General features: G+C 41.6%; 2 protein-coding genes and 1 long non-coding RNA gene across 4 annotated transcripts; 2 read left to right on the top strand and 1 right to left on the bottom strand.

Moving 5' to 3' along the window:
* The first annotated feature begins 48,207 nt into the window (after positions 1-48,207).
* Positions 48,208-48,893, top strand: LOC136362803 (uncharacterized). The gene is made up of 2 exons (XR_010743845.1): positions 48,208-48,461; positions 48,726-48,893. It is a non-coding gene; the product is annotated as an uncharacterized lncRNA (long non-coding RNA).
* A 2,346-nt stretch (positions 48,894-51,239) lies between these two features.
* Positions 51,240-82,891, top strand: ESR2 (estrogen receptor 2). Its single transcript, XM_066321633.1, has 9 exons — positions 51,240-51,354; positions 51,765-52,237; positions 56,360-56,535; positions 59,318-59,434; positions 68,451-68,750; positions 73,206-73,344; positions 75,952-76,085; positions 78,293-78,467; positions 80,478-82,891. The coding sequence occupies exons 1-9, from the start codon at positions 51,352-51,354 to the stop codon at positions 80,665-80,667; spliced, it is 1,707 nt and encodes a 568-aa protein (XP_066177730.1). The 5' UTR covers positions 51,240-51,351; the 3' UTR covers positions 80,668-82,891.
* A 4,326-nt stretch (positions 82,892-87,217) lies between these two features.
* Positions 87,218-254,002, bottom strand: SYNE2 (spectrin repeat containing nuclear envelope protein 2). 2 transcript variants are annotated; one of them, XM_066321631.1, is made up of 118 exons: positions 253,912-254,002; positions 241,934-242,049; positions 232,450-232,511; positions 231,411-231,506; positions 231,027-231,104; positions 230,842-230,934; positions 229,487-229,668; positions 227,659-227,855; positions 227,115-227,215; positions 226,306-226,407; positions 225,439-225,576; positions 224,448-224,612; positions 222,478-222,590; positions 221,668-221,824; positions 220,027-220,117; positions 219,680-219,867; positions 219,353-219,517; positions 217,935-218,108; positions 215,608-215,751; positions 215,178-215,351; positions 214,158-214,283; positions 213,841-213,996; positions 213,021-213,232; positions 212,642-212,717; positions 211,916-212,034; positions 211,200-211,323; positions 210,181-210,341; positions 209,595-209,745; positions 207,849-208,438; positions 207,049-207,228; positions 205,924-206,074; positions 204,010-204,168; positions 203,176-203,337; positions 200,704-200,805; positions 199,239-199,439; positions 198,135-198,300; positions 197,266-197,378; positions 196,303-196,505; positions 195,765-195,884; positions 195,379-195,667; positions 194,852-195,018; positions 193,194-193,503; positions 192,416-192,580; positions 191,199-191,555; positions 190,593-190,727; positions 189,397-189,558; positions 188,239-188,385; positions 185,325-185,480; positions 184,696-184,961; positions 181,522-183,631; positions 180,516-180,838; positions 179,685-179,829; positions 179,087-179,302; positions 178,453-178,718; positions 177,485-177,641; positions 175,996-176,151; positions 173,204-173,344; positions 172,687-172,869; positions 172,038-172,175; positions 171,382-171,567; positions 170,253-170,375; positions 168,627-168,809; positions 164,862-164,987; positions 162,337-162,531; positions 161,709-161,783; positions 160,905-161,024; positions 160,015-160,122; positions 158,236-158,430; positions 156,340-156,507; positions 155,255-155,374; positions 154,284-154,396; positions 153,481-153,622; positions 152,447-152,578; positions 151,731-151,883; positions 151,269-151,478; positions 149,996-150,097; positions 148,819-148,938; positions 148,467-148,667; positions 147,940-148,113; positions 147,220-147,351; positions 145,305-145,501; positions 144,948-145,080; positions 144,113-144,295; positions 143,532-143,678; positions 141,728-141,904; positions 140,371-140,526; positions 138,861-139,010; positions 136,388-136,564; positions 135,126-135,259; positions 134,462-134,666; positions 132,314-132,493; positions 130,750-130,875; positions 130,087-130,241; positions 129,607-129,754; positions 128,826-128,920; positions 127,332-127,566; positions 125,747-125,941; positions 124,894-125,019; positions 122,847-123,002; positions 119,186-119,344; positions 118,092-118,258; positions 105,717-105,879; positions 102,072-102,259; positions 101,770-101,920; positions 101,145-101,327; positions 99,737-99,874; positions 98,650-98,844; positions 97,548-97,830; positions 97,124-97,192; positions 96,169-96,305; positions 95,231-95,357; positions 93,431-93,642; positions 91,045-91,245; positions 90,588-90,716; positions 89,917-90,105; positions 89,189-89,278; positions 88,927-88,973; positions 87,218-88,339 (listed from the first exon to the last, which is right to left on the bottom strand). In XM_066321631.1, the coding sequence occupies exons 2-118, from the start codon at positions 242,010-242,012 to the stop codon at positions 88,114-88,116; spliced, it is 20,967 nt and encodes a 6,988-aa protein (XP_066177728.1). In that variant the 5' UTR covers positions 242,013-242,049; positions 253,912-254,002; the 3' UTR covers positions 87,218-88,113. The 2 variants fall into 2 exon arrangements, with proteins under 2 accessions (XP_066177728.1, XP_066177727.1); XM_066321630.1 differs by lacking the exons at positions 97,124-97,192; positions 211,200-211,323; positions 211,916-212,034; ... (22 more) ...; positions 241,934-242,049; positions 253,912-254,002 and having other exon boundaries at positions 210,181-210,350.
* Positions 254,003-268,502: the final 14,500 nt, after the last annotated feature.

Raw genomic sequence — 268,502 nt, 5'->3', positions numbered from 1 at the left:
CCGCCGAGGCCGCCGGCGAAAGGCCGGCAGACAGCGCTCCAGGGCGTGCCCCGCCTCTGCTCCGCCGGGAGCGGGGCCGGCGGGAGAGGGAGGGCGGCCCCGCAGGGAGCTGAGGGGAAGGGCTGCGATGCTGGGCTGTGCGCAGCCAATGCGTAGGAAAATCCCTCGTCGGTGTAAGAATAAGATGTGTTTCTTGTCCTGTGGTTCTCGTAACAGGTTGTGCCAAGAGTAGAAGTTAAGAGTATAATCATAGAGTCACAGAATGGTTTGGGGTTGGAAGGGGCTTAAAAGATCGTCTAGTTTCACCTCCCAGCCATGGGCAGGGGCACCTTCCACCAGACCAGGCCCGTGTCTACCCCTGGTCTTGGACACTCCCAGGGATGGGGCACCCACAGCTGCTATGGACAACCTTTGCCGTGGCCTCACCACCCTCACAGTAAAGAATTTCCTTCCAATATCTAAATCTACCTGCTTTTCGGTTTGAAGCCGTTCCCTCGTGTCCTATTGTTACATGCCCTTGTAAAGCCTCCGTCATTCTTATTTGCATAAAAATAAGTAATTTTATTTTTCAGGATTTCAACACATTTGTCTAACATAAAGTGGCCAAAGCAGTGGCTGACCAGAAAGAGGGCAATGAAAAAGAGGGTGGGCCTAAATTCATAGGAGTTCTCAAGAGTGAGAACCAGGTTCCCAACAGTGGCCTCCAAGGGATGTATTTGCACGAAGTAATCCCATTAGAACTGGTGAAGGTGGTAGTTTCCCATCAGATCCATGCAGTTGTCCACATGTACTGTTATTTGCATAACCAATGCACTTCCTTACTCTGCAGACCAGTGCACATGTTTTAGGACCTTTCTTAGGGTGTTGGTTGTCAGTGGTTTTCTCACACATATGGCAAATGAGTGATTAGCATCCAGCCAGAGGTGGGGACGGAAAAAGCAGTTAAATATCACTGAGACAGACTTGCCCAGGCAAGATAATGCTGTGACCCAGAGAACTGTTAAGGAACTCATCAGTGTCCCCTGCTAATGTCTAGCACACAGTTAGAGAACAGGTCCATGACTCAAGAAACTGGGGATAAAGAGTTCTGGGGCAGAAAACTGTCAGATGGAAATTGATGCTGGGCTGACCCCACAGTGTTAGATTGCTGTTGGGGAATGGTAGCACTTTCTTGTACCCCAAATCAATCAGTGCTCTTACAATTTTGAGACTTAGCAACATCTGCCACATGTTAGCAGTACAGCAAAGAAATGGGTTAATCTCACTGCAAATCATCAAGCTGTGGAGAATCAGGAAAGAATGCTATAACAGCAGTCTTCCTGCTGAGAATTTGAGGCTTAAAAGGTTCCTGTGAAGTTGCTTGCACATTGATTTTTGCTTTACATAGAAAGCATAGGTTTGGAAAAATAAAGTGTCTGTTCCAAAGAGTTTAATGAGAAAGCTTTCAATCCTGCTACTCCATGATGTAATCAGCTCACAAAAGGATTTGAGGAGCTCTCAGATTTTGAGAAGAGAGAAATGCAGGCCTTGCAGCTTCCACCTAGGGCATAGAACTGTGAGGATAGAAATATATAGGCCCTTCTTTTTCAGAAGGTCAGAGGCTTTAAGGTTGCTTCTTTGGCATTCTAGGAGGGGAATATAAGCCATGCATCATTCAAAACTCATCTGAGGATAAGTTACCTTTGTGTTTCCTTTCATACACTAAAAAGTGACATATTTTCCTGCTTTTTTCTGCCTTTTTTTTTTTTTCTCTTGAGGGTAGAGATCAGCTTTAATCACCTTGAACGGGTAAAGTACCTTAAGTTAAAGTACCTTAACAACGTGTTGTAATTGTAGGATAAAAGGTCAGAAATTTCTCTTTAGGAGTGGCTTGGAAAAGAGAGGAAACATTGTAGTTTAAGGCTTTTATAGATTAAACAAGAATAAATACAAAAAGCTAGAAGAAACTTCTTTTTCCCCTTCATTATGTATGTCCTGTATTTCCTGGAATGCAGCTACAGGCACTTGCAGTATTATACAGTCAAAACTAAGATTACACAATTGGTCAAGAAGACGGATTTTTCTAGGCTGCTTAAAATTCTGGGCCTTAGCTGTTTCTTCTGTTGCCTTTATCTGAAGCCTGAATGAACTCTTGGACAGGGAAATGACCCAATGTTAAGAAAAAAAAAAAAACCACAGAAGATGAACTCCTTCAGCTAAGGACTGCATAAGCTCATGAAAACAACTTTTGCCAAAAATAGACCTAAGACTCAGGATTGCAGTGTAAAAATATCAGGCATGTAAAGAAAAAAAAAAAAAAAAAAAAGCCCTTTTGTTTAAAATATTCAGGTGACCTTACTTGCAGAGTGAGCAGAAGACACTGTTTCTGGAGCTGGAGATTCCTACCCAGAGCTGCTAGCTTGCATTATTTACTTGTGTGTGTGAGCAATAAACCTCCCTTCTTGCTTTTATTAATGCCCCAGCTTTTGAATAATACATATGTCATGATGACAGATAACACTTTGAATATTACCCAGATTTATTGCTGGAAAGGAACTAAGAGTACTTCCAAACAACTTCTTCTATTACTTCTTTAGTTTTGATCCAGATTCTAATTTTTGGGAAGGAACAGACTCATGTATTTTAAATATGCCAGAAAATCAGGCTAACCTTCTTCTGTCAGAGCAGGAAGTCCTTTTGTGTTTCTAAATTGTCTGATGTGGCAGTCAAGCTGGGGATTTTTCCTCAGAAGTTGTGCACATCATGTCTCTAAGTAAGAACATGTTCTTTAACATTTATTCTTAATTTTCATCCTGAGATCAAAATGCTGGAAATGGAGAGGGAAAGGAACAGAAAAGGGATTATGTGATGAGAAATGGCTGAACAGATCTTTCTGCCCAGCTCAGAGCCATATCCAGCCCTGAAAGGCAGTAAAAAAGTTAAAGTTCCTCATATATAGAAACTCTCAGAGAAACACAGTGCAAAGGAGACAAGCATTGTGAAAATGTTTACAAAGCTGATAGCAGAAATCAATGTTTTATGCATTCAGTATCGAAGCAGGCTTACTTCTTAATGGTTGTTAGGATAAAGAGAGATAAAAACAATTACTTTGAGATAGGCTCTGTGTAAGAGAGTTCTCTGCTCTGAGTGTTGCTCCAGCATCGTTGTTCTCCCTGCCAGAATCCCTGGGTTTGATTTGGCAACTCCCACAGTGTGACTGTTTACCTTTGCATCCACCCCCTCTTACCCAACATGTCAAAAGTTATGAAGCTTGCTCTTTAAAAAACCCCTGCAGGCTGCAAAATGCATGCCAGAAAGATTTTCCCTGTTACTGATGAGCTAACAGCTGTGCCTCTGGTGACACAGGGCCCCAGAACCTGTGATTTGTCATAGGAAACTGATCCCAAACCATCAGAGTGAGGAAGAACTTAAAGCTTTGCTTTACCCATTAGATGGGATGGCTAGGGTAGGACATTTTCTCTAGTAAAGGGGAGGAACAGCCAAGTTAGATTAGGTTTATAAACCTTGGTCAGAAAAGGGATTTTGAGAAAACTTGTTTTCAGGAGCACACCAGAAAGCTAGTGTTAGACTTTGATACTTCAAATGCTTATGGGGATTTTTTTGTGTTTAAAGATGCCCCACTGAACAATGAATGACATTACCCAAGAAGGTACCTTTATCTGCCATGAGGAGGGACACAGCTTTGTCACCAGGTAACAGTGACACATTTAAACACATGTTATTGGTCCGCTTTCCCTTTGATCACAGGATGACTGAACTTTGACGTAAGGCTTGAAATTGATCTCGGTGTTCACTCTTTGCAACAGCCCTTTTAGCTAAGCTATGTTAATGAACTTGTAGATGGCTCGAGCTATGTTTTTTTTCATCATAAAGTGTTTCCCAAGTGTAGTTGTGTCCTAATCTGTTTAACCATATCGTGTGTTCCATCACTGAAATAAGAAGGTGGTGGCACAGCCAGCTCTTGGACAGTCACTACAGAAGTTGCTCTCCTAGGTTAGGATGGTGCTTCCTCTCTGGCTTCCTCACGGTTCCTGGTCTGATGGCTGAATCAGCAGAACAGATACTTGGAGTGCTCTTTGTCCATTTCAGTGCAAAGGCAGACAAATTAACCAAAACACTTCCAAGCACAGATTTAATTCCAACAAACTGGGTTTTTTCTAAAACCTGTGAAAGTTACTTTCATCATAGGTATTTCTGGCAAGGGTGTAAAGCTGGTTGTACCTCACAAAGTTGCAGTAGCAAACACACCTCTCAAATGCTTTCCTGACCCCTGTCTCCAGCTTGCTGATCACTTGCCTGCCATGCAGGGATTTCGTATTGACCATTGTTTATCTGTCACTCTAAAGACAGCAATAACAATTCAGATTATCTCTGAATTTCCACTTGTGTTACTATGCCAGTGACACAGATTTCTATGTAGTTGAGTGAATTTTCCATTGGCTGTTTTTCTTCTTCTTCCAGCTAGCTTCCTTTAGCTATGTCATCTTCCTTTCACTCAGAAATCCAGCAGTTCCCATTGACCTCGTAGGGATCCTGTGTAAGGTCTTGGTAACAGTTTGAAGAATTTTGTGTCACACTTGATTCCACTGAGAACAGTGCCAGAGTGCTTGATAAATGTGGGCCCTAGGTTGTCCCAACTCTTTGATGTTAAGAGAGAATTCAGATCAAAGAGACTAGTTTCTAAGTAGTTCCCTCTCTCATACAGTAACCATTCCTAATACTTCTATAGCATGTTGGGGCACTCTGTGCAGTAAACAAAAGCCTAATTCGCTTTTCCAACCTGCCTGTGAGTTGTGTATTACCACATTTTTCAGATAAGGTAGCTGAGAAAGAAGGGAATATTGATTGCCTAAAGCAGCATACAAACAGAAGCAATGGAGCTGTGATTAACCTTGACATTTCCACCTCCTCTTAATTCTCTTTGGCTAAAAATTTTTAGTTAACAGTGTATGGCTACAGACACTGCTATATATCTCCCTTCTTTTGCCTAAGAGCTGAGTGATTTGTCTGGTAGTTACACCAAGAGCTGCTCCATTAATAAATGTGGCAGAACTTGGTGAGGCACATTGTTCAGAGAGGCATTGCTAATGTTTGCCCTGAAGCTATGGAGTGTCCCTTCCCTCAGCTGCATCAGGGAAGAAAAGCAGTGATTCCAGTGATTTAATTGCACAAGTCTGGAGAGCTCTAGTGCCTATCCTGTACATCTCTGGGAAAAAGGTTTCTCAAAAGAACAGTGAGACTTGCTCACTGAGCTCTCTCTGAGCTTCCTGATTCATAAACCAGCTGGAGATCCCGTTAAAAAATCTGCCATGAAATGGTCCATCCTTCGCTCTTGTCTCCACGCCCTTTAAATAATCCAGTGAGGCAGTGGCCATGTTTTGTTCTGTGTCAGCCATAGCTGGCAAGAGGCACAATAAGGACCTTCCTGGTCCTGTCTGTTGCTTTGAAGCTTTGGATTTTGACATCTGTAGCCTGAGCTGGTGCAGATTCTTGTATATGTTATACAATAATTCTGTTCTGGAGCCCCAGTGTTTTGCAGATAAAAATGTGATGAGCCTGTCCTCCAAACTCTTCCTGAGACAGAGACAGTGGCTGGTGCTGCCTGGGCCACAGGAAGATTCAGAGCCTGTAGACTTGCAGTGGAACAGAAATATGGTGAGCTCAGCAGGGAGGAGTCTGCTTGGCCTCTCTATGGCCTAGAAGCCAGGAGAAGAAAATGAATAATCCTTCCAAGAGGAGCTGTGCCAAGCTGGGATATTGCTGGTGTCCCTTGTGCCTGCCAGAGCTGTGTAGGACTGGCAAGCAGATTCTGGAGGAGTCCCCATACAAATCATACAAGATCAGCAAAGACAATATTGTAGCAATGAGTCAACAACACAAACAGATTATGCCCTGGGACCTCTCCTGCAGTTTAACATCGACAGTGGTGCAGATACCCTGTGGGCATTCTTGGTGGGATGTCAGAATAGGAATAGACAAGCTCTATAGTCTGAGTTGCTGCCACAGTTTAGAGCAGTTTAATTTGAAATGTGCTTACTAGCTGGTGTTTCTGGATGGCAGGGGGCAAAGCATGCTGAGACTTAGCACTGTGGAGAAAATGTCTTATTTCTTTTCCTCAGCCTTGGAAAAAAAAATAAGCCAAGAGCTGCCCACAGCCTGCATCCACAGTGATGATAAGTGCCCCAAAATGGCTTTGAGTTCAAAAGATCAGAGTGGAAGGAAGATGCCTTTACTTCTACAGCCGTCTGTTACCCATGGCCCTCTGTGGGGTGGTTTGTGCCCCCATGTCACCTTCCCAGGTGTGGCTGCAATACTGTTCCATCTCCTGCTTTCCATTGAGAACCATAGCTCTGTGAGAAGAAGGGGAGCATCCCAGAATGTGTTGGATGGAACATGGGTCGTTCTGGTTTTGGTTTTTGTGCAGGAGTACTTTTCTGGTTTGGGAAAGAACTTTGTAGTGTGTTTTTGTCCTCTCAATCTGGCTTAGCTGGATTCAAGTGCTGTTGAAATCAGTGAAGGTAATTCTGTGTTGGTTCAGCAAATCTGTGTGTCATCACGTCCGCACCCCCTTACCATTGGATTTCTCTTGAAGTGTGATGTTATTGTTTATCATCATTGATGTTAAAAACATTAATGGCATTTTAAGATTGAAAAGTACAAAAAATAATAATTGGTTATCCTATAAAGAGAAACAACTATCCTCATCCTGGCCAAGGCCTTAGATTTTGTTGAAAAGGAGTCTATCAGTGGCATTATTAAGACAAACATTTTAATTGATTTTATATAGATAATGCTTTATTTGCACCACCAACAGAATTAATCCCATTTAAACTCAGCATATTCAGCCATGCTACTTTCTACTCCTGTGGCATTGACATTTCTCACAGCTGCAGCTGAAGAACCATAAATTCAAGCTAAAAGTGACTCTATGCTGGAATTGAATTGATCAATCTGTCAGTAACCTAAAGTGCTTATCACCACAGGAAAGGATTTGGGGTGCTTTCTCTTGCTGCATATGGGGAAGCTTTAGGGTGGAGTAGGGGTGTGTATCCTGAGAGGTCAGGGGTTTGTGTGATTGCAGGCAAGAGTCCGAGCATGAGGAGCTGTGTGTGCATCTTCACTGCTCTCAGCTTGTGTCTCGCAGCTACTTCCCCACCTCACTGCACGCAGTGTGAAGCATTCCACAATTACCTTTTAAATGTAAGAACTGATGCTGGTAGCTCTCAGTGTGAGGTTTATTATCTCTTATTTAAGTATGATTATTACGAGAGAAAGAACATCCCCATTAGAGCTAAAATTGCTTACAAACACCAGCTCACACTTTCTTTTAGGCTCTGTGATTTACCATTTTCACTTGCCCCAGTGCTACTCAATGAGCTGGAAAAACAGTTGGGACATGGTGCTTGGCTTTTATCCTGGCTGTTTCCCACCAGTACCTTCTTACAGATGATGCAGGCTTAGACTTGGAAGATTTATATCATGTTGTAACAGAGGGCTTCTGTGAAGGAGAACTGGCCAATTTGTCTGCTTGCCATTGACCAAATGACATCTCTTGAAAGTCCTGGGAGGTAGGGAATGGAAGAGTCTGGTGGGCTGCTGGTGTCCTGCCACTGCAGGGTACATGTGGCAGAGGCTTGGTGAGCATCTGGCTGAGCTCAGGCTTTCATTTTAACTGTCCCAAAGATCACCATGACATAAACATGTGTTTCTGAGCTTGGACTGGAAACCAGGCAGCTTCACTGCAAAATTAATTTGGACTTAAAGCTGAACAGACTGGTTTAGAGTGAGTGAACAGCATTACACAGGCATGGTGGGTGGCCCTATCTGGGCATCAGACACCCAGCAAATCCTCTCTCACTCCCCTCTGCACCTGGACAGGAGAGAGAAAATATAGTAATGAAGGTTCATGAGTTGAGATAAGGACAGAGAGAGATCACTCACCAAATACCATCTCAGGCAAACTGGACTCCAGTTAGAGGTATCAATTGAATTTATTACTGGCAAAATCAGAGTAGGATAATGAGATGTACTATAAGACCTTAAAGACACCTTCGCTCCACCATTTTTTCCCTTCCCAGCTCTAACTCATCCCCACCAGTGATGCAGACAGATGGGAATGGGGGTTTTGATCAGTTCATCACGTGTTTCTGCCACTGCTCGGGGGGGGAGTCCTTCCCCTGCTCCAGCACGGGAGACAGTTCATGGAGAACTTCTCCGATGCGAAGTCATCCCATGGGCAGCACTTCTCTCCAGAGTGGGTCACTCTTCTATGTGATCAGTCCTTCAAGGATGGGCTGCTCCAGCATGGGTACCCCACAGAGTCACAAGTCCTAGCAGGACCCCTGCTCCACTTGGGCTCCTCTCTACACAGGTCTGCAGGATCCTGCCAGGACCATGCTCCAGCACAGGCCTCCCATGGGGTCACAGCCTCCTCTCAGACATCCCCTTGCTTTGGTTTGGGTCTTTTCCAGGGGCTGCAGATCGATCTCTGCATCCCTGTGCTCTTCCATGGGCTGCAGGAGCACAGCTACCTCACCATGGTCTGCACCAGGGGCTGCAGGGGAATCCCAGCTCTGGTGCCTGGAGCAGCTCCTGCCCCTCCTTCTTCACTGACCTTGGTGTCTGCAGAGCTGTTCCCATCACATATTCTCATGCTGCTCTTCTCTGGCTGCAGTTTCATCTACACAATAATTTATTTCTTCCTCTTAAATATGTTATCACAGAGGTGTTATCACCATTTCTAATTGGCCCAGACTTGGCCAGCAGCATGACCAGCTTGGAGCTGACAGGGATTTCTGGACAGTCACCCCTGTAGCACCCCTGCTACCAAAACCAGGCCATTCAAACCTAATACAGATCCATACCAAACTTCCAGCCCATGGTCTCTTGTGCTGATCACTGCAGTCCTCTGGGTTAATGGAAGACGTGAGGACAATTTGCTCTAATAACAAAGAATTGTGCTTTGTTTAATCTAAAATTTGAAGTGTTTGAAGCCTTGTTAGCAGGAGTACTTTCCAGGTTTTTATGGGAACACTTCTCTCAGGTGCCTACTGCATGTTCTTAATCACTCAGAATACTCTGGGCTGGAAGGGCAAATATAGGGACATGACCCAGTGTCCTGTTTCTACAGTGCTCCCTGTAGCTATACAATTGGAAAAGTCTGATGGGGAGTGTCCTCATGTGTGAAGAAATTAGAAAATATGGGTGTAATTCAAATGTCCATGGCTGCCTGTTACTTTCTAAGGAAGACAGGATGAATTCTGGAGCTTTTAGCACTTCTTATGTGGAGTTGATTGCTACACATTAGGAATTTGATTGGATGAGTGGTCCCTTCGGAAATTATCTATTCACCATTTAGGAACATATGAGATGTTCATGTCATAATATCTTTGTAAAAATGGTTCCTGGCCTTGTTTCAGCAAGCTTTGGCAATGTCTTTCTTCTTTTCAGTCCTGACCTCTGGATCCAGCTGATCTCACTGCTGTTGTGCCAGCTGAGGATGGAAGGGACCTCTTGAGAACCGCTGGTCAAACTTGCTGTACTCAGGCAGGGTCAGAAAGATCAATCTGTCCAGAACTTTGAAGATGGCCAAGGGTGTAGAGCCCGTAACTTCTGTGAGCAACCTATTCCAGTGTCCAGCCACCCTCACATCTCCTTTATTGTTGTTGTTTTTCCACTTTTGTCTCAGCTATTGCCTCCTTGAACTACTTATGCTGGACTATACTCTCTGCTCTAGCCATCTCTAGCACTTGCACATCTCCCTCCTCAAGCCCACCTCATGCTAGGAAGCTCTGAGCCAAACCAGACTGAGGGGTAATCCCACCACAGGACAATATTCCTAGGTAGCTTTTCCTCTTGGTACAACTTGAATGTATACTTTGACTGGTCAGGAAACAGAATTTATTTTATAAACCCAGAGCACTGCCTATCAATAAAGCCTTTCTGAGTCGGCTTTACAGAGAGAATGAGCAGGTAATTAGTACATGACAAGGGCAACATAACCTCCTGTCAGTTGCTCCTTGTAAAACTTCAAACTGTTTTCAACACTGTATTTTAAGAAGCACAGAATGTGGGATTTTTTACAGCAAGGTTGCTATCATGAAGGAAAGAAGCTAAAATTCAAGTCAGCCTGATTACTTTTAATCTAGAGTTTACTGAAGACTTTGTACACCCACGTTAAGTGCCCAGTGAGAGCGAATGTTTCTGATGGGGGGAAGAGGGATTTTCCTGAAGATACATGCAGCAAACACTGCTCATGACAGTGCTGAAGTAAAAAAAAAAAATGTCCCATGCCCCAGAACTGAGCAGATCTCAAGTACTTCCTCGTGGCAGGTTAAGAAATGAACAAATAAAGAGTTGAGTGATGCAAAGAGTTTGGTGACCCGCACCAAACCCCATCCTTGGGCCAACCATTCAAGCTTTGACTAAGATAACTGGCTAAAAAGTCCTAAAAAGTCTTGCTTGGTTTTGGGTTTCACTGCTATGGCAGGATCCTAGGATAGTGCTGTTCCTGCTGTGACATCCCAGCCCACTGGAGTGGGTGGGAATCTTGCCATTTGTTCTGTGACTGTCAGTGATTTCTGTTATCACAGATGATGCAACATCTGTGGTACAATGATACAAACGTCACCATGTAGGTGCTTGACCCAGTGGGGAGAAAAAGCAAACAGGAACAGTAGCTTCCAGCCAAGGCAAATAAAACTTGGAGGAAGTTAAATTGCTCAGCATTTTTTAAACTTTTACCAAGTGTTCTGCATGCACACAGAATTTCTATTCTTGTTAAATAGCTCTGAAGAAGAATTAGTCATCTTTTCTTAAACAGTGAGAAACATTTTGGTTATACCACAAGTTTGAAGTAAATACTCCTCACACAGCAAGAGCAGGAATGTGTGCTTCTTTTCTGGAGAAATATGAATTTCACAAAGAACTTCTTTAATTTTACTCTGTGAGGTCTAGATGGGATAACCTGTCAACTATGTCCATAGGCTATTCCCTGTGGGCTGACCCCTCTGAAAGTCGAGAGGCCAGCTGAAAGCATTCACTTCCAGTGTGGTTTTAGACTTTCTGAATATGTCCCTGACTGCACAGGTAGGGCAGAAACTGCATTTGGTAATGGTGGAGGTCAGCACAAGCCGAAAATCTGCACAGAGCAGAAAGGACATTTTAAGCTGTATAACAAATGTCACAAGCTCACTCTCTCTGCTTTTACCCAAAACACCAACAGCTGTGTTTAAGCAATCCTTTCTTGGTGAAAGGCAGTGCTGTCACTTCCAGTTCTGAGGGAGTGATGGACATAAACTGAACCTTTCCCCACCCTCTCATGACAAGTGGCAGTGACAGCACATGCTGAACACATTCAGAAGTGGTAGTATTCCCAGCGAAGCACATGCTTTCCTGAGCTTCAGGAGCAGAACTGGCTGGGCCAGACAGCATTTTGCCCCAGGCGTTTCTGTGCTCCCAATTCTACTTGGAGGCAGCCAGTTATTTATAGAAAACTATGTGAGTTCTCCTGTATTGGTCTCTTCCTTGCAAACCATTGCTCTTCAAGAAATATTTTGTCAGTGCCATGTCTTGCAAGTGGTAATATTGTCAGGAATCTCTCTTGGAAGAGTCCACATATCCTACAGCTTATTTGAAGAGCCATTAAAAAAAAAAAAAAAAAAAAAAAAAGGGGGAACTTGTTAGACTGAATTCAACAGGCTGTGAATTAAGCACAACCTGCCACTCAGGCCTACATCATGAATATTTATAGTTTCCATTAACTTGAACAAGAACTTATAGATCTAACTGTTTATTCTGCCATTTGCCCTAGTACCAAAACCATTTGTGGAATTAATCTGGTAAAATTGAAAATGTTGAAAGGTAAAGCAATTTCCTGATGCCTGGTGTGAGATCTTTAGACTGAGAATGGACAATAGAGTGTTTTTTCTTGCCAGGTGACCTGCCTTTGGTTTTCTCCTCAGAACCCTCCTATTGCTATAAGAATAAAATAGGTTACACTCTTTTCTATCAGTATTTCAGTACTGCATTTACACTCGAACAAGTAATAAATATGTTTCACTGTACATTGAGTTTAATGATCACGTGGTCCTTGCATGTCAGAACCTGAGAGACTGGACCCGAGGTAGATGCTCAGTAAATTGTGCAGCTAAAGCTGTTATTCAGATGTTCGACACAAAGGGGAGCTCTGGTAACAGAGAAGATAAACTTGCTCTGCATCATCTGCAGACGCCGAACGGGGAAGGATGGTGTAAGGCTGCTCCCAGCATTAGTCTGGTCCTACGGCTTTATTTGCAAAACTTAAGTGTATTTATCTCATTTGCTAATAAAGAGGTCTTTTTGTGCAGGCAGCTAAAGCCTCTACAGCTGGTGGGATAATCGCCTGTGTCTGCGTGCTACGCCTGTGTGTCTTGTCTGGCTGAAGACAAAAGATTTCTTTTTGTCTTTCTCATCTTTTAGGTTTCAGCCCCAGTTCTACTGACTACAAATTACTTCGGTCCCTATGACCCCTTAGTTTGGGCTAAGTCTGAAAAACTGGGTATATAGTTTATCGAAGTCCTCTTATAAAATGATCTCATATGTATTGCCCCATTGTTCTTTACAAGGGAAACAAAGTAGTATTATTGAATTAATTCTTTTCTGTTTCCCTATGAGCAGAATAAAGGCAGAAGGAAAATAAAAACTGCATAATTTTTTGGGCACTGAAAAATAATTATCAGGGAGCAGCAAGGGCTGGCTACTCCATAAGGGAAGGTGAGCCAGGAGCAGAGGGTGATTCCAGCCTGGTCAGTGTCCTCACTGATGGCTGAATTTGGAATCACAGAATGGTTTGGGCAGGAAGAGACTTGAAACATAATCTTGTTCCAAAGACCCTGCCATGGGCAGGGATACTGTTCTCTAGACCAGGTTGCTCAAAGCCTCATCCAACATTTGAATCCAGGGACAGATCATCCACAGCTTCTCTGGGTTACCTGTTCCAGTGCTTCACCACCTTCTGAGTAAACAATTCCTTCCTAACATCTAATCTGAATCTCTTCTCTTTTAGTTTAAAACCATTGCCCCTTATCCTATCTGCCTGTGTAAAAGGTCACTCTTCCTTATTTTTATTATCCCTTTAGGTACTGGAATGTACTCTAAGTTCCCTCTGGAGCCTTCTCTTCTCCGGGCTTCTCTTCTCAGCCTGTCTTCATAAGAAGATTGTCTTCCTGTCGTGTCTGAATGTGGTGGACGGAGATAGGTGATGATAACAGAGTTCATCAACAGTCCCAAACCAGGCAAGTAATGAACCAAATCCAGGGTCCAAATTCAGATCTAGAGCTGACAAATTCAGATCTAAATGGAGACAAGATTATAGACAGGGCTAGTACATGGGTCCAAAGTCCATCCAGGAGACAGGGACAAAGACAGGCTGGGGACAAGGTAAACTGTGCATTTTAGGGTCCATATGGTACAACTCCATGGCCTGTCCAGGACACCAGGGCTGAGACTGGCCTGGGGACATGTTTGAGTGTAACTCAGCTTTGGCAGGGGCTGCAGCCTCTGATGGTCCTGGTCAGGACTGTTCAGGTGTGGTGCAGGGCTACCAGCCTCCTCTTCCCACAGAGCTGCCATGGGGACTCTGCATTCCCTGTGGGACAGCTGGACAGCCAGCACAGCCTGTAATGAATAGCCTGTCTGGAAAATGAAAGCACTGCTTTCAGAGGGAGATCTATAGAATAAATATTGATATGCTGCATTGTGGATTACAGATTCTTCAGAGACTTGGTGAAGTGGTGGAAAAAAATAATCATTAGGCCTTCTGTAAGATTAGTTTTAGTCATGATAGTGAAAAATCATTATTAATCATGGCTCTTCTGGATTTTTGCCATTGGGCTTCTAAAGCACTGCAATCTGCATGGCAGGCTTTCCCTAGCAGCAGCCTGAATGCCACAAATTGTTTCCTCATTTACACCCAAATGATAACTTGCTTAATACTTCTCATTTGCTTTTCACCCAAAGAGCACAGTTCATGAGAAATAAACTCTATGCTTTCTGAAGGAGTAGGACTTGGTTCATTTACAGAAGACAGTTTATTGTAACTGCATACTTCCTGCAGCATCTGGAGAGGTTTAAGCAGGATATTAAGCAGTTCCCCTCTTGGTATGGCAGATCATTTGTTGTGAACTTACACAGTTCCTGTTATCTTTTATGTTACTGTACCTCAGCCCAGTAGCACTTCTCTCCTCTTACTATCCGGGTGGTTTAAAGAAGATACTGTTCAGTGTATGTGTCTCACCAAAAGGTTTGTCTTTGGAAGACATTTCTAGAGCCTGTAATCAACAAGATGTGATGGTTTTTTGTTTAGCTAGTACTAAATGGGTCTTCATCACATCTAGGAGGTCTCTGACATTTTCCTATGCGTCCCACAATCTTCACATTTTTTCAGGTAGAACTGTGTGATTGGGTAGGTAGCAGGTAGGGAGATAATAGTGTCTGCATTAAAACCTGGTTACTTCTTCGTACAAACAAGAATTTTACCCATGAATTAGGTTGCTTGTGTCCTCCCTATTTTAGAAATCTTGTATTTCCACTGACACACCTCTTATACTAAGCCATGATTACTTGCTCCTGTTATATGGATTGCACCTGCCCACTTAGTAATTCAGATGCTTCATTTCACCTTATGATTTTGCATTTTCTGCAATCTAATCATGCTCTTCACATTAGATGGACAATTTCACACCCACAGTCTCCCAGATTAAACTTCTATATCATCACAGAAGTCAGAATTTCACTGTTTTTCCTCTGGATAGCTGGTTGTCTCCTCTACTAGATCAGCTTACTGAAAAAGATCCCACAGAGAAGCACATTTGTTTTCGAAACCAGGACCAGTATTGTGGTTTTGACCCAAAAAATCGTGGATCATCTGCAGCTGCTCTTCTTTCCATTGGCCAGTGGATATTACCAGACTGGCCAAGGCTGGTGGGACCCAGCCACACCTGATCCAAATAGAAGTGACTTTTGGATGCTCAGCAAATGAGGAAAGCCAGTCTATTATGGTAGGACCATTATGGTCATGCTTAATCAAAAAAGCAGCCAGGAAATAACTAGGAGTGACTGACTGGATTTTGGGTTCAGTAATGGGCTAAAATAGGTTAGAATTTCAAAACAATTTCAATGGCTCTAGCAGATTCATACTACAATCAATTATACAAATATATGATAAGGACTGGTAATTTGTTACCTGGAGACTGTACCAAGCACCTCACCCATGCATGGATTGGAACTCATTAGCTCTCACTCCAATGATTGCACCAAAAGTACAGCAAATAATCAGTGGAGGGAAAATATCTATCAGAGATTGTATTAAAAAAAAACAAAACAACAACAACAACAAAACCAGAAGAGAGGGGACACTCATACACAATCACAGTTTCTCTCATCTTTTTTTACATGAAACTGTGATTAGTTTCAAAGTACCTACTTCTGACACCTGTTTCCATGACAACAGGAGCAGCAGCTAGAAATGGCATCCTTGGAGTTCTTGTTGGTTTCACTGGTACAGGAAACTGGAGATACCATGTACAGGCTTTGGGACCATTCAGCAGTGTTGTCAGGAGAAGAGGAAGGTTTCGTGGTGTGTTAAAATCCCTTAACACACTTACAGGAACTCCCTACAGCTATTATTATTGTTATCCTTTAAAAAAATTAAAGCTAATTTTCAATTTATAGCTAAAATCATCAGTGAGAAGTACATTTTGCCTGGAAAAATTGCACCTCTCAAGCAGCTAATAACATGAGGCTTGGAAAAGAAACACTTAATGTAACAAGATTATTGTATTGTTCTGTGCCTCTAAAACTGCCTGATAGACACTTACTTGCCTTTTATCTTATCCTCTCCTTAATGGTATTGCATTGCATCTAATTTCAATATGTGCTGGCAAAACATCTTTTTTATGTGTTGCTGAATCACATATTTACTTAGAGTTTTTTACAATGAACAGTCTTATTTTTCTGTGTGATTTGCCTAAATATTTTCTTGGACCAGAAGTGTTTTGCAATGGAAAACTTGGGCATGAATCCTACTTATCTGGGCAATACTGTAAAATCTGGAAAGGATCACCACCAGTATGATGGTGTGTTCTACTTCTGTGGAAGTTGTAGTTCAGATGTCTTCCATGTAAAATGGACCTGTGGGCCATTTGTGCAAAATTTCTGAATGTTTGCAAAGTATCATATCTGAGCAGTCTGCATGACAGTCTAAGAATGACAGCTTCCTGCTTCTTTCACAAATTCTCTCTCTCTCTCCTAAGAAATTTAAACCATTCCTTCATCCAGAAAGTGTATCAAAAAACATAATTTATGAGTCACAACACCTATGACTTAATACAAAGTTTAGAATTAATTTCTACTTAGAAAAATATCTTGTTTTTAATGTTGACCAATAATTGAAGTCCAAGAAAAAGTGTGAGGAAGGGTTCCTGTATGGAGTGATCCTTCCTTGCTATGACTACTTCTGGGAATCAGTAATCTAAGTTTAGTTTTTGTGTGAAAGTATAAACCCCTTTTTTCCTCTATCTGGTTACAGGTACTTAATTGTGCAATCTTTTTTCCTAAGCTCATTCTTCAATAAGTTGCTGCATGTCACATTTAACAGGATTGAGTTAATTTGCAATTTTTTTTCCCCAAAGGGAAAAACCCTCAAGAAAAAAGGAACAAAGCCTTGAGGTTGCAAGTTACTCATGTGCATACTGCTTTTGTAGGGAGAGATTTGACAACTTGTAATTGATGCAATTCCTTGCAGTAACAAAATATTCCTGACCTTTTAATGATCACTTTTATTGCTATTACAGTTATTAACAATTTGGTTGTGGTCACATGTAGTACTCCAAATGAAGGGGAACCATCAGAATCCGTCTGGATCCAGCCTACCCATGATGTGTCTCTACCATGGGATAGGACAGAGCTCAGGACTCACTCAGCCCCAGTGCAGATGTTATGGGACTCTAGGGAGTGGCTGAGACGTGCACAGTGATGGGATGTGGAGTATGTGGTTACCCCTGGAGTGACAAGATATGGATCATCCAAGCTTTTCCTGTGATTAGTATCATAAATGCCATGAGGAATATTAATATTTATCAGTGATATTTTTATTCTTTCAGACAGTGTCACAGTGCCACTAGGCAGGTTTCAGTGGTGTTTCAGAGCAGATGATGGTGGAGTAGAGACTCTGTTTCAGTAGAAGTCTGGGACTTTTCCTGGGGACTTTGTGATACATTGGAAGCTGCACCATGAGATTGGACTGGAGGCACTGGAACCCTGCCCTTCTTCTTGACTGTTACCTGATCACAGTCTCTTTTGCCCCCTTCCCTACCCTGGAGTGGTACATTCACAATAATAATAATAATAATACTGGCAGCCTCTAAGAGCAGGACATATGAAGAGACAATATGAGAGGATGGTACTGGTTAGATCCAGGCTACACCACGGAAAGCAGCACAGGAGGTATACAAGAATACTCTTTCAAATATCTTCAGAGTATGGATAATTTGACGTTGAGTGGTATGATGTGCATTTAAGAACAGTTACGCTACCAAAATATCAAGGGATTGCCTCTGACTGATAGAAGTGACTGTGAGAACAGTATGTAAATAATTTAATTTACTGTTTCCTCTAAGGAGATGAAATTTAAACTCTCAACACTAATCAAAGCTGTATCTTAACATGCATTTTCAAATATTTTAATTAAAAAGTAACTATTATGTACTGTCATATATAGTCTTTTGTCCAATATATAAGAGTATTTGTTATCTTTAGGAAGATCTAGGCTGCGAAGGTATTCTAGCTCTCACACACAGGCTATGCTGCAGCTCATTATAAACAAAAGTAATTATTCCTTGAAACATTTTCCCAACTTAAATCAGCTTTCTTAACCCTGAGAAGCTAATAAATATCCAAGAGATGTGCAATTTTTTCTTTCTTTATATTTGCTTATCCCTAGATACCATTTTCAGCCAATTTTGTTCTGAAGAGTGTTCGTTCATATTTTATTCTTGATATCCCTGTAGTGGGAGGAAAAGAAGAGGAGCAACAGCCTAAGAAGAATCTGAGAAGCCAGAGGCAGGTTATCCTCTTACATGACGTTAATGACAAGAGGATCTGCTGGGATTTCTGCTAATAAAGGTGAGGGTATTCAAGTCCCTCTTTATTTGCAGAGATTAGGAGGGGAAGCATTGCAGTGAGTTGCTAGGATAGTTTTCATGGCTGTGCTCCTCCATACTGCCAAAGGAAATAAACTTTTGTCCATTAAACAACTCAGTCCAGAGGGGACATGCTTTTGTTGTTGTCTCTGGTCAGATCCACCATTCATTTAATAGATAATGAGGGAACTTTTGTGGCCAGCTCAGAAACTCCAGCAGATGTGGAATTTTTTTCTGTCACTGGATGCAGTTGATTTTCTGCTGAAATATTCATCCTTCAGGGTGACAAGGACTGAGCACATGCTCCCTGCTGTGGGGTTTTGAAGTTTGGAGACTTGGCTATTGAGGACGTGAGTTGTGATATCCAGCTGTGAGTGATATTTGGGTAAAGTCACAGGTGAATTGAAAGCCTCATGCTCCAACTTTGTAGTGACACTCAGTAAACACACCCGTAGGCAGTAACAGCTGAATGGAAATGTGAAAACATGCTCCTCATCATCTCTCAGCAATTAGTGCCAGCTCTCACCTGAGACCAGTGCTTCCTAAGGTTGCACAAGTGGATTTAGTTGTGGGTTAGCATTCCAAGACTTCCTGTACATGCAGTGCATCTACACTCATGTGGTGTCTGGGACCAAGACCTCAGTAGGTGTGATGAGAGTCAATGGCTCCTCCAAGAAACCAGTAGTATCTCCTCTCTAAATTGGAAGCAGTATGTCTCAGTTCACCTCAGCAGTTCCTGCCTGAGGTGAACTCTAGCTGAAAAAATGACAATGCTGGTAGGGCATCCATGATACACGTTTTTTTGTGCTGAAATAAAAGATTCCTGGAAAGCCTTTTGAAACGTTATGTGCATGGATTCCTCACTGCAGCTGACATGTTCCTCCTGTACAGTAATTTCTAGCTGGTGAAATGTTCCTAGAAAATACATTCTCACCAGCTGCTCCAGGTCAGAGTAATCAATGGCATCTCACAGGTACAAAATAACTCCTTTGTTGGCTTGCCACTCACTTTTTATATCCACAAGTACATTAAAGCTTTTTGTAAATAATGAAAGGAGTTTGCTGTTGAGTGACAATGGTGTTCCCATATTGCATTATATTCTGTTCGTTACTTTTATTCCCTGACTTGAGCCATAAGTAGGACAGCAAAATGTGTCACTTTCCCTGCACATCTGCCTTTTCTAGCTCTGTGATTCACAATACCTTGAAAGAACATTGGCTGGGGAAGACCAGCACTACACTCTTTAAAAGGCATTGACTATTCAGGAAATTAAATTTAAAGTTAGTAGAGAAGCTAAAGTGACTGTATCTTGAGAAATAGAGTAAAGTGAACAAGCAGCAGCAGCTGGCTTCATTGAACAAGTGATACAATGAAAAGGTAGCAAATTCTTCTTTTTTCTCTCTCCTGATTGCTATCAGTTGGCTACTTCATTGTGAAGAACTATGTTATTTAGCAATAAAAGGAAAGCATGATGCCCTTTTTTCCTTGTAAGAAAAATAGCATTAATTTATGATATCTTGGACTCCTACCAGTTGATGTTCAAGGAAACACTTATCAAAGGCAAAGTACTTGCTGTTCTCAAGTTTAAGAGTAGGTCACTTTCCACTGTTGTTGGGTTTTAGTGCCCAAATACTTCCTGGTTAAGAAGTTATGAGGGTACTGGATGATGCAGGCCCTGAAAACAATCCTTTTTGAGCACAAAAACAGATACCAGCCTTGCCACAGACATGAGCAAACTATTCTGGTTTTCTCAAATCAAACAAATCAAAAATAAACAAACAAAAAAACCCAACCAAAATATTGTGAAATATAAAAGGATTTTTATCCTCTTTGGAGATGTAAAAATTGCAAGAAAATGGAGTACCTGTATGAAAACTGCATTGCAGGAATACTGGTGTATTTAGGAGTCACAAAATGATTTAGCAAAAATGCACAACATCACAATCTTTCTTTCAGAAAACACAAGTAACGTAGTATTTAATAGGCAGGGAAAATAATTGCTGTTTTTCTGAGTGAAGCTGGTAGTTGGTGTTGGTTGATCACAACCACCTTCACATCCTGAGAAACAATGGCTTGATGTAGTTTGGTCCTATTGACAAACATGAGGCTGTACTGACCATGCAAAATACTGAATGGAACAGTAATATTATTACAGAGACAGGTAAAATATTTCCCAAGGTCTAATTCCACAAAATTCTGCATAAAAAGGAAAACAAAAAAACCCCTAAGTTAAAACTCTGTTCTTACCTTGGCTGGCGACATTCGTGAGCAACAAATCTGTCCAATTTAAATTGGAATTTCCCATGGGATTCATGGTAAGTCCTCAAACAAAGACTTTTAATATTCCATGTGAACTTTGGGTACATAACTTTTCTGCAATTTTACAGTGTAAATTATTTCCAATAGGATTTGAAGTTCTGCAGTTACATGAATTTAAAAAATAGAGCATACAGAACTGTATACCTTTTTCTAAAAAATCAGATTTTCTTCATCATTCTTTATCATAGTTTTGGGGAAAGCTGGCAATTCCCAGAGCCTGTCCCCAGGAAGGACTTCTGGGGAGCAGGAGTAGCTAGTCATGCAGTGAAGGCATGGCCAAAAGATCTTCAGAGGCAAACAAGCCAGGACATGGCCAGATGAGCTGTCAACTAATGTAAGCTCAAGCTAGTCACAAAATCATAGAATCCTTAAGGTTGGAAAAGACCTCCAAGATCATCAAGGCCAGCCTTAAGCCAAATACTATTATGCCCATTAAACATTTTATGTAGTGCCATGTCTACTCATTCTTTGAATACTTCCAAGGATAGTGACTCAGCCATTTCCCTGAAAAGATTGTTTTAGTGCTTAACTACTCTTTCAAGAGAAGAAATTTTTCGTTGTATTCCACTCCGCTGGAGCAGTTTTTACAGTACTCAAAATACTCTAAAATGCAATATTTTTAAAAAACAAAACCAAAGAAAAAAACACCAAAACCCCACATAAACAAGCAAACAAACATCTCAACAAAGCATGACAGTCTTGACTATGTATCACTGAATATCAGCAGCACTGAATATCCAGCATAAGAAAGGAGCAGACACTTTGCTGTCTCATGACACACAGGCTGGCTTGCCCTGTTTATAGCACGAAAGCTGGTGTTTGCTGTGAGCAGAATGCTGTGGCCTCCCCTTACCAGCACAATCTTTCTGCCTCTTTTTAGTTAAGCTTGAAAAGCTAAGGAGTATATGTGAGGAATGAGAAAATGAACTAATCAGGTTTGAATTAATATTTTTTCCTCTTCTAAATTTGCATCTGACAGCGAAGCTGAAAGCCCTGGCATGGGCAGTGGCCTTTGGAGGGCTTAGAGGTTCTCCTATCTTTGTTCTGTCCACACAAGGCATCACAGTGGCTCCCAGGGCAGGCTGTAAACTGGCAGGCCTGCCAGAGTTCATCTTTTTCCTTTTTCCCCCCAAAGCACCTCACCTTGTAGCCATGGCAACTTGCTACCAGGAACAGACAGCATCCCTTCATGAGCCGCAGCATCCCTCTCTGGTCCACAGCATTCCTTTATGGTCTGCAGTATCTCCTCCTGGGTCACAGCACCCCTTCGTGGGTTGCAGTATCCCTTCATGGGTTGTTTCCACATCTGCACCAGGGTATGGAGCTGGAGACACTGGACAAGACTCCACATTAAGTCTGAGCAGATGAATGGATCTGTTCTCTTTTGAAAGGTCATTACCAGTATTTGAGTTTGCTGCTGTCACAAATAGCCCTGTACCCACAGTACACATTCTGTCTCAAAACCAAAAAAAATCTCAACTGAGATGTGTATTCTGGGGAGAAAAAAGAATCTGATCCTTTTCCAGCAGCAAGGTTAAAGGTGTTAAAGTGATGTGAGTAACACAGCCTTGGATGTTTTCTTGTTGTTTGGTATTGCAGACATTTGTTATACCCTGCACTAGTTGGATTGTCCTTTAAGATACTTTCCCACTCTCCCTTAGTGAAAATTTCTTAATGAAGATTTCTTCATGAAGATTTCTTAATGAAAACCCTTACTTCAGGTTCCCAGTAAGTTACTCTTTATTTACACAGCAGTCCAAACCCTTTCCTTTCATTGTCTTGAAGCGTCATCCTGCTTCTCCTTAGGGCCTGAGAAAAAAGAGGAGATAAGAGAAGAGCAAACCCCCACACTCTTGATTCGGACAGCACCTTCTTAGGGCTGCAAGAGGAGCTGGGGACAGTTCATTCGAGGCACCATCCTGAGGTGATGAGTGGAAACCTCACTGGGTGCATTCTCACCTGAGCCAGCATGAGAGTGGCCTGATGTGCGGCATGGCTCCGTCCTTGTTACCACCTCCTGCAGTTCTTCTCCTGCTGCCCAAAAGCATCGCTGTCAGCAGGAGCTGCAGCTCCATAGGTCTCCACAATGATCCCTGTGAAATCATTCTGGCTTTGCTGGAAGTGGCAATGCTGTGCCTGCAGAGCAATGTGTTCCAAAAGCCAGAAAAAAGGCTACCCTGGAGTCCCAGATCTGCACTGATCATAGACTGCAGTGCTGACACTTCTGTGTGCCCAAGTACCCACCCCTGGGTTTCACCACAATTGTTTCTCATATAATGATATCCCTGGAAAAGTGCAAATCTTCAGATTCACACATGCATTTATGACAGCAGAGATGGGGAGACTGGACTGGCTGAGAAGAGATAACACTGTGATGACACTTATAAAACAAGAGGAATCCATAGGGTTGTATTATTCCAAAGAGAAGAGTTTGTTGGCAGATTACCACTGCCACCATATAGAAACTTGTGCCTTCTGGCTCTTCACAAATCTAACCTTGTGAAGGTGCACAAGTGATTCAAAGAATCATAGACTAGAGGCTTTTGATGACACTTTCTTGCTTCCAGCTCCTGGAAGCATTTTGCTCACCAAGTATCAGCCTGATTTCGAACTCAGAGACATCTTGTGGGAGACCAGAACAGCGGGCTGTGAATAATTGAGGAGGCTCATAAAGCATCCCTGGCCTGGCTGGCCAGAGGATCACAGTGACCAGGACCAGGGCTGCTAGAGCTGTCCAAAACAGACACTGCCAGTGCAGTGTGGAAAGGAGCGTGTCTTCCTCTGTGCTCTCCTCAATCTCCTGGAGCAGGCGAATCATCTCCTCACGCAGATACACCTCACGCTCCAGCATCCTTCTGGCTGTGGCCATGTCTTTTGGGTTATCCTCCTTCAGGACAGGCTGAACAGCTAGCAGAAGCAGAAACAATGTAGTTGCCAAGGACATGGCCTGAAGGAGGTGAGAGGAAAGGGGGCTTAGCAGGGTGGGAGGGAGTAGGGAGCTGAGGGCACCCAGCAGATCCTCAAAGTCTCTCTGGGCACTCAGATCTCCCTCTGGGTTAGAAACACCCCTGGGCATCACTCTGGTCCCCCATCCAACCCAGCCTTTCCCCTTCATGACAACTTGCCAGTTGCCCAAGTCCAGCTGCAGTGGGGCCAAGGCTGCCTGTGGATACCCCTGAAGACAGGTCCCATTGTGCCCTGTCCTGAATGATGTCACAACCACAAAAGCCTCATTTCCTGACTGACAAGACTATGATGGCCCTGGTGACAGCTCCCATTGTGAGCTGTCCCCAGTGATGACATAGCCATCAGAGTGACATCACCCAGCTGGAACCCCCAGCCTTTGTCCCACCCTGTTCAGCAGGTCCAGGGCATCATCAAACCAAGTATAAACCCTCCTGAGAGGAATGAGGTCCCAGGGGCTCTCTCCACAAAGTGGGCAGATCCCTCAAAGCTGTAAATGAAACAAAATGCCAGTTGTCCCTCTGGTGCAAGTGTAAAAGAACCACCACTATACCATGTCCCCAAGTGGCACATGTCTTTTAAATTCCTCTTGGGATGGTGATTTTATCACTTCCCCGGACAGCCTGTTCTTCAGTGCTTGATAACCCTTCTGGGGAAGAAATTTTTCTTTGTATCCTTAAACCTTAGCTTAAACCTCTCCTGGTGCAACTTGAGGCTGTTTCCTTGTCCTATCACTTGTTACCTAGGAGAAGACACCAACCCCCACCTGGCTACAGCTTTCTGGCTGGACTTAGAAGCAGACCTTTAAATTAGATTTGGTAGGGAAATGGGATGTACTCTTTCATGGAGTCAGAGAGGAGCCAGGAAACACCAGCATTTTAGGAAGCAACAGGGAAATACCTGTAAATAGGTGTATTTACAGAGCTAGGCTGGGCAGGAGGGGTGTGTGTATCGTGCTCTGTGTTAAGGAATTTGTTGAGTGTGGCGAGCTGTGTCTGAGGAACAGCCAGGAACAGGCTGAGAGCTTGTGGGCACAAATCAAAGACCAGACCAACAGAGGGCATCTTATGCTCAGTCTGCTCCAGAGGTCTGACCTGCTGGCCCTATTGGTTCTTACTTCAGCTGCAGCAGCATCTTGCTCCCAAGCTCTCATCCTGGTGGGGGTTTCAATCCTCTGGGTTGTCTGCTGGGAGGGCAGCACAGCTGGCTCTGTGCAGTCCATGAGAGTACTGGAGAGTGTTGAAGAGAAGTTGTTGGTCCAGGTGCTGTCAGAGAAGTGTTACTGAACCTGGTGCTCATACACAAATAAGCTCATCAGAAGTGAAGAGTAGAACCACCTGGGCTGTAGTGACTGTGCCCTGAGGGTGTTTGTGATCCTGACGAGAATGAGCCTGGTGAGGAGTAGAGTCAAGACCCTGAACTTTGGAAGAACAAACTTCCAGCTGTTTAAAGGATTCACATATGAGCAGTGGGCAGAGTTAATCTGTTTCATAGCCCTGTGCTTTTGAGAAAAATTAAAGGCAGGATTTGAGTAGAATATGAGACGTTTACTTCAGTGAAGCTTTCTTGCTTTTCGGGGTTCCTTGATATCTGCTACAGTGGCTCTGTTATTTCCTTTTTCTGCATATACATGATTCAGATTGAATGTAATGACTTTACACAGATGTGGCAGACATCCATGCTGCTCTTCAGCCTTTCTGATAAATCTGAAAGCAATATATCCTGCAAGATACATGATTCTGTTGAAAAATGCTTAGTCTCCAAATGTCTGCCCCACTAGTTTTTGGAATTACCCTGAACAACATCTGGCTCAATTCATCTATAGTGAAATTTCAGATTATGAAGAAAGGGTATGATAGATTAATTTTTCCTGAAAACCCTTGATAAAAATATTACAATAAATTAGTTCCTTTCATAGAAAACCATTCAGTCTTCTTGTTTTCTCCTAGAAGTCACGAAATTTCCTTTCTTTCCCTTCCCACCATGGGTTTTTACCTCATTCTCTTGCTTTCCTATAGTGTCCTTAAAAACAATACTTTGTTTTCTTTTCTTGTAGTTTTTGGATTAAAAACATATTATAGAATACAATTATTAGGTCAGTTCAGATACTGTTTGCTCTCAAATTACATTCCTTACATTAGGGAAGGGATAGACAGAAGCATGTAATGGAATCACTTTGCCTTAACTTAAGAATGTCTCTTTAAAAATATTTTATGAGTCTAGAATAATAATGTTCACAGTTGGTGAAATGTCACTGATTTTATTTTAGTTCTATCAGAGTGTGGAAAGATCCCTTAATTAATTATATTTTTCTTGAAAATACTTAAATAACATTTTTCTCAATGATTTTTTGGAGTCCTTTGTCTCCTCTTCCACATTGTATTATAAAACAAACAGATGAGTAATTGTGTAATATAATTTTGATGAAATTATGCGAGAGATAAAATATTTAAAATATTTTTGCCTTTTAATCTATTGCATTTGCTTTTGTTCTCAAATGTTTCATATTAAAAACAACTCAGCCGCTTTTCTGTGAAATTTCTGAATAAAATGCACTCCTACACAAATTAACGTGATGTCTGCTATCCCTTAATGAAAAATAATTATCTTCAGAATGAGTGTAAGTTGCTGGTAACCAGGAAGATACTGCCTATAGTGTTAAATATTGGACAGGCAGTCTGAAATATTGTGAATGGTTTTATTTTCCTCAGAGTTTGTCATGACAGGTTCATACGGAGCTACTGGAAACCAACTGGCCATGGCATTGGAGATGCTGGAGCTTCTTGGTGGTAAGGGCTGTGTGAAGTTCCAGGTTGTCACAGTTGCATGCCCCTGGAATTTACACTAACTAAAGCTATTTTGGATATATAGTATTTTGGATATATAGGGAAACAACTCGATAAAGTGATGACTGTTTTGAGGCAGAATAAATGAAATAATGGGTATTTGATTTTCCTCGCTACAAGCAGTCTCCTATTCCTGAACTCCTTGACTTGTGGAGCAATAAAATAGTACATTGGATATTCTCTAGCCCATCTTGTAAATGCAGATTAATAAAGGCAGAGCACAGCTCTTTTATCCAGTGTTTTTGCAGGGCTGCATTCTCACTTTGCTGCTAATGAGCATCAGGAAGTAAATGGCTACCAAAGTGCCTCATGAAATATAGTCTCAGGTGAGGAATTATTAGTTAGCTGGCAAGGTTATCCCTCAGTCACTGAGCTGCCCAATTTTGTGAGCAAAAGCTGGATGCAGGCACATGTGGACTGACCCTTCTACGCACCATCCTCTGCATTACCCTATGGAAATATTATCAGCGGTGGCAAAAAGCTTCTATGATAGCATTTCCTGCATGGATTTGTTTACAAGGAATGTGGTCTGTAAATGCTCTTAGAGGTGCACAGCCTGAAAGAGGGAAAACATGAAAGGAACCAGTGTCCAGTACCAAAGAGAACTGAAGAATTGCTGCAGCCCTGTAGTCACCCTACAACTGAGCCCAGCAAATGGTCACCAAGATGATTAAAAGGATGGAGAAAATGACCACAGAATCCTTGAATGAGTTGGGTTGGAATGGACCTTAAAGATCATCTAATTCCAATGATGGGTGGGGACACCTTCCACTAGACCAGAGCCCCATCCAACCTGTTCTTGGTGCATGAGGAAAAGCCAACTGGGCAGGAATTTGTTCAGCCTGGAGAAAGGAATGATCTTTTCAATTCAAATGCATTTATGAACACCCACTAGAAAACACGCCAGACTCTCCATTCATGTGAACATGGAAAGGATAAGAAGCAACAGAAAAAAAATGCAGCAAAACAAACTCAGATATAAAGAAAAATTAATCATAAGACCCAACCAGGACTGTTACAAGTCTCTCAGAGGGGTTCTGGAGCCTCTTTGGGGATACTCAGAATTTGACTGTGCAGAGCAACCTAATGTAACTGCTTTCAGTAGTGGAGCTGGACCAGACGACCTACATTATTAAGTTTTTCTAAAACAAAATCTATCACTAACCTGACACCTATGATAGCAGTTACATCCCTTCCACAGGGCTCTGAGAACTACTTGTAAAGCCACAGATGTATTTCAAAAATTTGAAACGCTGGGAGACAGAAGCTTGAAGAAGAAGATTTGCATACAAGAACAAGACTAAAATGAGAGAACAAGATTGAAAAGAAAGAATAGTGGGCCATGTAAAAGGCATTGTCTAATTCTGGCAATAGCAGCCCTGACACCCTGCTGACTAATTTAAACTTTATTTAGCCTTGATGAGGCAGTGACACTGGGGATAAAGCAGGACGGGGCCAGCTCTTAAGGCTCTGACAACTCTCAGATTTCCTAGGGGTTTAAAACCACTCAACACTTCCAGGGAGAGGTGGCAGATTTTAACAAGGTAGAAGAAGAGCCCAGTGAGCAAATAACTTGGGAAGTTACTCTTTCCTTTCATTATGTTCTTTCCCTTAGTGCTTCTTTTACTTATTATTCATGACTCTTCTAATTTCTCTTGCCTATTAATTTTTCCAATGCTTCCTCCAATCACATACATCTATTTCTTCTAGGATGATACACTTGGTCTGTGAGAAGACAAGAATTAAATACATGTGGTAGTTATGTTGATTTCAGGATTCTTCTGGCAGTATCCATCTTCTCTGTTTGCTTTGCTGCTGTACATAGTATAAAGAAACATCTGATTATATTCTTTATGCCTGGGTACTGCTCTTAATTTAACTGAATAATCAAATAAAATTGGGGTGTTTCTGTTTCTTGTGTGATGCTTTAGGATTAGAGCTGTGATGACATTTCTTATAGATACAGAACACACCATCTGTGTCTTTGTACATGGAATATGAGATAATGTGCCTTAAAGGCAAGGGGATTCTAAACAGATTTCTAAAAGATAGATTCTAAAAAAAAAAAAAAAAGGTAGATTCTAAGCAGATTTCAAAAAACAGCTGATTTCTTAGGAACTTGGCTACAACAATGGAAAAATTATGCTGTTTACTGTTATGATTTCTGCACAACACAAAGTAGAAGAAACATGGTGGGTTCTAAAGATAAGGAAGTTGAGTTTATCAATGCTCTGGGTTCTTCTGGTGTTCTTGGAAAAAGTGGAACATCTTAATGAACAAGACCAGACTGTGCCTGTCACTACTAATTGGACATCTAACCTACAGGGAAAGTCAGTGTAAATTTTCAACTTCACGTGAAAAGTTCAGTGTGATTGATTCCTCCTATCTGAGACTGATGAATTACTGTTTTCAGGAGGTTGCAGTCTTGTGTCAGTTGCTGTGGTTCCATGAGATGCTGTGCAATAACTGAATGAGCAGAAACACAGTCTACTGAGATGAATACTCATTAATTAACATTAAAAAAAGAAATATATATTCCCCTTTCCACTACAAACTCTTCCTAAAGGGCACAGAAATCTGTAAGTTTAATCTGCAAGTACTTCAGATACAATATTGGGCCACAAAGTATTAGTAAAGGCAATGATATGTTCCATATATTAATGCAAGCTTTTTTGAAGCAAACTTCAGATGAAAAATCTGGTGACTAGAGTTGGAAAAAAACACTCATCCAAAGATGTCTCATCTGAGAGTACACATGAATCTCACTGTCCTGGTGAGCCTCACCATGGGGGACTTGGGACTTCCTGCTGTTTTACAAGAGCAACAGGCTGCTTTTCTCACCCAGAGATTGATGCAGCACTAGGACTAGCACTACTTCTGAGTACTCAGAAACAATTCTACTGATGTTTACTTCCCAAACATCACATAAGTCATTAACTGTTACTGAAACAGTCAATTCAGACATTCAGGAAAGCACTTTGGAATAATAATATACGTGTGTTGAGAAGTAACTGTGCCATCCTTCCCTTGCATTCAAATCTGCTCATCAGTCTTTGTTTTAGGGAATGAAAACAGGAGGAATTCAAGCTTCAGGGGACATGCTCTGTAAAATTAATTCTTGTAATATGGATAAGGTTTCCTTTTGGGGAAAGGAAATCAGTGTGCAGAATAGCATATAAACAAATACCAGAGGAAATTTAATCAGCCTGAGAGAGGCAAAGGGAAACAAGTTTGTTTCAATGCCGAAAGTTTCTCAGAACTTCAAAACTCTCCATGGTGCTGAGAAACTTCAGAAACAGCTCAGTGAAAGGCTGGTGTCAAATCCACAGCTTATAGCCTCAATTTGCAATCTGAACATTAAGTGTAGCAGTCCTGTTTTACTGACCAGGTAGAGGATATTGCTGCAGATTGCTAGCACAGTGGCATCAAGGCAATTTTTTACAGTTCTTTTCAAGTCAGATGACTGAGCACAATATTACCCAAGTTAAAGCAGTGCACAAAAATTAGCAGCTGATGCAGTTTTAACATTTAAACCCAAATCTGTATTAGCTGGAAAAAGATGTTTCCATTTGACCACAGGTGCTTCAAGCAAATCACTAGGTACAGCTGTTTTTTCCAGCACCTACATATTTCCCCAGATTTAGATAATCATTTGCAGATTTGCCCCATCCTGTTCTTTCCACAATAAACAGCTTGTTGAATTAATTACACCCCAGATCTGTCTGACAAAACCACTAGCTTGGGGAACTTAGCTCCTTGTTCACAATTTGAATGTTTGAATGCAATTTCTGATTTATTTGCTTTATTTAGTAAATGTGTTTTGCAGAAAAAGAATCAAGGGAGAGCCCTAAGTGTTTTGGAAGGATTTTAGAAGGCTGGAGAAAAAGAAGTATCTGGAAAGGTGGTCAGTTTGAAAACAGATCAAGGCTCCACAGGCTATGAAATAGAAAAAGATGAAGACAGCATATGTTGGAAGCAGTGATGAGCTGCACTTGGCCAAAAGAGCACTTGAAGAAATAGCAAGATGAGGGAAAAAAAGAGCCAGGTACTATTTTTCCTCTGTATTGCTATTACAGTGAATCATTAAGGTCTCTTAAGACACTCTTTAAAACCTTATTAAACAGGTTTTGGGTGCTCTAGATAATGCAACTTGGCTCTCTGTTCAAATGATGGTAGCTTGAGGAGTTTTTAAGAGACTTCTTTCAGCAACCTGAAAGAATGAGTTTTTTGTCACAAAAAGAGATGGAATACATCGCAGAAACTGAACAAAAGGACTGTTTGTAAGAGAGGAGTCACAAGAACTGTATTGTTCCTTTAAAAAGCAATCAGGAGTTGGTTTACCTAGAGTTAAAAAAAAAAGAACAAAGAACAATTTTAGAGGTTTAATTAAAAACAACTTTGATCTTTTATTGAAAATTATTTTAGTAGCAGTCTCACTGCTTTCAGACCACTGCTATTATTATTGCTGGGAAAGTAATCATTTTCAGTGGTTCACTACAGCACGCTGGCCTCACAGAATATGTTCTGAAGAAAACGTGCTTTAATAGGAATGCATTGCTGGTATCAGATGCAAACATTAGATGCATAGAGTAATATAGAGTTGCTTTAAGTTACTTTAAGAACTAATTACAACTTGTACCTGTTGGGTTCTTTAGCATCAGAGCAACTAGGAAATACATTTGGTAAAATCAGAGGTGTGATGATATGGGCACTACCTTCAAGAGATCAAAATAGGAGACCATATTCTATGTATGGCTCTGCTCTTATTTGCAATACACAGAGTATCTCTCATGTGAAAGCTCCCAGATGGATTTCTTTTGTTTTGTCCTGCAGAACTATATGTTTAAATATATCTAGAAGTAAGTAAAAAATACATAGAGATGTGTGTGAACATGTGTATGTTTAATTTTATGTTTCAAGCAGCTTTTTGTTAAGATGGTGGCATCTTCAGGTTTAGGTGGATAATGATGACTGTAAGAGATGCAAAGTTGCTTCCCAAGAGAGAAACCTGAGGATTACAAACTATGTGGAATATTTTAGGATCACCTATAAAGCAGCAAGGAAAGGCTCAAAATTTAGAAAGTCACCTAAAGAAACTTGTACATAGATTAACATCTCATTTCCTTTACATGGAAAATATTTACAGTGTACTTTTCCCATTAATGTTTGTATAAATGGTCTAATCTACTTTTCATAGTATGGGAAATCAGAAGGAACTAAAATGAAATAAAAATCAAAATGAGTGCAAGGTGCAAGTCAGGAAATAATGAGGTCTATTACATCTAGGTCTAACATATGTATTTTTTCTTCCCAAAAATGTAACTGAAGAAGTGGTAGGCAAGTCCAGCCCTACTGCATGCTACATCATGGTAAAACAGCCTATTTCCACAGAGCCATGTATTGTGACATGAAGGGAAAATTACTTTTGCTACCTTTGGACCACCTTTAAGTTGAGATACTTCATGTTATATATGTTAGTAGTGCATCCCAGTTCTGGAAAATGTGTTTAAGCAAGGCTGTTCCACTACTGAGAGTGGAGCTTGGCATCAGAGGGCTCTGGAGGTCCTCACCCTGTGATACCAAGTGGATCTTGGCAAGTGGGTGCAGTCAAGGGAAAAGATGGTTGGTACTGCTGGAGCTGCTCTTGGCAGCCCTCTGGCACCCCTGGGGTGGGTTTAGTTTCCCTGAAGCACAGAATCTGTCTAGAAGGAGCCTTCAAATCAAAACCTCAGGTTTTTCTGTGAGTTCAAATAACTGGCTTCGTGACGTTTAGATTCTGGGGACCTGAGAACACTGTTAGTCTTTGCTCTTCTTTGGTGAATTTTGGCACAGAATGCAAGAAAAGCTTAGTCAATGGAGTCTTGGGATGATTCTGGATTTTGAATGCTGGTTTTCCTTCATTTGAATACCATATGGAAGTAGCGATCCTGGCCCTGGTGAATTTAATGGCAAGAATTCCATTAAAGACTTCAGCAAGGACATGACTTCTCAGAGAGACTGTGCCCTTCCACCAATAACAGCTTCATGCAGCTAAGAATTTAGAGGCAGATCATAAAAATATATAGAAAGGAGGTTACATTCCCAGAAAAGAATCACTGAAATAGTTTTGAAAATGATTTTTCCAACACTAATAAAGAAAATGTAATAGACCATTTTATGCTCCTGTCCTTAGGCTATGCCTTATACCATGATCAATATAAAAGAAAATTATATTTCCTTGATTACTCATTCAAGCAGAAAATGAGTTCCGTTACCTGAAAATTTAGAAGTTTCCCAAGTAATTGGATAGCCTTTGTACATCTTCAATTTTTGATGTCATTGGCTAGTTCATGTTATTTACTAAGATGTTTTAGTCTAATCATTTTTTGACAGGTTAAAATATCACTATTACAGTGGGAACATTCTCCTGACAGTGGAAACCATTTAACAAATTAGATGCTGAATGCAATTTGCTGGTCAGCGACGCAGAATATACAATGCATGTGCAATAATAAATAGTTTAAATATCAACTAGAAACTAACTATGTAAATTACACAAAAGGATCCTGCATTGTGCTGGCACTTTCTCCTTCTTCCCAGAGTGCAGAAGACACTGGCAGGAATAATTTGAGCAAATAAATTGTATAGAAATCTGTCTGGTCCAGAATTACAGGCTCTTCTTTCAGTGCTGAGCACACTTAAAAGATAGTTTAGGATTTGAAGGAGAGTGGATTAACCAGGAGTATTCATCAGTTCTCTCTGGTACTCATACAAGAGTCATCAGTTTGAGGGGTGTCTGCCAAAGACATGCTGGTACCTTTCAAAGTGTTTGTAGGGAAGATCTGCCACCTTAGCTTGCAAGGTGTCCCTGAGGCACCTTAGCCCTGGTGTGGGTCCTGTTTGGGTTTGTGACCAGTGCACAGCAACAACAGCAAATCAAGTGTGACAAAGAGAGATCTCCCAGTTCCTGCACCTGCTGAAGTTTCAGCAGAACTGAGGTTTAACTTCAGCCAGCACATCCTCACTCACTCACTCACTCACTCACTCACTCACTCACTCACTCACTCACTCACTTTCTTCCCCCTGGTGGGATGGGGAGAGAATCAGAAAAGTAATAGTGAGAAAACCCATGTGTGGATTCAGATAAAGACAGGTTGACAGGGAAAGGAAGAGACACCCACACAAGCAAAGCAAAACAAGGAATTAGTATACTGCTTCCCATAATCTGGCAGGTGTTCAGCCATCCCGAGGAGAGCAGGGCCCCATCACATGTAACAGTGAGTTGGGAAAACAGAGAGTTTTGTTTTTCAGTTCATGCACAGAATCACCAAAAAGAAAATCTGTGCCTTTCATCCTCATATTTATCCCCTAATCCATTTCTGATTTATTGAGGCATCAGGCTCTAGTGTTGTCTTCTTGGCAATTTCCCCATTAGCCCTAGACTGCATGTATTTTATCTTGTTTCTTGTGACCTTGTCTTTGAACATGCACACTTCTGGGGTTTTTGCCCCTCTAAATCTCTCAAAAGAGGTATATTAGCCAGATGGTTTTAGTTTGCATGTTACAAAGATTTCATCTGTATAGAATAATTGAATAGAGTCATTATTTTATGTGTAAAATTTGTTCAGGCATGGGCATCTCTTAAGAGGTTTATTGTATTCCTTCCTAATTCCTACCATCACTATTACTATGTCTCTTCACAATGCTGCCCAGGCAGAGATTGACAAAATAAGAAATTAATTAGTGAGATGTCTCTAATGTTGATTATTTTTTTGGCTAGTCAAGATAATATAGCTTTGAGAGATAAATAGGAATGCTGTTTGCATTCAACTGCACCCACCATTTCTAGGTTTTGACACCTTTTTTATTACATTTGTGACTGATGCAGCAGAAGTAAGTGACTGCAGCTTCTGCTGTGTTCAGTATTCACAATCCTGTGGATTCTGTGAATATCCTTTCTCGACTTTCCTCCTGCCTCCTTGTTTCATGTGAGGATCCCTCAGAGCTTTGCTCTTCATCTTGTACATGAGAAGAGTGTCAGAAAGAGATTAAGGTTAAAATGTCAGGTTTCTCTCATTTTTAGGTGTTGATTTTATGTGTCCAGGCCCTGATCCTTTCAAGTGCACTCTGCATTATTGGACTCTCTGATGGAAGCTGGCCTTTGAAAACTAGCCATTGTTGCTTCTTGCTTTCTACATTCTTGTCAAAAATCTCTTTAAGATGATGGGTGTGCTAGTTGCTTTCCATTCTAGCAGAAAGTGGGAACAATGTTGAGCCCCTTTGTTTAAAAATAATTGGAACATGGGAAGCTACTTCAGAGACCACTCTGAATGCCAGTAAAACCTGAAACTGTTGGTCTCCTTGTTGGTGGGTGTGTGATGAAAATAAGCAAGGAAAGAGTCAACTAAAAAGAGAAGTGCTTCTAGTATGAACTTGAGAGAAGAACAAAAATTGCTTGGAGCTTTTTGTAAAAAATATTTCTGGAAGAATAAAATGAACTTCCAAATGATTATTTCCCTGATCAGAGAACAAGTGGTTTACATGCATTCTGCAAATAAACAGCCAGAGAGAGACAACTGCAGACCCCTTCACACAGAAGCATGGGCTTAGAACAGAGCTAGACCACAAACACTCACCAAAAAATGGTTTAATGAGCACTTAGATTAAAACAGTGGTAGATTGGAACAAAACTCATCCAGGACAGTCTTCATTCATGTTCTATGTATTTTCTGCTTCCTTTAGCAAAGTAATAGGTGACCTGTTCTCTACTAATACATTAGCAGCATATTTCTCTAATGTTCTACTACATTTAAAACCTATTTGCATTGAAGACTTTGCCTAAATTCCTAGCGATTCTGGAGAAAATCCACCTTTCTCCCTCCCTCTCCTTTTGCTGGGATCACTTCCTGTGAAGTTCCAAGCTGTAATGGCTTCACCTGGATCAGGGGAGTTCCAGAGCCAGCATGAGGGACAGGGAAGGACCATGTGGTCCTGAGAAGGCAAGAGAGAGACACTGCTGCTGGTGATGGCAGCGAAATGTCAGACTGGAGGAGGTGTCTAAGCCTACCTCTGCCAGTAGTTGCTGCCACTGAGAACATTGATTTTGAGGGAAAATTGAACTAAACTTGTTGCAAAATGAGATCTGATTTAGAAAACTGCACATTAAAAAGATGTGTGGTTAGAGCTACCAAGTTCTTTATCTGCCTCTTTGTAGTGACACTGAAAAGAGAAACAGCAGTTTCACCACTGCGGTTTTTGAGATGGCAAGCTGCTCTTAAGTACCTGCAAAGATCAAAAAATGAAGTTCAGCTGCTTCAATTGCTGTAAAAACTTTGGGAACCTCTCAGCCACTTCAGATGCCTTTGTAACTCTCTTTTTTTGTTCTGCTGCCATCATCTTCGGTGTTTGAACTTTGCTTTGCTAGTTAGATTTGGGTTATCTGCTATGGACAGAAAATGTATTTCAGCTAACTTGAGTGTAATTGTTGTTTTGTAAGAGAGACTGAATTCAGAACAGCTGTTCTGGATGTCTCTTAAAGAACTATTGAAGAGCAGTGGGTGTGACCAATTACATTTCACCCCCACACCAAATCCACTTAATTAGTGATTGCTTTGAGCCTGCAGGCCTTATCTGTCTTGCCCAACTATTCTCTCCTCTCCCATTGCCTACTTTCTGATCAACTCATTGCAGACAGAGGAGGCAACAATCATTTGCAAGTTTAGGTGGAGCAGCTCTCATAAACAGGTGTATGACATTACTTGTTATCCTCTGGAATTGCATGGTGCACATTTTGTATTATCACCTGTCAACTGTCTGTAAGGTTGTTAATTCCCTCTGCTGATTTTTTGTGCCTTTATGGAAAGAGCAGCCTTTTCCAAGGACTCCTACATTATAACGTATGTTTTTGGTGTTTGTTTCCTAAACTTGTCTAGTAGACTAAATGTAACTGGGTTAAATCAAGAGGAATGACTAAAAGCCTCCTCAAAAAATACTTTTGACTAATGTAACTGTAGGGTAGATGGGGAATGAATCCATTGTTGTTTGTCCTGCAGTGTATGGGGAGGAATTCCTTTAGGGATAAAATAGCAGGTTGGGGCCCTGGAGGGTACATGAGGTAGGTGAAAAGGAGGAGAAGGAAATTATTGTTAATTTCCAAGACAGAAAAAACAAAATAATGTTCCTTCTCCATGACATGACCATGGTTGTGTATTGGTAATAAACAACTTATGTTTTAAATGTTTGTATAAAAGGGCATAGTTTCTGTCATCTCTATGCCCCAATTTCTCTGGAAGCAGAAAGGCTGTAGAAATAAGGTTTGCTTTTGATTTTCGGGAGGCAGAGTTGCCTCTTTCATAACATCTGCCAGTAAGCTAAGATCTCAGAAGAAAAGTAATGTTTGTTTATAATAGTTTATTATAATGTATTCATTTAATTGCTACTTCAGGACTCATGTGTGTACATACAGATTCTGGTCCAGCAGGATATTAAAGGCCAGGGAGACCAAGGGAAAATAGAGGCACTTGCTGTAAAGCCATGAGCCATGACTGGGAGCTGTATCTGGAAAGACTTAAAATAGGGCAGAAGGGAGTTTGAGCTGTGGCAGGAGGGGGAAATCCTTTGGACCTGAAAGACCAATCCTCCTATTTAGTAATATCCTATACTGTATGTGTGATATGGAGACTGCTGGGTTTTTCATGTACGGATTATATAGATGTTTTAAATTCATGTTGAGTCTCTGGAAACCCAGCTTTTCTACATTTAAAAACCAACTTGAATTCAAAATTACCTATGTTGAATGTATTTGATGATGTAAATTGGAGGAAGAGAAAGTTGCACAGAATCAAGAAACACAAGTTCCACATTCTCAGCCAGTGACTTTCAGCACTTGAGTTTTATTGTCTCTTGGCATGACTGCAACTAATTGAGAAGAGAATAAAATGCTGCAGCAATCTTCAATCCTAATGAATGTTGCAATCATTTGTTTTTATAGAATTTAAAACTTTAGTTGTTCTCTTCTGTGTGCTACTGGGGTAGAAGCTGTGGTAGCAAAGCAAGGTGCTCACCCACTAGGTACTCAGAGGGAATGAGGAAAATATGCCTTTGCAGAAACAACACAGGGATGGGTGGTTTCCTCCAAATTCTTTTAGGTGTAATTGTGTTATTTATTTCTGCAAGTGTAATAATGCATCCTTCTTTTCCTTATAATCTACATCATTTTATGGATATGTGAGAAAATGTGGAGCCATTTTACAGCAATCAGCAAGTGTCCTTAAGGAGAATGCCATAGGAATTTAATGAGTTACATAAAAACCTGTAACCACTGATGAACAGTGTCTAGGAAAATTCTTTCTGCTGTTCTGCTCTGGCCCTGCTTCTTCACTCCTCCTTCAGAGTGATCCTTTTACTATAACACCTCTAAGACTTGTGAGAGGTGGTAAAAATGTTCTTTGTTAAGTGACTCCACAAGTTAAGCCACTATTCAAATTGCTTATATAGCGTGAATTTGCTGGACAGCCAAGTCGTGATTGTGAGACCTGGCGCTAAATATAGTGAGAGTGCTGAGGAGAAAACTTGGTGCTTTTCTGGGGATTACATGAACAGTACACACCATGGAATGGGCACAGTGTGTCCTGTGGTCCCAGGAGCTGCTCAGCCTTTAGTAATTTCAGGTGATATTGATGTAAGTAAATTTTTCTGTCTGGCACAAGACAGTCATCGGGGATGGGCCTGCATTGTCAAGTGGATAAATTGACCCATTTTATTCTCTACACCACCTTTGTCTAAAGGAGGTGCTTTTCGAATCTATTGGCACTAATGAATTTTCCTTCATGTACTTGGACACACGGGAGTGTAATATCCTGAACTACATCTGATTTGGATTATTTTTTTCTTGTGTATTGCCTCAAGGCTCCTTGAGGCTGCTCCCCATGTCTGCTAGGCAGGTGCTGCTTCACTTACAAACTGGTGCAGCTTGGAGTCTAATCATCCCTTTCTATGTGTGGAAACTCCTATTTTGACACTCCAATCTTTACAAGTCCCCCCAAAAATCCTAGCAAATACATTAATTAAAAATCTTTATTCTATATTATATTAGGAAATATTAATTTACATTATATATATGAAAGAGAGAGAAGGTGACTTATTTTTCTTTGTCTGCTGCCAACCTGTTCCTGATCATTTACCTAGATACTCTTCATTCCATTTTGTTATCTAACATGTAAAATCTTTAAAACAATCTAAATTTTCCTTGATTGAAGGGTTTTGTTTATATTACTCAAAATAGCTGTGGCTCCTAATTGAGTGGAGAGGAAAGATACAACCCACAGGTAACCCCGTCATGCTGCCCCCAATGCTTATTTGGTTCCCAGGTATTTCAAGTAAATTACTTATAGGACTGGGGTCTGGTACAGATTGCTGAGGGGCTACATCAGGATGTGAGGGGAATGCAGCCCTTTTATGTGCAAAAAACTAAGGTGCACTTCTATAGCGTTTAGCAGAAAACCTTTACTATCTGTCCCATTAGCCTTGAGGGTGGCAGGGAGCATGACCTTGTCCTTAAACAGACATAAGTAGGATTACATAGACATGGGTCACACTCCATATAAGAACTAATCAAAAAGCACTGGCATTTAAATCCCCTCTAGCTTGCAAAAGGCTTTATCTGTTAAAACAAAAAGAAATTCAAATTAAAAGCAGCAGTGTTTGGACCTGCAAAATAGTAATGTGAGAAGAAAAGGAGGCTCAAGGAAAGCACAGAGAAACAAGGTAGAGACAAATTTGATACTGAGAAAAATTGCATTAGCAAAAAGTAATTATGAGAAGGGCTGACTGAGTGACAATGATATTACTTTGGTCTGGTTCTCTGCAAGAGAAGATGTTTATAGCAAAGAGGGCAGGGCTGTTTGATCCTCTAATTCTGACAAGTAGTTTTGGAAAGTTGTGAAGACTTGAATGTGTTTTGTCATCCAAAATGCAAGGATGAATAACATGAGGGTTTATCTGAGCAAATTTATAAGCATATTAATTTCTCTTGAGTAAATGAAATTAATGCTTAGCAACTAATGAAAGATTTTGAAAGACATTGCAATGTATAACTGAGGAATGGATCTTGCTGACTGTGTTCAAATTTTGTGAGTTTTTCTGTTGCTTTGGTTTTATGTTTGCTTGGTTTAGTTTTGTGTGATTTTTTTGATAAATACTAACTCAGTTTTGGCTAGGGTAGAGCTATTTTTCTTCATAGTGGCTAGCATGGGCTATGCTTTGAATTTGTGCTGGAGAAGGTTTGTCTTGAAGCATCAGTGGCTGTTCATGAGGCTGTGCTGGAGAACTTCCACTTGGAGCAGGTCCAACCCTGAGGGATTGCAGCTTGTGGATAAGTGCAAACTGAGCAGGAATGAAGGGAGGACTCCATTGCAATGTTAAACCATAAAAACTCACTCAAAGGGGTCAGGAGTGGAGATGGTAGTGGAAATTGTTTAAATTGTTGTGATCCATGACTTGAGCTGTGTGTTACAGGAGTACAGCAGGAGCCACCAGAAGCGGTGGAGGACAATCCTTAGAACTGCAGCAGACACCCGACCTGAGCTGCCTTTGGTGTCTGACGACACCCCACAACACAGCACCTCTCGTGTCCTGGGTGAGCAGCATACCAGATGGAGCACAAAATCATGGGCTAATGAACATATTGGGCATTTTGTGGATGCTTGTGGTCTTTTATGGACATTTTACAGACCTTTCACAGGGGTGGTCCGTAGACTAAGGGAACATTATCTATTAAATATATCAAACAGTGCAAATGAGGATGGTGGGTAATGATGATGTGTAGGACCTGAGCATGATATAAATGGTATGGAATAAGAAGTAGAGATTGTGCTGGTTTGGGCTGGGGTGGAGTTAATTTTTTTCATAGTAGCTAGCATGGAGCTGTGTTCTGCATTTGCACTGGAAACAGTGTTGATAACATTGGGATGATTTTATTATCACTGGGCAGTGCTCACACTGAGTCCAAACTTCTCAGCACCCCACCAGTGAGGAAAATGGGGCTGCACAGGAAGCTAGGAAGGGCCAGCCAGGACAGCTGACCTCAGCTGACCAAAGGTATATTCCAGACCACAGGGTGTCATGCTCAGCATATAAAACTGGGGAAGAAGAAGGAAGTGGGAGGTCATTTGGAATGATGATGTTTGCCTTCTCCAGTCACTGTTAGATGTGATGTAGCCCTCCTTTCCTGCCTGCCCATGGGAAGTGATGAATGAATTCCTTGTTTTGCTTTGCTTGTGTGGGAGACTTTTGCCTTACCTATTCAACTGTTTTTATTTCTACCCACAAGTTTTCTCACTTTACTCTTCCAATTCCCTCCCCCATCTCACTGAGGGGAAGTGTGTGAGTGGCTGTGTGGTGCTTAGTTGGAGGCTGGGGTTAAACCATAACATGCAGTGAAACAAAGATATTATCCCAAATGGGTTCTGGTTAATTTGCTTTTCTTGAAAATTAAAATAGTTGCATTAAAGAAAAATAATCCTCCCTTGTCTGTGTTTGTGCATCTGGTATTTAAAAAACAATGCCAAAGGAGCTTATTTATTGTGCTACCCAAAATGTCTAAGATGAGTACATTTCTGTTTCAGAGCAAATGTTAATTATATTCCAGGTTTTCCTGTGACAAAGATATAAAAACTTTGATTTAGCCTTTTAAAAACCTGAAATGTGGTGCCAGAAATTGCTGGTTAATTAACCTTCAGATTTCTGTGCTACATATGAGAATGCTTGGCTTATAAAATGATTCCATCATGTAAGAGCCTTAACTGCAGTGAACGACAAATTCAGAGGCTTGTTATGTCAGAAAGGAGGAGGAGGAACTTCTGTTTAGGACTTGCCTTCAGAGGGAAAGGAAACACTGATAGTATCCCTGTAACCTTGCACTGATGAGCAGGCACCACATTGCTTTGGAAAGATTCATATTTGAGATCTGATGACTAAGTGGTGGTGGGCACAGCTGCTTTAGAATCAGAGATAAAGGAAAGAAGGAAAACAAATCCAGAACTGCTATGAGAAAATCTTGCTGACATGTAATGCTGTCAGAGCATTTATAAAGAGCAGAAATCCTACTCAGTGTCAATCAGGTACGTGCTCTATTGAATGAAATATTTATTATTGTTAATGTTGCCAAAGGTCTGCAATTGATAGTCTCTGGATTTATGAACAATAGCCTCTGTGAGAGAAATTAGGTAGTTAAATTATCTAGAGTGTTAATTTTATTTCCAGTGTAAATTTGTTCTTAAAGTCTATCAGTTTATGCAGATTAAGTGATCTTCCAATAGGTTTGGGGTTTTAAAATATTTATGGATACCGAGAAAATTATGGAAGTCTGCTATATTTTAGGTCTTTGGCTTAAGAATCTTATTAGAATAGGTGGCTGCACTGAGAGCAGGACTATTTTGGAACATATATTAGGAAATTTGTGTTTTAAGGTTTTTGGGAAATTCCACAGATAAAAATACTAATAAAAGGTAAATGCTTCTTCCAAGCATCACAGCAATTGGTATCCTGATCTAAACCAAATTGGGGTTACTGGAGGTCTCTTTGCTTGACTTTTGAAATTCCAAATCTCTCACTGATAAATGTTTCAAGTTTTGTTTTTACAGTTCTGAAGTAGTTTTCCCATTGAAGTTGGTGATATAAATTTACACTCTTTTAATATGATCTTCAGCTTTAAGAAGGATCTTCCTAATTAGACTATGAGATCCAAGCCTGTTTTTTAAGTTTGCTTTTGGCACTGCTAAAAGGTTTACTTTACAATAACTAAAGATTGGACAGCACACATGTAAATCTTCATCAAATCCATCAGAACCTTTGCCTGAATGCTCATAAAAGACTTTTGGCTAGCAATGGCAAGAATGATCTGGTCTTTAATCTTGGATGCTTTATAACCAAGGTTTTATTAGAGAAAATAAATTTCAGCCTGGAGAGAGGATGGGATAAACAACAAATTGTTCAGTTTATACCTTGGAATGGTTGGTAAATGTGCTGATTTTTTCTGGGAAAGAGTTCAGCCTTGTCGTGGAGAGAATGATGCACAATTACTATTTGTGTGTAGAGAAAGTTTTGATATGATTATGGGTGGCATGAGAAACTGCTTTTGAACATAAAGTCATTTACAATTTGCTTCTGATGTGCTCGGTGTTACCAGCAATGTGTTTCCTCATCCATATCCTTGAAATTCCTTGCTCATCTGTTGTCCCCACAAGAGGGGGAGAATTCTAAGACTGGTGCTTTTACTGAAGCAACAGATACATGTTGTATTTCTGCTTTAGAGCTTTAGAACTTCTATTTTATATTTGAGAACTTTTTTAAAATTCTTCTTTCTGTTTGTGAACAAAGTTCAAGCACTCCTTTGTGGTTGTCCTCCTTTTTGCTTTTCTTTCTGAACTTTCCTGTACCTTTTAAAATAAGCTGTAACTTGCATTTTGCAGACACAGTGACTGTAACACAGCGTTAGTGGAAGTTAGCTGTAGTGTCTTCCTTGCCAGGCTGGGAACTCTGTGTGTAAGTGAACAGCTCAGCTTCCTCAGGCTTTCAAAGGAGAAATAATAAAAATTTTGGACCTGAAGGGATCAAGCAAATCTGATGCTTCCTTGCAATTTACTTCTTCAGTGCTGTAAATAGGAACCAGTAAATGGAGCTTCAAGTGTTTCTGGAGAAAGTGAAAACACACAAACTATTTTACATTCTTGAGAATTTTTTGGCTGATAACCTGAAAAACTTTTAATATCAGAGGAAGAAAATGCTCGTAGTCTTAGAGGTGTTTGTGAAATGTTGCGAGTGCAGAATTGTCAGCCAGTGTGAATATCTATAAGGATGTTCTGATCAAGAATGGATTAAAATGTATTCATTAAAACAACTATAAATCCAGTTAGCACATGATCTCTTTAAATGCTCTTGGTTTTATGCTCCTGGTTCTTGAATAATAGCTTAAAGGTAAAAGTAGCAGAGAGCTTACTGTGACAAGGGATGGTGATCCAGTTGACTGACCAGATTTTATATTCATTATTTTACGGTGCTCTTCTCCAGCTATTTGCAGCATGCTTTTGCAAGCAGCAAGAAATGTTCACATAAAAGTTTGCTGGTCCATTCCTTGAGTGACAGGACATAGGAAGCTCAGCAAGCAGAAATCCCAGAATAATTTCTCAGATTTCATTTTAATAAGACCAGGAGCCATTACAATTTTGTCTTAATTAGTATGTCAGATAAATATCCATTTGTGAGAATCCTCAATAAAGTTCTGACTCAGCTGAGACAGGATTTTACTCACAATAAAAGGCAGGTTTTCATGTCTAGGTTAATGATGAGACAAATCTATAACAGCTTTATTTGTTTAAGGAACTAAAACATACACACAAACTTTTGCTACGTGTGGATGGTGTTAAATGTATCAGACCTGGGATTTCATGCAGCATTATAAGAATGTTTCACAGCTTGAAAGGCAGGAATAAGCAATGTCTTGGTTTCTGTGCTCTTTCAGGGAATTAGTGATGGTGGAGAGAAAGTAAAGGCATAATGATTCGTTTATTAGGTGTTTGTAAGTCTTTTAAGTAATCAAAAATCAAGTATGAAAAAACTGAATTGAAAAAACTTCTTTTTAAAGAAGTTAGAATTAAATTGCAGAGATGAAGATATTCAGTCTTGAATTTGCTGTTAATATGAAGATGCACAACAAAATTAATGCAATCTGAATAGTCTTTTACAGTAATTCCAGTAAGAAAATTAATTTACTATAGCTAAAACCAGATAAGAGCCAAAGGAGTTCTGCATTTCGTGCCTATTCATACATAGATATCATTTCTATATCATTGTAGAAAAGATTGCTTATTCAAGTTTTATGACTAAAAAGACAAAAAGTTTTACACTTTTTATTTACTCTTTGGCTACCTAAATTAATCCTAAGTCATGAATCATTTGCATAGTAAAAGAGGCTGTCTGGGAAAAAAGACACTGTAAATAACACCATTTCATTTGGGGGGAGTGTGGTGGGGGGAGAAAGTAGAATAAGACATATTGCAAATTAGTCTGACAGGAAAAAAATCCACTGCTTTTTCTTTGCTCTTTATGCCACTGAGATCTGAAAAAATTATTCCCTGACAACACTTCTGCAAGGAAGGTTTTCTTTTGCCAAAGACAGCTCTGCTTATCACCACTGTTTCTCAGCCTGGAAAAATAAGAGGTTATTTGAGGAGCCTGAGGCATGGCATGCTCAAGCGAAAGCCAATGTCTGCTTAGCCAGGAGCAATGAATCCTGCATTTCCTGACACTGCCAAACCGAAACTCCCACCCTATCTTTTGGAGCTATGGCAAGTCAGACCTGCCAGGGTGGTAGAGCATGAACTGCAGAACTAAATGAATTCACATCATTTGGGGATGTGCCCCACTTGTCTACCCAACATCAGACTTGTTGCCTATAGATTGCCAGGGGGCAGGTTTTAAGGGGCAGTGATGACTTTTCTCCTTTATTCATTGGCAAAAAGACTATATCTTATGATAGGTCTTTATGCCTAATGAAGGACAGCTGCTACCAGAGAAAGTCTCATCTTTGCTTTCATCAGAAAACAAGATAATATCTCCCCTAAAAGTGTAGGGATTTTCAAATCCTACAGTCCCTATTGCCTGATTTACTTGGTTTTCTTCCAGTATTGACTTTTTTGGCCACCATCTCTTTCCTCTCAAATTTCTGCCTGACATGAAGTGCATTGCTGCAGGCTCTGCCCTCTCTATGCTGCTGTATATCCTCACAGACTTGAGTGGGGAAACTGCTGTGGGAAAAGGGAAGAAATGAGGTTCCCAATTTATTTATAATACAAGAGCTGTTGATTTGCTCTAAGAGGAAAGAGATGGAACTTGACTTGAGTCAAAAAATCTCAGCCCCTATGCCACCTCATGTCTATACCCTGTCAATAACAGAGACAATTATTCAGAAACCCTCCAAACTGTGTAAAAGTTCTACTGGGCAAAATGAGGTATTTTATCCATATGTTTTTTCCCTCGTTGAAGACAGAGGTTTGAGCATGGGACTCTGCTTCTCAGCTGACTAGAATTATATAACATCTTTGATGGCAACATGGGCAGTGGGATCTAGGGCCTCCTCAGCAAGTTTGCTGATGGCACCAAGCTCTGTGGTGCAGTCTTTGCTTTGTTCTTGTGAAAGCCCCCCTGGAGTGCTGCATCCATCTCTGGGACCCTCAGCATCAGAAGGATGAAGAACATAAGGTTCAGTGAGTCCAGAGGAGGCCATGAAATTCATCAGAAGGCTGGAGCACATCTCCTATAAGGAGCGCAGTCTGAGAGCGCTGGGATTGTTCAGCCTGGAGAAGAGAAAGCTCAGGTGGTACTTCCAGGGCCTAAAGGGGTTCCAGGCGAGCTGGAGATGGGCTTTTTACCAGGATGTGTAGTGATAGAACAAGGCAGAATGGCTTCAAACTGAAAGAGAGTAGGTTTGGACTGGATATTAGGAAGAAATTCTCTACTGTGAGGGTGGTGAGCAACTGGCACAGGGTGTCCGGTGAAGTCATGGATGTCCCATCCCTGGGAGCGTTCAAAGCCATGCTGGATTGAGCTCTGAGCAGCCTAATCTCATGGAATGTGTCCCTTCCTGTGGCTTGGGAAGGTTGGAACTAAGTGATCTTTAAGGTCCTTTCCAACCCAAACCATTCACAGATTCAATTATAATTCTATGAATACGCATTTTGCAAATGACTAGAAAGGAATGGAGTGAAGGAAGGCACGTGTAGGTTTGTTCTAGGACACTCTCATTAAGAGAGAAGAGTTGATTGAAGGAGTTAATTCCTCCTGGATCCAAGGTACTGGTGTATTCCATGCTGTTGGGACAGAGGTATGGTGTGGCAATCAAAACAAGAATGATTTTTTTAGAATTAGCTTCATTAATTGGTGTGTGCTGAGAGTGTGCTTCAGAGATGCTGGATACAGATGCATATCCCAGCTCTGTGAAAATCTAAATCCCTCTGCTGCTCTTCCCTGCCTTTTCTTGCATCAGAGGGAATGCCTTTTTTGATAATGAAGTTCTTACTGGACAAAGATGCTATTCATTGTAATGGCTTTTGCCATGATACTGCTGCAGATTGGAACATGATTACAAAACCCTCACATAGATCCTTGTAATTATAACTTGTGTAATAGTTTTCATAGATGTTCCTTTCTAATGGAACACACTAAAACTTTCATGCTGAATTGCAAATATTCTTTTTGATCAAGAAGTCCACACTGTACTTTGAAATAATTACATGGGGAGTAAAGGAGCTGAAGTGTCTCAGTTTGCATTTGTGTTCTTGAGCAGGATGGTCGCTTTTCATTTCTGGTGTCTGAAACCCTAAGTCTATGAAACATACTTAAGAAATGCAAATCATAGAAAGCTTAAATCCACTCTCAGATCTGGTGGCATTTTAATGGTCCACAAATTTAAAGGCTAAAAACTAGTAAAGTCAACCTTAACTCTAATTTGAACTAAGATCTGAAAATATTTTCCAGTAATGGGAAGGTGGGAAGGGAGATCTAGAGAGCAACTAATCCAGCATCCTGCTCAAATGAGTATTTTTTAAATCTCTCCAAAGATAGGGTTTTGACAGCCTTTCTGGGTAACCTGTTCTTGCACTTAATTCTCGCTGTGGAGATTTTTTCACCATGTTCTACTGGAACATTTCCTTGCACTGGCATGTGATTGTGATCTCCTGACTTGTGCACTCTCTGTAAAAAGAATCTGGATTTCTTGTCCTTGTAACTCCACTTCAGGGGTTAGAAGACTGAAGTTGTGTATTCAAATCCAGTTCCTTTGGTACCTCCATGTCATATCCATTGAGCTCTGAAATGTATTTATGGATGTTTAGAATAATCTAGGAGTTGTCAATGTCTTGAGTAACTGAAAGGCTAACTTCAGCTAAAGAGTACTCATTTACTTGTTTCAAAGTATTCTTTCCTCTGTGATTTTGAGCTGCTGTATTTTATTTAGAGTAGGTCTTGATGTCATTGAGGACAGGTTATTAATTTTGGAGGAATGGGTACCATATCTGAAGTTTGGACAGATAGCTGTGTTTGCATTTTGCTTCCCTATCTCTCCCCTACTTGTTGCATCCAGTCCTTCTCAGGTAATAATAAACTTGTTTACTTGCCTGCCTTCTGTTGGCAATATCTGGCACTGCTGTGTTTAATGAGTAATAAATTTGTCACAAAACCCGAAGCACAAGTATCATCATCAGGAATGACTTTCCTTTAATAATCACTTTTCCAGAAGATGATTCAGTTTATTGTTGCAGTGAGTTGTATAAAATGTAACTTAAGAGAATATTAATAGAATGCCCTGCAAGATGACTGAGGATCTTTGGCTGTGGGGTGGTGGAATGCACGCTTGCTGAATCACCTCTATTAAACCCAAAGGCAGAATGATTGCACTTTAGTTTAAACCTAGCAGAGAAGAAGGTCATCTTGATATTCTCTATTGCAAAAGATCTTTACTCAAAATGCATATAAAATGCTAAGCATGTTGTAGTGTATGTTGATGGAAGGGTGCCTGAGAACATCCATCACTCCCTTGCTTTTTTGAAGTGCTGTACTTTTCTAGGAAGAACTATTGTATTATGTTCCCAAGCAGGCACCCTGCCCTCTCTGCCTATTTTTCTCCTTTCCAAAACTAAAAAAAACCCCACAAACAACCAAACAAACACAGAGCTGGGGGGGGGGGGGGGTGGATTAATTAGGTTTTTCCCACAAGGCTTTTTAAGAGGTACTTGGTATAGGCAATGTGCAATAAGTGGCTTTCAAGTTAGTTGAAATACGTCAGATGGTTTAATTATTTACCCATGTGTCTGTTTGACTATGACATCTAAGCCAGTTCTTGTGCCTCATCTGGCGTGTGTTGCATGGTGACTCTCAAGGAACATTCAATTGTTGTAGTTATTCAAAGACAAGAAACCTTTATTTTTTTTCCTGTTTGTTTGTTTGTTTTGAGTTTTTTGTTTGTGGTTTTTTGAGTTTTTTTTGTGGAGAACATTGATAACATTCGGTTTTTTCCCCTACATCCTCATTGACAGAGGTGTCATCCTCTGGGTACTGGAGCTAATGAAGCTGCTTTGTGTCAGAAGTGAATCCTGCCTGTAGTGTCTTAGATTTGTGAATGGTAAGTGTTACTGGCGGAACTGGCCACAGTTATAGCTATTATAATATTAGCTATTGTTTACTTAATAACGGCTTTTCAGCGTTGAATATCTTGCTAAGCTAAACTGGCCTCAGTGGACTGAAATATTTGCAGGCTCCCAGGAGTATAAAAATAATAGACACCTGTTTTGCTTCTGTGTCTGGTACAGATCTAGTGCAGGGCTGATAGACTGCATCTAAGTAATGTACTTTATCATTGAATCTTGCTTTTAAAATCTTTTTTCAGAGGGAGAGGAAGTATTGGGACAGGAGTTCACTTCAGGAAGCAGTTCCTTTCTGTTTAATGAGAAGTGTTTAAGATACGAGGACATTATACCAGGATGGAACACATTTATTAGCTATTGCACTACTTATTGTAATCCTTTTATTAAATGTGGTTGTTTCTTCCTTCTGAGATGTTTGTGGAGTGTGTTTTCTGAAGTGTCATCTTGAGGTCTGTTTCCCTCTGTCTTCAGTTCTTCTTTAGGACATAGGACTTCACAGTCAAACAGCCAATTTTTAAGACCTTCTGAGCACGCATGATTTCAGCAATTTCACTTTGTTTGTGAGGCTCTGGGCTTCCCATTTTAAATTCTCTGGGTGTAAAGAAATTTGATCAGGTAGACCTATAGTCTACTGTGGCTACCCAAGTTAATAATCTCAGGTCAATACTGTTATTTTTTCACTACATTACAGCCTGCTGAAGACCATGAGTACAGTTTTCTTTAACCTGCTGGACCCCAGAGTCTTCTTCTCTTGTAAATAAGTTATGAGCAGTATGCTTTTCAGGAAGGCTGTACTGACTTCTTGTTCTTGTGTGAACTCCTGCCCCTTAAACAAGCCTCACTCTTCCTTCTGATAACTTCTGTGTCTGTTTCTAAATACTATGTGTTGCCGTTTGGAGACAATATCTCCTTCTGCTAAGCAGGCAGTTACCCTGCACACACGCATTAGTGGATTCCCTCTGCAGAAAAACATGACTCAAATCTCAGCTGATTTCTGTTCATAAAATTCCATAGTAGCAGCAGCTCTGTGTTATCTCTGCTTCTACAGCATACAGGCATTTATTTGCTAAATGCTGAGGGAAACTACACAACCAGTTGCCTGCTGCAAAAGCTATCACAGCTGAGTAACAGAGCTGACTAACAGAGATGTTGCTGTGATGCTGCTCAGGTCCTTCTCTCCAAAGGGTTTGGGGTTCTCCTGTGTTGTGTGCCCTTCCAAAAGAGGGAGAGGGACAAAGTAAGCATAGACAGCTTTTGTTTGACGTTCCAGATCCTCTGGCAGAGTGCCCAGCCTCATACTGAATATCTGCAGCCACTGAGACTGCAAAGGGAATACAGCTTTGCTTATACTGAATCTTTAAATGTATGTTGAATCCTGTCTGTTCATTGGGCTCAGTTGTAGTAACCCCTGAAAATACTCCTAACTTTTTTTGTTCTACCACTTGCTTCTGAAAAATTACCTACCCCGTAATCTGGGAGTGAAAGCACCTTTGGGTTTATCAGTGGGTTTTTTTGCAGTGCAGTTTGCACAATGCCTGACTTTTCCTGGAGGAGACTGTGAAGCATCTGGTGGGGGCAGATGAAGCGTGTAGGTTATGTGAGGAGTGAGGTCAGAATCCCCTGCTTTGACTGCTCTGGAGTTCCAGTCCAAGAACTGCTGGACACAAACAGCTGCTGAGATATCTCATTTTCCTGTTTCCCACAAAGGAAAAAACAGCAGCTGGGTCTAAAGCACCTGAGCTGATTTAAATGAGTTTCTGATTATTTCTACACATATCTTCAGTTCCGTCGTCAGAGTGCAGAGTGAGGAGGAAGGGAGGACTCTCAACTATCCATATTAGTCAAAAAGACTATTTCTTACATTTTTTTTAATGCTTCTATTCTCAGTCCTCACCCTAGAAGAGAAAAACATATCAATGCCCCAAGGTGGCATACTAGAAATGCCATCAGGCTGGGAACTTTGTGGACAGGGAGGTTGCTGGTACTTCTACAAACCCATGCTTGAATCTTCCTCATCTTGCTTTATGGTCATGTGAGGCAAAAAAAAGGTAAGAACATTTAGCATCTATACCTTGGCTACTTGTGGAATAGCAAAGCTGTGGGTGAATGTTTAGTTATCCTGTGGTTTCTCATGTTAGGATCATATTAGCATATGTAAAAGTACATTGCAATATCAGTTCAGGGGCTGAAACTTGCTATTTTGGATACAGAATTGTTTTGAATTGCAAACTAGGTCTGTCTTCAGAGCTGGAATGAATTGCAGATGAAACTCGTAGTAAGGAATAAAGAAGAAAAAATTTAAATGCTACAGCAAAATAATGCTCCTAGGACAGGGGTCTGTCTCAGGAGGATAATTTTGGTGGGCTTTTCTTTTTCTTTTAAAAATTCTTTTGTCTCTTAAATAATTTGTATGTGCCTAAATCTGGCAAGGTATATTTACTGTGGGCAATTTAAGGTCTTTGTTTTGATAGCTGAGTCAGATGGGAGAAAGGACAGGAGGTAGTTGTTATGGGGACGGAGAGTTGCAGGGAATTATAAAACTTCTGGACCTTATAAAATCACTCAAGTGTTATTGTCAGCTTTGGAAATACCTGCGTTTTATGACTTCTACTTTTCCAATGGCTCTGTTCAGAGGTGCCGTATCCAGGGACCTCTCAGTGATGAAGTTGCAGTGCTTGATGACACCCACTACCTGTCTTCCTCCTCTTTGTAGAGGGATGTGCAGTGGAGTTCTGGATTTGGAAGGTATAGGGGATATACATGTGTGTGTGTTTGTTTTCAAAATGCCTGCTGTTACATGTTTGTGATGGAAAAGGGAAGCACCCTGAAGCACAAGGCTGAAGACTGCAGTGCAGTTAACAGCAGGAGATGGTGAGTTGTTATAAAGAGAATTGATTTCTCCTCCATAGCTGTGGACCTTGGGGTAATTTTATCTCTGATAGAGAGCAGATTTACCCTGGTTGTAACTCCTGTTAAGATCCAAGTTGTTGCTTTCATCTTTCTTTCAGGCAGGCCTCAAATAATTTTGTTCTTAAAATTATTATTATTATTTTTAAGGGAGTCTGAATCTGTGTTTTAGCCTTTTTTAAAAAGGGTAATCTAGAAAGCTTTATTTTTCTAAAAGGGAGTAAATTTGTACATTGACTATTTAAGTGCATTTGGTATGTACTCTGTTTTAACGAGATTTTTTTATGGTTTACTGATGCCTTTTTTCTTTTATAGAAAAGACTTAATGCAGAGCTTTCTTACTTTTTAATTTTTTTTATTCTTTATTGTCTTAGGATGAATATTTAAACAGCACTCTTCAATCTTGCTTCAAGATGTCCCTGTGCACATCTTCTCACAAGGACTTTTCTCAGTTGCTGCCACTTCAGGATATTGGATGCAATAAAACAGAAATTAAAAATTCACCTGCTGGTGTCATCTCTCCAGTTCCTTACAGCTGCAATCAGCCCACACTGCCAGCAGAACACAGTCCAGTCTACATTCCCTCATCTTACATGGAAAACAGGCATGAATATTCCTCAATGGCATTCTGCAGCCCTGCTATGGTGAATTACAACATTGCCAGCAATTTTGGGGATCCAGAGGGCATGACTGCAAGGCAAACCTCCAGCCCCAATGCGCTGTGGTCTGCTCCTGGCCATCTGTCCCCTCTGACTCTGCACTGCCAGTCCTCACTGCTCTATGCAGAGCAGCCCAAGAGCCTGTGGTGTGATGCACGACCCATGGAGCCAGTGCTGCCCGGGAGCAGGTCAGTGCTGCCTGTTGCTTTAAAACTTGGCTGAATTTTATTTACAGTTTCCTTAGCTCAAGTATTTTCTTTTTACATATGAATTCTATGTGTTTGCCCCTCTGCAAAACAAAACTGTACCAAAAAACTCCATTAGACACCAAATCAGTTGGGAGGTGTGTGTGTGTGGTTGGTTTGTTTCTTTGTTTTAATGTAACTTCTAAAATGTTTTTTTCAATACCTCCTTGGAGTACTATACACCAACACAGCATTACAAATACCTTCAGCGTGGGAACAGTTTACATTGTGTAAACAAAAGTTCAAGACTGCTAGGTGCTATTTTGTGTAATAAAATTAATTATGCTCTGGCAGATTAAGTCCTTTGAGTGAAAGAGGTGAAGGTTCATTCTTCTTGCTTTCTCATAAAATATTGTTTGAATTCATTTTTACCCAGATTTTTTTTACTGGTTGTAATAGAAGTGAAGGCTTTTTGTTAACTTGAAGTTCAAGGAAAATATTTTCTTTGCTTTTTGGTTTTAGTATAAGCAGTCACACAGCATGCATCATGTTAAAAAGGGGGCTGCTGCTGAAAAAGCCTGACTTTGTTTCTTGCTGCTGTTCCAAACTGACTCTGTAAAGTTGTTGTGAAGAGCAAAGTCACAGGTTATATTTTCAGAGTTTGTCAGAGTTTCTGACAAGAAACTCTGTTTCCAAAAACACACTGTCATTCTGCACATTTACCCATAGTGCAAACCCCAGTCAGCATCTGATCATCAGCTGATGAAATTGCTCCATTCGTAGGCACAACACTGTTGGATGGATAAAAACTCAGGGTGTGCAGGTGCTGTTCCTACTTCAGCAGCTGTATGTTTATTCATAGGCCTCCTTATTTAACTTCAGCAGTCATTTGGAGTATGAAAAATAGTGTGTCTTGGCAACAGTTTTAGTTCAATGGTTAATAAAGGATTTGTGCTATTTTTGAGACTACCCACACTCCTTCTGCAATGGGTGGGCTTTATGCAGTTCTGGAGTGTAAATATGCTTTCAGTGTAGGTGTGTGGATTGGGAAAGACTCTTTGGGTAGCACTCATGTAAGAGAAGAATTCCCCAAGCAGCTTTGATGTGTACAGGGATAACATCCAAACTCTTTCCACTTTGGTTAAGGTTCCAAAACTTTGACAGCCCTGGGAAGGTTAGTGTTTGAAACTGTCCAAGTGCTGGGACAGAAGCTGGAATAAGCCAGGAGCAAGAGCACCCTGTCTGATCCTCTGCAGTGCCTTCTCTACTACAGAGAGAAGGGAGTTTAAATAAACGAGTCATCACCTATTCATAAAGATATATAAGGACTATTGCCCATGCAGCTAATGATGACCTAACTTAAAGAGAAATCAAGAAAATCTGGAGTATAATATCTTTTTCACAGAATGGTTTTTATTGAAAGGTGTCTTTAGGACCATCTATTCTAACCCCTCTGCCATGGACAGGAACACCTTCCCCTAGACCAGGTTGCCCAGAGTAGAAGGATGACCAAGAGAAAATCAGTGATTTCACTTTAAGTGAAGTCCTAATTCTTTTTTAAAGGTAGTATCTCTATATAGAAACCACAATCATAAAACAGAAAGGAGTAGTAGGAAGTATAAAGCAATAAATCTTTTACCATGTTGTTCCTCAGTAGCCAGGGTACATCCCCTATTTTCCTGCATCCTTTGGTGCAGGAACATTGTGGGCATCCATCCAGCCACTTCCAGCTCACCTACAGGACCTGGCAGCTCACTCCTCTGCTGAGCATCCTGCAGCAGCTGGGATGTGGTCTCTACCCTCGCCTGGGGCTGCCCTCTCTGGATCACCCTGTGTGTGGAAACGCTGTGAGAGCAGCAGAATCTCAGAGTATGGGATGTTTACCTGAAAGCCCTGACTGCTAGGTTTGTTGTTCAGTGGTGACAAACTGATGGGGTTTGAGCCTCCTGGTGTGAGGCTGCAGCTGTCGCAGATGAGCAGCTCTGATGCTGCTTGGCCCGCAGGAGGAGTTTGTTCCAGATGGCTCCGCTGCGTGCAGGTTTGCCAAAAGTCTGAGGAAGCCTTGCAGTTTGCATGTGTGCAGGGTGGCTGTCATTAAACTTTTAAGCAAGGAAAGAAAAAGTGCTTTTTTAAAACACTTGTCATGACTGGGAGGTAAAAACCAACAATCCTCGCCGAGATGTTATGGTGTGTGCTTTTTCTTTATTTTCATCCATAACCTCAGTGCTTTATCAAGGGAAATAAGCATTTCTCCACAGCATATCAATCAGTCACAGAGAGGCGCTCCAGCTGATTTTAAGCCTCTTCTGACCCTCACAACTGCTAATGATTCCCAGGTAAAGCTTAAAAACATACCTCTTACTAATGTGAAACACCAAATTACTTTTGCTTCCAAAGACAGGGGAATAGGAAGGAATAAGAATGCTTTTCCCTCCTTGCACTAGAAACATTTTAGGCATGTGTGATACAGCCCCTTTACTCTTGGGGTGACTTCCCTCTCACTGGTCTTACCAGCATGGCAGAGAGGGAAATAACCCAGTGATTCACCAACCCATTAAGGAGGTGTGTGTGTAATCAAAGACTGAGCTTGTTAAATACTTAAACATTCCTCTGCCCTGCTGTATCTGAATGAATTACCATTTTTAAAAAGTCTCTGAGTAACTTAATTGTACAACGAATACCTTAATTTTTCTGCTTTGAAATTTGCTCTGAGAAGCACCTTTTCTTCCTTTACAAATTTTTTACCAGGAAATTGGTACATGTTCTCCTCAAAAACTTATGAACTTGATGATTTTCAGTTGGTATGTGGGTGTGCTTGTCCTTACCTCCTGTCATGAAACCAGCACAAAAACTACTTTTAATATATTAGTTTAAGCCTCCTTGACATCACTTTCAGCATGTTTCCAAATTTCTGTCCTAAACTTGCCCTTGTTCTGTAGAAATCATAAACCATGCTACCTGCTGTCTTATTCTGATTTTTCTTCTCCTCCCTAATCCTTCTGGAAGGTGGGAAGGAAAATTCTAGAGTTCCAAAGTTCTGCCTCTATGTTTAAGTTTGTACCTATAAGTTAACTATACAGCATTCGTTTTCCAAACTCTGAGCTGCTGAGAGTTTGCACATGACACTATTTTCTCTCTGTCTAGAAATTGTATTGACCCTGAAAGCACAATGTGCAAAACCCATCAAGAAAATTTGGTCCAGATAAAAAGGATACAATGGATGTACTTCCTATACTTAAACCCAGTGTTACTGATAATCTAAGTTCCTTTCCTCTGGTGTTTGTTTCCAGGATCTTGGTGTCAGGAGTTGGCTGTTTTATCATGTTTTTTCCTGTTTTAATTTTAATTCAGTCATGAAGAATAGTTCCTGTGTGTTGGAGTTCTTTGCAACACTTCAGAGTTGTCTGTAGCTTACTAATTTATATAGAGCAACAGGGTTTTTTGACGTATGGAAGTATTTTATTAATTGTGTTTCTTCATTCTTCTTGTATTCAGACTTTGTTTTGTTTAGCATTAGGGTGATCAACATGGGCTGTCACCTTGAACAGAAAAGTCTTTCTGACATCATGAGCTGATCTTGTAGGCTGAGATTCACACCTCAGTTATTTATCTACAGAATGTCATTGAATGATTAAAACCTCCTGTAAAGGATTAAATACTGCAGAATTGATGTGTGTTGTAATTTTGCCTTACTAAGAGGACAAAGCAACTGCAGCTCTATTCATTGTAGCACTTATAATGTTAGTCTGAGATGTCTGAGTTCTCCTTTCCCATGTGAAACTTCCCAGAGGCAAAATCCACTTGATTCACAAACTCCTGGACTTGCACATTTCCAATAATTCTTCAAGACCCATCAGCATTCCATATGATTTTCCCAGGGTTCATGCAATTGATTCAGCAGCAGTCCAGTTTTATGCCTAAATCTTTCTAGTGTGTCATCACTGGGATGGGACTACATGCTTTAAATTATCTTGTCAGAAAAGGCTTACCAGTGTTTCACACCATCCTGTGTCCAGGAACATTCTCTATAGAGAGGGAATAGAAGACAATGGAAAATTATGAAACTCTTTGCAGTGCTGTTTACAATTTTCCTCTTTTATAAGAGATTTTTTTCTTTTCTATCAGAGAAACATTAAAAAGAAAAATTAATGGCAATGACTGTACAAGCCCAATTGCAAATAATCCTGGCTCAAAAAAGGATGCCCACTTCTGCGCAGTCTGCAGTGACTATGCTTCAGGATACCACTATGGGGTCTGGTCCTGTGAAGGCTGCAAAGCATTTTTTAAAAGAAGCATTCAAGGTAGGACAAACAGGTTTTGATAATTTTGCTTAAGTAAATTGTTTCATGTGACCAGGGGCTGCAGCAGTTGACCTATTAATGAGCTGGTCTGAAATCCTGGTGTCTGGTGCTTCATACTGAAAATAGAGCAACACATGATCTGACTGCTTCATCTCTTGGCTCTGATGTTATCAAGATCTGGAAGCATTACAGAGTGAGCAATTGATTTCTTTAGAGAAGATGTGGAATTCATAGCTCAGTGAGGCCCTGCAGCACGGGCCTGGGTGGGATGGCACTGCAGACCTGTGAACCTGATGGGAGTTTGTGGCCCAGCTTGGTTGTAGTAATTGAGAATTATTTGTCATAGACACAGTAAGAGTAGGAAATTATCTGGAGACTTTGCTTGCTGGGAGCTCCACTTGACTAGAGTCTCTTGCCTGGAGCTATTGAGTCATAGTGTATAATATCTACACACCATGGAGGATAGAAAAATAGGTGTAGCATATATCAGGTACTAACCTGATTATTGTTAATGCTCAGCCCTCATCCCTCAGAGCCTGCACTACAGTATCTTTTACTCTGCCAGATCTCTCTATGTAACACTTCCACTTCCATGTTTAAATTCTTAATGTTTGCTGTGTGGATGCAGAGTGAAGTAAGTGTGGGGCTCCATGTTTGCTGTCACAGCCAGTAGAAATCACTTAGGCACCCTATTGCAGCTTTGGGGCACTTAGTTTCATTAACCTTGGCCTAGTTATCCTGATCTTTGGCCTCATCTGGGATCTTTTGGTGGAAAATCATTTCTATTGACATTGGCTGCTACATGTGGATACCAATGCAGAAAATGCTTTTGCTGTTTGATCTTTAATGTTCCTCCTCTTCTTCTGCCTGCAGAGCCTTTAGCAATCTTCAGATATTTTCTTTTTGTTCAATATGACAGAGATGGTGCCACTAAGAGAATAAAATTTAATTCAGAGCTTGTTTTGCCTTTTCAATTCAATGTGCGAATTCTGCACAGGTGAATAGCAATTTCTACAAGCTGGTGCAAGTACTTTTCATTTCTAAAATAATTGAAGCGACCTTTGTGTCCCGTTTGTCACAAATGGAGACTGAATTTCATCTCAATGTGTTTTCTGTCAAGTAAATGCTTTGCCTGCTCTGTGTTGCTCCACATGTACTTGGGCCACCAGCAAGTTACCCACTGTGGCCTTTTGTACACCTCAGTGTACGCTGTCAAGTAATGGTGTTTGTAATTCAAATGAAAGAATAAAAAAAGGCAAATAAAAGAAAGCCAGTTCTTGGCATAAAACACTATCAAGCACTCAGCTGCAATGCTTGTTATGCAGGATATTGTGTATTAAAATAAAAGACTTCTGGGCCTGCCATAGACAAAAATGTCAGGCTCATTAACTAAATTAAAATTAGAAGTATGACTGAGCAACTGTGTGTGGTCTCCTTGGCTTGTCTGAGTTTGTTGTGTAGTCTGTTTGTCCCACATCGCTACACATCTGCCTGCAAGTTAAATTATCCCAAGGCCACAAGAATTTTCAATCACTTTATATTCCTGTGTGCAACAGAGAGCTTCCTCTTCCTCTCCCTCCATGCTGTGTGAAGAGTGGTAAACAGTAATTTGTTTTTCAGTTGTAACTGCCAGTAGGAAATGGGACAAATTGTAACATGATATCTTCTTTTTTAAATTGTCAGTTCAAGAATTCAAGGTTAAAATAATTACAATTTTGCATGGCGATAGTCACAATGGTTCAGTTAAATAATTACTCTTAGGGACATGAACTCTTGGATTTGTACCAAGTGAAAAAAAAATCACTCTAGTAGCTGTATTTTTCCCTGTTCTTATTCTTGGTTGGGGAAAAAAAATAAAACCTAAACCAACTTAAAAAGCAGCCTGGGAGAAAAGATATTAAGAAAAGTAAATGAATGAATATTTTTTGCATCCTTTGGTAATTGCTGCAAGAGATAGTTCCACTATTCGGCAGGAGATGTTTCAACTGTATTTACACCAGAAGTGTACCCAAGTCCAGTAGTAAACCTTTGGACCAGATTACTGATTAATGAAATACAGTAAAGTAAAGGGGTTTGGGTGGGAACGAGGTAATATGGGAAAGAATAAGAAGAGAACAAAAGAGGCTGCAGTGAAAACTGATGAAAATAAGATAAACACTTGTCCAGAATATCTAAATTACACCAAATATCTAATTACTTACACCCTCCGCTTGTGCTTTTCTTTGTAGTTACAGGATGCATTATTTCATACCAGTCTGCTTTCTATCTTGGCTTTTTTTTTTCTTTTTGTTAACTTTGGTCCAGGGTCAATCCTCCAAAGGCTTCTTTATTCCTGGAATTCACCACGTCAGAGTTCAGTAAATAGAGCCGTAGTTTACTGAAATCTTTTCAGGACTGAAGCTGCTCTTTTCAATTCTGCTGAGGGAAAAAAAAAAAATTAAAACCTGGTATGTGCCAGCTATAGACTCCAAATACACAGTAAGAAATTGGAGGTTGGGAGAAAATTTCCACAAGAGTGTATGTTCCATTTTCAAAAAATTAGTTGGTTTTATAAGGTGCTTAGTTATCTGACAGTCATCACTATAAAGCTGAGCAATCCTGTCTCGTTCATTTGGAGGCCACAGGCTGATGTTCATAATATGGGATAAATATAAATTTTTGCGTCAGTTAAATTAAAGGAGCACATGAAAAAGCTGAATTGTTTAAAGTCAAGAACATTCCTGATTCGGGAAGTGACCAGGATGGTTGTAAATGTTGATTTTTCCCTTCCTGCCCCTTGCAGGACACAACGATTACATCTGCCCGGCCACCAATCAATGCACAATAGACAAAAACCGCCGCAAGAGCTGCCAGGCATGCCGGCTGCGGAAATGCTACGAAGTGGGGATGATGAAATGTGGTGAGTTTGGCATGTCTGCCTTCTCAGCTTGGGTTTTGCTGCTTTGGGTCTTTTCTTCCCTTCAGCCAATCCTGTGTCTTTTTTCCCTTTGGGATCCTAAGAAGGCACAAGGCTTAAACCTTAGAGCAAGGTTTAAGCAGGTTTTATGGCAAGGAGTTAACTGATTACTAAAGCTGAAAAAGAATTATCATTTTCAGAAGAAAACCCCTGGGAAAGGTGTACGTTAAGCCTGTGAAAACCGTATAACCTCTGCAGAGCTTTGGAGAGGCAAGTTACTTCCATGCCATGCAGAATGGGAAATCAAGAGCTGCTGCTTCCAGAACCTTCCAGAGCCAGTCTCTGCTCATGTGAGGTGAAGGAGGCTGTGCTGTACTCTGCTGGTTGGATGCACTGCGGGAGCAGCAGTGTCACATCGAAGCAGTGGTTAATTAACCCAGTATTCCACCTCTGACAGTGGCAAGAATGGGTGCCTCAGAAGGAGTGTAGGAATGAGACCAGCATCAATGTGGAACTACTGCTGTCAGCTCTCAGCTTCCAAAAATTAGTGGTTGGGGACACTAGTAGAATGACAGATTTTCCATTGTCTCTCTTTTTAATTTTATAAAGGTTTAGCATCTACAACATTCCTCAGCAGCTTGACCATCCATCCTGGGAAGAACCAGGTTGCCAGGCTTTTGTGGGGGGCTTTGGTGGGGCAGTGAGGGGAAGGCACTGGGAGGCCAGTTCCTTTTTTTGAACAGGCTGTCTTCAGATGATGCCCACAGCTCTTCCACCAAAAAAAAAAAATAGTGAACAACCACTGTTGTCACTGTACCACTCAGAATTATCCAGCCTTTTCTTTTATCCTTTCTTGTACTTACAGCAATGTGACTTCAATGCAGTTGATCATTTATAGATGATATTTTAAAGGTTACTTCTAAGAAAAAATTATTTGAGGAAATGTTTCAATGTAACGTATGTTTACAGTCAAGGTTTGCTGTTTTTTATAGATTCCCCAATGTATGTAATAGAAACAGGCTGGGAAAATAACCCATAAAAACACTGAAGTGGACAGGAGAAGGTTCCTGTGCTTGGCTCTCCATGATTTGCAGGCGTGCATCTTGTCTCATCCCATTTAATGTAGATACCTATTTCTGTTTCAAAACTAGACACCATTTTCATCCTCCCACAGCTTTGATCTGAAGACTGTGAAATATGACTTCTTTCATTAGGAACCTTCTTTAGAAGTTCAGTCTGCATTTATTGCTGAAAAATTAGTGTCCATTTTTTCTTGCAACAACATTGTTTTCTAGCTTAGAGGCTCCTCTTTTTTGTTAGAGGCCTCGTTTTGTTTAAGGACTACATCATTTTCCCCCACTTTGTTTTGGTTGGCTAAATAAACCAAGAAAACTTCTTGTCTTGCAAAATAGGAAAGTAGATGAATCTAGAAATCATCAGAGTAGCTTGCCCCTCCACCTGCTCCGGGCAGAGATAACCCAATTTGCACTTGGATGCCCAGAATCATGGACAGCATTCCAGTGACTCTCCTCAACACTGATACATTTCTGTTGCTGCAGGAGCTTTCCTCTGTGCACAGCCCACGATCCTATTTGGCTTTTTCAAGGTAACATCATGCTGGCAGTTCATGATCACACCATGATCTGTTATGACTGCAGCCTCCCTGTTCATTTCTAGCTGTTAACTCAAAGAGTAGAACTGAATTTCAGCTGTTCCTGGTTATTATTTTTTTACTCCTGAAGTACATTTAGTTTCTTCTGCTCAAGTCAGATGCTCCTTTCTGTGTGAAGCTTCTGTCTTTTCCTGCAGTGATGATGCACATCAACTTTATTGGTGTTTGGTCTTACCCCCAGGGAGGAAAGCCCTATGCCTGCAAATAAGCCTTTCAAAATCTTACTTTCTGATTGGTGCCACTGTCTCTTGGTCATTTTTATGACTCAGAATTTTGCCCAAAGTTTTTCCAAGGGAGGTTTCTATAAAGCCTCAGTTCTGGAGTGGGAAAGGTTTGGTGAAGATTGAATCCACAATGATATCATAAGGTAGACCTCCACAAGGCTTGCCTTTATATTAATCCTTTTATTCTAGTCCAGAAAGTCCTGGTATGTGATTAGACACTGTAATATTATTACAAGTAATAAATTATAGTATGCACTTATGTCCTAGCCTGTGTTCCCTTGAATCTTGTCACATATTCATTAGCATGTTTTTTTACAATAGGGATTGTCTACAGGACATTGATGACTATGCCAGACAAAAAAAAAAGAAAAATAAAAACAAACCAGATTGAAACTATGACTGAGAAAACAAAAAAAGTAGTTTTAAATGATTAGCTTTTAAAATAGTAGCACTAAAGCTTGAAACTCTCAAGAATTTGAGAGTCTAAACAATTTATTTTCAGAAAAAATAACCAAAAAATTACTCAGAACTGAGTCACCCGATGAGTGAAGTGGCACCTGTGAGTAATGCTGGTGTATGGACACATGGTGACAGACATTTAAACCAGACAGATTTTTAAGACTATTTCTTGCATGAAATGTAAATGCCATTTCCTGCAGACCAGAGAGATTATCTCTCAGACATTTTCTCACAAAAACTGTGCTCTAATATAAACGTTTTATTGTAGAAAGCCATAAAAGAGAACACATTGTTTTTAATGAAAGCTTTTCTGCATCTCTGCTCCTTTCTGAGATCCCTTAGTGAAAGAATTGGTTCACATCTGCTGAAGCCCTGGATGGGATAGAATGGCTTGTTGAGTGCATTTTTGCTCAGTGGAGACTTGTATCCAGCAGAAGTGATAAAAGAAGTTCAGTTGCCACTTTGTAGTTTATGAGAGGTCTTCATAAAATCTTGGCACCATTCCCATCATATCTTTAAATCTTTGCTTTGCATATTCTCAATAGACAACTCGAGAAACAACACACAGATATGTACTTGTGTGTTTAAAACATGTTTCTGTGCCTAAATGTGATTAAGGAGTACAGGCCATCTTCCATACAGTACAAGATGGCAGAAAAGTGATGCTCTACAGCTTCTTGGGCGGAAATTCTGTTGGATGTCATTGCCTTCAAAAATGTTAAGAAGTCAGCCCAACACGGCACAGGTATTTTGGTGGAGGCCAGCTTGGGGGTGCCCTGTATTAAGGTGATACTGGATTTTCTTATGAAATATACATCATTGCCAAAAACATAAGGGTTGTAAACATTGCATCTGCCAATTCCTCTGCAGGAAATCCACATTCCCTGCTGTTCCAAACAAGGAAGCTACTGCTAAAGTTTGGAGTCGTACTCCAACCACTCCTAACAGTGGTTGAAAAATAATTAGCAAAAAATTTGCGCTCTCATCAGGAACAAAGAAAACAGAAAAACTGCAGTAAACTCTGCCCAGCAAACTTGAATAAAACAGACCAGGATAAAACTGATCTTCCCTTGGAACCTTCTGGTGTTTACCTGGGAAGCTGAAATGGACTTGCACTGTTTGTCAAAGGCAGTGGAGAAGAGGGGAGTTGTTTCATCACTTGTCACTCTTGGAGCAGCTGTGCCCTGCTTTGCTTTTGGTTTGTTTCCTGAGGCTCAAATAGATCTCCTTTCACAAGGATTCTTCAGTTTCCCTGACTTTTATTTCCCTCTTCTGCCCTGCTCCTATATCTTTTCCCCCATGTGTCAGTTCTCAGCATGTTGAAATTGTTCCAAAGATAAAGCTCCTTTCAGCCCCAAGTGAGGAGGCTGAGAGGCCACATTCAAAAGTGATGGAGAGATGCTGCTCTTGAATCCTGGCATCATCTGACAAGTTTGCAGGAAGGAAAAAAAGATTTCTCTGTGGGCTGGTTCAGGATTTGGCTCTTTCTCCTGTGTGTGGCTGCTGTGTGCAGTTAAAATACTGTAAAGTACTTTTCACACAAAAATTAAATAGGGACAAAATGTTTCAAGACATTCTCTGGACATCAGATGTATTAATTGAATTTCAGCTTTTATAGAAATGGCTATACAGATGGCAACTCTTTTGTCAGTGGCTCTACTCTTGAGAATTTGGTTTGAGAGTCTGCTTTGGAATATGTACTCACCAGAACATTTGCATTTGCTTTCAATGGCGACTGGAGTGATAATGATTTACCAGTGTGTACTGGAGCCAGTTTTAAGCTCACACACTTTCAAAAACTGATTATAAAATATTCAACGGTAGAATCTGCAGTTGCTACAGAACTGGCTAGTTACAGGAGCCATTGCCAGGGACCAAAATCAATATGAACGGCAACATGCCATGGAGCTGCCCACCATATCAGACAGCATTTGTGATTTCCAGAGAATTTCCAAAGCCTGAAAAATAGTGAGCTTCACTTCCAGTAATACCTGCTGTGGCTTCTTCATGGCTGAATGAACAACAGGCTCATTTTAATGGCTTTTTTTCAATGTGCCTTATTTCTTATATCTTGGGGTCATTTACTTGTGGTCTGTGGTGCTGTAGCTCAAGGTCTTGCCCTTCGTCCAGCATTTTCAGCTGAATACAGCAATTTTCTTGCACAAAATAGCTCTAAATAAGATGAGTGTGGTAGGAAGAATGAGAGATTTGATCATTTTGCACTTCTGCAATTGCCTGAATTACCTTTATAGAAATGAATATTAGATATTAAGTAGAGTTAGGGAGTTTGTGGTAAAGTGAAAGATAGTCCCTAATCTGGGAAGCTGTATTTTACTGCTCTGCCTTTACACACCTTGATCCACATCTCTGTATCTACTTAAGCAAAACATTTGGCTGGTCAATAATTATTTATAATATATAGCTTTATAAACACTTATACATGTCTGTTGCATGCTAGTAGATGTATAGGTAAAATTTCTTAGTCCTGCCTAAACTTTGGATTTGAATAGAAAGTGAAGAAGCTCCTTTATGTTGTTGAAAATTGTTGTTTTATTTGGAAAATCTGGTGTCTTCTGCTGTTTCAGCTGACTAGAAAGTTTAACTGTAGCTTTCTTTTTCCTTAAATGCAAGCAGAAGGGAATAGAAAAACTATCTTTAATGCACACTGCTCAGTGATTCAGCGTACTTCTGCTTTGGCAATATATGGTGAATAAAAAATACCACAAATAACTCAGAATCTGCTTTGGTTGGGTTTTTTCCCACCTTGTTTTTGTCATCAGTTATATTTTCTTTACTTGCAAGTTTTTTATGCAGAAATACAATACTACTAATCTGGCTTTCTGCACTGGTAATGTGATTATAGAAATTTGGATTATGTTTTAAATGGAGCATATTTTATATAATAAGAACTGGTTATATAAAAAAACCCTCAATTTAGTTAAATAACCTAAAGTAATTTAACAGGGTTTTACTAGTTCCCACTAAGAACTCTCCACAGGTGTTGAGACCTTTAATACTCTCAAAATCATAACCTGATTGAATTATCTTTAGATGGAGCACAGAGTACAGCTGTGCAGATGGAAATTGTTTAAGATTTTGTCAATTAGAACAGAATGCTGAACTACTTTTAAAATTGCTTTTAAATTTGATTTCTTTGATATTCACTGAAGTATCTGCTCAATTACCCATGTGTTTATATTTTCTGTATATTTATACAAGCTCAAATTTATATTTGTAGACTACAAAATGTTGTTTAAAGATCTTTACAACAGTGAATTGGAAAGGACAACTCAGATTACACATGTCACAGAGCATTTGGTATTTTTGGAAAGCCCAAGAAAATTTTTACTCAACCCTGCCCATGGCTTTTATTCCCTCTGCTATTTTTCTTGCTCTGTATTTCAGGGTGGCCCTGGGAAATTTGCTTCAGCTTTCTAAATAGTGAAAACAGTGTGCTTTTTTTCTTTGTGGTTGTGGTCTCTCCCATTCTCTGGAGATCAGAGCCATGGATATCTGTAGGCAGAGCACCCTGGTTCTTGGGTATCTCCTCATCTCTCTCCAGCTGTACTTTGTTCCAGTTGCCTACTTCACTGTCAGCCTTTACTTTTTGTCTTCCCTGATGGAAAATACATACTTTCTGTGCAGTACATGATTTCAGAACAGTCTGCAGCCCACTGTGCCAATCTAGTGTTTTTTTGGGAGCTCACAAATCACTTTAAGATTTTCCTCTTGACCTTTGTGCATTAGTCAAGAAATGAGGCTTAGCACAGAGTTCACTACATTATCCAGCTGTCTTTCTAGAAAATAGTCTATGCCTCAGTGGCCTTTGACTCTCTTCAGGAAGGTTTGCCCAGACTGATGGTGGAAGAAATTGCTTTGTTACTTCTGTAGTTTTGCAGGGAAGGTTTTTTTGGTATTTCCATCAAGTTTCATTCCATAAATCTACATAAGATAATGTGTCACGCTCTGACTGTCCCTGCTGGTATGTTATCTTCCCTTAGTTGCTGTTCATCTGCTCTGGCAACTTTTAGCTAGTTGTCATTTGGCTAAACACTTGGTTTTACAAGTTATTTATTTCCTTCAATCCATTATTTGTGAAAATATCCTGTCTGCACTCAGCCCATTTCATCATACTCACATCCCTTTGAAAGTTACAAACCCATCCTTTCTCCAAATGGTGCAGGCCTTAAGCTGGACTTGCAGCCGAAAAATATTTCCAGTTCCAAATGGCCTGTCCCACTTGGATAGTTCTGTGCCTGACGTCTGTTCATCAAGCCAGCTTTGCCTATTGGTCTTCTTCAATCTTGGATTTGCAGGGAAAACACAGTATTGTGTTCTCCAATACTGAGAACCTCTTTAATGAGAACTTCTTTAACTTCCTCCTGCATCCAACATGTTTTACTGAACAGGCAGCAAGTGAGAGAGTGAGAGCCATGTGCAACAAAAAGGTCCACATCCTAAAAATCATGGAAGACTCTGCTGGTCCTTATTCAGTCAGCTTGTTCCTGACTGACCTTTGCATTCACCCCTCCTGCAGACTGACCCAAATGCTGTTTGACAGCTGCTGAAGATGTAACAGGGCTATGACCTGAAAAACCACCTCCACCTGAGGTTCCTCTGCCACATGAGCCTGAGGGTCTGCATTCGCCTATCATCTTACTTAGCAAGACAAAGCCTTGTCAACAGTATCTGAAATTAATTTTTTGTGCCCCCACTGCCTCTATTTTAAATTTTGCTTTTGTTTGATCTCTTTTCTATCTGAAGTACAGCTATAGCTGAGTATTTTATGAATATTATGGTTTTGGAGAAGATTGTAGACTCTTTCCTTGGAAGCTATGCAAAACCAGGTAACAGTGAGGCTACCAACAACACTGACCAAGAATTGGACAATATTTAAATTTGTCAGAATGAACAATTAATTAAATCTGGGGAAGTAAAAGACTGCTCTTTGCAACAGAAATAACCTTCTGCAGACAGAACTCCACACAGGGTGTTTGCTCTTAGTTGTAGATATCTGAATTGCCTTTGGAGAAATTCCGCTGGCTTTTTGAGACATGCGGAGAAAATGGCTTAAATCTTGTGAATCCCTGCCTGAAGGATTCCCCTTGTGAATCCAGCTAAGTCTGAGGCCTAGCTGTGCTTGTTCCTGAGGCATTTAATCTGTAACATGGCCCAGACTTTCAAGTCCTTTATTCCCCCAGTTTATATATAAAGCAAAATTTACAATCAGCTATCTTTATTTGCCTTTAAAAATCTGATTTATATCTTTTTGATATCAATGGGAGTTTTCCACTGGACTTTTAAACTGAGTTAACCGTTCTTCAAAACCAAACATTTTTTAACTTTATTTTTGTTTAGTAGAATAAACAAAGCCCCTCAGCTGAAGTCAGTGCAGACAAAGTTAAGTCCGTGCTGAATGTTCAAGAAACTTAATGTTCAATATTAGAACATCCAATATTAAAGTGGTTTGCCCCCTTCTCCACAAATGTTTGTGACACAGCTGTGGGGAGACAGGAATTATGAGCTCCTTGCAGGTGTGTCACCTCTGGGATTGGCTGGAAGCCCCAGGATGGCTTAAAATATTGGTGAGATGGCATCAGTGGAGGTGTTTGAAAAGCAAAATGTTTTAATTAAGATAAAAATAAACCAATACAGAATAAAGGAAAAAGCCATGCCAGAACATGGGTAGAACACCCCCCAAACGCACGGAAGGCTTTTGTGCTCTCTGTTGTGTATGTAACAAGTGAGGGAATTCTTGTCATCCTGCCTAATAGAAATAGCATCAGGTTTGTAGGATCTAAAGATCCAACTAGATGTCTCTGTGCTGGCACGTGGCCAAATTAGGCAAGAAAAGTATCGAGGTCTTTGCTTTTTTACCTTATAAGTGAGACAAAGTGTGAAACCCAAATCCTCTCCTAAAATGGAAACTGCTGCTACTGTGGGGTGCAAACCCCACCAGTGGGAGGTGCATTCCTACATGTTTGGGTTTACACAAGGGAGGAACATTCAGTGGGAAAAGCTCCACAACGCCAACCAGGTGCCTCTCATGCCAGTGAGACATTAATTTTGAAGAATTAAAGACTTTAGTTAGACTAGATATTGCTGAGGTAAGATAGATAAACTTCCCGTTGTTAACAGAAGCCAGATTTAAGGAACTGATAAATCATGAAGCCTGTCAACTTACCTTTGAGTTTTCTGACTAATCAATAGACTCCAGGAATACAATATAATCAAAAATCAAAACAGTGTTGGAAAAACGGGATTCAGTTGTCACACAACACTAAATGGATAAAAAGTTGAAGCGAAGATGACCCATCTTACTTCATCATTTTGAGACTCCACCCCATAAGACGGACCACCAACCCATTTCAAAGAACAAACTATGCATGCTTAATTGCTTTTTGGCTAATTACCATACGAAGCGGAGAATGGGATGGACCAGAGCTATGAATATGCATTTGTGTTTTGGGTATTGAATACTGCTGTACATAGAAAGACCCTGTGATCATCTGTAAATTGCGTGTGTATTTGGGAGCTATCCCGCACGCTGCCCGGCGTGGTAATGAACGTACACTTTCCAACTCCAAACTGTTAGAGAGTCTTTGTCCGCCATAGTTGGATATCGGTATTAGATCAATATCCCTATTTTTTAATAACTCCCCAGGCTCTAGAAGGGAACGCTGCGGGTACCGGATCCTGCGGAGCCACCGCAACGCCGAGGATCGGGCGCATTGCCTGGGCAGGGCCAAGCGGTACAACGAGGCGGCCACGCGGGTGAAGGAGATCCTGCTGAGCACCGTCAGCCCCGAGCAGTTCGTGCTGACGCTGCTGGAAGCCGAGCCGCCCCACGTGCTGGTCAGCCGGCCCAGCAAACCCTTCACCGAGGCCTCCATGATGATGTCCCTGACAAAGCTGGCGGACAAAGAGCTGGTGCACATGATTGGCTGGGCCAAGAAAATTCCCGGTGAGAAATTCCTTGTTTCTGTTTTGTTTTGGTCGATGGTTTTACTGTCAATGTGTCCTCCTCTGCTTTATGTGACAGAGTGTAATGGTTTCACGCCTGTTTTCTAAATTCCTGGTTTCTAAATATAGTGTAGTGGTAGAATTTAGTGTAGTCGCTGGAATTTCACCACGCTGGAATGTCACCAGTTTGATTGTCTACCATAATCATTTACTTTTTCTGCTGTGAGATTGGAGTAGGAGAAAAGCAAAGCGGGCTCAAACTTAAAAGGTATAAAGATAGATTTATTACTAAGCACTAAAAGAAGAAAATGAGAATCAAAATGAACCTTTCAAAACACTTCTCACCCCACCCCCCCCAAACTGTTCCCTTTCCCACTGACAACATAAGGAGACAAAACCTGGAACTCTTGGTGAGTTTACCACCTATAAAATAGTCTTTTATCAGTTCCTTTAGAGAGAGAAGTCTCTTTTAGTCTGCTGTGGAATTTCCCCACTGACAACACAGAACAGTTCTCTTGTGGGTTTTAATTTCAAAGCCAGTCACTAATTTGTTTTTGCTATCCGTGCTAAACCAGCACACAGAGCAGCACAGTAAGTGCATGGTATAAAAGCCAAGCTTTCTATCCTGGTAAGTAATGGAGAGTTTGTTGCTCTCAGTAATTAACCTGGATGATTTTTGATTTAGACACAATATAACCCATAACTTGCTGTGTGTTCTTACTCACATACTTGTTCGTTTTGCTACAAAGCAGAGGTGGTGTTGTATGTAATTTCTACCTCAGCTATAAATACCTGATTAAGCTGATGTAGGAGGTTCATTTAACAATCAATTTTTTCCTTGAGTCCTGATAAAAGGTTTCTAGTAGTTGTTGATAACTGAAAGGTGTCCAAGTCCTGGGTGTCTGCAGTTGTTTCATTTGACAGAGCTGCTGCAGAAAAATATCAGTTGAGCTCAGTCTTGATTTCAGATTTATCATGTGCACTCCTTCAAAACAAAAATCAGTAATGGCTCTTTTGGTTGTTTGGAACATCAAGAACATGCACTGCAGTACAACTGCCTGGAATTTCTCAAATACGTCCACGGCATCATGACAATGAACCTTTTAACTCCTCACAAACCAGAAATGGTGAGCATTTGCAATTCCTTCTACATGAAGTACCCATGACTGAAACAGGCAGAATAAAAACTAAAAGTGAGCTAAAAGCATGGAATAATTGGTGGACTCATATCAGCATGGGGCTTGATCCTGAGCTTTAGATAGAGTGCACTGCTGGGGGCCAGCTCTCCATGGATCCTCTCCTGAATTTTGTGCTGATGGATTCAGAGCGTGCTCATGTCTGCCCTGCCCTTGACATGGTGTGTTCTGTAAAGAGCTGCTGGGAAAACATGACAGGAAGCCTTCCCTCCAGAAACCCAGTGTGTGCACAGTGCAGGAAGCAAACTTGGAGAAGAATACTCCATTTAATCCTTAAATTAGGAATGTAGCAGTCAGGGAAACCCCAAATTTTCGCATCGATCACTTTTAGTTTATTTTCAACATATGTCAGAACTAAAAACTTTTTCTTGGCAGTAAGAGAATTGTATGAAGAAAACCCATTGAAAACCCATTCAAAACAGTTCCTGGGAATGCTGACACTGTGTCATCTCTGTTTATTTTTTTCTGATCTCTCCTGTTAAAGGGAACAGCAAAAAACAACATTGTAGAGCAATGACAAAAATAGATGTGATATTTAATATGCACCACTTATAAGTGACACCGCCATATTGGAGCATTCACTTCAATGTGCATTGATTTTTTTTTTCATTAAAAAAAAAACTGTGATGACTAAAGATCAGGACATGGAATTTTATTTTTCAAAAACTCTTGCTTGAAGGTAATCATGTCCATCCCTCCCTGGCTCCTGGAGGTAATGTCTTAGGAATAAAATAGAGAGCTGTCAACTAATGGCCCAGTGAGCAGTAATTTTACTTTCTGAAAAGCTGAATACTTGCTTTTGTGAACCTGGGTTAGATGCCCATTTTCATCTCTAAGTTATTATTGGATATTATTTTGACACTCACTGGGGATAAAAAAAATTGTTTCCTTATTATATTGACAGTAACTTTTTGCCTAAATGGGAAAAAAGCATGTTAATATTTTGTGGGGTTTGACTGAGAATATTTAATATTTAATGACATATGCTCCTTGACTGAACATATTTAATATTTAATGACAGTATTTTGTTATGAATTTTACTCCATGGCTGTATTTTTGTTCTGGGCTTTCAGCCTAATGGATTATATCTTTTTGTTGCTCAGTAAAATAGAAGCTGACATCTGGATTTTTTCCTTCTTGAAGTATTTTAATTCTTGGTTGTCAGGCAGCAGAACTCAGCTTCTATAATTCCCTTTTGCCTTGTTGACCTGGTCTAAAAGAGTTTAACATGGCTCATTGCTGAACCTGTATTGTGGATCGATAAGATGTCGTAACAATATCGAAATTCGAATTCGTGATGCCGCCTAGTCTGTTGCAGACCAGAGCAGTGTGTCTTTTTCTAGTTTTTACACATCCAGCACAAGTTTTTTTTCTTGTCTATCTTAGCAATTGATAATTAAATGATAAGGATTAGAGCCCACAAAAGGATGTGTAATACAGTCAGAAAAAAATATTAGTTTAATGTAGTCTGGAGGAAATTAAATGGAGCTCCTGACACTGCAGTGAAAGCTATGGTGGTTGTTTGTTGTCCTGGATCTTTGGAGCATAAGATTGTTAGGAAAAAAGAGAAGTAGAGTCCCGTACTTCTGTGCTCAATGGCCATAGCTCCTACTGCTGCTGCTGCTAATGTGAGTTTAGCAGATGACATCCATGATAAATCTGGATCTTCAGGAGCCTCTGGATTGAACCCTGAGACTTAGTCTGACATCTCACTCACCTGAGAGAGTTTTTAAACCTGATAATTCCTTTTTTATGTTAGAGAAATCAGTGTAAAGCTGGTGTAAATGTTTATTTAAATGTTTATTTAAATATACTCTGAAATGTCTTTAGGCTGTTGTTTTCCAGGAAACTGATGCTGTCAGTTTTCATACTATTTCACACTTCGTGAATATTTTCCTAAAAGCAGTTTTAAATGATGAGTGTATGTGGCAGATAGTCTGTTGTTGGCTGTTTTGTAGTAGATTTTGTGGTGGAGGAATCCAGGAGGGAAGATACCACTCCTGGGCTCCTGCTTACCCTTATTATAAAATCAGAGGGAAGGCTGCACCAGTTTTGAAAAGCAGCATGTTCAGCAATGATAAAAGTGAGCATTGCCCAGTTCATGTCAGCCCCTGGCTGTCTCTGACTGTCTTCAAGCTGAGTAGTGTAATAAGAATAAAATCCATGAAGCATTTGTACAAATTGCTGACAGAGAGATTCTTTGGCACCCCAAATATCCTGTGTGTATTTTAAGAACTCAGACAACCGGGAAGAATTTCAGGAAACCTGTCTACCATGGCCAGGCTGTAAGGATTTGTCACCACACAGTGTCAGGGATGCCAGCTTGCCTGGAAATGGAGCACCCTTGCCAAGGACCCCAGCTAAAGAAGCTCAGCTTTGAAAACTGTGGCCTGATCTCGTTTTTGATCACTGAGCAGTTCTTCATCATATCTGTGTTTTCCTCCTTGATTGAGCAGTCTGTTTTCCCACTCATGTTTTGATAATTTACACTACTGGTATTTTAGTTTGGAGTGTATAATTTTTATTCTGCTTTTTTTTTTCTTTTTAACATCTAAGCATTATTTTTTCCCTAGTCATCTTTTTTTTTTTTTTTTTTTTTTTTTTTTTTTTTTTTTTTTTTTTTTTGCAGGGGAAGAAAAAAGGTGGGCTGTGGCTGTCTCTGCCTTCTGGCTGTGCTGCAGTGTTATCTGAGGCCTTGCTATAAGTTCTGGAAAGAAATAAATCATAGAATCAGACTCATAGAATCATGGAATGAATTGGGTTGGAAAGGACATGAAAGATTGCCTCATTCCAACCTCCTGCCATGTGCAGGGACACCTTCCCCTAGACCAGGTTGCTCAGAGCCCCATCCAGCCTGGCCTTGAACACTCCCAGGGATGGAGCAGCCACAGCCTCTCTGAGCACTCTCAGCCAGGGCCTCACCCTCACAGTATTTCTTCTAACATCACTCCTCTTTTAGCATGAGAACATAAAGCAGGTGACTCTGCAGTCATTTGAGTTTCACCAGCTGTATAGGACTAATTGCTCTAAAACACACTCTGCTTTATTCCAAATATTTTGTGGAAGATGATAATAGCAAATACTTTTGTTCCTATTTGAAATGGCAGCCTGGCACTTTGGATATCAGTGCTGCCTTACCTTCACACCTATAGTTCTTTATGAGTTTTGGGGGTTTTTTTGTTTCTCATACATTCACTTTTCTTTATCAAAACAGAGCATGTAGCAAGTTAATTTATTTTATGCTATTTGCATCACTTCAGGCTTCATTGATCTCAGCCTCTATGATCAAGTAAGACTCTTGGAGAGCTGCTGGATGGAAGTTCTAATGATTGGTTTGATGTGGAGGTCGATCGACCATCCTGGGAAACTGATTTTTGCACCAGACCTTGTATTAGACAGGTAAGAGGAATAAATTTATTGAGAAAACATTTTTTGATACTTTAATACTTCATAGTAGCATGTTTGAAGATGGGGTGAATTGTAAGAGGAAGAGGATTAAACATGGCAGATGTTATTAATATTTCATCTAACAATATCATTTACTTGTTCTTGTAACAATGATGTGCTAAGGTTCTACATCCTTACAGGGGCTTAAGGAATGCTAAGCTTTAAAAGCATGGTTAACTTGCAAATTCCTGACCTCCCGTAGCATTGAGTGTCAAGTTTCTCTGCATTTTTTTTCCACATCTTTTGGTGGTTTTGTTCCCTTTGTTCCAGGTCTCTAGATGTTGAAACTGTCAATAGAGCAACACAACATTGTTCATTTCTTCCTACATCTCTCATTAAAAAGAAGATACAGTATCAGGCAATATTTTGATTGTCTTAGATAGGTTTCCTGCCTGTTTTTGCTCCTGCCACTAGAGCAGACTTCATAGTTTGCTATAGTGAACATTGGAGCTCCAGCCAAGAGGGATTTAAAGACCCCTAGCTTGCTGTTGGATACTAAGAATATTTTTTCAAGGTAGAGCAGGGTGTTTTGAACTTTAAAGATTATTTCTCCATAGCATTATGCACCAAGAAGGAAGAATATGGATTAGTAAGGATGTTTTCTACAGAAGCTTAGAAGGATTTGACCTGAGCTTCACACTGGTAAAAAGTCAGATAAACAATCTATTCTCATGGGTAGTCTTAAAATGTCTTTTAGCCTTTTCAACCTGGGAAAATTCAGATTTGCTCCAGTTCTGTGACTTGCAATCAATAATTATCATTGTAGATACCAATAGGCAAAATTGGCTAATAAGAACAAAAATTAATTTATAAAACAGAGGAAATAAATATTATTTGCTCATATAAAATTCAATGCAGGGGCACACTGCTCTCTTCAGTGCAATGATCAGAAATTTATGAAAATGTACAATACATTTAATTGCTCAAGAGTTAATATGTACTGAATAGAGTGAGAATATTTGATGCATTTCTTCATTTCCTCAAGACATGGCAGAGTGAGAGCTTACAACTGTCTGGGCATGCTGTAATTTTATTCAGGACATCCTTATATGAACCTGATCTGTAACTTGATTGTTTTTGTCTTAGTTGAACTTAGAGTTCTAGAATGGTTTGGGGTTGGAAAGGACCTTAATAATCATCTCATTCCACCACCATGGCATGGGCAGGGACACCTTCCAGCAGACCAGGTTGGCTCCAAGTCCAACATGGCCTTGAACATTCCCAGGGATGGGGCATCCACAATTTCTATGGGCAACCTGTGCCAGGGCCTCAGAACCCTCACAATCAAAAATCTCTTTCCACTCTCTAATCTAAACTTACTGTCTTTCCATTTGAAGCCATTCCCTCTTGTTCTGCCCCTCCAGGCGCTTGCCCAAACCCCCTCTCCAGCTCTCTTGGAGCCCTTTTAGGCACTGGAAGGGGCTCTGAGGTCTCTCTGGAGCCTTCAGATACATTTCATACATCATCTTTGCAGACAATATTTCTCTGGAGCCTCTGTCCTTGTTTTGAATGTGGCAGTTGCCTGTCCTTCTCTAAAGCTTAATATTCTTTTTTACTATGAGGAACACAGGAAACTGGGCAATAAAAAATACTTTCTGCAGGCAGAACCTGCTGCCCCTAGGTGGTGTTACCTGCTTGTTACCTCCAACCTGAAGGCTCAGCTTTTCCTTGGGATCCAGTAAATTTCTTTTATTCTCCTGCACTGTTGTGCTTAAATCTGTTTCATCTTAAAAACATTACAGAGAAAAAAATCTCTTGTTACAAAGAGTATAAGAAGCCTCCCTTTGAACAGTGTTGTTGTAGAACTTAATCACTTTTTGAGTCCACTACGCATAAAACAAAATTAAGAAAAAAACTGGAACAGCAACTTCAGTAGTTTGAAGTTTACCACTGCTGAATTTTAAACAAATAGGAATTACTCGTTTGGGATGTTTTTCAGGTCTGAGAATAGGACCACTTCTCTTATCCAAGATGGAGAAAGTTGCATTCTGTAAACACTTGCAAATATAAAAATAGCCAAACCACAAAACCCCAAATATCTTTCAATACTTCAACAGAAAAAAGTGCCAGAAGATAGGGACAAGAGTTGTTTTATTCTTTAAAAATGTCTTGTTTTCCAAGCAACTTATTTTAGGAAGTCTCTCTTTTTTACCAAGTCCTGAGGCCTCCATTAGGTACAAACATTATGTTATTGGTTGTGGGTAACTCCTTGTGAAACAAATCTGAAAAATTATTCAAGGTGGTACTGTGCCCTGCACTACAGGATTTCAAATTGGTTATCCAGAATTATACAGGGTGAGAGGGTACAGAAATCTGATCACATCTGATCTGATCTGATCCTGCTTGCAGGATTTAGTGAGTAAAATCCATTTCTTAAAAATGCTGACCTTTCATACCAGTGTAATTTTCAATTTAGATTTCATGATTATGCCCTTTAAACTCTCCCAAAGATGAGGCAAGATAGGCCTTTTGCAGCCTCCTTCATGTTTTGCCTTTTATCTGTCTTCGTCAGTTCCTTAATTCTGCTTTTTTGGTGACATGTTGAATGTGTTTCCATAGGGATGAGGGGAAATGTGTAGAGGGAATTTTGGAGATCTTTGATATGCTCCTGGCCATGACCTCGAGGTTCCGAGAGCTGAAACTGCAGCACAAGGAGTATCTGTGTGTCAAGGCAATGATCCTCCTCAATTCCAGTGAGTATGTGCTTGGCTCTAATACTCACCAAACTGTGCCTTTTATTTTGAGGGTAGCTGGGAAATCAGCCTCAAAGCCCCCAAAATATCAAATGATAAAAACTGCTGGAAGAGAATAATAGGAAAAAATCTCCGATAGATTGTAAAGATTTTTGCTCAGGAAACTTCTAAGCTGTATCATTAGCTGTATTTAAGGGCTATGTCCTTATATAAGAAGAACTGCATGAAAGAACCCAATTTCTGACAGCTTCTCACAAGGTGGGCTTCATGGCTCAGGCTGTGGATCTGTCCTTTTGAATGGGAAATTTTGCTCCTATGCCTGTGGATCCTGGTCACATGTAAAGTTGCTGTACAACCCTACAGACATGTCCTTATTTCTTAATTCTAGTAATTCTAATAATACTAGTTACTCAACTGAGTGATGATTAATGAGGCTTAAATGTTCCTATTTAATGGTAATGAGTTGTTTAGAAATGATTGGAAGTACTCAACAGTTCTGCAAGATGAGTTTCAGACAGGGGCTTTGCTTTGCAGCCTCTCACACAAGAGGAGTGTTTGCTGGTTTAGAGTAGCCTGCAGTAAAAAATAGGGGTTTTTTCTCCAGAACATTTTTGTAGTCAATATTGACAAAAAAAATTCCCATTACAGAATAGCAGCTAGACTATTTACATCTACTGCTTTCAGCAAGAAGCTGCTGCGTAATTCTTAGTCTAGTACTGAAGGGGAGCAGTCCAGCTGCAATCCCACTTGTCTGCCCACTTCTTTGGGTAGCAGTGTTGGTCTGCTGGAGGGTAGGAAGGCTCTGCAGAGGGATCTGGACAGGCTGGGTTGATGGGTCAAGATCAACAGCACGAGGTTCAACAGGACCAAGTGCTGGGTCCTGCGCTTTGACCACCTACAAAGCCTCCTGCAGTGACACAAGCTGGGGGAACAGTGGTTGGAAAGCCGTGATGATGAGAGAAAATGAAACTAAATTATGATGGTAAGAGGAAATGGCCTCAAGCTGCAGCAGGAGTGGTTTAGATTGGATATTAGGAACAATTGCTTCACCAAAAGACTGGTCAGACATTGGAAGAGGCTGTCCAGGCAAGTGGTGGAGTCACCATCCCTGCAGGGATTTAAAAGACATGGAAATGTGGCACTTGGAGATGTGGTTTAGTGATGGCCTTGGTAGTGCTGAGCCAAAGGTTGGACTTGATGATCTTAAAGGTTTTTCCAGCCTTGATGATTCTATGCTTCTGTGGATATCACTATTTCAACAGACAACAAAAGCTGTTCTTTTTTTTTTTTTCCTGAAATACCCACAACAACAACAAAAAACCAAACGAAAACAAATAATAATGAAAAAACAAACCACAGCCAGAAAACCCCAGCCAAACTCCACATTAATCAGCCCTGCTTTCTTCAATGTTCAAGTCTCAAAAGATCTGTCCTTTCTCCTCTTCTACTCCCCTTTCTTGACGAAATTAATAATTTGCCTCTAATTTTCAAGGTGTTCTGGAGCTCTGTCCTTCCATAGGTATCTCTGGAGGGACTGTTGTGATTTTTTCTTCCCCTTGTCCCAGGTCTCTTCTGCTTTATCAATAATGTTATTGTGTGTTTCCAGATCTTCTTAGCGATGTTTTTCTTTTTCTTTGTCCATACCCCCAAGCCTCTTGTTTTTGTTTTGTTTTTTGTTTTTGCTGGTTCTCAAGGTTTCTCAGTGCAGATATGTGCATTATTATGACATCCTTAGTGATCTGTAGGGAAACCATGGCCAGCTGGGTCACTCTGAGCAGTGTCACTGACATCTTCTCCTCCCTCCCTACTATATAATTAGGGGAAAAGGTTTTTGGTTGGTTTTTTTTATTTGTTGTGTTTTTTTGGGTTTTGTGTGTGTGTGTTTTGTTTTGTTTTTTTAAACAACAAGGGATTAGAACAAGCATAATATTATAGTCCATAGTAGTTCAAAAAGCAAGATACAGGGGAAAAAACCTGGAGAATGGAGAGCATGTCTCGACCTAACTGAAGGGTCTATATGCAACATATCTTGGGAGGGTTTGAGAGAATTGCTCACTTTGCAAATGATGAGGCCATCAAATTTAAGCTTGATGTGGCATGTGGCATATGGGGGATAACTTGTAATATTACATATTTTAAAAATCTACAGTCATAGCTTTTTGTTCTTCCTCATTAGCAGCAAATATTTCTTCCTCTTCTCTGGTTAGGCATGTTCCCCTTGTCAGCAGAGGAACCTGAAAGCAACAGGAAACTGCACCACCTGCTCAACGTGGTCACAGAGGCTTTGGTGTGGGTTATTGCCAAGAGTGGGATCCCCTCACAGCAGCAGACAACTCGCCTGGCCAATTTGCTGATGCTTCTCTCTCACGTCAGGCACGCCAGGTACAGTTTACAGAGTGTGTGTAACACTTGTGTTGTGTTAGTGTTTGTTTATTACAGCAAAAAAAAAAAAAAAAAGGTGACTGGAGCTCCAGAGCACTCCTAAGGGAATCCTGGTGCTGCCCTTCACTTCTGTCACTGTGGGGCTTTCCTTCCCAGCACAACAAAACAGGCAGTAAACTCAAGTGCTTGCTGGCACTCAATGATGTGATGATACTTAAAATGCTATCTTAACCTGAATACATTAAATTAGTCATTATGTGTCTGCCTGAAATTAACAATAACACAATATTGAGAAATTTGAAATTTGAGAATTTCAGAAAAACACCCCACCCAGCCATCAAAACCCTTCCATTCAAAATGAAAATCGGTTCCAAAATTGATCTGCAATGTGGGCTTTGGCGGAGCAAAGTGGATTTTGGGGACCATGTTTTTCCCAAACCAAATTTGTTGTCTTTTATGCGGAGCCACGGAGTTTTTACCAAGTGACTCGCGCTACAGCAATGTCAGGCTCCTGTTTTTCCCATGGGAAGTGGCTCCAGTTCCTGGACCTCCTTGAGAGGTCCATCTATGCTTGTGGTACAGCAGACTGAAATGTAGATCTTACAAATAGAGGTTTTAATTTTCCCTCTGTTTGCCATTTTCAATTATTATCCAGAGGCCAGCTATTGACTAAGTTGTCTCATGGCTTGACTTTGCACTGTGTGTCCAGGGAAAATGTCCTGGGACTGGAGAACACGAGGGAGAGCTGGGTACATCTATAAGGACACTGAAAAGGGGATGGCCACCTTTGCAATAAGCTTCCTGGGAGAGAGCAAAGGGCAGCAGCAGGGATCTGATGGTGCTGAAAGACAGATTTTAGCAGTCAGTTTGTGGGCTGGGGGTTAGTTTGAGAGCTGGCTCTGCAAAAGCTCCAGTACCAGCCAGAGTTGAACCTGTCCCATGGCTCTGATCTCTGCCATCACCTGGATTGTGCTCTGTGATGTGACTCCACATCAAAGCTTTGCAGGAGCTGTTCTGGCATTCTGTGAACAAACATCACGAATCTCCGTGAAATTTTTATATTTTCTCATTAAGCCATGATTCTTAATGCTGTGTCTCCCTCAGCTAAAATTCTGGAGGCTGCTTGTTGTGTCCTGTCCCCTTTAGTTTGCTTGGTGCTGGTCAGTCAAGTAGACTTTGTTCTGGATATAATTGACAGCTGGGTGTGGGAGAGCGGCTGCAATTTCTTCTTGCCCATTGACATATTCATAACCCTTGAATTGTAGCAGAACCTCGTTTATCTGGAAGCACTGCCCCCCTCCCAGCCCAGCCCACCAGCTCAGCTGCGTGCTGGCTGTCTGTTCCACTGGGATAGATCTGGTGTTGAGCAAGCACCCTTAATCTCAACCCCAAATCCCTGAGTGCATCTGAAGCATAAATATGTGTGACTGCAGTGGCAATAGCCATTTTTAGTCCAAACCATGATACAGCACTGAGTGTTCAAGCCAGCAAGGTGTCATTGTATTTCCCTATGTAACAGAAAGATTAAAGTCTGCAGCCACCTGCAAAATCCTCTCACTGGACATGCAGAGAGTAAACAAAGTGCTTGAAATCAGCAGGGTAATTAGGTCTTCCTACTCAGCCAGGTGGGAGAGGTAGGTAGTCATTAGTAATTTGCATGTAGTAAATCCCTCTTTTGCATAAAGCTTCAGTATGGGGCCTCCCACCTTTACAGCATCCAAGTTTGTCCTTTTATTTCAATAAGATTGGTACATCTGAATTGTTTTCTGAAAGAGTTCATATGGTGTAAAACAAAACTTGCTTCTCTAAATAGTAGAACATTCAGCCTTTAAAGTATTGGGATGTTGTCACTGTTGGTAGTGGTAAGTGATCTCAGGACCACAGCAATTAAATGCTCTTAAATCCGAATTTTTAAAAAGGGACTCTTTTGAAACCATGAGCATGTTTTCCTTCTCCGCACTGTTGGAAGTTATTCCACACTGCTGAGTTATTTTCTGTTCTCCTGCACAGTAACAAGGGAATGGAGCATCTCCTGAGCATGAAGTGTAAAAACGTGGTGCCAGTGTATGACTTGCTGCTGGAGATGCTGAATGCTCACACCCTGCGAGGGCAAAGGAAGTCCCCGGCCACACACCCCGAGTTTGGCCCACTGGAGCCAATGGAGCCTGGGGACAGCCTGAGAAATGGGGCACCCCAGTAATTGTGTTGAGACCTGGAAATGTGAGGCTTTTTCAGAGCTATGGGAGAAAACCGAACTGCTGTTTTGGGGCTGCAGAAGTGTGACCTAGGGTGAGCTCTCATCCCTTCTGGATTTGCACATCGGTGTCTTGGGAGGGGCCGCGGGGCGCTCACCTCTGTATTGCTGACATTGCAACAGCTGCACTGCTATAGTGCCTTTTCTGAGACTCTGCAAAAGCACCTTATGAAATCAAGCCTCAGAACAGCACTGTGGGACAGGGAATTGCTGCCTCTCCTTCTCAGAGGCAGAACTGAGAGGGAGAGGTAAAGGGATAGGTTTGAGATGGCAGAAGAAGCTTGGAGAGAGCACATTGGTCTCTGTCTCCCAGAGCAAGACTTTTAAGCACTGACTGAACAATGTCCTCTTTCAGTACGGGATGGTGTGAAATGTAGAACAGCATCATTTGGGACAGATGTTTACCTCTGTGCGCTGGTCCCTGGGGAATGCCTGCTCTGCAGCTGATCTAGATAAAGTGCCGTGGTACAGACAATGTGAAGGAGCTTATCCTCAAATATGCAATGGCTGCAAGAGCCTTCATTTGAAGGTCATTTGAAATAGCTTCTAGGGTCAGTTCAGAGCCTCGGCAGAAATTTTAAATTGATCTAAAGTTTGTATTTTAAACACTCACACTATTATCTGCTTATAATTCTTCAGTGCTTTAAGCAACGACCAAATCATCTGAATATTTCAGTCAATGCTGACCTTTGAAATGTGTTTTGTCTGTGAGATTATCATGTTGTTTTATATATTTATTATGATGTTAAATCTATTCTAATAATTAGGTACAAGAAGTTGCTCTGTGAATATTAACTGTTTGTATTTGTATATGATCTGCTGATCAGGCCTTGTGAAACCAGCTAGAAAAAGAAAATCTTCCCACTCCTTTGACTGGTGTGTGGAATTACGTCCTGCCCACCCGAAACCTCTTGCAGGGGTGAGGCACTGGATGGGAACATGGATGGGGATCTGTTTTTGGCTGCTACCCTGAGGTTTGCTGCTTGCTTGTCCTCAGCATGCATGGCACCTTGTGCTGTGGTCTTCATATCTTTATAGGAGCCCTCAAAGAGCGAGGATGGGGATAATGGTAAATGTGAAGATAATGTGAGGATGGGGATAATGGTAAATGTAACGATGGGGATAATGTAAAGCACTACTTTGCTTTGCAAGTGTGATGACTTGTTTGAATTACACTGAAGATGTAGTGGTTTAAACTTCCTTTTTTGTGCTGATTTCTGCATGTGTTTAAGCTGCACTGAGTAAAAAAAAAGAACCTGATTAAATGGCCTGGCTGACGACCTCAGAGATCAGCAGGGTGGTGGCATCCTTCATTCTGGTAACTGTCTCTCTACATGGAAGCATTTAAATATAGCACATGCATGTTCTGGGCATTATGGTAAAATAAATTGGGATCACACCAAAAGTCTATTTTGAGCCAATAAGTCTTTTGCATTAGGGACTTTGATTAGTATGCCATTTGCATATTTTGAATAGTCAAACCATTAATCTTGGTCTTTTAAAGCCAAGGACAGTATTTTTTTATAGGAGGTTTTCAGTGAGTTACACATCTATTGTCTGTTTTGATCTTGTACTATACCAGATGCTGCTGCTGATTTAAATTTTTACTCTCTGCTTTTTTATTGTTTTTAAGAAACTGTAATATAGCAGTGTCCTTCTAAAGATGTGTAATATTTACAATGGAAAAAAGGAAAAAAATGTGAGTACAGTCTTGAATTTATAGGTACTTTCATTTTGAGAGATGTTTTGCTGTAAAACAAACCTGTCTCAGTATTTCTTGGGATTGATTGTGGTCTGGCCTCATTGCCTGTTGTGTTGTTCTTTCTCTGATTTTCCTTATCCTGTGTAATCTTTTGGTTTAATACGGTTTTTCGAAGAAATGTTTAAGTGATTTGTTTGTTTTGCTTTAAAAGTGCTGAATTTATGTACAATCTTGGAACAAACCTTTTGAAGAGAAAATGGAAAAGACTGGGTATAAATCATGAAATTACCTTCTAAATGGAAATTTGCTGTAGATTGACTGTAAAAGGGATGTGCTGCAGTTTTGTGCTACATGGTGGTGTTCATATATGTTGCTATTAGTACAGAGCAAATAGGAAAACGTGATTTTAATCTACTTTTTGTCTTGTTGAACATAATTTTATTAAAAGTTACTAACTGTTTTAAAATGGGTGAAAGTCAACAGCTTTGGAGTCTGGATTAATGTAGCTGTGTTCATGCTGGGATGAGGAGAAGATGCTCATCTCCAACAGCACAGGGAGGTGTGTGGCAGTGACTGAATGAGGGTGCCTGGGTCTCTTGAGAGAGATGTTGGGTTTGTCTTGGGTCTGTCTCAGATGCTGCATTCCTGGTGTGGACATCCCTGTCCCTGCCAGCCTTGAGCAGAGCTGTCACACTCTGCTTCCATTTGGAAATCAGGGCTTTTCCAGTCTCAGTGTGGATGAGTGGGGTCCTCAGGGGCTCAGAGAAGGGAGGGGCTGGTTTATTGCTTCCCTTCACTGCTTGGCTGTAACTCAGCTTCTGCTGGTGCCTGCCAGAGGTGCTGCTGCTGCTTGGAGAAATTGTGCTGCAGTTCTGGGATGTTCACTTAGGCGAGCAAACCTGGCTCAGGCAAGGGGAAAACTGTCATGCATTAAAAGAAAAGAAAATAGGAAGGAAGGCCAAACTTATTACCAGCATACATAAGGAAAACATGCTGAGCTTCCACTCTCAAGTCTGGAACTGGAATCAGATGGTAAAACAATCTTAGCTGGGTTTTTTTCCTCTTTTTTTTTAAAAAGAAATGTGGTTTCAGACAGGTGAAAAGCTTTGTCTCCAGGAATGTGAAGCCTTTTCCACACCTCTGTCTTCCTTCAAATTACTTATTTTTGGTGCTGTCATTTTCCACTCAGAGAGGAGAGTGTGTGGGCAAGATATGTAGATATGTTGAAACATTCTCCTTTGAGATAATGTCCAACAGGGTAAGTGCTCCTATAAAATAGCAAACTAAGACAGGTTAGTAAACTAAGCATTTGAAGATACTTTTTAAAAATAAATGTGCATATTTCCATAGTCATATTATGTTAACTTCTTGCTGACTGGATGATAGATCCATACAGGGACCATCATGGTGAAAGAAGATAATCCTTTTAAGCATTTTAAGTGCTGGAATTTTTATTTTACTCTTGATGGACTGGGGAGTATGAAAGATAGTTGTTGTGTTTACATCATTACAGTGATTTAGCAGAGCCTAAAAATGCAGTGAGGCCCAGAAAGCTGCCTGTTGATGATCCTATTTGAGCTGCACCAGCCATCATCCTCTTCTGAGGTAAGAATTCTTGTTTGTTTGTCTTTTAGCACAGAATTATGGAATGGTTTGGGTTGGAAGGGACCATCTCCCCTGCCAGGGGCAGGGATACCTTCTACCAGACCCAGCTGCTCAGAGCTCCATCCAACCTGGCCTTGAACATTTCCAGGAAAGGAGCATCCAAAACTTCTTTGGGTGACCTTTTCACTGCCTTAACACCCTCACAGTGTTCTGTCACTCCATGTCCTCGTCAATAGCTCCTTTCCAGCTCTGTTGTAGCTCCTCAGGTACTGGAAGCTGCTCCAAGTATCTCTGGAGAGCTCCTCTCCCTGCAAGGATTTTGACAGAGCCTGGCCAGGTGTCTCCAATCCACCTCACCCTCCTCCTCAGGAGGTTCTGGCTGCAGATTGTGGGTGTAGGACTCACCATGGAATAGTTTTGAACATGCCAACCATGTTCCAGCCAGGGAGCAGCAACTGGATTTTACCCTCTAATTTCTGTACTGTTGAGATGGGAATGTTACTGCTCAGTTTCCTCTAAGTTACCCCAGGCCATCTTTTCACACTTCCATACAGTCAGGCCTAGGAGCCATGGAAAGACCTTTGATACCTCAGAAAAAATGGTTTGACATTACTTAAATGCAGTGAGGTAATGGGTCAGCAAAGCAGTTAAGATGTGGTCATCTGTTGTGCTGACCCGGTGCCCAAACCAATTCTAAAGAGACTTTGGAACTGCAAATGGGAGCAGGAAAAGCAAGTAGATTGCTACAATATGGAACGTTTATTCACAGTCTTTTACTACTGAAGTGTGATGTGTTAAATAGCACTTTGATAGCTAAGACTCCATGTTATTTATGATCTGTGTATTATTTAACTCCATCTTTACACTTAGGAGTCCCCTACACTCCTCATGCATTGCTGAGTGTTAATGATTTCCATTAAGTGTACAAAGAAAATGAGACTGCTTTGCTATAAAAACGCCAACATCTGCTGCTACTGCCTCAACAGCCAAAGCCTTCTTCACTCATCACAGTGTCACAGATTAGCTGGCAGAGCCATTACCAGTGCTTACTGCCCATCTCCTATGCCTGTTTTCCACAAAATGTTTTGTTCTGAGTCCTGTCGTTTTAGTTTCAACATTTCACTCTCTGTGAGTTTGTAATGGAAACGACTGAAAGTGGTGCCTTTTAAAGGACTTTTTGTATGTTATGGTAATGTGAAAATAACCCGACAACACCCCAGCCCCTCCCTTTCCCCCAGCTGTCTTTAGTTCTGTGAACTGATGGTGTTTGTCTGCTGTTGTGTTTCATTCAGTTATGGATTGGTACAGCTGACTGAACAGGCATCATGAGATGTAAATACATGGCTTTTTGTTCACTTCTCTCCTGCAGCTGAGCTCAGCCTGGTCTCATGAGCAGGTAATGTGTGTGCTCAGTGCCTGAGGGACACCCTCCACCACACCAGGTTGCTCCAAGCCCCATCCAACCTTGAACACTTCCAGGGATGGGGCAGCCACAGCTTCTCTGCACAACTTCTTCCAGCACCTCACTCCCCTCACAGCAACATATTTCCTCCTAACACCTAATCTAAAGCTGCCCTTTGGCAGTTTGGAGCCATCAGCCTTTCTCCCTCCACTACATCCCCTTGTAAAAAGCCCAGCTCCAGCTCTCTATTAGGTCCCCTTTAGGTACCAGAAGTTGCTCTGAAGTCTCCCTGGAGCCTTCTCATTGCTCCTGGCTATCCTGAAGGGGGGCAGATGTAGCTGAGAACAGACTGAGGCCTCACCTCACTGCCAAAAAATAAGACTTCAATTCAAAACTAGTTTTGGCTTGGTTTGATTTCTCAATGCATGTGCACAACCATAGTGGGGCTGTGCTTGCTCTCACTACTGCGTCTGCCCGCTCCTTAAAATATATTTTTTTTCCTTCCCTGGCCACTTAGGAACTCACTCTTGAGAGAGATGATGACACAAAGAAATTGTTGGGGATATAAAACGACTTGTTTAAAGCAGACTTTAGTGTCAGCCTACAGTGCAGTGATTATAATCAATTGGAAATAAAACTATTTAAAATAGGTGTGGAAGAAAAGAGATTTAGGCTATTTCCCATTTTTTTGGTGACATTTTGAGATAATTTCTTGAAAGCTCCTCTTTTTATATATTACATCAGCTCAACTATTTGATATAACTGTTCATAATGAAAGGAAATTGTAGGCTATGAATTTTTCCTTAAACCTTTTAACATTGTTCAATTTTTCCCTTGCACAGGTTCTTTAATGGAAGAAGAACTGAATATCACATCAGCACCACCTATTACTTCTTGGCAGAAAGGTCTGCATGGGCATTTGTGACAACCTGGCAATGAAATAATGGTTGGAGCTGGCTCGTTCTACAGAGGAAGAAACTTAAATGAGCTCCATCTTAAAGCAATTGCTTTGAAAATATCAAATAATGATTGCAGAGGGGGAGAGGACAGTGTGTGTGGCTGTGAGGGGTGAGGGGGATCCATCTCTGGATACAGCCCCAGTGTGAGAGCTGTTGGTGCTGGAGCACAAGTCTGGCACCTCACCACAGCTCATGAGATTAGTTTAATATCCTGGAAATAAACCACAGAGGGTTTGCCACCATGACTGGGAAAAAGCTGTTGGTTTGACCATACTCTGAACATCAGGACGAAGAAGTTTGCTTCATAAACCTCCCTGCCAGCAACCACCAGTGGTGACAAGTGTAAAAAGGGTGGGACAACTCACGGCTAATCAGAGGCCTTATTTTCTATGGGTAAGCACTGTAGAAAGTGGTTAATTAATTCTCATTGTAACACACAAAAAGCTTTTGACCAAAGCCCTTACTGCTGCACTGAGCTCTCCTCCACATGCATTTCCTCACTCCAACTATAGAAAGTCAGTTCCAGAGTGGCAAATAGTTCAGCAAAATTACTAGTTTCAAACTAGTAATAAGCATTAATTGGTTCAAGTTTGCATTCTTCCTCCAGGAAATCAGTTGCAAAGGAAAGGATCTGTGCCCCAGAGAACACAGATCCCACTGATGGATTTGTGATCTCTTGCTCTGACAAGCAAGGGAGTGAGTGGTTGTGCTTCTTCCAGCACTACTCTTGTTAGCAGGCAAAGAAATGGATTCTTCCAGGGGTGGAAGGGGCAGCACTGCTGGAACATGAGGCTCGTCCCCCCCACTAGACACACCCACAGTCCTGCAGACATTGGCAAAATTTTAATGACAGTACTCAAACTGTACAACCGAGGGGCAGGGACAATGCTGACTGTACACAGTGTTTCTCCAGCCACTGCCCACACGCCAGTTTCATTTTAAAAACAAAGCTTATAAAAATGCACAATTCTCTTCCAAGGTACTGTACACTATTCAGCAGGTTAAAAACTGAAAAAAAACCAATTTCATTAAAAAAGTCATTGCACTATTTGTATACATCAGGGATAGTCTACATAATCATGTTCATCTAGAAAATATGTGCATCATAAACCATCTCCATGCAATGCAGCAATTCCTTATTTCAAAGGTGGTATAAAAAGACAACACAGCAATCCTAACCACTAGAACACTTTATGTCAAACAAAACAAATGTGCATCATGATATTGAATGATGAATAAAATACAGTAACAAAGATGCAAAAATATGCAATATTTTGTTTCCACCAAGTGACTACAGTACCAAAAGATACAAGTAACATGAAGTGTGTGCAGAAATCATGTTAAATGAAGTCCCTCTTCACCCACTTGTTTGTCTTGCTAACCCAAACCAGAGTGCTATGTTTAAGATTACTGTGATGTCGTTTCTGCATCTAAGAACTCAGTATCCAAACACCTTGCAAGCTTAAGAGCACTGCCCCTATAAAATAGTGTATCTATTGCATCGAAGTATAAAGTGTGTTGCTTACAGTTTAAAAAAAATCTATAGAAAAAAGTTTTGTTTTCCGTACAAAAACGCTGAAATTTTGTCAAGATATACATTTTGAGATGTGAAACTCACTGCTTGATTGATGCTAGAGCAGCATGAGAGGAAAAAAAAAAAACCAAAACAACAACAAAAAACAAAAGCACCACCCAAGAGTGTTTTGGTGTGACTGCAGGGTGTCCTAGGTCGGGGGCGGCCCGTTGGTGTAGCGCAGCATGGGGTAGAAGGAGCGGGCAAAGTTGTTGGCCTGGGTGCAGCTGTAATCTTCCTCAGAGGAGGGGATCATGCAAGCCAGGAGCAGAAGCAGCAGGAAGAACAGCTGGAGAGGCAAAGCTGCTCGTAACACTCGGTAGAAGAAGGAGGGAGACCGAGGGTTTGCCTGCACGGGTTGGGGATGGCTTTCGCTCCTGAAAAGGACAAACAAAGAACAGGCACTTCAGGGTTTGAGTTAAACAAGTTGGTTTTACCCTGTTTTCAGATGCAGGCTTAGCTTTCCCCAGGAGGAAAACAGACCATTCCCAACAGGTGTTGAAGCACAAAGGAAAGACATCATGCATACAGACAGGTTCTCTGCCCTGGCATTACTGAGATATACTCTTTCAACAGGCCCCAAGGGACTGGGGGTTAAGTTCTCCCTTTGTCCGTCATGGTCTGTACCAAGTGGCTCTCAGGGGCAAGTTTCTTTTTCCAGGCATGCAGGTGGAATTAAAGGAGGATTTAAACCTAAAATATCCCCCATTTGGCACAAAAAATATCTTCTCAAACTAGGGGTTGCACTTCACTGTGGAGGTCCTGGAGCAGAAGTGCTAAAGGAAACCATTCCCTCAGGAGCAGCCCGGAGATGGTAGGCAGAGGGGACTCTTCAGGTAGGCAGAAATCCCCTCCACCCATGTGTCAACCTACAAGGAACAGCTGCCCAGGTCTCTCCTGGCACACAGCTCATCTCTGCCATATTCACTCTTTTTCTAGAGATCAGGCATAGACAAAATATTACCTTGTGCTGCTGCCATTCCTGCCATCAGCAGTTCTCCTGAGGGCCATCTGTTGAGAGAAACAGCTTTTAGTATCCAGGTTTCAGAAACTACATGGAATTTCTCTGAAAAGACAGCTGTAGATTTTAAAATCCAGTTGTAAATGCTGTAATAAAGGTACATGGACCTAAAAAGTAAAATAATTATAGTTGAGGAACTTCCACACTAAATATGTCAAAATACACTATATGCTGACAGCAAAAGATCAGGAAAAAAAATACTTGCCTTCTTCACAGCAGGGCTGGATTTCTCTTCTTCTGGACTGTAGACTCCTGAGTCCAAATCATCTGGGACTAGCAGGAATGTTTTGGTATCCTGAAAGATAGCGCCACCTTCCTCTTTAAAATGCACATTCAAAACTCACAATAAATGAAGTGCAAAAAGAACCACCTTTTGCTGCCTCTGTAGGTGCACAGCCCACTACCCCTTCATATGAGCATAACCAGTTTCCCAGAATAAAGAAACATTCACAGTGCCCAGCCTGAAGGAATTACAATGGAATGGGTGCATACTGGTATTAACTTGAAAATATCTCTGACAGGCCTCAGGATAAGCAACCCAGTGCTATGAACTTCAAGTCCTACGTGTTCATTACACACTCCTAGCCTGATACCTGGTTTGGATCACACAAATTCAGGTTGGAAAGGACTTCAGGAAGTTCATCTAGTCCAACTTCTTGCCCAAAGACCTGACCAAAAGCCTTACACAGAGCTTTATCCTCTCTGCTCTTCACAGCCCTCCAGGACAGAGGTAGCACAACCCTCTGTTATACTCCTGTACTAGCTTTGGGGTGCTGAAGTCCTTCCTACAGCCAGAACTGTTCTTTTATCAGTTTATGAAGGTGGAAGTACTAAAGCTTTAAGTCAGTTTTTTTTATAAATACCTTCACTCTTAATATGCTATTCCTTTTCAGCAAAGAAGATCTACAAACAAGTGTTTAAATTCCGACTCACCAGATTGCCTTGTATTGTTTTTAAGTCGTGAGAGACTTGGTCAATCAGCTGTTTCAGTTTTGTTCCAATTACATGGACCTTCTCTTCCTCTTCAATGTAATCACCATCTGACTTTAGCAGCAGGTAAGCAGTGAGCTCTTGGAGGGAGTTTACATTAAGCTGTTGCTCCAGCAGCTCTTTCTCCAGTTGCTGAGAATAAACAAACAAAAAACAGCACAACAGACTGTTACCCTCAACTTTATGGATGTTCTCCCAAAAGGAGGAACTCTGGAAGGCTTTAAAGAACAACACAACCTGCCTGAGCCTCCACAAGGCACAGGAATGTTTATTACAGCTACATAGGAAAGGGAGTTCTCTTGAAGAGACTGGTTGTACCTGCTTGAACTACCATTTAAAAATAGTTCTGGCAGCAGGTAATTCATCCAGAGAAGACATTAGATTTTGGAAATTGGAGGTCTTACTCCAGCATAAAGACTACTCATAAGGAACTTTATGATGATGTGTAATTATGGAAAAGTGCCTTGTAGTAGCAATATCCTTGTCCATTTCAAAAACCACCCACATACCTGAACACAACACATCTAAGGATAGGCTGCAGACACTGAGAGATAAACATCCTGCTCTTCACTGTGTGGTGAGAGCTGAGGTGCTGCACTTAAGACTACACTTACCATTAGCTCCTTCTGGCATTCCAGTATTGTGTTGAGATCAGCATTGGGATCTCTGATTTGTGCTTCATTCCTGCGGTGTTCAGCACTTGCTAACCACAGGATTAGCTTTTGGCTCTGGTCATGGAAATCCTAAAGAATCAAAAAGATTGGCACATAAGAGGATTGCAGTGCCTTCACCTACAAACAAAATGCCCAGCCCAGATTAGACAGAGCCACCACAAATTCACAATTAGTGAGGGTACAGAAACCTTGTTAAAGTACTCCAGTAAAAGGGCATTATCCACTTGAAAGTTATTTTTACCAAACCATTTCAATCCATCAGAGGCAACTTTATCAGGAAACAAAGTGTCCTGGATTGTGAGTGACCATTCCACTGATGTGCAGGAATTACCCCTCTGCCCTCTCCTCAACAGAATCCCCAAGAGTTTTCCCTTACAAGCTGGCATGTGGTATGCACCTGGCAGTGCAGTAAGGCTTGTTGTAAACCCTTCCTCCAGTTGTCCAGGGCACGAGTTGCTTTCTCCCAGTGCAAGTTGACCTTCCGAAGCCTGTTCTGCAGCTCCTTGAACTCTGTGCTCTCTGCTTTCTGGAATTCTTTGCTGCTCAGGTTAGCAGAAAGCAACACTGCTTTGTAGTTGTCAAATGCTTTAAGCATGTCCTGGTTTTAAAAAAAAAAAAAAAAAAAAAAAAAAAAAAAAAAAAAAAAAAAAAAAAAGAGGATTAGGAGCTTTTATGAGGGATGAAAAACATGTCTATTTACAATAAGACTATGTGCTCAGAAATATCACAAGTATTGGGAAGGATGCTTGAATCTGGTGGCTTTTTAATAAGCGAGGTAGGTTCATGTTTGAGTTTTTTTTAAAGCCAAAACCTTCACTTTGAAGAAAATGTGTGTGAGTGACTGGGCTTGTGCTTCTCCCTAAGTCACAGGCATTATGGCTTAATCCACATCTGCCTTTCAATTCCTCTGAGCTGCCTCCTTCCCTGGCATTTGGGCAAATACTCCCAGAGATCATCACATGGTATTTTCTCCTAATTGATAAAGATTTTGCCACCCCAGAATCCTAGAATAATGTGACGGGGACATCTGGAGGTCTCTACTCCATTCACCTGTTTCACACAGGACCAATTCAAACTCCAAGGAGGATGCTCAGGGCTTCATCCATTTAAATTTTCAGTATCTCACAGGAAGGAGATTCCCCACTCCCTCTGGGCCCCTGCTCCCACACCAGACCACTCCCCTGTGAGAAATTATTTTTCTTCTCTCTGGTCTGAGTTTCTGTCAGCCCATTTATCTCACTTCTCAAGGTCCTGCCTGCGTTCCTCCTCTCCCTTGGTATCACAGGGGGAATAATATGAAATTTGCAGTCATGGTCATACCATCTAACCCCCTTTATGTTAAGGCTGAGCCTATATTTCTGAAAGTTTTTTTTAAAAAAGAATGCCAAACAATACATTCCTTGTACCCTCCAGTTTACAGTTTGAATCAAGGGTACTCAATCTTTTCCAAGCTGCTCTTGCAGTAGGGAAGTAAGAGCTGCAGGATGAATCCCACAAACCACAAAGCTCAGATTGCTTTTCTCAGCAGCCTTCCTATCCAAGAGTGTCAATCTTTGTATTTTCAAGATCTGGGTTCCACTTGTAGAAAACTACTGGTCTAAATTACTTTTCACCCATCAAAGGATACTGTCCCCTCCTCTCCTCCAGGCAATAAAGTTTCTTTTAATATCAGACAAAGCAAAAAAGTTTCTTTTAATATCAGACAAAGACTTCTGAACACCAGTAAGCCGGTCTGCAGGCAGACTGACTTTATCCTTATCCCAGGCAATTGGGATGTCCTACACCTCATGAAATTCATTTCTTAATGCACACTGGCTCTTTTAACACCCCTCTAAAGCCAAACTGTCTGAAAATGGGATTTACAGCCAGCTGGACTCCTCTTAAGCAGATGCAGAAGAGAGAAGTGAAGCTCTGCTCTTTGAGGATGTCAGACACCCAACTCCAGGCTGAAGGGAAACACCTCCCTCCACTCAGGAGGCACCATCAAACCTTTCCTAGGGCTTGGTGCCTAATCCAGACTGGCTGAAGCAGTCAGAGTAGATCTTACTGGAGTGCAGAGTCATTGTCCCTGGCCTAATAACTACTCCAGGACATATACTCAGCATGCCTAAGAAATCTCTCCTCTGTCCTGCAGTGTCCTGTGAGCATCACCCCAAGGGTGACACCAGACTGACCAGTAGCCTCTGGGTGACTCCACATAGAGCAGATGGTGAGGTGTGAGCACACAGGAAATTCGCACTTCCAAAGATCTTAGGAACACTTGTTCTCTCAGACTTCAACCTGAGGCATTTCATTGCCTGAGTCCCAGTCCTCAGCACTCACATGTGCCCTGGTAACCTGTTGGATCAGCTTGCAGAAACCACAGTTTTAGAGCAGATCGTTGTCAGCCTCCTGCTGGAATTACACCCTGCCCTTAATTCAATTAAAAAAAAAAAAAAAAAAAAAAGGCAGCCTAGACTTTGCAGCCTGTTGACCTGGCTCATTTTCAATCTCTTTCTGGTTTGCAGAGAGGGGAATGGCACAAGGAAAAGATGTAGGTATCACTGTACAAGAAATCAGAGAAAAGTGGAGAGGTTTTTACTTCTGCCCACCAATCTCTGTATATGAAGACAGAAGCACCTTGCCAAAACCCTCTTTAGTCCTCTTAGCTGAGAGCAGTTCAGCTCTCCTGTGGCACAGGAACATTGTTATTGGCATCCCTGCTGCCAACTGATCCCAGGAGAACACAGTGATTAAAAACATCAGAATCTCGAGATCCCTCTTCTCTGTAGGCCATAACTTACTTTCAATTTCTTGACCTTTTGTTCCAGTGCCTGCATGCTGGTTGGAAGCTTCACCCTCTGCAGCTCTTCCAGCTCTTGCTCAGTTTTATCAAGCCAAGCAGAGATGTCACTGAGGTCTGAGTCCAGCTGCTGCCACTGCTGCAATTTCTGTTTCATCCTAAGTTTATTTCTGAGGTCTTGAGCTTGGATGAGCTCCCACCTATCAATAATGCCTGCAAATCATAGAGAAAAACCATTTAAATCTCCAGTAAAGGAAGGAGTGTGAAAAATAGATGCAAGATGTTTTCAAAGAAAATAATTCTCCATTCTACTTGAAATCAAATAACTGCTTTAATGTGTGTTACTGTCATTCAGTGTCTAAATTTCCTATTGTTGGTCAAGTTATCCATGTAAGAATACTACACAGAATTTTAATTACATTAATTGGAGATGTTTTAATTCACTTGGAAGAACAGACCCAATGTAAGGAGACAGAATTCAATGAGCCCAGTTGCAATTTGGTGAACACCAAAATTCAGCATGGGATGAATATGATCTAGCAGTTAGAACTTGGGTTTGTGTTTTATGTCTGTGTGTAGCTGCTGGACAGAGCCCAGAGGAAGCCACAAAGATGATGAAAGGGCTGGAGTACCTCTCCTGTAAAGACAGGCTGAGAGAGCTGGGGCTGTTTAGCCTGGAGAAGAGAAAGCTGCAGGGAGACCTTTAAGCACCTTCCAGTGCCTGCAGGGGCTCCAAGAGAGCTCGAGAGGAACTTTTGACACGGGCTTGGAGTGATAGGAGAAGGGATGGCTTTAAACAGATGGAGGGCAGGTTTAGATTAAATATTAGCAAGAAATTCCTTACTGTGAGGGTGCTGAGGCCCTGGCCCAGGTTGCCCAGAGCAGCTGTGGATGTCCCAGCCCTGAAGTGTTCCAAGGCCAGGCCGAATGCGGCTCTGACCAAACTGGGCCAGTGGAAGGTGTCCCTGCCCATGGCAGGGGGGTTGGATAACTCTTCCAACCCAAACCATTCTAATGACTCTGTGTTTCATTAATTTAATGCTAAAGGACACAGAAATGCCACCTGTGTGATCACTGACACTTTCTGAAAGCACATCTCAACTATTCTCAGGCTATTTCTATTCATCTCATGAATGGGACACAACTCTGGACCAGAGATTTGTGAGACCAGAGAAACAAAGTAAGCTGGTGCATGTAGCTGCAGCCTTCTTTTTATCACACGATTTGCTTTTGTGACTGCAGTACAATGTGTTGTTACAATCTCAAGCACTTGAAACCAGGAATGAGGTCCTAAAAGGTCAAGAGAACCAGCTTGCTGGTCTGTTTGCATGAAGGGACCACTGTAAAGATACTGAAGAACAGAATGGATTGCCGGCTTTGAAAACACATTTCTGCAAATAGGAGCTGTAACATCTTGTTACATGGAGTACCAGTAACTCCACAGAGCAATCTTATTTTAGACAGAACCTTTGGTTTGAAATCTGATTAGAAGTCTCTGAAGTGTTCAGTATCAGACAAAAGTGAAATTGTTCCCATTTACTACAAGCAGCAAAGAGACAGAAGTATGGTATGAAAGAAAAATCTCAATTCTGACAGAAAATGTGAAAGCTTTGAACAGCACACATTGGTTGGACAGAACCAGATGACAAGGGAGCTCAGTGAAACTTGGAAATTTGGCAAAATATACTAATTTTTTTTTTTTTTGTTTCCAAATATGCTGCCATTGTGCCATCTCTGCTTTGTCCCCCCAGAGTCACAGGACAAACCCCACAACCACAACGTCACTCCTAATGCTCTGTACCTGACTGCTTCTCTGCTGCTGCTATGCTCACAAGTTCTTGGTCATCTTGGGGCTCCTCATCACTCATGTTGGCAGATGGAATTTTCTCCTTGCTGCTGCTGCTGCTTGCAGAGCTGAGCTGCTTCACCTGGAATGACATTTTGGTGTGTGAGCCCTGCAGGTTAACAGGATGTCAAAGGTCCAACCTAATCTGTGTTACTCTGGGGTGCCTGGGCTGCTGCTGAGTTTACACTTACAGTTTACACTGGCTCTCTGTGCCTTTCCAGTAAACAAACACACACCATGGTGATACCACTTACTACAAGAGTGGACATGACAAATTAATTGCTTTTGCACTACATGTACCAGACAACGTAAAATTGCTGACGTTTTTTGTTGAATTGTGGATCTTGGCACTATTAATAATGTCAAAGGCTCTGAGACTGGATTAATGATGACATAAGCAATAATGATGACATACCAATACCACCCTGTCTGGAAGAGAGCTGACAATGGGTCCAGATCCACTGAGCCTGGTAGCTGCTGGTGAAGCCATGGCTGGCAAACAGCCACCAAGGCTCAGGCACTAATGGACATTTTGGCACATTTTTCAATGCCTAGAAGCAGATTAAATGGTGTATTGCATATGAAGACCCTTCAAATACACTTAGGAAAGGGAAATATGTCAGGAAGTATCAAGAGATTCACACCCTGTCCTTTGGGGGCGATTAAATTCTCCTAGACTTGTCCTATGACAATAGAGGAAAGAAGTTCCTCCAGACCCTGACTGACCAGGAGTCCAACCCGAGCCATGATAAAATGTCTAAGTTTGAGTTAAGTGAAAATTCCCCACTTCAACTATTCTCCTTGATGCTGGATGAGGGAAGAAGGTGGAGTTACACAGAACAACAAACAGACTGTGTAGCAAAGGTACAGTGCCCACAGAGGCTCCAACTCACATAGTCTGGTTTATAGGGAGGACTTGTCTCTGCTCCAGACAACACATTTCCAGCCATCTCTGCCTGGTTATATCTGTGTTTCCTGCAGACTGGGCTACCCGGAGAATGCCAAGGATGAGCTTCTGAAACAGACTTTCCTGAAACAAACAAAACCAAAACCACACACCATGAGTGCAAGATCCCACCTCCACAAGGAAGCTGTTGCTTTGTATTAAGTTAGAAAGCGCTTTGAATAAAATGGCATCAAGTTATGGCATAAAAATGACAGTTTTGCAGCTTTCCTTGCAAAGCATGCACATTTGCAAAACATCAACAGTGTTTCAAAGGTAATGAGATGAGAGCCATGCAGTTATGGGACATTCTGTTTTCTTCTGGAAAATGCTTGAATACAGGTTAGAGTATTCAAAAAAAAAAAAAACAAAACCAAACCAAAAGACAAGGCTGCACCATGGTTTTGTAAAGTTTGCATCCCAACAATAACCATCACACATCTGCAACATGTCAGAGGGAACAAGTTAGACATGTCCTGGTTTGGAGAATGTTTGTTCTGGATTTAACAGACAGGACACACATAGTTCTGTCATGCACAAACCACAAAAAAATACTCGCAGAGTTGGAGCTACTGCCTTCAGTAGTTATGCAACCAAAATTAGCAACAACCAAAAACTCATACTACCCAGAGCAAACCACCAAGAAAGAACCAAAAGACTTTGGATCAGTACAATGAAATGCACGTTAACCACCTTGGCATTTACCAGGCAAAATCTAAATGGTGTGTTCTTGACTGCTTTTAATGTCCATGTGGATACTGCAGCATAAGAACACCATGACAGGATGAGACATGGTGTCCACACAAGGCAGGAAGTCAGACATTACGTATGAGAGAGGTTGAGGAATATAGCGTGCAGCACAGGGAGATTGCCATGTTCAGACACATGCATTAGCAGGTGCCTACCAGAAGATGCTTTCAAAGTTTTTGTGGTCATTTTAAGATATGCCTCAGGGTTTTCAGTGATTTCTACATCTGAAAAAAGAATAATGTCATTTTCCTCACTATTCAGTATCTTCCAGCTATTAAAAACAACTGAAACAATGAGGGACAGCAAAGACAAAGAACAAAGTAAGTGGTTGGTACCATTTTCAAACATTCTTAAACAGTAAGGCTTCTAAAACCTTCTTATGTTTCTAAAAATAAAAGCTTGGTTTAGACAGTACTCTTTCCTTCATCTAAGAGATGTGTCTGCCCATCTATTAATGGTCCTTGAAAACCAAGCAACAACGTGGGAGAAAGACTTCAATCCCCCTCCCTTCCCACACAGGGACATCCTCCAGCTGTCCCTGTCAAACCAAACTGCTGGTTTGACTCTGTTGGTTCTCACCTGACAGAGCACTGTAGTACGTGGCCTCTTCATCATCTTCATGAGAGGAAGAACCTCCCACGTCACCTGTGTGGTCCCACTCAAGTGGGATGGAGTCAACGCTGACAGGGGTCTCACAGCCTGATCTCTCATGGCCCTGAGTCGGGGGCACAAGGTGGCAAAGGGACTGTGTCGATGAGGGCCCCTCAGTGATGGCTTTCTTATGCCAGGGATCATTCTGGATTTCTCTGGAGTCTTCTTGATCTGTCTCATTTTCAGAGTTATCTTTTTCATCATCCAATCCCTACAAGTAAGTAATTATTGCATATCAGTAAGTTTTACAAGAGATGATTAAGCGAATGATTGAATCACACAGTACTACTAAAGACAGTTTCGTGGTCAGCTGCAACAACCAAAAACCATGTGCCTAAAATTAAAGGGAGAGATAAATTCTGCCTTCTTCCTCTTTTGCCAAAACCAATCCTCACATCAGCCGCTACCTCTCCCCTTTCAAGGCACTCACCCACCACCATAGAATCTCTCCAGTTTGAAGTAGTACCCAGTTCCAAATGGTCTTAACAGGTCAGTAAGGAAATGATGCTCAGGCAGGAGTGAACAGCTACTTGTTCATTTTACTTCCTTTACCTGGCTTTCTAACAAATGTTCTTTCTTTTTGAGGCCAAGCAAACTGAGAATCATCTGAAAGTTCCCAGGAAAAAGCAAGGTGCATGCTGCTCCTCGTTCAGGATTTTCACAACAAAGTGGACAGATGGAATGGACAAATAGATAAAGAGATAGTCTAAGCATATGGTAAGGAAAACAAAGTGGTATTAAAAACACCAAGAAAGGCTTTGAAGCCTTCAAACCACAACTATATAGTTCTGAACCTTATGAACAACCTCTATGCTATTATCCAGATTCTGCAGATGGAGAGGCATGAAAGGATTGGCAACAAAGATTGAGCTAGCCTGGCACATCTACTGCAGAGCTCCTGAGCCCTTGGAGCTCAAACCACTCAGTCAAGCTGCTAGGAATAAGCAACTGCAATTCAAAAACCAAAATAAGCACTGCAATTCAAACACCAAAATCTTGTCAAAGCATTGAAACAACTGTTGCTTCTTACAGGATCCCTTGAAGTCAGTCTTTGATGGAACCGGGCAACTCGCCCAAACACCTCCTGACAGTACCGATGAAGCTCTTCCAATTCATCTTCAATGAGGATGGCATCCAAAGGCTCACTCTTCTGAATCAACTGCTCCCCAAAAACGATTAGCTGATCAATCTTATTGGTGTTTAACGTTATTTCCTGTTGAAAACCCTATTTGGAACATGAAAGAAAAAGAATTACTTCTCCATTGGTCCTTTCTAGCCTAAGGTTTGCCCTTGTTTTCTAGTTCACTGCAAGATAAGCAGCAATTGACATTGTTGTCTAGTTTATTTTGGCAAGTATCTTTTTACTCAAGAGGTCCAAAGGTTTGTTTTATCAGCATAATTACAGTTCCAAATGAAGTGGCATTTTCCACCCATGTGTACCATCAGTATGGCTGCAGTGTCCTGAGCCTGTAGGAGAGCATGATACAAGAATTCAGCTACTCAGGGTTTATTTTTCTGTTGGGTACACACAATCTTTTTCTCAGTAGCCAAGAAGTTTTTTTGGTTCCTTGGGCCTCCAAACTACACAACAGCAAATCTACAGCCCAAAACACTAACAGTGCAGGCAGAAAGGAGAAATCGGCATATGATGTAGGAAAGAACTAGCATATTCTTTAGAAACACTGCACATTCCTGATGTCTAGTTTCTGTTGAAATTCCCAGCCACAAAGATGAGCTCCAAGGAGATTGTACTACAATACCAATTCAAAAAAGATTTGCACCAAAAAATAATGCCTGAATTTAGGAATGTAGCTCTTACTGTCAAGCAGTGTCTGCTGCTTTTCAGGCCTGATACCACTGTCACCGACACATACTGTCAGGAGAAAATGGCAAGACAGAACTGAGCCTCAACACTGAATCTGAATTAAATAATGCACAGCTTAATCTTGATTCAGACAATATGTCTTAACAATTTACTGCTGTCTTCAAACAAATATAACCCTACAGAGATCTGGTGGCCATTGTGGAGTTACAGAAAATGGATGATTCTGTCAGGCAGGGGCAGCCCAACAGGATCACTGGGCTATAGTAAACAACTGCTTCACAAGGATACGTACGTTTAACTGGCGCATTTTGTCATCAAAGTTACTTTTAGAGAAGTGCTCCACATTTGTCAGCTGTAGGTCCATTTCTGTGAGCCAGACAAGGATGCTTTCCCTCGTCCCCTCAAACTCATCTCTGCGATTGGTGAAGTGCTGGATGGAAAAAAGGAGCCAGTCTTACATGACTTCAGCTACTAAAAGAGACAGGTCCCAGGACCTCTCTGAAATCAGTGTTTGATTTCAAAACTCCTGTTCACCTTAAGGCCATCAGGACACAAACAGCAGCATGCCATGTATAAACCTGTCCTCTCCCTGTAGGGATGCTAGAACAATGCCCTATACCAGTACACTATTTGTACAAAAGAGGGAGTAAAATTTTAGCAGTTCAAGATGCTTCTATAAAATTCTTGATTCCATTCCTCCTCCCACATCATTATACCAGTGACAGTTACTTGGACTGAGGCTTAACATCAGATTTGTTCTAAACTTAAAACAGAGATAAACAAAGGAAGCAACCCCCATCTCTAATTAAAGAAATTAAAACTATGAGATTAAAATCAGTTTTTACTGATTTTACAATGGAGAGGCTGGATCATGGATGGCCACACCAGGGTTAATTAATGCACTGTTTGGCATGGCATGCCTCACAGAAGCTGCTAACAGACATGCAGCTTGCCTGTTCTCATGGGTGGATTTACTTTTCAGGAAGGGAATCATGTAACATCCCAAATATAACAATTCATAGCTGCACAGATCAAACCCCATCACTGCTGTCACTGCCTCATCCACTGACTTCTGGAAGCTAGCAGTTTTCCCTGACAGTTGCTTGCAGCACTGCTATATTTAAAAATCTGGCAGTGACAAGTATCCCCCAGGGCACAGCACAAAGTATCTGCCCAGAGATCAGTTTAATTGATGAGCAGGATCCTTCTTTGAAGTGCCACAAATACACTCCTCAAAAACATTCCTCATCAGGCAGGCAGCACAGCAGGAGCTGCTTTCTATCACATCTCCATCTTTATTGCTTTGTTGGTGAATCACAACTTGGCACTAAGTAGAGCTGAGCTGTAAACTCCAAACCATACCTGCACTTGGGGCCCTTTTGTCTCTGCCTCTTATCTATGGAAAGGTGCAAGTGCATGAACACATCCACAAGTGGGGAAGAGGAAACTGATAGGAGCAGTGAATATTACAGTTGACCACTCAAAATATGCACTCCTCCTTCCTTTAAGCTTTTCTTCAGCTACCAAGAACCAAGCTACCAAGGTCAGGTTTATGCCATGTACTCAGTGACTCCCCTAGAGCTCCTCTGCTAGGCCAGTAGCTCAGGATAGAGAGCTGCTCTGATCTAGGCTGTGCTCGTGGGTGATTCCTGCAGAACCCAGTGAGTGCTCCTCACTCCCTCACCCCACTGTGCCCCTACCTTCAGCCTCCTGAGGATGGAAGCCACCCGTTTCTGGAGGTTGTCCCAGCGCTGGTTGCCCTCGTGCACCATCTGTTTGAGCTTGCTGGCCGAGTCGGTGCGGTTCTCGCGGGCCAGGCGCCGGTACTGCTTATTGATCAGCTCCAGCTGCGTCAGGCGCTCGTGGATCTGCCGCTGGAACGCCTGCAAGGCAGCGAGAGGAGCTCATCCCCTGGTAACAGTCAGCATGTGGATATTATCCATCGAGAGGGATGATGCCCTGCCCTTAAAAACAGACCTTCCAGCTGCAAAAACTAAATCCAGATTTTAAGACCTGTATTTTAAATCGTCTGCTCAAACTTAGCTCGCTAGGAGAAGAAAGAAAGAAAGAAAGATCAAACTACAAAAGGCTCTTGCCTATAAAAAGCAAGGCTTTAAACTTTTAAGTGTCTGTTCCGAGCATTGTATTCTCCACATTAAAAAAAATTCTGGAGACAAACAGACATCTGCACACTCACCAAATTATTTATGTTCTATATACTGCCAATGCCAAACCAGTGTTTTCCAGAGACTCGGGCATTTTGCACAGACAGTAAGTATTCAGCAGCATGATGCTGAGCATAAAAAAGGCAGTTAAAAAATTCACCTCAAATTTCTTCAGCTCCTCTTTTGCATGTGTGTACAAGACCTCTGAAGAATTAGGCTTTGCTGCTATATTTTCAGATGCTTTTAGCCAGTCTTCAAAGCGAGAATAGTCATCTAAAAACCTCTGCCACAGACGCCAGGTTTCCTCAATTCTGAGAGAGCAAAAACAGAAAGGTTTTACCACAAGTTAACTATCAACTCTGGATTCTTTAATCCTCCTCAAAATTCAGCTTGTGGCAAAAGCTACAGCGTTTCTACAAAATGCTGCCACAGGCTTCTGTAGGGTAAGAATGGGAGACGTACTTCATTCGCCTTTCCATGGACATGGCACAGATGTTTCTCCACCGTCTGTCCAAGCTCCTGGTGGTTTGCTGGATGGAGTCACACTCTGTCTCATTAGCACACGCATCTGAGTCGTGTAGCAGGACTTCACAGATGTTAAACACAGACTCCACGCCCGCTGTGTGCTGCTCTATGTCCCTCTGCAGGTCCTGCAAAAGAACAGAGTTAGTAGAAGGAAATATGTGTGGCTACATCTCAGCCATGCCCTTTCAAAATGCAGAGGATGGGGAAAGAGCAACTCCCATGTCAGGAAAAGTTGATTTAGCTTTAAAAAAGACTTGCAGGATGAGCTGTGCAGATGACACAGATCAGGAGAGAACCGCCATGCAAAGAAAGGGTTGTCCATCTTCTGTGTCTCAGTCTAAACTCAAGCTTCTCATTAACAGTTTGGACAATTTTAATGTGCATCCAAAATCCAAACCTTACCTATACCATAAATAAATTCTTATTAATTTTGACAGCACAGGATGACTGTCTCGTATCAGGTTACTACACTGAAAGGCTCGTCAGAGAACTCCTAGTGCAGTACGTGCACTTTAGTGACTGATCACAGGCTGCAGCATGAAACACAAACACAGTACACAAGTACCTAGTGTTACACTACTTTTCTTACTCCCTCTTTTAGGGCTCCTGTTCTGACAGACTGTTTTAAAGGGTCTGCCAAAGACCTTTTGTCTAATCTACACTACAGGTTTCTTTTCCAGAGTCTGCACCTCCATGATAGTCCAGCCTTTCATCCTGTACCCATCACTACTCCTAAAGTCAGTGTAATTGGAAGACAGATAAAAAAGCCTTATCTAAATATTTCTTATTGAAAACGTAGAGCTGTACTGTGCTACCAACTTTAAACATTAATAAAATGACAATAGCCACTACAATTCCATTTTTCAACCCATTTCTGCCTTTCCTAATAAAGGATACAGAGACTTTTGCTTGAATAACACTAGAGCAACAAATACAAATGAGTATTTTTCTGACAAAAAGTGAACTGGAATTCTCATGAAATGGTATTTACTGATTTCAGTCAACAGATAAGGCAGAATTAGTTTTACCCTAGACTTTAAAAAAAAAAAAAAAAAAAAAAACCAAACAAAATAAAACAAATAAACCCCTCCAAAATAGACACGGCTTATAGTAAATAAAAAATGAGCTGAAGGAAGATTTTTCACAGAATTCAACAAGCTGCAAGGAGCTGAGAATCACTCAGTGGCATTCCTCAGTGGTTACATGGGTACCTGAATCAAGGGCTGACCCATAAACAGTCAAAATACGGCTTGTGGGATTTGTAGTAATGAACAGCTTTAAGGAATGCAGAAGTGAAATTCTTTACATGGATGAGACTGCCAGAAGGAGACCAAACAGAATTTTTTACAGGTTACTAAGGATTCGCAGCTATTTACTGAGCAAGATGCATCAGTGTCTTTTCAACACACATCTGGGCTCCACAGCTGGGAGCAGGCTCTGCCTCACTACTGGTAGCTGGAGAGTCTCTTCTGAATTCACTAAATTCCACTGGATTTACAGGTTTATTAGTGAAAATGAGAATTCTGACCAGAGATTACAAATTAATTCTGACTTGCACTACAGTAATGTTGCTGGCATGATCTCATTACTTCAGACCATTCTGGGTTCATGGAATAGCCTGGACAGAATCCTAGCTGTTTTCCAAATGACATGACTGCCTTAAGTGAGACAAACACAACAAAATAAGGGAGAGGGTGAGGAACATATATGGAGCCCCAAAAGGATTCCTTCAACTCTGCATAGCATTGCCCAGGGAGCTTTAGCAGACTACACACTGCTAGATGTTTGCACTGGTGAAACAGCTTTGCAATCTTAAAATTAATGTTATTCATGTTGTAATTGTCATCCTTTAATTGAACAAACGTGCCATAAAGCACCTCCGTGGATACGCAAGGCTTTTAAATTTCATTATTCAAGACTGTACAGGTATTGACACTTATTTGACATCCAGTCATGGATGTCAAATAAAAGAAGTCTGTAGGGCATATTTCTCACCACTGCTCTGCTCTTGCTGAAATAATTGTTCCAATAAAACCAGGAAAGAACTTTTTATTTGTTGCATTCAGATAAATATTTCCTCAATGCTGACCAAAAGTAGCTTTTCTTTTTACTGTGGTCTTTTTAGTCAGCACAGTCTTCTCATACCCAGCCTGCTAAAAAGCTACTGTAGGAGTCTAGAGATGCCTAGAGGTCTGTATTTAAAACGGCATCCAAAAGAACCTAAGCAGTAAGTAGCTCTGAGCAGCAGATGATGGCTCCTATAGCCAGCTGAAGCTTGAATGCTCATAATAAAAATAAATTAGTTTGGACACAGCTCCTTTGTGCCCCATGCTCTGTTCTGCCTGGCAATTTAACACACCCTTTGAGAATTGCAAAAGGTTTGAATGAGAAGAAAATATTTCTTTGTGGTTTAGATGACCATTCACAATGCAGATGAAACCACAAGAGGTGCTGGTGCTTTGATCAGCTCCTGCAGAGCAGTCAGTGGGAGCCACCTCCAATCCTGTCACAGAGGAGCTGGCCCTTCCTGTGACATTTGGGACACGAGTACAAGGACAGCCACACCAACCAGCAGAGAAGAGTCCCCCAGGTTTGGGTCACTCAGAGATCCTCAGACATGAAAGCGGAAGCCAGAGAGAAAAGACAGAAAGGATAGGCAGGATACCAGTAAGTGTTTCCCAAAGGCAGATGCCATAAAGCTTCCAAGTTCCAAACCTGGTAAGACTTATTATTGATCTTTAGTTTTGGGCAAGTATTACTGTTTAACACAAAGGTCTGATGACAGCCAAGCATGCAGAACCCAGCGAGACTTACAGCACAACCCTGAGCAAAGGATGACTCCACTAGCAAGTCTGCGCTTTGGAGAAATTCCTTTTTTCCTTGCCTGGCTGCTGGCTAGAGAAATTTACTCCAAGACTGTCCAGCTTCTCTCCTAAGATTCCCCTGGTAAGCCTTGCCTTGGATTAATGCCCACCAACACCCAGCAGTGCGAGGTTGGTTCACACTTGTCTCAGCAGGATTCACACACCAGCTCCCCCAGCCCTGAGGCATCTTCAGAGCCTGCCCCTGGACCAAACCTCAGCCGAAGGTGTGCCTGCACAAATCCACCTTCCAAACCCCAAGCATCCTGCTCTGCCAAGCTTGCTCTGCTGTCTGCAAGGAAGGGACAAGAACTGGAGCCAGCGAGGGCAACACATCAAAACCCAGCACTTGGATCTGTCACGGCCACTTTGTAGAGAGCGGCATTCACACCTTGTCAGTCTAAGTCATCCTCATGTACTCTGCCCACTGTCTGTGCCCTGCCTAGTCTTCAGGCAGTCTGCTGTACTGAACAGAGCAAATTTGCTTTTGTTTGTATTTTGCATGTTTCCCTTGGGTGAAGGGGGGCAGGGAAAAGTTGAAATAGAATACTGAAATTACTGCAAGCAAATAGAAATTTTCCATGTAACGCATCTTGGCAGGAACATGCCATGCAAAGCAAACAGTCAGAAGGGCTTGCTAAAGAAAAGAAACAGGTGATTTTATGCCAGCACCAATCAGCAGCATTTTAGCTCATTTACTCTGGTTGCTGCTATTTCCCACCTGCTGTTCTGCCAGTCTCTTCTGGATTTCTTGGTCATCACAGATGTCATAAACAACAGGCTTGGAAAGCTCAGACTCAATCCGGGCCAACCAGGTGCGAAGGTTACTCATGTTTTTGTCCAATAGTTGTATAAAAGCAAATGTTTCCTTCAGTTTCTTCACCCTAAGCAAACCAGGAAGAACATTTTGTTACAAAGATGGTCAATCAGTGGAAAGGATGTTAGCAGGAGGTGATGACAGGCATGGCTTTATGAAGCCATGTCGCATCAAGCTGCTGCCTGTAAATCAGAGCTGTGTTTTAGTCAAAACCTGCCTAAATTGGCTCAGCAGGCCCCTGCTCTACAGCTGCAAGTAGGTCTTGGGTGAAGACTTTAATGAAACTGTATAAGCAAGGTGAATTTTCATCTGCTAGGGAGCACTGGGCATCCAACTAAGTGGAAATTTGCATCAAAATTTGCCACAGTTGAACTAAAATGGGTATCTATGATCCAATTATCCTGCTGTGAATTTTGCTCGGTGTCTTCTTCAGCAAGCAACAGGCTCACACTAATCAACAAGGTACCACTCTGCCAAGAGAGGCAGAACCTGCACAAACCACCAGTCTGACACCCTGGGAAAACCACAGAATCACAAAATGGTTTGGGTTGGAAGGGCCTGAAAGATCACCTTGTTCCAACCTGCCATGGGCAGGGACAACTTCCAGTATTCCAGGTCGTTGCTCCAAGCCCCACCCAACCCAGCCTTGAACATTTCCAAGGATGGGCATCCACAGCTTCTTTGGGCAGCCTATGCCAGGGCCTCACCAACCTCTGGATGCTGACAGGAGAGCAGAAGGCCTGAACAACAGCTGCTATTATAGAACTTGTAGCACCACAACATTAGAGCTTATCTAAACACCACACAAACATGCAGAGATATGCCAGACTCTCCTGACAGGTGAAAAATTGAAATAAACAATCCTGATGGAGGAGAATATCAAATGGTCAGGGCAGTGGGCAAGCAAATGAACCATTGAGACCGTATCCTCTTCTTACAGCTGTTTGTAGCACAGCTCTCAAACTTTTTTTACTTCCAGCCTTAGCAGCATATTCCCATGCCAAACCCCCATATCAGCCCCTCAAACTGCCCAAGTAGCATGCTTCTATAATTTGGGAAATTTGTCTCTATGTGTTGGAGGAATATCTGGTAATATACCTCACTGGTCTCCAATTTTTCTTGAAATTCTCATTTATTGCAATTCCCAACAAATATTACTAAAAATGCAACACCAGGGTGACACTTATCTCTTCAAGCTTATTTCAGAGCTTGTCATGTAGACCTTGCTACTTAATGAAGAAAAAAAAAAAATCATTATTTGTATCAGACCTGTCTTAAACATTCAGATTGCAAGATGAGATGAACTGTACCAAATAGCATGTATTTCTCCCCATGAACTGCAGTGTCTACCCTGCAGTACTATAAATATCAGCACTGCAGACTCTGAAGTCAGATGAAATCATTTCACCCATGTCCTAGGGAGAGTCCACTTCTTAGCCAGCATTGCTTCCCTGTGCTGGTCTCTCGATCTCTAGTTATGTTCTTGTGTCTTAGGATGAATTTTTGAACCTTGCAAATGATTTCTAAAATGCAAACTTAAAATCTAAACTTTTAGCTACTGCCTGGTCCAACAACTATCAAGATGAGCCTCAATTATTTAAGTCAAGTGCAGCACAAAAAGCTAAAATCTGTATTGTGAAAGGCTGAAACATTTCCCATTCACTGACCACAGTGGTTGGGAGCTGTCACCATATAAACAAAACCAGCAGTGGGACTGCAAGGACAGCTTGTACAAGGGGTTCACTGCACGTCCCCAAATGCAGGAGGCTTGCTGAGGGGTCTGAGCTGAGCCCTCATGTACTTAGCAACACAGGTCTTGTGCAAGCTGGGACTGGGGAAGGGTGAGGGATGTAATCTCTTGTAATGCAGGCAGGAACAGATTGCTCCACAACAGAAAAGCCCACACAGGGTACCTGGATAGTTTCCTGGCCCACTGTCCTGCCTTGTTGTCAAACTATCCCGGCAAGTTTTAGGTCCAAACTGTCTGTAACGAATGGCTTTTGCAACTGCCTGATGATACAATGACAGAAGATATTCAGGACACCTAATCCATAATGAATATACCACCCTGCAACCAAAAACCCATCTTATTAACAACTTTAAGGTAACCAGAGGATACACCTGTCAGCTAGACACTTGATTTAAAGTAAAGCACTTATGGAGGAGATATGGGAAGGATCCTGCTGAATTTGTTCAGTCCTACTGTTTACAGAGTAAGGCCAGAAAATTTTAGGATCTAATATGGATTAGCTGCATGGAAAGCTTCCCCTTCCTCTTGTCCCAAAAGCACCAGGCAGTACTTTCAGCTGTTTTACAAGGAGGGTGAGAAGAGCACAGTCCTACACTGAAGCTCCCGGCAGGTATTTAGCAACTCGGCACTTTGCAAAAGTAAAATTAGTACTGTCTGACTGATGTAAGCCTGCAAGCCAGCCTCAAGGATTTGGTACAAGTCCATGGTCCACCTTGTTCCCGCCTTGCACCCAAAAAGCTGCTGACACTGGTGCAAAGCAGCTGCCTCTGCCTCTTTACATGAACTCAGTCTTCCATTGCAGCAGCTGATTGAGAGGAAACCAGTGGATGACAAAAGCATTTAGCTGCTCTTGCTTTTCTTAACAAGCTTTTTTTCAGAACTCTGGTCTCAAGTTCAAGCCTGTGTGCAGACAGGATCTGGCTGCCAAGCAAACAACTGCTGTGTAAATCTTGCTGCTCCTGGTTTTGCTTCTGTTAAATGGTACTCAATAAACATGTCATTGTATCATTTTCTTGTGCTGTTATGGGCTGGCAGTTATTTACCAGGAGAATTAATTCTTTCTCTGCCCTATTCCCAGCAGTTAATCTGGAACTGGCTGGTTACAATGCTCAGCAGGGCCAGTGACTCCCAAGGCATGTGGCCCTCCAAAGGCAGGTGACTCAGGCACCCTTTTCCCTGGAGAGATGGACAATACAGGACAATTCTGTGCTCTGTGTTAAGCACAGAATGGAAGAGTCCAAGCTAAACATCTACACTGTTGTATTATTAACTCTGCATGACTTCAGGCCAGTCAGGAGGAAAGCAAGGCTTGATCTCTGCCCTGTGCCCTATTCTGTGGCAATTTCCTTCCTGCATATTCTATGATGCTTCCCACAACTGCTCTTGAGCCATGCACATGTTGGGACCATCTGATGGCACGGCTGACCTGCTGACACCACAGCTTACTGTGCTGCTCAGGATCATCTCTGCCTGCCTGTGCTCCCTTCTCTGCCTCTATCCACCTGCTTCCCATCCCTAAGCTGCATTACAGAAAAATTCACAGGTTGCTAAATGTCTTTCTTCAGTCTGCACAGTGGATAGATGAACACAGACAGGGCAGTCCAAAGCAAAACCAAAGGTTATTAGACTATAAATAAATGCATTTATGACTGAAAGTACATTTGATAAATTCAAAAAGCAGGAGTTCTAGAATCTAAGTGTGGCTTTTTGCACCACCAGTCCAAGATTATTTTGGCTTAGAAATCACTCTGATTTTCAAGTTATGAATGTCACCATGAGGATCTTTATCTTCTAGTGTTGCCAGAAGCAACAGTCTCAAAGACAGCAGCATCACTGTGGAACTGAGAGCATGTATTTACTTTCTAGCAATTGCCATTAGACACACCATTGTAATTAAGTAATTTAATCTGTTACTTATTCTGGATACAATTTGGCATTTGCCAGTCATTTAAACGCCCTTAACGCATTTTGCCGTTCATCTCAAACTTGAGCTAAGCAGCCAAATAAAAACCTAAGAGAAGTTCACACAAGCACAGTGCATAAATGGAAAGGCAGCCTTGTCCAGACATTCACACTGGCTGATCTGCTCCTGTCAGCAGACACAGAGCCCAAGGAAAAGGGCTCTACACTGAAACAAGAGGAAAACTGATGAAAAAACATGAGCATCCTCAGCTTGCACAGAAGTCGCAGGCAACTGCTATTTTCCCAGCTACAGCTCAAAGAAAAGAGTGAAACAGACTAATTACACCCACAAAAGTCTTAATTTGCAACCACCATTCTCAGATGCATATCTGCACCCTGAAAATATTCTTACAAATCACCTGATCTATGCATGAAAGAAACTTCATGAACTCTTTTGAGATGCATCCTGACCGTTTCTGGGGAAAGACTGACCGTCTGGAAGCTGGGTGGGGGTGCACAGTGCAAACCTCCAAGCCTGGGGGCAAAAGCTTCTTACCACATCCAGGTGATCAATCACCCAACACACAGTGAATTAACAGCACTAAGAGTTCAAGTTCGGCAAAGAAAACCAGCTTCTTCCAGAGGGTGGAAGGTGCCACCACTGTTGATTGAATTCTTCCTCTATGAAGTATGATTCTCAAGTTAACTGAGATTGGTCAAACAGGAAAAACTTACTGTTTACAGAAAAAAGGTCTACTTTAACCATTGTTCACTTCCCACTGAGAACTTACCTGCCACAATTCAAGATGCCTCCAGAAAAAAAAAAAAAGTATTAATATAAAAAATCCAAAAAAATATCACCACTAATCTATGAAACCCCCAACAAATTCAGACTTGTCTTGTCCTCTGCAACCGGCCAAGCTAAAAAATTCACCCCGATTAGCGCTGAGACACATGCATAAATTGCTTGGAATAAACCAAACAAAGCCAGTTTTTGAATATTTTAATCTTTACAGCATAATAGAAGTGGCAGAAAAAGAACAAAAGTAGGAGACTATAACTAAAAGCTGGCTGCAAAAGTGAACAGAAGGACAAACTGACCTCACTTTGGCTTTGGGTCTTAATACTCTCAATGAAGTTGTAGCATTGGGTTACAAGAGAAAAGCATTAAGCTATCTGAGGCTGAAACATTCCAAGGCCCCAGAAATACACAGTATATTAGAAGTAGCTACTCAAGAATTACTTAGCACTAGGAGGAGCTTCCAGGTTGATTGAAATGTATTCGGACAAACAAAAAGAATTACGAAATGCATGCCCTATTGCACCGCTTTAGCTGTCAAAATGCTGCAAGGAAAGGTATGGGGGAAGCTCAAATAAGGTAAATAGCAGCATTCAAATTTTAGTGTCTGAAAGAACGAAAAACGTCCTGACAGATATTCCAAACCCTCCTTCACAAGCGCAAATGTCATCAGAAAAAGCGACTCCGAACGCGTCTTTCGGAGGAGGAGGAGGGGCTGAAATGGCCCTGCCAGCTGACAGGATTGTTTACCAGCGGCCAAGCAAATGAGATGCACAGCCCAGGAAACCTTTGTTCAGTGAGTCGCGGCGAGAGCTTAACCGTGCGAGGGACAAAAGCCGCGGTTTGGAGAGGTGATGCCAAAGGCAAATCTTGGGCCTTTCTTATGAAAGGCGAGGCCGTTTCTCGGTCCGTGCCGTGCCGTGCCAGCCGCCCGTGCCCCTGGGCTGTGCGCGCAGGGAGAAGCGCCGGGGGAGGCTTTGGGGGAGGCTTTTCTCGCGTCACCCCGCCGGCGAGCCCAAAGGTTGTTGTCAAGGCTCTCCACCGCCTCGGGTGCCAGCCCCAAAACACAGCTGATCGCAAGCCAGAGGCCCCTGAGCGCTGCTCCTGCTGCTAACGTGCCGCACTTCCCACTCATCCCCTCGTCCAAGGCGAGCTGCAGCGAGGCGCTGGCGCAGCGCATCCATCGCTCCCCCCCCGCGGCCGCTGCTCCGCCAGAACCCACCGGCACCGCGAACCCACACGGCACTTACGGTTCGCACGAGAAAACCATTCCTCAGCCTGCAAATCCCAAAGCTGCCAGGGGGGACCGTCTGTGCGACCCGGCAGGCATGGCAGAGGAAACCCCTCCTCCACAGATGCCCTATTTATTCGCCGCTTTAGCATCCCGGCTGTGGGGGGGAGGCTCGCCCGTCCTACTCCTCCCCGACCCCGAGCTGGGGAGACACCGGAGCTCGCTCTCTCTCTCCCCCGTTTTAACCCTTGCGTTTTGCGTGGGGATTTTACCTGGCGAACGGCCGCATCCCTCCTCAGAACAAAACCACGAGAGCTTTATTCTGACACAAGAGAATTATTAGCACGTGAGGAAGCGCACGGCGGGCGGATGCCCGCGGCTGGCGACAAAAAGGTTGCGGGTTGGAGCCTCCGGCACCGAGAAAGGTGCATGCGGGGCTCATTATTTGGGAGAAAGAGGGATTGGAGCCTCAGACCCGGATGATTTGCAGCAGAGTCAGTCTGAAGCGAACCCAAAAAAACGAGCACACGTACATCCACGCACAGGCACCACGCACGAAGATTTATCCTTACTTCCCCTGCGTTCTGCTTTCTCGCCTTTACCATTATATCCCAGGTATTAAAGTACGAATTAAATCTCCCACACACTAACCTGTCCTCTCTTTAACCTTCCAGAGCAGGCAGAAGGCCTCCACTGCAAATAGCCTGTTATGTCAGAGGACAAAATAACCCCTAATCTTCATTTATGATATCATTGGTCTGTGGAAAAACACACTGTCATGATTTCTGTGTGTTATGACTGCCAGAGATCACGGGGTGGGAAAAAAAGGCGGAAGTCGGAGAACCTTGGGTTACAAGTCACTCCCCACCCAACCAAAATCAGGAAAAAAAAATTAAGAAGTTGTGATAATCCCACCAAAAATGCAAAGAATGATTTTGAAATCAAAGGTTTTTTAGTATTCAGGTAATTTTCCACAGGCCTGTAGTGACTTGCTGATGGCTTACATGGCAGAACACACAGTGCCTGAGAGGACACAGTACACTGTGAGAGGGCTTTGGACATTTGCACAGGTAAATCATGCCAAATCACCTCCACAGTTTATTGTCCAGAGTGGTTCAAAACCACATTTGTAATGGTTGACCTCGGTAAATGGGGAAATGACCCCCAGCTTTGCAGGCAGACACTGTGGAAGGGAGTGAAGATGGTGTGCAGAAGACAAGGACTCCCCTAGCACTGCCAGCTCCCCCTGCTCCCTGCACACATTGCATAACCAAAATAAGCCCAACCATCATGCCTGAGACAATAATGAATTCTGTCACAGCTTTTACACTGAAGAGAAGCATAATCCTCAAAGGCCAGAGAGAACACAGAAAGAAAGCAGGCACTTTGTGAGTGAAATTTTAACCATCCACATATTTTGTGTACCAAAAAAACCCTCCAAACCCAGAAATGAGATTTTACAGTGGTACTGCCAAAAACCAGCACAATTCTGCTGGACATCTGCTGTCCTGTTCACCTGGGGAGGTCTCCGTGCAGCATATTTTGCTTCCCTTGCCAAGCAATATTGATCTGTAGCAATTTAAAATGACCTTTGAACCCAGAGTGCACCCACACTGATTGTGGGCTGCCACAGGGTAGGACAGCACACCAACACGTGGTGCCTGATTGTCTGCCCTGCCAAAGGGTAACCAATGTGGTGGAAAATAAACAGAGACCAGCAGAAGGGTGTACTGTGAACTCACTCACTCCCCAAACCCATAATCTGGGGCCTGCTGCTGCTGGAGCAACATTTGGGGGCAACCCAGGCACAGTGAGGGTGCAAGGGAGGAGAGGGAACTGGCAGCTCACTGCACTCCCCATAAAGCCTCCTTGGACTCCCAGCACAGCACAAGGTGGTGTCACTGGAGAGCTTCAACTCCTTCCCATTGTTTTTTGCAACCTGAGAAGTTCCAGTCTGTTTCGGAATTTCAGCCCCCCAGGGTATGCAGGAAATAAGCTGAAAACACCTTGAATCTCCCAAGTTGTAGGAAGGAAGGAAAAGGCTGACTTGAGTGCGGCAGTATAAGATTCCTGGACAATGCAATGATGCTGACAGCTTGCAAACACAGGGAAAATACCCAGCTGCCAAGGACAGTTGCATTTAAAAGAATGAGAAGGCACAATTTGACCTTGCTAGCTTCCCTTTCATGCTTGTTTAAAGGTCGCAGTCATTTGAATCCATTCCTGCTACATGCACAAAAACTTTGTCTTTCTCCACAAGGCTGAAAACATGGACTAGACCCACCTAGTAAGGAAACACATCAGTGTGCCTGCAGCCAGAGCAGCTGAGAAATGGCATCCTGTTTCCACAGCTTGGCAGCAAGTGGCAAGAGCTGCAGGATGCCCAGAGGTACAGAAATGCAACATCAGTTAATGCAGAAACTGGCATGCAGACCCAAAACTCCTGGAGGTAGGCCCTGGTGGCTTTAATGAAGGTTCAAGCATCATCCAAATGCTTTGCACAGCCCCAGGCAGTGCAGACACCCTTCAGTGAGTGACATGGGGGTGCTCCTCGAGCCTGAATGCAGGCACTAAGCAAACAGCAACGCAAAAGGAAAATATTTCCTTTTCATGGGGCTGGGAAGCAAAGCGTGGAGTTAGAATCAGTGATGGATGGCCCAGGAAAAGGAACATGGCTATGCACACAACACAGTTCCTTGCTAGTTCTTGCCTGTTAATGCATGGGCCAGGAGTGCTGCTCCAGAGCATGCTGAGGATGTAAATCCCACTCCATGGGTCTTTGGTTGTCTACCACCCTCATGCAGCCTGTGCATTTCTCCTCCTACTGCTTCAGTAACAAAAGCAAGAGATTTTCTGTGTCCATCTTTACAGTCAGCACAACACTCCCTTCCTGCTTCTTAGTATGTTTTTATTCCCCATCCCTCAACAAAGATGTCAGCACAAAGCTCCCGGGGTAAGAGTATTTCTGAGCTGAACAGAATTCATTTGTTCTCCTTTCCTGGCATGCTAATGCCTTTATCCCATGAAAATTAACATTTCGAGACTCTTCCAGGTTTGCAGCCAGACAGTAGCTTGGTGCAACACAGGAGGCAAAGCTTTTGTCACCACACAGGCTAAACACAGGCAGATAATGAAAGTGTTAAGTCCTGCAAGTGCAGCCATATGGCAAATCTAAGCTTGTCACCATGAACTAAGAGAATCACTTCAAGGACTAAATGGGGAGCTCACCTAATTTGCCCATCTGTCCCAGGACGTTTATTGGTTTAAAAAGGTGAAATAAGCTATCAGGAGGAATGTTTTGCATTGATACATTGACTTGCAGGCTGGTTTGATTTCATCCTGGTATCACACAGCCATACACTGCACTGCAGAGAAAATAAAATCTTACACAAGTTGCAGGGACAGCCATGGGGGCATCAGCAACCACAGAACTGAAGCTGGCAATACAACTCAATTAGATTCCTTTGTGGATACAGGTTATTTTTCACTTCTGAACCACAGGATCAAAAAGTGCCCATCTACAAGAAAGATTCAGCGCCCAAAATTGAAGGATTTGTTTTGAACACACAGCTATTCAAGATACATTTTCTCCTACTCAGTGCCTGGCTCTGTAGTTTACCTCCTTCCCAAATCTTGGCCTGCCATGAAGGCATACTGAAATGTGGTCCTTGCCCCTGTGATGGTGGGTGGGACACTGGGAGCCAAGTGTAACTACAAATAAAGGCAGCAGCTTGTGTGTTTAACAGAAATTGCTGGAGTTGTATTAATTGTCAATAAAAACCCCTTCAAGTGGTCACAGATTCGGCACCTGAAACCTCAGAACATTTTCACTTCAATTTTACTTGCCACCGCTACTCATCTGAAAAGACAGGAGCAAAACCACCTCCTCATTTCACGGATGTGCTGTGAAAATAAGTTCCTACAAGTAACTTTCTTTTAGGAGAAAGAAAAGGTTTTCTCTGCATCACAGTCAAAATTTGTCACTTCCCTCCAGGAGCATTCCCCTACCCTCAAACCCCCCAAGCCCTCTGGCACTTCTTCCCAGAGGCATCTCCTCCGTTCCTCTTGTTTTCCCCAAGCAATGAAGCAGTGCCCAATAAAAAGGGCTTTGCACAGGTCTGCAGACACGGCAGCACTTGTGCAGTGCTCCAGTCTCTTATGCAAGGCTGCAGTGGATGCACAACCCCTGTACCATTCCCTCCAGCCTCCACACACTGTGAGAGGATTTCTGGGCTGTGATGGCTTAATCCAGCAGGGACAACAAAATTCTGTCACCATCCTTTACAAGTGTTTTTCAATGCAGCCTCAATACAAAATTTTTTAACAGTTTCTGCAATAGCAAACTGAGAGGGAAGGAGAGAATTTATCAGCATGGGGCATCACAACCCACACTCACAGGTCACCTCGCCTCCAGCCCAAGGCTCTTTGCTCCTCTCTGCTCTCCCTCAAAAATGCCCAATTTGTGTCACATTGGTGATGGGTTGAGATGCTGCCTCCCCACCATCACCTGAGCTTGAGAGAGGCTGCTCAAAAGAACAGGAGGAACATCATTTTGAGTGCCCCAAAGCACACCTCTGAGTGAGGTGGACATTTCAGTCAACTGATGTCTAATTTAATTCCTTCAGACATCAAATCTCAGTGGCAAGCCAGCACCACAGCAGCAAACTCAAAGCAGAAAGTTGGAAGGTTACAGCAGGGCAAAATAAACTCTTAGGAATGTCCTCAGAGCCTGTTATGAGTGTCTGGCCTGGTGGTTACTTATGACTGAGCAGCTGAGAGCCAAGCCCCAGCAAGGTGGGTTAGGTGAGGGAGGAGAGGTGCTGCAAAACACTGCCATATGCTGAACCTCTCTTAGAATTAACTACAAGGGGACCAGCAGAGCCCACAGGGCTGCCTGATAATCGCAGGCCACCAAGGGAGCTGCTTAAAATCACATTTTGCCAGGCCCTTCCAGTTCACTACCCTGGTCCTGAGCACCAAATTGGTGGAAATCACAAGCAGATGCTGGTATATTACATAAATTTAGGAATTGAGAACACAGGAACAATCATAAAGCATCACACCAATTCCCCAGCAGCTGCAATATCCACTTCGATACCAAATACTGACTGGGAGCCTTGATGATGCTCTAGACAAATCCACAATAATGTACCTCAAAGCACCACTGCACACTTGCCTGAAGGTAAATATTTAAGACACACCAGGTAGACAAGTCCTTGTTACAGAGTACTGGAATACAGTTGCCAGATCTCTCTCTAAATGCCCCATCAGTTCTTTAGCACGTTTTCCTAAATTCAGAAATGTGCCATGCTCAACTCACTTTTAAAACAATGCATTTTAATCTGCGTTTAAAAATTGCTACAATTCCAAATCGACACATAGCAGAACAAAAAATGATCATAAAAGAGCTTTAAAAGTGACACATTACTATCAGATGAGAACAGAAAAAGTGCTATTACTGAAGTGAAGCTTGCTTTCCTACACCAGATCAAAAAGAAAGACAAGTCTATCTGCAGTGTCAGATCTTAAGAAGGCAGCTTCTGCTTAATCATTCACAGCTCTTGTGTCACCATTAATTCAGATCTCATTTCTGATTAAGGCCCAGCACACTTGGCATAACACTGTCACAGCACAACCACCTGCATTATCTGTCCCAAATTTAACTGAGCAACAGGGCTGCTGAGAGCCCAGAGTGGGGGATCACAGGCAGAACAAAACCTTGGGAGGGAAGTTGAGACCACTCGGTACTAATTTGGTGTTAGCCTTATTACTTCTGGATTACCAATAAACTCAGCAGGAGGTGAGACCAGTCCAGCATCCTCCCCTCAAGCTGTGGCAGAAACTCAGAGGTAATAATGAAATGGGATCGTCTCAGTAAGGCTAATACTGAAATGATCATGATGTTCTTAACTCTGTCAAGTATAATAAAGATGCTTAATCTGTTAAGAAGAGGTTGTTGCCTAGGCTGTGCACATTTTTGTTTTAATTTCAACTGATAGTATTTTCCACTTCATTATCGTACAGAAGATCCTGAATTTAAAAGAAACTCATGTGGTCTTTCAGTTGTTTTTAGGAGGGAGACTGAGTAAAGAAATAGTATTGGTATTAAATAAAATTTCAAACACTTTTGAATGTAAAAAAGGAACATTATCATATAAATCTGTCTGTCTACAGAGACAGAATAGAACCTATTCCTAAATTCTGTGCATTCAGACATAGAGTGAAAGAGGGACTTGTGTTAAAATAGGAGGCTCTCTTAAAAAGCCCAAATGAGCTCCTATCATTCTGCCTTAAAATCAGATTGCAATTCAACACATGGAATGGGGAGATCACTTTGACTCTTCCTTTTACAAAGCTCCCATCATTAAAATTTTATTTTATATGAATTCTTACACCCTGCCCTCTACCAGTGGATAAATGAAGACATTTGGTGTCATAATATAGCAGTAAGTTACAAAAAACCAGTATTCCCTTCAGCTTGACTCTCGGTAATAAATTCCAACTTAACTGGAAAGTCATGTCACTCTGTTTCTGATGGTCAAGGACACAAGTCTCTGACTTTTCTCTCACATAGAACATTGAAAATCATTTTCCTACCGTGCTCCGATGACATCGAAGAGGTGCTGCCAGCGATCATTGATTTTGTTGAGTTTATCATCTATTTCTGCAACTCGGCTCTTGTTGCTAGCCTTGATTAGCTGATCACCCATTTGTTTCAAGTGAAGCTTATTTTCACTGAACAGGTTTATTTCTTCCATGCAGTCCTGATAAACATACACAAACATTGCTTGAATTACAAGGCAAAACAAAACAATAATACTAAAACAAAAGTATGTGCTTCTTTTCCCAGGTGTGTGATGTGGAATCAGGTTTGGCTGAGGTTTCTACATTAGCATGTAGAGCTCTCACTGAAAACGAAAAGAAAACCTCAATGAAGAAGCCCTCTCACAATCTATGAAAATATAAGCAGCTTAAAGACTTTCAAGTACCAGGAGTAAGTATTCCTAAAAATAGCAATGAATGTTCTAATTTTCATCTCTTGTTTTCCCGATTTAACATAATTTTTCAATGAAGTTACCTCAAAAGAACCCAAATTCAAGTCTCGGATGGCTTTATTTTGCTGGCATTCCTATCCAGAGGAGATGTGGGATTAGATACTGAGACATTTTAGCCATGGGGAAGAACAGCAGAACAATAATGGTCTTCTTTAAAATCAAGCTAATACAAAAGTATTAGAAAGCACCAACTACTGTGGGGAAGGACGGAATTAGGTTTTATTTTTGGTTATGGTAACTTGTTTGCCTGGAATAAGACCTAGCCCATCCTTCAATCTTTTCTTTGCCCTCTGCCTGCCAGTTGTGTGGATGATGGAGGTGGTGAGAGCAGTGAGCTGCTCCCAGGACACCACTCTGAGCAGCGCTGGGTGTGCCCCAAAACCCCAACAACCCAGACCCCACCACCACAGATGACACTCCAGGACTAAATGCAGTCTGCTGGCATTTCTGTTCTGCTTTAAGCTCCAAGTCTGAACATCAAGAAGAGCTAATGAGAGAAAAGCTCATCTCCCAAAAGCCTGTATGTGTTGGTTTCACATCATGTATCACTTCCAAGAAGCAAGGAACACATGAGGAATGGTGCCTCTATAAGGAGTTATCTGACTGCAATTGAAGCAAAGTGGCATTACTACTTACCTTCTGCAATTTGTCTATCATGTCTTCAATGCTAACATCTGCAGTCTGCAACACTTTGCTTTCCATCTGTACCAGCCAGGAGCACAGCTCCTTATTCTTCTCATTGAACACGATCCAGGCATTGAGCCTGTCCTCGATCTCCTGCTTCCGCAGGGACACCTATGGAAAAGCACACACAATAAAATCTAGCAACAGCTTTTTCAGGAAGGAAACCAGCAATTATGAGCCTTCTAATTTCTAGTCTGCGTTTGATCTTATTCCATTTTGCAGAAGCAGTTATCAAGTATTCTACTTTCCTTTCCAAAGCCAGCAAGCAGATTGTTATTACATCTTATTTTGGATAGCAGGACAAAGCGTTGACTGGCAAATATCAGATTCTCTCCCTCAGAAGAAAGAAACTGAGTGACAGCTTTGTAAATAATGTGCTTATATAATAATTTAAATGTTACTCAGTGAAAACCTGAAAATGTCAAACACAGAAGGAATATAAAATACATTAATTACTACACACTGTTTAGTATGGCCCTATATATAACACAAGAGAAATAACACGTAGATAAGTTCTTTTTCTGCCACTCTAAGAGAAACTTTGCAACTACTGACTGCAATTATTTTATCTCTATAAAAGCTTCCCTCTTTTCTGTCCATTTGCCCACCAGCAATTGGAGAACTTCCAAAAAATCAGCATCAAGAATATATGCTTTTCATTGAAAACTATGGATCTTTTTCCCTCCATAAAAAATACATTTTTCAGGATGGATAAACAAATTGTCTAGACAGAGAAATTAAGGTCTAATACTGCCTGTAAAGCAGAGTTATTATCACTGCTCCAATATCTCAGAAATAAGCAGGGTCACACTTCTAACTAGCTAATAGCACCTGTCTCTAGCCTAGGACTCTTAAATATGTATTTAGTTGTTTACTTTGATGGATTCCTGTACTAAGATAAATGGGACAAAGGAAGTGAAAAATGATTCTACTGAAGCAAGAGAAAAAAGTAACCCCTCATTCTCAGCAATAAATTTTGTCTAAGGACTGTGCATAACATTTTGCTTTTCTTGGCTGTAAATGGCTACTCTAAATGTCTCCCCATGGCAGGAAAACACTCCCTCTTCACATCTCACATACACTTTATACAGCGTATGACTCCTCAGAATCCCATTACTGATGCTTCTAGACTGATCTCTAACACTGCTTTGCACCCGAGAGTGAAGTTTAAATGTGCAGTGTGGAAGCAAGGCCAGCTCCATCTAACATCAGGATCAAAACAGAAGGCACCAAGCCATCTCCCACCACATTGCTTTTGTCCCTTAAATTCTGACTTGTTTTCAAGGAGGGGCTGGAGAGGTGAAAGGGATTTCTAAATTCTTCATGACAATCTAAGCAAAAAGATGAGGATGAAAGCACTCTCTTAGGACACAGGGAAACAGTCTCCCAAATTCTCCACAGGAAAAAGCCTGGAGATGCCAGAGACCTCAGGAAGTTTCTAAGAGTGTGTCTGCTCTGGGATGCTCCCATGTACCCTCAACCTCAGAGATTTGGAGGGTGAATCCTTCATCCTCACCACTTCCAGCATCTCCCATGTTTGGAGATGAGTTTACTTGACCAGTGGAAGAACAGACTCTGCTTGCCAGCAAAACAGGCTGTAAATGCTGATGTGATTCTGACTCCATGTTTGCCTGCTCAGAACGGGGCAAGGCAAGATTTTAAGAGCAAGAAGCACTTTTTAGCTGACTAAACAACACAGGTTAAGAGTGAAAAACAGGAATAACCCAAGAAATCCCAGACGAACTTCTAGGAACATGAGTCCTTTCAAGCCACTGCTTTGAGTACTTTCTCCTCTACCCAGCTGCCCTGGTACCACCCCCACTTTGCACCCACCACGTCAGTATCGTGCATTCCAAAAAGAGGCTAAAATAACATCCCACAGGATGCTGCCTGGGTTGAATGGTTAAAACTGTGACCTACATGCACCTTGCAAGGGCAGCTCTGTAAATGCTAATCCCTTGAGTGCATCTGCTCCCTCTGCCCAGTTGAGCACAGGCATCTGGCTGCCCCAGGGCTGTGACAGCTGCAGCTCTTTCACCTCCCTGCATTTATTCTGCAGACTTTCCTCCACACAATACATCTTGACTCTAATTTGTTATCCAAAACAAAGCAGTCATGCCAACAGCAGAGCTGATAAAGTCTGTTCTCCTACCCTGGTGTCCAGCACTGAACACCGCTGTGGGCTCTCATGAGACTCATTAGGGCTCTGCAAACATTCAGAATCTCCCTCCCTACAGCACTCAACAGATTCCTCCCACTACAGATTTTGTGTACCTAACACAGTTACATTACTGTCACCTCTTGCCTCCCTCCAAGACGGACTGAACTCAATTCTGTTCCCTCAGGAAATTAAAATGGAAATTTTGAATAAAATCTGAACTTAAATTACTACATAAAATTACTACCTAATAGACTGGAGCACATATAAAAACTTTAATTTTCACAGCTATTCAACACAGTGGGGACAGCAGGCTTCAGCAGCTCACCAAAAAAATGAAAAACAATAAAGTTTTCTCATTTATAGGCTTGACTACAGCCTTCCATTAGGAAAATGGTTAAAGCATTTTGATTTAAAAAATAATGGCCTATATTTCTCAGGAGGGGAGAGGATGTCTCTGGAATTATTTTCAGACTTCAGAAAAAATAACAGCAAAAACACTGGTTGTAGAACAGCTGTCCAGTTTAAGAATATTAAATTCTTAAGTTAAATTAAATTCTTCTTTCTCATTGCAACACAAAAAGAAATTAACTATTTCAATCAGACCAAATAACTATTTCGTCATAACAGTTTGAAATAAGCACGACTGTTCATTACTCTGGCAACATCCCCACCAAGATTGCTTTGCCTGTGTAAAGGTTAGAAACAAAATACTAACCATCTTCAGTACCTCTTTACAAACTGTAAAATAAAAGCTATTTAACTGTCAGTAAAGAGACTGCAAGAGTTTGGCTTGCTGGTGTGTAGAGCCCCCCAGAGTAACTTAAGACCTCGAAATATTTTACCTCTTCCAATCCTGTTAACAGGGGAAAGTAAATACACATTCAAGCTGCATAATAACCTAATGAATCAAGTCCACGTGACTTTGCTGTTCCCCAGCAATTTTACACGCAACACTAAATAAAGTGTAATACAGCAACAAGCCACAAAGAATGCAGATGTTTCACAGCCTTTTCCTGCTACAAAAAAGACAAGTCAGCTCTCAATGTGTTCAAACCTAAGGAGTTAGTATTTAAACTCATTTAAGTTTCCTTTCTGCTGGCATTTTATTTTAACTTCCCTCTTCCTTTCCCTGCTCCACGGCCTCCCTGCTCCTGTGCTCATCCCTCCCTGCCTTTGGCAGCCTGGAACAAAGGCACCTCTTCCAGCAAACAGCTGCATCTGGGCTCTGTGCAGTTCCACATTCACTTCTTACAAAGGGTTTGTTTGCAACAAACCCCTCGGCAGCCTGTCCAGGACACAAAGGGCCAAAGCTGAGCCAGGAGCAGCCCCATTGCCACCCCTAAGTGCCAAAGGGAGCCAAGCCCGGGAGAAACCCCTGCGCTGCTCCCCCTTCCCTGCCAGGCCCACGGACATCATCCCGCTACAAACACCCCGGGGGAGGCTGAGACTTACCCGCAAGCAGAGCTCTTCCCACTGCCTGTGCAAATGCTCCACTTGCTCCTTGAGCACCATCATGTCCTCGGTGAGGATGAGGTGTGCCAGCTCCGCCTTCATGGCCTGCAGCTCCTTCATGTCCTGGGCCCAGTCTGCCAGCGACTGCTCCAGCTCCTGCATGGAAACGCACCCGCACAAGCCTTGGCACTGAGCTCCTCGGCTTTCCAAACCTGCTCGCTAATCCCCTGCCTGGCCTGTGGGGGAGGAGAGCAGGGAATGTGCAGCCGCCTGTGCGCTCTCCAGTGGGGCCGGGCAGGATCCCCGGGGATCGCTGGAGCCCATGGCAGTGCCCCGCTGACCCACCGGTACCGCGGCTGCATCCCGAAGTGCTGGAACGCAGCCTGGCCCCGGCAACTCCCCTGCTCCAGGGCAACACTTGGCTTCTCACACCCAGGCCGGCACATGCCCGCTTCTTCGGGGTTTCCATTATTCCTGTTATAATTGTTTTGGATAAATTGCTTTCCACCTGTATTTGCTTCAGTTTCGGGTTATTTTTCGCAACACACAAAAAAATTAAATCAGTTGTCTTCTCTAATGACTGATTTCATAGGCACTTCCTCAGATTTGTGAGGAATGTGAAGCTTTTAAACTGCTTGTTCACAGGAAACAGGCTCTCTTTTCTGCTTGGCTCCCCCAACTCCCCTTTCTCTATATTAGAAGTTACACATTTTTCTTAATACTGTTAAAAATGTCACCTAAAAGGCAGAGGTACCACTGTGTGCAGCTGGGGAATATGACACTCTACACACAAGGCCCTAGGTCCATTTTGCAAAAAATAGCTGCTGAGAAGGGTCACTGACTGATCTAACAAAAAACCCCAAAACAACAAGAAACAACAAAACCAAAACAAACAAGCCCTCTCAAAGAAACAAAACCAACACCAACAAAACCAAACCCCAAAAAACCCAACACAAAAAACCCCGCAACAACAAAAAAACCTCTTTAGAGAGACTTTAGAGAGAATCCAGTTTGTCTGCAATTGAATCCAGTTTTTTAAAGGAGGGGAAAAAAAAAGTGTGAATGTTTGCATCAAAAGTGTGCTGGGTCTAAACCCTGTGAGCATTTTCACAGGTCTTGGATCCAGCTTCAACGCTAGAGAAAAATACCAAACAAATATGATATAAAATTTACCTGAAATCACAGTACTCCTACAGATGTGCACACATGCATTTATGTCTCCTAACAAGGGGCAAATCCTGAGCGATTACAGAGCTAACTATGGAATTTCATGGGACTTTGCTAGCCTCATGTAAGGTCCAGGGCTGAAAGAAAAACAGCTTTATTCTAGACAGAAGTGAAAAGCAGGAAGAGCATGCCATGCCATTTTAGTCCTTTATTGTATTATGACACCTACTAGCAGCACTTTTACTGGCACTGTCTGACCCTGATGCCTTGCAGCTGAATTTCTCTTGCTGGGATAAGAGGCAGAAGCTGTGTGCTTCCATCTCACAGGTAATTCAGGGCTACAATAAGGCTGCTGCCCTGGGAAAGGCAGCCAGCACTCACAAAGAAGATTTCAGACAGCTGATAATGAGTTCAAAGCCTTGGCTCATTAATAAGCTTATTTGTTCCCACTACATAGGTCAACAATTCACTTCATAGAAGGATGATGAAAGACTGACCACTCCAGACAAAATGTCTCCTATCCCTTGGAAATTATTTTCTTGCCATTTAATTTTCATGGTGCAATATGGGCTGCAAGGAATTTTGCCACTCCCTTACTCTTAATTTTCCTTCTCTTTAATTATTCCCAGATCCTGAAGGTATGTATGGTGCTTTGCAGAATTATGAGGTCTCTTGCCTGAGGAGGTCCATGTGCAAAATGGACTGGGAAACAAAAAGGGAGATTCAGTCAGGGGGGTAGCAGCCAAATGAGCTGAGAGAAGGGAGCTTTTGCCCTTTTGTCAGTGTCACTGAAGAGCAGGTAAGAGGGAAAACTGATTTTACAGGGATGAGGTGTTGTGCAAAGACTACATCAATTTAAACACAACAGGGCTGTTCATACCTTAATATATTCCTTGGCTTTGTGGAGCTCTTCATGTTCAACAGGGAGTGGATCTTTTACTTTCTCCTTTAACTCATGCAGTCTGCTTTCCAGCTCCTTGATTTGCTTTTCAAAGCGGTCACAAGTCTGCTCAGGAAGACCCAAGGATGTATAAAAGGTGAGGATAATTAATCATGACATACCGAACCACAAAGATATGTTACAAAATAGCATCTTCAACCCACTGAAATAATCTATCATGTGCTCTGGTTTTTTTGAATTTTCTTTTTTGATACATAGTGCTACCCACAAGGATTTGGGGCTTGGATTTACAGAAGTACAGGCCTCTCCTATTTAAGGCTTGTCTTGGAGATTATTTCTGCTCATTTTGTTTTGTTCAACCCAAGAGGTTTTAAGTATGGTTTTTGGACTGTATCAGTGACAGCATTCAATTTTAAGACACACCTAATGTGCTACTCAGCCATGAAAGCAAATTCGTTGCTCTAAGGAAACAAATATGACCAACCCTTCTATTTAGATGTTTAACAACATGAGGAGGAACAAGTCATGTTAACTCTAAGCTAAATTTTAGCTTCACAGCCCAAAGCATGAATGAGCTCCAGGCCACGGGGAGCTTGAGAACAATCAGAGCAGGAACATCCATTGTTCCAACAAATGGAATCCAACTCAATTTCCTTTGGAGAACCAGGGGACCACAGTTTCAGCTTCCCTCAGGCCTGGATGACACAGGACAGGGACTTCCCTCAGAGTGCCCCGGCAGCGAGCCAAGCCGCAGCTCAGCCCCGGAGATAGTAGGACAGGGAAGCTCTTGAGACCCAGTGGCAGAGCAGCAGGTGGGGAGGGCATCATCTACCTGCAGGGTGCCACTGAACTGCATCTTCTTCTTCTCCAGCAGGGCCTGGGTTTTCCCCCAACACTGCTGTAACTGGCTGAGCTCCTCCTGGAGAGCAGCGCTGGTGTCGGGATCGGAGACAGTGCGCAACTTCTCCCCGACATCGATGACCAAGGTGTACATGGCTTGCCATCTCTGAAGGATCACTGCCTTACTCTTGAGAAGGAAAAAAAAATTAACTTTCTAAGCTGTTCTTAAAAAGTTACAGAAGCGTTTTCCCAGTATTTCACTTGGGAAGATGACTCACAAGGCACAACTTTGTCAAAAGGTCATGAAAGAGGAATCAACAGATCTACTATGGGCTTCTTTCATTTCAGAAAAATCATGTTTTCTCTGATATTTTGATTTATAAAACTCTACAATAACTTTTCCCAGACTGAATCTATAGGGTGAAAGTGCAGCAGTCAAAAAAAAATGGAAATTCAGTTGTACAAGTTACTGAAAACAAAAAATACAATCTAAGTTCTCTGACCGTCTCTAACTTCAACATCTTAGGCTAATTTTTTCAAAGATAACAGCCCTGTTAATCATGATGTACTCCATGTGAAGTAAGCCATCAATAATAATTTGTCCACAACAAATTGATCTGTAACACAAGGAGATATAGTCACAGTTTCTTTCTGAAGAAAAGCAGCAGGAGGAAAAGGGCAATTCGGAGTAGGAGGGAGAAGACTTTCTGGCTTTTCTCACTAAGAAAAAAGCATGAGTACTGAAGTTGTAAAATATACTGAAAATCACCTTTACACAGCAGGTAGAAATAAAGATGAAAGAAACAGGGCAAGCACCAAATGGAATACTGGTAATGTGTTAATCCAACACTAGGTGTGTGGGTACACAATAAAAATCTTGGGATTATGCAAATAGCATTCAACAGTGATTTTAAAAGGTTTTAGATTGCCTTATACAACCATCAAGTTCACTGCTTGTTTCTACATTCCTATAAAACAAAGAGGTGCAAAGTTAAATGGAAAGCCAAAATATCCAAAATTAAAAAAAGGAAAGTATTTCTTTCCATTGCATATAAAATGCAGAACTCGCTGTTCTGAAGAACTGCTTACCAGGTTTGTGTATCTTGGAGTGAACAGACTCCCTTACAAGTGTTTTTTCCTTTGTTTCTGGCATCTCCCGCCCATCCCTGCACACACAGGACCTATATGGCCTGCCTTGCCACATAAGTACCTTCCTTCATGCAAAATAAAAGGCCTGAATTCAGCAATCATGTAAGATGCACACCTAGAGGTCACCTGCTGACTAGGCTGTCTGTCTCATCTTCTGGCACCCTGAATTTCCATTTTCACATCCCTAAGATTTTTAAAGCATGCAAAGCTCCTAAAGGGCCATGCTGATGAAGTTTCTGACTATAATGAGCCTTCTGCAATGTCACTGCTTTCTTATTTATGCTCAACTTTGAGGAAAAAGTGTCACAAATCATTTCTCCCTCAAGAAAGTGTGTGATTTTAAAGCTTTTTACTTTATTGGACAGAAGTTGTTTCAGTCTGCGGGAAAAAGCCCACATATTTTAGATTTAGAGAAGTAAACGCAGTACCTTGAAATCATGAATTACATTTCTAAGCTGGTAAAGGCTGTAACAGTCCTGGCTTTTCACAGCTGCAAGGAAGCTGTTTGTGTCATCAAGGAATCTGTTGAGGCTCTGCAGGGAACTCTTGAAGAGCTGCCACTGGCTCACAAGTCCATCAATATCTTTCTTCCTCTGCTGAACCATCCGGATAACATTCTGCCACTGCTCCTTCAGCAATGTGAGCTTGGAAACAAACTCTGTCCTGAAAATTACAAGGGCTGAGTGTTAATTTATTTTCATCTCAAGGCTGCATGTTACAGTAATTGCGATGGATCTCCATTTGCAAAGTTGCTTTCCAATTATAATAGCCAACAATTCAAGAACACTCTTTGCAGCCTTAAGCTCAGCCCTGCTCTCTCTATTCCATCTTTTAAGCAATCCAAACAACCTTTCACAAGATACAAAAAAGGGTAAGGCAAGTCCATCTTGCAATTGTGGTATAGCAACATACATAGTACAGCAATCAGACACAATATGCACTAAACGCTTCTCTGAAGAACGAAAAGGTCAATCCAAGTGAGACAAGGTCACTGATTATGCTGCAAAATTGATCTGCACAATGGAAAACTGTGTAGTTATTGAACCCATTTAAGCAGTTATTTTGTCCTTTTCCTCACCATGGTCAGATGATCCAGCAGATATGGCTGGTTGATTAAGGCAACTCCATCTATCAATTCTGCCTCTCTGCAGGAGGCTATCATCCCTGATTTGCTCTTACACAAACCCCTGTCTTTGTGTGGGTAGTTCCCAACACAAAAATCCAGCAGCTCAGCTTAGTTTAGCTTTACCTTCCCTGGCAGTTTTAAGCCGAGCTATGGGTTTCATACTGCCATGTCTGAGGGGAGCACACACAACTGTCCTGCCAAGTCTCTGGAAGGGAGGGAAATGTGTTCACCCCAAACACCTGAGGCAGCTGAAGCTGTGCTCACAAATATTACCTACTGTTTCTCATGCTACATTGATTAGGGGAAAGGTGTAAGATCATACTGATAAAAAACAGGTTTAGGCATCATATGTTTGGGGTTTCATGGCCAGTGAGTCAATGCCCTGCCATGTGTGCCAGGAGCAATGTGGATAGTCCACTCCTCTGCACTCTGAGAAGCAGAGAGATCCAGGAAGGGGGAGAAGATCCTTCATATGCAGCATCCTCGTTATGCTGTGTGGGCAGGCAGCTTCTCAACCACAGGTATACAACAAAAGACTCCTGTTCAGGAGCAATTATTTTTTTTTCAGCCCAGCCTGTTACTATCCCAAATGCAGTCTGGCCAGGGCACCTGTGTTTCTTCCTCACCGCACCTCCTCACGCTTTTGCAAAATGTGACAGGTGATCATTTAAACAGTGAACTCAGCTAAGAATTTGGGTTTAGATCCTCATAAGAGCAAAGATTCAATACCAGTTCCAAGGAAGACAGCATATTCACTAAATGATCAAGATCTTAAGGAGAAAACCAAATAAAGTACCTTTTCTCTGCTTCTCCAGATTCCAAGGAGAGTAGAACTTTTTCTATGATAGAATTAAATGTCTGCTGATTTATGGAAATCTCAGTCTGCAGCATCTGAAAATACCAAGAGAACAAGTTTTAACTATTCAGTGAACAACCTTTGCCGTGAAAGCTGCTTCTGCTCCTCTAGAGTGACAGCATTTATTTAATTGTAAATGCTGAAAATTCTATTATTTTCAACTGCTAGTGTCAAATGCACCCTAGGAGTCCAGAGTTTTTGGAAATCAGGAGGAATTTGCACGTATGTGATAGCAACCCCACCATGAACTGGATGATACAGATCTGAAACCTAAAGTTTTTTCACTGCTTCTCTGTAACACATAGCAACTGTTAGGGAAAATGGCAGTGGAAACCAGAAATACGCTGTGAAAACACTATTTTAAATGCATTTCTTCCAGAAACAGTTAAGATTGCTGCCAGGTCTCCAGTGAACTATCCAGTTAGTTGCCACAGGCTCCAGTGTTCTGGGACAGGCAGACAAGTACACCTCAGGGCTGGAGAAATTTAGGAGTTCCATGACACAGCACTTGAAGATGCACTCCTAAAGGTCTGATCTTTGCAAAATGGGATCTGTCCCTTTGGAAAAGGATTTTCATGTTTGAGAGTTTTTACCTTTTCAAGAGTGAAATGCTCTGTAAAACCCTGCCCAGATCCAATTTCAAATGGAACAGCATTTTCTAGTGATTTTCCCCTGACTTCATCATTCAAGATGCTGCTTCTGTTTTTAGAGTTAACTTTACCTCATATACTCTCTGTTGCTCTTGCAGTTCTTCAAACCGTCCTGGAATATCTGTTTTTAAGGCTTCTTTCATTTTTTCTAGGAATTTCATCCACTTCTCACATTTCTGAAAGAATTTCTTCTCATCATTTTGGGATCCCTCAAGCATACTGTAAAACAAAATTAATAACCAGAAACTTCTGTTGGTGGATGTTCTTCTGGGTATGTTTACAGGTACTCTAATGTGGTGATTAACAAAACTAACACAGTGGGAGTTTCACTTGGCACTTTGCTCCCTTCTTCCCCTATGAACAGCTAGGTTTTTGCTTCAAGTGACTTGGAATACAAATAGCCACTGAAATATCATGTAAGCTGAAAGGGCAGAATTCCACCTGGAAAGCCCCTGAGAAACCAATTGCAAGACATCCCATGCTTTAAACTTGGTTTTCGTTTTAATCACAGCAAAGTGAATTGTTACTAGTGATTTGTTTTCATTTCACACCTGCAACATTCCAGAGCAGCTGCTGTTTTCTGACTCCATTGCCGAGTCAGGCTCTGCATTTTCTTCAGGGTGAAGTCACTGAGTGGCAGCTTTATGCTTGCTTCATTCAAACTCTCTATGCTTGGAGAAAGTGCAGCAAGCTCCAGTGTCTGATTCTGGAAGTAAAGAAAAAATAAATTATTGCAAAAAAAGTACTGCCTTTCTTTCATGTCAAAGCATAGAAGCTTATTCTCCACAACTTGAAAATATCCAACGTTTCTGTGTTAATGTCAAAATATACAGAGAAAAAAAAAAGGTAACAATTCTTTTACAATAGTACTGAACTCATTTTTATAATAGTACTGAACAGATATTCAAGACCTGGTACCTCCACATTTACTTCATACCCTACATTGAGGGAAACAAGGTAGCTCCTGAGGAAAGCTAGGGAAACAAGTCTCCCATCAACCCCAAATCTGGGAGATTTTCTTCCTTTTTATTCAGTCATTTGGCCTGAAGTGCAGATCTAGAGTTTCTAAACTTTAGTCATTGCTTTTTGGGTTTTGGCTGAATTACAATTAGTCTGATGGAAGTGCTGCAACTGTAACATTCAGGACACAAAAAGCACCTTGAAGTGGGCAAGAGCTGAATAGTATCTTTTTGTATTTAGGAATGCAAACATACCATGAGCAATTCTGAGTTGTCTCCCTCCTCTAGACAGATGCTATCAAAGGTGTCTGTGCAATTCCTGACACGACCCTCCAGCGTTTCCAGGCAACTGTTGAAATCCTCCAGTTGTAAAAGATTGAACTGGAGTGAATATTGAAAATGTACATTAGTTACTATTTATTACACTTATTCAGTGTACAAAAAGGAGGAATAAGCAATATTATCAGGAAAACAAACAGTTATTAAGCCTAAATTCTAATGTATTTATAACTCTCTATTGAACTTTTTTTCTATTTTTCAACTGACAAGGGGAAAATTTAACCCAAAGCAGAGAGGAAGAAACAGAATCTCAAAATTCTGAGACAGCTATAACTCTGTGAACAGAATAGGGGTTTCTGTGATACCTTTCATAGCTTTGTGCTATTTAACTTATTGTGAAATGAGAAAGTCAAAACTCAGCTTATCAGAGGGGGGGAACTGATAAAAATGAACTTCCTTTGAGGCACACACAGCCAAAGCTGTGCAGCTTACATGAGCTCTGTGGAGGAATCAGTAGGGCTGGAATTCAACTTCCCTTCAGCAGAACAGCACTGGGAAAGCTTTTGCTTTCTGTCCAGAATTAAACTCCACATCTCTGAGAGCACTTACACAACAACAGTTTTATAAGGGATGAATGGCAAAACTGCTGTGTGGAGAGAGATTACTGTGGTAGAACTACAGAGTTACACCAGAAAAAAATGACTACTCAGAAATGCATTATTTCATGCAGTGAGAAGTTCACAGGGAATATGAGAAATCTCTTATCTTTATAAAGATTTCTGGCTTCCAGCCATTAACTCTGCTGGTAGATGGATCATAAATAGAGCTGGCTTCAAATGTCTTGATGAATTTAAGTTTAATTTAAAACAGAACAATTCGTTGAAACCAGACTTTTTCCACAGGAACCAACTAATGCGACATCAGTAAATGTCCAGCAGCACATTTTGCTTGGAAGCTTTTTCAGGAATACCTGTGCAGAGGAGAAGTCAATCCTCCACTACTCTGAATAAAGCTCCTGGATCCAGGTCTCTCCCCACTTGGCCTGAACAGGAATGTGAATCTGGTCCTCAGAATTACATCAAATGGCCACAGTTTTCTGTTTGGTTTTAGGTTCACTACATGAACTCTTCCCAAGGAAAACTGAAGCTCATAGGGTTTTTTTTTTTTTTTTTTTTTTTTTTTTTTTTTTAAGGCAGAGCTGAGAAAGCTTACAAGTTACTTCAGTGTTTTAAAAAAAAAAAAAAAAATTCCTGATCTTTAATCATCTGAGGGTCCTGGGGATAATAGGCCCACCGAAAAAGTCTGTTAGAGCAACACAAACAGGTAAGGGTGAAATCCTTCACCTGTCCCTCTGGCTTCATGTATAAAGAAATAAATTTATATAATTTATCATCCTGCTGAGTTTTATTTAATTGAAATTTCAATTCAAGAACTATAGTGCTCTAATGAGGAATGTGGCTCACACAGGACTCTAGTGAAGATGTTATCCTACACTGACAGCTAATTTAATATTAAAAAAAAAAAAAAAAAAAAAAAATACCTGAAGTTCATCCAGCTTCCTCTGCAACATCTTTTCCAAATAGGTTGCTCTCTGGAATGGCTGCAGCTTCTCCATCAGAACAGCTTCAGCAGCTGTCCCAGCCTGCTGTTTTATCCTGTCAGCCTGCAAATAAATCTGGGTTCGACATCCTGCGATGTTTTGAAGCTCATGCTGTAAATTCTGATGAAAGAAGGGGAAAGGGGGAAAAAAAAAAAAGTCAGTAAATGAATCAGACCATCATTCATGTGCCACTTTCATTTGGTATCTTTTGTTGCTGTAACTAAACTCTTTTTGTTGATCCCATCTGGGAGCCAAGCTCAGCTATGGTGAAAGCTTCAGTCTTTTACTTGGAGGATAATGGGAATTGCATCCATTGAGTGCAGTGCTGGAAAAGGCACAGTTCAAAGTTCAATGGAGCACCAGTGACTTCAGGCAGCAGGATGCTGCTGCTCCAGAGGAAATTAGGGAGGGAAATCCAAATATCCCTCTCTACAAGATGTGTGTACACTGGAAGATGGAGGAACTGGCCCATGCTGCAGATGAGGAATGGTATTTAGTTACAAACATACCAGTACTTTGGATCCCTCAGTGACTGAGGACTATGGATTTGGTTTTATTCATTCCCCTTTACTAAGAAAGGTACTATAAAATTATACTCTAAAGGCAGTACAAAAACAAAGAGATTAATTTCAGATTCATTCAAAGCACTCGATATTTTTCTTTTTTTTTTGACAAGCGGAATTTACTTTTGGCCATGAAACCCCCTGAAATCTGCCACTATGTATTGACTTTTCTGAGAATAATGAGCAAAGTCTTCTGATCAATAGCAAAGAACACACACATTTCCCTAAAAAGCAAAATGGTCCTTGCTTCCTGATCCCTTTGTTTGAAAAGACTGTGTTATAAAATACCACTCCAAGCATTTAATAAATAACCCATTTTGATTTCTTAGTCTCGATTTGTTTTATTTTTGTGGTGGAATTTATTTGTATTTTTGTGGTGACAAAAATCCATGAAACCATAATCTTTCCTAATATATAGAGAGGAAAAGATAAGAGGGATTAAAATACAATTTTTTAACATTCAAATTCATATTTGAATAACTCATATGCCATTTCACTGATCCTCGTTCTTTTAACTAACCACTTAAAAAAGCCCACAATAAATTCCATGTGTTCTACCCACACACACCAGGACAGGATCTGCTGTGCTAATGGATTTCAGGTGGCCATGCTTTGCTTAGTAGGTATTACACTCTTCCCCAGAATTTCCAGAAAAGGCAGTTCCCTTAGCTGACATATTGGTGAATTTCTGTCACAGCCATTAGTAAGAAAAAAGTAAAAAAACCTTTGGTCTAGGCTTTGCTACTGTCAGTTTTTTTTTTCTGAGAAAGAAAGATATACATGAGTTCTCTTCCCTGTAATGTAAAGTTTCTTATTTAAGGCCACATGCAAAATGGAATACCCTGGACTTCTTCCAGTTCGTGGCTAGAGATTCATAAAGCGTGATGAATCACAGCTCTGTCCTGACATAAGGATTATTGTATTTCTTTATTGCAGTCTGAAGAAACCAAAAATGTCAGAACCTGATGACAGCTTTGCTGCCTGAGAGAGTCCAATGTACTGAGTGGTTTCAGCATGAGATCTCATTTGCCTAAAGTCAAAAGCATTTAGAATAATCTAATGAGCTCAGGAATCTGTGAACTCATCACACCAGACCAAAACACAGCACCAAATCCAATTAAAAACACTTTGAAGGCTATGGAAGAGCTCAGGATGACCCTGTGCTCAGGAAAACTGCTCTTTTTTTCCCTCAGCTATTGTTCCAGTAGATATTATCTCTCCTCCCAAGCAATGCCCCATAAGATAATTTTTCTTTCAGTGATTCCTTCCAACACAGACCTGATCTTTTGTGTAGAGCAGAAAGAGGCAGAGATGGAATATGACTCCCTTCTGCTCTCTTCTCACCATACACCAACTCTGGCTTGCCTCTGGTCAAAGTGCTTAAAGGAAATACAAAAGGTGCCTGTTCATGGAAGAAACCCACAGATTTTATCTTTCCCCTGACCTGGACTGTTGGTATTCTTTTGTCTTGTTTCTCAAAAATAAATCTTAGTTCGTATCAGGAAGCAGAAACTTATTCATGTACCTTAATCTCCTGTATCCTCTGCTCTAGAGTTTCTATGGTGCTCTCCTCAGGCACATGAACATCTAAGAGCTGAGCACATTGCTGGCTGTACTGCTGTAGCTTGGCTGCTGTCTCAGTGCACAAAGCATCAAAGGGCTCCCAGAGATGCAGAGCTGCCTGTGCTGCCCGCAGCTGATCTGTGATGTCTTCATTTACTGAGTTCCACCTGCCAAAATATCAAAGAGCATATTAAGAGCATTTTCCTAGTAGGTTCTCCTGCAGAATATGATTAGGCATAGGATTCCTGTGGGAGTTGTTTTGCATCCACACCCATGCTCCTGAATGCCACAGTTTGTGCTGTGGGACCCATCACACATGAAGCATTCAGGTAAAAGATACAAGATCCCCATCCCTGGAAGTGTTCAAGGATGGATGGGGCTTGGAGAAACCTGGTCTGGTGGAAGGTGTCCCTTTTCATGGCAGGGGGGTTGAAACTGGATGACCTTTAAGGTCCCTTCCAACCCAAACCATTTCATGATTCTGTGATTCTACTCCTCACACAGATGCCCTTAGATAGGTGAGGTGCATTAGTATAGATTTGAAAATCTGACAGATGTTTGAGCCCTGCCTCAAAACCTTGGGGTTTTTAAATACTAATAACTGGGGTCTGATTTTGCAGGCTTACCTAGTGTGTGCCTCCATGCACTTTTGGTCAATAATCTCTGCAAAGGAAGGGGAGCAGTTCTTCTTCAGGTTATTGGCAGCAGCCTGGAGCTTGGCCCAACTCTCTTCACTGTTCTCTGATTCATCTTGAAGAGCCTGCAGAATGGATTATTGTAATTAATTGTGGGGGATAAATGACCTAAGTGTAACTTCCCCTACAGATTGGTAGGGCAGCAATCATGCCATACTCTTGCAGCACAGATTAAAATGTTCGCAGAAAATTTAAGATCTGTTCCTAAGAATTAGGAAGCTAAGAGAGGTGAAATGGTCCAAGTTAAAAGAAAAAATCATTCAGGAGAGCTGTTTTAAACTGAGATAATTTATTGGCTGTTAAAGAAAAAGCTTATTTAGCAAACCCACACACCTGAACTGAATTTTTGCCAGAAACCAAAAAACGCTTTGATTTTAAGCCACTGTTTCTACGGGCAGTAAAGTTGGCTTGACACCTCCTGATATAGGCAATTACAGCATATCTGTGAACTGCTCCAGGTTAAAAGTAAACAGGGTGATTGAAGGAAGGAGATGAGGAGGTGCCCAGTTCCTTTTATTTATAACATGAGCCCAGGTGAGGGTGGAAAGCATTTGTGCAGGGTCTACTGCTAGCATTCACAGCCTCAGTCTGTCCTGCACCACTTGTGATACAACTCAAAAAAAAACCCAAATCAGGCCATATTTACAGGGGAACAGGGAGTGCTTGCACAGCCTTTCAACACTTATTTAAAGCCAGGAAAGGGGATTTTAGCCAGTACTGTGAAATGACCAGACCCAGGGCCAGCCTGCCTACTCCAGATGCTCCACTTGGACTCTGTAACAGCCAAGCAGAGCAGCAGGAGGATCCAAAGCACTTGTGTCTGGCATTCTGAGTCATTCAGAGGCTGTGCAGGAGACTCCAGCTGTCTAGAGGGTGACAGAAGAGTTGGGCTGGTGCTGGAACAAGCAGAAATGCCAGACTCAGCATCAATACAAGGTGCAAGGGAGCATGAAGACTCGGTGGGTTTTTTTCTTGAACCTTGGTACCTAGAATTGCACTCAAGTTGCACTTATGCACTACATAAAGTAAGAAGACTAGTGCCTCTGGAGAGGAAAAAAAATTAGTAATACCACACTAATTTCAGTGTCATTATAATAAAGAAAAAGTTGCTCAGATTATTTTTTTAGTCTTTTTTCAGTGGAGTTTGTTTGCTTAAAGGCAGAGAAGAAAGTACAGAAATAAGACAACTTTACCTGGAGAGTTTTGACCTGTTTTTTCAAAGCTTCCAATGAAGCCTCTTCCCCAGAAGGTTTGCACTGGTCTATGCAGTACAAATATCTTGTTGTCATCAAGCTGACTTCTGCATAAATTTCATCATATGCTCTCCATTGCTCCAGTATTGACTCCATTGAGGCCTTTAGCTGTGCAACCTGCAGACAAATCATTTTATTTAATATTTCTTGGGTAGTCTTGACATATAAAGCACCTTTAAATTAATTTAGAAATCTAAACTCAATGCTCAATCCATGACAATCCACAAGAATTTGCCAAGTTCAAGTATTTTACTACTTGGTAAGCAATTGTGCAGGCTTCAAAAAAAGCAGTAAACCATATCTAGAGTGAAGTATAAGAATTTGCTGGAAATTAAAATTTCACTGGAGTTCAAGGTAGCACTATTCTGCCAGAACACCCCAGGAAGTACTGGAATAATGAACTGCTTATTTCTTCCTGCCAAATTCAACTTGAAGTGGGAGGAAGCTGAAAGCCTTAATCTTCTTAGGGAGAAGATAGTTTGATCCAGAGATCAAGTTTCCTTTCAAGGACAATCTGAGCAGAAATTGGTTTGCATGGAAGGAGCCACTACTGCAATACTCTGAGAGCTGTCATCCCTCTTATGCCATTGTGCTCTAATAATGCAGGCCCACCTGGATCCCAGGCTAGCCAGTTCAGGATTTTTATACAAAATTAAATGATGGATATCCCCTTTATTTCCTGTTCCCTTCATTATTACAGTTGTCTAATCTATATGGGGCAGACATGCCACAGGCTCCTAGACACTGCAATCACAAAAAACACAGTCCTCCTTCAACCATTTTTATCCTTCTGTTTCAGGGAAGAATGTGAGGCATGTCCTGGGTTAAACAAAACATTCAACTAGTTCAGCACCTATTTTCAGTCATGCGTGGAGAAAAGCCTGAAAACCAGGCAAACAACCATGTCTCCATGAGACCTGACAAAAAAAGCCAGATGCCAGGTTTTGGTTCTGACTATGCAGCCACACAACAGAAGATGAAAAGATGTTCACACCATAGTTCACCCTAAAAAGACGGCACAGATCATTTTATCCCAGTATCCTAGTTTCAGGCACACACACAGGCTGGTGGATTAATCATCCCTATTCTCTTTTGAATCATGGTTATAGGTGGGAGGAATCTCTAATTGCTTTTTGTAGCCTGTAGCTAATTACTGCCCACACAAGGAAGATGGGAAGACATTGTTCTCGGGAAATGTCTCTGAGCCACAGACTCACAGGCTTGAGCTCAACCTACGGACAGTTTAATCAAGGTATTACATCTCCTAAGCTCTGATGTGAGCAGTCACCCATGGGAAGAAACCTGCACTTGCTGCTTCACTGCACACACAGACAGCTCAGCTCCAAGAATATCCTGCAGTTTGCAAGTTTGGTAGTGTAGTCATAAAATCCCTAAAATTAACATGACCCATGGTGATTGTAAGTAGAAAAAGCATGAGGCTGTCAATCCTGCCAATTTCTATCCCCAGCTATACATCAGAAGGTAAAGACTTTCATCATGTACATAGACATAAATTTCCCTACTTTTTGGTAAAATACAATCATATCCTTTCTGCTGAAACCTAAACGAAGAAGCAGCAGATCAATACTGGATCGACACCTCCTGTGGAAAGTTCAAGCAAAAGGGTTCAAGTTTCACAAAGTTCTGAGGAAAAAAGGCAAGGAGTTTGTAATAAGAAGTGTAAAGTAATCTTACCTAGAAACACAATCACTCCATCAAGTATAATTCTCTAAAGTACGCGGTTATTTATTATCACATTTAAATCTATAAATGTACTCATTATTATCTCTCTTGCACCTATCAATTACATCCACATTAAAAAAAAAATCAGCTCCAATTATAAAGATATTATGACTATAAATACAAACTGCTAGGGAGTTAGTTTGCATGGGAAACCAATCTGCCAGACTCTCCTTGAAGCAACTGGAGAGTACACAGGATTTGAGGATGGCAAAAGCCACCCTGATGTGTGAATGAAAGACTAACTGGAAGGTGGCAAAGCTGCAGTGAGAACAGGGCCAGAGCAGGCAGCTTCCACCAGTTGCACTACAGAAGAGAAAATGCAGGTTATGAAAGAGGAGATCAAGTAAGAGGGCTTAAGGTTTCCATTTTCAGCTTAACTGAAAAATAGCAGTGCTCTTTCTCTATTTTCTTAAACTGCAGATGGGGATCTGTTCCTCCCCCCTTTGTACTCAAACTGTTTCAAGATCAGACTAATTTTTCTCTCTCAGCTTCAGAAATACACTAATTTACTTTACAGTAAAGACTTAAAATGAAATTCTTAGGAAGATAAAGAGTAAGGAATACTTTGCATCATTTTTGTACCAGCTCCTGCCATCCCATGAAGAAGATTAATAATACTGGTGGTGAGAACATGCAATGGGGGAAACCTGAACACATGCAAGGCTTTTACCTGGTTTACAATGCTGTCCTTCATTTCACACAGCTCAGCTATCCTGAGAGACTGAGCTTCTGGGGTTTGTTCTGCACTGCCATTCGAAGCCAAACTCTGTTTGAGCTCATCAAGAGTTTTGGATTTAGCTGTGAGTTGATTTTCTAACTCCTAAATAATGGGAAAAAAAAAAAAAAAAAAAAAAAAAGAAGAAGAAGAAGATCTTTTAATAAGGCCATAGAAAAAAACTTCTGTGAGGAGCTTAGATAAACATTCCTTCTTTAAAACAATTTTTGCACAATTCTTCAGTCATGCAAAGATAAGATAGGTTTTTCAATGGGCAAGTCCCTGGCATCGTAACAACTTCTAGAAAGTTATTTTCAGTTTGTCCCTTTACTCAGAGGGACTCCCATGGAAGAAATTCCAGTGAAATCAACTCCAGTGAAACCAAGTGAGAACAATCTCCAATGAACGGAGATACCTGAGAAAAAACCTGCTTCTCCAGCACAACCAGAAAGATTATAACAGTCTTGAGATGCTGGGGAAAGGTCAGCAGGGAGTTCTTCACAATGTGAGGAACTATCCATACCCACGATGGGCCACAGCGTTTTCCTATAATGCTACACTTAAAGCTGTGACCTTTTTCACCTCTCACTGACCGTCCCCAAAATATTTTTAAATTTGGACCTCATTGACCAAATGAATTTTAATGAAACATTTTAGCCACCTGTATCCTTGCACTGTGTGCTGCTCTAAGTAGGTGAGTGTTTAGTCCAAGCTACCCTTGTGCCTGTCTTCCATTCTGGCCCCTGAACACACTTCAGAGATGCAAGTAACTCAGTGTGTAACACAGCACTCCAGACAACAAAAGCAGCCTACTACAGGAGAGAGATGTAACCATGGCAATGAAAGGACAAATAATCTATGTGAAAAACTAGAGAGGGAACACTGTACTGAATGAAAACAGCAGACTGTCAGAGTAATAGGAACCAACTATTAGCTGGCTGCCACCTGTATTAATTTTGAGGGATCTGATACCTAGAAAAACATAACAAAGGACACCTAGATCCTTGAGGCTGCTGCAGAGAGATTACACTACAATCTAGGGCAGAAGTAGAGAGGGTTGCTATTTCTCCAAATAGGACTGAGCAGTTTCCATGATACTTCCATCACAGAGCTCTTCAAACTAATGGAATTGATAACTTCTGCCATGGCTGTGCTGAACTGAGAACTACTTCTATTGGAAGTACCTCAGAATACAATATTGCTGCACAACACTCCAAATACCATGAAGCAAAAGCAGATGCATTTTCAATTGGTGGAGAATAGTCACTCACAATAGAAGTGGCTCTGGCTCTTTATCACCCAATTGCAACATGCTTTAATTAAAACCACACTGGAGAATTCTTCTGGGAAATGCCAACTTCCTTTACATTTCTTTCTGTTAAAATCTGTGCAGTTCTTTAGTCTGGAGTCAGCAAAGTGTGCTAAATAGGGTTTTTGCAGTAATAACATTCATGTCATGTTTTACCTTGCAATCATCTAAGGTGTTCTGTGCAGAGATCAGACTCGCTGGGGTCCGTAAGGATCTCAGTCGACCACTCTGAGCTTCCAGCCAGTTGCACAGAGTCTGGGCTTTGCTCTCATTCTCAGTAATATCCTCCAAAATGTGTTCCAGGTCTTGTACCTGTAAGTTACAGAACTGTTTTAACTTACTTAAACCTACAGGCGAGTGGCAACAAGGCTATGCCTTCCATGATAAAATTTGAGATCACAAAACCTATACTGAAAGTACTCTAGAGAAAATAATTTGGAAGGAAAACCTAAAAGGTTTCCTAGGCTCTTTAGGATCTGACCTTTTACTTCAGAAGAAACAAGGCAATGTGTGTTCTGGAGTTGGGAGGACTGACAGACTGGGGGACCCTGGGCTGTGTGGACACATTCATTATCGAGTCTGAAAAGCTCATTCTCACTAAAACCTACCAACACGGCTACTAATAAGAAAGGGACCTCAGGTTTCCTATCTTCAGTCTTGGCCTTGAGGATCCATTAAATCCTAGAATGGAATTTCATGAAAATGGTTAAAAGAGATAACTTTTTCCCCAACAGAATTGTAATTTCATCATGGAAATTTTCTATTGTACATGAAATTAAATTTCCACTTAGAAATGTTTCCAGAAGACTTTCTAAACTAAAAAATATTGGCCGTTTTCCATCTGACCAGAAGTCTTTGTATTTGGATTCAGAAAGGGCAGCTTCTCCTAAAGCTATATAAATTAAGACACAGAGATGAAAGAGAAATGTGTTGGTAGAGGATTCATTTGAGCAGCCTCATGGTTGCATTTTGGGATTCTAAGCTTCCCCCATGTCTTTTCCATATTATGTGTCACACACTTTTCTGGGCATTGGGGCGCATAAGCAGCAGCATCTAATTCTGGATGCATGGATTATTTCTAGCCTTACTTGAAGAGAATAATTCTGAGGCCTTGCCTGAAACAGATTTTCTCCAGAGAAGCAAGATTATGTGCTGATAGGAAAATTCTGCATGTAGAGTGACTCTATCAGCTGCTGACCTTCAAAGCACTCCATTCATTGGAACTGCATATTTACTGCAGGAGGAGAACACTGACACAGAGTACCTCATTTCCAGTGACCCAGGAGGGCTGGAGCAGGGCTGGGAACAGATCCTTGCTGTGCCTTGTCCGGGAGGCTCATATGTCCCCATCTGAACGTGGCTGTCAACACTACTTACTTAATAATCGTTGCTTTCACAAATCCAACTGCTACAACAGGAAAACTGCTGGCAGCTTAATATATCCCCAATACAGAGCAGTGGCACTGGCAAAATCAGAGCTGTAAGAGAGAAAGCCATGGGAACTCAATCCAACCTTTCTGTTGAGGGATGCCTGCAGCCGGTGCCAGCGCAGGTTCATCTCGCCCAGGCACTCAGCAAACTCCGTCCTTTCGTAGCGCTTGCTCTCCACGTCACAGGTGCTCATCTGCAGCAGGGACTGGTTAACAAAATCTACCATCCACTGCTTAAAGTTCATTTCCATCATGTATTCCTGCAGGGGAAAAAAGAAGAGCAAAAATGTAAACCAATCAGTTCTGTAGTTTCAATCTGATCGGTTCCAATGATGCTTCAAGGTGTGGCAATGGGACATTGATGGTTTTGCTTGAATCATGACCTAAAATATTTTTCTGAAAGAGACCTGTCTGTAAAATTAATTCTCAGATTTTACCATTCTGCATTTGGGTAGCTGTTTCCATCCACTGAAATTTCTGCAGAAAATCTCTATCATTGTGTGAGTAGTTCAAGGTAAAAACAGGCTAGTGATGGAGCAGGGAATAAAACCTGGGGGTACCAGACCCTGTACTTAATCCATTGGACAAAACCATCACACTGCTATGGGCCCAGATTAGGCTAAGACCAAAACTCTCCCACACTCCTGCAATTCACACTCAAATGCAGCAAGAGCTTCTACTCCTTTTAACAAAGTATCTGATATCAGAACAGAATATCAGAATATCTGGGAGGAAGAAGTGTCCTCTAGCACCAGCATCTCTGAGGCAGAGAGATAAGTGAGAAACTACAGGCAAAGTGAAAATATAAGGGAATGTCTTTTTATTTCAGAGGGTATTAGAAGAGAGTAGGAAAGGGGTCCATACTTATCTAGTAGTACCCAGAAAAGTCACCAGGCAATACTGCAATGAAGGCACTGAAGCCACAGCTGCTTCCCTCTAGGAATTTGTGACCCTCATCCCAGCTTTTCTCTCAGCACATACAACCCCACCTTGCTGACAAGTGCAAAAGATACACCTACAAACCCACCTCTAAATATCCAAAGTGTTATAAACAGCACCTCCCCTACATGTTCCAACTGCCAAATCCAGCTGTTACAGACCAAAATGTTATATGTGTTACAAGGCACTTGGGAAGAAACGTTTGCACTGGCAGTTGCCTTATGTGCAGCACCAAAGTGCCTGTGAGCTGCAGCCTGAGAACTGACAGCCTGTCTGAGCCCTGAGCAGGGGCAGAGCAAAACATGGCTCTGTTGGCATTCTTGCCCTGAGGCTGGGCTCCCTGGCATCTCTGGAGTACACAGCTTGAATCCTTCCTGTGGCTGGAACAATCAGCCTCTTCGCCACTGGTGCTCTGACATCTGAACAGCACCAAGAATCTGCTGCAGCCTCTTTCTCTCTCTGCAGGGATGTTCATCTTCTCCCTCTTTCCTAGCAGGTTATTTCTTTTGATGACACATAACATTCAACCCCCCCCCCCCCCCCCCCCCCCCCCGCCCCCGTTCTCTAGTTAAGTGGATTCAGGTTATGGGAGCTCCATTATGAGGTATTCCTTGTTAAAAAGACAGACTAGAACACAGCACAAACACTGTGTCTTCCTAAGGAAGGGAAGCTTTCTTGCTCGTTACATTTTATAATCTAAATGCAAGAGAGAGAACAAATGAGACAGATGGGACAGCATGAGAAAAGGAGATTACAGCCCAGCAGGCAGTAGCTGTATTGCAGAACAGGCAGTGGTTTGTGTGTCATGGAAGCCTAAGGTTTTATAAAGGAGGATGTCAGATGTTTCAGACTGAGAAACCCTCTTGAGGGCAAGGGGAAGGATATGACAGTGCCTGTAGGCTGCTTCCATCCTTTCTACACCAGGCCTGGTCTTAGTTTCCCATTTACCTTGTACTTCTGAAGGAGGGCCTTGACTTGGGCAGCTCCACATTGTGAATTTGTTGGCTCCTCACGTTCCTGCTGTTGCTCCACATGGTCCAGCCAGGCCATTAGCTCAGCAATAGCTTCCCGTGATGAAAGCTTTTCCATCTGAAGCTGAGGTAAAGCATATAATGAATCCTCTACACTCTACTTGTTAAAAATACCAAGGAAAATGACATTTCTATTTTTAGAAAGGCTCAGGCACTATAATCGCATTATTGGGGCATGAACTTGAAAGTGAGCCCTGTGCTCCAGAGGGGCAAATGACTTCAGTTCTAGAATTCAGGAATCTGAAATAAAATTCTTTCTAATTTTGAGTAATCTTTCTAATTTTAAGTGACAGACTCTACGCAAAACCATGAAGATAATAAATACATGTAAAACAGCCCAGGAAGAACACAGCAATATTTAAACTGCAGTAAAATAGTGGGGTTATTTTGAAAGCATGGCACAGCAAATTCAGAAAAAGGCAACTGAATCCCAGCAGCAGCATTTTAACATAATTATTTAGCTTGAACTAAGAGATGGCAGCAGAGTTTTTTACTCACCTGGTGAAGCTTTTCCTGGATGGCTGGGAGCTGTGTAATCAGTTCTCCCCATTTTTGCTCAAACTTTGCCAAAGATGACCTAAGTGCTGCAGTATCAGCTTGCTTCACATGGAGGAGCCGGCTGGCAGTGCTCACTACTGATGACTTCAGGGAAGATTTTTCATCAACTTCCTTAGAAAATGCCTGAGATGCACAGGAGAAATTTAAAAGAGGGTAAATATTTATCTATCTATTGAAATGAAGACAAACCATACTTTCACAGGATCAAATGCCTTAACAAACAGATTTTACCAAGATGGCAAAGTTCAGAAAACCTAACCTCAAATGTTTTGGCAGATAAAACATATTTTTGCCCACCATCTATAGTGATGAATGCCACCTTTTGCTCCCACAGAGACGGGGAATATCCTGATATTGAGGAATATCCACTTCATACAGAGGTCCAGGGAGCCACCCCAGTCCTCAGACCTCTGGCCAGCTCACATCTACCAGTCAAACCTTCATGATGCTTTGCTTTCCCCCTGTGCACTGTTCCTTCTGTCTGGCCTCACACTGGGGCTGAAGCTCCTGGCTAGCTATCCAACAGGAGCAGGCAAAGACATGAAATGCAATCCAGCATGTTTCTCCTTCTTGACTTTGGCTGACCACCTTCACTCCTGTACCCTTGAGCTCACACTCCAGGTTCAGTTGTTAATGGCTTTGGGACACACAGCCATTCACTGCTGTATTATGTGGGGGCTCAAGGTCATGGCAAACACAAAAAAACCTCTCAAAAGGGTCATTTTCACCACAATTCACAATGTCTTATCTAAACCTGGCAGCAGAAATGACTCACAAACAAGCTGCTGATGTTGTCCCTGATGGTGGCAAGATCTTGTGACACATTGAGAGACTGCTCCTTCCAAAAATTCATTCTCTGCTGAGCAGAATCCAACCACTTTATCAATTCCTCTGAGTCTCTGTTGTAGCTACAGGAGGAAACAAAACACAGAAACACAGACATAGCTGAGGCTGGGATACATTTCTCACCCTGCAAATTGTCTTCCCAGTGACAAGGCACAGGGTACTATTCTGGCACCTCTGCTGCTGCATAAGCCTGCAGAAGCAAGGGTTCAGCTGTAATCTATTAAAAAAAATCACAAACTAATGTCTAGCTGATACTTCAAATTGATTTTTTTTGTGTTGGACCCACCTGACTAGGAGTTTCAGTAATGTTTGAAGTCGGTGTAGCTCATGGCCAACTTTTTTGGTTAAAGACAACCATTGCTCTTCTGTCTTCCCAATCTGGTTTCTTATTTCTGGACAGCTCACGCCAGTCAGCAATTTCTTCCCTTCTTTTACCATCTGGTAGAGCCTGGCATGCTTTTCATCAACACTAATTTTGATTTTCTGTCAGAATATGGGAAGTTTGCAAAACAGTAACATTTTAAAGACAGAACACACAACTAGACAAACACATATCACTTGTTCTAACTTCTTAATCTCACATTTCCTCTGTAACGTATTTTATCCTCCAAATGATAGAAATCTGTAATTCATTACATGCAAAAGGGACACAGGTTTTTGCATGTTGCCTCTGGGTAGGTCAGAACAAATCTCCACATACTTTTATACATTATGAGAATGACTGTATTATGATTTGATGGGCTTTTCTGACACCTGATCTCAGGCAATGGACAAACACCCTCTATCAGATATGGCTGCACTGTCTAAACATTTGACAGTGTTTGGACACCCACCATAAAATTGTTGTCTTCTTATGCCCCCAAAAGTTATTGTTCCTCCTTCAGGCTCTATTCTATTTTGAAAAACTATTACCACTGTTTTGAAGGAAACTGCTGGGATAATCACTGAATAATGCTGGCAGGGAGAAATGAAGAGTGGACAGTGAAGTCATTAAGTAAAAAAACAAAGGTCTTGGGGGTATTTCTCTTGCAGGAATTAAGCCCTAGAGAATTTTATTCTCCTCTGTTTTTGAAACTGTGAAGCTCCACAGTTTCACCCTGCACTAATCATCTTCTAAAGCGTTATGACTTTGTTTCTGAAGTCTTTAAAAGACAAAAAAAGACTTAAGAGTGAAGAGCTAGTGAGGAACTTAAAAAGCCAAGGAAAACCAGGCAACTTCACATCAATGGCTGTGCAAATTTTGCATGTCTCATGTCTCAGTGCAACAGGTATCAAAAGCACCAGAGGGCCACTCTGACTGTAAACATCTACTATTGATTTATTACAAAGGCTTTATTGTAGCTCAGATTTTCCTGGCAATGTCCAGTGATGTCTTTCCTGCAGTCAACTAGATTAAATCATTATAGCACTTTTTTCCTTTATTAAACATTCATTAATAATTTATTAAACACTCATTAATTTGCTTTTATTAAACTTATTAATTAAAAAAATTCTAACAGAGCGTGTCCTCTGAAGACTGAGAAAGGTCAAACCCACGAGGAATGCAGAGCACTCTCTGAAAATACATCACTAAGACTACTGAAAACCTCTCTTCTCAATTTTATAAACCTTTCTTTTTTATTTTATAAACAACCATAAATGCTGCTTTCATATCCTTACATTTAAATGTGTTTAAATATGGATATAACATTTCCAGCTGGAGCTGAGGTTGTAAATAAAGATGTAGCTCTGTCATCAGAGATCCAGCTGCAACCAGTGTTGCAATAAGAGTTCAAATATTTGTTATTTTCAGATATTTGAAAGCCCTAGGTTGATTCTCCTTTTCCATAGTTATTACACAGTGGCATGAAAATAATTTCTCAATTACAGAGAAGTGGCACTATGTTCACTCCATGGCTCTTACTGTCCTTGGGATCCACGGAACCTGCATAACATCCATCTTATCCCAAATACTTTCCTTTGAAGATTGAGTTATAAAGTAGTTATAGTCATTACTCCCACTCAAATGGACTTGTGGCACCTGGCTGGAATTAGCAGCCCAATCTTCTCCTACTTTAAAAGTCAGTTTTGAGCTTGCACCCACACACAGCTGAGGAGATAAAGGAAGCAGTGCCTTGCAAATCATCTCCTCATATAGTGACTAATATTTCTTGCTGGTTCTGCTGATCCATAAAGAAAAGCAGTGACAAATACATAAATACCTCTAGAAGTGCAATCCTTTCCATTAATCTTTCTTCAGTTTCTTCAACCAAACTGACAGAAGGCAACATAGAGGAAAGTGCTTCTAACTCCTTATTGAAAACGAGACAATCCTCATCAAATACTGTCCAATCCTAAAAAATACATTGAATTGTTAACACAGCACACAACCATCTGCATTTTAATACACCAGACTCGGGCCTTAAGGCCTTCTTCTAGCATCAGTAGCTCTTGCTTTAATGAAACAGCACAAAAATAAGTGAATTATATGTAAATATCAAAGTGAGACATGATTTCACCACAGATTAATTAATTATATGTTCTCCAAAATCTTTAAGGATTGTTATTTTAAAGTGATGTACACAATTTTTTATTCCCTAGGGATGTTCTGATATTATTTGTTACATTAAAGTTGTATTTTAAAGTGGTGCTGGGTTTTTTCTGCCTTAAAGGGCTCTTCTGTCAGTCCAGATACTCAAAAATTACAGCAAGAAGTCATAAGGAGGTGTGATGTGTTGAAATGTCTACATCCAGAGAAGGTGACATACAAGAAGCTGGTTTACTGACACACAGAATAAGTAATAAATAGATTGTTGCTGTCCAGTGGGAACAGGAAAGGACAACTACTACCCAAAGAATCACTGGCAGGACAAGAGCTGCCTCAGATGCAACTTTTCTTCTTCCCTCCATGTTTTACTCTTGAGTGTCTTTTGATTTATTACCTTTAACAGGCTCTCTAAGTGTATACCATACTGGCAGGCCTTCTTCTCCAGCAATTTGACTTCATTCACCAGCTCTCTCCAGAATTCCTCTCTCTTTTGCAGGACAGAAGGACTCACTCTCTTGGAAAATGCTTCCATGTAAGCCATGCGTGTTGTGAGGTTGCGGAAAAAGTCCTGGGGAAAAACAAAACAAGTTAAAGCTTGCTCTTTAACAGAGATCACACTCCCACAGCAGGAGTCCTAAGTAGTAGGCAGGACACAATAACCCTTTGGGATAACTATAAGAAAGACGTGTTTTCCTTATACAGCAACGTGTTCTGAGGTAAGCAGAAAGAGCAATTTATCACCAGAACTGGCACTATTTTGGTCTACAGAAAAATTTGTCCTTGTTTTCTGCATATACACCACTCCCTCCTTTTTGCTATGAGCCAGTCACTCTCCTCCACTACACTGGAGAGAAACCAGCCAAAGAAAACAGTGCTTCTTGCTATGCTGACCAGAGCAGTGCTGTGATGAACAACTCATACCTTGTGATTTTTCAGATGAGACTGCAGAGCTGCTCTGCTTTTCGTTAGGTGCTTTGGGTCTTGTGCCATCTTCTCTCTTCCAATAGCTACCAGCTCTGCAAACCCACGAAGCAAGTCCTCATACTGGCTTTCACTGATGGAAGGGGAGTTCAGCTCCACATACTTTGCTTTCAGAATCCCCCACATGTCATCCAGAACATCCTACAATGCAAGCACAGTGTAGCGACTCATGAAAGACAGAAATGAATCCCACAAACCCACAGAATACAAAATAACCATTTTGATGCTGCAAATGCATCGTTTAGGAGAATCAAACCTTCCTGATTAAGTGGAAACTGTACTGTGCTCTTACCTCTAATTTATAAGCTTCCTGAATTAAGGTGATCGGTAACTGCAATCTTTCTCCATGGCCTCTCAATTTTGCTACTTGGTTTTCGAAGTTTTGCAGCTCCACAGCACAGGCATCAATGTTCTGGGTGAAGGACAAAATTAACTGTTAGGAAGAGTTCCACTCCAATAAATTTGCCATTATCACTCATAGTGCAGTGAATCCAGTGGCTGGATCTCTCCTGTGCTACCATCTAAGAAAACCCAACGAGCTTATAAACTAAATGGACAAAACATGGCATAACTTACTGTGTTACACACAGCACAGCCAAGAAGGGAATTCAGGTCTTGTGTCTCAGGACAATATTCAACATACCTTTCCATTTACTAATTCAAGAGCAGCCATTAAAAGGAATCATGGACTCAGAAAACAGTTTTTTCTTATGAATCAGAAATACTCAGGGATTGAGACAGGATCCCTCTGAAGGAAGGAAAGCTATGTACTTCTGGCATTCCTTTTCCAAGAGTGGTTACCTAACAGAATACAGCCAGTCCTTGCTAGGGAATTGAGCAGGGAACACAACTCTCAGTCTGGCAAAAAATTATGCCTCTAAGCAAGGTTATGAGCCTGTAACAAAAAAAGCTTCAGAATGCCCTTCCCACTTTGGTAATAAGTAGGTAAATGGCCAATCACCATTCTGAGGAAGATATGCAGCCTGTTAATTTTTAATTTTCTGCTAAACCAAATAAAGATCAAAGAAAATAGCTTAACTGGTCAAATTCCATATGATAAAGTGCTCATAAATGCTGCATGAGAAGACAGAAGTACCAGAGTCCAATTCCCAAAGAAAAGGTAGTTTGGCATAAGAAAAAGTATAACATGTGTAGAGCTCTTTTTGTTCCCTGCCATAGTATGGGGTGTATTTGCTCTGGGAGGTAGTGGAGAGACTGGTTCCTCCAACCACTAGAATGTCTGGAATTAGGTCTGAGTATAGATTAGGGTGTAGTTAAAAAAAAAAAAAAAAAAAAAAAAAAGAAAAGGGGTACTGGTGAATACAGCAAATACTGAACACTCTTCTTTTCCCATTTTAAAAACCTAAGTTAGACTCACACTTCAGAAAATATGAAACTTCATAAATTGCAGAAAACTGGAAATAATAGCTAATGCTGTAAAAACTCTCATTTCATCCAAATAAAATTACCTGAAGCTGTTCAGAAACATTGTGTCCACGTAGTTCATTCAAGCATTGTTGCAGAGCAGCTTTTTTCTCAGTTAACTGATCATAGAGTAGCCTGGTTTGATTCTGAAAAAGGAACAAGTGTCAGAAATGTATCACATAACAGGAGTATAATAATGATGAGACAAAATTACACAGCAAACAAAATGATTACCTCTTTAAGCAAACGAATCTTTTTCCTCAAAAAAAAAAAAAACAAAAAACAAAAAACAACAACCCCAAACCACAAAAACCTCCAACAACAACAAAACAAACAAAAAACCTCCAATACCAAAATAAAGCATTAATTGGACAAGGGAAATTCTGAGTCTGTGTAATATATAAGAAGCAGATTACTCTGTCACAGTGATCCTCTGTGGCTGTAAAAATCTGGGTAAGCGGTAGGAGAATTCAATTATTCTCTTCCAAAAATGGGAAAATGAGCCCATTACTGGGGACTGATGGAGCTCTATGGATTCTGCATAAGTAAACATCGCAAGACTAGTTCTGTGGCTGTTTGGAGACAGCATCCCAGTGTTCTTCAAAGGAGCTGCTTTATTATTCAGTAGTAAAGGGCCAGGATGACCTGCAGATGATGAGCATATTGGACATGGCAAACTGTATTTCAAAGATCAGACTCTTCCTTCCTTAGTTCAGACGAAACACCTGATCTGAATATTGTCCAGCAACAGTTAGTAGATTTAGCCCACCACAAGAATCTAAAGAAAAGCTTCTCACGATCTGCTTTTCCACCAAAGAACAAAAGGAGGAAAATTCATGAAACTACGGCTTCTGTGGCACAAAATCTAAAGGAAGAGTAAATGCAGTGGGGTCAAATCAATCTCCAATACATTGCCAAAAATAGCCCAGTGTCAGACATGGCACCACAAGGGAGGAAGCCTGCCTCTCCTGAGGACACAGCAGCTGAAAGAATGTATGAAACCCTCCTTGCCCTAGTCCCTATACACAGAAACTTGCTCTAGCCTGCACCTCAGCCTGCATGGGATCCCAGATTACTTTCATACTTTCTGCATGCAAATTTTCTACTGTGATCCAGGCCTCTGTGGCAGCCAGCATTGCAAACAGCACATTGTAACCAGCAAAATTAATCTGCCTATTGAGAGGCCAAGACAAGTTTTTTAAGTAGTGAAGAAAGAAAAAAGCCCATTAGAGGCTGCTGGTCTGTAACCCAAATGCATTAACACTGACAAGCCTAACAGATGCTGTGAAACAAGATGTGCATTTGGCAGTGGAGTACCAGGTAATTGCTATTATGATCCAGCCCAGCTTTCATGGAGCTGCTCCTTGAAGCAGTGGCAGCTTGAGTTTGTTCCAGCCGTGCCTGCAGGTTGTTAAAGCACTCGCAGAACACATCTGTGCTCCCACCAGCACAGCTGATGGACTTCAGAAGATCATCCTTTTTCTCACTCAGATCAGCATGAAGTTTTTGCAGCTCCACAGATAGAGTCTAAAGGGTTGAAAGAAAAACAACACGAGTGAAAATGGTCTGCGCAAGGACTCTTGTCTATAAGAGGCAGCAGGGCTCGAGTTGATAATTGTTAAAAGCAACAGGCCCAAATCCGTGCAATACAAAATAGTTTGGTGGCGTTGTTCCTGAATAATGCCAGCGGAACAGAGAAGAAATACCAAGCCATATATATTCTGTTGTAACAGAAATCCACGGGGGTTGTTCCTTCCCTGAAGAATTTGGGGCAGTTACCTCATAGAGAGCCTGCTGCACGGCTGCCTCTTCAGTGGAGAGCACAGAGGTGTTCAGCATCTCCTCCATGTTATTCAAACACCGGCTGATTGCCAGAAGCAACTCAAACAATTTTCTGTCCAAATTGGAAGAGACTTCCTCGGCCACATTATCCTGGGTAAATGCAAGGCAGTTGTCAGTACTTTCACCCAAGGCATGGCTAAGATTCATTCACTCCTATAAGGTTAGAGGTCTGCTCAGCTAATAGAAAAATGGAATAATGAAATACTGAGGGATGGGCTTGGATTATATGCATGTAACATTCAGAGCTGTCAAGGCCAAAGCTGAGACAATGACCCTTTATGTACTGGACAGTGGCTGTGCTCTGACACATCTCTAATCTCAGGCATGAGCACAAGAAGTTTGTCTTGTCAGCTCCAATCCTGCAGATTTTACTGAAATCATTCGTAGGCTCCTTACTTCATAATGTTTGAGGATTTTTACCCACAGTACTGAACTTTTGGACTCAGGTAGAAGTATTGCAGTGGAAACTTGGAATATTTCCTCTCAAAATCCTCAGCCTATTTCTACATTACAGTCCATAGCCAACATAAAAGCTCACTACAGTGAATGCCACTTGCAATAATAGGATTACTGGCTGCTTCCCAGTGTCCAAACAGTGTTTTGTGTCTAGAAACCCTGGGCTTTTTGCAATGCTTAGGACATGCCATCTTTACCTGTGCATGCACTACATTTGCTTCCTGGCTTAGGTCTCCCAGCTGGACAGTGTAAGTTTTCAGCTCTTCCACAGTTGGGGTTCCTGCACCTGAGAATGTGCCTCTAGGCAGCACATTCATCTTTGTTGTGATCTATCATTTGGAAAAAGAACATTGCAATTAGAAGAACAACTCAAATGAAAGCAGGCTATGGACAGCAAAATAACACTCCTGTTAAAAAGCATTAAAAAATTCAAGGCACTGATAAAGCACCTGAATAGCAGAGTTCCCTTTTCACTGGCAGAAGCTGGACATGCTATGCCTTTATGGGAGCTTGACTGAAAAAGGAGCCCCTGATTCCCAGCTTTATGAGCTACAGCTGTAGTTTAGGTTAAGGCAACCCTACTGCCCACCGCAGGGTAAGTCTTGCCTGAAGAAGAGCTGACATTCATCTTTTTACATGTCTGATATTCTTCCTCATATTGCAGCAATTTCAGAGAACAGAAAAACTAGTAATTCTAATTTAGAATGAACAAAACTGTTAATAACAGGAATTACAGTTTTATCCATGCAGTAAAAGTCTGCAGTCTGTTCAGAGCATACACACAGCTCAAACTCTGCTTTTGATGTGTGAGAATGAGACAACACAATGGTGAGTGGCAGAACAAGATTTAAGCCAGAGATCTGCTTTGACCAAAATGTTCTCACTTGTGGGAACTGAGATTTCACCCACATCCACAGGAATCAGCTGCGAGCTTGCTGGATAATTCCCTTAGTTCTCTTGAAAGAAGTAAGCAGATAACATCAATTCTGCACATTAACCACAGGGATTCACCTAAGTGCTCCCACAGTATGCATAGCAGTCACTACTTCAGAGACATTATTTACCTCAAAGTAAAATTAAAAGACAATTATGAAAACACTATGCAGTAACAATCTCCTCTGGAGAACCCTTGCACAGATTTCAGTTATCTGATGGAGAACCACACTACTATGACACAGAAAGATACACTAATTGCTACCTACACTGAGTGTTTTATGGAACTTAAACAAACCTGAGGTTCCACAAGCTGGCAGAGAGGAGATTTCATCTTTGATGACAGCTCCTGTTGTAAATATTGCCATTTATTACCCATTTGATCCTTTGCAGCTAAGGTGGCATCAGCCTGCTTGCTCTTTGAGTCAGATTCTCCATTACTGTATTGAGAAAACATTGTTAGAATGACAATTACTGAAACAGAGTAAGTAAAACTAGGATTCTTTGTAGAAGATTAGTTTCTCTTGCTCCTGCCTCAAAAGCAAAGTGAAACTAAGTGCATGTATGATTATTAATCCAAACTTTGATAAACTTGTTTGGACTTTCCCCTTCGCATGAAATATGCCAGGAGCCTGTGGGAGCCTCCACCTCTGAAATGACAGCATAGGGAGCACAGTCCTGTAGGAAGTCTTGGTTCTGTGCTGGAAGGTGCCTGATGCCAATTTCCCTTTTTCAAAGCTGCTGCCTTTCAAAGCTGCTGCCTTTACACTGGCTGGGTGTGTCTGTGCAGCCATGGCTGTGAACAGAGGTACCCAACTCCCCTACAGAAAGGCCTGATTTTGCTCATGGCAGGTGTAAGCCCTGCCTGTTAGCAAGATCCTAAACTCTGGAGTCAGCCCAGTATCAGAGAGGCTGTCACATAAATAAGCCTCCATTTCTCTGGACTGCTGATGGCAAAAACCCTCAAGCTTCTGCCATTTTTCTTCTAAAGGCACACTGAACCAAAGAACAGAACCAAGGGTGCCACTGCAAGGCTTCAGCAGGTTTAGGCAGTTTGACATCACTGAATCTGACTGTGTAACTGATTGTGTTATTCTGTACCTGGATTCTGATTTCAGAGTCACGCCGTCCTCAAGCTGTGGTTGCATTTTTTCCACACACGACTCAATAAAGTCAATGAGGCTTTTCTGCTCAGCTGCTTTTAATTTCGGGTCCTACACACAGAGAATAAGCATGAACAGTTATGTGAACTGTAATAATCTGAAATGATGATTGTGCTTTTCCAATCACATTTTACGTGAAATCATTTAGCACAGAAAAAATCATTTAGCTAAGAAAATAAGACTATATCTCTCAGAATAAAATACAGTTTATGTATAAACATGAATTTACAGAACAAACCATTTTCTGCAAACATGCATTTTTATGGAACATATTTCTACCTGAGCTAAAGTTTTAAAAGCAAAGCTGAACCAGAAACAAATTGCATACAGAAATTGAAACAACCACTGACTGCAATCCTTACATAAAGAAAATAGGCAAAGGAAAATGGGGGTTTGCAGCTCTTTTCCAATAGCATGAAAAAGGCAAAAGATAATTTACAGTTAGCAAAATACAAGTAATTTGTAGAGCACAGAACATTACGGGACTTTTATACTGTGTTAACAACAACCTTAACAGTCATAGTGAGTTATACCATGGGAATATGTTCACAAAATTTTAGTTTCAAACTCACTTTCAAAAACAGTATCACTGTATAGATTCAGATTTCATAATACATCAGTGTTTTAAAGCTAGGACTCTCAACTTGTTTCACAATGATTCAGATGGCATCACCCACCCCTCCAATCTCCTAGAGCTTTCTGATATTACTAGAACTTTTGGACGAGGGATTTTAGGAGTGAGGCCTCTCTTCATCCTGACAAATTCCCCAAATCATGGAGGAGATGGGTAGTTAAAATCTATCCCTGAAAGAGTTCATCCCCCAGGGAAAACTGCAGCAGCTGTAAGTGCAGCTGTCCCCCAGCCCACAGGGGATGTGGAGTAGCCTGGATGGGAGGAGAATTAATTACCTGTGGCTGCTGGAGCCCATTGTGCCAAGGCTGCTGGGCAAGGGGTAGCTGGGATGTGCTGAAACCATCTGAGTGCAGGATCTCCAGGGGCTCTGGGTCAACCCTCTCCCTGCTGGGAACCTGTAAAAGAAGACCCGTTGTGGGAAAACTTCCAGGCTTGACAAGAGAGCATCCACAGGTGCAGCCTGGGAAAAGGGCAAAGGCAGAGCTGCCTTGGACTTACCACACACAGAATCAGCAGCACACGAAACACAACTGCTACTTTTGCACAGCTTTTTGTCTAGTTTAATTTACTGGGAGTTTTAATACCCTAACCATTCTAACCTTCTTCCAAGGTCCTCACATGTCTCTGCCAACAATTATTTTGCTTTCTTTGCTTTTCCTGCTAGCAGATTAGCTGATACCAACCCTCCCTTCTTTTTGCTTGACCAAAATACAGAGATGTGCACTTTATGCTTATAAATTTGGTCATGCACCTGGATTTTCAATCTGTCTATGCTCACAGAAGTATTTCAACACAAGCCTTTACCAGTGCCAATTCACACCAGAGGGATTGTGGCTGCTCTTAAATGAACACATCAGGTGGGCTTCTCTGATCCCATGCACAACAGAGAGGGAATGAGCTCTGAAGCCAGGAGTTACCATCTCACCCACTGGGAAACTCAGCAAAGAGTGTGCAGCTGTGGTGCAGAAGAGCTGACAGAATGACTGCATTTGAGCATTGTTCAAAGAGAAAATTACTAAAAGGCCTCTCTGCTGTGATACTGTCACAGACAAACATCATGGCCTTTTTGGAGGCATTTAAAACCAAACCTGAAGTCCTTATCCTGTACTCTTAGCAAAATGCTGACCTCTGTCACTGAGCACTTAAAGCAGACAAGATGCTGTTCAGAGACTCATTAAAAATCCAATACTTGTTGCAAACTACAAGCAATTGTACAGCACTGTAAAGTAGAATAATGGCAACCCTGACATTTCTCCCTTCTTTGCTTCACATGGTGAGCTCTAAACTGCTCTTCTGCAACTGCAGACCATTAAAGCACCAGGACTCAACTCTTGCCCTGCACAACATTCACATGGTTTACCTCCTCTTCACTGTACTTGTCTTGAAGCATCATCTGGACATTTTCCAAATTGCGCTTCACTTCCTTCAGCTTCAAGGAAAGAGCCTCTGTCTTTTGCTGGTAGTCTGCGCTATCTCCACAATCTTCCAGTAAAGAAAGGACCTTTTGTTCAATCTCTGATAACCTCACCTAGAAGGGATAGCAGATAATTACTCATTCTCAGAAGTGCAACACTCCTTTTTCTGACAATACTCTGAAGTCAATGCTCACAACTCCCCTGTCTGAAAAGAAGAGAAACATGCAGGGAAAAAGAGAAATAGCTGCAATCCCCCTAGATTTTCTCCAATATAGTCTTTTTATTTTGGACAATAAATGAATTTTATCCAGTTAGTCTTAAAACCGTTTCAAACAAGAGCATCTGCAGGAGATTATCTTAACTCAGCTACGAAGTAATAAAAGAGGAGAGCAGAAATGACAGACTCCATTTGAATGCAACCAAGAAGACAACACATCTCAGTGGGGGAGAGAGAGGCAACGTGCACACACAGCTCACATCACTCTTTGGGAGAAATGATGCTGAACTACCAACACACAGGAACGTTTCCATGTGTCAGACGGGCCACTGTAAACTGCTGGAATCTGACTTTTGATCCAAGCTGCTGTGAATCAAAAGTGCATGCCTGCATACTTTAAAATCATGTTTTTAAGGTGAGCATGGAGAAAGGTACCATGACTCAACTGCCATATAATCAACTGCAACAAATTAATTGCTTCACATCATACACCCATATCCAGAGACTCTTCCTTCCATTCTGTGTGCATTTGTCTGTGTAGATCTTGGCTATGTTAGAGAACCCTCTTCCCCGGCCCAAGTTCATGTCTTAACATTGAGCCAGCCAGTTTGAAGCCAACAGGAACTCAGCCTGCTTGTTTTTTTCACCAACTGGATCTGCCCTGGTGAAGCCTACGCTAACAGGAACCCTGAACAGGATCCAGACACAGCCAGCTACTTGGGTGCATTCAGGATCCTAATTCCCACGAAGTTCAGCACCTGAGCACTTGACTGAACCACAGCCTAAACCCAGAGGCAGTCCAATTAAAAACAACCACCCAAAACAACAAAACAGCTGGTGATGTCTCTCAGTAATTTAAAATGGGGACATTTTGGTATTGGCTCCTTTACTGTAAGTGAAATTTGTTGCTCTAGGTAGGCTCAGTGCTTGAAGCAAACTGGCAGACCAGGCTGGCACTGTGGGGAGCCCCAGCCCCGTTTTAATCTGTACATGCTGCATGCCAGGGCTGCCTCCCACCCAGCCCCTTGTGCCAGTCCTGTTTTCCTCCTCCCATTTCCACCAACAGGTACCACCCGCTCCTTTTGTTGTGCTGCCATGGGGGCAAGAGGCTGCCCTAGGTGCATGGCAGTAGGTCCAAATATTGCCATCTCTGCTCAGAGGGTAGGGGAAAGCCACTCTTTTTCTGTGCTGGTAGTTTATGGAAAAAACTGAAAAAGTAGAACTTAGCAGCGTGGAAGCTTTCTTAGACCAGTCTTTTAAATCACTCTGACAAGCAGAAAGTGAAAATGTCAAAAGGAAAAAAAATGTTCTTTTGTTTCTAGTTGATCAGGACTAATGAAAAATTGCCTTTTAATAGACGATTCAAACTACACTCAGCCATGGTTTTGAAAATAATCCAAATCAAACCAAAGCTTTACATATACTCCAGAATTCTACCTAAATCGCTTGGATGCACACAGATCTCAACTCTAAAACCAGGTGTTTTAATGAAACCCTGGAAAAGCTGAAGCCAAGCAGACACCTGCTCTGTGCAAAGAGTGAGGGAGCTGCTGAAGCAGGAGAGAGGCAGCAGGCAGACACACCCCCAGGGAAGAGGATGGCAGCAGCAATGTCACCACCTTACCTGGCAATCAGCAAGCTGAGGCTCCACCATCTGCTGCCTTTGGGGGGTCTGAGGGTGTGACCTCAGGGACATTTTAGTTTTGTCTAGCCATTGTTCCAGCTCTGCCACCTGGGCCTGGCACACCAGGAGGATGGATTCTGGCCCAGGCCTCCCTCCATCCAGGGCGGTGTTGGGGACTGGAGGCGGCGGGTGGCTCTGCAGCAAAGCACAGCAAAGCAGCCTGGTGAGTGACCTGGTTTGGTAATTTCCCTCCCCTCCCCTTACCAGTGAGAGACGATTAACTTCCACACTCACAGAGCCCCAAAACGACTCTGTCGCTGCGTTCCCAGACTTGTTGGGGAAAAAAATGCCACAAAACAAGAAGGAAAAGAGGAAAGAAAGGGAAACTCAGCAGGCAGGCAGTCCAAGATCTGGTGTAACAGGTTTCCAGGCAGCGATTTGCATCTGCAGGGATCCACCTGAGCACAGCAGGTATAGCTGAGCGCACAGGAAGTGATGACTCACCATTAACCTGTTCTCCCCTGAGGAGAGATATTTTTCTGTGGGAGTTACATGCAAAAGCAATGCAGTTGGAAGCTGCAAAACAAGCTCTTGGACAACACTTACAAGCTACTTGTGTGTCTGTTCAGTTAAATATGTTTTACTCAGCCTCTAGGTTACACAATAAAAAAAAAATTGTGTATTTTTAAGGACATCTTGTGCAATTCTTCCTAAATACACTCCTTGAAGAAGCAATCTTGCATTGTAAATGTCCATAACAAAAGTCCAAAGTACTCAGAGATAAAGAGCAGTGACTTGGAAGGCTGCACAGGTCTGCCTATGGCTCCACACATACAAACATACTGGTACTTAGTAAGTAAATGAAGCACACCAACACAAGAACAGAACTACCTGAATGCTCCCGTGGCTCCAGAGCACACATTCAGACAACTGAGACGGCCAGTGCTAGTGCACAGGCTTCATATTAAAATGAGATTTGGCAGGAAAAAAAAGCTAAAATGCACTATTCCAGCTATCAATGTCATCAGAGAACATTAGAATAGTTTGGCTAGGAAGGAGCCTTTAATGTTCAACTAGTTCAAATCCCCCTGCCACAGGATATTGGAAAAAATTTCTTCACTGAAAGTGTTGTCAGGCATTGAAGAGGCTGCCCAGGGAAATGCTGGAAACAGCATCCCAGGAAGTGTTCAAAAAATGTGTACATGTGGGACTTAGAGATATGGTTTAGTGCTGAACATGGTGGTGCTGGGTTAATGGTTGGACTCTATGATCCTGGAGGTCTCTTCCAACCTCAGGAATTCCGGGATTCTGTGATCCCAAAAGCTGAAGCTGCTCCTGGCCACCAGACTGCTGCTCCTGACCTTCCTGGAGCACTCTAGTCTCCATACACTCCTTTGTACTTAACCTGTAGGCTGCTGCCCACTCTGCATGTCTTCCACAAAGCAGCAACATATGTCAAGCTCCTTAATTCCTCCTGTAACTGCCATTTAAAAATTCCATGGCTTATCTATGTTTACATCGCTCAAACCCCTGCATTGATGAATGTATGAATGACAGCAGCTTCCTTGCTGAAAATACTCCATTTCTCCCCTAGAAAATTGCACTTTCAAGGAGCAATTGAAAATTTATCACCCACAGCACCAATATGAAGAGGCCCACAAAGGGTTGCAGGTATTCTACCACATCATACTGCAGCAAACTCCAGTAGCAAAACCACAATGGACCAGAGCCTCTGCCCACTAGGTAGGTCACACAACTCACTCAGGCCTTCAAACTCACCATAGCCAGACTGCCATTGTCTGTGCCAGGACTTTCAGTGCCCTCCAAAGTTTGCAGAGATGCTTTTTCATCGTGTTTACTGTGTGATTCAGTTATAACATCCTCATCCTGGAGAAAGAGAGAAGCAACAGTGGAAATATTTCTTATCTTCCACGCAAAAAGTGCAGTAGTGGAGATGTGGCACTTTGGGATATGGTTTAGTGGTGGACCTGGCAGTGTTTGCTTTATGGCTGAAGCCCACTTAAAGATCTTTTCCAACCTAAACGACTTTCTGATTCTATGTTCTGTTGCCTTGCTGTACTAGAGAAGCTGTACTAGAGAGCAGCAACCACTCAGCCTACTGTGGTTCTGGCCCAAGAATATTCACAGAGAGCAGTTTTGTTATGCCTGTGGCACTGATGTGCAGAAACAAACAACTGCAGCTGTCACAACATTACTGAGGCACCACGAAGAACAGAACAGAATGGCACCAAAACTGTAGCTGACCAAGTCTCCCTAGACACTGATTTTCTCATGTACAAAGAGAATCTCTTCCACAAATCATCCCCCACATTTTTAGAGCCTTTCCAGGAATCAATGAAACAAGTTGCTGCTACTAAATGTGCATTTCTTCCTTTGTGGGTTTTGTGAAGCTAAAAGGAATTAGAATCATTGAATCATTTAAATTGGAAACAACGCTTAAGGTCACTGAGTCCAACCAATATGTACAAGAAAAAAAGAGATTCTAAATGGGAAGATTTAGTGTGAGATGGAAGATATGAATATGGCACCTTGTCCTGCTTTACTACAGTTCTCTTGCACTGCAGGCTTCAGCAATACTTAGGACTTGTGTGGACCTTTTCCATAAAGATGAGTTCCCATCTCCACAGAGATAAACCCGAGTGCATTACCTGAACAATGCCATCTGACAAGGTACCAGAAGACCAGGAGGTTGCACTGTCTTCCTTGAGCCTTTCATCATCTCTTTCTGAAGGCCAAAAGCTTGCATCTTTCTCTGTGGCTGTACTTCCCTTCGAAAGCAGTAACAGCTCAGCTTTAGGAAGCTCAGATATTCCTCCAGGCAATGTAAAGCATAGCCAACTTCTAATAACACTTTGCTCTATTTCTGCCTTGTTTATCTATATTTGTGTTTCCCAAATCCCACCTCTCTTCTTGCTCTATAGCTCTGCTGCAAGATGAATGGCAGCTGGATGACACTGATAATGTTCTCTAGAGACTGCAGAGTATTCTCATTTTTTACGACATTTAAAAAACATCATGGAAAAAAAACCCCAAACAAACCAACAACCACCAAATCATCAAGAAGACACCATCTATCTTTCTCTTGTCCTGTCCCCTAAAAAGTCCCACATGTAAAGAAAATTGTGCCAGCGAAGTGCAGTGAGAAACCCTGAAACTGAAGTGCTTGGATCAATAGTGAGCCACAAGCTTTTCCAAGCTTTTTGGATTTCTTTGCACTTGCACGGGGAGTCTTCCTTCTTGCCACGGAGTTTTATTCCAAAAGCAATTAGCTTTGCTCCTCTGCAGTTCACCTGGGCGCTTAGACCCCTCAGATTCAGAGCAACCTGTAGGGCAATGTCCCCCAGTTTCTCCCAATCTCCCAGAAATCTCTTCTATCCTAACTTGACTCCCAATAGGCTAATCCCACCCTTTTTTTTTCTGCAGTTCATACATATATAATACACTGGACTCACCTTGCTGTGTAAAGAACAGTCTTCTGATTCTTCATCTACAGAAGGTAGAAGAGATATCACTCCTCTTTTTTTCAGCTACAAAAATACACACAGAGACACAACCCAATTAATCATGACAAGAACAGAAAAAGCCTCTTCACTTCTGCCTGTAAACCAAAACAAATTTACCACTTGAGATCCACTTTTGGAGAAGCACTGAACATCTGGAAGCCTACATTAAAGTAACTGAAAGCTGCAGATTCTAAGCACCTCTGAAAATTGGGATTTGGTGCTGTTAGGTTTCAACAGCACAGCTACAAAAGAGACAAATTTCATTTTGCCCCATGAAAATAATTTATTAAAAATCCCAGAACAACTGACTATCAACAAAACTACACATGGAGCATTCTACCGCTGATTGATGCAAACTTCATGTTGAAAGTGAAAAATGCTAAGAAATAACCAGAGGCACACCTCTCTTACCTTCTCCTAGACATGCCTCACACTCAGTCCTTCTGAACATGAAGGGGGGGAGAGAGAGTATTGATTCACATGGACAGGGGTATTCCTCTCTCACATGCCACTCCTCCAGGAGCAGGAAGGGAATTTTTACCTACCCTCTTTGGCCCTCAGGTGTGTGATCACTTACCTGCTGGCCAGAAACATCCGTCCCAATCAGGTCACTCTGTGCTAATACAGAGGCTGGAGGTTCATCTGCTGCTTCAGGCGCTTCTTGCTGTAGGCGCTGGTGAAGCTGAGACATGGAATTCTTCATCCCAGTGAGGAAATCTTCCTTTCTTTGGCATAGCTTTATGATTTCTTCTTTTACAGCTTCCATTTCTCCCTGAAGAGCAACAACATCTGTAAGCATCCATTTTTCTTTTTAATTTAACCAAACAGCAACGTAACAGATGACACCAGTGATGCATCTTACTGGTACTGGGGCTACCTCCCCCTTTTCCTTTTTCTGGGCTTTGGGACAGTTCCCCATTGTCACTGCAGGAGATGTCCAGGTTCATGCAAACCAACAGCAACAGATTCAGCTCAGGACAGCACTTGGCACTTGTGATGCAGAACTTGGCAGTGTGAAGGAAATGTGGCAGGCTGGAACGAATTCTAACTAGGTTCTGCATATCCATGAGAATACCAGCTTCCTCCAGGACAAGGGGAATGCAGATGGGTTACATTACTCTGTGTGTCAGAAGAGCAGGTGATGTTAGTTCCAACTACCCTCCCTGGCAGCCTGACACTGAACACTTGGGAAAGCCCTGAGGAGGGCAAAGACAGCAAATGAGGGGAGCTCAGGGCTCAATCTTCGCTGAAGCTGGCCCAAAGGAAAGAAACCATTTGGTGGGTGTTGGGGATGTGGCTAGGGCCAAAATTATCCCACCTCTCTGAATGTGATACTGGGAGAAACAAATGGACCCCAACAAAGCTTAAGGAAAATACTTAAGATTCCACAGAGACTAAACAATAACCCAAGTAACCCCAAGAACAAAGGGGGAAATAAATCTGTCTTGGTCTCCTTCCTGGCCATGACTATTGCTCCAGCCAGTGTGCTGCCCTTAAGAGTTTTTTCCTAGGGCTCTCCTTAGCACCCAGCCTCCAGGTGGAACCAAGAAACACCAGTAAATAACAGAGTAAGACAGGACATGGCATGAATTGCCCTACTCCCTTCATTACTGAAAGTGCTAAAGCTCTTTGAAGCATTGTGCCTTGCTCAGAAGGCTGAAACCTGGCTAAATATCCCTTTGCACACTGGGCTCAGTGGATCACAGCAAGCTTTGATGCCAGGCTTGAAGGGAGAACAGTGCTGGCTCCACACTATGCCCTGTCATTAGTGATGTTATGCAAGTAATAATCTGTGGCAGATGAAAGCAGTGAGGCTGCTGGTCCTGTCTCCACCACAGCTTCTGTTAATAGCTCTAGGGTGGCAGCATGACAAGAAAGGTGGAGGGAGGAACTCCAGCAAATTTTCAAATGACATGGGAACTCTGCTCTGACAATGCTTTCTTCCTTTTGTACACTCAAAACCACAAGATAAAATCATCCAAAGGTAAAGGAAAGAAAACATCATTGAAAGGAAGGATCAGACATCCATGACAATTTGGCAAGTTTTTATGAATGTCCACTAGGAACAGTGTATCTATTTATTTCACTGCAGGAGACTTGCCAGCACAGATTTACCAGCTACTCTTTTGCAAACTTAATTAGCCATAACCTCCTCAGAAATCAAATCTTTCTTAAAATCTCTTTTTCTGAAACCCCTCAGTAAGATGGGCAATTCCTCTGCCCATTTCTATTCATGCAATGTGTATCTGCCAAGTTTTCTGCTAAAACAAGAACTATTAAACATAAAATCCTACATTCAGAGACCAAAACAAGGAAGAATCAGGAAATGAGTCATGCTGAGCACTACATCAAGCCTCCAACATCCAACCAGCTGACAGCAGAGCAGCTATGTACTTAGGAGCCTACTGAGTGATTATAGTTATTAGGCAAGTACAGTGTAAGTGTATTAACTTTACTGTGACTGGCTGGAAAAAACTGAGAATTTCAGAGGCACTTTATAAATAGTTATTACATTTAATTAGTAATTTCCTGACTTCTGCAGTGCAATCCTTAAAACACATCTTATTTTTGCATTTAAAAAAAAATTCAATTCATCCATTACAAAAAGCAGAGAGAAAAGCAACACATGCTTACCAGTGATGAAAACACAGTGTGGCAGTGAGGACAAGGCAAGGAGTCTAATGAATCTAACCCTAACCAGAATCCTCAAAAGTAGCATTACGTGACCAGTCATCAGAAAGGGACTTAGTTCTCTCCTTACGCACTATTCCAAGCTGCCACCTCAGGAAAATAAGCAGGATGCTGAGCACAGGTAAACTCTCAGTGCTGCATATTGTTTCACCAAAACAGCACCCAATTTTTCTTCCAAGTTGATAAAGGCACAAATGACACAACAAAATCTGTAAGGAGTATACTATGAAAGATATATTGCAAAATAATATTAATTGTAATTAATTGTATGGTCACACTATGGCATTCAATTGCCTGCTCAACTGTGGTGGAGAAGGGAAGCACACCACTATTTCTCAGTGCTCTGCATCATCATGATTAGTGTTCATCAGGATAAGGAAGCCACATGAGACAGAAAAGAATGAAACCCACCTCTGGACAAGGAGTCTTCTGAGACTGTGGTTGATCTTCATGTGACATTTCAACCAAATGGTTCTTTAGGACTTGTTTCAACTTTTCAATTTCTTGCTCACATTCTTCTGTTTTCTTTACAGTTTCCTGTGAAATAGCAATCTCCATAAATAATTTTGAGACGAGTACATAAACAAGTCAGTAAGGAAACAAAGTTGAAGCCTCCTTTGGACCTGCAGTTATGTGTAACAGAATCTGTGTTTGTTCAGCTAACTTTGCACAACCCCATCCCTCATGAAGTTTATTACTTACTAAAGACAAACAAGCTGCTCTACCCACAAGTTGAAGTATGGTGGAGTATTCTGTCTAGGAGCTCCAGAGCAGAACTACAAATTTGGCTGTTGAATGGAAATGGAGCAGATTTCATCACATTCATTACAATTTAGACAAGGTTGTGGCAAAGAGAGAAATTAAAGAGTTTCATAGTAGAAAGCCTAACTGGTTTTTACTGGTGCTCAAGACTTTACTGCCAGCTAATACTGCACTGACCAAAAATGAACTGTGCTGTACACCAGGCACACACTGCAGTTCAGAGGATAACCCAACCACACTGACTGACTATTTGAATACTTGCAATAAAAACGATAAGCATTCCCACCATGTGAACTTTTCCTGTTTACATGGCTTATACGGAACTTATTATGTTATAAACGGCCAAATTCACTTTTACTCATTTGACAGTGACAGCAAAATTTCATTGCCCCCCTAGGCTTTGCTGTTCCTGCAGAAATGGGCAATCTCCCCACACACTGGTATTTGTCAGTCACAGCCTATCATCATGTGTCAGGAAACTGTCACATCTACAAGTCAGAATATCCTGTGAAAACACTGAACATGCACAGCACTTGGTGGCTCTGTGTTTCTGGACCCAGAAGCTGAGAATAAAAAATATCAAATGACTGTTGCTCAGGTGCTTGCAAAACATAATGAAGAAACAATGAAGTCAACAGGCTTGATCCTACTGTGCTGACAGCAGCACCTGAATGACCCAAGAGGTCACAGATCTCACTGCAAAGTGCTCACAGACCCTACCTTTCAGAGCAAAATTCCATCTCTTCAGTCACTTCTTCATAGCAGCACTCCCTCTCAAGAAAATGCAGGCTAATAAGGTTCTAAATAACCATTATTACTTTACAGGTCTTAAAAGTGAGAAGAAACTATTTTCCTCACTTGAAAAAAAGAAATCCAATTTGAAGGGGAAGGTATTTGTGACCTATAATCCTAGTGTCACAGGCAAAGAATCACAGAGGAAAGAAAAAGGAATAGGTCTTCTGCTCAGCTTTAATGAGAAAGTAAAAGGAACATTCTCTTACTCACACCTTCAATTCCATATGAATAGGACTGTTTAGTAATAAATTGATTCTTACCTCAAATTTCCTTGGCTAACTAAAGAGTCTGAATATTTTGTATACGGACTCCATGTCCAATGTCTTCTGTCACAGATCAATATGTGAATACAGTCACTTACCTGAAGATAATTAATTTGTTTCTGCCTTCTACTCAGGGAAAAGAAAATCTGATTCTATCCTTTATCCAATATAACAAATTATGCCATATATGTGGGACTGAATTTCTTCCCACAAGTGCTGCCTTTCTTTTGAGTTACTTCCTAGTTAACAGCTATTCTTTACTTTTCATATTGTGGTAACTCCAGAAGACCTACCCATGGAAAAGGTCCACCTACCCACAGTGTATTTGTTTTGGAAGAGCTTAGTGAAAATGAAGTCAGTTAATCATCAGATATGCAAATAATACCATTCTCTTGCATTGAAAACCAGTAGAAGCAGATGTGGCTTCCAATCTCCTTCCTGATGACGTCATTTAGGTGTGGAACTTAACAGGCCACAACAAAAAAAAAATACCAGAGGGCAACATTCAACAGAGAACTAAGTCACTTAAACTCCTTAAACATTAAAATTTTCAATACCTATTACAGGCTTTGTTTATGACTAACTGGTTTCAGGTGTTACAATGCAACTTAATTATACAAAAGTTACTGGGGAATTATTCCATTGCTTCATCCATAGCAAGATATGGGCAAACTTATCCAAAAACTAATCCCCAGGGGGTAAAACAAAATTATTTATTTGTACAGGAAGCTTAGCTCCCATCTGCTTTCCTTTCTAGCAGGATTCTTACCCCCTTTTTAATGCAGCACTCAAAATGCCATGGTTTAATGGCTTTATCCTTTGTTACACCTTAGCTAGTGCTAGACTTGTATTGTAGTAGTGCTGCTTTCAACCCATTCAACTGCGCTGGAAAATCTCTTTTGCACAGTTTGATACACTAGCTGCCAAGAACTGCAATTTTTCCAATCTGTTTTCTCACAAAGAAATTTCATTCAGCTACAGATTGTTGGGTGTCTACAAGATAAAGGCAAATGTTGAGCAAAAAGAGTTCACAGCTTTACAAAAACGAGAAAAATCTAAAATTTGACCTAATACTGCACAAAAACCAGTTACAAGTGTCACAACAACAATTGATAATTTGAAAGCACCCTGTTTCTGATGCTTTTAAAGTGTTTTGAAAATTCTCCATTGTTTGATCTTGTAACTCTGAAAAAGGTACATTTTACCACATCCATTTTTTGGACATAAGAAATTGTATGGACTTAAAAAAAAAAAAGACTGTAGGGGTTATACAGATCTAATATAGTCACTGCTTTTTTCTGACTCCAAGCGTGCACTAGTCACATGGCATGTTTGAGTTTTTCTTTTTGTGCTCTGCTCTTAATTTCACAAAGTGAAAATCAAAAACGAACATTCCTGTTTTAGCTGTCACTTGTCTGCCTGACCTCTGAAATGTTAGATGTTTTAAAGCATTCTGCTTTACCCTAATAACTTAGGAAAAACAAGTCAGCAAAGATAATGCAACATTTTTCTAGGTGCTGTCAGCACCCTGCCAAGAAATGGATGGGTCCCATGAGAACTTTAATTCCTCAGCTACTGTGAGAACCTGCGTTACCAAACTCCAGATTTCCTCCAGCCTGGGCAATGGAGCATGACCAGGTCCTGAGTTAAAACTTCCTTGAACTGGTACAACCACAGTGCTCAGTGAAGTGCTGCACAGAGACCCCTTCAGGCTTGGAGCTGTTCCATAACTCTCCCTGCCCCAGAGTCAACGCTCACTGACCCACCAGCATTGCCTTCTCCTGTTGTTTCCCTTCTGTCTCCAAACCTGGCCTGGCCAACAGCATCTCCAAGACCCCTGTCACATGCTGGCCTGCCTCAAAACAGTGAATTAACCATGACACAGCTGTAGGGAATGGCCACTTTCCTGGCTCCCTGATTTGCATTAGTAAAAGACCTGCTGTTAGCAATTGCCATCTTATGGCTGCCAACAAGAATTTCCATGGTCAAGGTGAGTTTCAGGAGTTGAAGGCCACAGATGTAAGCACTTGCGTCTAACACAGGACTTTATTCAACAGTGCAAACCTGGGGCATGGAACATCTGAGACTTCATTTCTTCTACAGTATGTTGTCAGCTGTGACTGAATTGGAAAACTGAAATGTATGTCAAGACTATTCAGTGTGCTTTGTTGCAGGATCAAATTAAATAGGAAAAAAAGAAAAAGCCAGAACAAAAAAAAAAAAAAAATCCCCAAACTATTGCACAGAAGACACAGTAGATGTAGCTATATGGCTGCAAAAGCAATACTGTTTAAAGATCAAAATTACTTTAAAAAAAGGTGGTTCAGGTAACCATAAAAAAAAAAAAATCAATTACCTCCAGTAGCTCATTTTGTTCCTTAGTAATTTTTTCTAATTTCTTCAATTCTCTCAAGAGTTGTTTTGCTCTTTGGAAGACTGAGAAAGGTTGCATTTTCAGCCCTGGCAGCTGAAGAACATCTTCATAGGACTGTATATGAACAATAGTTTTCTGCATGGGACCAACATGCTCAAGTATAACCTATCAGGATAGAACAGAGATGATGGATGCGATACTGAGTTAGAAAAATCAACACCACAAATTTATACTACACCAATGATGTGCAAAAATTCTTTGGTGAATTTCCCAACAAGGAAGAAGGAATTTCCCCTTCTTTTAAGACAGAAGAAATTTTAATCCTCATACGCGTCATTCATTTAAGAGTTGGACTCTCTGATCCTGGTGGGTCCCTTACAACTCAGAATATTCTGTGATTATTGTTCTTGGAACAAGCAAGTGAAAATTCATGGTGAGATTGTCTAAAGCAAGACAAAGATATAAGTTATCTTTACAATTCTGTTTTTTCTGCATATGGTTAAGTTTTGCACAGTGACAAAGCTCACATTTAGATTAGTTGCTATTTACTAAGCAGCTCATTTCAAAGCAGAACATCATAGGCAGTGAAGAGAGTTAAAATGGTGCAAATTCTTTGATGTCACTCTAGGCAAATTCTGGGTTTTTGTCTTTTGTCCAGCAAACCAGTCATTTTATGATGGTCCTAAAAGCAATCTTATCAACAGAGATGAGATAATGAATCAAGATTGAAGTCAGCAGAAGCCCCTGAAGATGGCTCTCCTGTCAAGGACTGCATTTCATATCACAGTACCCAGAGTGAATGCACAGTTTACAACCACCTTTATCAGTCTGGGATGAACAGAAATGTGCAGTTTCATAGCACAATAGATGTTTTATGAAGACTCAGTGATCAATTTATGAATGACAGAATGGCAATAGCAACTCATAATTTCTTGGTTATCCTTAATAAATATGAAATCCTATGGGGACCTCATTCAGCAGGGAACTCCAGAAGACAAAATCTTGACACAAACCACCTACAGGCTTTGATTTACAGTAAGGAGGTAGGTGAACATTATTTTCCAGAAGAAATACTACCTTAGTTTTTCCACGTAATGTAGTTATTACAATATTGTTCTCTGGGTAACCAAGCTGCATAGCTTTGATATGAGAGTTACACTGCTGTGAGAGCTGTGATGTCATTTCTGTTCTTCACCTGAAACTGAACCCATGTTTTTTGTATTTTAGGCAGATAACACTGTGGACTATATGTGGTGTGAAATAAAAGAATCATCTGCTAAATTCTGCCTTAATTTTTGGAAAAACAAGGCCTAATTTTCTAACTTCAGATTTCCATTTGGTGCGAAGTGGAGCGGTGTGCAGCAAGTGTCTCTTGAAAATCAGGCCATAAACTTCCCAAAAACAGAGATTCTCAAATGTGGCAGCTATGCCTGACATGTGCTTAAGTTACACACTCAGGCTCTCTGTGAACATATTCTCAAGAATGCTTTAATTTCAAGTGCTTTTTGTTCAAACCATGGCTGTGCTTCTTGAAAAGGTCTCTCAACAGTTTCACCTAAGGGCTTACACTGATCAGAGAAAAAAACCTACACAGGAGTTTTCACAGACCTGTCCATGTTTAAGTTGGTCTTTAGGAGAAAATTCCAACAGATCTTCGGATGACAGGATTGTTTTCATTTCTGCAACATCCTTCTCAAACACTTTCACATGAGATTCAATGGCATCCAACTCCTGGATTTTGGGAACAAAGAGTATATGTAGATAACCCAAACACCAAAGCCAACTTGCATTTCTGTCTTTCACTTAAATTTAAGAAGAAATACTGAAAAATGAGTGCAGCATATGCAGGATATGTTAATGGATTCTATCAATCAAAAGGCTAGCTATTATAAATTACTTTTAGTCATAACTTCTAAATGAATTAAGCATTCAAGATCATCTGGTCGTTTTGAATCCCAAATACAGAACTGAAATATCCTTTAAAAAATCACATTATAAATTACCAGTAGTGAGAAGACAGTTTTCAGTGGTGAGTTATCAGAATAGGAAAGTACTATAATTACACTGTTGCAGCTTCCAGTAGGAAGAGACTTCTGTCCGATGGAAAAGGAATCCACAGACAGCTGTTTGAGAACTGTCACAGAGACAGTCACAGAGTAGATTAAGCTGGAAAGAGCCTTGAAAAGTCTCTCGTACCCATCAAACCAGGACACTTGGGGTCTGATCCTGTTGAGATTTGGGTACCTCTTGAGGTGGGAATACTACCCCTGCTTGGAGCTCCTAATCTAGTGTTTGACCAATTTCAAACAAACAAAAACAAAATTTAAAATCCTTCCTACCATGTAGATGCAATTTCCTTTGTTACACTTGAGGTCTGCTATTGCTCATCTTCTTGCTGAGCACCCCAAGAAGAGCCTGGCCCAATCCTGTCTGTAATCTCCCATCACACAGCAGCAAACAGCAGCAATATCAACCTGTCACCCTCTAAGCTTCTCTGGGCTGAACCAACCCAGGCTCACAGCCTTTCCTCCTACATCCTGTGCTAATCCTGAACTTTACAGCCTGATTACTTACCAAACACCTTATGATGGTTTGTTTCCAAACAATTAATTTCCTTGCTTGGCACACCTACAAAAACCAGCACTACACCCTGTTTTCCATGCAGGTGATATAATCTGCATTTCCTAACACCTGATGAAGCTCTGATAAAAGGCACTTATGGGTCACCCAGACTTACATCAGCAACATGCAGGATTTGGGGAAGAATCTCTGCTATCTCATGCTGTAAAGCTGCTACTTGAACATCTATTTCATTCAGCTGTTGCATTACACTGTCAGTTTCAAAGACAGCTGATAGCTCCTCCAGCTCCATGGAGATTCCATGCAGAAGATTTTGCTTTTGCTCTGAGTCTTCCAAAGCCATCTGGGGACAAAACAGCAGCTTCAAAACAACATCACTGCTGAACACTGAAGTTACAGAGGTAAGGATTAGAAGGAACAAAATGCCACAAAAAGTATCAGGCCAGTTGTGGGTGATGTGCACTGAACTGGCTGAGCTTTTGGAATAACTGCGGTGAACAGTCATGAAGAACAGTCAGGGCTGCAAGAAATGCATGTGATCCATTTATCTGGGTGAAGGAAAGGACTGAATACCTGTTTCCACTCTAATGCAAGCCCAGGGTGCATTTCCAAACCCACTAATTTCACAGCCCAGGACAAACAGAACATCCCATTTCACAAACACAGGAGACAAAAAGCTTTTGCCACAAAAAATGTTCACGGGTTTTGGAAATCACGTTCTCCTCATTGTGGCTACATGCTTTTGTAACATCAGCCCAAAATGGCTGTTAGCAACAAGTGCTAACAGGAACATTTATCTGCATCAACTCTTACCTGGAGCTCATCAGTATGCTTGTGTAAGCTTTTTGCAGAGTCGTGCTGATCATTAGCTCTTAGCAAACTGTTGGTGCTTTCTATCCAATCCTTCACATTCTTCAAGTGCTCCTCATATTCTTCCATCTTGTTGGTGGCCTAGGAAATGACAGAATTTTACAGAAAGTCACAAGTTAATTGCTTCATTGTATAAAATAATCTATGAACAAGATTAAGAGAAAATAGGATGCATTTCACGTCGTGGTCAGTTAAATCAGCATGGTGAAATGAAAACCATTTTTCTGAAACAGTTTCATGATTTCCTTCTCACCGAAGTAATTTTGGTGCTTGCATGTTTACATTTCATGGAGGCATTGCTGCAACTTATATGGCAAAGGCATTTTAATAGCCCATTAGCAGAGTCTGAGAGCACCACCTCAATACCCTCCCAGGGGCAAGAATTTCCCAAACAAACTCCTCAAACATGGCTTGAGTCAGTCCTTTGGGGTAGCCACTCCAGAAACCCCAGCTACAATACGCCTTGTCACAGCAGGCTAGTGACTCTACTCATTTGACAGCCTCCCACGATGCTTCATGCAAAGCCCTCACTCTGTTATTTTTTTTTTTTAACAGGATTGGATTTTTATCAGAGTGTTCCCTTTGCACATACCTTGTTGAGAATGGCAGTTCTGCGCTCAGCTCGCTGTGAGACCTGCTGGTACTGCCTCAGTGGGGCCACCAGGATATCCATCAACTCCTGGGCATGGCAGGAATCCTGCTCCACTATATCCTGCACTTCTGCATCCAGCTCGTTGAGTTTGTAATGCCAAAGGTCCAGCATGTCCCAAATTTGCTGCATGTGGAGAGGAGGGAAATGAAATAGAAGGTCAGGCTCGAAGACAACAGCAGCATTATTTGTTCTTCATGTGGGACATGAATTGCAAAGGTTTCAGAACTGATACGATGAGAACAGAACAGTTTGCATCTATTGGTGGGATGCACAGTTGAAAAAAGCATGGATTTTCCTGTGAGAAAGAATTGATAAATATTCACCAGCTAAATGCTTGCTTGTACTTCTCCTTTTGCAGACATAAAATGAATGGAAGAGCACTTTATGCTAAACCAGGCTCTGTAAAAACAACCAAAAATCTTTTGACACCCACAGATTATTTTTTTGGCAAGATTACCTTCTGAACTTCTTTGGCTCTTGTAATGTTTTCACTCTTCAGTTGTAACATCTTTTCAATAGCTTGAAGGCCATTGTTAATAGTTTCTGCTTTTCTTTTCAGCACATACTGAGGAGAGTTCTGCAAGATTTCAGAGCTAACCTGCCAGAGCAAAGAGAAAACAACAGGAGAGGATACAAAGATTTGCTTGTTTCTGTGCACTACCCTACCAAAAATATTCAAATTCTTTTTGTTTCTCTCAACAAGTCAGTTAAAAACACTGGAATAGAGCTACATTTGCAGGGAGAAGCATTAACATGAGCAGGTTCAACATCTCCAAATTGTGCACTAGCTTGTTCCCATTAAAAAATGCCTGGCTCAGAAAAGCAATCCCTGAGGAAACAAGCACTGAGGGACTGCAGCTCCCTGGATGCTTTGCTTCACCCTGCTCTCATCTCTAACAGAGGCTGATCATGCTGCATGGTGGGAAGGATTTGGATTCAGGCTGTAAGAAACCCAGAAGGACACCTCTGTGTCTCTGCTGACAGCTGTGACTTTCATGTAACAAATAAGAGAATATCAAAGTGCATCAATACACAGTGAATTTCTCGATATAAACTTGGAGATTTATCACTAAAATAAAAGGCTCCAAGGAACTTGTTTTCAGTCTGCAGGACTCCATAGAAATGAAAAACTGGTGCACTGGAGGGCCTGATTTTCTGTGTGAAGAGAAAAACTCTCAAAGCTGAAGTTGAGTAATTGCCTGAGCACAGGACTGAGCAACACAGCATAAGCTACCAGGTTACTCTGGGCTAGATGAAGTGCAGGAGTGAGAAAAGATCTCACCCAAAAGTGACATTTTTTCCTACTAAATCCTGCTGGCTGCCAGGGTCAGCCAGGCACCTGGCTGGAAATCGTTTAATTGTGGTAAATTCTTTGTGTACTGCAGCCCTAGGATTTAGGGGGGCAAATGCACACTGAACAGTTTCATCCTGCTTTGATGCCAAAGATTTTTAATTCAGTAGTTATTTTAGTTTTAAGCTCTCAGTACTGAAACACTTTATCACTGCTGTGGGATGAGGAATTAAGACCATTTTTACTTTATAAATTATCTGCTCATTTCTTAATTTTATTAACATCATTTACAGATTCCCACACAACCTCTCTAAAAAGTACCCACAGTACAATGTTGTGTTGATGAAATTTCATTAATCAAAAAAAATATATACAGAAAGAACTGGAGGGCTCCTCTGAAATACTCCTGCTTATACCACAAAGCCTGTGAAGTCAGTCTGTACTTAGTGCCTAAGGCTTCTTGGAAAAAAGGAATTTAGGCTGTAATCACTGAACACTTGACCATTACTACTATCCTGGAATAAACCAAACATGAAAAATTGTTGGCAATTATAGTGTCAGCTTCCAAAATACCAGAGAATCGTGTATGAGCGATGTGACACAGCTGGAAATGAATAAACAGATCAAGCTCTGACTCCCTCTATTTCTTCAGATAAAACCACTTCACCTGTCAATGCTCTGCTCATCAGCAAAGCAGGATTTTAATTTCAGTACTTCTTACTGGGATAACATTTTTTATTTGTGGCATCAAACGTACAATTCATTTACATTTTTTTTTATTTGCAGATTTAGAAGAAAGCAGAATGACAGCAAAATATGAGCATTAACTTTAACACATGCTGGTATCTCCTAATATGTAACTGAACTGACCTCCAGTTCCACCATCATTTTTTTTTGTTTCCAAAATGCATTTTGAAAAATTCCAAGGTAATTTATATTGTTTTCCAATATCTAAATGTGCAGAGCAAACATCATCTAGCTTCCAGGACCAGTCCTTTCACTCAAACAGGTAATGTGTACTTTGGGATAACCTTTTATATCTTGATAAATGAAACAGTAAACATGAAAAAAACCCCAAAGCATAAATATTGTTTTGCTTTCCTTCTCTTTTCTCCTCCCTGTTGTTGGTTCTGAAAAGACTACTTCCATTTTGAAACAGAAACGATAAAGTTAACAAAATTAATACTCATAAGCTTTAGATAATATATTGCTAAATATTTTACGCAATATGAGTAATTTGACGGACACTAAAAAGTAACTTGATTTCAAAACTGTTTTATTAAACTTTCAAATTTTATCAAATTAACTGAGATTTAACCTTAAAAATTAGCACTGAACTTTATTATTACTAAAATATGAGAACTGAAAAGGGTCGGGGTTTTCTTCATTTTTAAAATAACAGAAATGAGTAAGTAACAATGATTGTAATTGTATCAGGCTAAAAATTTGACCCCAAACTGAGAGTATTATTCTGTTTTCCCTTAATTTTGCTTTCAGCTAACTGCTTATATCCCTTGTAGATAGAATATATTGCAAAAAAAATGACACAGTGGGATTCAGTTATTTAAATTCCCTGATTTTAAAGGAAGGTAACCATGTTCTCAGAGGTGGTAAAAAGAACGTCATGATACCCTACCACATGTGCAAATTACATTTAAAAAAACCCCTATCTCAAAGTCCTTTTTTAACTTAGTTCTGAAAATATTTTCCCATTTAAGCTATGCAAACTTGGCAATCAACTTCGAGTTCCCAGTTTAAGAATCAGATTGGATAGAAGACAGCATCCACATCATATTAAAAATTATTGCTAAAGATTCTGGCATGTCCATTTTTAATAAAAAATAAATAATTTAATATTCACACTGCTTCCCATAAGATTATTCTAAAAAGAGACCCAGGCATGGGGAATGATTTATACATTGCAAATAGATAAACATGAAAACCTCATCATCAGTTACCTTCTCTTCTAGGTCTTGCAATACTTTCTTGCAGTCCTCCAGCTGTGTTTCGATCTCTGCAGGGACTATTGTGTACATTTCAGAATACTTGATCCGAAGTTTCTCCATTATATCCTCCAGAGCTTGACTCTCTCTGCCAATCACACTCTGAAGCTCCTACAAAATTAAGAATAACTTCAGCAGTTTTACCCCGTTTTCACTGAGTGCATGGGTGTGTATGTATATATATATATGTGTATATACACACACACACGTAATGTGTTTTGTATTTCCTACCATGATTATGGTTTGGGATATCAAACCTGATTTGATTATCTCTGCAAGCAGATAAACTCTAAGCAATACTGCCTCATTTAATCAAATGATGCTTTTCAATCTGTAAGAATTAATTAAACCTGATACTGCTCCACGTCGGGGAAGTGACGCACTGATGTTCATTGACAGCCACAGCAAAGGGACCCTCTGAAGAGCTCCTGTGATTAAATGTTAACCTTTGCGCTCTCCCTTTTGCCAAAAGTGCATTTTTCCCTTTGAAAGACGTTTAATAGCCAATGTCCATCCCTTCATTATTATAAACAACACAAAGGCCACAAAAAGCAACAGGTTTCAGGCTGAAGTGTCTGCTTTCAGGCAATTACGCAGAGCAGCACAGCAGGCTCCTCTCAAAACAGTAGTTTCCAGTTCTGCACGAAGAATGTAGGTTTTATGAGATAAAAGAAACTTGAACAACTGTCTGCAGCCTGTGGCCTAGAAATAAAAGCCAAGCTAAGTCCTCCTGCAGAAAGAATGAAGAAATTCATTTGTTTGGAAGGTTTTCTAGAGTTTCAAGTAGGAAGGTTCTGTTTGCTGGCTTTATGGTTCCTTTCTCCAGTGCTCAGCTTTTTGAGTAACTCAAATGTTAACTCATGTTATTGAGAAAAATTATCCAAACCTCCTACTAGGCAATGAAAGACACTAAAATTAACTGCCTTTGCTTTTTCAATCAGGAGTAATGGTAATCCACTAACTCACTGTCTTCACTCAGGAATCTTTTCCTTCAAACAAATGCAACACACAGAAGAAATATGTAAGACATTGAGATTGATTTATTTCCTGTCATCCCAGAACAACTGGTTCTGATAGCAAAAAAAACCCCAAACCCTCAAAACCTTTTTCAAACAGCTGTTTCAAAATGAAACAGCTGTGTGCCTCATTCTCTCAGGGAGAAGGCTGCTGTTGTCAAATGGCCCAATTAAGATTGTGCCAATCTTTATGGGAGCTCACAGATTCCCTGACCTGAACTGGAAAGAATCAGTTACAACTCTCATCTCCAAAACAAAGCATGTCTCTGCAAACTGGTTTCTGTGCAGTTGTATTCTGCTGAGCCAGATTCCTTGTCTTTAAGTCAGTGTGCATAGACCTCACCATGAATTTTATCTGGAGCATGTTCAAGCACCAGCATAAACCAGGAGATAATTCTGAATATCACAATAGCAGAGCTGTTACCAACCTCCAGCTGTTCTGCCTTTCCATCAGCATCCTGCAATAACACAGATGCAGCATTCTGTAATGCATTTGTCACAGCACTTATTTCTTCAGCGACCTTGTTCCTCTCTTGAATCTCAGCTTTCACAGAATCTTTATGGTCTTGAGCTTTTTTGTACAACCTATGCAAGATTACCAGAAAGAATACATTGTTTTAGACTCTACATTAAGTAGAAGCAAAGAGCATTTTTAATACAGATATTATATAGGCAAATATCTGTATTAAATCTGTATTAATATTAATATCTGTATTATCTGTATATATCTGGATAGGTATATATCCAGAACCACATTTGTCTGTCATTTAGGAGGGTTTTCTGTTATTAAATCTATGAGTTTTATGTCACTTATTATTTCAGTTGTTTTAAAGTGAGTCCTCAGACAGTGCTGTTTGGTAGACCAAACAAGAGAGCAGGCATATTTAAACAGCAGAGGTCAGGCTCTCAGTCTGAAGATGCTGGCAGAGCAGATGTTCACAAAGATTACCATGTCCAAAAGCAAACCCAGAGAAGGGTGAATACAATCATCAGATTTGTAAAAAATATTTGGGGAGAATTTTAGACAGTGGCAGTCACTTACTAAGATGAAAATTGTATTGTTGCAAAAAGCACAAGGTCTGATTTTCCTTGAAGTGGAAAATCTTAAAATTCACAAGCACTTGGAACCTCTAAAACTGACTATTGTTTCTTGATTCCTACTGCTTTTGAACACAAATGATATGGCCAGGCTCAGGTCTTCTCCCTAAATAATACTCCCCAATGCTCATACTGGAGACAGCAGATGGGTGAGATGGAGCATTGGTCTGACTCAGGAGAGCATTTATTGTCTTTTTAACTGCATTACAGCTTTGATATATTCTTTGATATCCAGTAAAATACTGTGCTTTTGAATAGTCCTACCTCATATCTTCAACAGAAATTTCACACCACTTACTTTTTACAGCGCTCTTGCATTGCCTTTATCTCACTCAAGGCAGGAAGGGCAGCTTCTCCCTCAGCATTTTCAGGTGTATTCAGAATGTTTCTTATCCGGTGAAGAAGCAAGAGTAAAAGGAGCTGCTGCTGGTTGATGTTTTCTTCAAACGAGTTCACAAAATCAAGTAGCTCCACTAGTTCCTCTCTGGTGGCTTTTTCCTTCTCTTTAAGGCTTTCTGGCTGCTCTTCCTGGAGCTTATCGAGAATTATTGCTTCTCGTTCCAGCTAGGTAAACACCATGGCAAAGCATGAGATAAAGTGCTTTTTTATCCCACCATCTGAAGTTACATTATTCATTTACTCACACAGGTGACTAAGTACTAAGGAATTACACAGTCAGAACTTGAACCTCTGAAGTGTGACAAAACTTCTGAGTTTGCTTTAACAAAGCACATAACCCTGTGCAGAGCTGCTCTGGGTTCAGAGGACTGAATAAATACCCCTACCATTTCTCACTCTAGGTTCAAGAGAGGGTGGGGGTAACTGAGGAGTGGGTGGGAAATGATGTTCTGCTCTGATCTCAACTCTTTACAGGCCATTTTACTCACAGACCCACCTCCACTCCCCAAACTTACAGATGTTGAGCAACTCACCTCTTCATTGATGAATTTCCATTCCTGCTTTAGTTCTTCACAGGTAATTTCCAGCCCTTTGGCTGCCTCAAGCAAACCCAGCCAGTTTTCCCACAGCACTGTTACAATCCTGCCCAGGGCCCTGTCACTTCCTCTGCATAATTTCTTCATCTCTCCAGAGATCTGCCTCAGCTTCACAAGATCCTCTTCAGCAGAGTCAATGCTAGACACTAAAATCTTACAGGAAAAACAAACACATCAATAAATAAAATGCTACAATCAGGAGTGTTAATGAAGTATTCAGTAACATGATTAGGATCCTCTAGGAAAATGGCAATCACTACACTGGTAAAATATGGTGATAATGAGGGAGTTCTGTTGGTTAAGACTGTGGAGAAAGATGGAGCAAATAAAATTTCTCATTTCTAAAACAGTAAGATATACCCACTTCACATGGTCTATTATACCTGGTCTTTTTAACAAGTATATAAACACATTAATATATTCAGTGGTTTTATAGATACATAAATATAGGATAAAGAATTCCACTTCTTTCTACTATGATGTCCCATGGTATACATAGCTGCATTAGTTTTTCATGAGTTTTTCAAGTTCTTACCTTGCTTTCTTCCAAATGCTCCAAAGCTTCTTTATAAGACATTGGAATCTTAGACAAAGACTGTCTAAGCATCTTTTCCAGTTTCTTAAGATTATCACACACTTTATCTTTGGTTTCTGTGTAGCTTTTGTGTTTTTCAAAATACCTGCATGAAACAATGAATGGATCAATTAAAATTTGTTGTTGCTCCTCTCTCCAATCATAATACCCAAGAGAATAAAAATGTTAAAAATCCTTATGAGCTTCTAATCCTGTTTTGCAAGGTATTGTCCATTAGCATTTGCTAAACACTTCAGGCTTGATACCTGAGGTACTCATCACTGGACCATGATCAAGCAATTTAAAAATCCTATGCTCTCTCTCCCAAACCTTTTCTGTACATGTAGCTGAAGGCCCTGCAGATTTCTTCTGTACCTGAAGGAAGGAAACTACAGCCTGTGCCTTGTTTGGGCTTTACTTTGCCAAGCCATCAAAACAGTCTATGGAAGACATAAATTAGAGACCCTCTGAAAATTATTCTAATCTTTACAAGCACTGAACTAGAGACTAAAAATGTACTTTCTTCTGATTCTGGCACCCTATCATCCTCACTCAAGCCCGGCATTTTGGAATATACAAGAAATGACTGCACTATAAATTAGTAGCAATATGGTTATTGTCTGGCAAATTTCTTTCCTTAACCATCATACCTGAGTACAACAGGAGTACACTTGTTTCTGCTGGAATTTCTGAATAGCTGAATTTCTATCAGAGCAGAAATAACACCAGATTTATTTTTGGTCAAGTTCCTCACAATAAGGAACAAGATCTATGAAGATCTCTTAAACCCACCTCTGTTCATCAGCTTCCTTTCTTTGAGCCTTCTTCCTTAATGCCAAACTCTTTTCCACTACTTCTCTTAAAGCATTTTCCAGACATACTTTGTCTTCCGGCTTCACTAGGTTTTCCAGCTTGGAGTGCAGGTTTTCTAGGTCAGCCTTTGCAGAGTTGAACTCCTCCTCTTTCCAGTGTGGAGTCTGACAGATCTCCACTGAGCTACAGAGCTCTGCTGCAGCAGCCTCGGCTGGAGCTTCACAGTCCTCAAGGAACCTGGCAGCCCTCTGAAGTGCCATGGTATAAAGCTCACCAGTCCTACATGCCTCCTCCAGGGCATTCTGAAAGCATTAAAAAGAGAAAGGAACAATAAAATAAGACTGCTGTACTCCTCCGGATCATGACACGGTCTTAGAATTTCACACTTGGCTGTCTTTGAGACCAGTGCTCCCAGAACTGGCCTGAGGAGGTGAGGGAATACATGTGGCAAACACATTTGCTACTTATGTAGTCACAGAGCAGTGCTGTACCCCATGAATTTACTGCCCTCAGGACAGGAATTATGTTCACCATTCCCGATCACATCGGGCTGACCTGTGCTCTGATCTTCTTGATCATTCCCAACTGGTAAAGTTTCTCTTTATAGTAGAAACAAGGTGCTTAGATTTTTTCATCATTGTCACTATTGAAAATGTTGCCTATAATCAGAAGATGACTGCACCCAGCCTCTCTTCAGCAGAATATTTCAACACAGCCTTTTCCTAACTCCTCTTTACTATTCTCTTCTTGTGCTAATCCCCACTGATTGATTATAATCCAACAGAGTACAACTTTCTTTGTATCCTTAGTTTCTGTCATGATTCCCATCCCATCCACCAATGCAGAGATGATCGCAGGCCAATTCAGCTGTTAGAATAAATGAGGATGTGAGTCATGAAAACAAAAATGCCACAGTCACAGACACCTAATCTAATTACTGGGGAAAGGCATATGTCAATACTTCACTTTCATTAAATATACTTACAACACGGGCAGCAATGTCTGCCTTCAGTTGTGCTTCATGGCCTTGCAGTGTCTCTAACTTTATTTCTACTCCAGCAGCAGGAGATTTTTCTTCTTGTTTTTCCCTCTCCTTTTCCATTATACATTTAAGAGCAGAAAACTTTTCTTCCATCATATTCTGAATTGCTTCCCATCGCAGCTTTTCATCCTGCATTGTATTGACGTCTATCACAAGTGGCTGCTGGAGTTCTAATTGAATATGCTTTATGAGGTGGAATATATTTTCTAATTCATTCTGGCTACCTTCATTGTTTACATTCTGTAGCCTAGAGACCAAGTTTTGAAGAAACTGCTTTAATTCCTCAATATTTTTCTCCAGACTCTTTATTTCTTTCCTCTTAAATTCTTTGAATGATGTATCAAAGAGCTCATTTTTGTTTATTTGATTTGCTGCCTCCTGGGTTAAGTACAAGATTTGTTGAACTGCCTGCAATAGAATCTGTGCAGATGTGACATTCTCAGCAGGAGAAGAGCTGGAGCTATCATTTAGGATATTAGCTTCTTTTCTTACAGTGGATGTCACAGTCTGGATTTCATTTACCAATCCTTGAATCTTATCCCATTCCCTAACAATATTTTCCAAGTGCGTTATTTTCCCTTTCATTTTATTTTTAATTTTAGAAAATTTAGTTTGCAATTCATCCAGCTGCAGTGAGTCCCATTTCAGACCCACACACTCGAATATTTCCTTGTACTTCATTGCTTGTGACAAACTTGACTGAAAAGCTAACACTTTTTCTTTCAGTGCCTGGCATTTGTCCTTCAGTCCCTGCCCAGCACCTACTAACTGATCATCTTTCAGGTTCACTTCACCATCCTGTAGGTCATCAAGATCCTGCTGCAGGGAAGCTATTCCTTCAGCAAACTCTCTGGAGACAGCTGTCTTTTGTTCTACTTCATGAAGTTTACTTTGAATTTGCCTCTGTGTCTTCCTTGCTCTGTTCTTCAGACTTCTTAACTGATCAATCAAGAAGAGTTGTTCAGACAGGCTCAGCTGCCCAGCTGTGACCTGACTCTCTTTACAGTGGGATGAGATAAGCACTTCTATTTCCTGTATGTCCTTTAGCATCTCCTTCAGAATGGCTTGTTGGCTGACCAGCTCTGAGAATGTGCTGGTTTGGTTTGGGTCAGGTCTGGCCATCAGCTCAGCTTTGCAAAGCTGAGAGTGAACTTTGTCTATTTCTGCAGTGAGTCTTTGCCTCTCCTCCAGCTGGAGCTCCAAGTGCTGCAATCTTTGAGCAGATTTTAAAACAAGAGCCTTGTATGAATTCCTTAATGTTTGTAAAAGGAAGGTCATATCAGAGACCTCCTCTGGCTCCAAGCTGGGAAGGATGTGCTGGAGACCATAATCCAAGGATAGAATCACAGGTTCTCTGTTTAGGATGTCTGTGTTCATAAGCTGACAATTTCTGATCTGTGACTTGACATCACTGGGGAAAAGTGCTGCTTTCTCATCAAGGTGGGACAGTGAATCTTTGACCCAGGAAATATTTTCTTTCAACCTCTTCATCATTTCATGTTTCATGAGAGCAGGACCAGTGGTTTGAATATCCTCTTGAGGAGTTTGCTGTGCTGATAATGCTTCCAATTTGCTCTGCAAATCCTGTATAGAGTTCTCCAAAGCCACCTTCTCCTGATCACTCCAAATCCTTTTCATCTGCAGTTCAATCCTTCTTTTTAACAGAGAAAGACCCTGCTTAATATCCTGTAGCTCTGTGGTCCAAATTAGAGGGTCTTTGGCTTTCCCTGCAGCTGAGGAATGTAACTCAGCTTGCAAATACTGTTCTTGTATCAGCCTCTGAATATCCCGTGCCTTATTCATAAGCAGGTTAAATTCATCGATTTCTGCCACAATCTGATCATGTTTCTTTTGCACTGCTTGTTCCATGTGCTGCCACCAGTGCTCCAGCTGCCTCATTTGACTCTCTGTCAACACTTTATCCATGCATGTCAGATGCTGAGATAAAACTTCTTGCTGACTTTGCAACTGGTTTAAGACATCTCTTTCTTTTCGTAACGACTCTATGCATGCCTTAATTTTCTCCAGAAGAACTGTGTTGTTCATAGGACCCCTGCCAAAAACATGAGTAGCGTTTAAAAACAATGAATTCTCCTTATACATAGACTTTTTAAAAACAAATTTCACTGTTTAGAGCACAATTCACTAACTTTATTCATTTAATCACATGTATTTCCCAATGTTTTCTTAGGAATTCCCTAATCACCCTTGCAGTATCATTATTTCTTGCTGATCTGTAGAGCGCCCACTATTCATAGATATCTGTGCAAACAGGGTATGTTCTACTGTATATTCCCTAAAATTGCAGTCTCTACTAATATAGAACATAGCCCACATTTAAAAAATCAGCAATAGTGTTATTTCATCTCTAAGTGAATTAGCAACATTTTATAACTTCTGGTTGACAATGAAGATAAAACTTGGTTATAAAAAAATTGAGAAATTCCCATTCATGCAAGGTAAACTTTTCCAAATGAATCTACTCATCTTTTATTTCCAGGAGTATTTAAAAATGCTCATTTAAAATACACTTGGCAGATAGATTTTTATTACATTTTTTTAATCTCTTTGCTGTAAATTAGCAATTTCATAAATTTCAAGTGTTTTCAAATTATTTTGGTATATTACTGTGACAAACTAGTTCTGTGTCTTGAAGACTAATTCACAAAACACAGTAAATATTTTTTGTGCACTGGTTACCCCTGAATTGGTAACGTAGACTTATTTTTGCCATGGATTTTTTTCTATCAAGTAAGGTTAGTTTTCAGAACAAAGAGATTTCATTCAGAAAAAACCCTAAAATTTATGAGTCCTTAAAGAAAAACCAGTATTTCACACCTGATACATTTAAAAAAAAATATTTTAAGATGGATTTTTATAGGTTTTTAGCCCAGCAACTACTTCTTTTGTTTTCCCTAAAGAATAAAGAGAGCCACCAGAAATTCTTCTGCTTAACTCTGTTCACCAAGTTACAAACCTCTAAGACTTCTCTTGAAGTGGATATAACTTCATATTCTTGTCTGAGCATTGCTGAAGAATGCCACGAAATTCAGTGTAGAACCACATTTGCTCTGCAAATAACAGGTTCTCTTAACCAAACCCCTCCACTATACTTACATTTTTATGTTATCTTTTTCTGTTGACAAATTTTTCATAGAGGACTGTGCAGCAGAAAGATTTTTCTGGTATTCATTAATTAAACAGCACTGTTGCTGCTTCACTGCCGTAACAGCTTCCAGTTCCTGGAGCAGCCTGTCCCAACAGGGCACCACAGGCTCCATGGTTTGCAGCTCTGCTCCGTTTGATCCTGTTCCATTGGGAATTGCTTCTTCACCATGGCACAGAGACTTTGCTTTCCACATTTCCAGCTCGGTTCTTAAATTCTACAATCAAGCCCACCACAGAGAGAAAGGGAATTAAAGGATGATCTCTAAGACTCTCAGCTTTCAACACAAAATATGGCTAAATACTGATTCACCTACAAACATATTCCTGCTCATCCACAAGCAAAGGAGCACATCATGGAAGCAATCCTAGGTGCATCACTGCACTCTGGAAGAGCACTACAAACTGTGGGATTTACATGGACATGCATCAAGGCATGGTGTGTGCAGACAAACTGAGTAATTGTGCAGTTAAAACACAGATAAGGCTACGGGCAACAATTTCAGTTTGCCCAAGTGAATCACAATTCTGCAAGTGTATCATCATATTAAAAATGAGGAATGGCTTTGCAGTTTCCATACCTCCAGCTCTTTTAGTTGCTCATTTATAAGCACCATATCCAGTTCAGCCACTTCGTTTTTCAGCTCATTGACCTTTTGTTCCTCTTCAAAATATTCATTGTTTATTTGCACTCTGGGAAATAGCTCCTTCTGGACAACCACTTGTGCACCTGTGTCCTACAACACAAAACAAGAATCTTATTTCTGAAGAGTGTAAACTAAGAAGTTTTCTGACTGCAGCACTTCGCTTTACGTGTTTAAGCCATGCCGGGGTTGTTAAATCCTGTGGTTTCCCACGCAGCTACTGGGGATCAACCAGGACCCAGAAACTGCAAGCTCCATCATTGTTCCCCAGTCACCCCATCCTGTCAGCACTGCTCAGATAGCTTTGATATCTCTGCCCATCATTTCAAGTGAAACTCTGACATCCTCACCTTCAAGTAACATCCTCCCTGCACCCACCTCTGCTACTAATAAATTCACAGGTCTGTTGTGTCTTCCTCTTCTCCTTACACATTCATGGAACTTTATCCTCTCCTCACACCCACATTCCTTCTGCTCAGCACCTGCCCTGACAATACTGCTGTGTCCTTCACCAGGACACCTCTTCAACTCTTCTTCACAGGGCAGCTCATGCATGAAGCAGCTTGGCTGTGACACAAAGCCACAGCTGCCACTGTCACAAGCACTATCCAAAATCTAGGGTAAGGTGAGAGCAGTAGGGAGTCATGTCTCAATCAGGGTGGGAAGGGATTAGGAGGCTCCTGAGCCAGTCCCTGGCACTGCCTCTGATTCCCACGACAGAAGGACTTAGGTTGGGGCCAGGTTTAACTTCAGCTATTGCAGACAGCATCATCAATGAAATGTCACAGGCTAGTTGGATCATGTGATCATCCTTTAAAAATCTTTCTGCATTTCCTTTCTCCCACGACCTGTCTGTATCTGGTGATCTATTGTATAAAATTTATGAGTGAATGCATAAAAATACACAGATATTGCTACAGTGTGAGCTTCTCCATGGCATTAACATCTAAATTCAGCAACAGTAAAAAAATTCTTGTTTGATAAACTTCATGTATTGCTACTTTAGACACTGTTTTATTAGGAGCAGTCAGCTATCCCTGCAGCCATGTATCAACTTGAAAGTTGTCACTGTCATCTGTCCCTTCATGGGTCATGAGCTATGCAAAATATACCTGCTTTCAAGTGTGGGAAACATACAGCACATAGTACACATCATCAAAGAAGAATAGTTCTCTTTATTTGAACTCTAGGTTATTCTCAGTCAAAACTGAAGAGGCCACTCATGAAGCAGTCAGTTGGAGAACTTTTCAATTTCTCTGTGTACATATCCGTAACAGTTGTATCGACTCAGACATAAGATTTAATCTCAAGAGACTTTGGAGTGCCATAGAATTGAAGTAAGCATTAAAACTCAGCTAAGCTATCACACAGAAAGGAGGAAATCCACTTCACCAGATTGAAATATCAACACATCAAAAGACACAGAGAAGTGTCCCGACTTTTAGAAAAACCTTGCTGTGTACTTGTTTTGCTTGTTTGTGTCATGTTCTCATTGCACACTGTTGCACTGCCTCCATGGATACAGACAGGAGAGGCTGCACCTCAAAATCAGTGTGCAGTTTTGGGCCCCTCACTACATGAAAGACCTTGAGGGGCTGGAGTGTGTCCAGAGAAGGGCAACACAGCTGAGGAAGGGTCTGGAGCACAAGTCTGGGGGTGTTCTGCCTGGAGAAAAGGAGGCTCAGAGGAGACCTTGTCACTCTTTACAACTCCCTGAACAGGAGGCTGTAGCCAGGTGGGGTTGGTCTCTTTTCCCACGTAACAAACGACAAGAGAGGAGGAAATGGCCTCAAGCTCTGCCAGTGCAGGTTTAGATTGGATTTTGGTCAAGCACTTGAACAGGCTGCCCAGGGCAGTGGTGGGTCACCATCCCCAGAGGGATTTAAAAGACCTTTGGCACTTGGTGACACAAGGTTTAGTGGTGAGCTTGGTAGTGTTGGGTCAATGGTTGGACTTGATGATCTTAGAAGTTTTTTTCTCCCAGATGACCCCATAATAATTGCATTGTTCCTTAAATGCTTTTCAGTAGTACCCAGCATGACCTCCATAATTTTTCCAGGATCTGAGGTTAGTCTAACAAGTCTGTAGTTTACTAGATCTTCCCTCTCACCCCGTTTGTAAATCAAAATAACACTGCTGGCTTCCAGTCAGCAGGGACTTCTTCTAAGTCCCAAGAACCTTGGGAGACTTTGTTGGGTTTCCAGTGAGAACAGATGTGCAAGTCCCAGGTAAGACTTGCCCATGGACAGGCCAGTTATGGACCTACCTATAGATTCACCATCAAGATTAGACATAGCCCTACCTTCAATTTAAGAATGTGGTGTCCAAGATCAACAGTCACAGGGCACTTGTGATGTAACTCCTTCACTCTTAAAGAAGTGTAGACCTAGTAAAGTCATTTGGTAATGTAACTTGTCATTAATTCAGCTTGAATCCCTTCGCCTTTCTCTACTTTATTTCATATATTGTCTCACACTGGACCACCCTTGCATTTCATTTTGCTGATCTGCCTTCCTTATGATGGCAAAACTATCAAAACTGACTGTAACAACATGGAAAGAAGTTTGCACTGATGAACAGTTTAAAGAAAAAGTCTAAATATCATAAAGACTGATTATGATGGCTCTAAAAGCTAGGGTGAGCTGTTTTTTGAACAGATCCACTGAAAATTATGATGTGGCCAGGACTTTGGATAAAGTTCAAAACTATCATGGACATAAATAAGAACTATACAAATGGTCTTGATTTTGATGTAATTGTCTCCTCTTTTAAAACAACTTCAGCTGAGGGCCACGTGAAAAGAAACACTGAACAACTGTAACATTTCACTTTATAACAGACTGTGGGTTACCTCATTTGCAGGAACTGGGAGATTCGATCCCAGACCATCTTTCTCAGGTGCTGCAGATTCCAGGACTTGACCTTTCTGGCACAGCTTCTGTTGAACCTGCCCCTCATCTTCTCTATATGACTGAGTCTCAACATCACTTGGTTCCTCCTTGTGGTGTCAGAAAAACAAAAGAAACCAGTAATCAAAAAACTCTAATCAAACCTGCTGAGTAGTAATTACAGTGCTTGAGATGAGAAAGTTATAAACCCCATAATTATAGGTAGATGAGGAAAACCATAATTACACCTCATAATTTACTGTGAGCAAGGTTATGGCAAAGGAAACCAATTACAAGAAGCAGTGCTGTAATTTTGTTATAAATTTTTAGAATAAATTGCAAGTGTTCTGACCTACACTGCTCATATTTCATTATTCTAAGCAGGGACCTTGAACTGTGTGCTCCTGGACACAGTCTTGAATCCATTTTTTAAAGGTTTAGCTTTTTCCTGAGGACTTGTACTGTAGACAGAGTGTCTGGTTAGGCACCCAGGCAGGATAGTCCCATGGGTAACCTGGAGATGTGCTGGGTGTAGGTTTCAGTATCTCACAGAGTTTGCTAAAACTGAAATTCTGAGAAGAGTCTGGCTCTGTAACACCTCCCCTCCTCAGGGAGGGGATGACAGCAATAAGATCCCTGTCAGCCTTTTCATCTCCAACAGGAACTTGGCCTCTTCCCAGTCCTTATGGCTCCAGCCCTTAAGCACTGCTCTGGGTGTCAAAATTCCCCATGTACCAGGGTGCACCACATAGGGCACAGCATCTCAAATGCAGCCTTCACACATGCAAAGTAATTATGTAAATAAGAAATCTATATAAATGCAAGCAAGTCAAGCACAACAACAGTAATTGGGCAAAATTGTCAGAATTCACAATACATCCAGGTGACTTGGAACGCAATATTCCTTGGATTGATCCTCAACTAACCACTAAAGGAAAAAACCTCCCTCTATACTGATTTTAAATGTACAGGAAAGAATTAAGCAAGTTACCAATATTACACCAGAAAAAGTAGCTCAGAGTAAACTTGAGGCTTTTCTTACTCATTTCTTAGCAGTGTCATCCCCACTGCAAGTAAACTGGATACATATACCCCTCTGGTGTAATCTCATGTCCAGTTACCTGTGATGGATGGGTTTTCTTCCTAGATTGATCACCTTCTATACTAACACCATCCTGATGTCTTTCCAGTTGAGCTTCACTGCTCAGAACTGCACTGTCCAGAACATCCTCTTGGATCCTGTCAGGTTTATCCATATCTGGGTTCTCCTTATCAGTCTCTCCCTGATTTGAAAAACACAAAATCTCCATAATCAGTAGAAGTCACAGCACAAAATTTGCTAAGAAACTTCCCACTCCACAATCTGTCTACTCTATCTTCAATTTAGGCTAATGAATGAAGGGAAAGGCTGAAGTAACCCAAACCCAGAGAGCTGGCAGCCCCTGCTTAGATCAGTTTGCCATACTGGGATCTTACCCACTCTGAAACAGTTTCAGGACAGGGTAAATAGGAGTAAGTGCTCACATGATTTTAAACACGGTTATAGAAGTTTCTGATAAGACATATTTGGTAACTATTGATCCTGCACCTTCTCCATAAATCCCAGTACGGACAGTTTCCACTGTGATATTGTGATGGTCATCTCTCCCAGGTACTCTTACCTTATGGTCAGGTCAATGAGTACCCAAAATCATTTCCTCAGCCTTGCACACACTTCCATTTACGTTTTCACAAGTCATTTACAGCATCAATATCCTGAGGTCCCATAAAAATCCTGAGGTCATCAATATCCTGAGGTCCCATAAAAATCAGCAGGTCCAGGTTAATGACCTCCCATTACCTTGACCCATTGACCTCCCATTACCCCTCCCATTGACCCATTCAACAGTGATAAAACCTGTTGAATTCCCATCCCTGGAAGTGTGTAAGGCCAGGCTGGGTGGGGCTCTGGGCAACCTGCTCTAATGGAAGGTGTCCCTGCTCACGGCAGGGGGTTGGAACTACATGAACTTTAACATCCTTTCCAACCAAAGTATTTTGTGACGGATTTTGTGAAATCACAGGTGGTGGATTTTGCATCATGGACAAAGTGAATCCAAGCCCTGGGGTTTTGCAGAGACCATCACTTTGATATCTTGCACTCTTAACATGAGCAAGGCTGAGGGGATAATTTGGAGAAAGCATAATTTATCACTCCTTTCACCAGATAAGGAAAACATACCTCTGTAAGACAAATTTTAAGGAATTACATATGGATTTCTAATGAACACACACACACATATACACTGACTTAAATTAAAATACATTTGTCAGGTACCTGAACAGTGTGCCCCAATTTGTCCTTGCTGTCATAGATGTCCTGTAATGGGCTGTCTGACAATACACTGCCTTTCTCCAAAACTGGAGCATCCTGCCTCTCTTTCTCAGACATATTTCCATTTACATCTTGACCCTAGGAGAAATGAGAAAAGAAAATCTGCTTGTGTTACCATAACCATTGAATATCTAAATGGTAAAAATTATTCTCTCTGAAAACAAATACTGTGCTGCAGTTTTAAACAAGTCTCACTGATTTAAGAGAAGCTCTCAAAACTCTCAGGCAGAGGTGCATCTGCAGCTTTCCCATCTCTACACCTTCACCCCATGTTCTGACCAAGAATATCTGCTCTAATTAGGGGCAAGAGAAAATTACATGCATTTAAATGGAATTGTATTTCAATGGAAAACTGCTGCTTTAAATACATTTTTGACTTGTTACAGACTTGCTTTAACAAGTTATGAGTGTTCCTGCCACTTCTTTTCTTCCACTTGCATTTACAGGAGGTTTAATTTCAGTGAAATTAAGGATGTTATGCACAGAAGACATTTGAGATGTCTCTTTAGCCAGCTTTCCACTGTTGCTACTGTCAATAAAGAAACTCACATCACTCATTTCCAAAGGCTCCATCAGCTCCACTGCTGTGGGGGTCTCCTCTGCAGAGATTCGAGTATCAGAAGTGATCTGTGTCTCTCTCTTCAGTGTTGTATCTGCCTTATCTTCCTTTTGTATTTCATTACCAAGCTCATCTTTTAAGTCAAGGGTTTCACTGAAAATGTTTTCCTTCTCTTGCTCGACATTTTCAAGTCTTTCTTCCAGACTTTTGTGTTCACTCTGAAGTGTTTCAATCTCATCCTTAATAAATTCCTGTTCTGGTGAAGAGTTGTTTTGTTTAACAGTTTCTGTTAAAACCAGACTTTTCTTTACAGTGTCTTCACATCGGCTAAGAGGTCCCTGTTGTTCCTTTAAACGTGAAGAAAACATTTTATTTGAAAAGTATCTTCACTCAATACACCTAATGTTAAGATCTAAAGTCAACTTCTAAAATCATAAACACTTGTTTTGAACAACAAACTGTGTTGAGAGGTACATGCAGACCTATTTGCTGCAGAAAGTCAATTACTAAACCAATAATTTCATCAGCCATTTTTATGCACAGAGAACACCTGAAGCTAAAAGCATTACAGTGATAAAATAATCCAACAACACACTGGGTGGTACATGATGATCCTTCCAAGTTCTGAACAGATAATTCCCCCCTCACCTCCTCTCCTATTCCTTTTTCCTTCATAGAGGTATACCAAGTTCTGAAGGACAAGGAATTGCAATGATCCGTGTTTGAGCTATGATTTCAGCTTACAGCAGCTCTCTATGCTCACAGCTACAAGACTGATTTCCATTCTGCCAAAGAGCAAAAGAATGTCTACTTATGCATGAAGGATACTTCTTGAAAATGAACTTGGCTCACTGATTTTTTTTAAAAAAATTCTTCACACTGGCCAAATGAAAGACCTGTACTAATACCAAATTTAATCATCTCTTTCCTCATTATGCCCTGAGAGGAAAAAACCAAAAATCCTAACCAACCAAACTGAAGAATCCTGCATGCTTGAACTAGGACAATTCCTCCTGAACTTTCAGTTCAGCCAGCAGTAAAGGTTTCCCCAGTTCCTTAAGAGTGGTTTGAGTCCTACAAATATCTCAATAAAGGAACATTATATACTTTCTATTTTAGAAAGGTTTCACAGCTTTTTGGTTTGACACCATGAGCAGTTCCCTTTTACAAATTTGATGATCTCCATGATGCAGAAACTGCAACATACCTGTGATTTCAACTGATTTTTCTCAGCTGATGGTTGCTCCATTGCTGGACCATGACACTCAACAAGATTCTCAGAGACAGTTTCCAGCTCAGTGCTCAGGCCTGTTACCATATCCTGAACCTCCTGGTGCTCATGAACAGGGTTTTCCAATGTCTGCATGATGGTCTAGAAACAATGAGTTTCTAGGATTAGCCCATCACTATCTCAAACAATCAGCCACAGTCTGTTCCAGCTTTTCCAGCACAACAAACTTGCTTGTTTCCCACAAAATATTTTAAATATAATTCATAACATTTTTCATGAATAGCAGGAAACAGAAGGGCTGGCATTTCTAAGAAATGTAGTTGTAAAAAGGATCTTTTCTCTTAAAATAGATGAAACATTAAAGACAGAATGCCACAAAGGGTACAAACTCAAGTTGCAATACATTGGGTAAAACCAAAAACAAGCAAGATGCTGGAAAAGAATCTTTCAGATGTTTTCCAAATTCATTCTTCCAAAAGGAAGAAAACCTACCATGGCTTGAAGAATGTCAGAGCAAACGCTTCATATTATACCAATCCAAATCTGTTTATACAGTACCAAATGTTCTTCACACTTACTTTGGTCTCATTTGTTTCAGTATTTATCCCTCAGAGAGAGAGAGGGAGAGATTCCCTGCCCTTTTTCAGAGGAACTCCCTCCTCTCCCAGCTTTACCCATAACCTTCCCACCTGAATGACACCACAGCTGTACACTGAGAACTGCAGCCAACAGGAAAGGAGAGTGAGGTCCTAACCTGGAGCTGGCTGAGCAGATTTTCATGTTGGTGCTTTAATTCTGACCATTCTGCCTCTGTGAAGCAGGGATCAACAGCGTGGCCCTGGAGATGCTCTTTCTGGCTTTTCAATTTGCTAAATTGGGAGGTCAAGGCTTCTGTTTTCTGCAGGAGGTCAGCATAGTTTGCCAGCTGAGCTTGCTTCTCCTCCAAACCAGGCTGAAGGGCAAAAATCTCCTGTTGCTGTTTCTCCAGTTCCATTAGAGCCTGTTTCAGATCTTCTTTGCTTTGCTCATACTGCTCCCTGTTGCACTGAAGTTGCTCCTGAGGGCTAAGAAAAAAAAAAATGCTGTGTTTAACAGTGGTAAAAAAACCCAAATGTATTGATTACCTAGAAAATGTCAAAGTGTGAACAAGTCAGCCATGAGAATGAACTTGAGTGTACTGAATACTTTTTTCTCCAGATTTTAAATTACTGATCAAACTGGAATTTTCAAGGTGATGAAAAACACTGAAGTTACTGCAGATGAATTTGCCTTAAATGCAGGACGAATGACTAACCCTCTTAAACCTTAACCTATAAACCCACAGTTTCTAGCATCTGAGATGTGATGCTCAAGCTCTGTGTTCTTCTGCTCTTCATTGCAGCAGAAATTCTATTCAAAAAAGTACAATATGGTTATGGTTCCTTGACTTCCCATGACAGCCTCCTGAAAGGGAACGTTCTGTAGAAGACACACATCACATTTAGCTGGGCGGGGGAGTGTTTTAGAGATACAGACAACAAACCCAGCATTTACAATATGGGGTATGTTAGTACAATCCAGTGATTAGTCTCCTGACCTTTACATTGGATTTGTCTTAGTGTGCTTTATGAGCATGCATGCTGATCTGCTGCAGGTGAACAGGTTGCATTTGTCCACAGGAAGTATGCAATGAGACAGAAGTAACATTTGTATGTTCCCGTTTAGTGATGGAGCTCAGATATCTTCCAGATGGAACTTAAATGCCAACATTCGAAGATATGATCCCACACAAACAAATCCAAATAAATAGTCTGGATATAATTCTGTGAAGTACAGCAGGATAATCGAAGACAAAAGCAAAGCCTCACTGTTTTGGGTTCTGCCCCTCAACATTCATATTTTTTGGCAAATAAACAAAGCACAGCCTCGCATACGTGAAGTGCTCTTGCATCCATTTCCCTGTTCCAGCTTCTCATTGCTGTTGTTCCTGTAGTGCATCTGCTGTTCACAAACCTGATCCTGCAAGGCCCTGAGCACCTCTTCAGCCATGCAGAGCACCTCCTCTCCTGCCTTTAACACTGTGAAGAGGATGCTCTGCATTCTGCTGTGCTGGATCCAACACAGCAAACATTCCATCTTCCTGAACGCCTCTTGTGCTGTTTTTACTGAGAGCTCAGTAATAACAAGAGGAAATAGAAGATTCTCTGGCTATTCATGGCCACACCAGAAAGTATCTCTGGCTATTCTCCACCTGCCATTCAGGTCAAACTGTGACCTGCCCCTCCACAACTCTGCAGAAATACAACTGTTTCTGTGGGTATCTCATTCTGCACCCAAAGAACTGAAAATTAATGGAACTGACGCAGAAAGAAGAGAAAAAATTCAATATAGTGGAAAGTGATCTCCACTGCCTCTTGGCAAACTCCACATTACCTGGTACATTCAGTGGCCAGCTGACAGATGTTTTCCCACTTTTTCTGGAGCTCAGAAATAGTCTGCTGAATCTCTGGCTTATTTTTCTCATTTTTCAATATAGTTTCTCCTAGAGCCACCATGCTCTGTATTTTGGCCTCAGTTTCATCTCTGAGACTTGTGATTTCCTGTATTAAACAAGAAGCAGAAGCAGTGCATATATACAATTGTTTTTGCTTACAAAATAAAAGGTAGTACCATTATTTTTTTCATGCTTTTCACACTGCTGTTCAAGACAACAGAAGTCTTCTTCTAATATATTACATAGCTGACACAAACAGATCATCTAATTTTCAAAGTCTGTGACAATTAAGCTGATTTATTAATTATTCTCTACAAAGAAAACCCATATTGTGGTGACAAATAAAAAAATGCTCAAATGACAGAACTACAGGCTATGAGCAGTGACAGTATCTTTCAGGAGGTACTGACTCATCAAGCATTAGCTTGAGGTACAAGGTGAAAAAGGAATATATTCAACACAATACCTTTATCTGATTAATCCATTCGTCTGATGGCAACTCACTTCCCTGTGAACTCGTTTTATTAAGAGCGTCCTCAAGCTTTTTGATCCAGCAAGAAACATCCTGAACAAGGTCTTCAAAATTCTGTCCTTCCACTGGAAGTCTCTCAGTATTCCCTGCAATTTCACTGACACGTGTTGTCAGTGCATGGTACCTGCTAATGAGATTACTCGCTTCTGAAAGGGTTTCATATTCTGTCAGCCCAGCCTCCCTCAAGGAATTTGATAGCTGAACCAGGGAGTCAAATGGTTTCCTGAAAAATAATATATATATAAAAAAAAAATCAACATCTATTTGTTTTAACACCATGGAACAATCTTGTTTAGAAGACAGGCCAAAAAATCCAATACCTCTGCATTAGTAGTGTTTTATAGACATTTTCAAGTTCTGTATCATCTTTATTGATGTCTTTTACTTTTTGCTCCTGAGCAGAGAGCCATTCTTCCAAGGCCATGCTACTTTCTTCAAGGCTAAAGGAGGAATAAAATTGAGACTCAGGTCAAAATAAGAGGCACCACATGGCTAAAACCTGCTGGCAGCAATGTTTTGCTGAAAAATAAAATAAATACAAAATACAAAATAAAATAAATACAAAAAATAAAATAAATACAAATACAAAATAAATACAGTGACAAAATCAAGCAAAATTTTAAATATAAGCCTAACTTTAACTATTTCTGTTCATGTCACTGAAATTGTCCGTAGTTTCCATACAGGTCTGCTATGAAATTGAAAAAACGACCCACATGGAACATACAATAAAACATTTGATTAAAACAGCATCTTTTGTAAAAAGAAGGGTTTCTTGGCATTCCCTATGGCTGTTTAATAATGAATCATTTGATACCACTTGTGATTAAAATGTCAGACATAAGATTAGTTCCCTACCTACTGAGCTGCTGGAGAGAGGCACCAAGCTCCTTTTCCCTTTTCTGACATTTGGAGATCAACCTTTGCAGTTCTGCCTCTTGATCTCTCACACGACTGTTGAGGTGGTTAATGCTTGCTTTGGGCAAGTAAGGCTTCACTTTATTCAGTAAAGCTTTAACCTCTTGGATGTCTCTATCTCTGCCTTCAGCTGTTAGGAAGTGCTGAAAAAGAACACAAGCACAAGATGCATTTGTCAAATTTGCTGTCGTTTAACAGATATTTATGTTACAAGAGCTTTTCAGCTCCCTTCATCTCCACAGTATTTTTTTCCAGCAATTCCAGTTCCTGAAAAGGAATTTATGTTAATTTACAGTTTGCTGACTACTGCACATGTAAATGGAAAAGTTGCTGTTTGTAAAATAAGGAGAAAGTGGAATTGATGACTCGTTTTCTCTTCTCTACAGTACTGGTACACACTGAAACAGGAAAGCAGCACCCAAATCTAGCACTGACATCATTCTGTCTCCTTCTGCTGCTTAACTGTGATTGCTTCTTGCAGATGTTGTGGCTTTTCCATCTGTTTTCTGTTCATTTCGTCTGATTTGCAGAGAAAATCTTGCCACAACAAATTAAATGCAAATTTTTTCACATTTGAGTCTATTGAGGGTCAGAATTTCATGTTACTCTCTGCATATTTGACTTCCTGCAGCCTTGCACACTGAACAACTTGGTCAAGGTCCACTGATTTTCTTTAACTACTGTCCTGTCTCTCACTTGCCCAAGTTGTCTGACTTCATTCCATTAGATTTTACTTTCATTCCCTTTTTTTTCCTAATGCTTTAAGTTATACGATATGTTCTTTCAGCCTCCCGTTAAAAAACCACAGCAGTTGAATTCAATCCCAAGAATAGTCTCGTGGGTAAAAAGAGCAACACTTCAAAAACAAGCAGCTTTAGAAATTACAGTATTTTAATACTTTACCTTTAGCCTCTGTAGTCTTTCTTCCAGTATAGGTTTTGTTTCTGAAGGCTCAAAGCAGTCCTTCAGAGACAGCTGAGTGCTGCTGAACCAGTCATTAAAATTCTTGCACTGACCTGAAAAAAAAAAGGTACATTCCAATTTTTTTCACTAATTGCATTCTGTAAAAGAAAATCCTGTTTAACATGAAGATTTCAGACAATTTACAATTTCATTTATTAGTGCTACTGTCAAAGGTTGCTTTTTACTACAGAATATGTGACTGAAAATGCTGCAGTTCTTAGTTTTTTTAGCTATCATTAGCTGACAATCAACACACCTGCTCCCCAGGAACAGGCAAGTCTGTTATACACAGCAGTTTGGGTAAACAAGACTTGGAATAGCCTAGTGGAAACTCTTCTTATTTTCACAAAGACTAATACTATTTAAAAAACATTTGAAGACATGGGAATATCTTTGGGCCAAATTTCCCATCTGCATAATCTTGTGTCTGCTAAAAGCAAAGAATAATAACACTATTTATTCTTGCAACTAATTTTAAATAAAAAAATTACTGGGAAAAAATCAAAACACTGGATTTCTCTATTTTTAAATTAAATACTCTGACATCTGTTCCTGAATTATGCCTTACACTTCTTTTATCTATTTTTTTAAATGCAAAAATAAGAAACCAAATACTTTGATTCAGACTGAGTGGGTTGCTGGGATCAAAATCTGTTGTTCTGCAAATCTTTATCTTGTTCACAACCCTGAGACAGTTTGGGACATCAAAGCAGTTTCAGACACCTAACCAGTTAATTGCATAACCTTTAAGTCATTGTGGTGGTCAGTGCAAACCTGTAAAAGTAAATAATTTAAATGTGTTCACTTACGATTCAAAACACCCATAAAGTGATCTTGAAGCACATGTTTCTTGTTATTAAATAAATCTGTGACACATTTAAGCTGCTTATTTAATTCATCCACATCAGGACAATCTGTCTCTTCCTGGAGTAATGCCACAAGGTGTTCTTGTTGCAGAATTTTCTGGTGTATCTCCTGAGGTTAAAAAAAACCAAATCAACAAACAAAGCAGGAGAAGTTTCAAAAGTAAGTTTTGAAGGCCAAGCAGAAGTTTACCGTACAGAGTTGCTTTAGTACAAACTAGAGTTTTGCAAAAGGGTTCAGCCCTGCCTGTGTGTCAGAATAATTCCTTAAATTATGCTGGCATTAACAAGGCCATCAGTAAGTAGGTATAAGCACTAAGCTCTCCTTGAGCAGTGTGTATACACCTGTGTGCACACATAACTCCAGAGAATAGATATGTGAATAGTGCTATTGTATGTTCCAGGGCATATAATACTTACAAATTATAATGCCTCAGCTGCCATAGGCATTATTGCACCCCCTAAATTCCTTACTCTGTGTGTCAAGACCCCGTGGGCTGAAAGGTAGCTTAGTGGGAGCTAGAGAATTAATTAAAAACTCTTATCTTTCCTCCAGTGGCTGTGATTTCACTGGCCCAAACACTACAGGTCTGACATCCACAATGCAAACAACCCACTCACTACTCCACAGGAGGTTTAGGATAGCCTAAGCATGCAAGCTCGAGTTTCAGCAAATATTTAGCTGAAATTGTCTACTGGGAGCTCCCCTTGCAGTCAGGCTCAGGTGGCACAAAGGCATCCTCTGTATATTACCCAGTCTTGGAAAACAGACAACCCAAACAGGCACTACTTCTTGAACATATCTGGAGTGGCAATACTGCTGTTGTGGCCAGGATTAACAATTTCCAGCAGCTGCAAGGGTTAAATATATCTAATAATTCCAGTAAAAACAGGCTTTTCTTCCACGTTTCTGGCAGCTTAAGGAAATACTCATGCCAGGATCTTCACTTAAATTATTCCCGTAATCTACAAATTACACAGGATGAACACTTGACCAAAAGAGAAATTATAAATAAATGTATAAAATACACACAATCTGTGGCATGCTACCTCTAGTTTAGTAAAGATCTCTAAAGTGTCTGAAGGAGATAAAGCTTTGAGAAGTGATTCTGTCATTCCAATCTGTGTCTTGGCCAGATCAAGGTCTCCTTTCAGCTCTGCTGTATTCACGGTGGGTTCACCGGTCCCTCGCTTGGCTGACAAGAGCTCTTTTATTAGCTCCATTTTTTGCACAACAGATGATCTGATGACCTTAAAATTGGAAATAAATATACATCAGTTATACTGGATTGATTTTCCCAGAACATTACAAAAATCTATGATATCCAAAAAAGGAAATTAAGTAATCCGAAGCCCAGACATTTCAATTACAGTTTGTTTCGATTTGTTTCCCTCCCACTCCAGAAATTGAAAAACATTTAAGTTCTGCTTTTCTGAGGTGGAGTGATGTCAGTTTATCTTTATTAGCATTTTTACTGGTGCTGTTTTATTTGGCAATCTCTCCAGTGCCTACTCTGAGTTGGATAAAGGCCTTACAGGAGCTACGGCTGCCATGAAAAAGAGAGAGGGAGGCCGCTCTCTATGTAACACACTCCCCTGCAGTGATTCCACTGGGGGAAATTCCCCACAATGACCCAAAAAAAGGCCAGCAGAGAGGCTGGGAGCTCTGGCTCAAGACTATTCACTCAGGAGAGCCTCATCCTTGACTTGCCTGACGCAGCAGCTGTGGGGGTCACAGGGTAGAACACCACCCCAGGGACCCAGGGTGCCCTCAAGGAGCACAGCACACACACCACAAGGTTGCTGAGTCCTTCCCTAAGCTCCTTAGATCACTTTACCCAGTGAAACTCCTCCAAGCTCACTGCCTGCTGAGGATAAACACAGAAATAGCTAAACACGGTCAAGCTCAAGGTGCATTTGACAGGCACCGTGAGAGGGTGATTACAGAACTGCTACAGGAACAAGGTAAGCCAACACGGTCTTAAACAAGAATTTATTCTTTGCTGTGTGAAGCTAACATAGAAAGATGAAGATTTCCTTGTGATACCCCCAATGGAAAACACCACAGTAAACATCACTCTCTGCAAGAAACTCCACATTACCAAGCCACATTAAGCTATGTCCAGGTAAAGGTAGAGTTTTGAAATCGTCAATCACTACAGCTGAGTTCCTGGGATCCCCAAAGGAGTAATGAGGTCCATTGTGCCCTGCTGTTGCCCAACAACTAAACACCAGATATCGCTGACATCAGCTCTTTGGGCAGGCCCCAGGGCTTAAAAAGGCACAGAAGTGAGAAAGACCTTTGTATTTAAAATGACAAGATTGGGTGTAACAACCTCTAACAGCCTGAGAGATGCAACAAAGGAAATACCACTGCCCACTGGCAACAAAATGCCTCCAACTCTCCCTGAGTAGATATATGTAAAACCAGTAACTGCTTGAGGCAAAGGCGATATTAGAAGCAGGACTGTAGCAAGAAGTACTGGTGTTATCAGCTGGAAAAGCTTCTCTGTACCTGTAGCTCCAATGGAGCTTCATTACTATTCAGAAGTTCTTCTATCTCAGCCACCGTGTTGTCGAATTGTTGGAGTTTCTTCTCTTGGACTCGTAAGCATGCCTAAAGGTGGAAAAAACACATTGCTAACTGTGCTTCCCTCCAAATTAAATCTCCGTGTTTATGTCAGAAAATTATATTAAAATATTCTGATTATGCATTTTGGCATAAATAGGTGGCACAATTTGGTCATTTCCTGATTTTCATTTTAGCAATTAAGCACTTTTTGTATTCGAGTCAGAAACATCCTTTTTCTCAGCAAAGCAGCTGATAATGCAAATCTAGCAGATATTTAAGAATCTTAATTATTTTGCTTCAAGTAAATTTGCTGGAAAATAATTTTAATTTTGCATTTATGTCTTGCTGCTTCTACTAAAAGGGGTATTCTCAGAAGTCACAGACTTTAAGTCAAGAATTGGCATGTGGTGGCATGTGCTTTGGTATGGAAGTGATAAAATACAACACATGCTGTAAGCACTTTTTAAATGTAAATTCTATGCATATGAAAAGACCTCCACTCATCTGAATGTATTTTGGAACAAGTCAGTAATGTAAAGGTAAAATGTCAGCTTCAACTTATGATAATGACATTGTTTCATATTCCCAAATCGATATTCCAAGCTCCCTGAGGACAAAGCCTTCCTTTTGTAGTGTCTGTAAAAGCAATCATCAAACCCCATTAATGTGCTGCAGCCCTTAAAATGCAGCCCTTGCATTTGCATACAGGCTACAGGGGAAAGCAGAACTTCTCTCACATTATTTATACTGAAATTATCCTTAAATACACAGTCCAATAATTCAGTGCTCTGTTCTTTTGTGACAGGCTCCCGGAAAACACATGCAGCAGTGCTCTGCTGGGTGCTCACAAAGGACCCTGGGTCTCAACCCTGTGTAATGTGATACACATTGCAACAGTTGGGGGGTCGTTTTGGAATTAACATAAATGCAGAGATGTTTCAGGACCAACAAAAAAAAAAAAAAAAAAAAAAAAAAAAAAAAAAAAAAAAAAAAAAAAGAAGCAATAATAAACTGACAAATGAACCTGATACCCTCTGCCCTTGAATTTGTTTTGCAAAAATTCAAATGCATTGGGTTCAGTTTTCTCTCCTTCTATTCTGCTTTATAATAGTTGCTCATGAGAATATGGTTTCTGTGTCTCCTGCCCTCTTCTCCCTCCTCTTTTGAGATTTATGTCTCAGAAGGAAGCAGCAGAATAACCTCAGTGCAGCTACCTCCAGCACAGCCCTTCCTAAGGTGGAGCAAAGTCATACTGGGGGCAGGGTCACATCATGCTGGACTTGAGCAGTTTCCAGGTAACAAAATGGCCCTAAAGATGCATTTTCCAGCTGGTGCATTTTTTACTGGAGACTCCATTGACCTAAACTACTCCAGGAAAATTCTGACAATACAATGGTAGAGACAAAAATGATGTGACAACATGGCCACTGCTGTACAGTGGATATGCCACTGTCTCCTAGTGAAGATCCATACACGAAGAGCACCTTGGTTTTTTACTGCTCTGCAAATTAAAACAAATGAGCAGTGCTAACAGTAGGAGGAAAGCTGCAAACAACCATAATAAAAACCAGGCCATTTGTAGTTTGTAAACACTGAGGAAAAACTACCTGCGAATTTTCAAACAAGAGGGTATGTGATATATTTATGTCTCAAGCAGGAAATTATTTTTGCTTAGTAGACACTGGTTATGACTACAATGAAGCAGCACAGCAGGATCATTGTAGCTCTAAAGTTAGAAAATAAAATATTCTCCCCCATACATGAAGCTTTCAATGGCACAGACCTAATGCATGTGCTTCTACACCCAGCTGCACCCTGATACAGAGAACTAATGTTATAATCTGTGCCAAAGGGGCATGGGCAGCCCAGGCTCTGCTGCTGCCTGCCACGGTGCAGCCCCTGGAGATGCTCAGCAGCCACTCTCTGTTGAGGCTACAAAAAGTGAGGAACACACTGGCACAAGGGGAAAATAAACCACCTCTGAAACCTCTCCTTGAGCTGTGCTTTGCCCAGCTGTCCCAGAGGCTCCAGCAGCTTCAATGACAGGCCACTTCTACCTGGAAAACTAATCATTAGCCTGTACACACTCTTTTCTTTCTTCTCTGTGCACCGCTGTACTCCAGGCTACAGCCTTACAGGCCTTCTCTTTGCTCCATCTTTGTACAGCACAACACAGCATCTGCAGTGTTGCATTGATTGAAAACCATTTATTACACATACGCACTATCTGTGTATTAGTTTCCAAGATCTGTATTCCCAAATAAAGGCAACATCCTCAGTGAAACCACCCATGCAGATACAGCTGCAAATGTTACCATTTCCTCCGCTGGTATTTCTATGTGATGTGCATGTTTCTAGCCCACAGCCCACATCACTGTAGTATAAAGGAAAGGTAAAATTTCCCATTTGAATTACCTTCAGCTGAGTGAGGTCCTCCTCAGTCAGGCAATGGTCTTCTACATTCTTGAGCTCTGCATTTGCCCACGCATCAATTGCGCCAGATAAGTCCAGGAGTTTGTCCCACAAAGCCAGAGCTCTTCCCAAATTATCACAGTAGTTTTCAGTCTTTTCATTGATCTACCATTAGATTGATAGACAGAAGACACACAGAGATTTCAAAAACCATTGAGTTATATTCTAAAATCAAAAGCAGCACAATAAAATCAGAGCGAGATGAAACCACCCACAAAAACAAGAGCGGCAAAGGGGGGAAAAAAAAATCTCGTGTCTTCACAGTAAACTGGTCATGGAGAAGATATTTAAATCCCTGCCACACATGTCACCAAACATACCAATCACAACAGCAGCTTGCCAGTTTTAAGGCAGGTTTAGGAAGGAGCCTTGCTCATTAATGTTTATCTACTCCCAGTAAATACCATTTAATCTCAGTATTGATGCACTGCTTAGATCGACAGTGGCGAACATTTCTCACCAAAAGCAGCAGTACTGTAATTTTCCACATTGTCTCCGAAGTCTAAATCCATAGAAGTTGTTATGGAAGCTTATAGATTCATGCAGAAAGCACAAATATTGCCTTTCTGCATTTCCTAGAATTGTTTACTGCCAAGGAGTACTGACAATATGAACTACCTGAGAGATCAGAAACTGCTCTGATAAACACTTGGACTTATCTCTTAAGAATCTCTGCCATATTGCACTTAATTTATTCGAAATATTACACCCACGTCAGAATCAATTACTATAATGCATAACAGATAAGACCACCCTGATAATTTACTTTTTACATACATCCAGCCATCTGTCCACAATAATGTTAGCCTCATTCTCGAACGGAGGCTCCTCAAAGCTTCTCATTTTATTCAGCTGGAATTGCAGGTTTTTGCAGATCTGATTTATTTTGTCTACATCTTCAGAGTGATCATTAAATTCCTCTTTTGCCTCTTCAATCTGTGAAAAAGACCACATATTTGCTTATAATTGTTTATTCAGCAAAATATTTTTAACTGATTTGCTAGGAGTTTTTTGCTTAGAGAAACAACAACATTACATAAAATAATCTGTTTTATACAGTATGATGAGACTAGGAATGCATCCTGTGTTGTTATAGCCCTTCCATGCTGACAAGAATATTTCCCTATTAGAAATCCATATCATTCTGTTATTGGCTGCAGAACAGCTGAGTGGGAATACGGATAATTTATTTCTATGAGAGCCAAAACCATGGTTTGCTTTTAAAGTCCTAAGTGTCAGATCCAAGGGGACCATACATTCACACACAGAACCTTGATTACAGAGATAAACAATGCACAGTGTGATAATCAGCCGAGATACTACTACAACTCTAAAATACAACCTGCATTTGATCCCCAGGTTTTTTTATTTATCTATTTACAAAAAAAGGCTTAGACACTACTTAAACACAGACACTATCAAATATGTCACTGTCAGAAACGGAAACGTCCCTTTCTCCTGCTTTCTATTTAAACAGCAAGCTGCTTCTTTGTGTTTAACTGGAATGTCAGTGTTTACAAACATGGCAGCTTCCTGGAAAAAAGAAACACTGACCTCTAGCGCTAGGCACTTGAATGTTAACAGCTCTCTCCTTATTTCCCACAGACATCCTGGGAAATTGCATCTTCCCATACCAATCCTGCCGGGCACTGAGCTCGGGGAAGGGATGGCAGAGCTGCTCTCACAAACCAGAACAAAGCAGAGGACTTTCCCTGCTATTATTTCGTATAATTCTATATAACAAATCATCAGCACTCAAGGACATGCCTGTACTGCAGCACAGCAATTTCATTCCACAGCTCTGGGAGTGGGAATGGCACGGCTGGGGGTGAGGAGGGAGGGCTGCTCCCAGAGAGGGGTCCCCATACAAGCAGGGGCTGGGACACGCAGGCAATGCTCCCTTTGCAGCAGCAGCCCAGGTGATACAAGGTGCCCCAAGTCTCCCTGGTGGGGGACCAAGAAGAGACCCTGCCTCAGCTAAAGGGGGCTGGCACAAGCAGACACCATCCCACTGCCTGAGGAGAACACCACTTAAGTTCCTTCTTAAATTTAACCAGCCCAGGCACTGCCTGAGAGTAAACACTCCTGGATGCTGTGGGTGCTGCCTCATCAGAAAGCCTAAAAATAGGATCTGAAAAAACAGTTACATAACCCAGGATACGTGAAACCTGTGCAGTAAAATGGTCATGATGGACATGCTGCAGTTCACTAGTCTGTTAACCATGGACAACTAGACTCAGCAGCTGTATTCATTTAGCCAAGAAGTTGGCTGTCACACTTCAGACTGAAAAGGTGGAAAACTTTAAACTAAATGAAGGGGTGTCCAGCAGTACCTGCTCATTCAGTATGAGTAGCTCATCAAGTAATGTAAACCTACTGGAAATAAATTTAATTGCTGTCACAGATAGCTTGGAGCAAAAGGACAGGACTTAATCTCATCTTCATACTAGATCTCAGTTCTTCCACAAGGTTTGGTTTTGGTTTTTTAATCCTTGTTCATTAACAAGACTTCGATTCACTATGAAAAAACAGACTTAAATCTCCTCGAAACAAAAATATGGAGTCTCTAAATGTATTTTGGAAGACAAAGTGAAAGCAAGGCCTTAATATCTGCCTTGAAGGCTGAGGGTTCATGGGCAACCCTGCATCTGCATGCTCACCTTTCCATTAAGTTCTTGTTATACTACTCACCTTTGCTATTATTCTGTTCAAATTCTCCTTCCCCATGTAAGAAGTTTGCTGGGAAAGCACAATCTCCTGTTTCTGGATGATGCTGGTCAGACTCGTTTTGCAGCTTTGATACTGCTTCAGGAGCTCCAGAACCCTTGCACACTGCTCCTGGCTATTAAAAAGAGATGTATTATTTATGGCCTAAGCCTAAACCTGCAGCCTCAATCTCCTGTCTGCTTCCTTCTCCTATATTCACACACGTGGGGAGTTTGACAACTGTGTTTAGATGAGAGAAAAGGAGTGATGAACTGTACCAGTCTTAAATCCTGCAATAATGTGTGATACCTGTGTGGTATCCAGACAATTTCTGGAATCAGGAATGCCCTTTACCATCATGTCTCTGATCCACATTTAACTGTGGTGAGCAGTTGTGTTCCGACAATCCCCTCCACCACAAAGGTGAGCTCAGTCACCAGTAAACTGAAATACCACGTGCAGCAGATCTCACAGCAGTTTGGATGCTGGACATCAGCCCATCCTTCAGTGGGGTATGAAAACAGGTTACTCCCACCTGTGCAAGCCATGAGAATTAACCAGAACTGTGCCAGTCCATGCAACGCCTCTGGGCATCTTCAAAAACCCTATCTGAAGCACAAGATGCCCTGAGCAACCAACCACAGCCTTTCCCAATCCCACTCTCACAGAGTTATCAGATCAAGCCCCCTTTATTTTGCTGCATAAGAGACCATGTTCCCAGCTGTCCCTTTCCATTTGTTTCAGTTTGTCTTTTATTTTTCAATGTGCTGGCAGGAAATTCACAGCAAATATAGAAGATGCAGCAGCCAGGCTTTTATTCTGGATGCCAGTTAAGTCCAACACATCCCTGCATACCTGCTAAATGATGAGACTGTGATGTTTTTAAAAAAATGCAAAATTCACGAGCTTTGGCTGCGAACTTCCATGTGCAATTCTTGGTTTAAAGATAAAGTTTATGTCATCACATAACTATGGTTATATGTCACATAACAATGGTAACATCTGCCACTGTACCTTTAAGGTATGGTGTAGGGCTTTTTTTCAGTTTGATTTCACAAGCAAACTTCTTACCTGAACAACACTACTTTAAAATGCAATTTTCCTCCTTACCATTCAGCAAGCAAGAGCTTTGTATCCTCCCATAACCTCTCTGTAACTCTGCACTGCTCATTTGCTTCCTCTGCTTTCTCCTCATTGATCTGTGGGAGCTTATTAGCAATTTCTTGCATAGGTTTCATTTCAGCAGCAGCACGATCCAATTCCTTTTCCAATTCTGTTAATGATTTTATCCTTTATTAGAAAAAAATAAAATACAGCCTTATATTAAAGTAAGCCTTTGATTTGGTTCACAATGTGATTATTAAGTTCCGCAGAAATTCATCCTGAGCTCCAAATATTGTATTAAATGACATCATAAAAAGTCTAATTTGATCTTCAATTCATGTAATCTGACACAGGCCTTCAAATGAGTTATGCTGACTGTGAGAAAATAATCCAAATTCTGAAGGGCAGTTGGGTGTGTATGAACACAGTGAAATTAATGTTTTATTAAAAAGCAAGTGCAGTCTGTCCATCTTACACAGCAGAGTTTGAGATCAGATGCATCAGTGCCCAGCAAGGTGACCCTGTCTGACAATTTTCTTACTGAAAACTAAGATCACAATAACCAATCTCCTATCTTTCCTTCCTCAATGCTACTTAAAACACACATATATATGAGTTTGAAAGGAAAAAAAAAATCAAAACTGAGGTGGTTTCCTTTTTTAGGCTGTGATGGAACAAATACAACAAACTCACAGCTTCTGTCAATGTTCCACAGATACTTCAAATTTCAGTGCTCTCCTGCAGAGGGGACCCAAGGTGACTCCATCGAAATTAAGATATTAAAAGAGCTTTAAAAAATAATTCACCTTTTGTGAATAGCTGGAACTGTTGGATCCTTCAAACCTATTTTGTCAATTCTGTCACGTAGATCCTGAATGCTTTTAAGGAGTTCACTGTTTTTTCTGGAAAGTGTCTCGTATAAATCTTTTTCTTCTGTGAGCACCTGCTCACTTGAGGGATCACGAATTGCATTTAGCTCTTGAGATAAAGTCCCAACAAGTTTTCTACAGCAAGTCTTTCTCCCACATTCAGCATCTTCCAAACAGGTATTAGCAGTCTTCAGGCGTTCATCCAAACACTCAGCCTCTTCTGCCAGATGAGAAACTTCTCGTGCAGCCTCTCTCAAAGCTTTTCCCTGTATCTCAGGTCGATCTGGGGGACATTTGATGGCAGACTGGATCTTCCTCAGGGAGGCCATAAAAGCTTCCAGATCTTTAATGACTGCCTCACGGAGCTGCATTTTACATCTCCTTTCTTCCAGCTGGTTTTGACAGTAAATCATAATTTTGCTTATAGCTTGCACATCTACTGGATTTAATTCATCCCTTGCTGAACTGTCTAGGTGTTCCAATTTTTTGCACTCTTCAATCTGACTTAATATGGATCTCTGCAGTGCCTGAAATTTAGGGAATGACCAGAAGTGTTAGCAAGTGAAAGAAAACATATATCCTCCATTCAAGCTGAGCCTATGACTGAAAAACAACTTATAATAGCAGTAAAAAAGTATGCTGAACAGGGTGGTTAAGATAGAAAATCTATTCTGGATGTCAGTGGAGAGAAGGAAAAAGAAGAAAATCAAATAAAATGGTATTCTACACACAGGAAATTTGATCAGCACTACAGAAAGCTCAAGACTCCTTCCAGCAATCAGACAAGAAGGACAGAAAGATGATGATAGTCCTGGGACTGAAAGCAGCAGGCTCTCACAGCAGGACATCAGTCAGAGCACAGGCAGGCACAGAGATATTTATTACTCTGCCATCTTTTCAGTTCTTTATGCTATACTTTTGGAGCAGACTTCCATGCATATAAAAATCTCTTGGTGCAGCCTGCAGGCTCTCTGGTTAGAGCCCTCAAAGAGCAGCATATCTGGATTGTGAAAGCCCAGCTGTGCAGAGAGCTGGGCAAAAATTCTGGGTCCTTGCAGCCAAAACTGGTCAGACAGAACACACATGCCCTCTGCCCTACAGCCTGAGAGACCTAAATCCTCTTTCATTGGAGAGCAAGAGCAGACAAATGCAAACTTTCAGTTCTGTGTAGCTGTCAGTGCGCTCAACCCAGAGGGCAAGCCAAGAATAAAACCGAATTCACCCTGCCCAGTGGACCAGGGCCTGGGCCTCAGATACTGATAGCAAGTGAACAACTACTGCACCCACACTGAGCTTCCAAATCCATCTGAGCTGCGCTCAGATTCTGCAGCAGATGTCACACAGGCTAGCTTGGCTGAGCTCATAAATTAACAGTACATTATGTGCACAACTCCACAAAGTGATATAAGGCCAGCTGGGAACACCACAAATCTGCATCAAAAGAAGGTCCTAATCCACAATGAAACGTTCACAACAATGGGTTACAGCAGAACCTACTGAGGGCCCCTGGTCTACAGGACCAATGATGTTTAAAACACAAGGACTAAAATGCTGTAACAGATTTTAGAAGGTCTGGCAAGTCTTGTCAGCAGCCCCAGCCTCCTGAGTGAAAATCCCATTAAGTTGTCTACTTCCTAGATATTAAAACCTATCCTTGCTAGGGTGTGGTCTCTCTTCCCTTACCATCAGCTCACTACGAGCAGCGTCACTGTTCTTCAGATTAACCTGGTGGATGTACTCTCTCTTCAGCCAATCATCTAATCTTTGACAGAGAATGATGGACTCATTTTCTATTGGAAAAATAACTTCTGCAGCAGTTCTTATAGAGTTCATTCTACAAGAAAAGTAACAAAACATGAACTGGGAAAGCAAGCAAGAAAACACACTCAATATTTTTAAGCACAAAAATAATTTTGTAACTGTCAAACAGATCTAATCCTCCCCCTCCTGAGGTCAGATGAGTTTTTCTCTGATTACAGACAAAAGCAATGTGAATCACCGTGAATGTCACCAAAAGATGAAAGGAAATAACAGCAATATATGGGAATATTGTACAGTTATGTTAAAAGATACGTTTCTCTTCTTCTTGGGGAGACTCACATTATCTTCCGTGTGTATATGAATAAAGAAAAACTAGGACCAGCTTAATTTTTTGCAATGAAGAAAAGCTGCAATGTGCAGCTATTTTCTGCAACACACACTGTTCCCTTCAGAACACACACAATTAGTCACTATTCCTCAGCTACTATCATAAAGTGTTATTTTATACCTGGTAGTTATAATATCCTGAAGTTCTTTCCATTCACCTTGTAGCTTGTTTCTTGCTTCAGAGAGAGCAGCCTGCTGCACTTCACTCACAAGATTTTCTAAGGAAGATAAGATGTTTTCCAATTGTGTCCAAGCAGAACTGATTTCCTTGTCTATTAATACCTAGAAGACAAGCAGTTCTAATGCATTAATAAGATCTTGTATTTCTCAATAGACAGTTCATAAAACTACAGTCATAAGAATGTCTATAAAAACAGTGAAAACATCATCTGAAACTAAGAGTATCTATTGCCTTTTTTTCCCCTTCAAGACCCAATTTTTAGCTGCATGCAAACCTCCAGCAACTTTTTATGCTGATAATTTCCACATCAGATATCTGCCTTGGCTACATTTTATAAAAGTTTCAATAAAGAACAGGCCAGGCATTCTTACTACAAGAATGAAAATATCTCCACCTAGCTATGCTCAGAAGAAAAACAAATGTCAAACTGAACCAAGTTCTGAGATTCTTGAGAAGGCTTTGTAGTCCTTCCAAAAAAGGCCGTGAAAAATTGCAGCAATAAACTTTTCAACATCAACTCTGTGCCTTTTGTTGATGCCTTAAGGATCTCACAAACCTAAGCAAGTTACGTGTATCCTGGAACAGTTCCATTCTGCACAAACACCATTTGGTGGTTCAACTCTGATGATTCTTGCAGCCCTGGCCATCTCTGCTAACAAAAAAAAAACCTCCTTTCTGCAGTTTTGTTTTGGGTTTTTTTCCCATTACACCTATTTTAGCCTGCAGATAACAAACCCAGAACCACCAATTTCTTCCTTCAGCAACACCTGCAAAACTCCACTGCTAGGCAGCAATGCAGTTCTGCTGAATTCTAAATCTTTGATTTCGCTTATTCTAATACATCTGGTTGCAGGGATGCTGCTTTTCCCTTGGCAATGTACGGAACAGAAAAGTGAGTGCCCTACATGACAAAATAACAATTCAGGCATCAGGTATATTTTTAAAAGATGAATACTTGCCTCTAGTTCAAGCAGCTTACTCAGAAGGCATGAAGTGCTTTTTAATTCATCATTAAAGTCAGATGCTACTTTATCTCTGCTGAGTTGCAGAAGCTCCTCCAGGTTATTTCTTTGTGTATTAAAGCTAAGGAAAGATGTAAACACTTTCAGAGACAATACTACTTTTAAATAAATGGAACATCTCGGGGTATGGGACTTACTGACCAATAGAGTACCATAAAAAAGCGCATAATCCATTGTAGATAGATATTTTATTTAAGTCCAAAATAAATGAATAATGCATAAATGAGCAACATATTAAAGAGATTGCTCATATGACTAGTTTTCAAGTCTAAATGCCAGCCTGCATTCTCTAAACTCAGTTTTATGAATGTAAAAATGTCGGTTCTCTAAAAAACTTGACACATTTCTATATTTTGCAGTATTTGAAGTTATTAGTAAGGCAGATGCAGACTTTCCTAGCCCAAGAAATTAAGTAAAACTTCATAGCTAAAAGTGTTCTTGCTACAAAATCCTAATGTTCAAAGCATTTAGTTACTGTAGTGCTTCCTTATCAACTACAAATCAACATTCAGTAAACTGCAGTAGAAAAAAGAACAGGGTTCTGCATAGCAAAAGTGCACCTTATGTTTGGTACATTCAATTAATTTGTGAGTTAATTTGTCTAGCATAGCATCATATCTTAACAACCATGCATTTTTTCCTTTAAAAATTACCTCTCTAACAAAGTTGGCATGGCCAGATCACCGTCTTCCTCAAACTTATTTGCACAGCTTTCTCCATTGTGGTGTTTCACATCTGGTTCCAAAACTGTATCTGCAGCAGGTCTTGAGGTCTGAATAAAAACACCAAGGGTGACAGTGACCTCCACATCATTCTGTGTAATACACAGCAAAGCTAACAGACATCTGTGAGCTCCTGAAGGAAGGTATTGCTTGATACATCCCAAGGGAGATGAGAGATACCATTCATGAACACAAGATGTGTTTAAACTTAGTCATGAACCCAAAAAGCAAATTTCAGAATACTTGCAGCCAGCTCATTCCTTCTTTTCATAGATACAGACAAACACCTCCAACTCTTCACTAGTCCCTCTCTCTCTGTCCTCTGAAAATTGTTCACCTTACTGGGACACTGTGGGGGATTTTCACTTGAACACAGCTTCCCACATGACCCTTCCATCTGAAAATGACTTTTTTGTGAAATATAATTCCAGGCTGGAGGCTCACATCTTCTTAGGATGCCCAGTGCTGCTGCTTGCATGTTAATTATCAATATTTACTTAGTCTACACTCACAAGCGCAATGGGGTTTTGATTTCTAACCAGAGGCCCAAGGTCTTATCACAACAAAAATAGTAAGAGAAATAAACACTTTTTCCTCTTGGCAGTGACCTCTCTTGGACAGAGCACTGTTTTCCAAGAGTAAGTCTGGACTTCTTACCTCCCGTACCATAAGGCTGTCAATTTGTTGAGAAGAACCAGATTCTTCTCCATTCTCAGAAGCCATAATGGAGTTCCTACAAGAACAAAACATGAAATACAAAGGGGAAAAAGAAATCCTAGCTCAAGGTTTAAAACAGTGCAGCTGTGATGAAGCGTAATCAAACATTGTACTTGCCAGTTTATGAAACTTAATACTAAGTGTTTAAATGTACAACTGGCCACAGTAATGCACAATATTATAGTGTTTTGGTAGTACATAACTCTGTACTATATATAGTACAGAGTTATGTACTACCAAAACACATTCGAGTATCCCAAAATTTATGTGTAAAAATGATTTCTATAAAGCTACAACACACCATGACTCAGCCACCCACCCTTTCTGAGGGGACTGTCCTTTTCCAACACGAGCCAGCAGTGCTGTGTAAGTGTCTGCCACCATTTGTTCAACCTTTTCTAGCCTTTTTTCACAGTCTGCAGTGAATGTCTGTATCTCTGGGACAGTTTCTTCTGAGAGTCTTGCTAATGTTTTAAGGTCTTCCAGAGACTTTTTCAGTTCCTTCATGCTGCCTTCATGTGAGAAAAAGGCCTAAACAAAGAAAAAACAATATAATAAGCCCATGTTAAGAGATGAGGATAAGCCATTATTCTCTTATATTTTTTTATACTTCCATTATCTTCTTGGTTGAGTGCTCTTAAAAGTCTAAGCTGTCCAGCCAAGAAACGCAATTTTTTTTTTCTCAGTTCTTTCTAAAATAGAGCCAGAAAGTAAATTAGGATTTCTGGCAACATGTTCCCAACTACATTCACAAGACTACACTGACTCTTGCTTGATTATGAAATTTGTTATTTTTCATTTTGGTCACAAGTCTTCTTCAGTCTGACATCAGACAGAAGTGTCCTACTGACTACAAAAAAAGTAGAATATTTTTTAAATGTTCCTTGTCAATTATTATACTTTCTAGGATAAATTCAAGACATACCAAAAATCTGGGGAAAAATGGAAAAAGGATACCACCTACTTAACACGGGGTTAATTCTAACAGTCTACAAGAACACTAATATCTGCAGTCAAAAAAGGTAAAGAAAAAATTTTGGTGGCCCACACAAGGGTCCTGCTCCACAGATAGTGAACCCAAAAAGGAGGAAGGACAGCAAAGTATTCACAAAGACAGGCAGAAAAAGTGTATCAGATACCTCATGTTCCTTGATGAGCCCTTTGGTTTTATCCATACTCAGGAGTTTCTTCTCTTTGCCTAACTGCTTATTGACTTTTTTAAAAGTTGCATTGAATTTCTTTTTTTCCCTTTCTGCTATGAGCTGGACATAGGATACAATTTCCTGACGAACTGCCTGCAAAATAGAAACCAGGTTGTTCCCATGAGATGGTGAGACAGTGTTACACAGCAAGTAAAAACAACAGAACATACTGTGAAAAGTAAAAATTGGTTTTCAAAGATGCCAGGCCTAATGAGACCAGACAGTGGATTCTCATTCTTTCTGCGTTATCTCACCTCCCATCTCCTACGAACATCATCTTCCACGACCAGCTTCTCATGATCAGATGAAATATTTTTCAGCTGTTCAGCTGCTTTCAAAAATTTGTCAAGAACTTTACTGTCCAGAGCATTAAAAGCTTCCTAAAAAAAAAAAAAAAAAAAAAAAAAAAAAGACAACATAATGAAAACAAACAGAACTCAATGTAACTTATTTAACTGACAGAATTACATCAGTAGCATGTAAACCTGTGAATAAATCAGTGTATACATTACACATATGAGGTGTGTGATTCTGGTGCAGGTGGGTACAAGGGCATTCTCCATCCCTGTTTATCTGCAAAAGGTTGCAATGTCAGTGAATGCTTTATGGAGAAAAGCAAGTGCTGTTCTTGTAACAACTTCTAGTGCAAAATTTGATACCAAAACCAAAAGATTAAGGTTGCTGAACTCTGCCTCTTGCCTAGAGAATACACAAGGCCATGTCCCATGGCTATCAGCAGGTGGGTGAAAGGTCTCCATCAGCACCATGGGATTCTCCAGGATGGCCTGGAATGAGGCTCTGTGCTCCTCCTGCTCACCCAGCTCTCTCTCTGCCAGACCAGGCAACACAGATTTTGGCACTTCCATTTCCAACACCCCTTTAAGAGATCCATGTTTTGAGACAGGACATTTGATTTACCATCTAGCCTCTAGTAAAAAAGAGATTCAGTATTTATAACAACCTGCCCAAGAATTCAGTCATGTCATTCTTGATGGGAAGCTTAATTATTGATCAGAAAAAAAAAAAAAAGTTGTAGTTCTGAAAATAATGAATTCTGAGGGAGTAATAGCGTAATTCAGGACAGAGCACTTAATAAACTTCCATATAGATTTATGCTTCTTCATTCAAGTTGTCTGCCAAGTTAATAAAGTGCTAAATCAGAAAACTGAGCCGAGCTACCAAAAAAAAGTCAGTATTTTTCTTATTTCAGACTTTTAGAGATCATATAGCCCTCAGAAGTATTCAAATTCAGCTAGTTCAGAATATAAACCCACCTCATATCTTGCAACACATTCTTCAGGAGTTAATTTTTGACTGACAAGTTGCACAGCCTTTGAAATGGAGGCTTCAAGTTCTTTCTGGGATTCTTCAAAATTGTGTAAAGCCTCCTTCTCTGAGGGTCTTTTCTTAGATTTGGACAAGATGTTGTTCAGGTCACCCATGACAGCCTTGGAAGAAAGAGACACACCTTTTCAGAACATACCTGCGTGTCAGTAATTAGATAAAGTTATTGCTTCATAACATCCCTCAAGTTTTTCAAGTTGAGATACTGATCTTGGAAATGTTCTAGATTTTGCTCTGACAAGAGTCTGGGAGACTGATTACAACAGTATAGAACCTTTTCTATTTTACATGACTGACAAAGAGTCTTTCTTATTCCATAATGCTAAAATTAGAGATATCTGTGTGTTTACAAACGAGTACCTCTACTTTGTCTCTGGCTTCTTTAATTCGTGCCTCCAGTCCAGTGGTGTGAGACTGACTTGAAACATCCTGCATCAGGGATTGCAATATCTCTTCTGCTGCCACAACTTGGTCTTGGCACAAGGATCCTCTTGCAGCCAAACTCTGGTTGAACAAAAAGCATTAGAAGCCTTTACAAGTGTTTGTCTTTTTGTTTAAACAGAGTGAAAAAGCCAGCTTTGATCATGGATGGTCGATACTTGGTAAAGGAAAGCCTTATATTCCAATTATGGTCAGTGTACTGCACTATAGAATTTCTGTGTGGAGAGAAAGAAATCTGCTGCCATCCACAGGGGATTCTGTCTGCTGAAGCAATTTCCTTCTGTCAGTGCAACACCTCCCATGTCTTTGCCACAGAGCCAATTAGATGTGTTTTTAAAGCGTGCTCTCCCATCCAAGCAGCTTCCCAAACAAAACCACATATTTGGATATGCATCATCTGATCATGAAGTCATCCAAAAGCCAGCACATACCAAGGCTCAGATTTTCCTGTAGTATTCAGTACTGCAAGGCAGGAAAGCAGCTAGGTGTTCTGTATGCAGGAGTAGTGTGCCATGTTTGAATATTTATCATGAAAAGTCGTTATTAGAGCTGTTTGGATTTATGAATATTCAACATATTTCCCCTGTCTGAAGTTGTCATTTAGCATTCTCCTAATCATAATCAGAGCTTTATCCTGAATCTTGACCTATTGTACTGCAGGTAACAATGATCTGATCTCTCCTGTCCCCAGATATGGAGATACAATGCCAGCCACATGTTTGGGGGCTGGATTTCAGGGTGTCCTTTGTTAATTCACTTTTTTTTAACAAACTAGAGTCACACTGCAAAATAAGGCTTGTTTTATAAACATATGCTCATGATTACAAAGAGATGAACCGATCTTTTTCATCTCTCACACTCCCAAATCTGTCAGCTAAATGTTGCAGTAAAAACAGACAAGACTTCTGATTCTTCATGCAGAAAAGCTGAATTTTTATTGCATAGTTCAGATTCTGATAGGAATATCAGAAGGCACTGTGTTAAATCTAATTAGCTAACAATACACTGATACTCAGTTTATTGGTTGGTAAATGGCTAGGGTATATGTTTATTAAACTTCTCTATTTTTGGTTAGTTTACATATTTTCTTCATGGATTCTCATGGGATAGACTCATGGTTTTTGTAGGTGTGAATTATTCTCTTACCAGAATAGATTGTTGTGTTAACTGCTTCTCATTTTCTTGATTTTTTTCACATGGGAACTTACAAGCTAGTTGCTAGTTTAGCTAGCGTAGCAGGACTTAAACTATTTTTACAAGGATTTTCTTTTGTAAGGTATTACCTACATGCAACAGCTAAACATTGTGCAAGTCAGCACAAATCAACAGGAAACTAACACTGATTCTGGTGCACAGTTATTGTATGTAGATTAAATGAAATATAGAGTATTTCTGTTTATTTACAGCAGTTACACAACGGAGTTTCAGTGAAACTCCCAGAAGTCACCTCCACACCATTAGCTTATCAGGCCCTGTTGCAGAAGTAGTAAAGGCAACTTAAGACAGTGCTTCAGCTTTTCCAGTGCAAAGCTTGGCATCTTTGTTCTGTCTCACTGGCAGGTGAAGAAAATAAATCAGACTTTGTATTGAAGCTGCTGAGTTATATACAGAGATTTTCACCTGCCATCTGCTGGGAGCTGGGGGTAATCCCAGGCAGAGAGACACAGGAAACAATAGTGATTAGTGGAATTTCTTGTTAGAAATTAATTTGTGCTCTTTGTGGATATTTAGAATAAATGACTGTAAGAGGAGATGCCCAAATTACCCCATGTGCTGCTGAAAACACTCTTAGTATCCCAGTTTTTGATGGGTAAGCCTTGAATACAGCCATGGTGTTCCAAACCTCCTCCCTACACTGGAGGGTAGATGAGTAAAGTCCTGTATGACCAGGGGAACTACTTAAATTGGCAACTTGCAGAGTTCTAGTCTGTTCCAAGTGCTGTGCTGGACAGGAGTAATTAATATCACTCAAGAACAAGCTGCTGATCAGTGATACCAACAGCCTCTCATTGGTACCTGCTTGTCATCCGGACACACTCACGGCAGAATGTTCACTCACAGCTCATCTAGGAGTGATCCTGAGAAATAACAGCACAGCACCACCACTGTCTTGACCTTTTAAAGTATTACAGCACAAAATCCACATTCAGTTCCACTTCATTGATGATGCCTCATTTTACCCCAGCCATAAATCCGTGCTGCAAGATGAAAATCTGAGGAACAAGTATTTTAAGTTGCATTTTCACCTGCAAATGTTCCTCCACCTCAGGTTCCACAGGCTGCTCATGACTGATCTTGCTAAGCAGGCGTCCCATCTCTGCTGTCCAGCTGTCCACCCCTCCAAGGAGCTCTTCAATCTTCTCCAGGCTCGCTGGAAGCTCCGGGGTCTTTTCAGCAGCATTTGTGCTCTCTTCTCCTGCCTATCAACAAAGAGCAGGCTAAGATGTCCATTCCCACCATCTCCCCACTGCCCTCCTCCAACACAGTCACCACTTGGGTCACTTCCCAGCTTCAGCATTCATTAGGGATCAAAGGAGAAATAAATGCCAAACATACTGGTAAATAAACCACGTGAGGCTCAGTTCCTCAGCCCTGAGGGCAGGTGGGACAGGCACAGCCTGTGCCAATTTGGCCTGTCCCCTCAGCCCCTACCACATAAGCAGTCACATTACCATGGAGAAAAACTCCTGGGCTGCAGCATCCCCCAGCCCACACCAGGGAATTACCCAAGAGAACAGCAGCTGATGTTGGTCAAATCAAGATCACGAAGTGTGCTGACAGTTTAACGGTACTGGCAGTCCAGGCCAGAGCTCAAGCATTTGGTCTTGCATTTTATATGAAAAAACAAATGCAATATATATGATAGTCATAATGTCCAAAGCAATGCCACAAAAATAGCTCAGGAAGTCCTTAAGACCTTAGACAGGCTTCTTGCACCTTACTTCTCTGATTTCTCAATATATTTCCTTGAAGCATCTCTTATTAAGGGTTTTTCTAGCAAACTCTGGATTTCCCTCACCCTTTGATTTTATTGTATTCTCACTAAGTCCATCTTCTACAAAAATGCAGTAGTAATTTTTGTACTGTCACAGCAGTACCTTTAATAAGCATCAATGAAAGGCTCAACTCAGAAAATTAAGAGCTCTAATATTGCCAGGCAGAGTGAAAATGTCATTCTTGTGAAAGCATTCTAGGAAATGTAATATGTAAAACATTAGGCAGGTTGTATAGGGATTTACAGCAGCCTAAAAACCTGTCAAGTAGGCTGGTGAAAAGTTGCACAACCTTAGAAATATCTGTGCAGCAATAATTACTTTCTACTAGCTAAGACAGGGACTAAAATTTACCACAGGCTGAATTGATTACTTCCACCCCTAGCACTGAATTAAGAGCTTTCTTCTGCCATAAGATTTGCTTTTATAAGTGGTTTTAAGATTTCAATTTAAAAATTGAACATTTTCCATCCTGTTATAATGAGAATTTAACTGAGTCACAAAGACTAAAGAATGGGATGCTGCTGTGTATTCTCTGTTCCTTAAGCTTTAAAACTGGCAACCTTGAGTAGACTGAAAGATTGATCAATCTCTGATTAGCAAGCTGGCAAGTCTAGAAAAAATGACTTTGAAGGCTGCATGGCAAAGAGCAACAGTAACTTGTAACTCACAAAGTGTGTCCTCTTGATGAACTTGGCCCATCTCCTGTTCAGTTTCTTCAGCTCTTTGGCAATATTTGACCCAACTTGCTCCTTGCTGACTTCAATGAGATGGTTTCCAGCTTCATTTAAGGTACCATGAATTGAATTCCTCTTTGCTAGGATCTCAGGAGGGATCTAGACAGAGCCATTGAAATAATTTAAAGCAAAACCCTGTCAAATGTTTATTTCCAAAATGAGAAGCAGAAAAGCAACAACAGCAGCCACTGAAATTTAATGTTTTTCTTCCAGGAGGCTTTGAAGTATCTCTGTCAAACAAAGAGAAATCCAACCATGTACCTCTTTTGGATCCTCGTTTCTGTTTTCTTCCAGCCACGTCCTTAATAAGTGGATGTTTTCTGTGTAATTACTCCAGGAGGACAGGACTTTCTGTAGGGTGGTGTTTACACTGGAAATATACTCTCTGCAGGTAGAAATCTTCGACTCCACTGCCTTCAAAAGTCTGCTGATTTCTTGAGGATCTCCAGCTAGGATGTGGAATAGGGATTATTGTTATACATTTGGAAACAGAGAGGTTAATTAAACAGAAGCATTATTTACATGGAACAGCAGATGGAATTAAAACTGGTGGTAGCACATCAGTTCAAAATAGAGACCTTCATACCAACTTATGTGCATGAGCTTACCCAAGTCAGGACCACTTATGTTTTTCAAGTCTTCACAGATCTGAGTAGCAGTGTCTAGTTGTGTTTCAAGTTTCTTTTCTTCAATGAAATTCTGCCCAAAGTGAAAAGTAATTGACATGGGTAACACTGAACAACATAAAACTGAGTAAGAAATACAGCTTGGAACTTTTTTTTTTGTTTAAATACAAGCCTACTACCTACAGGCTAAACATAAACTGAGCAAAGCCCACACAGCAACTCAGCTGCACCCTTTAGTCTGAAACAAACTTGTTCTTTTACTCTGCTTCTGCAGAGAGTAGAGTAAATAGAAATATGAATACCTGAACGCCACTGCCTGAGCCACAGCCCTGCATGAGTCAAGTCAGCTTGTTTCAAAAAGTTACAGCCCCAGGGCAATACTGAGAAATGGCATCTAGAACAGGTCAGGCAGAATTTAGTCACAAAAGTTCAAAAAGTGATGCAAGCAAAAGGTGGGTTTCCCTGCATGCACGGAAATATTGATGTGCCTCATTTCTGACACAGATCAAGACAAACTGAGGATGGAGAGGGTGAAAAAGAAGAAATGAGAGCAGAGGAGACTTGTGTGTGCACAGGGAATGAGGGTCAATCCTCAGCCTTTCTCTGTCTGAGCTGATCTCACTCTAGCACTCTCCACTTCTACAAATGTCCTATCCAGGAGGCTACAAATCAACCTCCCCTGTGACTGTGACACACCTGGGCCACCACATCACCACTCAGCCAGGACTTCACGTCATGGGACCAGAAAGTAAGCCAGCAACAAGCCCTGAACTCCCTGGGAAATCTCTGCATTCTATCACCTACAGCAAGACCATGAACCACAACTGTGGAAATAACATGATAATAAGTATTTATAAAACCAACTGAGCCAACAAACTCAGTACAGATTAACTCTGCATAACCATCTCACTAGAGGATGACACTGACACTGCTCAGGGAAAGGGCTGTTTTATACAGCCTGTTGCTTCCTCCTTCCCCAGTACTGAGGCTGGTGAAATTCCCACTAACTATGGATTTGCCAGTCTGAGAATCCTCAGAAAAAGTTCACTAAGATGGGACTCACAAGGAATCCCATTAACTCGAGATGGGGAAACACTGGAGGCATTTTCACCTCTGCCTCTTCCCCTGATGCAGTATCCTTTGTCAGTACTTGAGGCTGGGTAATCCATCCTCTCCTAAAAGCCTACCTCTGGCATCAGTTTCAGAACTTGAGTCCAGAAACTGAGCTAAGCATAAGATGTAAAAGAACAAGACAACTCATATTCACCACGAAGCGTAAGGAGGTAAAGAAGCCGGGAAAAAGAAGAGGCAGCAGTGTGAAAAATGGTTGGTTTTGAAGAAAGCAACTGTTGAGCTACCCCAGGAAAAAAATCCCCGTCATGGTTTGAGTTACTTCTCCAAACTGAAGAAAGAACCCTTATTCATAGCAAAATGGAAGATGTTGGAGGCAAGGAAGGCTTCTAGGGGTGTCTACTTGCCCTTCTTTGAATAAATCTGAGATTTCACTAGTCCACCAAGCTTCTACCAACTACAATGTCTTCAGAGGACAAAGACGTAAGACTGAATCAAAGAGAGCTGGGAAAGAATTACCATCAAGGTGTGATACATGTATCTGAAACTTACATTCCAATTTTCCAGCAGTGATTCCACAGACTCTTTTGCCCCATATTTCATGTCCCAGATATTTAGTTTTAGCTTCACCTCATTGGCGATGGCTGAGCACAGTCCATAGTGGTATTCAAGAAAAGTGCTGGGGTTTGTGGAACGAATATTGCTAATTCTGCAAACAGAAAATAGTTCCAAAAGCTTATTCAAAACTATTGGATATATAAGGCATTAATGTATCATGATTTTATCCTAAAAAGTCAAAATTACATATATGTTAACATTTTTTTGTTATGACAGGAATTAAGTTTTAAGTAACAGTTCACTTTTTTTAAGCAGCAACAATTGAGCAGTTGATGTCTGCTCAATGCATGAAAAACCTTGAATGACCCGAAAAAGGAGTATCTGCCACCTGTATGTCAAAGCACCTCAGGTTATGGATACAGATTCACTGGACATTTTTTTAAATATCCTCCACTTTGATCACAGTGATTTTTAATGGTGGAAATAAATTTAGAGAATCCCTGCCACCAGGGAATTTTTTACATTAAAAATATTAAAGTTTCCTATCCCCTAGTGGTTGTTTCCTATCCCCACTAGCAAAGGGCTCCTGAAAAGGTCCTGTTAATGAACTTCACTCTGTACACATAATTAAACATTCGTTGAACCAATGAGAGACCCCTGCCTGCTCCTCTTGACACTCAGCCTGTGTTTAGGTTGAAAATGCTCTTTTTTTGCAAGGCATGGATGACTTATTCAGAATAGCAGAGCAAGTCAATAACACGGCTAGAATACAACATAAAGTAGAGGGAATTTGAACATCACAACCTTCTTTTCATTTCCTCTAATTTTTCAGGCAAGACTAGTGGCATATTCTTCTCATCTTCATTCTTAAAAGACTGAAGGGTGTCCAAGTGAGAATCAAAACAATCCATCAAGCCCTAGGGAGAACAAGACATAGTAAGCCATTCATTTTGGTCTAGAGTATTTCCTCTGGCAATCTCCAACTCACCTGCCATCAGGGAAAGAGCTATTGAGAACTAGTCAGCACAAGACAATCTCCCAGTGTCTTTACTCATTAAAGTGCAACGTAAGTATTTACTTAAACACCTTCTAAAGTGCATATTTAGTGCAATACTACCTGATTTCTCTTATCACTGTGCATTTACTAAAATATAAGGACCACAGACCTTACAGTACTCCTGCTATCATTTTTTCTGCCCTTTCGCTATGATCTTCAAGAGAAAAAAGCATCATTGTAACAACTTCAGGGTTATTAGGTCGTTCTTTGCTATCCCTTAGCAAAGAGTGACAGCAAAACCTGTTGAATAAATCTATTATGTCACCTGCTCCATAGTTCATTTGACTGCTCAATAAATTTGTGTCTAACACCAGGCTGGCAGGGTATCAAATTAACCATTCAATGGCCAGTGTCCAATGGTTGGGGAATATTTTACAGGCATGTGTCTCAGCACCAAATTCCTTATCTGAAAATAAAACACAAAATGTGTTGCACAGAAGATAAGCCTATTTCTCCATGGCATATAAAAATAAAAAAGCTACAAGTTCATTTCTATGCTATAAAACCTGCCACAAAGCAGGTTAATGGAAATGGCTAAATCCTGAGACAGCCCTCAACCACAAAAATACTGCACAGACTTTTAACACTGGATTTTGTAATCTTAACACTGTATCAGCCAGACAGTTATGAACATTGGTGGATAATTTCCTAGATATTACATAAAATTTGCATTATAAGGTACCACTTTGCCAGTATGATCCCTACACGTGACATAATAAAAGGGGAAAAAATTCTCAGCAGGGTATCTTCCCACCAAAAATACTGCCATTGGCAGAAATTAAGCATTAATGTGTTTCTTTTTCGGAAGGAATGCAATGACTTTATCTATATGTTTAATGTGAAAAAAGATATGCCTTAAGAAATGACATCAGTCTCTCTATCCTGTTCTTAAAAGTGCTTTAAGTACTTTGGTTGCACAACAAAAATCTTAGATCAAATGGCTAAAGACTGACAAAGCTGTTACCAGTTAAAAAGCCATCTCTCGTATCAGGAACTGACTACAAACAGTACAAAAGAGTGGTGTTATTAAGCCACTTGCAAGAACCTCCACTGCCCACTCTTTCAAATTCTCTTTAAGGACAGTATCACATAACCAGTAAACTTGTTTATATAAAACCCAAGTATGGCATTATGATCACCAGCCAAGCACCAACACATAGACTCTTTCAGAACTTTCAAATTCAAAAGGACGTTTAAACTATTATCTGTGCAAATATTTGAAGATCAGAATAAATAACTTGCATGGTATGAGGGTATCAAAATATCCTTGCCTTGAATGGAACTACAGAGTGATTCAGCAAATATTTAACTTTAAACACACAAACTTCTTGAACTCCCTGGAATGTAACCTTAAGCTCAAGTGCTTTTCTGAATAGGTATGCATTAAGTATAGATTTGAAGATAAAGATGCAATTACCCTGTTTCATTACTTAGCAAACAAACAAGTTGCAGGAACCACATAAAAAAGAATAGCATAATTTACTCATTCAGGCAGTACTCAAATTTAATCTCACCCCAGAGAAATCTGAAACCTGCCTTATAGACCCATGCAGTTATTTAATTAAACTCATAATTCTTCAAAGGTATGTTCAGAAGAGCTTTTCATCTTCAGAAGACAAACATATGCACACCACTTCCCAAAATGTCAAACAGCAATTCCATAACAAGTGCTTTGCCAGGTCAAACTGAAGCAGAATTTCCTTTGGGATCAGCATACCTTGAATATTACAATGATTTCTCTGAAGACAGACATTGCTTTGAACGGGTCCTGCAAATCAGGCAAATCTTCTGCCTGCAGACGTTCCACCTCCTGGAGCCAAGCCTCAATTCTAACCAGAATGGAAGGCAACATCTGGTCCAGCTTCGCTTTCCACTCGTTAATCTTTAAAAGGAAAAAAAGTGGATTAAATCTCTCACTATTATTTTCTTCCTCATCTCCAAGATGCTGATGTAAGCTGCATAACCTGGTACTCGAGACATCCCAGGAACCCACTCCCTCGTGCCTGTCACTATTCAAAAGAATGAGTTTCCAGAGAAGTCAGCTAATATCAGCCTTGTTTACCTCAACCCAGGTTTGCTCCCAGCCCATAACCTCTGCAACACCACAGAGAATTTGGCATTCCTGTTCTTTGCTGGTGACCATCCCAAGGCCCAGCAACAGGAAAATGTATAGTGAATTAGTTGCAAAAATAGGGGGGGAACAGAGATGAACAGCTTTCTGTCATGGGGTAGACAGGGGAACATCTCTTCCAAAAACAGCAATTCCCAGCACGCTACACATCCCAGTTTGAGCCAACACAGCCAACCTCACTGCAAAGCACTGACCAACCAGGCCCCAGTAGATCAGTATCTGGGCTCTGAGCCATAATAATGTCCCAAAATAACCTTTTAAGAATAAATAGGCCAAAAACTTTGATTAAAAGAGTGCTTCAAGATAACCAGATGCAGGGCATTTTCGAGGGGTGTTTCAGTCTTGAGGCTCAGGAGGGTGCAGGGTAACACACACAGTCACCTTCTGCCTCCTCTTGGGCACTGAATGCCACTCAGAGTGTCTGGACTTCAGGCTCAGAGTCAAACCTCTTTTATCATTCCAAATAAAGCATCATCTCCCCACTTATCCCACTGTGAGTTCCTGGGGTAGACTTAGGCTTCTTCACCCCTCCCACACACTCATGCTGGTAATGGGGTGACTGAGAAATGCCTCTGACCTGAGAGATCACTTTATCCCACTCTTCCCTCATCTGCTGCTGGCCTTCACTCAGCTCATCTTCACTTCTTTTTGATGACAACACAGGCAGAAAGGGGATTTTCTCTTGGTTAAATGTTTCCATAAATGACATCATTTCCTAGGAATAAAATAGAAGAGTAATTCACAGAAGACGAGAGATGGAAGCTCATGGAGCCAGCTCCTGCCTTTGAACACACCGGTATGAGTTCCATTAACTTCAAAGGGTGTGATGCATGCAAAGGCAAGACAGCAAGAGGCATTCTTGTCTTCAGGCAGTATTTGGGTCTGAAATTATAGGTGCCATTCCCTAAGTCTGTATTTAACATAACGTCAGTGCAGCCAGAACACAGTTCTCCCCTCCCAGCAAGAGAAAGAGAAAATTCCTCCTCTCACAGTTCCCCATGGGCCACTTTATTACAAAATCTGGCTACAATATAAGCCAAAGGAAAGTTTACTTCAGCACAACCTATAGCCAGCAATTCAACTACTCCTCTACAACATTAGCTGGGTAAAACCTACTGTTGTAATTAGCACAGAAATAGCAGAAGTAATGCTGTGAAGAGCCTACGTGCTTGAATCTTGTCCAAGTCTTCAACTACGTCAATTAATTAAGACACTACATTACTCTGCTCAAAAATTAAATAGCATACCTCTTTTTCATAATAGAGAGAATTTTAGCCTACCTTTCCTTCAATCATATGAGGGCATTTAACAATTTCAGATTTCCAAGTTTTCTTTAAAAGCCTATTTAACACTCCAGTTTAGGCAATGAAGATGAAAAATATTTAAAACATTCACAAAACCAGATTCTTTTCACAGAAGCTTCTAAACATGAAATGCAACTTACTTTGCACTTCTGGTAATATGTTTCATTCTCTGTTTCCACCAGCAGCTTTGCTAACTTCTTCTCCTGTGCAGCCAACCAGCCCATGGCCTCCCTTACTTTGTCCTGGTAATTAGAGCAGAAAATTTCATTTTTCCATTTTGCAAGCATTGTTTTTAATTTACATTGTGCCATAAAACAACAACCATTGAGCATATGATAAAGTCCATTCAAAGCTATTGAAAAACAAATAATAATTTCTGGGAACCCTGATGCATTTTGAGTCAGGCACTATCACATTGCAGGGACAAAGTTTACCTGGATAAATGAAGACATCAAAAAAAGACCTGACTGCAGTTCTACTGAACGGAGATTAACAGTATAGAGATATATGAATAACCAATTAAATTGTCATAAGAGAATACAGAGAATAGAAAATGTGGGTTTCTGGTCAGTGTTATCTGTCAGAGGCAATTCCCGTCCACCTTTACAAGTCAGCTACTAAATTTAAAGCATCTGCAAATCTGTCTGCCTCTCCTCCAACGTTTACACAGACTTCAAAGGACACATGAAGACAACAAAGCTTGAAAATGTCCTCTGTACTAGTTAAATGAAAACAAAACAACCTGCACAGCAATTCCACCTGTATGATCAGTCAAAAATCTGTAACATGGAGTTTTTTCTACCATACAGGAGCATCAGAAGGTTCAAGCCAATTCGGTCCTGTCAGTAGCAGAACCAGAGGATCTACTTGTGTTACTGACCCAGATATAAACTGGGCAAAGAAAGCACATTAATTTGACAATGCCCCAGTGACAACCCACACAACATACCTGCATGTCCTCTTCAGACTCAGGCAAATTCTTGGAGTATTGCAAAAACTGAGCCACGTAAGTCATGATTGATTTTTCATCCGGATCCACAACGTCAACATCTACGAGAGCCAATACACCATTTACATAATTATGCAGCCTTCTAGGCCTGATCACATAATTAAACACTATGCTGCAGTTATTAAAACACATTACCAGAAACATGTTTATTTTGCAACAGCTCACTTAACATGCCATTGACAGAAATTAATATGTAATTAACATTTTTTCCCTTGGGAATATTTTAATAGAACATGATTAAGTAACGAAAGTTTCTCCCATGAACAGGAAAGTTTCATGTCCTTTCTTCTGCATATTACTCCTGCAATTGCTGCCAATTCAAAATTCTACAGTCCCTAAGTAGCGCTGATGTTATAAAATAAAGAACCTCAGCTTTGAGCATTACAGCAAACATCAATGTTCTGTGTCCAACTTAAGCACAGTCGTATAGATCACATGACTCTCACTCCTAATAACAAAGATTTTTAAAGGGCTGATCATTTACCTTCAGGCTCCAGAAGCCGTGGGATATTCAGCTCCAGTTCTGCAATTCTGAAAGCTTCTTTCAGGTTTTCTTTATTGCTTCTGGCTTTTGCCTTCTCCAGATCAACCAGACCTGGCCTCAAGGTTTGGATGATGGCTAAAAAAGCCAGTCCACTTCGCCAGCTGGACTTGAAATCAGTGACACTGACAGAGCTATGCCTATCCCAGAAATGAGGGGAAACAAAATGTTAGGACATCTGAAGAAACAGGATTTAAGTACAAATTTAGAAATAGAATATAAATTCCGTAAAAATTCAGTATGAAATGGAACATGAACCAAATCCAAAAGCACCTTACCACTGAACTTCTGCATAAGTCAAACAATAACACAGCCAGTACTACCAAGTGCAACAATTACTTATTTTTATACTATTTTTACAAGATGACTATTTATTTTTGTTTTCTTCTGCATTCTGAAGATAAAGCCTTGGTGATCCAAATCCTTTCTAAATATTACCTTTGTGCTCAACAATTATGCATTCTATGGGATGGAAAAGCAACAAGAAAAGCACTGCAGAACATGTATTTGTCTCTAAAGACACCAAGAACTGGCATTTTAGAAAATCCAAATCTTCAAAGCGATATATTAGTGGAGGAAAAAATACTTATTTTCTCTTAATTAGTTTAGTGTCTTTAAATCATCTTTTATTAATGTTCACAGCCTGAACAGTGCTGTGAGGTGCCCAGCCATTGCAGGCCACAGTGAATTCTGAGACAACTTTCCAAAACCAGCCTGTATGTTAGCAGGATGTTACAGCATGGAAAATATGTGGGGCTTTGGGCCATCAAATTCAGTCACAAAACAATTGGCCAAGTCTTACAAGATTTGTTTCTTTACCAAAAACTGCAGGATTCACTGGTAACAAAATACTTTAACACAATGACAGTTCAGAAATTATACTGCAAACCAGACAGCGATAGTGCTGAAAAACAGGCAAAAGAAAGAGGAAGATTACATGAACAAATAGTTAGTTTTGATGTGCCAATTAATCTTCTGATAAAATACAGCTAGAAGGCAAACCTCAGTGCCATTCTACTGGCAGAAAGTGTCTGATGTGCTGATGAAAGCCTTTATCTTCCGCTAATAACATGGAATATTAGTAGGATTTTATTAAAACATAAAACAACCCAAAGAGCTGTGGAGAAAGAGCTGACATGACTGTAAAGCATATTTGAAAGATCCTGGAGTTAAGCAGCAGCCCTTGAAGAAAATGCAAATATCTGTATCTGCTCTAGATTGTGTGCTGTCAACACCCCCTGAAAGCAGCAGTGCTATCAGTACATCAGGCATAAGGAAACATCTTGTTAGAATTGGAGACTAAGACCACCAGGATTAGCATCCTTCTTTGGGATCACGCAGTGTTTTGACAGAAAAGCATGAGTTGTGGCAGTCATAGAAATCCTACATTTTCCATTAAAAATATTAAAAAAAAACTCGAAACTTTGTGAATCAGTGCCAACCATGAGGATTAAAACAAGTAAATCATGTAAACATTTCACTAGACATCACACAGGAGCCTCTATAAAAGAAAAAGCAAACAACTCAGATTACACTGTTGTGTTTAATTATTAACATGAGCTTTACTTTATTATAGTTGAAGGGCTCATGTCAAAACATTTGGGGCCTGGATGATGCTAAAAATACTGGTAACCACAAGTGAAAGTTCAAGGATTTTCTGCTAAGCTGTCACTAAGTAATCTTAAAAAACAGGGGAAAATACCACCACATTTAGAGGAAAGCAGTAGTAGAGAGTGTAGCATGTTAATTATAAGTCTAGGATGGAACTTACAGTGAACACTGTTCTTTTGCCCACAACAAAAGAGCCTTTGTAGCAGACACCTTCCACCGTTCCTTAATTTTAGCACTTTTTTTAGCTGATCTGCTTGCCTTTGAAGAGGAGTCAGTGGCACTTGAACAAGCAGGTGAAGGCTGATTGTAGGTACAGGCCAGTGTCCTGGCCAGTTCTTCAATCTGTTAGAGAAGATGGGAGACTACATGAGGTTTCAGTGAGAGATTACCAAGGAATCAATGGCAGAACACCACAGAGAATTAGACAGGACTCAATCACAGCTGTAACAGTAGCTTGCCTGCCCCCCCCAAACCAAACCAGGCTTTTTAATTGCACAGTCTGAACTATTTCATGCTGAATTCCCATCTTTAGGCAATTTTTTGGCAGGATATATTCACCCAAAGACTCCCATGTTATGCTGTGGGTATCAGCAATGGCATCAAGGGACCTTCTCACTCAATTTCTACTCTAACCAGTGACAGCAGCCCATGGCAGTGTGTTTTCTGCTGTCAAGAGTGACATGTACTAGGCATAGTCACAGTTTGCCTGCTCACTCAGAGCGCAGGGAAACCTGCTTGATAGACCTCAGAGATCTCTATTTGGTTAGAGAAGTTTGGTTTAGATAAAAAGGTAATGGCACAGGCCATGAGCAGCACAAGACTCTTGGGCATCAAAGTACCTCTACCACAAAAAATATGGGCTAAATACTGCTAGAAAACATTGCTTCTTAGTGTTCTCCTGAGCTCCAGTCACCAGCTGGTGCACCTACATTATTCCACTGCTGGGTTCTCTCTAGAAGCCAGTTTGGCTCCATTACCCTCTGCAGCCCTACACAATGATTAAATCAAGGCTCTGTGCTTTCACATCTCCCCATAATCTCATGCCATGCAAGATCCACACTCTTAGTGTGTAAGAAACATGACTATGATAGCCTTCGTGTTACTTCAGGCACTGGTACTGAAAAGAAAAAATACAAGAATTTTACAATGTAAGCACAGTCAGCATTGAGGAGTGGGGCTGCCTCTCAGAGAGATGGATGAGCCACTTCACAATATCTGCTCTTTTTGGAGCTTAATCATTACAGACCTTAGACAAGCAAAGTTTAGCTTATTTTTTTAATTGATTACTTTAAAAAAAAAAATCTCAGTATCTTTCCTTCGTATCATTTGCAGCTAGATACTGTTCATCACTGCCACCCCTGCACTGGTGCATCTCCTCCTGGAGCTGTCACTTCCACGTGTCAGAAAATAATCTTTTGTTTACTATTAATTCATCTTATTTAGCAATCTCTAAGTCAACACATTTTTTTGCCTTTCCTCTCTACTAAAACTCTCTAACATTGCTGAAATACTTACATGAAAATGAAATATAATGGTCCAGATTAGGCCAAGCACAATGGAAGGTTTTCCTTCAATAATGTCAGCTACATGAATATTTATGAGCTTCAGCTAAGGAGGAAAAAAAAGGGATCATTGTTAACAAAGAAAATGTTCCACCAGCTAAACTGGCTTTAGTTGTGAATTTTGAAGTTAATACTCACTGATCTGCTCTTTAAAAATGTCAAAGCATTTTCTATATTACTTCTACATTGGAAGGTATTACATCCTTTTTCCCGTGGCTGCAAAGCAAAAAAAAAAAAAAAAAAAAAAAAAAAAAAAAAAAAAAAAAAAAAAGGTTATATTTTCAACTGTAAAAATTATTTTTATTCTTTATTTTTATAAGGGAAGTCCTGAAAAGATTCATAAATTACTTCGGATCAACCTACTTCAGCGTGTTTCAGAGTCAACGGTATAAAAATAAGTTACTCGAAACTAACTCTATGACTCCAGAGGGATGATTAATATGGTTGCACTTAAGCATATCCAGAAATCTTTGCTGGACTTGACAAAGGATTGAGGTAATATTTTTTATTACTCTGTCTTACCAGATGTTGACCTGAAAGCACTTCCAAGAGATCCAGAAGCAAATGTCCTTCCTGTATGTCTGTATACAGGTCTGAGACAACATAAGGAGAAGTATGCTGCAAGATAAATTTCAATCTTTTGTCATTTTGAATTCAACACACTACAAAACATCACAGATTACTCTGCTGTTAAATAATGTTTAGCATCCTTTAATTTTTTCATTAAGCTGCAATAAAAATCCTGCATCTAAACAGCCACATCCTGTTTCTTCTAACCCATTATTATGTTTGTGTCTTACTCCCTCCTCCTTGTCCTGCCTCTGTGTTCTATAAGGATAATTTTAGGCCTCATTTTCAAGCACTCACATTTTTCAAGGAGATCTGGGGCAAAAGAAAAAAAAACTTGAGAAAAGGAAAGCTAAACAAGGGAGTTAATTAATATTTTGAGATCTTAATCAATATTAAGTACAAATTTCAGTGCAGAGCTGCATAACTAAACCTCTTTTCACCTACACAGCACAAACTTATCATGAGCTCAGCAGCTTCTGCTCAAGGAGGGACCACAACAAAATTTATTTTTTTTTCACCTGAGCAAGTCAGAGCCCCAGCACATGCTGCAGGAGCTGTTTCCTGAAAGCTTTAAGATTCCTCCACTACTATGTGGTTTGTTTTAATACTTACCAGTCACTCAGGTCATCTCATTAAACTCACATTTTTGGATTGCATAATAGAGCAACACTTACCTAATCCCAGTAAAACCAATTGTAAACTCAGAAACTCATAAAACCCATTGAGACATGTGCCTCAATCCACCACAAGTTTTACCACATGAGTAAGGAAGAGTGACATCCACACACAAACCACCTCATACAAATGTCACTGGACGTGCCCCAATACAGTGCCATTGCACTGACTAAGCAAATGCTTCTCAGGGCTACTTTTCCTATCCAGGAAAAAAACTTGCACTAATTTTTTTTGTTCCTAAAAACTTTAATCTCTAACCAGCATATCTGAATTAAAAAGGCAAAAAGCATGTCTTTGCTAAAGAATCCCCATTTACCTTTGCCAATATTGAATTTATCCAACTAGTGAAGGTTTTCTTCTGTGTGAACTCTCGCTGGACTGGGAAATAAAAAAAAACAAAAAAAGAAAACAAAGTTAATGGGAAAAAAGATCAGGTTCTATGTCTTTCTCAAAAAGACACATGGCATCCACCTCACACTTTGGGTCAGTTCTTCCAGATATTAAGTTACTATTTAATATCAATTTTTCTCAACTCTTGTTTTATGGCTGATATTTTCTTGCTTGCTGAGTGGGTACTGAAAAGACCTCTATAACCATCAAACATAACCTACAGGATGCAGAGAATAACTAATGAAGGTTTTCTCAGAAGATCAGCAAATACAAAGAGCAGCATGAACACATAATTCTTCAGAGAAATTTGTCTGCAATAGCTTTGTCCGTTCCTAAATGTTCCTTCAAGGACTCAGGGCCATCATCAGTACAAGATACATCTTGTAACTTGGGAAAAGCCAAAATTCATTAAGTTGGATGCAGGCTGGAGTTAGGTGATCAATGCACATCTGTAGGTGAAGCCACACAACAAGAAATCTTTGTTAACTGAGGAGCTGGAGAGAGTTATGAGGCTGTCATGGGGAAATACAGCCTCTAGCAGCATCCTTTCCAGTGCTGGCCTCTCCCTGGGGTGCACAAATTATTAATCCAGCCAAAAAGGAGCTCACAGGGTTAATACAGGCAAGAGGAAGAAGGAAGTGCTTGAACTTGTGCTGCAGCAAAACCCAGTGAAGTGGGACTCAAAGCCGTGACACAGAGAAACAGCTCTGCACCCAGGGGTCTCACAGTGAACAACTACCAACCAGCAGCTGTGCAGGGAGACAGGAGCTGGGTAAGCCCGTGTTTCAAAAACCAGAGTATTTTAAAGGTTTCTCACACCTGCCTGAGATGGAGGGAAGTCCAGTTTCCCCAGAAGGTGAAGCAGAGGGTGAGCAGCAGAGTCAGACCAGAGCAGCTCCCCAGACACAGCCCTGTCAGGGCAGTGTATTGCCTGACTTCCCAGCCCCTGCTCCCTCCCAAAAAACCACTCCATTTCCAAGACACACAAGAAAACCCACACATCCCTTGGGGCTGGAAGGCTGAACGCAGGTCTCAGGTGACAAACAGTGGTGCTGGCCCCTGAGATGATGGACTCACATCTGCCACCAGCAGCCATCCCAAAGGCTAGTGAGAGCCAGCCTGAACACAAACTCATTTTTATCTTCTTTTCCATAGCAGCCTTGACTGCAAGCATTAGGGCTGGCTTCCCAGAAAAGGCTTGCATGGAGAAACAAATCTAGGAGACAGGGTGGGAAGTGACCATCTCTTCTGCCTCTGAAAGCATGTTCTTGCTCTAAAGATTAATTGAAGGCAAGCTTGACATTGTAAGGCAAGTGCAAGACTTCTCAGCAATAGATAAGTGTGTTTTAGTAGGCTGGGCAGGATGAAGGATACCAAAAGTACCAAGCCCTTGGGGCAAAAAAAAAAAAATTGACTGTTTGCTCACGGAAGTGAAAATGTCACTCACAGGAAAACGTCCCACACTTTCCTACACTCTGGGAATTTGCAACCACAAACTCCAGTTGTGGGGTCTTTTCATGATCCAAGACAGACCAAAGGAGTTTCTGCAAAGCTTCATCAGCTCATGAACAAAAACATTCATGTTACCTGCTCTGAGCCCTGCTTTGCATCCTGTAGCAAAGGCATCTTTCAACAGCCCTCCACTAATCTGCAACACCACAATCCTGTTGGAGCATGAAGCAGGGGGTTTCCCCTGCTTGCTGGACTGTTTGAGGATTCTTGCAAAGCATCACAAAGATTGCCCTCAAATGGTAAGATAAGGGCAATCTTAATGGACAAAAAGACATGACAAAAACTGGGTTTTATTCAGAAAACAGAAAATTAAGTGCACACACATGACACACAGACCAAACAATGCTGCAATGCTCACAGGGAGGACAAAAATAGCATGGAGATACTGGCTTCATGTTAGCACAGGAGCCAACCACACCCTTTGGCTGAACACCACATGGGAGCCACTCTAATTACCCAACGAGCAATTATTGAGTCTCTGCGCTCAATTTTATCAGGCAGGCAAGGCTGACATTGCTAGCACTTGAAAAGGGATAGAGAGCAAATATTGACTACTCTGCCTGACGCCAGTGACTCCTGCAGCTGCAGCTCTTGCCAAACACACACTACCGCTGCTGATTTGAAGAACTTGCATTTGAGGTTGGTTACAGATGGTTAGGATGAGACACCTGGCCTTGTTTGGTTGACATCCATATTAAAATGCTTCATTATGCAATAGGGGCCAGATACTGCAAGTGTTGATTCACATGGCCAGCTGGTTCACTTTCACCTGGTGAAAGTACAAGGTGATTATTCCACTGCACACACATAAGAGCACCTTAAATCCTCCACAAGCTGCCTAACACAACCCACCGGGCTGCCTTCCAAGCAGCTGCTGCCTCCGCTGCAACATGCCCTTTTTTCTACCCAAACAAACCATAATAATAGAATCTCCTCCTGAATTAATAACAGAATTCCATGCTCGCCAGTATTCCCCCAGCTTGTACAGTGCAGCACTCAGGGTTTCCATGCCACACACACTCAGTGCAGATGTGCTCCTGGCACCACGGCAGGCGGCTGTATTGCAATTTTCAGGCTGAGTGTGTTTTCCCTCCCAGGGAACCCTCCAATGCTGCTGCTCAGAAGCACTAATGATTTAATCAAGCTCTCCAATTCTTATCTCTACCATGTGGTTAATTAATACAGATTTTTATTTTTATGAGGGTGAATGGATTCTTTGTTAGGTCTTTTTGTAGGACTCTAACTGACCTTGCTTTTCTCTTGCCCTAGTTTTCAAAATGTCACTGACCTAGAATTAAAAAGCTATAAAAAAACCCCAAACCTTGATAATTCCCTTTACTTTGGTTCAAAACTAACCAGCCAAAAAAAAAGTGGATCTGAGAGAACAGACTAAGAACCCGGTAATCTGAAAATATCCAAAATCTATCACATTTCACTCTTTAACAACTCTTAAGGGAGGAATAACACATACAAGCAATGTGTCACGTAGGATAGCCAAAAATCAATACACACTGCTGGACAATGACTGTTTTATTCAGTAATGAGCCACCAACAAGTGCTACAAACCAGGCTGATCATTAGGCGCACAGGGACACGGCAGGGACCATGTGAGTGCTGAACTCTCCCAGGAGGCAGAGGAGAGCAGCACCACTGCCAGCCACTGCTTTACTCTCAGCCTTACTTAAACTGTGATGCAGAAAAAACAAAGACTTAAAATTAGTCTACTCTCCCCTTCTGCCTTTCATGCCTCCCTTCCTGAGGTGGGGGAATGGCAGCTCCAAGGAAAGCACCATCTCCTCCTTCAGCAGAGAGCTGAGGGAAGCAAATCATGGCAGAACAGATACAGCCTGTCCATCTACAGTCATCTAACACTGTCACCAAACAGCAAAGAGGATTTCTTCTATCACTACGATTTGTGCATCACTGCCAGTGAACAATTTACAAATGTGTGGCTTCTTTAAAAAAAAAAAAGTTTAAGCAATCACTTTAATGAGCACTTTAATAACCCCCAAGCCTGTCATCTTCTCATCTCTGTTTCACCAGGAGGAATTACCTCTTGTATATGATATTTTTATATCTTCCTTTCACCACTGAGGTCAGCTGAGGCTACGTCTACAGCAGCGTGCAGGGAGCTCATCAGGAACAAATCAAGAGAGCTGCTGTTCACAACACAGTGTATCCACCATGTGTGCAGGGACAAAGGTTGTGTTGGGCTAACTCCAGCCCCAATGCCCACAGACAGCCACAGAACTTTCCTTATTTTAGTTTCATTCAAAATAATCGTTTCCACACGCCCTGACAGCACAGCAAGATGAACGAAAGGATGTGAAGCAGGGATAGCCAGGAGAGCTCCTTAAGACAGCACTGCTCATATGAACTAATATACCAAGCAAGTACATTCTTTGAATGACTGGAACCATCAGAAGAACAATTAAGTACTTGCCAATCCAGGGAGAGAGTGAGTAATTAACCCCCAAGCCCTTTTCCCTTCCCATCTAGCCAGAAACAGTTTCATGTTCTGCAGACAGGAAAGCAGGGAAAAGAGTTATTTCCAGCATTTATGTTCAGCAACATGGTGTTAAGCAATTAAAAACAAACACAGAATTTTTCTATCAAGATTGAGAAGTTTACCCAAAACCCAACAAAGATCAGGAAAATACCTCTACAGGCAGGAATAGGTCTTTTCAAATCCAAATATTACATAAATATTAACTAAATCACTACTACTACATCAGTGAAGCAAGTGGAAATTTTCTGCACTACTCCTTTCAACCCCCTTTTTCTTTTGAAAGTCAATTGTCCAGTTTACCAGAAGTGCTGCTAAGTCAGGAAGTGTGTTCACACCAAGCTTTGCCCTCCTGGCTTTCTTAAACCCTTTTGCTGTTCTTGTTGTCAGGCTGCTGGAGCAGCCCTGCTCCGTCTTTACTGCCACCACAAAGTGATGTTTAGTTCTCAGGGGCATAGGCAGGTTGAGATTAAATTCTTAAAAGGTACCACGCCACATCATTTAGATATCAACTTACTTTTAAAGATAAACATTCAAGTGGCTGTTCTAACATTTGAAAGAAAATGAACAGTGAAACAGGGATTAGACTGCAGTGGCCTCACACGTGCCTCAGGAGCCATCCCCTGCCTTGGCATTTTAATGCCAGTTTTTAACCAGTTATGCACCAGATAACGCCTTTAAAAACTGAAATTTACCTAGCAGGGAACACTTCTGTGCAACTATACAACCTTTTTTTTACGTTAGGCGTGTGAAGCAGACAAAAATACCCATGACGGAATTTTTTCAAGGCGGTGTCATGTGTCAGTTGCCTCTCTGGTGCCATCAGCCCTGTCACATGCCACCAAGCCGTGCAATTACGGGAACAGCAGAGCAGTTCCTCACCCAGGCAGCAAAAACCAGGAATAAATTTCTGTACAGCTCCTATGGGAGCTTTTTGTAAAAGTCACCCTTGTAAAATTGTAATAAACATTCAATGGACTTTTTAAATCATTCTAGTTAAAGGAAAAAAAGTGTAGCTGCCATAAGCAAATGGCCTCAACAGATAAGGCATACAGTGAAAACAAAAAAGCTGGTTAAGAATTACTTATTTACCTGACCTATGGATGAATTAGCAGGGTCCCAAAAAGAAACATTCCTTTACTCAAGAGATGAGTACAACCTGTTACAAGGAGCACAACAAAACCTATCCACACATATCCCCATATGCAATTTCACTTGAAGAGAAATCATTCATAAAGGATTAGATATAGCTGCATGACAGTATCATTCATTTTTATCACTAAACTCTTCAAAACCAGTTCTCTTCAAAAACTCTCTTCAGCTTTAGCAACCACATTCCTGTATTATCATCCTTTCAGTTGCAGTAATAAACAGTAACACACACACAGATTAATAAGTGGATACAAAAATTAGGACCCTTGCAGCTAATTAACTAGTGAAAGAGTAAGTACACGTCCCAAACTCCAAGAGCTAAACGACACTCTCTTGTATTTGAATTAGCAAAGCAACCATGAAAAGAAAAGGGAAAACAAAGTTCTGCACAGGCTTGGTGGGAAGCACCACACATGGGGTCTATTTGCTATCCCAGGAAAGACAGGGGAAGGATTTGTGCATGGGACAGGAAATCAAGGTTGAATCTTCCCACAGGTAAAGAGATCTACATTCCAAAAGCAAAAACTAATCCATCCGGGAGTGCCACAAACCCTGCAGAGCTCCTGCTGCAGCCGCCCATCCGTGAGCAGCCGCGTATTCCCCTCGCTGCAATCCCGCACTCCTGCTCAGCAGCAAAGCATGGCTCCAGCTCCAGCAGCTCCCAAGGCACTGCCAGGAAGCCCTGCTCCTACCAAGCAGGTGATGTGCCTCATCTCAAGCAGCCAAAGGCAAATCTGGATGTTGACTGTGCCTCTTCAGTTCACAGAAGGACGAGCAGCAGGCTGGACCCCTCTCTCTGGGGCCAGCCCATGATGCAGTGATGGGAGGGAAACACAGGGGGAGGAGACAGGGCAAGGATCCTGCTTTATTCCTCCCATGCCCATTGCCAGCCAAGCCCTGAGCTCCTCCCTGCCCCATCCTACATCAAAAGGGACTTGAGGTTTCAATGATGGCCCATGGTGCAATGAAGCATCTCCCTGTCCAAGCATCCTCTGTTCACCAAAATGTCTGGAGATTGCATGGCAGCAGAAACCCTTCCCTAAAGTATTTCCCCACTGGATATAGCCATAATAAGTTCAGCTCCAGGCTTTGCACCTGCACTTTCCCATGGCTGTGCAAGGACACAAAGCAATCCTGCAGCTGCTGTAAGTTGTGCTGCATCAGAAAACTGCAAAGAAGTAGAGAGGTGCTGAAGGAAAGGGCCCAGATAATGTTGACCTTAATCTGATTAAATTTTATTACAACATCTGGGACAGAGGGAAAGGAAAAAAGAAAATACAAGAAGCCTGCCAGTTCCTGACATCATGCATTTTCATAGCAATTTCCATTTTCTTGGCAAGCAGGGAGGGAAGGGTAACTATTACTCTCATCTGGATATCAGCTTGAAAACTGGTAAAGGTTAAAGAGCAATACATAAATCTGAAAAGATCCACATTAAAAGGTTTATACTCTTGCAGCTTTTTACTTTAGCCTCATAATTTTATGACTAGCTTTACCATTTGAAAATGTCTGGAGATGGGGCATTAAAAGCATACTGCTTTCATTTCTTCACCTATTTTCTTCATGTTTTTTTAAGGCTCCTTAAAGTAATTAGCTGACAAGAAAGATGCACTAAAAACAGTTACATTATTACCTATTTTCCAGTGAATTTCTTTATGGCATCTTCTAGGCCAAACACTATTAAGGAAAGTGAATGTTCATCCTTGAACACACTTCTACCTAACAAGCTTTTACACTATTAATCAACTAGTCATAAATTAATAGGAATTCTATAATAACTAGAACTATTAAGTAGTAAACTCTACACTAATTACTAAAAGGAAATTGTTCTTTCCCTCTTTTCCTTCTTTTTCTTCCTCAAAGTGCTGCCCTCACAGAAGACTGTAACTTAAATAACAGTCAGACATACCTAAAATAGCATACCTACATATGGTAGGAAAGGAAAAAAAAATAAAGCTAATGATTCTCTTACATTTTTTAGGCCTAAACTTCACAAAGTTATATGACCAAACCAACTGACACATTAAGTTCATTTTGTCCTAATTAACCAGACTGGACAAGTGCTCTATCCTCATAGGATGCCTTTGAGGAATAATGGAAGGCTGGATCACAATGAATAAAAAAGTGGATTAAAATATATCTAGAATAGATCCAGACTAGATCTCACCCCTGCTTTTTCCTTTATTCACATCTCCTGTTATCCTGTGTATTATACAATGCTGGACATATTCTTTGAAGCTATACTCCAGCAATTTTAAAAAAGAGATGACTATCAAGTTTTACATCCATCTGCAGTCACACAAAATGTAAGCTGCTTTTCTGATAGCTATAAGCAGCTACTCCTTGAATCTGAAATTTCTCTGACACTTCCCCAGGTGGACCTGAAGATTTAAAGCAATCAATGTCGCGGGCTGCTTCACAAATCTCATCTCAAGATTCCTATTAATGGAAAAACCTGTTTCCTTGAGTGACCCTATTCTTCTTATTTGACCTTTGCAACCACAGATCTGTGAGCAGAGCTCCTAATGGTCCCTATATGTCATGTCTGGGAGCGTGTCTTTGGTGCTCCCTCACAGCTGTATTGCCATTTGCTTGTTTGACCCTGAGCAGACACTGCAGTGCCTCAGCTCCATACACAAAACGTGTCAGAACCATTTGTTGTGTCTTCAATCATTACAAAAAATTGCTCATGTCACTTCTAAGGGATGTCTCTGGATGTTTTACAACAGCCAGGCACAGGCAGCTTGGGCACAAGATTTGCAGTGTGTTCATTTCAGCATCATGTAAGAGTTCCATTTCTTACAGGAAAGAAATACATTTCAATTTTGCTAAGCAAGTCAGTTTCAATTTGGTCAGTATCTCCTTCAATGAGATACTGACCAAAAAACTTAATTGTTATTCAACACAAACACCAACCTGACTTTTCAGGGAAAAAAAAATAATTTTAAAGTAAAACACTATCCTAAAAATGGCATGTAATTTCAAATCTGCCTGCAAGCTAGAGAGTGTTTTCCAAATTTGTTTCACAACAACAGCCATCTCAGCCTTTCTACCCAAGGCTGAGTTTGACTGGCACAACAAATGTGTGTCTGACAAGCTGTGCTTGGTGCAAAAGTCAGACTAGCTCCTGTCTGCTACAAGCTTTGGCTTGCTCTCCTGAAAATGCAATACTGAGGCAAAACGGAAGAAAATTCACCATTAAAGATGCTTGGCTTTAGACCACTATTAACACTCACTCGTCAAAACACATGGCTTCAACAACAGTATTAGTGCAAATATGGATCACAGAAGTGACTTGACAGAATATTCTTTTGCACCATCTGTTTTCAACATATTTGCTCTCAACCAAGAACCATAGGACATTTCATTGCAAGGGAGTTAAAAGGAAATAGCTCTGTGGAAACAGGAGTTAGCCCATCCGTTCTAGGATAACCAGGCTCTAAACACATCAAAACCAAGCTTTTCAGCAGGGTTTTCCTGCTGCCTGGACTAGCCTCCTTGATAGCCTCCATGAATATGTTCACAGCAAAATCAACCTTCATGGAATATTCTTATAGAAGGGAATTCAACACGTGAGTAAGGAAAACTCAAAAGTTCTGAGAGGCCAGGTCAGATGCACTTATCATCATTTAACCATCCAGGCAGATACTATGAAACTGAAATAAGTAAAAATCACCACTGAGTGCTTCCTTAACAAGTTATAACACATGACAAGAAAGAACCAAAGACTCAACCCATAAGAAATTTGTTTAGAAGCCACAAAAATCCCCACTATCGAGGGGATATAGTAGTTAAAACCAAATAAAAAAAATAAAATTGTGTAGTCAATAGTTTCAGTAAAATAGCTCAATGCAACTACCTAACTGTCAGCAAATTCAAAACATGGAAACTAATGAACTGGTCTGTTTTCAAGCTGCTGGGTTTTTTGAAAACAGTTTACACCAACATGTATTCTGAGTAACAAAGCATAAGAACCAATGAGCACATCAGTACCAAAAAAGGCAGCTGATCTGAAAATATCACAAGAAAGTACTACAAGAGCTTATCTGTCATTTCCCTGCTGAAGCCTCTCTCCTGAGACACAGAAACATCTGCAAAGAAGCACAGACATGAACTAACTACACTCACCACACCCCCAGTTTAAACAGGTTTCTCAGAATTCCCTTCAACTTGTACACACAGCCACAGATTTTTGACAAAACTCTAAATTAAAAAGACATGGAAAATCTCAGTGACTTACCTTGCAGCGTTAGATGGAGATCATCTATTTCAGAGGAAGCCTGCTCCTCTGTTGATGCAGATGACTGCTGTGATGCCATACCGAATTCTATGGAGATTCTTTAATCAATTTCCAAACTGAAATTATACCAAAAAAAAAAAAAAATCAGTACAGTTTTACATAAAAATTAATTATAATCAATGATGGTGTGGCACCAAGATACATATTTTGGTTTGGGTCTTCTTCCCTTGGTCAGCTGTTTCCTTTGTTTATACAGAACAAAGTCACTGTTTCGACTACAGGAACCCCAGCTTTGCTCCTCTGACTCTTTTTTAACAGTGGCCAGCAGCACTCCACAATACAAACCGGGATTCCAGTGGGTCCTGCCATGAAAACTAAAGCACCAGGATTAGGAAAGTTCAAACACTGTTGCCTTTCTTTGAGAAAGCCAAGGTGACAAAAGCTCACAATGCCTTCTCCCAACTGGTGACTGCCAAACCTCATTTTTAAAAATCCTTGTACCTTTCAGATCTCACATCCTGCCTGGATAATTGTTGCAGAAAGGGAACAATTCAGACAGAATCTGCAAAGATTAAGGTGAAATGAAAAAGTAGCAGTTATCATATGAGAATTAACACAACTGCTGTCTCTGGTACTTTTGTTACTCCTCAACCCCCATGAAGGAGATTCTTTTTCCACCTCCTCCATATCTTCCTCTCCCTGGATGCCTCTCCTATCTCTAATGCAACTTTAGAAAACAATGTGCTCTATCTTCTTTTAAAAACGACAAGTGCTCTTCATTCTGTGGTGTTGTTTAATTTGCCACTGTAGGAAGAACTGGATGCTTAAGTTAAAGACTTATTTTTTATCAAGAACCCGGATGTTAAACAAATTCAAGAAAGAAATTAAGCTGCAAATTAAATTAGGGCTCACTCTTAAACAAGCTTTGCTACCTACACAACTGTAACCTTTTCACCAGAAACACAAGGATTTCCACACCATATATTAACAACTCATCCACCAAGTATATGTCAAAATAAAGGGCGTGAGTGGATGAGTCAGGAAATACAACATCAAGGAATGCCAGAGAAATTCTTACATCCGTTCCCTTGTGCATATGAATCATGAGGCAGCCTTTGTTTACTCCACTCTGTACTATTTTTCCTCACTCTCTGTCTCCTTCACTGAGCAGAAAGGAGAACGTGCATTTCACGAGGAACTCTTCCATATTTTTACTTTCCTCACCCTGAACAATGTGTGTCCTTGTGCTTCATCCAAGAGCTGCTCTGATGCAAGTTTATTGAGTCCCTCACAAGATTTTCTGTGGCACTCACCACCTTGGCATCTGAACACTTCACAAACATCAATCAATTCACACTCACAGCACCTATGTGAGACCAGGGGTTATTGCCCACATTTAGAATCACAGCATGCTTTAGGCTGGAAGGGACCATCAGTCCAACCCCCCTGCCATGGGACATCGCTTTACTGATGACAAGCAAAGGCCAGAGAGAGAAAAAAAGGCAACAAAACAAACCTCTGCATTTCCAGAGAGATAGATATTAGTTCATATGGCTGAAGCACTGATTCCAGCTCTTGAAGTGACCACACAGCACTTCTGGAAGTCACCAACAACTTACAGCTGCAGTTCAAGGCACCAGATTTGAGCAAGGGGGGAATTCTAGCTGGGGCAGGTGAAGGTGAGACCTATCTGAATGATAAAAAACCCACATATTTTACAAGAGTTTGGCTTGCTTAGCAAGCAAAAACAGGAGGAAAAGAACTCATTTGATCTTTGGTTGGCACAAGAACATGATGATATAAATAAGCCAAACATTGAGTTTAGGATGGAAATCATAAGGAATCTAAATTAGCCAAGAAAGCCAATAAAATGTTGAGCAGCACAAACAAAGCACCAGTAGAGATTATTATCATTAGAGCCATTAGCCCATTCTGCTCAGCACTTGTCAGGATACCTGGAATACTGGGTAAAGTTTAGGACCACGTTGTACAAAATATTGTGTGGACAGGCTGGAGGGAGAAGAGCACAAAGATGACCAAAATACTAGGAGGCCTGTGTGGGAAAATGGCTAAGAAAACTGGGTTTGGTGAGCCTTGAGAAAAGAAGGTTGAGGGGAGACCTTATTACCATGTTCCAGTATTTGAAGTGTGCCCACAGAGAGGATGGAAACACTTTTTACGAGTCACATGGAAAACACAAGGGGCAGTGGTACAAGCTAGGGAGATCTTGAATAAACACAAGAGGAAAATTTTTCATAGAACAATCACTCGTTGGAATAATCTCCCCAGAGGAGTGGTGGATTCCACAACATTGGCACTTTTATGATTTGACAGGACAGGATGCTGTGCCATCTTGTCTGGACCACGCTTTTTGCACAAAATATTGGGACAAGATGGTCCTTGAGGTCCTTTCCAACCTGGAATTCTATAATAAATACTGGCCTCTTACAGGAACTGAGGATGGGCAATGGCTGAGCAGGAATCCAGTGCTCACAGCTACGCTGCCAATGCCCAAGGCAAGGCAGTCTTCCCTGGGAAACTCCCTACTTTTTTCTCTCAAGATGAAACAATACAAATCCAAAGTCAGAAAACACAAATTTAAGGTGGCCTTAATATTTTTTGGGTATGACTAAGTCTTGAATTTAGGGGTTTTTTTGATCATCACCTTGAAGATGATGACAAATGGCCCAAGCGGGAAGTATGTAAGCAAACTCCCCAACAATGGAAACTTACATATCTGTTCAACTTCAAAGCATCCACATTTGAGATGATGACATGGGCAGAGCCAATTTATGTTCAACTAACTTGCATGATGCTAGAGTCATTGGGACCACAATCCAGAGAAAGGGAGCAGGATTTGGCATTAAAATTCCATTATAATAACAGGAAAGTATTCAAGAGCCATGAAGAGCTGTGATGGACATTTCATAAACAATACAAAATATATTTTTAACCTTTCTGTGACTGTTCCTCCTCTGTCCCCAACCTCTGCCAGCTAGAGCAACAACACAGCACACTGTCTCCTTTTATGTGCTTGCACTGCACTTTGTGTGATGGGACCCCAATCTCAGTTCAGATCTCCAACCAGTAAAGTAGTTAAAGCTAATAAAACTTCCAGGATTTCAAAGCAAGAAGTATATTAAGGTCTAAAGCAGGAATAAACTTTAATTGTTACTTATTAATTAACTGAAATTACAGCACATGATCATAGAACAAGTATAAGTAGAAGAAAAGCATATGCTCTTATATTCTTTTAAAGTCAACTTATGGCCTCCTTCCCAAAAGGATGGGAAATTTAAAACTTTTTTCTTTAAACACAGACACCCACTCAACAAATCCTCGGTGCAGGTTATGAAGACACACAGCTAATACCAGGTAAAGTTATGCTAAAAGCTTTTATGTCCCTCAAACCCTCAATTCACCATCCAACACAACAGATGCATTTTGCCCTGCCTCAACAGAAGACTCCACAGCTGCTTTGAAGGGGAGACACAAACACAGTCCTGGAGGACACACCTGCAAGGATTAGTCTTCTTTAAAAGGTACAAGGTACAGATTGTCTGAGAAGAGATTATACAGGGACAATATGACTGCTTTGTCCTCCTCCCTGCCCCAAATTTCATTCAAATACAGCTGTATTATCAACTGTAACTATATCATTACAGCCTCTGAAGAGTCTAAAACCAGCAATGGTTTCCACTGGCTGTAGGAAGGATCATCTTTTCTACTTCATATTTAAGTCATGTTATTTTGTTTCATAACAACTCAATCAACTGCAGAGCTAAACCAAACCCTTCCGCCTCCAAGAAATGCTGGACAACTAGGAAATACATGCCCACAGTGCTGAAAAATAAATCCAACGCTTTCAAACCACACTTTGTCAGTGGGGATAAAAACAAAGGTGAAGGGAATAACCTTGTCTTTCCCTCTGTCTGGAGAGTCTAGCATTAATGTAGGAAAGCATTAACTGCTTACACCTTGGGATAGCCTGTGAAGCATCATAGAGTCGAAGAGGCAGCTCCAGGCACACTGGGATATTACTTCCAGTGGATTCATTTCCTGTGGATTAATTTATGTGAATTACACCAGAGCTGCTCTGCAAGGTCATGTTTTCTTCAACACAGGAAAAATTGTACAAGAAAGGTGCCATTAGCAACGCCCTCCTGGAAAGAAAGCTTTCCATGGTGTTCTCTAAAGGGGCAAATTCTTGGCCACCTGGGCTCAACCCACAGCTCAAATGGTTAAACCATCAACAAAAGTTTCCCTGCGATGAGGGCACTCCTTAGACTCAAACACTTCTTCCAGTGCCTCTCCAGCAATTTCCACAATAAGCACCTAAAAACATTGGTGGAAATTGTATGAGCACAGTTTTATCACATCAATTCTACTGTAATTTCCCTTCTTCTACCAAATTCAGCTGACATTAGCCAGCAAATTGCAGAAAATCCTGGGCATTAACATACACACATAGGCACCCTGATAAGAAACTTGAGAGCAAGTAGCAAACTGCAAATCTCAAGGAACTAACCTGAAAATAATCAAACCCAGGCTTTACATTCCATTATCATAAGAATACACAGCACTGATTTAAATACCTTGTCTCCAGTGAGGCTTAAGTCCTAATGAGACCTAAGAGATGCTCTTCTTAAGCAGGGTATTTATAAGGACATTCTTGTCTCAGAAGAAAGGGCGAAAAAAGTTTCAGATGGATTTAGAGGATTCATTAGAAAGGATTTCACAGCCTTAACACTAGTTCAGACCAGGGTGGTTTGCAAACCTCAGCTTTCAGCTATTCCAAATACTGCAGATGGTAAGATTTCATCACATGGAAAACCCAGCAGTTACACAGCACACTCCTTAGGGTTAAACCACTGCCATCTTCAGAAAGCAATGCATGTAACTACAGCTAAAACAGCAAATGGATATTCCATCAATTAATTTAAAGCTACCTCTACAAAGCAGCTATCCAGGAAGCAAGGTAAACTAATCAGTGTGATTTCCACAGTCTCAGGTAAGAGCATTTTCAGCCTCAGAGTTCACAGCTAACTTGTGCACTTGGGCACAGATGTACCCTCATGGCCCTCCCCAGGAGCCGATCTTGAAAAATCATATGCCATGAAATTAGCTCAGTTTTGCACTCCTTAAAGCAGCACATACCTTGCAAACAAGCCCAGCTAGAGGTAGCTAAATATTACAACCCACTGTTAGTAAATCCCTGCTTCATTGGTTTTGCCCTTGGAGAACCATGCCCCATACTTTCCCAATTATGTTGGCTACATGTTTTCCACTGGTGTTGCAATAGGAATTACAGACATCTTTTCATGGCATCTCCAACCACTTGTTTTTACTTTTCCTCCTTTGAAGTGCCACTGATTATTTATGACCCACTAAGGGACTCAAAGACCTGCCCTCCATAGAGGCCTCTCCATGTAAACTGAAGTCTGTTCCTAGCAACCGATTATTATTCCTCATGCACTGAGCCAAGCCAACATCATGAACAGAAACAGCAGATTTTTATCTTTGCTGAACCAATCCAAAGGAAGTAGAGCTCCACAATGCTGACCAACTGAAGACCCTTTCCTTTTTGGCTACTAACAAAGATCTCTGTTTATTTTAGATTCAGAAAGAAGCAGCAACATTCGGAGGCGTGAGTCTTGAGCCTTGGAAAGTGCTTCTGAGCCACCTTTTCCTGGTAAGCTATCTTTCTGCAAATTTGACAGAGCCTCCCCAAAGGCAAATTGTTGGCATCCAAATCATGACCCCGTGACCTAAATAATTTTCACAGGAAACCCCACATCAAGTTGGTTTGCTTTTCAGTCTTTTATAATATTTTCCTTTCCCATCACTTCTGATGTACTCACACCTCTGTTAAGCCTGAGAAGTTCACACAGCACTTCAGTTTGATGGTGCTGCTTTCTCCTCAAGATTTCACTTACAACGATTTTACCATGTTTTCACTCAGTGGTGGGGAAAAACGGTCTGCTTAAAGGATGCATTTTCTATCATCTTTGCATTTAAAGACTTTTTTTTTTTTTTTAATTCGAAACTGAAATTCATCTCTTCCACCCTTAACACACTTGCCAACATCACTCTTCCAGGCCATCTCAGACTGTACCACGCTCCCAGCTGGAATGTGATCACACACAAAACATGCTGATCCCCCTACCTTCAAAGCCAGATCCTCAAGAAGCAAAAATCATGACAGCATCATTGACAGATCTACTTTGGCTTCCCCTCTTGTCGGAGGAACCGACAACTCCTCTATGTCTGGCAGAAAAAAAATTGTCATTATCCAGTACACAATAATGACATATTCTCTGTGCTTCCCTGAAGGAAGAAAAGTGCTTCCGTTAGGTTTCCATCCCTTTGAAGGTGATAGAGAAAAGAGGCTATAGCCTCCTGATCCTACATAACACCCAACAGCAGTCAGATGGGTATCAGTCAGTCTTTTAATAAGTGGTATTAGTGCATGTGGCATCAGAGAGACTCTGCACTGCCTGGGATGAAGTTAAAATAAACCCAACCTTGGATACAGCTATGCTATCAGTAGCTGGAGATGAAGGAATTGAAAAGAGAAAAGCTTGGAAAAGACTGAACAACTCTGCTCACGCAGAACCAAGCCAAGACAGCATTAGATAGATCTGCAAGACACCAAGCCCAGAGAACATAAGATCTTCAGGAGATTCAGAGCTGGACATGAAGCTGCACCCCACTGCCACAGAATTATCCTGTCTCATGTGACCTCATGCTCCAGAATCAAGTGGACAAGTAAGGACTTCTCTAAAGAAGAGCTGCAAGACCAAGGCAGCTCTTATAAGTCTATTTATTACAAGCAGCAGCAGTACATTTTTGTTATCCAGGGACTTCCCAGTGATCTATTTATAGTTTTTGAAAATCAGCCAGGAGAAGCATATGAGTATACAAAAGCCACACCATTTTTAAGGCCAGCAAATGTTGCTGGTTTGTCTTTGATTTACACATCAGTAACACTTCCTGTTACAGAAGCACAATGGATCTTCTCATTCTGTTAATCAATTTTAAAACACTGTTAGCTAAGTATCTCTCTTGACCTTTTCTCTTTTTAGGGGGGTGGTAATATATCAGTCATCCTGGTACAATTACACAGTTTGAAAACTGCACTAACTCCATGCTGATGTTAACACACACAGAGAAATGCTTTTATTAACAGAGCTAAGCCTTGTTCATACAGTCACAAAGGTTGACCCACAGAGGTGTATGATGAAATTACTTGCCCTCAGAATATGAGCCTATCTCACATTTATCTGTTCCCAAGTGGGTAGGCAGTGCCAAAGCACACTGACTAAAATTGCAGAAACAATTCAGTTTTCAATTGTTTTCCACAATTTTCCATATTGTTAATAAACACAAGAACTGCTCAGGACTTAAAATCACAGTCGTTAAGGTAAAACAGAGGAGTGTTGAATGCCTGGAGGCTCAGGAGGCTGACGCCATACACCTTGATCACCCCAGGGTCCACTGCTATGCAGGAAGCCAAAAACACCATGGTGATTTCATGCCTCCATCAAGTTGAGGGCTTGGGCGACAATTCAGTCTCCAAAACACAAACCCCAGGAGCACACCCCAGCCCAAAACTACCTATTGCAATGCCCAGAAGCCTCCAATTACGTCCAAAAAGCCGTGTCATTGGAACGGCGCGTTGCTGTGGGGCAGAATGGAAAAGCTTTTCCAGAGCAGGGGTTGGTCTCGCACGCCCCCAGCCAGCCCGAGCAGCCCCAAGGCCGCTTCCCGCAGATAACGGGGCTGCGGGGAAGGGTTATCACAAAAACAACACCAGGAACACGGGCTGGCTCCAGACCCACGCTGTACCTGGGAATTGCATCCAGCGCACAAACACGACCTCCTCCTCCTACGCGCCGGGTTAACCAGGAAAGCAGGCGGCAAGGCGACAGTCGCTGTCATTCCACTCCCACAAGCCTTTCTCCCTTTTCCCACGGCTGACAGCCCCAGCTGGCCGCTTGCCCCGGCTAGCTGGGCTCAGGCTCGGGCTGTGGCCAGGCACAGCACACAGCAGCCACGCTGAGCCCGGCCTGGCCCGCTCTGGGAAGGGGAAAGGGCGCAGCGTGGCCGGGCAGTGCCGGCGCCGCACGCAGACCTCTGACCTTTGGCTGTGCAGCTCCCAGCCAGAGCCGCTGGGACACAGCTCTGCCCAGCACAGCCCCTCCTCGGCTCCCTGGCCCCGAGTCAGACTGTACAGTAGGCATGGGACGGCATCTGCAGCCACAGAGAGCTTCAGCTCTCATGCCTCATCGGAACAAACTGGGCAGCGCTGCCTGGCCTAACAGAGCAAGAAGCATTGCAACAAGTTGTTCTTATTTACAAATGTTTCTTTTCCTCCCTTGGATTGCAACTGAAAGTCAGTGTTTTAATCCAGACTCACAGGCACACTGGAACCACTTTGCGTGGTAATGGTATTTAAACCAGCAATTTATAACAACTGCACCTACTTGGCATTAATGGCAAGATATTCATGAGGAACAGGCTCCTAGTAATATTCTGCCTTTGAAGGAATAAAAATGTTTCCTTCCCACTGCGTTCTAAATTCCCTTTTTCCCCAAATAAAGGAAACAGTCAGATAATTAACATACACATTATTCTGCTGAGCAAAGCTCTCCTAAGCAATAAAAGGTCTGGAATTTCTAAATTAAATCATAACACTGTTCAGAAAGACCTTCCCGAGGAGCGGTAATCTGCTCTTTCAGGAAGTTAGGAAAAGAGAAAGTCACTAGGGATAGTGGCAATCTGAATGCAGGAGTTTCCACTAAAGCAGGGACTTGTTCTGAGTGAGCAGAATCCCTGGAAGCAGCAGAGCAATGTTTGCACAAGAGACCTCGCAGACAGAGCCATTGACAGTGCCGGGAAAGGGGAGGAAAGTGAACTGCACTGTGGATTTGGGAGCCAAAAGAGAGAGGGCACGTCTCGCTAAACTCATCTGCTTTGGCAATATTCCTGCAAGGATCACAAACTTGTTGTGACCACTAAATATAGCAGAGAAAAGGAATCTACTGCAAGTAGCTCTGTCCGGCAGTGCTCACTGTTCTACGCGGGCAGAAGGAAAACACAAAAGAGATCTGTCAAGCAAATGGCAAACGAAGCTTGCCAAATTTGAAGGGCAAATTACAATTTAAATGATAAGTCCTATCCTGGCAGCTGTGAATTCATCAGCTTCTCTCTCAAGCATGTCCAATCAAGGCTACAGCGATGCAAGCTACTATGCCTCCTCAGCACACATCTCCTCTGACTTGGAGGGGCTGCCTCTCCAAAGAATGAGTTTTTCACATCCCTATAATTCTTCCAGCTGAAAATTCCCTTCAAAGTCCTAGTTCAGGGCCTTGTTTGTTTGTTTTATGCCTTCTGTCCCACCTACTTCAAGGTCTATGGGCAGAGCAGCCTTTCTACAAGCACAGTCTGCACGTTCACATGCCTGTGTTGGTTCTGCACACATGAAAGGGGCCCCTCGACGGTGCCACCTACCACACTGACAGTGCAGGACCTTCTCCACTAAGAAAAGTACTTTTCTTTACCACTTAAGATAAAAAAAAAAAAATCTTTGTCTTTGCTTTTAAAGCATTAGCAGCTTTAGGGGAAAGAAAAAAACCCACAACTCAAAATCTCTGATTTATAGCATTGTTTCAAGCTGGTAGAGTAACTTCTTCTGTGCAAGGAAAACATGGCCAAACATGTTACTCCTGCCAGTGCTGATGCTAGAGAAGACCAAACAGCCAAAGGGCTCATAGACAGCCCAAGAGGAAGAACTTAATGCTGCACAGTAAACTGCTAGAATAAACTGTTCTGGCTATACAAAATAAAAAAATAAAATACAGGGGCAATTGCAAAGCCAAGTAGTCCAAAGTAGAAACAGCCCAGATTAAAGAATGCCTTACTTCTATCATGCATTCCATTTCTGCACACTCAAGGTGAAAACAGTCTTCCCATCCAAGTCTAAATCCCAGGGTGTCCAGGCTGCTTTCTTTGAGAATCAGGATTTCTTACAATGCAGACAAACCAGGAGAGATGCCCGTGAGCCCTGTGCATCTCCCTCGCTGAGACGCATCAGCATTACTGACACAAAAGTTACTTACAGACAAGTCCAGTCAAGCACCAGAGGCTGTGTTGCGTAAGCAGAGCTGCTGCACCATCCTGTCCCGGGCCAGGCAGCACGGCCAGGGCCAAGCAGGTGAGGTAAGACATGAGCCAACCCCAGCCCGAGCCAACTCCAGCCCACCGAGGCGTGTCTCTGTACAGTTTTTAGGGACACACCTCTCAGAGTCACCATTCAGAACAAAACCCCAGCAGGGAGATGGCGTGTGATCACCAACACAAGCCCCTGGAACAGGATATGCTTCAATTTCCTCACAATCCACACACTTGGCTTTCAGTACAGTGAACTCATGGACTGGCTTCTCGCAGAATTTCTGCAAGAAAAAGCATGCTCAGAGTCACCTCTGAGCTTTGCAAAGGTGATGCCTTCACTCACCGGCAATATCTGTAAAGCCATTCCAAGGCTACCTACAACACCAGGAAGGCACAACTGCTCTCTGCAGAAACGCTGTCCGCAAACACTAAATTGCACAGATACCCACTTCTGCCCCCTTAACAACCCCTGAGGTGACCTGGACGTGTAACTGGGAAGAAAATTCAGACTTTTCTCCAGAACGAAGCCGGTCCTCCTCTCGATTCCCTCTTACAATAATAAGCTCTGCTTTCTCCATCCCAGGGGTATTTCATCACCAGCATTCCACCCAGTTTTGCATAAGAAACAACACTGCAAACAGTTTATCATACACTCTTTTCCTTTAAAAAAAAAAAAAAAAAAAAAAAAAAAAAAACCAAAAAAAAAAAACCACCAAACAACCCTAAACCTGTCAGCCTGTGAACTGTGAAACCGCTTGTCACAGTCTGAGCAGCTGAAGAAGCAGGATGACAATGCCAGGAAATACCTGGAATTGATCTTTAAAGTGTATTTTTGGAGACTGGCCTTTCTCCCAGCTCTTATTTAATAATTTGCTCTTTCCCTCCTCTCCCCAGTTGTTCTCTCCTGGGTCAAATTGCAATCTGTTTCACCTCCCGGAGTTCACCCACAGACCCCCTAAGAAGAACTTTAGGAATCAAATTCTGGCTCAGACAACACGTTCTTTCTATTTCATGCCTATCATATTCTTTCTCGTGTATCAAGAAAGATAGAATAGTCTGGTATTTGTCTAGAATCAGACATGCACGGGATCCATTTAACGCTCAGTACCTGCCTGTGCTTCATATCTCTGCTACACAAGCAAATTTCTTCAGCCCAGTCTCTCCCTTGACATTTAGCTCATTTAGCAAAACAAGCCTTTCTTCTATGAACTAGTTCTCCACACAGGAGGAATTTTATCCTGAGCCCACCTGGTCTGCCAGCACAGATCGGCTTTTGCTACAAGAGCTGGTGATTGTTTTTCCAGACTGCTAAACAACAGAATGGTGGCAGCAACACCTCAGAAGTGACCAGGGTGTGGCTCCCTGAGGTTTGCATTTAGATTTATCTATTGCACGCCGTGGATGTGTCTGTTCAAAGTTTCCACACATCACCCAGCCACCAGGGAATAGCCACACCTACTGTCCTGAGCCACAAGAAGACCGAATTGTTGGACATTTACCCCAAGGTGTATGTGGTTGTGCCTGAGAGCACACATACAGTCACCCTCAGCAGCCTCGTGGGTGCACGTCAGCATTGTGCCTGAACCATGTGTTTTTGCAAGAGAAAACACAGGGAAAGGAGGATGAGCCTCCGTAATTCTGCAAAAGGTTTCCAGACAAATGAAGTGAGTACCTACCAGGTGCTGTCCACCACTGAGAGCCAGAGCCAGCCTCGCCCCTGCGAGTGCAGCAGATTGCAAGGCAGGGGAAGGAGCACACCCCTGGGAGCCCACAGTGTCCTCAGTGCTTCCACCTCTGCCACTAACCTGATGTGCGACCTTGAAAACACCACTCTGCAAATCCCCTTCGGCCTCTTATTTACAGCAGATTGTCAGGTCCAGCCTGATGCTTGTCTGAGTCCAGGGACAGACCAGGGGTGAAGGGTGGATTTAAACTGGATGCTGCTGTCTGCTCCCCAGTCTCAGGTACAGCCAAATACCTTACACTGCAAAACCAACACTGAGTCTGGTGGAAATGAGGACACTCAGAGCCCTCCTAGATGCTCTGCTGGGACATGAGACACTTTGGCCGAGATTCAGCTCTCCTGACACTAAACAGCCACCGGAGCAATACCTCTGCAAGTGCTCATTGTTCGAGCTCAGCAGAAACAATGGAGAGGAACAGGCACTTTTAGGGCAGTTTGTCCAATGTATTTTTAGATATCCAACTCAGTGTGGATGAATCATGGCTCAAAAGCGTGTGCTCCTCTCCAGTGTCTATGAAAGGAGTCTGGAGAACCGTCTCTCATGCAGATAGCTATGCTATATAGTTTGGCAAGATGAACTGTGGCCTTTTAAGATGGGGGAAAGGAAGGAAATAAAGCAGCACCCCCTCAGGTTACACTGAAGTGAGAACACCCTCCCAGTGCTCTGTGCTTCCCACCTCCAGAAATGCCTTGTAACTAGATGATACACAACCACCTTCACCCTTGGACTTGGCTTTGCTAGAAAAATTTATTTCAGTTATTGAAGTTGAATATTTCATCAAATATTCCTGCAAGCAGAGCTGCATACTGTTCACGATTCAAGAGCCTCCAAGAAGCTGGACTTGCTTCTTGTGAGTCAGCTTTCATTCCTTTCCCACCATCATTTAGGTGGTTATTAACAACACAAACCCACACAACACAGAAGTCTCTAATGGAAATTGAACAGAACCTATTTCTCAAGTGTCTCTGCAACCACTTCATGCATGGATGTACACAGGCTGTGTGTCACAGACCAAGGGGTGTCCAGTGTATTCCTCTGCTTCACCCTTTTGCCCCACCATTCACCAACTCTTGGTCTTTCTCCTGGCAACCAAGAGACCAGAAGATTCAGAAAGCAGAACTTTTTCCTGCAAACCCCACATTTCTGCCTCCTCCCCACACTTCCACAAAAGTAACTACAAGTGCTTTGTTTTCCATCTCAATTGTAATTTCCTTTGATAGAACTTTCAGCCCAAGTCTTAACACTCAGATAACTAATGCCATTCTTTTCTCTTCTTCCTCATCGCTGGTCACAAACAGTATTACTTGTACCAGGGTCAGCAGTTCCTTAAAAACCTCTCGAGCCAATCTGTGCAGCTGCATTGTGCAGGGAGTTATCAGCAGGCTGCAGGAAGGTTAGAAAGCAAACATGCCTCCCTACAAGACCGAAGTTATGCCTGGAGTCTAAGCTCCGTCTGTAGGGAGATAACAGCCTGTTCTACACCAGCTCTTTCCCCCACACAGCTTTCTGCTGTGCACACAAGCTGGGCTAAACAGAAGTTTTTAGCCTCCACTCCCTCTTCTGCCCCTGTCCTGGTCCCGCTGCATCTCCACAGAAGCAGATTGTTCCATCTCCTGCTCTGAGTAGTCACTTAGGTGATCTACAGAGGTTGTCTTCTTTGTACTCTCACCAACACCAGGAGCTGTGTATGATCCATGAAGGTGGCTAGTATTCAGCAATCGTATTTAGTCTTCCCATCTCCACTCTGCAATACTTTTGCAAGGAAAATGCTCTAAACGTGAGGGGTCTCTCCCCTCTCAGCATTATCCCGAGCCAAAATACATTCATCCTACACAGTGACTACTTGCTATTGGTACCTTTCATGCCCTGCAGGATGCAAGTCAGTCCAGGAAGGCTAAGGCTGTCAAATTCATGTCCTATGGGATAACACATGCTGTATTTTATGACTCACAGTCCAGTAGCTATATGTTGTACTGCAGATATAAACTCCTGCTCCTCCTGCAGGAACTGCATGCTGGCACAAAGAGAGTGGAGTGAACATTGCTTGTCCCTTAACATGGATATACCACATTTACATTCTTGACCAATTCATCCACACCAGCTGAAGTTAAAAACTCCCTCTGACCCAACGCAGGTCTTGAACTCTGCTCTAGAGAGCAAAAATAGCAAAATCAGATCAACCTGTTCTGCCAGGGTCTACATGGCCACCTCTGCCTCAGTTACAGGAGTCCTCCACCCAAACCATCCAGGGATAAAATTCAAGCAAAGAAAGATCAGGTGAGAGGTATATGAAATGTCACCTTCCCTTTAATCACAGCTTATGGATCCATCCCAGAGCATTACTCATGCAGTACTCCCCACTCCACATTGCGTATAATCCCACTGCCTAATCCAACTACTTGTTCAAACAGGCACGTTGCTAGGAGTGGGTCCTTGCCATCACTGGGAGCATTCCTTCAAGACCACGTCCTCTCCCACATCTAGAAGTACCATGACAGCTCAGAAAAACCTGCAGAAAAGGTAGAGCAAGTGTGGTGCACACACAGCTCATCACATCTCAACAGGACACAGCCCATGGCCATCCTCTCCCACGCTGCCAGTCGTGTTGGGGAAACACTTCAGTTGTGGTAAGCAACAGATAACCATCTCTGCACTGACACAGAAAAAGCATCTCAGCTGGATGACTTTTAAAATCGGTATTTATTGTGCCTCAGGGAAGAAAATAAATTGGCTAAATGGGCTGAAAGGCACAGCTTCACTGGAAAGAGCTTGGATTGTCTCTTCGCATCTTTCGGCACAAACCCGGCCATTGAGAGCCCAGATCTAAAACAGAGCTGCAGTTGCTAAGAAAACAGCGCTGCAAACAGATGTCAGGAGATGATTCATGGAGTAAGGGCATATCCCTGTACTACAGATAAACCAAAATGAATGAGGCTCTTTATACCTGATCTCCCAAGCTGGGCTTCTTCTCACCCGCTTTGGGACTTCTTTAGTTCCTTTCTATATTCAGATGTTGAGGAAACTGAGCAGAGCTGAAGTCGCTGTTTATGGAATAATTACTAGTAAAGGGGTTTTACAACGTGCATAATGAACTCAAGAAATAGGCTAAACTGTGGCCCCATTTTCCCCCTGCAACAATGCAATTTTCTCCCAAAGCATGCAAGCAATCTTCCCCAAAAACATATCACAAGAAGTAACATAAAAAACACAGATTAAAACTGCAAAGGAACAAACAGTAACTGGTTGGGGGCTTTTTCTTACTTTCTCTTTCACCATAAGACTTAAAATTAGCAGCTAGAGAGATAAAGCATTTTCAAGCTATTAGATCATTAGCCAGCAACGCATGCCGCTCCTGAATTACTTCATTGTGTCTGCGCTTAAAATCTTTGCCTGACAAAGAAGTAAAAAATAGCTGGCACACTACAGGACTGGTCAAGTGCTACTGACACCAACAAAATTCTCAGTTACTTTACTGAACTTTTAGCCAGATTGAACAGGAGAGAGATTAGCTCATTTCTTTGAGTCTCCAGAATCATTTAACATCTGGAGTTGGAAGGAACCCCCAAGGAGCATCAAAGTACAATTCCTTTGCCCCTCTTAAACCACTATGCTCAAGTCTTAGCACTGTATGATATCAGCAGCACTTAAAATAGAATTTCCTGAGTGTATTTGCAAGGAATTATTTAAATAAATGAACTTTAATACATGTTTCTATAGAAAACTCAGGTAAAAAGGTAATTATCATTCATTAGTATTCATTTGGAAGGAGGGAAGAATGAACATTGTTATACACTTCTGAATAGGTGTTAGTACATAATTTCACATTGGGGGGCCCAAACATTTCCACTACACAAATCAGTACATAGTGACTCGTTATTGTAGTCACTGCTGGTGTTTCACCTCCAAATTCCAGCATCACCACTCATCCCCACTGCCACCACCTGCAGACGCCAGGGCTTCCTCTCCCCTGCCACCTCCTGCTCACTCCACACCACCCCATCCTCTCTTGCTCTGACACGCTGCCTTCTGCCTTGGAAATCAATTATTTAGGCTGCCCTGATTTCAGCGTGAGGTGGCCGTGTGTGTGGATACTGTTATTGTGAGCAGAGTTAACAGCTGCCACCGCGCTCCTCCTCAGAGCTATACAGCCACCCCAGAAGTGGCTGAAGACCATGACACAGCTAACCAGGCGCCAGCAGCCACGCATGTTCCTTCTGCAGGAATTGCATTTCACCCAGAGCTGTAAACAGACGTGCCCGCCAAGCTACGGCTCTGCTCACTCGGCCAGCAGTCACAATAACCAGCCAGGACCCGCACGTGGCACTTACGCCTTTGTCTGTCTGTCCTGCAAGGGCACATCACCCCGGGAGCTGAGAGGGAGGAACACTCAGGAAGGACAGAAAGAGCGGGAGAGGACAGGCGGGACACAGGGAAAGAGGAAAGCAGAGGCATGAGGAGTACACAGTCACAGACATGACAAAGGCTGCGAGAAACTCTAAAACTTGCTCAAAGTTTTCTCTCTGGAGAGTCTGAGTAACTTGAGGAGGGTGCACCTGCTCTACTTCCTGATGCCTTCAGCAGCTCTCAGGAGAACTAGAGAAGAACGATTCAGTTTTGGAGCGACAGGGATAGGACTGAGGCCAGGTTTAGTTCTGAAGGTGAAAGGAGGACGAAAAGCCTTCCCTTAAATCCACAAACACACACACAGAGCACCTGACACTAAGTCAGCACCAAGTTACAGATAGGGAGCCCCACGTGCGGCATCCCATGGGCTGGAATAACACAGATCCGTAACAACTGCTCCGAGAGGAAGCGGCGGCCGCCAGGAGCCCTGGAAAGATGGGAGGAAGGGAGGGAAGGCAGGAGGGAGGCTGGCAGCAAGGCGGGAAAGAGAAAGGAGCCCATGTGCAGCGGGAAGCACAGAGCGCGCGAGTGCTCAGCGGGCAGCGCTTCACGCGGGGCAGCAGCACCGGCAATAAAACACAGCGCAGGGAGGATGCCGGTGCCTCCTGCGGCCCTCCCGGAAAAGCAGTCGCTCCCTTATCCCGAGAACTTTGCCTGAGTAAGTTTGCACCATCAGTTCCCAAACACACGACCCAAGAGATACCGACGTTCCCAGCGGTACCCACGGCTCCCCGGGGGAGCGCCGGTCACCTGCCCGCACGCCCTGCGCTCCCCCGCTCCGGGACAAGCCGGCTCCGGCCGGAGCTCCTCCGGCAGCGCGGCCCCCGCTCGGGAGGGCAGGGCAGGACCGCGGGGGCGGGAGCTCGATCCGAGTTCGCTCCCAGCCCGCTCCAAGCCCTCTCCAAGCTCGCTCCCGCCACCGGCCGAGCCCGCCGCGCTCCCCGCGCGCAGCCCGGCGAAGTCCCTCCGCTGCCCCGCCGCGGTGCTTTCCCCTTTTCCCCGGCTTTGGCCGCGCTGGGAGAGGGGGGGACACGCTCCGGGAGCGCGGTCTCTCCATCCGCGCCGCCCCTCGCAGCGATGTCCCGCGGGGGGCGCGGGCGGTGCCGAAGGTGCAGCCGGCACCCAGGGAACAAAGGCGGCGGCGGCGGGGAACAAAGAGCGGCAGGTACCGGCGCGGCGGAGGGCGCGGGCAGCGGAGCGGAGCGGCGGCACCGGCGGGCCGGGGCCAGGGTAGGGGCCGCGGCCGGACCGGGCGGGCAGCGCCGCCGCTCCCGCACAAAGGCGCGGCCGGGCCGCGCCGCAACTTCCCGCGGGCGGGTCCCGGCGGGGCAGACTCACCGCGGGCGCAGTCCCGGCATCGGCGGCGGGCGCGGGTGGCGGTGGCGAGGGCGGGAGAGAGGAGGAGGAGAAGGAGGAGGAGGAAGGACGGGCCGGCCGCTCCCCGCCCCGGCCGCCGGCAGCGAGCGAGCGCGCTCCCCGCCCGCGGGCCGGAGGGCGGCGCGGCCGCGGCCCCCTGAGCCCGGCCCGGCCCCGCCTCCGCCCCGGGAGCGGCCCCGCCCGCGGGACACCCGGCACGGCCGCGGGGCGCCCGGACACTGCGGGGGACTGTCCGCGCCAGCCTCGGCTTCGGCGTGCCGGCTTTGCCCGTGTCTTCCCTCCCGGCGCTTACCGGGACGGCGCTGTTCATCCCGCCCCTCGTGAGCAGCCGGGCAGGGCCACAGGCGCTCTGTGTCCATGTGCTTTAGAGTAAGGACTTGTGCTGGAAGTAAGAAAACCTGTGTGCTGTAGAAACCGTTTTTCTGATCTGGGAACGTTTGGGGTTACTGGTGATAGACAAAAATAAAATACTTCGTCGCAGATGTGCAGCACACCCAAATCAAATTTAGAAGATTATTGGAGACCTCTCCGGTTTCTGCACAGCCTCCACAGCCCTCCCCAAGCTGAGCTCCCCTCACCTCAGGCACAGACCCCAGGTATGAGCCATTTTCCCATCTCTTCCAGATTCAGGCTTTCCTCAAGTTTAGGGACAGCATCATCTGGTCATGCCGAGCCAGAACTCTGGAAGGCAGATGCGGGTCAGTTATGTAAACATAAGCTGGAGATATATTTTTATAACTCAGTGGAGGGTTTTTGGAGGAGGAAAAGGAAGGAATTCCTTAGATTTATCCCATTTGATACTGGATATCTTCTGGCTATAGATTCCACGAACTGAGAAGATACAAATACTGGGATTGAGCTTTGCTTCACACACCCGGAGGTCAGCCAGCAATTCAAAAGAAATGTAACTTTCCAAAAGCCACTTCCTGCCAGTGGCCATGCATTTGGCTTCTCCTCAGTCTGTGCTGGTAAAACATCAACCACCTTAAAAGAGGGAAGCGAGTGAAGTCTTGTATTTGAAAGCTACAAAACCAAATGTACCTGCTTACTCTTTATACCCACAGGTCTACTTCAAGAAATTCTGCAAGATTTGGAGCTCTGATTTTCTGCAAAGAAATTTTTCTTTTCCAGGCAAAAGTGAATGCTGCACCTTTTTCAGTGTCATTTCAGATGGAGCCTGAGAACACAGTGACTTGCAGAAGCAACAATCAAAGCTGGCTACAACTCGACTGCCCTGCCTTGGCAAACACCTGGTCCAATTCATGCTTTGTTGCCATCCTGGCAACAAACCAACCCTTGATGGTTCTTTGTGTACTTTTTTAACTTGTTTTATTGAGGATTAATTTGTGTTTGTATAGTGACACAGCTGTCTGGTGCTCCATGGACACAGCTGAAGGCAAAGGCCTTCGGGCTGTGCTGTGGTTTCCTAATTCCTGTGTTATGGCTACTGTAATGCATATCCTCGAAGTGAAACAAACATTTCTGACTGATTTATGACTTTTGACTGCCAGTTTTCAGTCTTGTGCTAGAGGAAGGAGAGAAGAAGATGCAACATCAAAACCAAGCTCCGTTACTTGAAAAGTTATTTCAAGTCCGCTGTTGATCATGTGAGGCTCTTGCACATGCCGTGAAATTCACCAGAAGAAGTCTCATGGAGCCTTGATCTTTTATACCTCGGAGAACACCATCCCACATTATCTCTCCATGTTCTTCTCACTGACTTTGCTCTGCCATGAATCACAGGGCTCCTCATCCCAGCATACACAGCACTGCAGGCATGCCAGGCTGTGTCAAACACAGCACAGGTGCCAGTTCAAGGTGCTTGTTTTCACTCAAATTGCACATTTCATAACCTGCTTGTAAAGCACTTTGAAGATATGACACTAAGTGTTGCTAACACTAAATGGTATTGTTGGACAGGTTTAGCATGAGCAATTAAATAGTAATTCCATAAAAAAGGAATGAGACACTAAGGTAGAATTAAGTCATATATGCCTACTTTGTATCCAAATCTTTGGGCTGTTGATTACTTAGACTGACACTCTGAAAAAAAGCTTTCATCTCTTTTTCCACACAGCCTTCCATCTAGGAACTGCTAAGGCCCTGTGCCCAGACCATAATAACTGCTTTGACAGGTATATGGGTGCTGCCAGCAAGGATAGCAAGTGGCTGACACAGATCAGGCTTTGTGGAAGGTGAAGATCTGGAAGCTGTGTGACCAGGACTCTTGCCTGCTGTCTATGGCTGTCCAAAATGAGCTGCCTGGATGGATGCACAGAGCCCTAGGGAAAAGCCCTACAGAGCAGCACTGTCAGGCAGTGATGAATATAACTGCAGTTGGGATGAGGAGCCCTCACAATTCCCATGGAATTCCCTCCTGAAGGAGGGTCTGATCAGTTCAGCAGTGATTCTTGCCTCACCAGCTTCCCACACCATCCAGAATGGCAAAGTTACAGAGCTGAATGTTTCTTGTATAAGGCATCCAGGTAGTGATTGTCTCCCTGTGCTGGGCACTGGTGAGGCCATACCTCAGATCCTGGGTTCAGTTTTGGCCCCCCATGAAATGGAGGGGCTGGGGCATGTCCAGAGAAGGGCAACAAAGCTGGGGAAGGGTCTGGAGCAGCTGAGAGATCTGAGGGTGTTTAGCCCAGAGAAAAGCAAACTCTGGTGATCTTATCACTCTCTACAACTCCCAGAAATAAGGGTAGAGCCAGGTGAGGATAGGCTCTGCTCCCAGGTAACAACTGACAGGACAAGAGGAAACAGCCTTGAGTTGCACCAGGGGAAGTTTATATAGGATATTAGGATAAATTTCTGTGCTGAAAGGGTTGTGAGGCATTGGAACAGGATGCCCAGGGAAGTGGTGGAATGTCCATCCCTGGAAGTGCTCAAAAAGCATGTGGATGTGGCACCTGAGGACATGGTTTAGTAGTGAATGTCATGATGCTGTGTTAACAGTTGGACTCAATGATTTCAGAAGTCTTTTCCAATCATAATTGGAAGATTGGTCCATAGCTCCCACAGGGATCAACAGCATGAGCTTAATGGTAGGATATTCCTTCCATAACACAGAATTTGCATGTCTAGATTCCAGCATTGGAGGGAGATCAAATGTCCCCAAGTCCCAGCCCCAATCTGGATAAAGTGTTAACTCTGAATGATTGAGATGGCTGTGTAAACTGATTTTGTTTGGATACTCCAAGTCATGTTTGTTTTGCAGTCTGCCAGGACAAACCTTTGGCTTAGTGACCCTCCTCTTTCCCCTGTGTGCAACCCCCTGAGCTGTGCTGGCACGGTGTGTGTGCTGGAGCTGGAGCTGGGAACCAGATGAAAGTTAGCCCTGAAGAAGTATACTTTGTTTTGATCTGGACTGCTCCCAGGGTTTGATTGTGGTGTGTGGACACACAAAGAAGTATGTCAGCAGGACAGAGGGGGCAGCAGGATCCAGCACAGGGACAGGAATGTACAGCAGAAGCTGGAGTTTGGAATAGGACATGAAGCAAGAAAACAAAGGATCAGCACTGTGCCAGAAACATCAGCCTCTGTGCCCAGCTACTCTTTGGTCACCCCATCCCTTGCAGGAGAGAGAATTGGGAAAGGGGAAGAAGGGGTGAGAGTAGAACCTCACCTTTGGACTTTCCAAAGGACCTTCCACCCTGCTGATGTAGCAACACCAAGGAAATACAGATGCAGTTTTGCAGGGATCATTTTTGGTGGCAGTGATTTGATGGACCAGTCAGGTTATGCTCCCTCTGTTGTGCTGGTGCAGCTCTTTGTGCTGTTGTGTTGTCAAACAGACCAGGAAACTGCTTTAAAAAAGCAGCACCCTCCCCTCCTCAGTTATTTTTACCCTGGCTCAGTTCCCAGACACAATTCACCTTGTCTCCACTGAGGTGCAACTGGAGGAAGAGTGCTTGAATGGGCAAATGTATCCAGAAGCAGGTACACAGGAGTCTGCCTCAACCCACTGCAGTCCCCCAAAAATGCCCAACAGCTTGGGGAGAGTTTCCCTTTAGCAATCGTGGCTGGCTTGTTTGTCAGAATTCAAGAGATCAAAAAGAGGAAAGGAAGGTTGAATCCATGCAGACACGTGCAACATTGCATGCTATTTTCCTCTGGAAAACATAAAAGAAAATCTGACAGTAATCATGTTAGAAATGCTCCCTGTTCCCCTCCCATTTAATCTAAGCTCTGTGTATGACACTGTCCCTGGCATGTAAGACGGCTCCAGCAGATCGCTGGGGCTCTGACACTGCCTCCACCACCCGGGTGTTTCTGCTGAAGTCAGTGGAAACACTTGGAGGGTTAAAGGTGCCCATGCCTAAATGCTCTGTTAGGTCACCAGCTAATTTTAGGATGGAGAAGCACAGTTCCAAAAGAGAAAAATAGGTTAATAACACCAAAGTCGCAGCAAATCTGTAGGAAATCTCCTGGAATTATTAGGTCCATAGTTAGCAAACTACACTTCTCAAAGAAGAAATTCTCACCTTTTCTTCAGTTCCCTTTTTCCCCTTGATTTTGCCTATGGATTGTGGTTCCTGGATGAACTGATGACTTCTACACGTAGAGATTAGTACCTGAAACTTAAAGCAGCATTCAGGAGTCAGAACCATGCACTTGTATCTTCCTTCTTTCTATACAGGATTGCATTAGGGAGGTGTTTACTGTCTTAAAGTAAACAGTGCTGGTGTGAACTCTGAAATTTTTCAGAGCTAAGGCACTGGATTCTGCTCATACAGAGGCACATCTGAGGTTAGTCTCCTGAGGACAAGCACGTGCCATCTGAATAAAGGTTTCCACTGTTTTCCCAAAGTACACCAGCTTCTCAGTTACAAGTGAGGAGGGTTTGTTACACAAAGAAATGTAACTTCAGGTTTCACCCTGAAAATTAATATTCAGAGGTGATCATCCCTAACTGTCAATTCCATCTTAGTGGAGTTTTTGGATCACAGGTATTTACTGAGGGTTTTTACCTCTGACCTAAGTCCTGCTTCAGGTCCTGCCTGAAGTGCCTTTGTGAATCCCACTTGAAACCTTGCATTCCTGATTGGCTTAGTGGGCTTAGCAGACTGTGGTCTGGAGTCTTTTAGACTCCTGATAAGATCAGGTCAAGGTTTTACTGACCTTTAGGAGCCCATAAGACCTTGACCCAACCTTATCAGTAAATTCAGGCAAGGTTTTGGATTCATAATCCCCTTCTCTTAAACCCAAACATTTATCCACTTTTTTCACTTACATGAGTCGGTCTAACAAAAACTAATATCCCTTCTATCCTTGGACTGTCACAGCTGCAGCCCTTGTGTTTACAAGAGCACTGTAATGTGCCTGCAATCAAGACCACACCAGTCTTATCTGTTTTGCCTTCATGCTCCAAGGCTGGCTGGTGCCTCCCATGCACTCTGGATCTCACCAGCAGCTTGGCATCTCACTTTTGGCTGTATTTCTCAGAAGCTGTGTGAGAAAAACCTGCCAAGAAACACTACTCAGCTGACCATAGCAGAAGCTTGAGAAACACAGTGTAGTGGTCAAATGCCAGGTCTGGATTCAGGACGGATGAGGAAACAACAGCAGCTGGACTAGCAGCTTCTTTGTCAAATAGCTCCAACGGCAGCTGCAAGCTCAGGTGCTTGTGAAACAAAACTGAGCAGCAGAAGGCAAGCAAGGGCTTGGACATTTTCCTCTTACTGGCCTCCTCTCACCCCTGAAACACTTTCACTGAGGCGCAGACAAGACCTGCGGTACTTTCATTTTGAGCAGCATTTTAATTCCTTTCCTTGCCACCTCCAAGAATGGAAAGGAAATGAAGAGAAAAAAAGCTTTCTCTGTAGTTGCAGGTATTGATAGTTCAATATAGGACACACCTAGGCTGAGGACTGCAAAAACCACATTAAGACATAGAAATACTGGATGAGGCACCCTTCTCACCCATCCATGGTCACAGCAAAGCTCCCTTGAGCAGCTCTCAGGCAGCAGCAGTTTGCTTTGCCTCTGCTTCCCCTGCAACACTGACATATCTTGGGTGGCTACAGCCCATTTTCAGCCACGATTCAGTGGAGAACAAAAAAGCTCTCAAGGGTAGGAAGTGGGGCTAAGGCTTCTTTGGAAGCAGGATTTAGTAATCCCAGTTGCCACCTTTAAAAATCAGTGCCCTTGGGCCCCAGCCAGCCCTCAGCTCTGTCAACATCTTTACTGCCAACTTTACTAACAGTCACAAAAATGTAAATCTACTGTGAGAAGAGGATTAAGTCCATTCTGGTTTTATGGCCTATGAAATGTCTCCTGGCCCTGCTGCCAATGTGCAGTGATACACAACACAGAAAAGGGGAATTCAGGCTGCTATTGTGTCTTCAGAATTTTAAAGGAAAAAATGTAATTCCAGAAACTTTACCAGCCAGCCAAGTGCAAATGCAGACAAGGGTTTTTCTAAGTCAGAAGCTAAAAGTCTGTACCTTGCCAGATGCTGGTTGAAGTACATAATTTTTTTGCCTGAAAATAAGATTATCAACAGCAATTTTCCATGCATTCAAGTTCAGGATTTTGTCTGCAAGGGGATTAAAGCACAGGCAAACATCGGCCTGCCTGAACACTGCCCTGCTTCATGTACTGCTCCCACTTGGGATGAGACCTATGTAGAGAGCCATGTAGGAATCCCACTGAAATGATTATTTCTTCACTGATGACACAGTTGGCTGAGATTTGCAAGGAGGACTGAAGGAATCATATTTATGGTTTCTACAAAATTTCAGTTTGTTGTGGTTTCCTCACTCCCTTAGGCTGCTATTTTCAAACAAAAGGGGGTTTGTTACTAAAAACATTATTTTTGAATTTTAGCTCTTGATTTGGAAATATATTTTGGTTAGAGGTTTCTATAGTCTCAGAGAATGTCTTAGCAAGATCTCAGTACCACTAAATAATTGTAATGATCACTAACAGAGTAACTGCATTGAGCTGTCAGCAAAAACAGCCAAGTGAATTCATATTTCAATTAAAGATGCAGAATTATGCGTATTTATGCACGAGCCTGAAAAGCAGATGATATTTAAAATGTTCTTCAGGGCAGGCTATACAATTAATTTTTCATTGCCTTCAACATTTATCCAATTTATCTCTAGCTGGAAAGTCTCGTTCATTCAGTCCTTATCTGTGTCAAGCTGCTGTTGTGTAAGATTTTGTGGGTTACGGTGACTATTTTGGTCACAGGGGATAGGTAGGGACTGTAATGAGATGCTAACTGACCCTTGAAGGCACAAGTGATGGCATTTGCCAAAATGGAAATCCATCTCCCTGGCAAACCCTCACATACACACACTGAAACTCTCTGCTTCATCTTTCAGTCCTCCTGGTCAAAGTCTCTTGCAGATGAGAAGGAAAAGCGTTGTGTGAAGACAGACTGCAGTGACCTCTTGCTTTGGAATGTAGTGCTGTTTGTTTTGGCATTGCAGATATATTTAGTAAACTGTCATCTGTTATAATTCGTGTGGGGACAGATCCCATATTTTGAGAGACATTTTGAGAGACGTTTGCTGTCCTGCATTGCCTGGAGTCTGTAAGTTGCTCTGTCATTTACACATCGGTCTATTTTAAAAGAGTGTTAGTGGACACATCCTCTCCCTTATCCCACCGTGAGGACGCTGAACTCCCAATTGCTCATGCAGCAACATGGCAGGTTTTTAGCCAAGCCCTCTTCTCCTAAGCAAACAATTTGATATTTATTTACAAGCAGTTTTCCTGAAACTCAGGGAAATGCATGCTAAATGAGCCACTTGAGTTTCTGACTGTGTGACACACTGTCCCTTGAAGTGTGGCCTCAGCCTCCCAGGGATATTGTCCTCCCTGTGACAGACCAAGCTATTTTTGGCCACCAAGGCCCTGATGTCAGGCGCTGGGGAATCTTCTGCTCCACAAGAGCACATGTTCCAACAATCCCGTTCCGTGCAGGCAGCTGCCAGCCAAGTGTTACTCCCAGTCACAGGTTTGCTTGTTCATCCTCTGACCACAGGGCAACACCTTGATTGAATTTGCAGGAGAAAAAAACCCAAACCCTTGTGTTATTTTGTGTGTAGCCCAAATATCAGCAGTCACTCTCTCATCTCAAAGAAAAGGGAAGGAAATGATTGCAGGAAGAGTCCATGCCAGCACAAAGCTGGGGTTAAATCACCAGTATTGGAGCAGCATTGCTGTCATTTCACCCCCCAAAACCCTGCAGGGCCCTACAGGTGGGACCCCCCAACCTCCTGGTCTCCCCACACCTCTCCACAGCCTTGCAATTCTCCATCCCCATCCTGGGGATGTTGCCCCCCGTGTTAGGATGAGCTCACCCAGTGTTAGGGCTGGAGACGAGCCTGGCTCAGAGACAGCTGGTCACACCTTCTACAGCTGGATTTGGGCTCAGCCTCAGAGGGCAGAAATAGCCCTTTGTTCCCTCTGCCAATCAGGGCTTCTCCTTTCATTATCACTCCTAAATTGCTCCTGATATGGGTTTGTTCTGTACAAGTCCCAGATCTCACTCAGATATACACTGGAGACACTGTTTTTGGGTGCAGCAGGAAGCTGAGCTGCCCCTGCCAGCTTTGGGCACCAGAGGAAGATGTTGGACATCTCCCTGCTGCCATACAGTGAATCCCTGGCCTTTATTCTGCAGAAATAAACTAAAAGCTTTATCCAGATTTGAATTTCTGAAGAATATCTACTGATACATGTAATAATGTAATACATTATCATGTATTGCTTGCATTTGAATAAAAAAGGCCAAAGGAGAACATCAAGACATGGCAGAAATTTTGTGATGATTGCAGTTCTTCAGAAGTTGTTATTTTTAGGGTTTGCAGTGACTAAAATCCAGGAGTCTCTGATAGCAAAGAGACTTATCA

Source organism: Sylvia atricapilla, chromosome 6, assembly GCF_009819655.1.
Source record: "Sylvia atricapilla isolate bSylAtr1 chromosome 6, bSylAtr1.pri, whole genome shotgun sequence".
Lineage (NCBI taxonomy): Eukaryota > Metazoa > Chordata > Aves > Passeriformes > Sylviidae > Sylvia > Sylvia atricapilla.
This window is presented reverse-complemented; position numbering and strand designations above follow the sequence as displayed.

Coding starts and splice junctions, on each gene's coding strand:
- ESR2 (XM_066321633.1), top strand. Junction 52,238..56,359: donor CCAGTGCTGCCCGGGAGCAG/GTCAGTGCTGCC, acceptor CTTTTCTATCAG/AGAAACATTAAAAAGAAAAA. Junction 76,086..78,292: donor AATGATCCTCCTCAATTCCA/GTGAGTATGTGC, acceptor TTCTCTGGTTAG/GCATGTTCCCCTTGTCAGCA.
- SYNE2 (XM_066321631.1), bottom strand. CDS start 242,012: ATGGCATCACAGCAGTCATCTGCATCAACAGAGGAGCAGGCTTCCTCT. Junction 219,518..219,679: donor GAAACGAGGATCCAAAAGAG/GTACATGGTTGG, acceptor GGCTCTGTCTAG/ATCCCTCCTGAGATCCTAGC. Junction 204,169..205,923: donor TGAACAGAATAATAGCAAAG/GTGAGTAGTATA, acceptor TCTTTTTCACAG/ATTGAAGAGGCAAAAGAGGA.